The 288,358-nt window shown below is 42.8% G+C and overlaps 1 protein-coding gene and 1 long non-coding RNA gene across 2 annotated transcripts; one reads left to right on the top strand and one right to left on the bottom strand.

Annotated features, from left to right (window-relative positions):
* Window positions 1–95,590: 95,590 nt before the first annotated feature.
* On the top strand, window positions 95,591–282,900 carry BANK1 (B cell scaffold protein with ankyrin repeats 1). The gene is made up of 13 exons (XM_048508832.1): window positions 95,591–95,707; window positions 122,889–123,287; window positions 158,806–158,933; window positions 159,397–159,535; window positions 163,078–163,220; window positions 166,408–166,534; window positions 178,241–178,437; window positions 250,137–250,248; window positions 251,698–251,994; window positions 259,029–259,292; window positions 269,229–269,297; window positions 274,886–275,064; window positions 282,392–282,900. The coding sequence occupies exons 1-13, from the start codon at window positions 95,692–95,694 to the stop codon at window positions 282,401–282,403; spliced, it is 2,082 nt and encodes a 693-aa protein (XP_048364789.1). The 5' UTR covers window positions 95,591–95,691; the 3' UTR covers window positions 282,404–282,900.
* On the bottom strand, window positions 199,607–239,248 carry LOC125439703. The gene is made up of 4 exons (XR_007245565.1): window positions 239,214–239,248; window positions 217,137–217,241; window positions 204,836–204,868; window positions 199,607–202,057 (listed from the first exon to the last, which is right to left on the bottom strand). It is a non-coding gene; the product is annotated as an uncharacterized LOC125439703 (long non-coding RNA).
* Window positions 282,901–288,358: the final 5,458 nt, after the last annotated feature.

The following is a 288,358-nucleotide window of genomic DNA, read 5'->3' as shown; positions in this document are numbered from 1 at the left end:
GTGAGTAGAAGTCCAACTGGTACAGCCTATCTTAATGAGAAATTGGCCTTTGGTTTATATGTCTGACAGAGAAAAAAACAGCTCCCTTAGCCAAAATAATCTAGATTTCGCAAGCACACGTAACTGTCAGCGTCAATTGTATTACAGACCTTGAAAGCTAAAGCTCTGGAAAGGAGTTTAGCTACCATCTGTCTTGAAGTCTTCTCTGGTTTCCTTCTCCATTCTGTTAGCATTGAGTTTCAGAGGACAGAAATTCTCTGACTGCTTACATTATAAAGAAAGCAAACTAATCTGTACCCTTTGCACCTTAGCTTTCATTTCGAACAATGATGCAGTAAGGACCTAGTGTCGCAGAGGCAATCAGACATGCTCTGCCAAGTCTACACTCAGAAGTGAATTCCTAGATCTGTGTGGTTCAGATTCAGATCAGGGTAGTGAGGAGAGAGGCTCACCCCGTTTTCTCAACCTGAAATACTCCTGTGGATTCAGATGCATTTGGTGGATAGAGACTCTGCAAACCAGTGTCTCGCAACATCATTTCCACTTGCAAACCCAGAAGTGATATCATGGCATTAGCAATGCTTTAGGAAATAGTGTCATTGTGTGATACTGTGACATCACTTCCAGTACAACTAAATTAACACCACAACATTGTATAATGCTAGTGCGAAGCCCCTAGTGCCACATCCCATGGGCAGTGTCCCATCTTTTATCATTGTTGCCAGAGGTAAGTAAACACCACAGTTCCAGTTCCAGGTAAGTAAACACCTAGAAAAACAGAGGTTGCCCTTTTATTGCCCAGCTCAGTACCAGTCACCAGTTCCAGAACTTCAGCTGTCCATTGTCGTACATTAAGCCTCCATTAAAGTGCCAAGATCTTTTTTCTCTAGGATATTAGCAACATCTATATTTAATTAGGAAGCTGGCTCCCTATTTACAGACCCCCAATCTGATAACACTGACCCAAGGTTTCCGTAACCTTGAGGATGCATTGGATTGCCCTTGAAGACAATCCAGAAACTACGATTGGAACAAAAACACATTATTTTGGGTATCTGGGGCTAGCCAGCTGAGACCATGTTACTCCCATCTTGAGGTCTCTTCATGCCTTCTGTTTTGGTGTCCAATACAAGGTGCTTGTGCTTATTTTTAAAGCCTTTTATGACCTGAGATACGCATACTTGAAGAACTGCTTCTCCCAGCATGTTTCGGTGCAGCAACTTTTTTGTTCCTAGCAGGAGCTACTGTCAGTACCCTCCATAGTCCAAGGCATGTTCAATAACAGTTCAGGCTTGGACATTTGCAAAGGTTGCTCCATACCTCTGGAACAGCCCATTGGAAGAGAGGACTTCCACCCAGGGGGCGCTACCACCGTATGGCTTTTCAGTGACGGTTCAAAACACAGGTGTTCCTGAGAACTCGAAGGGGGGGTGGTCTAAACCTTGGAAAAGGGAAATAGCTGCTGGTGGGAGGATACACCAGTTTTCTTTTACATCTTTTTTTTAAAAAATTGATTGATAATATTCTATTACATTGTTGTTTCCTGAGATTCTCAGAAGAAAGGTGGGAACATGAATATTTTAAATAAATAAATAATATTTTTTTTTCAAAGACCATACTTTACTAGCTTCAGGGTTTGAGATCCTGAGTACCTGGCAATGCTGCTAATTCTGCATAGGATTAGGCTGCAGGCCTATGCATACTTACTACAGAGGGAACACAGATGGGATTGTGCTGTCAAATAGTGCTCAAGCAGATCCCTTTACAAAACTTTGCTGCGATGCAGACATTTTGTGACCATCATTCCAGTCATACTACTAAACCTACCTACCTGCTGTTCCCAGGAACAACATTTTAGAGATAAAAATGGACTGTAACATAGGAGGAGCAGGAGGAGGTGGTGGGGAGGGGCATTCCATTATTGGAAGTGCCCTTGGGAACTGTCCTGAACAGCTCTACCTAGAAGTCCCATGCTATTCCAAAGCAACCTTAGTGTTGTAGCCTGTGTTTGTAAATCACCATTGGGGGTTGAATCCATGCAATATCAGTCTTGAAGACATTCAGAACATAAGAGGAACCCTGCTTGATCAGACCAATGGTCTACCTAACCCAATATCTTATTGCACATAGTGGCCAACCAGTTACTATGCAGGGCCCACCACAAAGCACAGAGGTCAAGGCCCTCCCCTGATGTCCTAGCACTGGCATTCAGTTTTCCATCCCTGAATGTGGAGATTTCCTGTAGCCCCCATGACTCATAGCTGCTGCTAGACCTACCCTCCATTAATGTATTGAATCCCCTTTAAAAGCCATCTATGCTTGTGGCCATCACAGACTCTGGCTGCAAATTTCACATTTTAATAACTCATTGTCAAAAAGTATGTCTTTCTGGCAATCCTGGACCTATTGCCTGCATCTTCCTTGGATGCCCCAAGAGAGGAATTATAAGTTTTCTCTACCTACTTTCTGTTCCCTAAACATAATTTTTATAATCTTCCATCATGCCCCCCGGACATCTTTTTTTTCTAAATTGAAAAGTCCAATCCCTTTAACATTTCCTCATAGGAAAGGTGCTCAAACCCCTTTATCATCCTGTTTACCCTCTTCTGTACTTTTTGCAGCTCTGCAATGTCCTTTTTGAGATCAGTGACCAGAGTTGATGAGTTGCAGATCAGAATAACATGGATACTGTTCTGGAATTTAAAATCTTCTGTCATACTGCAGTGGTTGTTATCTGTTGCTGGTCTGATTCCTCGTAAAGTGACATGAGGGTAGAGGTTTCATATTCAAATCCATTTATGAGCCATGTCTGAAGTGGTTTGTCCATTTCAAACCACACTACTTTTCTCCTATACTTTTTAATGACATCCTGTTTTTTTTTAAAAAAATGTTCCACCTTTTGCATGATTGTGCTAGCAATTCAACAACTCCATGAGAGCTGTAATATCTAAATGCTGTCAGTACTGCATTGAGTTGGTCTGTTGGTCTATGGCATGCTATAGTACAAAAGTTAGAATGTGTGTGTGTGTTTTTTAAAAAAAAAGCTGTAATAGAATATCCTGTGAAAAAGGGCGGAGAAAAAAGTAGTATTTTCAGAAGATCCACAGACATTTTGAATACCACAATGCAGTGATTCAGAAGTGCAAAGAACACCTGAAAATGGAAGAAAGGCCCCCTTTGCAAACAAGACACAAACAGCTTTGTTTGAAAAGGCAAACAAAATCCAGCAGCAACTGGCAGCTAAAACGGATTACAAGGTCTGATTGAAAGGGGCCTGATTTGAACCAGCACAGCTTATCCAGTGAAGGTATTGAGTGGTTTGTTTGTCTGTTTGTTTTACTTTACCAATGAATCTTTGGATGAACATGGTAAGCATATTCATAATTTCAAATAATTTGATTTCACTTTTAATTATTGTTTTGCCTTTTCTTTCACCAGCCTGTTCCGTTCTGGGCATAGCTAATCAAGCTTTTACATCATATGATAGGAAAAGGAACATTTATTTATTTATTTATTTATTTCGATTTATTATACCGCCCCATCCCCGTAGGGCTCTGGGGACTGACCCTTCCACTTACTCGAGTTCTGTACATGACTGACCCTTCCACTTACTCGAGTTCTGTAAGGCTGAGGCCACTAAATACCTGGGGGGTTTCATTCTCCAGTTGTCATGTTTTGGCAACCAGGCAATTGTATCTTGGGTGACATGATTAGAGTTCCTGTGAAAACTCACTGGAAACAAAATAAGAGAGCTGAACAGTAGCTTTAAAGATAAGGGTTGAGCACTTACCATGTACCCAAACTCCTGTTGTGGAGAGCTGTTGCTGTAATAAGTAAGTGTTGACAGCTATTTATGTTGGGACCCTTTGAATTTGCAAACAGAACTTGACAAAACTAAAGCAAGTGTCAAGAGGTTGTTTTACACTCTGTTGCACTACATAATGTGATACGAAGACATTTCAGAAAAGTTTAATGCAGCAGGGGAGAGAATCTTGTTCTTTGTTGGACAAAAAGCCAGATCATATTAAGGAAGGAAATCTGACATGACACATGAGGATTTCCTCTTTTAACATTGCACTTAAGATACCAAAAGCTGACAATGGTAAAGGCTGCTAGACTTTCAAAAGACAGCAGGCGACCAGTAAGTAGAGCAGCTTCGAGACTGGATTCTGAATCAATGAATGAAGCCCAAATTCTGTTTGGCAAATTGATCAGACATAGAATGCACATTTGTATGTCATAGTTTCTTAGCCTAATTCTTTCAACTTGCAGTTCATGGGATTTCAAGGATCTAAACCAGGGGTCTTCAAACTGCGGCCCTCCAGATGTTCATGGACTACAATTCCCATCAGCCCTGTCAGCATGGCCAAGTGATAGGGCTCATGGGAATTGTGGTCTCTGAACATCTGGAGGGCCATAGTTTGAAGACCCCTGATCTAAACACTAAATACATTGTAATTTTATAGAAGCTTCCATGAGCTACACATCATTTCTTCGGTTGCGTGGAGTCATTTTGCTGGCTAATGGGAGCTGGAGGATAACAGACATAGAATTATTGTAGGAATTCACATTTGAATGATTTGCAACAGGTTCCCGCTGCTACAGCTCCCGTTTTAGCCCCTGCCTAGGGTAGCTGGCACTCTGGTGGAAGAATCTGGGTGTTAAGTTCTGGTGTAAAACCAAAGGCACACTGTCACTTGCAGTATGAAACCACAAGTGACATTATCGTGTCCAGCCCACACTTTTGGATTCACCCAAACCTCTGCAGTTAAAGCACAGTTTGGAGTGAATTCTAGAGCATGGTTCACCCCCAGCATGATGACATCACTTTCAGTTTTGCACCAGAAGTGACTGTGGATGTCTGTGACGGTGAAACCCCACCCCCATTTTTTCCTACTGGCCTGTCAAATGGTGGCAGGGAACAAGGAAGCCAGGCTTCTCCCATCTGTATTTAAATTTTTGGTTATAAAGGCATCTCCAAGAAAGATTATATGCTCCCTATCTAACTCAGCATCTTATGTTACAATATACTTGCACAGTTACCTTTGAAGACAAGGTTCCTCAAGCAGGTACCTAGGGGCACTTTGACACCCATCAACGCCTTTTCTAGTGCGTGGAATAGTTTTTAGACATAAGAAGGGACAGAAGAGACTCTTCCTCAGTAAAATTTCTGATTGGAGATTTGATTGGCTGTGCAGATTTTTTCAAATATTGCCATGGCAACAGCTGCCACCACCACACACAAATTGTCAGCGTGTGGCTGAAGCCAAGCTGCAGAAGCCATATTTTGGCTGGCGCCACCTCCTGAGGCAGCCATTTTGTGGCAGCATCCACCATGTTATTTCAGAATTCTAAAGGTGTTTGGAGGCTCAAAAAAGTTGGGGACCCCTGCTTTAAAACTGTTGTCTGTGTGCACCTAATGGGAGGTGCTTTTCAATTCTAATAAGTAATATTCATACTCTTCATAATGGGGAAAAATTATACTTAAACCAGCATAAATTCTGTACAAAGAATTATTGGATTCTGCAAATTAAGTTCATTGGCATCTGTTGGCATATGATACATAATTAATTCTATATTTGCTACCTATGGAGAGAGGTAGATATATATGTGGGCACTGAACACCCATATCTTAACCTTAGAAGCCTTGCTCAGCTCGGGTGCTGTGTGGTTTCCGGGCTGTATGGCCGTGTTCTAGCAGCATTCTCTCCTGACGTTTCGCCTGCATCTGTGGCTGGCATCTTCAGAGGATCCTCTGAAGATGCCAGCCACAGATGCAGGCAAAACGTCAGGAGAGAATGCTGCTAGAACACGGCCATACAGCCCGGAAACCACACAGCACCCAAGTGATTCCGGCCGTGAAAGCCTTCGACAATATTTGCTCAGCTCCTCTCTTCCCTGATTTCATTGGCATTACATACATTCAAGTCATATCTTCAAAGTCACAACTGTAAAACTTTATTTTAAAAAAGGAAACAGGTTTTCAGAATGTAGCCAACACTGATTTCTGATTGAGATTGTGGAATATATTACAAACACAGCCATAATTCTAGAGCCATTAACCATGTTTGTCTGTTTCAGCAAATCAAACAGCCATCAAGTGGCACCTTCAAACCTAACAAATTTTATTACAGCCTGCCCTTTTGTGAGCTTGAACTGACTTCATGAATCCGGTGAAATTAGCTCTGACTCATGAAAGCCTATACTAGAATAAATGTTGCTTGGTTTTAAGATGCCAGTGAACTTCTGATTAATTGGAGTCTTGGACAGAGTAGATTTCCTGTGTACTTTATGTGTTATGATTACCTTGTCAAAAACAACTGTAAAAATGCTCCCTCAAAAAAAAAAATCACACTTCTTTCCTTTTAAAAACTATTTCTCAGGCCTGATGGCACTCCTCTTTATTTATTTTTCCCTTGCCAATCACCAGTATTATTCCCAAGACTTATAACTTATTTCTTGTTGTTTTTCTGTCCCACTCTGAAGATGGGTTAGGGATCTGCTAATAACTCTTTCTATATATGTGTGTGCGCGCTAAAATATGGCACAAGAGAGGCTAAATGAAATAACTCAAAACTTTTATGAGTATTTGGGGGAAAAGTAAAGTCAGTTTGCAGGGAAGTTTCAGGAAAAAAGCTTGTCAGGTAACAAAAAATATAAATGAGCAAACAGGATATTTGAATACAATTCCTATTTTGTAATCAGGATGTATCTGATGTACTTCAAAGACAGGCATTAATACCTCTGATATAGACTGAGACAGAGAAACCTTGGTAGTCACTGATTGAAACAGTATTGTAAATAAAACACACAATGTTCTAGTTTTCTTCCTTAAAAGTGGTTTGGGATCACCCTCTCCACTTACAAGCCCTTAGGGAAGAAAACCTCCCCCCAGGTACAGAATCCTGTGTGATCCAACATTACTGTGTTCCTCTCATTCCAGCTGCCAGCTTCAATGGTTATCTTCAACAGTCCATTATCAATTGTCAGTTTCCAATGGTGTCTTTCAACTTCAACTGAACAATTCTCAGGGTTTTTCCCCCTTTCAAACTGCCTGTTGCTCAAGGTTCCAAGACCAGGACAACTTATCATTATGCAGCTGAACATCACAGATGACATTTGCTTGTGTGTGTGTGTGTGGAGTTAGAATGGTTTCTGTATGCTGCCAGAGCTACTGGATGCCAACTTGCTCATAGCTGGCAGTGGCCCAATAGGGCAGGAGCCCTTGGAAAACTGAATAGTTAAAACACTGATTGGTTCCTGATAGATAGCACTATCCTCCTGGCATTGGCATTCATGATGAAAATTCCAGATGGGTAGCCATGTTTGTCTATAGCTGCAAAATAAAACAGAAGTCCAGTAGCACTCCAAGCATTTAACAGCATTTCAGAGACTAACAACATAAACTTTTCTGAGTCAAAGCTCACTTAAAAGTGTATATTCCAGGCACAAAAATTTGTCTTCTGCTTCTACCTGGAGAAATATAATACCAATAATACCATTGGCATGTTGGGAGTGGTGTTAATCCTCTTGGCTTCTGGAAATTCTGACCACCAGATAATGTAGTTGATTTTATGTGAAGTTCTGAACTTTTGGATGAACCCTGTCAACTCTGCCTAAATTTATCCTATATAAATTTTATGTTGAGAGTTTTATAGCACCTCAGGTTCTGATTATTTTTATATGTGTTTGATTACATAACACCTACCCATACACTTTTATATCTATCTATCTATCTATCTATCTATCTATCTATCTATCTATCTATCTATCTATCTATCTATCTATCTATCTATCTATCTATCTATCTATCTATCTATCTATCTATCTATCTATCTATCTATCTATCTATCTATCTATCTATACACACACACACACACACACACACACACACACACATATATATATATATATAGAGAGAGAGAGGTTTTGTACAGTCAAGACACAGTTGTAATTTGATGATTCATTTGCTTTCAGTCAGGGTAACCAAGCACAGCCACCAAGAACACCTTCCAACTGACCTTATAGTTTTGCAAAGTGGAAAAATAGTCCAAACTTAGCTGAGCCATCATACAAACCCTACAGGAGATCTTTCCCCCCATCTTCACAATTCGTGCTTCCATTTCTAAGCACCAGCCACACCCAATAATGCTTTTTTTCTGATCTCTGCAGAAATCACACAAACCTGATATGACCAGCATAGACAAATACATCACACTAAGCTCAGAAGTAAGACTAGTGCAGGCTTTGGAGGGCTAGAGTAGGGCTGCCAAGATCACCACCCCCTAAGTGAGTATGGAATATCCTCTGCCCCAGCTCCTGTTGCTCGCTGCACATTCCAGGTGGAGGGGAAAAATTGGCACTGTTCCATTCAGTGGTACAACAATTCTGGTAAAAGCCCAGAAGTAACATATGGTAGCACTAGGTGTTGCTGGAAATGCTATGGTTTTACCATAGAGTTTTTGGCAAGTCCTACAGTTAGTCTATATGACTTTGGACTTTTACTGTCCCTGCTAACAGCTCTCCCACCTTCAGAATTCTAACACAGGGTGGTGGGCACAATCACAACATGGGTACCCCTGGAGGTAGAAGCCTGCCATAAAAGGTAAGGGAGTGAAGTGACTAATAGTAATCCTTCAACATTTCAGATAGACGAGGTTGCCTTTTAAAACAAATGTTTTTTAAAAGTATTTTCTTGCTTACACACATCTTACCGTCAATTGTGCAATGCAGATCATTGTGCTGTCGTGACAGCTGTACTCTAAATAATGAGATTTTGCATCTGCACTGCCAGTCAGATCTCCAGTGGCCAATCAAAAGCACTGCTGGGCAAAAATCACAGCTGATTCTGCTCTAAAAACACTTGGTGGGCATCCAGAAAGGTGCTGGCAAACACATTGGGAACCCCTGAATAAGAAAATGATGTTATACATTCATGTTGAAAAACCTAAAATAAGTAAATATGGCTTAAATCTTTGATACAATTTTAAATTATATCTACACCTGCCTTTGTCAATATAATAATACAATTTATGTATTTTTAAGATGTTTTCATCTGATCTTTCAATCCAATCAAATCCCACCAGAAGACATGACCAGAAAACTTTAATTATTTCCATGTCTTACTGGGTTTTTTTCCACACAGCAGAAATATAGCATCTTGAGGACATTATAAAAAGCATTTGGGGGAAGAAGGTCGCATAGCCTTCTTCCCTGAAATATCGTCCACCCAGGTTTTTAAAAAATTGCTAAACTAGAAATCTTTTTTCCTGAAGGTGGATTGAAGACGTTTCCTGTTTGCCTGTGTGAACAAAAGCGGGAGAAAATGTGGTCGCAATGGTGTGAAACTGACAAAAGCTGCATTGGGCGACAGGCAGGAAAAAAAGAACTGTTTTGGTGTGCAGAGCCAACACAAAAAGCCAAAATGGGTCTTTTTAAAACATCTCCAGGATGTTATATTCTGCTGTGTGGGAAAGGCCACTGATTCCCATGGAAGAGGTAAACATGTGCTTAACCTTTGTTGGATTGTGGTTTGCATAGAGCCAGTGTGGTGAAGTCATTACAGTGTCAAACTAGGATCTGAGAGGCCCAGGTTCAAATTCCCCACTATGTTGGGTGACATTTCAAAATGCTACAGTCATGCATTTCAGTCTTACCTTCCTCACAGGTTTGTTATGAGTATAATATGGCAGAGAGGAAAGTGATAGAAAATGTTTTTGGTGTCTACTGAGAAAAACCCAAGGTTTAAATGAAGAAAATAAATAAATTGAAATTACATTTCAAGAAAGAAGATCAAGTTTTGGTGCAATTTGTGACATTTTTCTACTTCTGCTAAATGCCATCTGAACTATAGTCACCAAATTAAGAGTGGAAAGAAAAGGGAAATATAATGCTTGCCAAATTTAAAACGGTAAAACATGAAAAAAATTGCAAGCAGCTGAGTCCAACAGATGGAGAGAGCTTAAGGGCAATAAACAAAGTTTGGGAAAGCAAGCAACATGTTCTAGCAGTCATCAGTGATCTCACAGCATTAAAGGAGTCAAAAATCAAATGGAACCTATACACTGCCAACCTTTCGCAGATGCTGTCATACAGAAGGCAGGGATTCAGTTGATTTCTTTATTATGAATCAGCATCAGGAATCAGCATTTAGACTTCTATTGCCAGAACTAAGCATATTTCAGCCACCAATATACCCCATGTCACATCACCAGACCCTTGGCCTGCCAGTTCCCAAAGGGGGGATGGTACTCTCCCAGTCCCATGGTCACTTGGAAGAAGGAACTGCCTCCTCCAGCCAAGGTCAAAACAGCCTACATTCCTCATTACTTACTGAGCTATGACAGCCGGTATCTAATGAGCTGATAAGGCCTGAGAAGAAGCAAAGAAAGAAAATATGAACACAGCAGGGAGGGGGATTGAGAAGAGACAGGTTTCCACATCCAGGGCAGGAGACAAAACATATGGCAGGATCAAACAAAGTCTGATCATGACATCATCCCAATTGGACTGGTGGTGGTGGTGATGAAGATAATTAGTGCTGGAAGTGTGATTTCCCATGGAAATTAAAACCAGATTGAATAAGCACACTGATAATGGCCTATTGAATGCAACCATCTTAAATTTCAAAAAGAAAAAGCAGAAGAAAATTAATATAACAAAAATGTGTATGCATCCCTGTGTAAAATCACTGTCTTATTTTCTTGGATGCTTGCTGAACTATAATCTATTTATTTCTGTTTCTTTGCCACCATAGCTTAAGGGGTGAGGGTGGGTTATGACAGAGATGAAACCAGACTTAAAAAAAATATGTATTGTCGAAGGCTTTCACGGCCGGAATCACTTGGGTGCTGTGTGGTTTCCGGGCTGTCTGGCCGTGTTCTAGCAGCATTCTCTCCTGACGTTTCGCCTGCGTCTGTGGCTGGCATCTTCAGAGGATCAGATCCTCTGAAGATGCCAGCCACAGACGCAGGCGAAACGTCAGGAGAGAATGCTGCTAGAACACGGCCATACAGCCCGGAAACCACACAGCACCCAAATTAAAAAAAATACTCTGCAAGTCAGCAAAGAAATTAACTAAATATAGCAAGTTAAAAAACACACACAGTTGGGTCCAGTCAGTCTTATTCAGTCCCTCCCCCCTTTAACTACAGTTCCCATTTCACACAGCTTTTGTCCATGCAGATCCCATGATACCCAGCATGGTAGTTACAGAAGACCTCTTCCTCCATTTTTCATCAGTGGAAACACTGGTAGGATCCAACCCTTTAAAATATACATCTCTATAGCTATTCTTATTACCCATGGTATCTAATCTTCTCAATAATAAGATAATTTGGAGGTACCAGGGTCTTTCTTAATGAGGGTGAAGACAATAAACACAAGTAGGGAATTGTGGTAGAGACCGCAGGGGAAGAAACAACTTGGCAATTCCACCATGCCACAAATCTCCCTTCCGTAGGATTGTATAAACTCTCAGGGGTTTCAGCAGCCTAATTTTCCCTCCCCTCCCTGACTCGAAGCTGTTCTCAATATTTTGTATTTCTAGAATGTATTCAGTCCTCAGCAGGCTGGTATGGGTTTCTTCTACTTTTAGTTCAGGTCCCAAGACATGATTTATGCATACCTTGGGAGCTCCCAAGAGTATGCAGAGTTCTGTTTTGTCTGTGGGTGGCCTGGTTTTGCTGCTTTCATTACTATAGCAGAAACTAGCAGCCCAAAGTTTAAGTCTATGCTAGCCTCTTCTATCTTACATGAGGTAAGATAGTCCTTGGATGATCAACAAGAAGGGAAGTTTATTCAGAGTGGGGTTGTAAACAAACTTAGTTATAGTCTATCAGTTAACTGCTGTTTCTCCCCCCCCCCCCATATGTTACCTTTACTCACTACAAGGACAGGGAGCTACGTAGCTGTAAGAAACCTTTCTCATTCCCACAGGAAATACATCTCTCAAGTGTGGTATGATGGTTTTCCCACATTTGCCAAAATGTCACCTGCAACCCAAGTGTTGTGAGACTGAAGATGTACAAAGGCAAAAACAGCTGAGTGCTTTCGAAGCACACAAGGGAAAAGAAGGCAGCTTTCTTTCTTTTTTTAAAGTAAAACCAAATGTAAGATATTTAAAAGAAATTTCCCAGAACACAGCTGGGACATCTCAGGAAAGCTCAGAAGCCTGATGTAAGCTTCTTAAAAGCCCCCTACCCTTCATAATGTATCTCAGCTGTTTACTCTGAGACATGGGCAAAAGGGCTTGTTAACCTTTCCTCAAGAGGTTTTAGAGAACTCTGTTCTTTATGCTTCTTCCATAGTACACCCCTTTTTGTAGTGTTTGAGATCCACTTGAGGTGGGTAAGTGTAGAATTGCCAAAGTCTCAGCTGCATGGTCCATTTTTTCATTTCCATTAAAGAAGAAAAGAGAGGAAAAAAAACCTTTATCCCCTGCTATTTTCTTCCCCCAAAAACTTCATGCTTAAGCTACATTTATTCCTCTGGAAAAAATGCAAAGGAGTGGGGGAGTCATTTAAAATGAATATGGTGACAACCAAATGTCTTGTGGAGACCTCAGTTACTTTTCAGGGAGCTGGCTGAAAAGCACTTTGCTTGTGGTCCTGCTATCATAGAAACAAATCAGAGGGCGGAGCCAATGTCACATACCCCCGGATGTATTTGCCAAATGTCACATACCCCCGGATGTATTTGCTCAGGTGAGTCTTATTTTAAAAGATTCTCACTGACAAGCAGTTATGAGAAGTATCAGTGACCTGAAACCTTGCTGTAAAACATCCGATAAATGGGGGTATGGCCAGCTTGATATGCGACAAGAAGTCATTAAGACTTCATTGAGATGCAACTTTTTATGCCTCAATAGTGCATATATGGATGGGAAACTGGCCAAATTATTGTCATGCATCTATGTGGAGAATGTATACTTTAAGTAGAGTTTATAGGTCACAAATGGGTAGTTGGAAAGTGCTACAAAGCCATAGCCTGATTTTGGTGAGCTGATAGGGTTTTTCAAGACAAGATACAAACAAAGGTTGTTTGGCACCTGGTTGACCATGGTATGAACAGCCTACTGGACTTGATGGGACTTGGTCTGATGCAATGTGGCTTTTCTTATATACTTATGCCATTCCTTGTCTCTGCATAGCAACCTGGACTTCCTTGGTGGTCTCCTATGCAAGCACCAACTGGGGCTGACCTTGATTAGCTCCTGAGATCTGATGAAATCAGGCTAGACTGGACCATCTAGATATGTTGTCAAATATTTAACAGTTTCATTCCCAAGAACAATGAATCTTTTTACTATAAAATTGTATCCTTGAAATAATTTTAACCCTTGACAGTCTTTCTCCTAGCCAAGGGAGAGATCCCTTCCAAGATCATCATCCTGTTTATCTTCTGAGATCTGATGATATTGGGCTAGCTTGGGTAGTCCAGACCAGGACAAGTACATTAACTTTATCAAATATCTGACAGTTTAATTCCCACGAATGATGAATCTCCTAACTATAAAATTACATTCTTGAAATAATTTTAACTCGATGTCTATTTTCTATTGATCTATTCAAACAGTCCACAAACGTGTTCTGTCAGTTTTCCATTTTACCGGGGAAAAAGTGAACAGGTATTCCCACATCACATCCTAAGAAGAAATAATTGGAGGTCTGATAGCAGCAAGAACCGCAGTAGGAGCTGTACACCGCACTGGCTTCCCGAGGGAATATGGCTACAGATTTTGATCATGCTACCGCCAGTCAACCATGGTGGGAGTGAATGTCACCTTCCACAGCAAAATGTCAAAATAACTTTTCTTTGTCAGGCCAGAATGTCACAACTAAAATTGGAAAAATACAACCATTTATGAGCATTGAAACTATAGTTTCTTTTTTAAAAAGATGCAGACCTATACACACACACACACACACAAACCCCTTGGCATTTCTTTGCTTCCAGCAGTCAGCAGAGTTGAGCATTAGTTGTGTACAAGCCTGATTTGCATATTTTCAGAAAGTAATCCTGATGTATAAAACTTGCCAAATTGTTTAATATTGACTGGGATGTTCTTCAGCTGAGGCACCTACTTTTGTCTGATAACCAGGGCAGGTCTTGGTGGCTTTGTACATTTCCCAATAACATACTGGCTATTTCATCTCTGCCAGTTAATTGGAGCCAAGGCCAATCTCCAGAGCTCATAATGGGATTATAGTGCTCATAGGTGCCACAATTAGGTTCCATTAAAGTTTCAACCTCCAGGTGGTAGCTGGAGATTTCCTGGGATTACAACTGATCTCTAGATAAAAGAGATAATTCCACCTGGAGAAAATAGCCACTTTGGAAGGTAGACTCTTTGGCATTATAGCCTGTGAAGAAATCCCCCCCCCCCTTTGAGGTTTGAAAGGAACGTTGAAACATTATATTTTCTTCTGGGCAGGAAGCTTCCAGCCTTGCCCAGCTACCTTTTTAGAAATGCAAAAGAGGTAACATGGAATGAGTTGATTCCCCCCTCCCCGTCCCATTCTCCAAGCAGGTATCACAGATGTGGAGTCTTAAAAGAGTAGAAGGGCATCAGGAGGAAAATTCCTAGAGGTGACAGGAAAAGCTTCCTTGACCCAGAATGACCAGGTGGAAACTGGGAATTGATAAAATTATTGGGAGCAGGGAGGAAGCTTGCTTCTGGCTGGAACCATCAAAGGGAACAGAGCCAGGGGCGGAGCAAGGGGAAACTGCACCCAGGACACATGTGCGCCCCAGCCACGGCACCATCCCGCAATGCCCCCGCAATGCCCTGGCCACACCCCCACCACAGCATGCACCCAGAGCGGCATGCCCCACCCCCACCCCATTGGTGCTATGCCACTGGACAGAACTCTTGGCAAATACCTGGGGGAGGCAGTAATCTTGCCCTTGTGCTTTCCCAGGGAGCTTGCACAATCTTCCAGATAATGGGAACTCTGTGAGATCTGTAATAATTTAAGCTTAAGAACCTATGCAATGATACCATCTGACAGAGTAAGTATAGATGGAAGGGCAAAGGAACTGCATTCATATCATTTCTTTTGAATCCTTTGCTCAATCTGGTAATGTTCTAAAAGTAAGCTTGTGAACATTTTCTAATGCTGGTAGCAGTTCTCTGTGCTACATCGACCTCTACCATTTTGGGCACGCTATTCCTCCAAGGGTGCACCAGGCCGTAAATTGTCCCTGTGGTGCCCGAGAATGGGAAGCAGAGAGACAGAAGCAAGACCTCAGAGTTGGAAAGGAAACTAAGGGGTCCTGACCCTCTCCAGTTAGGCTAGACTAGAGTGTCTGCACAAAAGAAAAAAAGGGGGGGGGGAGATATTCTTGTGCATCATGGATGAAATCTCACCACCATCAATGGTAGCCTGTGGAATAAATGCAATTGAAGATTCAAAAGGGGAAAAAAACCAGGGAGGGAAGGAGGTGTGGAAAATGATTGCATGGAAGATATTTCTAAGACACAAGGTTTGACTACTAGGATAATCTGTGGGAAGCTGTACATGTGGAAAAGTTCCTACTTGTGGACCAATTTAAACATCTTTGATATGCTTGTTTTCAGATATAATTTTTTTAAAATGAACAGGTAAGAAAATGAGAACTGTGCTTCCTGAGTTCTTGATATATTTCAGAACAGCAGCACAGTGCCCTAGTTTATTAAAACTATAATAGCTAGAAGATGTAGTGAAAGGAAAATGATAAAACCACCACCCACTGCTTCAGCTTAAATTCAGAAGGCTAAATTTGTACACTTTTATGAATACAAGCTTTAATTACGTTTGTCCATATGCGAGTCTAGATCTTTAGCTTGTATATTACATAGATAACCTTGAGTGTTTCCTGTGAGATAATTCTCCTGCTGAGACAAACAAATCTAGCACAGATACCACACCTGCTTCATTCTGTTAACAAGCTGGCCACTCTATTCCTATACACCAGTATTATGCAGGTACTATTATGCAGGTACTGCTCTTCAAGTGGGAAATACTGGATATCTTGACTTCTACCATAGAAATGGCTCTGGGTGAAGGGGAGATCAAGAGAAGTTGCATGTACTCCTGAGGTGAAATCACGTGGAAAACACTCACCATAGGACCCAGGTGGAATTTTGTACAACAAAGCAAGTCCAGCATGTGGCTGCTGAATGTAAAAATCTACTATCATCTTTCTGTGGAACAGACTATAGTGACTGGAGAGCATGCACTAGAGTAGAGACTAGGGTAGCTCCAATGAACTTGATCCTCTGTGAGTACCTATTCCAATTGATGGCCAGCCCCAATTTAGACATAGTTCAAAGAATGAAAGAGAAATGGTTGTGAAGGATGTCTGACAAATCAGCTACTATAAGCAAAATCAGCTACTATAAGCAAAATAGGGGAAGACGGTACATTCCTTGTGCCTAAAAAAGACAATGATCACAACCATACATCTAGAAACAACCCTTGGTGCCACTGCATGACCAAATAGAAGGATAGTATACTGCAAATGTCTTCCATTGCATTGGAAATGTAAATAATTTACATTGGCATAATTTACAGGAGGAAACATTATGACTCTCCCCAAAGCATATCAAGAGAGGGAATGCCATCAGCCTGTGGCATTTTGGTACTGCACTGGGCATATTTTAAAAATAGTACCTTTGAGACATTTCACAGGTAAGGCAGCTAAAACAAATATTAAACCTCTTGCCTTTTTTACTTTTTTATTTTTTTCAAACCTTGAAAAATGGAGAAGAAAGATTCTGATGAGACAAAGAAAGTGAAAACTGAGAAGAAATAAATGACTCTTGAAAAGAGTAAAGAGAACAAACGTCTTGTCATACTGGTGGTGAAAAGAGAACTAAGCAGAAATGATGCTCCTCCCTCTCAGTGTGATTGTGACAGGAAACTCTGCTGTGCATGTGCAGTGGGGGAAAGGGGGCCTTTTCATTGGGCGAGGAACCTAGAAAATCCACCTTCCCTGTGTTTGGTTCTTTCCCACTAATGGCCCAGAAATATGCTGCCAGATTACATAACTATCTTTCCCTTCCATTTTATTTTTCTTGCTTTTCTTGCTTTCTCATGTTGGTTATTAACTCCCCAGGGAGTTAGGCTATTTTGAGAAAGTTTTTATAAGTAATTAATATAAAGGTTTCTGGGGAAGGAGAAAGAAAGTCAGCTGTACTTCGAAAGAATTTGAATCAGGAAACAAAATGCTGGTTTGAGATGCCACCCAGTGAAACGATAACAGCCCTGTTCCGTTAATAGCCTAGTCCAGTCATACAAATACGCAGTTGCCTGTCGCGGCATTGCATGACTGATAAACTGAATGATAATTAGAATAATGAATGAGTATTTATACAGCATGAATTGGCTCCAACTGACAACTAACACTGGTGAAAAAAGGAGAAGTGGGTCTTTTGGGACCACCACCAAAAGGGTTACATTGGAAACCACAGGATTTGTATGGACAAAGCCATAGGGGATGAGAACTTTGATAGAGAGGGGATCTGGCTGAGACTGAGCTTTACAAAGCTGATTGGACTCAACCCCATGATTGGCAATGCAAAAAACAGTGGACGCAGTTGTTTAGAATTACACTGTAAAGTGTTCATGGCATTCCACATGTGTTATCCCACCTGCCTGGGATGCCTCCCATTACTCCCCAGTCTTTCCCTATCCCCCTCCCTTACCCAGATGGTTGCCAAGGACTGCAGGATACCCTGTTAACCCCTGGACTTAACAGCAAACCCACCCCTGGACTTAACAGCAAACATTGGAACCTCCTGGAAGTCAGAAGCCAAGAGAAGATGCAGGGAGATTTGCAGCAAATTTTTAATTTATTTTTAAATTTTTATATCCCACCTATATACAAGATCTCTTGGAGGTTACAACATTAAGACACACACACCCCACACATACCAGCAGCATCATAGAAGGGGCATCCAGGGAGACTAACCAAACACCTGGGTGCAGAGGAAACTCTTTGCCAGGTGCCTAAACTGCCAACTCCTTTTCTGGGTCTTGCCAAATGTTTTAAGGAAGTAGGTGGGACCAAATAAGGCTTTTGCCCCGCAAGGCTTCTGATTGCCAGCACAGCACGAGGATCCAGACTGTGTTGCTGAAGTTAATCTGTGGCAGTAATTTTGTAATCTACTGCAGCAGCCATTTTGTGGTAGCCATTGTGTGAATTCCAACTGTGCCCACAGGTTGGGGATCCCAGTGCTAAATCTCTTGGAGGTTACAACCTGTCCAAGACTTAGGCTGTTTTTTTGCACGGCGAAAGTGCACTGGTGTGAGCACGAGAAATATACCTGTGCAGTTGAGAAATCTGCACGGAGCTGCAGTGTGTCTGCCCAGGTGTGGCCCCGGCGCTGCCCCGTGGTATTGCCTTTGCTCCAAGAATTTCAAAAATTGCTAGCAAGGTGGTACTTTTAAAATACCCCTGTGTGACCCTGCTGCCATGCAGAAACCACAGGAGCAGATCCAAGGCAGAGCTATTGTATTTTACCTGCCTCGCTGTTCTGGCCTGCCCAATGCTTCCTGCGTTGATAGTGTGACCCAGGAATGGGTGTCCAGCCCAAAGAGGAGGGAGGGAGACGAGGAGTGGTAGCCACCACTACAGCCTCAGGGAGGGAGAAAAGTCGGACATTTGACAATGTTATGCTCCTCTGTCGCGGCATTGCAGGAATGTGGTGAGGGGAAGTCTCCCCGCTCCCTCGCCTTCCTCACTCACTCATCCCCAAGGCAGAAGTTGCTAAGAGGTTTCTGCTCTCTCCAGCCTTGCGCATTCTGAAGAGTCTGACACCCTCTGCTAAGCCACAGTGGTAAAAATCCATCTGCTGGAGGAAAGGTGGGGGGAGATTTACAGGCGCGGGGGGGGGGGCGGCGGCAGTGAAGAGACAGCCACAGCGAAAGGACAGTCGTAGGTGAGCATGAAAGGAATCACTGCTTCCCAGCCATCATCTGAGTAAAAGGGCTCCCTCCTAAATGAAGTCTTTCATTGCAGCCGTTGCAGAAGGGCTGCTGCCCCTGCTCACACACTTTCCTCCCTTTCTGCCTGGAAAAGGCAGACTTTGTTGCTCTTCATTCCCCCTTTTCCCCCTCCCCCCTTTTCTTTCTAAATCCATGGTTTCTCGCTCTGTGAAAGTGGGGGGGGGGAATGGGGGAGAATGATGCCATTTGTGTGACGCAACAAGCAGCCAATCAGAATGCAGGAATCAGAAGTTGTTCGTGCATGCACGAAATAGATCGTGGGACAAATGGGAAAAAAGCCCTGTGCCCGTGCAGAAACAGCTGGGGCAGCACAGGGTAGAAATGGAGATCCGTGCAGAAGCACAGGCTAGGGCCGTGGTGGTGAACCTTTGGCACTCCAGATGTTATGGACAATTGGCCATGCTGGCAGGGGCTGATGGGAATTGTAGTCCATAACATCTGGAGTGCCAAAGGTTCACCACCACTGAGCTAGGGCAAAATTGACCCGGTACGTGAGATCCCGGGTCCACCCAAGTGCAATTCTGCCATGCAAAAACTGCCTTAGTTGTCTGCAGTCTGTCTCCCACTTTCCCTCTGGAGTTATCAGTTACCCTAGCACACATGACTTTTTTGTTCTAAAAAGCAAGACTTCCCCATCTTTATATGTGATTGAAGAAGACCCAGTTTTAGATGAACAGATTTTCTATTGTAATACGTAGTTTAAGTCTTAGATGACTTTACTTCTCACTGTTTTCCTGAACAGTGTTTTCCTGAAAACAGTTGTGTAGCTTTCAGAATCAGAGGAGGCCAGAAGGAATAAAAATCCTCTCTAATGTTTATGCACTGCCCTGACTTGGCCCACTCTTGTAAATGACAAAAAAAGGTGAACTACTCTACCAGTTTGTCAAATCAATCACAGCTTGCATAACACACATTAGATCACTTGGATATGTCATTAGGTAAGGGAATACAGGAATAGCAGAATATAAAGCAGGGTGTTTCTATCCTTTCAGTTCAATTCTGAAAGCATTAAAAAGATCATGAATCAGACAAGTGTGCAGGTGGAGTAAAAGGGTCGTATATTATTGCTTATAATAATAAATTACAGGTTTAGTTTTGGCTGGGGCTTGCATCTCAGGGGGGAAAAGTCACAGAGATCATAGAGCAAATCAGCGTTTTAGGTTTGTTTTGTTCGTTTTATGGGGGGTGGGGGTGGCAGTGGTGACCGAAAAAGCCTCATAGTGAAATAGCACAGCAGAAGGGGTTGGGAAGATCAGGCTATTTGGGAGGGGGCGGGGTTGTGATGTATAATTTGAAAGCTTGAAATAGTATGACTGGTTAACTTCAGTGGAATCAGTATGAGACTGAACAAACATGCAAACTGAATCGGCCACTGTGTTGATCATTGTCAGTATTGTCTACTTGGGTGATGCTCCAGCACCTTGGTTAGAGGTCTTCCACATCCCCTGCTACCTGATCTTTTAAACTGGAGGCGCCAGAAATTCACCCTAAGACCTTCAGCATGCAAAACAGATACTCTTCACTGAGCTATGCCCATTCCCCTGGGAGTGCTGTATGTCTCATCTGGACTCTCATCTGGATAAGAACATTGGCAGCCTAGGGCTGGACCAGCCTTTGACAAATCTAAACTCAGCTGGAATGCTACATGTTGCGTGTGTAGTTTTAAAGCACTATTACCTCTGTTTTTACTCAGTCCAGGCAATCTTTTTGGAGCAGCTGAGTACAGCTTCATTGGCTTCCTTGCACAATTTGCATCATCTGAGGATTTTTGAATTTTGGCCTTGATTGTATTTGTCCTTGGAGCCGCTCAGCTGCCAGAGAGAGGTCAAAGGATGGGTCAACGCCTGACATGGGCTCCCGGCCGCCCCTCCTGATGATGCTGGAGCCCGTAGAGGGCATGGCCGCCTGCCTTCCACCCTTTAAAGGGCAGGCACGGCAGGGCCTCTTTGCAGCGCCCATTCCGGGCAGCAATGGTGGGCCCTGTTGATTCAGGGCTGCTCTTTTCATTGTCCACGTTGTCCTTTATCTTTTTTAGAAATTGGCTGTGTAGTGCTTTATTGCGCCAGCTTTCAGTCCTCGTTTTAATCATATTTTTTCTGTACTCCTGTTTGGTTCTCTGGGCTTTCATTAAATCCCTGTTCCTCACTTCAATCAATGATGTTCTTGACTTTCATTCACATAATCAGTCAGCACATGTTTCTCCTCCTCCACTGTTTGCTTTACTTGCAGTAATCCTCTGCCACCAAAGCTCCAGGTCAGGTACTGTCTGTCGGTATCACTATGTGTGTGTAAAGCAGAATATCAAATGGCCAGAGACTCAGAAAAAAAATCTCATATTTGCTGAAGCTCGATGGGAAATCAGTGTCAGGGGGATGCTAACTAGTTGATTGAGAGACATTCCTGGAACCATGTAACTACTTAAAATAACACATTTGCTGCTGCTATTGAGATATATGTAACCAGCCTGCTATATGTAACCACCGCCATCTGCACATTCCTTCCTTGATCTTTGCTTTATGGCTTCACACGCTAGTAGACAACTAGGCTTCCCCTGGCCCTCTTGTCCCATGGGAATAATGTTGCTTTCATTATCTCATGGGGCAGGAAGCCAGGTAGCTTTCTCTTGGTATCTGCTTGCAACCTTGGGACGCCTTGGCTCCAAAGGCTGTTTTTCACAAATTCTTGGGAAACCAAGAGGAGGGATAAAGGGGACTGTGAATGCCAGCTTTGTCAGAACTGGCTTTACTCACGTGGTACTTTGACATCTGTTCAATAAACGCTACTGATCAATACAGAGTCCATTTGTTGGCTTAAGGGTCTGAGACCTAACAAGCAGGCACAGAAATCCAGTTGCTAGTGAACACAGTCTGAATATTTAGCACAGACATTTTGATAGAATCTGGCCTGGAAAAGTGCACCACGGTAGTGATAAAGAGGGGCAAGATCACTGAAAGTGACTGCATAGAAATACAAATGTAACTGGACAACATCAAGAATGGGCAGGTAAAGACTATGGACAGCGCAGAATATACCCAGAGGGTCAGGAAATTTTTGAAATCTAAACTAAATGGTTGGAACACCATCAAGGCCATCAACATCTGCCATATCTGTCATCAGGTACACTGCTGGAATCATAAACTGGCTGATTTGGATGCACCGGATAGAAAAACTTGAGCCCTCCGGGGGAGGGCGGTATAAAAATGCAACAATAAAGAAATAAATAAAATAAATAAGTTTATGACAATTGTTGTTGTTGATGATGTTGTTATTATTTGCTGATCCAGCTCCCGAGAAGAATCAGTGTAGGAGACTTCAGAACCTATCTAACAATATCTCCATTATCTCAGACAGGGTGCCCACTGAAGAACCAGGCAGCCAGTAAAAAAGCAGATTGTCTAATCTATTCTTGGTTCATAACAAGGAGATTGATGCCAGCTATAATTTGTATAGTCAGTCTTCAAAAGTTGCATAAGTCACAGAAGATAATAGCCACCTGTAGGGGGTTGGTGGACTGCATAACCAGGCAAGGTTAATTGGGACAGTCACAACCATGGCATTTTCTTTTCTCTTTCATGTCCTGTGTTTTTATATCTTTTCTCTTCCCTCTATCCATATTGGGATAGCCTTCCTTTTATTATAGCAGCTTTATGGCTGTATACAAAACTTACTAGTAGGGGCTGGGCAGTGGTGTAGTGCCCATGGTACATGGGGTGCGATGCCCTGGGTGGAGCAGTGACAGAAGCGTGGCCGGGCCATCGAGGGGGCGTGGCATGGCATTCTGGGGGTGTTCCAGGTGTGGATGCTGCTGTGACGGGGCACAGGGCGCGCACGTGCCCGGGGCACGGTTTTCCCATGCTCCGCCCATGGGGCTGGGTTAGTAATCCATTTGCATAACTAATCACTAGGGGATCTAAACAAGGAATTCCCAATGGATAACTGGCTGGCCCCTCCATTGTAAAGCAAAGGAGTAAAAAGAAATGACAGATATTGAAGACAAAAAATGAGAAAATAACATTTCAGTTTACTCTTGTGCTCTTGGTATGCTGCTCAGCATAACATAAAAGAGGCAGCAAAATTTTAATTTGATTAGAATAGCAAAAAAACAGAACATCACAGAATTCTGACTTCTAAATTAATTCCCTCAAATACTGCAGAAATGTACAGAATGCTTTCTGTGCCTTTGGAATGATTTCTTGTGTTTGAGTGTGTGTATTTTGTGCCAATTACACATTTAATACTTGATGCTGAACAAGTGTTTGGGAATGCATTAAATCCTTATTTATCCTTGAGAGCAGGATCTGTCTCAGTCAATAAAGGCTCCCCGTTGTCTTGTCAACTTGTTTGGAGTAAGAATCCTTTAACAAGGAGACAATATGTTTGTCTTACTATTGCTCTGCCCCATGTGACAGCAATGTTTGTGATGCCAAACAAAGAGACAGAGGTCATTTCCACACAGCAGAAATACAACTTCTTGAGGACATTATAAAAAGAGTTTTGGGGAGGTTTGCACAGCCCTCTTCCCTAAAATGTCTTCAAGATGTTTCATTTTTCTCAACCCAGGTTTTAGGAGAATCACTAAACCAGCTATTTTTTTCCTGAAAAGGGATCGAAGAAGTGTCCTACTTGCTTTGCAAGCAAAAGCAGGGACATGCTTCACTTTGCAACCCAAAAACCACTTACTTATCGCAAAGTGCCAACACAGCAATTTAACCTGAATACTGAGGTTTTAGTTTAGAAAAACGGTTGGCTCCGAGGCATGCATTACTCAGGAGTAAGCTTGGTGGTAGTCGGTGGCTTTGCTTTGAAGCAACCGTGTAACTCTTACAATGGGTGAATCATGACCCTAGGAGGGTTTATTCAGAAGCAAGCCCCATTGTCAGCAACCAAGCTTACTCCCAGGTAAAGGATCGTGCTTTAGTTCTTCGCATGAAAATCAGCGGGGTTTAACAGCGCTTAACAGGGTTACCTGCACTGCTTCCCCAAAACTAGTTCTTCGGTTTAATGCTAATAATCGAACCCAGCGGCCCAGGCCAGCCTAGATGTGGGGGGGGGCACTCTGCCCGTGCCCACAGAGAGGGCTCTGAGTGCCACCTCTGGCACCTGTGCCATCGGTTCACCACCACTGCTATAAGGGAATGGGGGGAAGACATGCTTTCTTGGTTTCTAACTCATGATGTTCAATAGCAGTATGAGGTCTAAGCAGATGGGTATGATATGCAAGTGTCCATAAGTCAAACTTCCTGTCTGGTTACACCCTAAGGAAACAGAGAAAACCGGCTCATCAGCAGCCTAGCAATAATTGTCATTTTCCAGCAGGAAAGAAGGAACAACCTTCATGCCAACAGGGACAAACTGTTCTATTTTACTGATTGCAATAAATCCTTGAAATAAATAGATTTTTGAAAGTCAAAAGGCGGCTTATGTACTAGGTTCCTTTATCAGACTCACCTAAAACCACTGGACTCTGGCTACCCCATGGGAATATCTCCTAGCTTTGTGCCTTGACCTAAAGAGCATTAACACAGGTCTTATTCTTTTATTTCAAGTGTGAAGAAACCTGAAAACTAGATGAATTATGATCTCTTCACCTGTGTTGTTGGATGGACCCAGTTTCGGATGAGTGAGTGGGAGTGCTGTGGGGTGATACATGTGCCATTTTCCTCAGCTGAGCAAGCCAGGGTGCACCGAAGTACACTTACACGTTCTGTACTATTACATGCTTAAGAAAAACAAAGAGAAGAGTTTGGATTTATGCCCCACTTTTCTCAACCATAAGGACTCTCAAAATGGCTTACAAAACCCTTCCCTTCCTCTCCCAACAACAGACACCTTGTGAGATAGGTGGAGCTGGATTCATGTGTAGGAGTGAGGAAACAAACCTGATTCACCTGATAAGAGTCCGCCACTTGTGTGGAGGAGTGGGGAATCAAACCTGATTCTCCAGATTAAAGTCCACCACTCTTAACCAGTACACCATGCTGGCTTGAGACCTACCTTAAGAAAATGTGTTAATGCCTTGATTTTCTTAGACTAGGCCAAGAATCTACTCTTCCTAGTGGTCCCAATATTATTGCCATTTGCTTGGCATCATATTCACTCCATATTTACCAATAAGCATTGCAAAAGTAATTTTGGCTGTACTCATTTTTCATTAACAATGTGATTTACATTTCATTTCCCTCATCTTTTAATTTAGGCGCGCACGCGCGCACACACACACACACACAAAGTGTTCCCTCAAAGTGTCCCTCAAAGTGTTCATAAAACTTAATTGATGGCCATTATTCTTTTCTTTTTAAAGTTAATTTTCAATTTTGGCGGGTGTATTGGAATTGATTTTGATTTCCTTTTTACTGTACCCATAGGAGATTGGACCAGTCCTAATAAGATTCCCTTTTAAAAGCAGGGGGTAAGTTACCTTGTTTTACCACCAATTATGCAGGCTTTTTGAGTCTCAGAGCTAGTTATAGTTTCAGAGTTAACAGCCATATGCATTTAACCAGATTATTTTATCACCAATACCATTAGGATGCTGGACAATCTGATCTTTTTCCAATGAAGACTAAAAATCAAGTCCCAAAGCATTGCCAAGAGAAACTTGTTTCTTATATAACTACATCCATTGACAATATGAATTATGATTTTGCATTAAGGTTATATTTCTAAATAGTTACAAAGAGGTGATTAATGCATTAATAAATTTTAATCATAAATAAAACTAATAGCTATTAGCATTTGGGAAAATATATAGTACTTCAAGCACTGCTACACCAATTTGTTATGAAAGTAAGATTAGACTATATGCTGGTCTCTCATATTTCAACCAGAGTTGGACAAGGTATGGCCAGCTTCCAAATGTCGCCTACCAAGTCATATTTTGACACAGACATAGCATAAGCACTGAAACTGTACTCTGCCTGACAAACTGAACTGTGCAGTCTGGGCATATTTACAATTACCAACACTTACTGTTTTGGCATGTCTGAAATTTCAGTCCAAAATAGGGCGAAAAAAACCAACTTAAGTGGAGCAGATGTTAAATCTGGTAAGTCACAAGAACAATTGGTTCGGTAGGACTGATAAGGAAAAAAAGCTGCAACCGAATAAATGGGGGCAGCCATTGCTGCCGGGGTGAGCCAAGGAGCAAAAATAACGTGCATGCATGGCTTGGCGGCCTGCTGCAAAGCAGGTGCAATGATTGGCTCCCAGCCGGTAAAGGCAGGAGGAGCTCAAGGTATATAAGAATGCCTCTCCCAGTCCGTGCCCTTCCTGGCGGCGAGACTCAGCAAGGCGTGGTGGTGTGGTCTGAGTCTTGCCTTAAGGCCAGGAGGGAGACCAGGCATGGCCACTCTTCCACTTACTTTCGCTTCTCTTCTTATTATCACTTCACTTCTACACTTCTCTTGTTCTATCCTTTCTGCCTTCCCTTCTTTTCTCTTGGTCGCCGGCCAGGTCTTGGGAGTCTTTTGGCGATGAGACAAATAAAGCTGAGCGAAGAGCAAGGGGAGCTCTCCCCTCGGAGGGGTTGCCACCTTCGGGCAGAGCCCGAGCCCTCCTCAACAGGGTCCGGGCCCAGACCGGCCCCGGGGCGTCGGACGAGGGCCCCGTGGTTGGTCGGATTGGCACGGATGCGCAGGCGGCTGCCGCTGCGGCCTTAGGCTTATCCCCTATCGGCAGGGGCAGGCCGGTGGGCCCGGTGGAGCAGTCCTCCTCGGCTGGGGAGGCACTCCTCGCGGCATCTACAGGCTCCGGGCCGGTTTCTGCCCGGCCCGGGCTTGCCAGCGATCTGGCTCCCGACCCCACCCTGGTTCGAAATCTGGCAGACACGCTGCTGCATCTCTCCCAGGCCCTCGGGCGGAGGCGTCTGCTTGGGATTCCAGGGACCCCCTCACGGTGCAGAAGGGTCCGAAGCCCCCCACGCTCCCGGGCGGCTGCCACCCGGCACGCGGCGCGAGGCCAGGCACTGCAAGGCGGACCAGCTGAGGAGGACCTCCAGCTATCACTTCCCCGGTGGTGGCCAGCGTCCCGCGTCAGTGGGACGGCTGGTCCGTCAGCCCCTCCGAGCTGGAGGGCAGGAGGAAGAAGCTGATGCGTCGCTTGGCGCTCCCGTTCCTCCAGACGGTCTCCCAGCTCGCCCGATCGGGTCATCGGGTGGAGTCCCACCAAGGACTGACGATATGCAGGCTAGCGGGGAGTTCTGGTTTCCAGAAGCGAGCAGGCTGCCCGTCCACTCCCTCCTCTTGGCCTTGCGGGGCGCAGGCGCCTTGAGGGTTTGGAGGCGCCACCTACTGAAAAGCTTGGCTCCCGATCGACAACGGCAACCTTCTTCCCGGATCCCATCTCCTGCGGTAGGAAGCTCGGGGAGGCGGGCACTCGATGGGTATTATGTGGACATATTCAGATGTCTGAGGCGGGAGGGGAACATGGTTTGTCCGGCGGGAGTGGCTGGACAAAGAGAAATGCGAAGGACCCCTGTATGGCTGGCCGCAGAGGACTTTCAATAACTGGATTTGCTGGGTTTTACTGAATGCACCTGGCCCTCATTTTGACGCCGCCTACCCCCTGCGGGCCTGGCAACTTGGCGGCCTATATGGCGCATGTGCTGCCGGGTTCGGGCCCTGGCCGGGGAACCCGCCGCCATAGCCTACGATTTGCGAACCATTTGCAAGGAACGCTTCCCACAAGAGCCGCTTCCATGGGATCTCATACGACCAAACGTGGATGAGTGGTAGGTCCAGCCCTGGCCATGAAAGGGGCCGCTGAGACCCCCCCTCCTCAGAGAGGCCCACCAGGACCACTACTTCAAAGGCGGCCGGCGGCCAAGGGGACCTTGTTGGGAATTCAATAGAGGCGCTTGCCAGCCAGAAAGCCTGAAGTGCGAAGTACGAAAGCACGTCTGCTCCAATTGCCATGGGAACCACAGCAGAGTGGTACGCTGCCCAAAGCCAGCCGACCGCTCCCCCCCTTTCAGCCAGGCCCGGTCCCCTGGCCGGGTCCTCCCATAAGGATGCTGGCAGCCAGGGCAGCGCTGCCAGCCTCCCGGAAGCAATAGAACCCCTTCCCAGCTGCAGTCCTTGGCCCATTTGCACACCCGCTTCTCGGGTGGGGGGTGCTGCTGGACTGGCTGCCAGCATTACCCAGGACAGGCGCGCGTCGCCTGCTGGAGATAGGCTTCTCAACAGGTTTCCAGAATTCCCTATCGAAGGCCCCAGGAAGGCCTACCAGGCCAAGCAACTTGCAATCAGTTCGCTGCATCACGTCCTGGCGTGGTGGCTGATAAAGCTAGGAAAAGAAGTTAGAGGCCGGCGAATTGCTGGCCCCTTACACAGCCACTTCGCCTCTTCCCAACCTCAGGGTCTCCCCCCATGCGGATTGTGGAGTGCTTCCAAAGAAGACCCCGGGGGAGTTCCGGTTAATACAACACCCTCTCCCACCCCCGAGGCGACTCAGTGAACGCATTTCATAGACCCTGAGCTTTGTACAGTCCGGTATGCCACCCTGGACGAGGCCACATCCATTCCTCATCAGGCAGGCAGCAGGCCCAGAGTGCCTCCCTAGCAAAATGCGACATTCAGTCTGCCTTCGGCTCTTGCCCATTTCCCCATTAGATTTCGAAAGCTGCTGGGCGCATCCATTTTTCAAGGGCAGGGTGGTATAGCCAAAGACAAGGCCATGCTCATGGGTTGCTCCATTGCCTGTGCTGCATTCGAGGCCTTCAGCACCTTCCTCGAATGGGCCTTCAGGCAGAGAGTGCCCTCCGGGCTGGTGACCCACTACTTAGATGCCGAGAAGCTTCCCTGTTCATTGGCAGGCAGGGCGCACCAGGGAATCGCAGGGGAAGTCAGCCCCTGCAGGTGCTTTCCAGGCAGCTGGCTGCTGAACTGGGGGGAGTTCCTCTGGCTCCCCAATAAGACGGAGGGCCCCTACAACTGCTCCTCAGCTACCTGGGCATCCACCTGGACCACGGTCCGGGGCATGTCTTCACTCCCCAGAGACAAGCTTCTGTTGCCCTCACCAACCACCTGCTCCAATCCGCTTTTCCCCTATCGTAAAATGCAGGGTCGCGCCTAGTGCCCAGTCCTTACTGAGGCCACCTCAATTTCACCTTGCAAGGGGTGGTGGCACCAGGCAGGGCATTCTGCCTCCCGGCTGGCGAAGTCATTGTCTGGCTTCAGGGTCCACCTGACCACCCACATCAGGGTCACCCGGGGCCTGAAAAGAAGACCTGCAGGTCTGGCTGTCCCTTCCTCCAAGGCTTCAACGGCATCTCCCTTGTGGCGAGACATCTATGGAACTCTGGCCTGGAAGGCTGCAGGTGCACACTCCTGGCAGCTTCGGGGCCTTTGGTTTTGGTGTGTACTTCCAGGAGTCAGTGGGCATGCAGGGGCCTCTGGCCCCTCCAGCCTGCCACTGCCTTCTTGGCGGGTATCACCAGGGACCTCACTTTTCTGGAGCTGTTTCCCATCTTGGTGGCGGTGCACATTTGGCATGATCACTGGCTTAACAAAAGGGTGCTCTTTTGGTGCGATAACCAGGCCGTGGTGCGCGTAGTGAACAGGCAGTCGAGCAAATCCGCACGGGTCATGCGATTGGTTCGCAATCTTGTCCTTAATACCACTGCCTTTTACCTATAACATTTTCTTTTTAAAGAGCTGCTTTCGTTCCAGGTTTACAAAATGAGATACGCTGACGCCTTATCTCACCCGCCACCCCGGCAGGTGGATCCCGCATCTCCGGCGCCCTGGCCCCCGAGCGGCGAGCTGTTCCCGGCGACAGTGCCGGCGTCCCCTAATGTGGAACAGCTTGGCAGCGAGCCGGTCATCACAGGTGTTTTGAATTTGTTGGCACCCGCCACGTGTAGAGCAGTAATGCGACAGGAGACCGCGTCGCGCTGCACTTCCTGAGCTACGCAGCGAACGTCAGGGAGCCCTGTCCGCGGCCCGGGGGGTGGACACAGAGCCTCCTACTTGAGTATTTGGTTCAACTCCATGGGCGGGGATGCACCCATGCACCATGGGGAGGTGCAAACTAAGGCTGAGCATTGCATTTTATTGTAGGATTTCGGGCTTCCCGGACGTGACTCAAAGCATTGGCAGTTAAGCGGCTGAGTGGCCGTGGTTAGCGTGGCGGAGTGGAGCCCCAGGCAGAGGGACCTCAGGCCCCATCACCCAGGGAGGTGCTACAGGCAGTCACCGGGGAGCTCGCGAGCAGGTGTGCACTTCATGCCTACGAAGCGTTTTGCTCTTTGCAGCCGCCCTTCCACCCTGGCTCCACCCACGCGGGGCTTTCCAGGCCCGGGGATCTAGTCGCCCCCACCAGGGGACCGGGGTCCGTCCAGCACTGCAGCTACAAAGGAGAGCACCACCTGCGTCCTGTCTGGGGACATGGTCTACGCGTGGCTTGTCCAACCCAAAACCGACCAGGAGGGCCGCGGTGCCTGGAATGTCAGCCATACCCCGGGTCCCTGCTGGGCATCGCCACCCTGCCCCTCGCTTCCCCTCACCACCTGGCTCCGGCACAGCGGGCCCAGGCAGGAGGCGGCATGCTCTTGGAGTGCATGAGGACGGGTCCCCCCTCACCCAGGTTTCAGATGCCTGGCAGAAGGCGATTAAGTTCAGGGCATGCTTGGCCCGGCCGGGAGTTGCCAGCTGCCAAAGTTCGGCCTGCACTCCTTCAGGAATAGGGGCTGCCACCAGCCTTTGCATGAGAGGCGTAGGAGCCCAGGAGGGACATCCGCGACCTTGGGAAGAGTGGCGATGTCGGGTGCATTTAGGGCTTATATTCGCCCCCATTTGACTTGTTGATTCCCTTCACTGTGCCTCCTGGGACGCCGCAGACTGTTTCTCTACAGGTGTGGGTCATGGGCACAGCGTTGTCAAGCACAGAGCCAAAAGTGACTATCAGCCTGCTCATCCGACTGGGAATTCGGCATCTCGGACTTCAGCAGCCGGCTCCACGTGAGGATTACCTGGCTGGGGCAGGGGCACATGCTTTGGCATGAGCTGGAGACCAAGCTCATCAAGTACTTTTTCCAATTGGCCACCCCGGATATTTTAGTTGTCCACCTGGGGGAGGAGGATCTCCCGGCCAGGTCGGGCCTTGAACTTTGTTGGGCGGTGGCCACCATGCTTCGGAGCCTGGCCAGGCACCGGCCCGGTATGACCTTGGTTTGGTCTGAGCTTGGTTTGGTCTGAGCAGCGGGTGCACTGGAGGGGAGCGGTGGACCCCACGGCCGTGGACAGAGCTTGCAGGAAGGTCAACAAAGCGGCCGCCAAGGTGGTGCTCTCCCTTGGGGGAGCGGTGGCGGACCACGCAGAAATCACCCGGGACAACGCAGAACTGTTTGAGCCGGATGGCATCCGCCTGTCCCGGTGGGGCATGGACCTGTGGTTGCAATCGGTCCGGTACACCCTCCTCCGTTTAGTATGGACCAGACAGGCTCAGGCTTGAGAAGCTTGGGCGGGGATCTGCAAGAGGGGCAGCTCGTGGCGGGTTTGACAACGGGATCGCACATCTGGGGAGAAAACGAGCCTTCCGGCTGGTTTTCCCAGGCTTGTGCCCTGTGGAAGGGCCGGGGGGTGGGGCGGGCAGGCTGGCAGGCTGGCAGGCCGGGCCGCTGCCCGACACATCAGGGAGTTGGGTTGGGTTGGGCAGATAGGCAGCCGAGGGCTTAGCCGGTGCCCGACACCCCAGCAAGCACGGGAGGAGGATGGGCCGATAGGCGGCCATGGGCTTAGCCGGTGCCCGTCTCCTCAGCATAGGCGGGAAGGGTGGAAGCCGGAGTGATATCTCTGGGGCTTCCCTTCCCGTCAGTCCCAATGGAGATTGGGATGTAATGTGCGTCCCGTTTGCCGCCCAGCTTCAATTGTACATAGTTTAAGTTTATCATGTTATTGATAATATTTAATAAACTGGGCTGCGGCCCATTCCTTTTCCAGCCTGTCGTTGTTGTGTGTTTATTGGAGCGGAGAAAGGTCTCACCATCTGCAGCAAAGAGTGCCAGTATGGTGGGAGCAGCAGCAGCAAAATAAACAAACAGGAAAACAAGCAAACCAAATTACATTCTTGGGATCATTAGGGACTGAAAATAAAATGGTCAAGGCTGTATAGACTTTATATCACTGAAGTGGTTCCCAGAATGCTTTCCACTGATGGATGGCCTCATTTGACATGGGCATGTTGTGTGCATATGTGTGTGTGTCAGGCCCTTTCAGCCTTTACCCCATACTATTTAACCAAGGTGTGATGTCCACAGGGATCCAGGAGCCCCAAAGTGTTCTCAGCCCTTTCAACTGAGGAAAACTTCACAGGGGAAGGCTGCAGCTCCTCCTACTCCTGGATGACACTCTCAAGCTGAACTGGGTCTGAATGTGCTTGAGAATGTTAGTTCCATGACATCACATCTGTCACAAAGCAGGCTGGGAATCCAACTCGTAGCATCTAATTTGATCTGTAACTTGCCCCAAGGGGGAAAAAATCCACATTTTCTCATTCCTCAACTATTTTCCCTCCACTAGTGGGGTGAGGGGAGGATTCCTTTACTTTGGTATGGCCAAAGTAAAGCGAATGTCAATCATACCATGCTGCCGTATTTTTATTAGCACTAATTAAGCTATTTCTTTCTTGAGTGTTTCATTTCTCACTGGCGTAGTTGTGGTGGAAACGTCAACAAGACAGATGAATTCCAGAGACAGCTGAACAAAAAGGCACAGATATATACAACAGGGACATGCTTCGCTTTGCACTTCAGTTCTCCAAAAGCAGAACTAATTTCAGGATGAAATAAAAGGGCTTTAATAATCTAGCCAGTATATCAACTACTAATTAATTTTATTTCACCGTCTATAAGGGTTCTATTGTGATGCTAAAACATTAAAGACTGGAGACCTGTTCATTAATAAAAATGTTAGATGTACCCAGTATAGAAAGTTTCAAAGTGAATACTGTTTCCAACAATTAAGCCCTTTTCTAGTCAAACATGACAGATACTGGAACAAGAAAATCCTTGTCCTAATTGGGCTTCTTGCAAGATTGGAGAATAGTCCTGCTTTCCACTCTTGCCTTCAAAAACGTACAGATCTTAAGATAACTATAGCATGCAGAATCCCAACCAGGATTACAAGCCCTTCCCCCCTCTTGTCTTTAGCTTCTGAGTATAATGGACTGAAATGGCGCCAGATACTTGAACTAGTACTTCACAGATTCTGGTCCTTTCCTAGTTGAGTGCAGCTTGGAATGGAAGAAAACTAGAAACCTGCATGCATGAGTCATGCTAGAACTGCCACTGGGCTTTGGCAACTTATATGCCACGTCTCTGCAGATCTGCTCAACATAACTGTGTACAACACAATCATAAAAACAACAGGTAATTATAAATATTATTTAAAAGCCATAAACACAAGTCAGGGGCATAAAAAATGGCCTTAAAAACACTCAGCAGGCTAAAATAATGTCCATAATACCTATAGCTGACTTATGGCAACCCCCTGGTGTTTTCAAAGGCAAGAGACATTCAGAGGTGTTTCCTCATTGCCTGATTCTGCATAACAACCCTAAACTTCCTTGATTGTCTCTCATCCAATACTAATCATGGTCAACACTGCTAAGATTCTAAGATTAGATGAGGCTAGCCTGGGCCATCCAGGTTAGGGCTTTATACTCAGCATAAAAACAGACTATGAAAACATGGAACTTCTCAGTTAACGGGCTGCTAGTTTGCAATTTAGGGAAAGTGGAATTGCATAGTATACATGGAACCTCAGTTTTCATTGCCTTCGGTTTTCATTGGTTTCAGTTTTCATCTATTTTTTCAGTGAAAAATTTGCCTCGGTTTCCATTGATTTGCAGTAAGGTGCAGGGGTTTGTGGAGAAAAATCATCTGGACAAAGCTGTTGCAAGCCATGTCTGCAACTTGTTTAATGACAATGTCTTGCCCCATTTCAGACAAATCTTAAAGAGGCATCAGAAACAGACCTCTTGGGACAGCTTTCTGGTGCGACATTGGTCCACTGGCTCTGAAGCTGGTCCTAGTGTTATTGTTTGTTACTGTTTTCAGCATTAAACACTATGTTTATTCACCAAAAATGTGTTTTTGGTATGTTTTTTTGGAGTGCCTAGAATGGATTAATTGGATTTGCATTGATTCCTATGGAAAAGTTTGCCTCGGTTTATATCGGTTTCGGTTTTCATCGATTCTTTTCGGACGGATTACCAACGAAAACCGAGGTTCCATTGTAGCATGATCTCATTAAATCTCAGAAGCTAAGCAGGGACAGTACTTGGAATGGAGACCACCAAGAAAGGTTCTGCAATGACTTAATCACTTGTCATGAAACCACTATGAGGTAACCATAAGTTGTTATACTTTGATGGCACTTTACAAGTACACAGGAAATATTCTCATTGTTAAAATTCTTGGGTGGCTGTTTTTGATGTCTTTACATTTTTTATACAATTATAATCATAGAGGAGAGGTTTGGAAGGGATTTCCTCACACCACCACCACCACTTGAGATTCCTTGTGACCCTCCCCCCCCCCACTTGTCTGTTCTAAGGAGCAGGAAGAGCCAGCTGTGGGGTTGTAAATATAGTGATTGAAAACAAGCAGCACATAGCTGATTTCCCACTCCACCTATGGTAAACATACATTCAACTCCTTATATATTTAAAGTCTTATGTAGCCTGTGCCAGGTTACCTCAAAGATTTGAAAACAAGCAGCACATAGCTGATTTCCCACTCCACCTATAATAAACATACATTTAACTCCTTGTATATTTAAAGTCTTATACAGCCTGAGCCAGCATACCTCAAAGACTGCTTTCTCTCATATAAACCTACCCATCCACTCTGGTCCTCTTCAGAGACCTTGCTCTGGATATCCCTGTCATTTGAGGCTAGATGGTTGGTGCCAGGAGGAAGGGTCTTCTTGGCTGTGATGCCCAAACTTCAGAAACTCCTTCCCAGGAAGATTTCTCTCTCTCACTCCCCCTCTTTTTCTCTCATTGTCTTCCACCAGCTGGTGAAGACTTATTTGTTTGTTGTGGGCTTTCCGGGCTGTGTGGCCGTGGTCTGGGAGATCTTGTTCCTAATGTTTTGCCTGCATCTGTGGCTGGCATCTGAGACAATACATATTTGTTTGTTTGGAATTACTGCCCAATAACTGCATCTTCCTTTGTTGTGATATTTTAAGAATGTTTATTGAATTATTTTAGATACACTTTACCTTAAAATGTTATTTTAATATTGACAGCTTTTAGTATTGTGATGTTTGTCACCTTGGGGATCCTATCTGAGTGGAAAGTTGGTATGGACATGTTTTAAATGAATAATAAATAGATGATCTGTCAGTTTAAATTAATATGCACTGGACCAGTTCAAGGTGTTTTGTGCATGGCTAGGTCTGGGCTATACCTTCACTGCTCTGGCTCAAGAAGTCATTGGCCTGGTTTGATTGGAGGAGTAGCCCTGGCCCATGCTCACGTTTTTGTGTGCATTTGGCTTTCATGTTGCAGAGACGATTGCAGAAATAATGAGAAAAGGCTTTTTACATATTATACTTTGATCGCTGAAAAGTTTCAGAAGGCACATGATACCCTGCTAATATTATAATTGCAGACTGAGCTGATGCTGAGACAGCAGCTTGCCTAAACATCCTTAGCAAATGAGATCTTATTGAGAGACTTTAACTGCTGTTTTTCATGTGTTCCAAAGCAACATGCAATAAACAATGCCTCTCTCTCTCTCTCTCTCTCTCTCTCTCTCTCTCTCTCTGTGTGTGTGTGTGTGTGTGTGTGTGTGTGTGTGTGTGTGTGTGTGTGTGTGTGTGTAAAGAACCATCAAGTCACAGTCAACTTATGGTGACCCCATAAGCTTTTCTAGGCAAGGGATATTCAGAAACAGTTTGCCATTACCAGCCTCCATGTCACACTCCTGGTATTCTTTGGAGGTCTCCCATTCAAATACTTGCCAGGTCAAGTTTGAGAATGTGTGACTGGCCCATGGTCACACAGCACATTTCTGTGGCAGAGTGGGGATTTGGGCCTGGGTTTCCCAAATTGTAATTCAATACCTTAACTATTACCACATGCTGGCTGTTAATAAACAATGAAAAGTCTTAATGCATTAGCAATAAAAGTGGGGCAAAGCATACATTAGTTGCCTTTCTGTCCCCACCCACAAACACAACAAGAGACAGAACAAAGGAAATTGCTGTTGTAGGGAGGACTATAATTATCACACTCCTTGGAGCACAGTAAATAAGGATTTGAATCCTTATTTACAAATACATTCCATTTTGACTGGCAGTCACATAGGGACAGAAGGATGGACACTCCACCTTATTTTCTGGACATGTTTACAGCTCACATGGCAAAAAAAAACCCCACAGAATGATCAGGGCCTTTCCCACATATGAGTTCAGTCCCTAGGAGGAGAAGAGTGTTCTTAAAAGAAACACTTAGCAAGGCAAAAAGGTCACAGATGCTTGGCTAGCAACAAGAGAGTTCACTGAAGGCATTACATCAATCACTGGGGAAAGAACTGGTTTGAAAACCAGAGTGAGATTTCACTCCCACCAAGGAGAAAGGTGGAAATAAGATAAATGTCACCTTTTGACAAGCAATCAGCCAATCAGCAACAAATAGAGAGGTCAGAACTAAAACCCAGACCTCAGTACAGATACTACAAGACTCTAGTTGTTTTAGATAGTCAATTATGTATTTTTATAGTTTTCATTTTCACAAATGTTAGGTAGTCATGTTAGAGCCTAATATTATGAATTTGTTGCAGGATCACTCAAATTGATCTTAAACCTTGGAGATGATCATTTACTGATAGAATTATTCAGTGTTTATGATTTGAAACTGGATAGCTTTAAAGGGGGCTTGGACAGATTTATGGAGGAGAAGTCAATCTGTGGCTACCAATCTTGATCCTCCTTGATCTGAGATTGCAAATGCTTAGCAGACCAGGTGCTCGAGAGCAGCAGCAGCAGAAAGCCATTGCTTTCACCTTCATGTGAGCTCCCAAAGGCACCTGGTGGGCCACTGCGAGTAGAAGAGTGCTGGACTAGATCAGGGGTCTGCAACCTGCGGCTCTCCAGATGTGTGATGAACTACAATTCCCATCAGCCCCTGTCAGCATGGCCAGCTGGCCATGCTGGCAGGAGCTTGATAGAGGTGTGGATTCATCACCTATCCTGGAAAACACTGAATCCCTGGACTAGATGGACTCTGGTCTGATCCAGCAGGCTCCTTCTTACATTCTTATGTTCTTAAATATTAATAATAAAATATCATAACATATGTTTCATAAGATGGAAGGTTGTGGGGAAGGGAAAAATGATATTTGATAAAATAGTGATGAGATCACCTCCCCCTAATGTAAAACAACATAAATGGTAAAATAGAGAAGGGTAGAATGTTGTAAGCAATTTGAAGTTGCCATTGGAGAGAAAATTGGGACATAAATGAAGCACATCAATCAAGGCATTTAAACAAACAAACAATGTTCCAATTAGATGCTGTGTTACAGGCTGGTAGCATACATGACCCTCTTGCATCTTCTTGTGCTTTTCCCTTCTATTATCATTCTCTAGATAATTGGTGTGACTAGATTTACCACTGTCCTGCATCAACCCTGTCTGATTTACTAGTGAGATATGTTGCACTGGGTGTATCAAAGTGTATCAAGACCACTTCATCTAGATATATTATGCCTGACCAGAATGTGCGCTGAGTTTTGATAGCAGAAAAAAACCATGGAGGGAAACGATTACCTTCCAGCTTTGGTAGCAATGTGCAATGTACGCACACCCACCCACGCCAACCGGTCCACTCCTTGTCAGTCAGCCACGTGTGAAACAACTGCTGACAAACTGAGTGCTAATATTCCCAGATGTAGGACTGAGAGAACACACAGTGTTAAAAAAGACCAGTCTCTGTCACAGCAGGCTGTAACAGACGCATGACAACTGGAACTTGTGCATCACAGGGAGGACGTGCTGTGCTGCACAAACATTAGTAGGTTACTGTAACAGGCCTCTTGAGGCAGCTGCCGTTGTCCTTAGCTGAGGTCAGATATAAGATGCAGGTGGGGACAATGAAACTCCAGTGAAAGCTTCTCTCTCCACATATCAAGACACTTTGCAATGGAGAGTATGCTCTGGTATTTTGAAAGGTTACAAGGAGTCGTAGGCAGGAGACAGTAAGGACAGCAAAACCAAGATATGAGTGTCAGGGCATATTAAATCAGAATCTCCGGCAACAAAGTTACCTAAAGTGAGGGAGACAGAGTCTTGGAAGTGACGCTTAATCAAGGCAATTCCCATTACAAATTGATTGCTTTTACCAATTAACATATATTGGTTTGCAACTAAGCATTGCCGTCATATAGGAACATATTTCCAGACTGGTGACCAAACCTATTTCACTGGCACTATTGAATTCTACTTAAAAAGAAGAGGCACAATTGTGGAATAAATGATTTGGTATGTATGTTGTGTGCAAATGTAAGTTGTTTGGGGGGTTTAGTGTGTGTGTGTGTGTGTGTGTGTGTGTGTGTGTGTGTGTGTGTGTGTGTGTGTGTGTGTGTGTGTGTGTGTGTGTAAACTGTGTGTGTGTCTATACCAGGGGTAGGGAACCTGCGGCTCTCCAGATGTTCAGGAACTACAATTCCCATCAGCCCCTACCAGCATGGCCAATTGGCCATGCTGACAGAGGCTGATGGGAATTGTAGTTCCTGAACATCTGGAGAGCCGCAGGTTCCCTACCCCTGGTCTATACCTACATGCACACACATGTGTGTGTATTAAGTTGTGTGTGTGGGTATATATTCCTGACCATTTACTTGAACTTACCTAAGGTCTACTACTAAGACTACTCAGGATCACTTATATGAAAAACAAGTGCTGGATGCAAGGGCTATTTCTTACTGGTTGTGGTGGGTTTTCCAGGCTGTGTGGCCGTGGTCTGGTAGATCTTGTTCCTAACATTTCGCCTGCATCTGTGGCTGGCATCTTCAGAGGTGTATCACAGAGAGAAGTCTGTTATACACTGTGTCCGGTGAACAAGATCTACCACACCATGGCCACACAACCCGGAAAACCCACATCAACCAGTTGAATCTGGCCGTGAAAGCCCTCAACAACGCTATTTCTATGTGTAATAATCAGGTGCAAGTTGAGAGTTCTCTTCAGCTGCTGTGTCCAATTCAGATTGCAGCTGATATGCTCAAAGGAGAGGCTTTAGTCTTCTTCTGTCAAGTCACAGCTGACTTAAAGTGACCCGTTGGGGTTTTCAAGGCAAGAGTCTTTCAGAGGATTTTGCAGTTGCCTGCCTCTGCATGGGCTGAGAGAGTTCTAAGAGAACTGGGACTGGCCAAAGGTCACGTCACTCACAGGCTTCATGAGGAGGAGTGGGGAATTGAACCCAGTTCTCTCCTACTTTCAGGTTACCAACCTGAAACAGACCCGGGGGCACTGTTTGACCCAATGTGGGATCTTTGTGCTGTTGAGTCATCAGTCTTCAGGGTTCAGTTCCAGGGTGTTGAGAGGTTAAAAGTTCACTCCCTGGGTGTGTTTTTGCACATGAACAACAAGGATCCATTTCACAGGCTGGTGAGAATCACTCTGAAGATTTGATAACTGATTATGCAACAATTATGTTTTTCTAGTATCTCCGTAATCTAAAGGAATCCCCCACTGGTTGGCTTTTGAAACAGTACATGACAGCTCTTGCAGAGTAAATGTCCACAACGTTCAGCAAAGGAGGAGGAAGTTCAGGCAGGAATCCTTGGAATGGAAGCAGGGTCTTCCAAGTATATCCCTGTTTTCATCTGTGAAATTTTAGCAGATATGATTACTGGGCAGAAGACTTTTTCCTGTGTGAGATGGAAAGTTAATATACATGATGCTTAGTTATTATAAATATTCATAATTTGAGAAATGAACGTGTAGCAGAATTCAGAAGGCATAAAATAGGAGTACAAGATCACCTCCATGGACTCAATATATGCTCCTGGTGCAGTGGCGTTTCTTGAATCCTAATGACCAGGGATGATTGACAGCTCCTGATCCATTACCTTCTACATGCAGATCCAGTCACTGAATGGAGAAGACAGAACCACTGATGTAAAACTGATGTACAAACTGGAATGTCTTTCTGAATTTGAATGCAATCCAATTCACACGTGTGTCCCTACTAAAGAACAACTATAACAATTATAACATAACAACAAAAAGCGAAGGGTAAGAGAGATAACACTTGATTTTAATCATATTCAGACTTGATTTTAATCATATGCAAGTTTATTTCTGCAAAGAATCTTAGAACCATCAAGTTGGAAAGGGCCATCCAGACCATCCAGTCCAATCCTTTGCTCAATCCAGGATTTATTTATTTGTTTGTTTGTTTGTTTGTTTGTTTATCAAATTTATATATCGCCCCTCCCCCGAAGGGCTCTGGGCAGTGAACAACAAAATAAACAATAGACAAATAGAGCACAAAATAAATTATAAATTATAAATAAATATAGGCTCCATGAATCATAAAATCACTTAAACCCATTAAGTACAGCATTTCAAAAAACCTTCCCGGCGTCCGACATTAAAACTTTCAATTAAAAAACCCTCCCAAAGAGGGGGAAGAACAGTGGGTTGCATTGATGTTAAAAGTCCCAGGATGTAAGCAGGACAGAAAGGGGGCGCACCAATCAGCAGCTAGCCCCCCAAAAGCCTGGTGGAACAACTCAGTCTTACATGCCCTACGGAACTCACCAAGATCCTTCAGGTCCAGACAGATGGAGGAAGAATTAGCCTAGAGTATCTCTGACAAGTGTTCATCCAGCCACTGTTTGAAGACAGCCAGAGAGGAGGAGCTCACCACCTCCCTAGCAGCCAATTCCACTGCTGAACTACTGTTACTGTAAAAAATTTCTTCCACCCGTAATTTATACCATTGTGAGTCCTACCCTCCAGTGCCTACCTACAGGAACAGCTCTCTGCCTCTTCTAAGTGACAGCCCTTCAAATACTTAAAGAGAGCAACTATTCTCCATCCCCTCAACCTCCTCTTCTCCTGATAAAATATTCCCAAGTTCTTCAGCTTTTCCTCTTACTACTTAGTCCCCATCCTTATAACTCTCCTTTGCGATTGCTCCATTCTGCCCACATCCTTTAAAAAGTGACATGGACAATCATCTGTCACTTGATTCACTTTTAATTAATCAGTCGCCTTACTTACAGGAAGACTCCTTTTCTAATCAAGGAGGATTCTGAATTTCTTTGTTCCATTTCAGATGGCAAGCGAATGGTTTTGAAGTTCCTTCATTTATACCTGAAATCCAAACTAGTCTTCTGTATTGTCAAAAGGCAATTCTAATAAATGGTGGACACAGTGGGTGAAATTATGCCAACAGGAGAAGAATGTAATAAATAAGAAACAAAAGATTCATATACATAAAGAGTAATATTTATACTATGTCCCAGGTGTTATTTTATATGGCAACATATATGGGTCCTTTTTGGGGTTAATTAATTTGCATGCAAAAAGGGGAGAGGGAGCAGCTAAGTACACAAGAAGGGTGTATGGAAGTGACAGAAGTGCTGTCCCTGTAAGACTCTCATTCCTTGGCAATGCTGCTTGCCCTACAAGGAATCTGCCCTTTCCCCAAGCATATGAGCTGCCCTGATGAAATCCAAAGCTAGAAGCTTGCTTGCAATATTATAATACAAACTGCAAATAAGTGTGAAAGGAGGGGAGCTGTCTGAATAGGGACAAAGCTGTTCACATTGCCACTTTTCCATTTGCATGATATATTTGATGTGGCAGAGATAAGGCATTGTACCTTTTTAATGATAGGGGCTGAGAAATTAGAGATGGGCAGGAATGGTCCTCCCATAGAGCAGGTCATCTAGTTCAAAATAGTACATTATGCTGATTAGTTGTCATATAAGCTCCTAGCTCAATAAAGTTAACCCTATACCTGCTAGAATTTTTTTTTACAGTAAATCCCAAGTTCTCTCCTTTGATTATTCTAAACGAATATACACACGCTTGGTGGACAGCTGGGGCTTAAGGCTCAGTGGGGCAGCAGCTCCATTGCATGCAGGAGATGCCAAATTCAATCACAGTGTGTAACAGATTTCTCTCTGTGATACGCCTCTGAAGATGCCAACCACAGATGCAGGCAAAACGTTAGGAACAAGATCCACCAGACCACAGCCACACAGCCCTGAAAACCCACAACAACAAGTTGAATCTGGCTGTGAAAGCCTTCAACAATACAAGTGAGAATCTATTTGTATAAGTATCAGCTGTTTCTGGCTTTTACTAGAATACAAGAAACATCTTAATTAAATTTACCAACTTTTTCTTCCATCCCTTGAAGCCCTCAAAAGAAGTTTATTAAGGAAGAAAATGAAGTTTATGTTACAGAGATTTGGCTTATCCATTGTATTTTGTTATTAATTCATCCCTACAATTAATCATAGGATACAGCAAAGTGATCCCTGCCTCTTCTAAGTGACAGCCTTCAAATACTTAAAGATATTAACATACACAGTAACTTCCTGAAACGTTGCCCATAGCTTAACTGTTGTATGGCTAGCAAAATAAAAAAAAAGTACATTAAGCCCAGATTAAGCCCAAAGCTTTGGACAATTCAGCAGCCTCATGTAAATATATTAGAAAGATGGATGGAAGACAGCCATTCAGCTGTCTTCAGCGCTCTCACTGAGGCAGAGCTACGTGACCTGAACTCTGGGAGGAAGCAGAAAAGGAGCAGGCAGAAAGCAAAAGGTGAGATGTGCTTTTGGAGGGGAATTCTTAAGGTCAAATTTTTAACTGTGTGCATTTTTGGAGGGCTTGTGAGTTTGGTTTTTGAGGGCCTGGGAAGGCTTTTTTGTGTGTGAGGGCTTTTCTTTGTCCTGACTGTATGCTTGCCTCAGACTTCTCAGAGGTGGGGTTTCTGGTGAATCACCACCTCTATTTAACTGCCATTCAGCTGACCTCAACACTCTCATTGAGGTAGTGGCGTGTGCCAAGCTGCGCACACAGTTTTTTTTCTTTGTCAGTAAGCAGCATTCTTGGGGAAAACAAGGGGAAAACAATAGAAAGTGGACATGGGATCGAGGCTCCAGACACTAGGTCCCTAGCTCAGTGAACAAATTCTTGGTCAAATAGGCAAGACTTTTTGAAGGAAACACTATTGAAAACTACTAAATATAGATAGTAAGGAAGTTGCTGCAGTCACCAGAAATAGCTGTGAAATGTTTGGTTTTTTGCTAGTTGATGGGGGTATTTACACCTGCAGCAAGTGTAAGCTGGCTGTTCTTTTGGAACAGAAGGTCCAGCAGCTAGATGTCCAAGTATTTACACTTCGGAACATTAAGAAAAATGAAGATTTCTTGGACAGAATGGAGCAGGCAGTAATAGGTGTGAAAACCACAGGTGATCTCTCTGAGGAGAATAGCTGCTTTCAAACACTGAAGGTGGGCAATTGCAGGAAAGGGACTCAAAAAAGTGGAGGGACCAGGGAGAATTCTGTGAGTTTGAGTCTATGAAATAGATTTGCTCCATGGGGCAAAAATCCGAAATGTCACAGAGAGGCTGACAAGACTTGTCAAGCCTCTGTATGGTCTGGATTCCACTACAATTTGTTCCGCCTTAGCCACTTGATCACAGTCATCAGCAGCCTTTAATACAGTTTGTCAGGGTGGCCAGTCTATCAGTTGCATCCAATTTACCAGCTTCCTCATTACCTAGACTCAGCTGACATGGCCACATAGATTAAGGTGACCTTTGTGAACCGGGACGGGGGTAGGCGCATGCATGCATGTGCACACAGCCACAGGAGCGCACTGCCTTCTGGGGCTTGCTGTTTCCCACCCTGTCACAAGGTGGGAAACGGCAAGCCCCAGAAGGCTGTGCTCCTGAGGCCACGTGCATGGGAGGCTGCCGTACTGCCTTGCGCCCCAGAAGGCAGTGCGGTAGCCTCCCAAAAATCTGGACAATTGAAATAATCCACGGGACACAGGACAAATTGTTTGAAGGCGGGACTGTCCCACCAAAAGCGGGATGTCTGGTCAGCCTGACATAGATTCATGCTTCTGTACCTTCATGAGTGGATTACTAGAACACACTCAATGTGGAGCTGCCCTTGAAGACAACCTGGAAACTAGAATTGGTCCAGAATGTGGTAACCCAACTGCTGTCAGTGGCTGGGTGCAAGGTACATATGTTTGTTTTCTGCAACCTCTCCCCACAAGGGACTCAGGGCAGCTTACAATATTTAAAAATACATTGGAAGTACAATAAATACAAATAAAATGGAAATAAAAGCAATACATTGAACAATAAAACCAATTAAAACATCAGCTACAAAACTTGCACGGAGAAAAATAACTGGCCAGCTACTGTTCATTTTGAATCAGCTTCATTGGCTGTCATTCTGTTTCCAAGGTCAATTAAAGGTTCTGGTTATGACATTTAGATTTAGATGAAGGTTAAGTAAAAATGGTGGAAGGGAATAAACAATTTGAGATATGCAGATAACAGCACATTACTGGCAAAAAATAGTAAAGACAGGAAATGACTCCTGATGAAGGTTGAAGCAGAAAATGCCAAAACACAATCAAGAAAAAAAGTAATAACTATTGGAGAATTATACAAATTTATTATTGACAATGAAGAAATCAAAATTGTTCCTATTGGCTCCATCATCAACCAAAATGGAGACTGAAACCAGGAAATCATGAGACAATTGATATTAGGAAGGCCAGCCATGAAGGAACTAGAAAAGATTCCTAAGTGTAAGGATATATCACTGGTGACCAAGACCAAGATAATTCATGCCACAATATTCCCAATTACTACATATGGATATAAAAGTTGGACAGTGAAAAAAGCTGGCAGGACTAAAGTTGATTTATTTGAAATGAGGTGTTAGAGGAGACTTTTAGAGATACTGTGGACTGCCGAAAAGACAAATAAATGGGTTTTAGATTAAATCAAACCTGAAATGTCCCTAGAAGTGAAAATGACTAAACTGAGGCTATTGTCCTTGGATCACATTATGGGAAGACAAAAGTCAATTAAAAAGACAATAATGCTAGAAAAAGTTGAAAACAGCAGCAGAAGAGGAAGACCCAACATGAGGTGGATTGAGGTGGATTCAGTCAAGGAAGCTGTGGCCCTCGGTTTGCAAGGCTGTTAATCATATGGAGGTCATTCTGGAGGTCATTAATTCATAGGGTGGCCATAAGTCAGAAGTTATTTGAAGGCACCTAACATGCAAATGTATAACAGAATGTCCTTCTTATTGTTTCCATATTAATGTCCTTACTTTCATTTATCATGCAGTGATATGCCACCCCCCCCCAAAAAAACCCCAAAACCACAGACAGCAATTATCAATGGTGTAGTGACAAAAATGGATTGGTACCCTGAGGACTGTACATGGATAATATAAATGAATATTTTAATTAATTTAGGATACAGTATAGATTATGCCAATCAAATTTTATAAGATAACAAACGTCGCTGATAGTTTGTGAGCTGTAAAAAATGTTATAGACATTTGAAACTGCAATCACAGCAAAGCATTATACTTAGACACAACTGGGTAAAAACACTTCAGATAAAAACACTACAGATAGGGACTGAGAACAAGCATTATGGAAATAGAAGATTGTGGAAACTTACTTGGCCTAAATTGATGTCTTTCGATTTCTGTGGCTTGGCTCCACTTGGGGAAATCAGAAAGGGAGGATAAGAAAGAATGGATCAGATTCTGTTGCAAGTGGAGTCTTCCTCCTTCATTCAAAACCTTGGTTAGCTGATTTGATGCTCCCAGCTGAGAATGTTCACTGATCCATATTAAAGCTGTAAAGCTGACATCAATCCAGTCTCCTTGGCTGTACACGTGAGGTATCTCAACTGATTTGTGAGAAAGGAACAGAGGTGTATTTGCCATGGGAACATGGGGAGTCAAATGTTCCCCGCACCCCCATTTGGTCACATGGGGGGCACCCAAAAAAATCAGGTTCGTTTGTGTGTGTTTTGTATTTTTTAGTGTTTTTCAGTTTTTGGCATGCAGGGGGTGAAGTTTTTAGCAACCAGCACCAAAATCTCAGGGATTTTTTGGGAGACTCTCCTGATGATACCACCCAAGTTTGGTGAGGTTTGCTTCAGGGAGTCCAAAGTTATGGACTCCCAAAGGGGGTGCCACCATTCCCCATTGTTTCCAATGGGAGCTAATAGGAGATGCGGGCTACACCTTTGAGGGTCCATAACTTTGGGCCTCCTGAACTATGCTGGAATTTTCAAATCAAAACAGAAAATTGTGTTCTTGAAATCTGACAACACCACAGATCAGTATGGGCCACTGTTCTCCCATTAGCCCAAGTTCAAGAAAAGACAGGCAAAGAGACAGCGGATGTTTTCCCTTTCTGCTAGTGTGGAGGGATTTGGCCCAGGACAAGGGAAGAGTTAACCCCCCTCTCCCAATGTTGCTGTCTTCATTCAACTTCTTGATGTTTTTAAAGACTAAGCTACATATTGGGGAACTCAATAATTGATCATCAGATATAACAGATCTCTCAGTGGAGGGAAGGTGAGCAGTGGGGTAAAAATGGTATTGGGGCTGGTGCTATTTAATTTGTTCATCAGTGATCTGGAATGAGGGAGGGATGAGCAAAGTAGCTGCTAAGTTTGCAGATAGCACAAAATTATTCAGGATAGAGGAAACCAAGGCTGATTGTAAGGAAAAGCAGGAGGATCTATCCAAATTGGGTAAGTGGGAAACAGTTTAGCAAACTAAGCAATTGTTTATTGTAAATTGATGTACACTGGAACAAAAAAAATCTCAACTTTAGGTATGTACTGATGGAAAGGGAAAGGAACTTCAGGGTGACGGTGGCTAGCTCACTGAAAATGCCCACCAGCAATGCGGTAGCACTGAAAAAGACAAACTCTCTACTGGGAATTAGTGGGAAGGGTCTTAACAATAAAAATGCCAGTGTTATACTGCCCCTATATGGAGTTATGGTACAGTCTCATTTGAAACACAGAGTGCAGTTTGGGTCATTGAATCTGAAAAGGAATACTACAAAGCTGGAAAAAATACAGAAGAGGGCCACCCAAAAGATTAAAGGGTTAGAGCACCTTTTTGTGATGAAAGGCTAAAGAGATTGGACTGTTCAATTTAGGAAAAAAAGATAACGGAGGGGCAGCATGATAGAAGTTTATTAACTTATGCATGGGGACACAAGAGTGGGTAGAGAGAACTTATTCTCCATCTTCCAAAATACTAGAACTCAGGGACACCCAATGAAGTTCATGCACAATAGATTTGGGATGGACAAAAGGAAATACTTCCTTACAGAATGAGTGATTAAATTATGAAATTCACTGATGGAGGATTTTGTAATGGCCACAAGAATAAATGATTTCCAAAGGAGATTAGACAAATTCATGGAAGATAAATCCATTAGTAGCTACTCGTAATATTGTGTAATGGAAACCTACACATTCAGAGGTAGAAAACTTCTGATACCAGTGCTAGGAGACTTCTATACCTTGCTGCTGGACCGGCATAGTAACTATTTGGCCACTGTGTGAAACAAAATGCTGGACTGGATGAGCCACTAGGTTCATATCAACTTAAGACTTTTTTTGGGCCCAAATGATATAATATTAAAGTCAGAGCAATTTATTTTGCATGATATTAAAAATGAGTCTCTTTGCTGGCCTCATTTAATACCAGCATCCCTTTAAAACTGCCCTTATTATTGGTAATTCCATACACTTCCAAAGGTACAACTGGTTCTTGATAAGACAGCCGATACAAGTGTATAAAATTTCAAGTTGTTTTAGTCGCCCACTCAAAGCATCAGACCATTTCCCATGTTGGAACAGGCTCCCTCCTCCTCTCTCCCTCCTACTATTTTTTTTTTCCTGACATCTGTTCAACAAAGCATTCCTGCTTCAGGGACCAGTCCACCTGCTGCCTTTGCCCTGATGTATCTCCATATACATTTCAACAATATGCTTTTCAGGGCAAAGCTCGAGTCTCTGTGGAATCTTTGAACTGTTGGTGCAGCGGCGTGTACGATGACAGAATTGCACAAATGATAATCAAGAGATAATGAAGTTAAACTAGAAGTCTGCTCTCTTTTTAACACCTCCTACATGTGGTGATTAAGTACTGGGATCAGGAACATGCGACAAACAAAATGAAGATAGATTTCTAGCAAGAAATGGGGCTCTTACGCAGAGAACTGGGTAACAGTGGGCAGATTGTTCAGCACATCAATAATCAATCATAGCTGTAACGGAGAGAGGGTGATTGACGAGGTGAGTTTTTAAAGAAAAGTGTCTCAGCTAACAAATCCTTCTTGTGCTAATATGGAATTAGACACTGCATATTTTTGAGTAGTCAAAATACAAAATCCTAACTGGGCTATTACCATAAGGTGTTGACAGGCAGAGTGAGTCCTGCCTCATTCTGATACAAGTGTATAGAGGAAAAGCGGCAGTTTATGTAAGATCACCCAGGTGTAGATTCTCTGAACATCAATAACCATTATATAATCTAGGGATCGCTTCTGGGTTAGGTAACAGAAGAGAAGGACCTGCAAGAACTTGTGATGGATAAGAAATTCCACCCCCTGTTGTCTCTGCTTGCTTTGCCTGCCACTGGCTCCTTTCCCTTTTCCCCATTCTCTTAATTCATTCTGGATTTGCTGCTCCTCCACTCCAATTCCCTTCCTTCCTGCCCCATTCCTCCTTTCCCCTCTCTATTTGACCCTGGCTCCTCTTCTTCCCCTGAGACCTCCTCCTTCAGAAGATATTTTATTACAACCAGATTTTTTTGGTGACAGTATTCATTGGTACTGAATATTGGCATCTTTTGGGAACTCTCCCAAGTCTGGGGTGGGAGGGGGAATTGGTTAAAAATGGTGCAGCCTTATATAGGAGTACTGAACCCAATATGCTACCAAAGCAGCAAGTGAATACACAGACATTGCTCTTCAGAGAGGGGAATATTACTTCCAAATTAATATTTTACAACTCTGTTTTTCTAGCGGTCACTGGCTTTTTTGTGTGGGCATTTATTTATTTGGATAATTTCTGCAGCCTCTCCATAGACCTAAAATATACAGCACCTTAAAATAAGTCTATGACATTCAGGGAGGGGGAAGCACTTGACAATTAAATTTAGAGATTCTATTTAATTTTATTTTGAACAACCCAGACTAGCCTGAGCTTGACAGGACTTGGAAGATAACAGGGTCAACAGTGATTAGTACCGGACAAGTGGGAGGCTTGCAAGACTCGGTGGGGAGTGGGAGGTAATTCCAGCCCCCAATCACGGCTCCAGACCTGCATCACCTACCTTAAGCCGACTGCTGCAGCTGGCAGACTTGGAGACTCTCAGCATCAGCCATGGAAGCTGACCCTGAGCCACTCCAGGTGTCTTCCACCACTGTGGCCAGGCCCAGAGCTGTTCCAGGCAACTGCCACCATGGCAACCAGGTCCAGAGCTGCTCCAGGTGTCTGCCACTGCAGCTATGCCTGCAGCTGCTCTAGGTGTCTACTGTTGAGGCATCCGGGCCCAGAGTGAATCCCTGTCACAGCTGCCACCATTTCACAAAGTAAATGCATTTTCTGCACTTGCACAGAGATTGCTTTTTTATTTGGGAAGAAATTCAACCCCCCATTTTTTAAAATGTCAGATTTTTCTGCAAGCCCAGGGGGTCCCCCAAGTCTAAAGAAACATATGTTTAGGGTACTTGTGACTTCAATCCACAGATTTATGTATCCACAAATAGGGGTCACACTTGGGAATTAGTTATATAGATGAGAGACCACCAAGGAAAATCAGAATTGCTGTGCAGAGAAAGGCAATGGCAAACCTCCTTTGATTATCCCTTGCCTCAAAAACCTCATGCAGGGTCAATATAAGGCACTTACGACTTGACGGCACTTAATTATTTCTGTTATATTGATTCATCTTACCTAGTCAGGACAAACTTAACTCAATAGTAAACAAGAACAGAACAAGCTTTCTGGGAAACCATTAATTTTTTAATCATAAAATTTTGAAGAAGAAGAAGAGTTTGGATTTATACCCCACCTTTCTCTCCTATAAGGAGGCTTACGAACTCCTTTCCCTTCCTCTCCCCACAACAGACATGTTGTGAGGTAGGTGGGGCTGACAGAGTTCCAAAGAACTGTGACTAGCCCAAGGTCACTCAGCAGGATGTAGGAGTGCGGAAACACATCTGGTTCACTCGATAAGCCTCTGCCACTCAGATGGAGGAGTGGGGAATCAAACCCAGTTCTCCAGAATAGTCCACCTGCTTTTAACCACTGCATACCATCCCAAATTCCACCATAGCTTGCCCATTCTTGAATATTGCCTTAATGGTCCCTGCAAATTTCCCACATTCAGGTCTAGCCCAAAGACCACTCTGCAAGAGCTTATCGTGTTACAGCTATACGTGATGATAAACTTATCATCTAATTTTGCAGGCAAATACCAAGACTTTGCTCTTCTCATATTTCATGCATCTTTTGCAGCTGTGGAGTTTTATAGGAGACTACTCCCATGAAAAAGGTGATATAAGGTCGGTGCCAAAGAATGACATGGAGCTGAGCAAAAATGAAAGTCAGGCTATTGAAAAGAAACTGTCCATCAGCGAAGGACTCGCTGAGTCAGAGCCAAATAAGCAGAGTGAATAGTCTGCACTCTGGGCTGGATCCAAAGAGCTTTTTCTGTTCAGTCTTGCCCAAGTCTCCTTCTTATTAGAGCCCCTATGCCAGGTGGCTAGTATTTTTAGTGGCCATCCATTTTTATCAGGTGGAAAAACTTCCTAGATCCAAATCTTTGTGCTATTTATTGAGAAGACATCTACATGCATGCTGTAATTACGGAACATCGCTATCTACCATGCTTTTTTGTTTTAAAAAAGATGCCAGAGCCCACATGTAAGGTTATACCAAGTTTCTCTCATTCCACACTCCCTCAGCAGAGCCCCTGAGGTTGTTTCTGAAGGCCCACTCTTCCATTCTTTGGCTTAGTGGTGCAGGCCACCTTTCAGAGAACAGGACTTGAGAGGGCCTAGAAAAAGGTGCCCGTACTCAGTACTAGTGAGAACCATCACAAAAAAAGCCCTGGTTATGTAATCCCATTATCTCATGCAATTCACATTCCTTTTTCGGAACGTAGGCAGGAGGGATAAAACTATCAGAGCTTTGCAAATTGTCCATTTAATTTCCCCACTCCTTTCAGAGTAAGCACTGCTGGGTCTTGAGAGCATTCAAACCAAGGCGACCCGGGGGGTGGGGGGTGGGGACGAAAGAAAGCATACTTAGCACAGTGGTGAAATTAATCCTGATGCTTAATTCACAGATGATAGGCCGAAGAAATGTATGATTCTTGTGAGTCAGCCAGATCTCTATCCAAGATAATGGCACACAGATGGAGTGGCATTGATAGATACCAGAAATAGGATAACTTTCAACAGTTGAGCCTTTAGGTATGTCCATCTGCATACAGCCAGAGGTGTGGGGTTTGCACAGGCATTTTTAATGCAGTTTTCTCGATTAGTAGAGAAGAAATAGCAAGTGTTTAATATACTGGTTCTGGTGGGTTTTCCAGGCTGTGTGGCCGTGGTCTGGTGGATTTTGTTCCTAACGTTTCGCCTGCATCTGTGGCTGGCATCTTCATAGGTGTATCACAGAGAAAAGTCTGTTTCACACTGTGTCTAAGTGAGAAGGGAAAGCTTAGTGTCCATGTCCATGTCTGCATAATAATAATAATTAAAATAATAAAATAATAAAAGATGGACATCTTAGCTTTTACAAACCCATAAAACCAGGACCTATAAATCTACCATTTGCTGGAATATTTTTCTCTTTTTATGGTTTAAAATCTCATCATTTTTTCCTCCTAATGCCTATGTGGCAAGATGAAGGCTTTTTACCCATACTACACTGGCTGTTTCCTGGAATCTCATATTGCTGTGAACAGCAATGAAGCATAATTGTAGCAAAAGATTCATAAGGCAAGTCCCTTGGCTAGATGCAACACATTTTAGCAACTCAGAGTATAAATTTCTTATCTTTGGCTGTAACTTTTGGCGACGTCAAAACTATAAAATTTCTAGTTTATTTTTTAAAATTTAAAACATTTCTATGTCACCTTTCCACCCAAAGTGGGTTCCTCGTGCAATGAATATAAAAACTTCGCAACACTAAAGCATCATTCAACAAAAAATGTATATAAAATCTTGTCTCTTAATTTCTGAGGTATAATGTTTTGGGATGTCTCCACATTGAAAGACAAGGCTGATGACAACAGAGCCCTTTTCGTTGTTAATTGAACGTCTGCTCCCTAATTTTTTAAAAAATCACCTCTTAAAAGCTCAGGTGAATAAAACTGTTTTGACTTGGTATCTCCAGGGAAGAAAGCATTGCACAAGAATGGAAGGCCTGAAAGAAAATGCCCTATCTTTAATCTTATGTTGTAAGATGCAAACAGTTTAAGAATTTATGTCATAATTAAAGATAGGGCATTTTCTTTGAGGGCTTCCATTCTTGTGCGATGCTTTCCTCCCTCAGATTCTCACCTGGAGATACCAAGTCAAAACAATTTTATTCACCTGAGCATTTAATAGGTCATTAAAAAAAAGTACTGTTCATTAAGACTTAGTCCAAAACAATGCTTTCTCATATGGTACATGTGAAATTCTGAAACCTCTCAGTGTAGGCCAACCCTCTTCTTACTCCCCTCCTACGCCCAAGCCAGTATTGCGAGATAAGGGAAAGTGACCCTGAACTAGCAGAGGGATAAAAGGAAGCAACTCTGAAACAGCCAAAGACCGTGGAACCCAATGAGCTGGCCAAGATCAATAAAGAGGTGAACAGGTATACCTGTTACTTAGTGAGAACTGGGTGCTTCCTAGGGTTGCCAGCTCTGGATTGGGAAATACCTGGAGATTTGTGGGGTGGAACATAAGAAGGATGGGGAAGGAAGGGGTTGGAAGAATGGGGAAGGAAGGGGCTTGGGGTATAATGCCATTCAGCCCACCTTCCAAAGCAGCTATTTTCTCCTGGTGAACTGATCTCTGTTGTCTGGAGATCAGTTGTAATAATAGGATGCTTTACGGCTCTGGCCCCAGCCTGGTGGAACACTTTACCACCAGCTGTCCGGGCCCTGCGGGACCTTGGAGAGTTCCGCAGGGCCTGTAAGACTGAATTGTTCCACTGGGCCTTTGGAGAGACCAGCCGCTGACCCCCCCTCCCCCCTTCTCCCATATAGGGGTCCCTAACATCCTTGGACCCACTGTGCTTTCTGGACGGGTTGTATACGGGTTTTTGTGGGATACTGTTTTTAGAATGTGCTTATTTTAAATCAACTGTATGTTTTTACATATGATATTATATTGTTCACCGCCCTGAGCCCTTCGGGGATAGGGCATAATAATAATAATAATAATAATAATAATAATAATAATAATAATAATAATAATAATAATAATAATAATAATAATAATAATAATAATAATAATAATAATAATAATAATAATAATTTACTGACAAATTACTGGAAAATTACTGACAGTAAGGGCATAGAGATGCCTAATGGAAAAACCATAAAGTGCAATCAACCTGAATCCTATAAATACCTGGGAATACTACAGCTGGACAACATCAAGCATGGACATGTGAAAAATGTGATCAGCAGAGAATATGTCCAAAGGGTCAGAAAAATTTTGAAGAGCAAATTAAACGGCGGGAATACGATCAAGGCTATCAACACCTGGGCCATACCCGTCATCAGATACACTGCTGGAATTGTGAACTGGACGCAAGCAGAGCTGGATGATCTGGACAGAAAAACAAGAAAACTGATGACAATCCACTACTCATTACACCAGCGTAGTGATGTTGACAGACTTTACCTACCCAGAAAATCAGGAGGTAGAGGGCTTCTGCAAGTGAAACAAACGGTGGAAGAAGAGAAACATGCACTGGCAGATTATGTGAAAAACAGTGAAGAACCAACATTGATGGAAGTCAACAGCAGAAAACTGCTCAAAGTGCAAAAGACAAAGAGTGAATACCGTAAAATACACTGCAAAGCAGAAGAGAAAACTGGCAAAAGAAGGCTCTCCATGGACAGTTCCTAGAAAAAATTGAGGACAAAATTGACAAGGAAAAAACCTGGTTGTGGCTCACAAATGGAACTTTGAAAAAGGAAACTGAGAGCTTGATTCTTGCAGCCCAAGAACAAGCAATTCGAACAAACGCCATCAAAGCCAGAATTGAAAAGTCAACTACAGATCCCAAGTGCAGACTCTGCAAGGAAGCAGACGAAACAATAGATCACATACTTAGCTGCTGCAAGAAGATCAGCAGACGGACTACAAGCAGAGGCATAATACCGTTGCTCAGATGATTCACTGGAACTTGTGCCACAACTACCATCTGCCTGTGACAAAGAACTGGTGGAATCACAAACCTGAAAAGGTCACTGAAAATGAACACTACTCTGGGATTTCCGAATTCAGACTGACAAAGTTTTGGAACACAATACTCCTGACCTCACGATTGTGGAAAAAAAGAAAGTGTGGATAGTTGATGTTGCAATTCCTGGTGACAGCAGGATTGGTGAGAAGCAACTGGAAAAACTTACACGATACGAGGATTTAAGGATTGAACTACAAAGACTCTGGCACAAACCAGTACAGGTGGTCCCAGTGGTGATCGGCACACTGGGTGCAGTGCCTAAAGATCTTGAACGGCACTTAAAAACAATTGGCGCTGACAAAATCACCATATGTCAGCTGCAAAAGGCCACCCTACTCGGCTCTGCACGCATTATTCGTCGATACATCACACAGTCCTAGATGCTTGGGAAGTGTCCGACGTGTGATGTAATACAAAATCCAGCATATTGATCTTGTTTGCTGTGTATAACTGTTTTATAATAATAATAATAATAATAATAATAATAATAATAATAATAATAATAATAATAATAATAATAATAATAATAATAATAATAATAATAATGTCTTCAGGTATAACCTGGAGGTTGGCAAGTGTAGTACTCCCACATTTGGAGTGTACGGGGGAGAAAAGCAAAGAAGAGCCAAGAGGAGCCTGTGACACTGTGACATAATTAGTCCTGCCAAGGAGGAGGCTAAAGACATAAAGTCTCAGTGGAAAAGCAACATTAATTGATAACATATTCTGCTCTAATATTGGTTAAGGTATGAAATAATCTTGAGGGCTGAAATCTTAGGTACACTTACTTGTGCGTACAGCCCCATTGAAGAGATTTACTTCTGAGTAATTACATTTCAGATTAGGTTGCAAACCATCAAACTTTCAGCCTATAGGACTCCATAAAATTGCAAAGCAAAAAATTGGTCCTTTACGGGAGGTCATGTGTATTGATAGCATAGAAACAGGATTCCAAGTTAAATTAAATATAGGGACTTATTTTCTTTTTAAAAATACACAAGTAAAGGTATGTCAAGGCACTGAGCTCATTTCACCCCAGATTAATCTTCCAGATGCAATACAATGTGCTTGTTAAACTAAATGGTAAAATACCATGCTGGTGCTAATTTTATATTACCTTGTTATGGATATTTTGAAAGGTCAAATTACTTGCACTAGGCAGGATTGTTTATCTGATCCAGTCAAACCCATGAAATTGCCACTCTTGATGAAAACATCCTACACAGCCCATAAATACTCAGCTGTGTGGTAGTCCCATAAGGACATTTGGAAATTGTTGTTCTTGAAGAGGTGACTGGGACTGTGGTTACTGTATCCGGATTTTTTATTTAAGTACTATCAATAATCAATCTCTCCCTCTTCCTCTGTGCATGTGTATGTGTGAATTCCCTTTGTGAAGATTATTTTGTGAAGGTTTATGATTTTTTTAACAAATAAATTGAACTGAAACTACACCTAGACATTCAAATTTAACCCAGTTATTACCACAAGTTCAAAAACCTTCCCTACTATTCATATATATAATTCATATATGTACTAACTCTAATATACTGTACATTAAGCTATATTGATTTGACTGCATAGAATTTACTGAGTTTACTGTAATGATTGAAAAGATTGAATTTAATGAGCTTATTGTAATGATTGAAAAGATTAAATAAATACATATTATCTTTTTTTTAAAAAACCTTCCCTACTTCCAATACATTCCGAAATCCAAGAATCATAAATCTGACTGACCTGAAATTCAATTATATAACATTAGAGTCTAATAAAGGCTCTGCAGAGAGGAGGCCAGACACATTACTTCAGGCAGGCTGTTCCTCAATAAAGGAACAGAACTGAGAAAGACTAGATCCTTCTAGATACCAACAGGTCTTCTTCATAAGAAGTCACTGCTAACAGAAATTGGCACAAGTACAGATTTAATCTGGGGTCTTCTTCTTACTAGTTCCAAGTTGATATGGCAAGAAACTCCTAACTTCCCTTTTCTTTTCTTTTTGTATTGCACCAGCACTAGTTGGAAGATCACCCATAGAATTATCATGCCTCATTAATTTGATCCAACAAATAATGTGTGAATCATGCAGCCTGGAGCCTGATTCTTTGCATATTTACTCATGTTTGTTGTACTGTGGTCAAAGTGGCTTCCTCACAAAAGTGTGTGCACAATGTATACTAGTTAAGAGAGAATCTGGGGGACCTAGATTTGAATTTTCATTTTGCCTTGAAAGCTTTAGGATTACCAGGCTGAGCCTGGCGACCAGCAAAAGGGTTGGAAGTGGGAACATGGTGCAGGGCATCAGCGCAGGTATGATGATATCACTTCCAGAGAAAACCCGGAAGTGATGGTGGCAGCTCTAGGAATAGTCAGAAATTAAATAGGTTTATCGCAAAGCTTCTAGTGACTCGTAGAGCTGCCACTGTTGTTTCTGGGTTTTCACCAGATGTGATGTCACCACATTCATGACATGGATGAAGTTTTTATTTACCCTCCCCCCCCCCACTTGGAGCAATGGTTGGCAATTGGACCTTGGAGTGGGGAATCTCCCATCCTAGCCAGGGGCTTGGCAGGCCTGTCCCTGGATGATCTTGGCAGTCATATAATCACAGCCTAGCCTAACTCACAGGATTTTTTTTGTGAAGATAAAATGTATGAGGAGATCTGTGTTGGTTCCCCATTAAGGAGAAAAGCTGGGATATTAACATCTAAATATATAAATTTAGACAGCTTATTTGTAACTAGAAATTGCTGTCAAGTTTCACCTAAAATTAATACGGGAGGCATATCAGTGTCAGATCTGTTGACCACTCCCCAATAACCAGACTCTTGGGTTCAGAAATCAGTTTATTGAAAGGGCGCTGAGGACAGGATACAAGTACATTTGCATGAACTAAAGACCTGTGTTAAAAAATACAGAAGCTTCTCTGTGGCTCCGTCAAAGATAACCTTAATTCGTGCATGACCCCAAGATTTGCTCGTACCCTGTTTCAATAAACCAATTTCTAAATATAAAGGTCTGGTTATTGGGAAAGCTCGACAGATCCTGACAATCTAAAGAAATACCTGAAAGAATGTTGATCAAAATTAGTAGTATTTGGGGAAATGGTGACTTTTCCTATCAATCTATATTAAATAGTATGTGAACACATCTGAAAGCCTTGATTAAATTAGCCTGCATCGACTTATATGGCCACTCTAGCACAGTACAGCATTGGATTTTGTCCAATAACCTGAAGCTTCCTGGATGAAGGGTAGCTTAAAATGTGACATGTATTTTATATTACTGCCATTACTCTAAGATTTGGGATAGGAGAAGTTTTAAATTTAAAGTGGTAAAAAAAATGATGGATAGTAGAAGAATGCATGAATTAATCTCGTTTTCAAGGCTGGTTTAAGTCACGGAGCTGATTTTCTTACTTTCTGCATGCTTCCCATGTATAAATGAACCTTCTCTAACTAGGGAGAGAAAGCAAACACAGTAACTCCTTATTTATATTTCTGGCTCCTTCAAACATATCAACACTCTTAGCTCCTGGACTGGATCCATTTAGTATAAGTCTGGCAAGGGTATAAAGCTTGCTCAGCGAGAGCTTTTTCCAGAATAGCAAAGTCTCTCAATGGTCAGGCATGAATGCAGCCCTTTCTGTAACCAGGTGGTTGGCACAATCCCTAAGAACACTACTGCAAATAGTCTCTATTTCCTCTAGCAGACCTAAGGAGCAACTCCCATGTGCAAACATGAGTGATTCATTTACACAATGACATAGAAAAACAGACAACCTTGCCATTTATGAATGAGTTATTCTTCTTCATCAGGTCTAAAATTGAATGGTTTTTCCCTTGCCCATTTAACAGCATATAACGAAAGCACGCAAGCACGTTACTTCTAGAACTGTACATAAAATTGTATTTCTTTCTCAGCATTTTACAGCCCCACAGGGAATGCTGGGTGGAGAGCACGGCGGTGCTGCTGTACTGCTCCACCACCTCCAGAGGGATTTCTGGCAGTGTGAGGAGGGAGAGAAAAACAAACAAAAAATACCCACTGCCAGAAAGCCCTCCACTGGGCTCAATGGACTGGGCCAGGATGCTGCGCTCTTGGCTCCAAAGCCCGGGTGGAAGCTGACTAAAGTCAGCTCCACCCCTGGATCACCCCAGGAATGCCCATGGTCATGCCAGCACAGTGTTCTGCACCAACAGGGCTGGGACATGGCAGCTGCTTCCAGGATTGGGTACCACAGAACTCTGCAGCTTCTGGGTACCCACCTATCTGACCCCTCCACCTTCACATTTGCCCCTTGCATCATCAGGATGGGCACCAGCACCGGCATAAAGTTGCACTGGGTCCAGAGGCAACTCCCCCCTCATTGAGCTCTAAAACAGATATATACGCAATTAGTTACATACTTAATGGCTATATTTGTGCCCAGATAATTTTAATATCTGTACTGAATCCTGTGGTTTCCTTTCTCTTGCACAGCATGCTCTGCTGTTGTGTTAAGTGTTTTCTACTCATACAGAGTATAATGGCAGAGAAATGAGTTTTTAAATGTTTATGTTCAAACTATTTCTAAAAAGCTGATTTTTGCAGGGGCTAAGGGCTAAATGAGTCCGACCTGGGGACCCTCTCTCCATTTTAAAATGATTTTAAAATGTTGTGAAGGTCTGATCCTGATTGGGCCTGCAGAACAGCCGGCTTAAGTGTTGTTGTTCTCTCTCTCTCTCTCTCTCTCTCTCTCACACACACACACACACACACACACACACACACACACAAACTCACCATTTTTTCAAGTGCCAAAATGGCTGCACCTGCACTAAAGTTTTGGCTCTTGAAAAGGCAGAGGGAGAAACAAGAGTGCATTAATTTTAAATTCATTTTAAAATGGTAGCAGTGTTCACAGGTTGGACATTTAGATGTCCAGTTTGACTCCTAGTTTACGAGAAAGCAAGTCTTAAGCAGGTCTACTCAAAATCCTACTCAGGTCTATTTACTGGCGGTAACTCCCAGAAAATTCTATTAGAATTGCACTGTTAACTTGGGAAATCGGGTGATCAAATTAGATGTCAGATTTTTATCCCTGCTGTGTAAACCCCCAAATCCCCATTACAATTTCAGTACTCTGTTGTGCAAATTGAACCTGTGATTCTTTGTTTGCACAATTTTCTGTTTTCTTGTACTGAATTTCTTCTGTATAATGTTTCCACGATGTGCAGCAGTATTGTATAGCCCAATCTCATTACATCTTGGAAGCTAACTTAAGTGGGAGACCACCAAGGACAACTTTGCTGAGGAAGGCAATGGGAGGATGTTTCTGCTTAACCACTTGCCTATGGGATTGCCTTGTCTGCTGCAATTTGATAACCACATAAACAGATGATATTTCCACTGTTCAGTGTCATTTGTACGTCAACCAATCAGTATTATACTTCAAATGTATGTTCTGCATAAATGTTGCTCATACTGAATGGTATATAAAAACCATACAACATGCATACATATTATAAATAAATCTACAAAGTCAACAGAAAAGATGGGAAAGCTGAAATAGTTACCAAAACTCTAAATCAGTGGTTCTCCACCTTCCTAATGCCGCGACCCTTTAATACAGTTCCTCAGGTTGTGGTGACCCCCAACCATAAAATTATTTGTGTCTCGCTTCCTGAGACCATCGGAAAAATGCGTTTTCTGATGGTCTTAGGCGACCCCTGTGAAAGGGTCATTCGACCCCCAAAGGGGTCACGATCCACAGGTTGAGAACCGCTGCTCTAAATTGATACAAAAAGAAATAGGAACATTTGCTTATTCAGAGATTAAAAGTCATAGTCTGTAAAGCGCTTCCAGTCCAGGCTCTACCAGTCCCGTGTTTCCAATGAAACAGGAACGGCAGGGGCACCAACCAGGGGCACCATTTATGGAGTGCAACAGATAACACAATCTGTGTGCATTTGAAAGACCTTGAGCCTGTAAGAAATTGCTAGATTACAGCTTTTCACTTTAGAAAGTGAAGTGGATAGAGACATCAGAAGTTCATTTCTCAGATATTGCTGAAGATGAAATATCACAAAAGTGATTTGCCCTTTGTATATCCTAAAAAGGGGTGGAAGAAAATTAAGTATCTATCTTGTTTCACTGGACCTGTGTGTTGCTGATTAGTTTCCTACATTTTCTCCCAGATTATATAAACAATATTCTTTTCAAATGAAGTAATCAATACCTCTGATATATATTTTAGGCTTTTTTACTACTCAAGAAAAGGTCAGATAAATTAGTTTAAATGTCATATGATCTCAAACATCAACACAAACAGAATTTTAAGAACACTTTGAGGCTAGTTTTTGTTACAAGGCCTTAGTTTTTTCCTTCCTTACAAATGCTTTCTTAGTAAAACACTTAAAATACATTCGTAACATAGTGCTATAATAGTTTATTTGCATTTTGCAAAATCCAGGGAGGACCAATTGGTTCTTGAATATAATTCACAAAAGGCAGAATTTCAGAATCAGCAGCTGATGGGTGACAAGAGATCTGTACATGTGGCCTGCAGGATCAATGCACATAGAGAAGGAATGAACATGCATGCTCCAGCCCCCCCTCTGTAAATTCACTTCATGTGGGGAGGGTTTCTGTGCACATAAAAATGGTACATGTCTGCCATTCTATCTGCTTTTTGAATTTTCCAGATTAATGGAATGGAGTCTATTCATGTTCAGTGTGCAAACACATGCTGGGATATATGTGCCTAGGCAGAAAGTCAATGGACTTGACCAAGAGCCAATGCAGGCAGGATTAGCATGCTCAGTCCCACTCACTTTCTATACATGTTGTCCTGTATTCCCAGTAAACCTGTAAATCTGTACTAGTGTGACCCAGATGACACGGTTCTGAAACCATGGCTGCAATCCTAAGAACCTTTTCTTGGGAGTGAGTTCCCTTGAATAAAACTGACCTGACAGAACTGCTTAGGTTTCCCCCCTACGTTAGCTAGAATAAAAACCATTATGTCATTGGGTAGCCCTGGACAAATCCCTGTGTTTCAAATATAGTTTCCAATCAGAGTGTTCTGGTGAGATTAATTGGAACAGGACATTGACACATACACACTTCAATATTCAGTATGAATAATGCAAACCTGCTTGTGTCCAACATGCATGGGATGTAACTGTACATCTGGACGTGCATGGATAGTGATAGTCCTCCAACCACGGGCACCATTTATGATAGTGCCAGAGGTGGCACTCAGAGCCCTCTCTGTGGGCACGTGCAAACAGAGTCGCCCCCCCGCCCCCCACACATCTAGGCTGGCCTGGGCCATTAGGCTTGATTATTCGCATTAAACCTAAGATCTAGTTTTGGGGAAGCAATGTAGGTAACTCTATTAAGCATTGTTAAACCCCACTGATTTTCATGCGAAGTACTAAAGTGCGATCCTTTACCTGGGATTAAGCTCGGTTGCTGGCAATGGGGCTTGCTTCTGAGTAAACCCTCCTAGGGTCATGATTGGAAGAGTTGCACGGTTACTTCAAAGCAAAGCCACCAAGCTTACTCCTGAGTAACGCACGCCTCGGAGCCAACTGTTTTTTCTAAACTAAAACCTCAGTATTCAGGTTAAATTGCCATGTTGGCACTTTGCAATAAATAAGTGGGTTTGGGGTTGCAGTTTGGGCACTCGAAAAGGTTCGCCATCACTGATTTATGAAGTACAACAGAGAACACCAACAACAACATTTCAGAGGACAGGCGATTTGGAGCACCTTTGTCTCTGGCTACCTCACCAGTCTACACACTAAATGATTATCATTATAAGGAATTTAATTTAAATATAAACAAACAAACAAATAAATAATACCTGTTGTAATTTCACAAATGTACTATGACAAGATCATTGCTTTTTAATCAACGTATGGATCCCCTGCTCTGAGAGAACAGTAAGATTATGTAAGCAAAAACTGTAGAACCACCGTTAAATTATCTATTTAAATAAGTACTCATTTAATGTAGTTTGGAGCAAAATATTTTATAAATATGCTTCATATTGGAATGATAGTACCAAACTCCCACATAACATCTGTAGTGCAACAGAGAAACAAATACTTTTTTTACATACAATAATATCTGCTACTTCTTGTGTTCAGAATCATTAGAAAACCAAAGCAAGATCATTGATTTGTTTCTAACTTTTTGTGTGATCTTATTCCAACCTTTTCTTCTGAAACTGAAGGGGAAAATAAGAAAGAAAAATAGCACCTTAAAATAATAATTTTTAAAATATCACAATTTAGAAGGGATAAAATAGAATCCCAAATAACCACTTTTACCTCAGGGATTAGATTAGGACAGTGAACATGTGAACAAACTACAAAAGCTCCCAAACATAGATTGCACAAATAATTCAGATATCGGAACGACTATTCAGCTCATAGAGAAACTTGGACAAACAAACAAAATTCCAAAACAGAAAACTTTTTGCAGAGCAGAATTTTGGAGGACCATATTCATTTCAGCTCTAGTTCCAAATGAAATTTCCTTTGTAAACTGAGCTGCATGGAATAACATCTCTTGTACTGTTTCATGTTACTTAATTTGAATAAAAATAAGCAACTTACTATTATGTTGTGTAATAAGCTGTCTATAAAAGGTCAGAAGTGCCTACGGGAAAATAGTAGATTAAAATTGTACTTCTTCCTAATTATCTTTGTAATATTAGTTTTAAGAGTTATTGCATCTTATTTACATTACAGCAAGACTGTATTTATTAAAAAGAAATGCATACATTTTTAGAAGCTATGTGACTTGACGCACATTATGCCATTACTACTTCTCTAGTTTTTTAATCAGAGTGCAGAACCCTGAACACAATTAGTCAGGTTTATGGCTCCAGGAACTTGTATGGATGCCATTTTCCAGCTTTAGACAGGGAATTTCTTGCCACTGGGGAGGAGATATGGGGGGAATTGAGATGCCCCTGCTAGGACAGGTCCCCTGCACCTAATCCAAATGGTTAACCCAGGGATCCCAAACCTTTTTGATCCCATGGGCACCTTTGGAATTCTGACACAGGGCAACAGGCCCAACCAGAAAATTGCTGCCCCAGGAAATGAAGCTAATCACAAAATGGCTGCCACAGGAGGAAGATATACCCACAGAATATCAAGGAATGAGATCATGTGTAACTCTAGTAGTATCACTTCAACATTTCAGGCAGAAACTCTGTTTAATAGGATGCCTTTTAATCTGCACAGCCACTCCCCATCTAGACCTGTCCACTTTCTAAAAGGACTTGACAGGGACCAGGAAAGGTGTTGATGGGCACCACAGACATCACAGAACTGAGTTGCCTCTTTTCCAATATTCTTCTTGTCTGAAAAATTACCACAGTTCTACATCTCTATATATAAAAAGCTAACCATTTGTTTGTTGGTAATGCCCTAACGCCAAAACGGCTGGATGGATCACCCCCAATTTTCACATGACGTCCCTCCCTGTTGCTGGCAGGTAATCGGATCTTCAAATTGCCAAAAGTCCATACCTGAGCCAGGTAAAACGTCTTTTTCCTGGCGCACCAGGCCATGAAGCTGCCTCTGTTTAACTGTCACCCTTAGAATGTTCATGCAGCCTGTCTGTCTGTGGCCTGAGGGCTTGGTATGCCCTTAGAATGTTTGCAGAGATGGACAGAGATGAGCAGTGAAAACAGTAAATAGATAATACTGTTAGGTAATATGAGTGGAAGTGAAACACATACACACTTTGCTGTGTGAAATGTCAGGTGGTGTTCCCACCCCACCCCCCCACCCCCACACACATGCAGGTAACTTTCACTCTCTGTGCCTCACCCACTACTACCACACAACACACATACTCTCATCCACATCCAGCTCATCCTCACACACCTCACTCTGCCCTCCCTCACATCCAACCACCACTTACCCACTTCCTCACCCATATTCGCCACAGCTCTCTTTTACTAAAAACAAGCTGGAGTTTGCCTTTTTCTTCTAAGAAAATCTGTGGGGTGGGGGTGAACCAACACTACTGGCTCCGCTTCTTTTGCACGTGGTCCTTTAAAAACCCAGGGAGCTGGCCTCGATCTGAGCACCTCACCACCCTACCTTTGCTTCCTGACTGGGATAGCCTCCTTGCCCCATTTCTGCCTTACCCAAGCCAGGACTGTGCGTGTCAACCAGCCTCATGGACAGTGGGATTTGCACTCTGGACAGTTCCAAGACAGCAACATATAATGATGTGAATTGAAAAGGGAAAGAGGGATTCCATTTGACCACCCAAGAAGAAGAAGAAGAAGAAGAAGAAGAAGAAGAGGAGGAGGAGGAGGAGGAGGAGGAGGAGGAGGAGGAGTTTGGATTTATATCCCCCTTTCTCTCCTGTAGGAGACTCAAAGGGGCTTACAACCTCCTTGCCCTTCACCCCTCACAACAAACACCCTGTGAGGTGGGGCTGAGAGAGCTCTGAAAATCTGTGATGATCCCAAGGTCACACAGCTGGTGTGTGATGGGAGTGCACAGGCTAATCTGAATTCCCCAAAGGTTAAGCCTCCGCACTAACCTCAAGCTGCAGAGCTGGGAATCAAACCCGGTTCCTCCAGATCAGAGTGCACCTGCTCTTAGCCACTATGCCACTGCTGCTCCCAAAAGGCTATGCTGGGGATCATTGGACCTGCATGGACATCTGTGTGGGTTGCGGACTGTGATGAGAAGGACAATTGCCACAGCAACGCGTGGCTGGGCCCCGCTAGTTCAGTTATAATGAAGATGGCTGAAGCCCCACTGAATACATTTGTAGGAATCTAAATAGATCTGTTTAGGATTGCTCTCTTAGGCATTTTCCCCATGGACCATATATTCTGGGATAAGGAGGTTAAACATCCCAGTTTGGCCATGACTTCCATATGGCTTCCGGGCATAAATCGGGCCTGCCCCGCAAGATTTCTCTTATCCCCCAGCTTTCAAAAACGATAAAATTGGAGGTTCTTTTTGAAAAGCCCAGGCCAATCCCCACCCCGCAGCTACAGGTTTATTTTTCCCGCCTCGCCACCTGCTCTCCCTGCCCCATAGCTACAGCCAATCAGAACGTCAGAAAAACGAGAATGTTTGTGCATGCACAGGAATCTACGTAAACTACATAAACATATGTAAACGTGCATAAACGTTCATGTGGAAAATGAAAATAAACCGGGGGCTCGTGCATAATTCACTGGAGTTCTTCTTCCTGGCCTGAACACGCTGATGGGGCAGCCGTGTGAAGGGAAAAACCAAGATACAAACAACCTGGTATGTTTGATCCTGGTTTTCCCTCAGGATATTATGTCCATAGGGAAAATGCCTTACTCTTCCTGATTTTTTGAGGAATTAGATTAATCTGGGTTTTTCTTCCAGAGCTTTGGGCTAGACTGATAAATTACCTAACTTACTTGTCTTCTAGATTTGTTGTCTCTCTTGTTTGTAAGAGATCACATTGTTGTTGAACTATCAAAAGCAAGAAAAAAGAGACAATGAAAAGGGAGGGGAAGAACTAAAGCTACTGATAGTTGCTACTGCATGGGGACAAATAATTCAATGAGAACTTGAGGATACATAAAATAAAATGTACACTAATAATATAGCAGGACATGAAAGGATGGATCTAACCAGTTCTTCCAATGATGGAAAAGGATGGGTTCCCCTTTGAACACCAAAAAGGCTGTGTTGGGCATCATGGGACCTTCATGGACAACAGTCAAATGGCAAGTAGCTGTAGAAAGTAATGGAATTCTGTGAGACTGGGCCTAAAGCTGGCTGGATCCAACCCAGCATAATTGCAAATATTCACTGGAATACCTAACCCCAGTCCTACAGCAGAACAAGAGACACTTGGTTCAGTAATGCAGCCTACCACATGTAGAAAATTATTTGTTTAAAATATTGTTTTGTCCTTCACATTTCGTCTGATCAGCAGGAAAAGTCTAAAATGGTTTTCATCTGTGGAAAGAATGCTCAGACATTGTGGTTTTCATAATATTATTTTGTTTACAAATACACTAATTAAATAGAGGAAATAATTCCCCCAAATCAAACACCATGTACTTTCCCCCAGGCTGCTTCTCACCAGCCTATGCCAAAGTGATCTCTCATGTGCATGCTGGCTTGCAGTCCAAAGATACTCTAATGAGCAAGTTCAGAGACACAGGTTTTTAAGAGATTCCTTCCCTCATACATTAAGAGATTCCTTCCCTCTTACATGAAATGAACAGCTTACTTTAAACTGTCTATTCATTTATTGGCTGTTCATTCATTTTATTTTATTAAAATAAATTACAAAACTCTTGCAGGGCTGGATATGCATGTATATGTTCAGCATGTCGCAGACATTAGCCAATAAGCGCCTTCCCTATTCAAGCTGAACTATACTGAAAACCTATTCAAAGCAAGAACTATCAAATACCCTATAATTCTTAAGAAAACCTAACTTGTGTCTTCACCTTGAGTTTCTACGGAAGGCCTATTATTAATAGTGAACAATGAAAATGACAACTGTACAGAGCTGCTTATAGATTCTTGGCTATTCATTTCACAGTTGTTAATTTTCACCCCAGCATCTCAGCAGAGCCCCATAGGTGACATATCTAAACTTTTTATCAAATATGGCAATGACTCTGTGACCTCTCCTTGGCCATGAATGGAATAGCAAGCCTATTAGAGCTGCACAAAGTTATATTCAAGGTTGCCAAGGGACATTTGGAACACTGTGTCCAGAGTTCTCCGAGAGCATTGTTGCATCCGATCCTGCAGAACTCTATGTCTGAAAATTATCCAGCTGCAACAGAATAGATCAGAACAGGGCACTAAAGTTTAACTGCTTGCTTTGTTAAAGCTACTGTTCCGAAGCAAAGTAAAAGCAGAAACCTTACCTGTTTATTAATTTTTAAAAGAAATCACCTGTGTTGGAACATTCATTATTATAAGGAAAATGTCTTCAGATATTGATTGGATTAAATTTGTCCTAAGTGGTTACCTATAAACAGTTTTAAACAGCTAGGTAGATCTATCTTATCTGCCATTTCCAAGCATTCCATTTTTGTTTGCTAAATCAGTTTAAGGGCTAAATTAGATGTTATCATCTGAAATTTCCCTAACCCAGCTCCTGTTATCTGTAGCCACAAAAACAGGGAATGTCATTTTAAAGATCAGAGAGAGGGCCCTTTTTCACTTGGAATTGTAGCATGAAGGGAGGCTGGGTTTTACCTCCTTCCATTTTGAGAAACTGAAATGCCCCCCAACTTTAGAGCGGCACATGTATATAAATCTCCACAACTTCCCACTGGGATCTTTTCAGCTTATGAAAAGGGTGTGTGTGTGGTGTGAGTGTGTTTAAAGGGAGGGGGGAGCTCCTTCTTTCTTCTCCATGCCACAGTTCCAAATAGTAATGGGGTCTCGCTGAGCTTTGAACATGACATTCCTTACAATTACTTTGTGGCAGTGGTGAACATGAATTCATCCTCCTACAAGCTGGATCCAGCCCTCCATAATATAGAACTGACCAAACGTTCTCAAGCTTTAAATCAAAAGAAAAACACAACATAGATATATAACTCAACAACCAAAAGGTTTAACTTCCCCCATTTAAAGCAGAGTCAAATATAGATCTAAAAATGTTAAGATTTTTGATCAACAGGAGATAAGATGTGCACAAGATGCTTAATTAGCAGATAATTTAAACAGGAGAAGACAATACCTTTGATTGCTATCCTTAGACATAATTGCTAAGAGTTGGAAGCGCATCCCTCATATTTTAACCAGTCCCCTGCCTGCCTTCCCCCTGACCCAGGAGCAAGCTGGCAAGGATGAGGAGCAGCGGCCTCAGGTAAGTCTAGCTGGTGCTGGGGAGGAGGGTGGTGTGGGGTTGCACTCTAGAGCCCGCCTGTCTAGAGCCCATTTCATTTCATTTTAAAATGGTCTTTACTGCTAATAAAATATAATGTTCCAGAGGGCTTCAGAGATATATCTTGCCATTTATATATAAATCACAGTGGCATCCAGTCATCTCCAGAGAATCATAACCAAAGTTTTATATATTACATGTACTGCATCAACGGTAAAGACAGATATGAAGTTTCCTGTAGGAAGCTCTTGTTTGAACAACTTTATCAAGGATTCAGATTTGAGTTATCATCTCATCGAGTAAAAGGCACTCACAGTTTTACATATCACATGCACAAGTAAAACAGCAAACATGGTTTCATCCAGTACAATGTGTCAATTGTTCAAGACATCAGCTTTCCAGTGACCTACATTTCTTAAATATGACCTATAGCATGCACAGATATTTCAGATTATAAATGGCTTGTTTCCTGTACCATATTTATACCAATGGCAATGGAAGAAATTATAGAAACTTATACATAGGCTGGGGTTTCTATGATAGATGTTTGTTTGCAGAATGGAATGTTGGTACCACTAGGTGCAGCAGGATGTCATACTGAGTACCTCTTGTTGGAGTAGACCACCTTGCGGGACACAATGTAGACAAGAACCAACAGACACACAGTCACCAGTGCAGTTCTATTTATTGCTATCTACTGACAAAGTGCTTACATGAATACAGGTGGTTTTCAGAGGCACCCCACCACTCTGTTATCTATACTATCCTACTATACCAATGTGGGTACAAATCAAGTTGCTTACTACCTTATCAGGTTTTGCACATGGTACATGTTGTGCACTCAGTCCTAATTATGCACACGGCACCTGCTAGAAGGAGGGTCCAGCTGTCATTTAGATTTTGCTCATCTAAACACATGTTCTGACACCTCTCTCTGCCTGAGGCCATAGAGAGGCACTGGAAGTCAGAGTAGGTAATATTGAGATTAATGAATCAAGAGCTTGGCTTGGTATAAAGTAGTTTTACAAGCCCACAGGACCTGGCAGTTCCTGTTCTGAACAACTGAGGAGGGGGCTGTCAAAAAGATATGTCAGGCAGCGGAAGTTAGAGTTGTATTAAAGTTAGAATTGTCACATGATCTGAAAAAAATGGCCTACTTCCCTTCATTTAACAAGGCATGATCTATAGAAATCTGTAGGTAGAACATTTAATAGCATGTAGATATGTGAGTGGTAATAAATTTAGTTCATAAGAAACTGAAATACGAAGTACAGTATTAAAAATTGAATGTCAGTTGAGAAAACCGGTTGTCACGAATGGAAAAAAGATCAATTGCACTTTCAACTAAATGTCTTTGGCTGTACATCTGTTTCCATCAAGCCAAAACAAGCAATCGTTCCAGACATACATCTATCACCATTTGCTAATAAAAAATCAGTTATCTGCTGGTTGAACCAATATTCCTAAAGAAAGTGTTTCAAATAATTGAGATGTGACTCTGGGAGATTCATGAATGGATCTCCCCATCATTTTTTGAAAGAGAAATACTACCTATGCTCTGGCTGAATGTATTCTGGGGTCACAATATGGGATGGTATTGCTGGTTGAAACTGATACTTCCTTTATTATTAGCCTGGACAATGGGTGAGAATAATTTTATCTCAGGTCATAACAGCCTGTTGCAACTTCCAGCTTGTGTTAAGCATGGCTGTAGCAGCAGAGGAGCACCCATCCGCCAGACAGCTAAATATGAAATTCATTTTTTCTCTGGTCTGCAAAGTGGGCATAAACAACCCAAACATATGATAGGGTGGTTAATTAAAATGCTGGCAGAATTCCAATGTGACTACTTGGAGGTTTATTATAATGAAAGCTGTTTCCCCGTCTAGGAACGTAGGGCAAATTACCATATGTCATTTCACCAGTCTGAATTCTTAATCTTCTCCCCCTTCTTTAATGACAAATGGGACTGTTTGCTCTTTGGCTTGGTGTATTTTTTAGAAAGAAAATTTTAAAAAATTATGTTATTCCTGCATCATAAATAGTTTCTTCCAATAAAAACTTCTCTTGTATACACCGTTCCAACTATTGCAAAGATTTCCAAATTTCTGGCAGATGTTTGGAAGGCCTGATAGGTATATTGCAATGTATTGACGTGTTGAGTTGATGAATATGGCCAATAGCTGTCTGTCTGTTGGCTGACCCTGGCTGCATGTAAAGGATGTATTTGAAGGCTTTGACCTACTGTCATCTGAAAACTCGACTGACAACTACAGGTGCAACATTGCAGGAGCTAATGGTTGCATTTTATATTTGCTGCATTTTATATTTCCACTGATGTGTGACGTGGTTTTAGAGAGCTTCTTCAGTCAAACCTCTTAGATGGCAGGCATAAAAATCAACCGGCTGCAACAATTTAAGGTTGTGTAATAGGACAGTAATTGGAGGCAAGAGAATCCCCAGCTTTCTCTCTCTTCTCACCATTGCCAGTTTGTTCTTGGGGGCCTAGCTCCTTGGGTGTTCCTTACATAATGATCCGCTAAAAGTGAAACCCACCTTCCCCTTGCTGACTTTGCAGTTGCAAAACAGCTGTAAATACATTGCTGGAAATGCAGTCAGACATGATAGCTTCCATTAGAAAAATGTGATCTGTCAGTGCACAGGGTAAGGCATAGTAGGGGTGGTATCCAGATTACAGAATAGCCTACTAAGTTAGACTCTCCATTCTCTTCTATAACAGCATTCTGCTGATGTGGTGTAGAGCATCCGGAGGACTGGGTTTGATTCCCCACTCCTCCACAGTTCACTCTAATCTTGTGAACTGGATTTGCTTCCCCATTTCCATACATGAAGCCTGTTGGGTGACCTTGAACTAGTCACAGTTCTCTCAGAACTCTCTCAACCCCACCTAACTTATGTGGTATCTGTTGTTGGGAAAGGAGCTTGTAAACCACGTTGAGACTCCTTACGGTTGTGAAAAATAGGATATAAATCCAAACTCTTCTCTTCTTTTTTTTAAAAAAACACATTAACTAAGGTCGACAGGCAGTGGTTACAGCTCTAGAGTAGGACAAATTGACCTTCTTGCCCTTACGTTCACCTTGGGTCAGTGACTTGCACTTAGCCCACCTCACAGTGTGTATCATTCTCCCCTCCTCCATTTTCAATCCACCTGTTGTAAGTCACCAACCAGCAGCATCCTGTTACAGAAGGGAACGGAAAGTCTAACTTGGTAGGGTAACTCTGTGATGTGGGTACCACATTTAAAATGTCCCACCCTGTGCACTGACAGATCACATTTTTCTAATGGAAGGTATCATGTCTGACTCCATTTCCAGCAATGTGTTTACAGCTGCCTCGCAATTGCAAAGTCAGCAAGGGCAGACTGGTTTCACTTTCAGCCAGTCATTGTGTATGGAACACCCAAGGAGCTAGGCCCCCAAGAATAAAATGGCAATAGATGATTGTGCACTTTGGATGGTCTTTGTATTGGAAGCCTTTAAAGCATAAAAATAAAATATTTTTGCAGGATAATAAACAGACTATTGCTGGACTAACACTACAAAAACTGCAACGAATTGGAGAAATCCAATGAAGGGACTACATCAAGCTTAGACAACAGTCACAGATACTGAAAAATATTCCTTTTGTTTGTCCACTGCAATGGCGTACCTAGGGAGGCAGGAGGGGACTTGAGACCAAGGCGCCACTTGCCTTGCTCATATGGAGGGCTCATTTGGCTGCCCTGCTTGTCTGGCTGCCCCATGTGCTCACCCACCCTGCTCGCTGCTCACCTGACTACCTGGCTTGCTTGCCCGGCTCACTACTGAGCTGTCCAGCTTGCTCGCCCACCCTGGTCATTCAACCTTGACCTGGCAACCTTACCTTCCCCCACATCCCCTGACTGTAACCAGGGAGGACCTGGCAATCCTAGATTCAGTTCCTGCTGCTGATCATCTCCTGAAAATGAAAAGCACAAACCCTGGGGTCTTTCTATCTCCACCCTTTAATCATTCCCTTTCTGCCATAACCACTTCCTAGCTCTCTTACTCCATTCCTCCACATCTACTCCAAAATAGGGCTGTTCTCGTGAGCAGGCTAAAACTAACAGCCATTTTCTCCTCTAGGGGGCCTGAATGGGCTCTCCTTCTTCCCTCTGCAGCTGAGATACTGCTTCTTTTGGGGCTGCTCCCATCCTTCCCAGATTCTCCTTCCCGACTAAGCAGCAGAGAAATTCAATTTCTAGTTAGGACAGTCACTACCTCCCAGTAGCTATCCACAGGAGGCTGTTCAATGCAACCTGAATACTACTTTGACTTTCATTTCATGCAAATAGAAGCATTAAAGTATCCCATGAGAAACGCTGTATGGAGGCCTGGGATATATTTATGGATTCCAGTGTTATTAGAGCAGCAAAGCAACTACAGTATGGTATCTGCGTCCTTCAAGTTGTTCGGCTTATAACATGGACACTTCAGAAGAGCAAAACAATTCAAAACAAATGAGAGGAGGCAGCCAGTTTCAAAACTGTCTCAGTCCTCCTGCTATTGGTGGAGGTATTCTCTTTTATGGGGAGGGGAGCATCTCTTCCTACATCTCATCTCCCGTATCAGAAAATGGTCGATTCCCCACTGAAAGAATGAAACTAGATTCAAACTGTTTTGGAAAGAATCAGGACCTTTTGAGCACGATTTCATGGTCCCCACTGCAGCTTGTGGCCCCCAAACAACCCCAAGCAATGCAGGAGCCATGCAAAACTCCCCACTGTCCGCAGATCTGTCGCGCGATCCACTCAGGGGCTTTCCTGACTGGCTGCTGCGTTGTGCTGGGCGGGAATTTTAAAAAACTTTTCAACCTTGCAGAGCCATGTCTGCACGAGCATGCGCAGAACAACCATACGCGGAAATGGGGAAAGGGGCGACTAAAGCCAAGCCCTGCTTCCGTGCTGCTTTGTCCCCTCATATCCACGTGGATACGAGGTTTAGCACTTCTTTATATTGCCTTTTACTCAGTGAAGCATTCAAAACCGCCCCCACATTGCCTCATATCCACGTCGATCTCAGGTACGGGAAATGAAAAAGGGACGCGCAAGCATGCGCATAGCAACTCTACGGGGAAACGGGCGATTAAGGGCAAGCTCCGTTCCCTTGCTGTTTTGTCCCCTCGTATCCACGTCGATATGAGGTTTAACACTACTTTGTATTGTCTTTTACTCGGTGAAGCATTCAAAACCGGCCCCACATTGCTTCGTATAGACATGGATCTTAGCTCCATGAAATTTTTTTTTAAGGTTACACGTGCATCATGCACCCTGATTGGATGGGAGGCTCCACGTCACTTGCAAGGGCAGGAGATTCACCCCCGCCCGATCCTCCCCACTGCTCCTTTCCATCCCGGATTGATCATGGCATTTTTGAAAAGGTCTAGTTTCATCCAGGTCCGGGAAAATGTCATCCACGTGATAAGGGGGAGAAGGAACACCAGAACCGTGATCGCCCAGAACGCAGTGGGGAGTTCTGCACCAAACCTTGTTTTTTTCCATGAGTATCACATGCTATTTAGCCAGTGGGGAATCGACCAGTGAATAACTATGATCACACACATAGCTTTCTCGGAAATATTTTGCATAATAACCCAATACAAAGAGAGTTCTCTCCATTGAAATGTTTTTGTTAAAATCACCAGCAAGAATTAGTTTTTATTAGATTATCAAAGAAGACGTGGCGTAGTGTTCCTGGAGACTTTGGTTGGAATTTGATTAGGTCAGGAGTGCAGTAAAATGAGTTTATTGCACTTGGATGACTGGAAGATCATAGCAATGTCTTTATCACATACTTATGACACAGGTACAATCTTTCTCAGTAATTACTTTTTCCCCCATTAGGAAAAAGAAATGTTAAATTTAATTCTTAGGAGTGCTGTCTTTTCAGCTGAATGTGAAGTGATGTACCATATTTATTAGAAGTCAGATCTGTTAAATTTTGATTGAAAAATGAGATCAAGTGTCTCCTAAATAGTACTGTGACATTTTTCCCTCTAATACATATTCCAATGCCATGGCAAATGTTTTCCACTTTTGATTTTGGACAGAAAATAGCAATTTTAATGGGCGGTCATTCTTCACCACCCCCAACGACTGGAACACAATCCTACAAATAATTGTGTGTGTTAAATGCCATCAATTCACTTCCAACCTATGATGATGACCCTATGAATCAATACATTGCCAGAATCGTCAGGATGAGCTGAGCACATCTATGTACACTTTAGGCTGAAAAGGCACACAGGATTGGAGCCTGCAGAGCAAATGTCCTGGGGCAGCATTCAGCAAATAGAGGCAGGGAGAGTCCCTTCAGTAGCACACAAAATGTCAGGTGCAAGATGAGGAAGAAACTGACCAGAGAGCTTACTGGTCAGGCAGGAAAAAGCCTCTTTTCTTCTCTGACACCTGTGCTGTCCAGACAAAACTTGAGAGGTGGCTTTTTAAAAGACATCCCCAGGACATCTCATTTGTGCTGTCTGGAAAGAAACAAAGAAGTCACTTTTTAAAATGTCCCCAGATGTCTTATTTGTGGTGAATGGACCAAGGATGTGTTTTGTCTCTTCCATCTGTATGCAGAACAAATCATAAGAGAAGTTGGATTAGATTTAGATGAAGGTGAAGTGAAAATTGGTAGAAAGAAATTAACAATTTGAGATACACAGATAACACCACACGACTGGCAGAAAATAGTGATGACCTGAAATGATTCCTGATGAAGGTTAAAGCAGAAAGTGCCAAAGCAAAACTACAGCTGAACATCAAGAAGACAAAAGAAAAGACTACTGGAGAATTACTCATCTTTAGGGTGGGCAATGATATAACATTAGGGCAGACAGCAATTTTGAAGCTGGAGGCAAGTGAAAAGAGTACTAGGAGTAATTGTTGCATGTAATCAGGGTCTGCTGCAGTGAGTTGTGCATTACTACAGATCAAATTTGGCTGAAAAGTGTGGTCCTTTATGGGGGTGGATTATGTGTTTCTATTCCTTCACATAATTGTGCCTGCTCCAGATGTTTTGGCTTCCATTTTGAGTGGGTAGTTCTCAATAGTAGGAATGGAGGCTTAGATATTTTTGAATTGCTACCTCAAAATATACCTGCGTAGTTATGCTACAGCACCTGTGCAAAAGAAAAAGGGGGGAGGGTTGCTCTTTTGCCTCACAGATGACATTTCACCACCATCAGAAACAATATATTTTCAGCAGTAGTGTGTAGAATCAATGCAGCTTAAGAGACGGGGGGCGGGGGGACGACCCCTAAGAAGACAGGGGTAAAAGAGGTATGCGGAATGATTTCACAGAAAACTTTTCTAAGACTTACAGTTTGACTACTGAGGGTAGTGAGCTGTGCATGTGAAGAAGGCCATAGTTTCATGTTGGAATTTGGAATGAGAGAAGTTCAGATGAGGAGAATTTCAGAAGCATCCCTACTTTAAATGGGTCATCTGGCTAATACAAAGGCTCTCCAGGACTGGATGATCGAACAATAAATTAAATTATAATGTGGTTGTTAGTATAAACTGCTGTACAGTCATTATGTGATTTAATTGGACTGGACATTTTCCATTTTAAATTGCTTTATAATATCTTTCAAGATTTTGTAATTTGATTCATAAAGGAAAAGTGTGTATTTTTAAAAGTATAAAACAAACAGTTAAGCATTAACAGTTGCCTTTCCTCTAAAACCATAATTCTGGAATGCTTAAACTCTCTCTATGCCTTTTAGATCCTGCTCCTAACAATTTGTTGAGCTCCTGCTGAACATGTTTAAATGAATTTATGCAAAGAAAGGTGAAGCAAACAAGCTTGTTGTTACTTGGAATGTTATCTACTGCAAGTTATGGTGGTTAACAAAGATGGCTTGGGAATGCCAAGATGAAAGTTTTATTTTCTGAAGATACGGCTTCTCTGGTTGGTTATCCTCAAAAGCCCTCATATACCCTTCTTCTATTAGAAGATGTCACCTTGACATACTTCAAAGTGCAATACAATCTAGGTAAGCTGAAATAAGCCAGTAGCCATTGACCTTATAGGCATGCACTGAATATGATTAATTGTAAGGCTGAAAAAAATACTATCATATCCAAAATACTGATGAAAAGAAGAATAATCCAAAGAGTAATCCAAATGTCACCAATCAACACCAATCAATCCTGAACACCCTGTACCAGATTAATATAACTCTTAAATCAGCAAAGAACGGTTTATTTTGTTAGGACATAAATAAATTAAATATCTATTACAGTATTCTAAACTTTACAATTATTTCCTAATGGCTTTCTGGGAAGCTGTGGACTGTAGGATTTGTTTCTATTGTTTTAAATCTCCTGTTTTATATAGAGGTTGTAGAAGGTTATAAGGTTATAGAAAGGTAGGCTGGCTGGCTGTGTCACATGGCCACTGAATGAAAAGACTGTGACAATTTCACCCTAGAAGTGAAGACAAGCAAAGAGGTAAATTGCTTTAATTTGGCAGTGAGCACTTTTCCCCCCTGCCCAATATTCCTACAGAGTGTAGAGTAGCAAACTAGATGAGGGACAGGAAGCAAGCTTCCAAGAACTAAGCAACTCAGGCAATTGGTGGGATCATCAACTGGGTTGAAGAAGTTGTCCCTGAAGCGTTATATAGAGAGTTTCCTTAGAGGTGATATATATCCATGTTATGCTCCTCCCCACAAAATGAGTCAGCACCTCTGTTCTTAGCACTCAGATCCCCTGGTGACTCATTGGTCTCTCAGCCCAACAATCACATACTGTTCTGGAGATTGCAGTGAATCTAGTTGTGGGTGAATCCATGGGGCTTTCCCCACTGACAGAGTTGAACTGGTTTCTACCTAGGTTTGCCTCAGTGAATCCCCACTGCCACCGAGCTCAACATTGTTTTGTCTCAGTTCCCACCCACCCCTCAGAACTGCGACATCCTTGTCGCAGTTATGAACTACACTTTTCTGCCGGAACAAGGTCAATACTGCTTCGAAGTGGGGAAGCATTGAAACGACACCTCATCCGTTCAACCAATCACGAGCGCTTTTGTGGCATGCGCAGAACGGGAGAATCGTGGCAGGCAGAAAGCGCATGTAACTGTAAACTGTAAACTGTAAAAACTGTTAAAAAAAGAACGCTCCCGTTTCCTGCCATAACACAAGCGCCAATCACGATCAAGGAGCGAAACAGGAACCAAGATGATCCCGCCCACTTAGCTCGGTTCCAGGGGGCCAACTTAGTTGCTGTGAGGACAGCCTGGAATCGCCCTCCACTGAAGAGAACCGAGTCGACCTTAGCTCCCTTCTGTAGTGGGGAAAGCCTCCATGCTGGGGCCTCCAGTCCTCTACTGGCTCTGGGGGCCTGCTGGTGCTGACTGAAAGTCTCTTAGGGGAGGCACTGGATAATCTGCCTCACTGGGACAGTTTGCCAAGTAAGGGAAATTGGAGAAAGGTTGCCTTCCTCCTCAGAGAACTCCTCATCTCATGCTAAATTGGAGTCGCTTATGATAGGGTTGCAGTCCCCCATTGGCCATCAGCAGGGGATAGGGGTGGGGAAGGGTGACCAGATCCTGGTTGGGAAACTTCTGGTAATTTGGAGATAGAGCCAGGGGAGTACAGGGACCTCAGTGAGGTACACTGCCATATAGTTCACACTGCAAAGTATCCACTTTCTTCAGAACTGATCTCTGCAGTTTGAATTTTAGCTATAATTCTGGGGGATCCCCATGACCCACCTAGAGGCGGGCATAAAATGTTGGGAAGTCCAAGCGATGGATCCTCCTCAAGGGCAGCTAATTTGAAATGAGTCCTCCCTGAAGAACCACTGGTCTCCTGAAGCAGCTCATTCTCCAATGGGGAAAAAAAAGCAAAGTAAGTTTCAGTTCTGAGGTTTGACAGATGTTAAAAGTGCCATTATTTTAGAGAGTGTTTTAGAGTTGTATTTTACTTTTGTTTTATATTTTGTTATCTGCTGTTATTGAAGATTTGTTTTCATTTTGGTTGTAAACTGCTCTAAGCCCTGCTTTGGCAGGGGGAGAGCGGAATGTAAATATAAACAGGCAAAGGGGTTGATGCCTGTAGCTTACAGCACTCATACATTCCTGGTCTCAATCTGCTACTGACTCAATCCAAGGCAAGCCTATAAAGTGCCAGTAAACTGCCATGACTCAGCTTGTGAGGAGAGGTGACAGGCACAAATAAGCAGCCTTTGCTGCCTCCTGAACCTTTTCTGTCACTGGCCAGGTCTGACATAATGTTCTGTAGTGTTGTCAGAGTATGTGGTACATAGGGATTGCCATGCCCCCACAGAGGCTTTTGTTATTTCCCCATTAAGATTCAGTTTCCCCATAGTTAGCATGGTTTTAGTTCATTGTTAAGTCTTCTAAGGGAGGGTATTTTAGTTAGCCCCTATCCCTTTAAGACATTTCCCAATAGGCAGTTTCCTTTCTTTACCCTGTTTTAGTTCTAGCCAGTCAGTCAGAGTGAGGTGCTGAGAGTAGTTGGAGACTGGAATATTTGTGATGTCCATATTAGTATATGGTGGTCCATAGAGCACAAGTTAAGGTTAACAGCTATTAGAATCAGACAAGGACTAAAAGAACTAAAAGGAAGCAAGACACAGTGGACTTTCTTGAAAGCAACCAAGAGAAGACACAGTCTACAGTTTCAAACCTGCTCAAGACAAGCAAGTACTCTGATTTAAATAGACCCAAGGGAGGAGTTAGGGTCTTGATTCTCTCCAGTAATAAACCTATTGTAAGAACTGTTGAACCTGGCTTGTGTCTCTGTTCTAGCCAAGTACAGGGCACCAAAAATAGATTCACTTGGGGGGCTGAACAGGGATCTATGTGGATCCAATCCCCTTTCTTCAGGATCCCTGCACTGTATCAATTGCTGGGCTCCTACCTTATATGCCCTACACTATACCTTCCCAGTTGACTCTTGAGTGCATAGTGAGGAATGGGGATGGGGATGTCACGGGAGCATTCCAGTGGCATTCCATGTAGATTATTTTTTCCCCATGCATATGGAGGATGTCATCCGCATGGCGTACTATGACTGTTGTTGGATGTATTTCCATAGGCTCTGGTGTGTTAGTGCATGATCAGTTGCCACATTTTAGAAAAATCCTTTAGCTGAGTGATATTGGCTAAGGTATCTCAACATGAAATTGCCATTTGTGGGATATTGCTGCAGTGGAACCAAAGGTTTTCTCTATCTGTGTACCAAAGATTTGTGTCATTCTGAGAGTTTCCGTACACAGAGTTGACTTTGGCGGCTCAGTAGTAAAAGGTGGGTCACTGCACTCCTGCCCAATACTGTAGTCTTCAGCTCAAACCGTTGCACATCAGTATGAATACACATTGAAGAAATGCATCCAGGTTTTATCTGATTGCTAAGCTGGTGACATTTGAACAGGTGAGTTCTTGGTTTAGCGGAACTCATAGCAGTGATGGTTGCAGTGACAGCCTTAGGTTCATGTAATGCTTCACCTTTAACATCCGAGCAGTTGGTGGATCACATTTAATTGGTATCTCCCATTTCCAAGAAAACAGAAATCATAAATTGTGCCTGATCTCTCACAGCTAATAAATAAAGCCTTTCTTTCCTTTTTTTTTAGTTTTAGTAGACTGCTTCAGTTAGAATAGACTTCATTTTGGTGTTTCTATAAGATACTCATTTCAACATCAGAAGCCTTCCTCCATCTAAATAAATGAGTGATTTAATGAGACAGATGCTTCCAGGCCAAAGAGCATTTTTAAACACAAAAATTACTCTTTGTTTGAATCTCTCTGTTATTCCTAATTGCATATCTTAGCTTTGTTTTAAAAAGCCTTTAGACTGACAATTCACTAAGCAGATGGCAATTATTTTTAACTTAACGTGCAAAAAAAGGCCAACAATTTGGGATTTTATTAAACAAAGGTCTAATTATGAAGGACTGAGATGTTGGCTATATAGGGTTGACTATATTTTTTTGCTGTAGTGGCAAGGTTAACCTTAATATTATTTTTTAAAAAAATTCTAATATTCCATAGTTTTTTAAAAATTCATTTTATGTATCTGTCATTCAACCCAATTTCAGCAGCTGCATCTTTTCTTAACAATAATTAGATCATGAAGATTCTGGGGTGTTGTGTGGTTTCCGGGCTGTGTTCTAGCAGCATTCTCTCCAGACGTTTCGCCTGCATCTGTGGCTGGCATCTTCAGCCTAGAAACCACACCAGTGATTCCGGCCGTGAAAACCTTCGACAATACCTGAAGATTCTGATGCAGACCAAGAATGTTTTCAAATGAGCCTGATGCTGGATGAAAGAGAAAAATGTCCATGTACAATAGGGCAAGTGAAAGAGAGAAGAAAGGAAGGGTCCCTGGAACTCCTGCAATGGCCAATGGCCAAACATCCTCCCCCTTAAAAAAGAATTCTTATTTCAAAAAGAAAAAATTGCACTACAATATAATGTTAGATCACTGGTATTGTGGATTTTCCAGGCTGTGTGTAGGTTTTTCTCCTAATGTTTTTGCCCTCCTCCATGGCTAGCATCTTCAGAGTTATGTCACAGTATGATCTGTGCTAAATGAATCCATGTTATGGAACAGATCTTTAGGCTCCCAGATTATTATTTTTTAAAAGTCACCGCATATAAAAATGTTGTGAACCAAGCAGAGAATCAGACAAATACCCCTTGTCCTTATAGGCTATGTTCTCTATGCAAAAAAAGAAGGCATTTGGACAGCGGGAATGTTATGGGGAGAATTCAGAAATGCTGTAGTGTACAAAGCAGGAGGGACTATGCCTTGAGTTTATTCTGAATGTGTAACTTAGTGCTTGACAAATCACAGGTACCAGGTCAGATGCCAGCTAGCATTATCAGTACTGATTTTAATATAGAACCTCTCAAAAACTTGTGACATGATAGCCATGTTTAAATATTTGAAGGGATGTCATGTTGAAGAGGGAGCAAGCTTCTTTTCTGCTGCTCCAGAGACTAGGTCAAGAAATAATGGATTCAAGGTGCCGGAAATGAGATTCCATCTAAACATTAGGAGGAACTTCCTGACAGGGCTGTTCAACAATGGAATACACTTCCTCGGAGTGTGGTGGAGTCTCTTTCTTTGGAAGTTTTTTAAACAGAGGCTGGATGGCCATCTGTCAGGAGTGCTTTGATTGTCTGTTCCTGCATAGCAGGGAGTTGGACTTGATGACCCTTGTGGTCTCTTCCAACTCTTTGATTCTATGGATTGAAAGTGCATTATTTTGCATGTGTGGAAGGGGCCAAAGAGCAAACCACATCCCACAGTGAACCATTAAAAAGGAGGAAATAATCCCCAGATGCTGGAAACCAAATTATATATAATAATAAGAAAAGAGAGGGAAGGCCAAGAGACAAGGAATCAGTGGCAGCAAACACACACACTTAGGTTTTATTTTATTTTGTGATCCTTGTCAGTCCTGCTAGTAAGGCCTGTTATTTCAACTGACCATAAAGCGGAACAGCATTCAGATTTTTTCCCCCAGGGCTGGGGCTTGACTCAGACTAAGCCTTGTGATAGACACATCCAATTTGCCTAAGAAGAATAATTTCATATTGGTGGGCTATTTTGACCTCTTCTGCTTTGAATCTTCACTAGCAAAAGGTCATTCTTGCAGAACACACACTTGGGTTCTCTGTGATAAATCAGCAGCCAACATCTTAGGCTACTATGAAAGGCTGTTTGCATCTTAAGGTAAAAGGAAACTGTATCTGAAGTTTGCAGGGATTGCTTGCTTGGTTTATTATGTATCCCTTTGATTTCCCTTCACAAGCTTGACTGCCACAGAGTATCCGGCAATTTGGGCTGTCTTCACCAGTTGCCCTCTGGAGTGGCAAGTGATCTAACAAGTCCCCATGGAATCCATCATGTTACATTAATGTCTATTTTGAGGGGAAATAGAAGGGAAAGCCTTGAAAAGTACTACATATGGTTTGGGAAAATCACATCATTAGGTTTGCAAAGGAAAGCTGATCCAGGGAAGTACTACTATCTGCTTGCAAGTATATGCTAGTTTGTTCTGCACAGGTGGGAAACAGCTTTCCAGGAACTCAGTGGGGGTCTTTTGTATCACCTGTGATTCCTTTAGCTGGAGACATAGAATCTTTAACTTAGAAGACATAGAATCTTAGAGACATAGAATCTTGAACTATATGCAAAGCAAATGTTCTACCACTGAGCTACCTGAATTGAAATGTTACAGTTATCTGTAGAATGGTATGAACAGTGAGTTTCACTCAGGAATATTTGCCTCACCACAAAAAGATGCATGCTTAGGATACAAAAATATGTGATGTATTAAGGAAAGTATTTGAAGCAGGCACTGGATGTTGCTAAACACCTTGACTTCTGCCACCACACAAAAGTTTGTTTGGTGATATTTTATTGTCCCAAAGTACACTGGAATTTGCCTTGGGGTGAGCTGGATAGCCTTGCCTGGATAGCCCAGAATAGCCCAGTCTAGTCTTGTCAGGTGTTGGAAGCTCTGGTTAGTATTTGATGGGAGGCCACCAAGGAAGACTAGAGTCATTATGCAAAGGAAGGCAATGGCAAACCACCAAGGAAGATTAAGGCCACTATGCAGAAGAAGGAAATGGCAAATCACCTCTTGCTAGGGACATAGTTACAGAAAATGGTGCCCTTGGCAAGCACTGAAATAGCACCCCTGGGTGCCATTTTCTGTACCTACACTCCTGTGTCAAGAAGGCAGAAAATACAACATCTGTGCAAATAATTTTTCACAAAAGCAGCCTTAGTATATTTAAGACGACCAGCATAATGCTAAAAATCATTCAGAAGAGCTGAGCTGGTCAACGAAACTGGAGTTTCTTAAATGCGATATTCTGTGCCTCAGAAAAGTCATGAAAGAAGCAGTAGAGTCACAAATATTTTAGATTAGGATGTACAGAGAGAGAGAGGAAGGGGAAAGGCATGGAGGTGTGATTTCTCTTCTGGTTACTCGGTGATATTTGAGCCAAGTACTCTGTGTCTTAGCTTCATGTTCAAAATGACCTACATCTTTCTCTCCCCATCAATAGGTTTTCCAACCCTGGTGGGGAAATTCCTGGAGATTTAGGAGTGGTGCCTGAGCAGCACAAATTTTGAGGAAGGGAGCTCAGTGGGGATGTGGTGTCATTGAATCCATCCTCAAAGTTGTCATTTCTTTCAGGGGAACTGATCTTGATCATCTGGAGATCAGTTGATAATTCCAGGAAATCTCCAGACCCCACCTGGAGGTTGGCAACTTTGCCCAAAAGGCCAGTCTTTCCCTGAGGGATACTAGCTGAGCCTCACCTCCCTTGTGACTGAGACCAGAAGGGGGTTTTATGGGAACAGTGACTCAAAGGCAGAGCGAGGGGAAACTGCACCCAGGGCGTGCACATGCCCTGTGCCCCTGCCACGGCGTCACCCACCCCCACCCCAGAACGCCCCTGCTCCCACCCCCTCGACAGCCCAGCCACGCCTCTGCTGCTGCTCCACCCAGGGCATCATGCCCCCCGGTCGCATGGGCATTATGCCACTGCAGTGACTGTGACCAAGGAAACAATTCTCTAGCAAAGCCCTTTGACAAGGATAGGGCTACCTGACTTGGCTCCCAGCTCCTTTTGGAAATGAGTTACTGCTAATCAGAAGCTTTGCCATTCTGCCCTTAGACTTTCTTCTGAAGCATCAAGAGCTGCCACAAATAAAGAGAGGGTTGTAGGCAGGCCTAGGGGAAAGGCCAAGACACTGTAAGAGTATTAGAAGAGCCCTGCTGTCCAGTTAGGGTACCAGTATCCAATCTAACACCATGGCCAACCAGTTGCAAACAAACAGGTTGTAGAGACCAAGGCATTCAGTGACTGACTGCCTCTGAATGTGGAAGTTCCCTTTAATCACCAGGCCTGGAGAATTATCAGTTTTTAATCTGGCCAGAAGACCTAGAACTTTGCTGTTATCTCAACTTGAGTTAGTTCTTCAGACACTGCTCTGGAAAAACACGGCTCTGCCACTAGAGTTGCCAGCTGAGAATTGGGAAATTCCTGGATATTTGGGGTGGAGCCTGGGGAGGGTGGGGCTTGGGGGTCATAATCCTCAGCAGGTCATAATTCTATAAAGTCCTCCCTCTAAAGAAGCCATTTCCTCCAGCGAAACTGATCTCTGTCTTCTGCAGACAAGTTGTATTCTGGAGATTGGCAAGTGTATCTGGGGGGAGAGTGGCTTGTGGCCAAACACCCCCCCCCCACATGACACGTACAAGTTATGCCAGGGGCTTGAGCACCCTCGTGCCCCCCCTTGTTATGTGTATGCCTCTTGCCTTGAAAAACCTGTGGGGTCACTAGGTCAGCTGCAGTTTGATAGCACATTCCACCATCAGTGAACATACCCTTTATACAAATTATATACATTTTCCCCAGTTTTATATTACTGAGTGGAACTTGTGGATTAAACAAGCTTCCTTCCTCAGAAAGATCAACGTTGGTGCCCAGCAAGGTATAAAAGGGATCAAGTAATTTGAGGTGCTGAAATCTTGCCAGCAGTAGCATGCAAAGGTGTGTTACTGCAGCCTGATTCTTTCATCCCATTCACACCATGTAGTGGCCTAGTTATCTGAGTTTATTTTGAGCACAGATGAAAATCTTTAGTTTTTTAATTAATAATACATAGCAGTAGGATCTGAAAGGTTATCTATAATTCATGTATTGGTATCTCAAAAGAAGTCATTCAGAGGGGGGTCCTCTCTTTATTTTAAGATTTTTTTGGGGGGGGGAATAGGGTGCCTTAAGACTCTTCCCCTTGGATTATACCTTAAGTGGAAGAACTTTCACAGTCCTCAAACATATCTGCACAAGTTTACAAGAATCTAGATGTAGCACAGGGAGTCAGAGCACACACACACAAAAATCTCTGACCCAACTAGCCAGTGTTTTTGGAAACTTCTTTTGCAAAATGAGTATGACAACAAATATCATAGAAAGAGTAAATAAAGAGGTGTGGCTTGATAAGACACTCCCCTTCTTCTTTAACACATGAACATTCAATGAAACTGGCTGGCATTAAATACAGGATACGCACAAGCGAGTGCTTAATTCACGTATGGAATTCACAGTCCCAAGATGTGAAGACCCCCCCCCAAAGAACAATTATCAAAATTCATAGTGAATATTATGTCAAGAACCATAGTAGATAGCTCAGAATGAGCACATTGAAGGCTGGACTAGATTTGGGGAAACCTGGGTTCAAAATACAACTCTGCCATCAAGTTAACCAAGTGTATTTAGGTCTTCCACTTTCTTACCGCCTAACCTAACTTATAGAGTTGTGGATTTATAGTCATCAGTACATTTGTGTGAGCGAGACATGTGATGTTCTTCGCACAGCCTTAAATTGTGAGGTTTCAAATTTGTCATCAGGTCAGACCCAAATACCTCTGGATCTGGGATTTGCGTAATAAACTCTCAGGGAAATCAGAATATGTAGGTGTTTATGGTACATTTGTTCTTCAAGACTCCGTTTTTATAATTGGCCTATTTTGAATGCTTTTTTTTCTGGCCTCTTTACAGAGGTCTCAGGTTATAAGAAAGCACATAATATGCAATTCAGTTTTCTCACAATTTCCTCCACCTCAAGGTTCTGAGAGATCTTACTGCCAAACTAGACAATACACTAAATGGGTTTTTATTGTTCTTTGGCTTCCTTCAGTTCCCTTTTAGCTTCTTTTAAATGCATAAAGGTAATTTGGCAGCTATCAGTGCACACCGTTTAGAATTCTCATTAAAAAGTCATATTGGTCGATTCTGCACAGCATAATAATAACAGGTGGCAGCCATTATTTTTGAATCTGGGTCCGTTTTTTTCCTTCGCATGGGTGCCCATTTTTCATGAAGGAATCAAGTTGAGGTTGGGGGAAATAATCCATTTTCTATCTCCCCCTTCACACAAACCCACTACTTTTAAATATATATTTTTACAATGCATTTGTAGTTATGCAGGTGCAAACATCCCATTTTTCCTGCATTCCGATTGGATTTGCCTGTTTGGCTGTAGCTTGATTGATTGTTTCCAGTTTCCTGCACCTCCTGCATTTTGATTGGTCGGCAGCAGCCTGGGCCATTCCTCTCGGCTACTGTCCTCCTCTCTCCCAGGCTGCCATTATACCTGCTTTGCACTTCGCTGAAAGGAATACATTTTCAGGGCAAACCCCCCCCCCCCAAACTGTTCCCACCCTCTTCTAACGGAACACTTCTGATTGGTGTAGAGCACAGGTGTCAAACTCGCGGTCCTCCAGATGTTATGGACTACAGTTCCCATCACCCCCTGCCAGCATGCTGGCAGGGGATGATGGGAACTGTAGTCCATAACATCTGGAGGGCCGCGAGTTTGACACCTATGGTGTAGAGTCTACAGCAACCCCAGGAGCCCAAGCAAGACCTCCCTCTCCCATTTCTCCAATGCGGAAAAAAGGTTTAGGGCATTTAAACCATGATACATGTAAACATGTAGTATGCAACCCCTTTTAATGTTGTAATATACAAAATAATTTTGAACACCACATTTTTTTTTAAAAAAGGGAACAGTTGTGAATATGTTCCTGTACAAATATGGGTGAAATGGCACTCACAATTGCTGCCATGAGGAGAAAACATGCTGGGGGGACGTTTAGGAAATGGTGGGCTGTGAGAGAAGTGTTCACAAAATGGCAGGCGGCAAGATTCATGGCTGTCAGCTCAGCAGAAACAGAAATGAAATGAGGTAAGACAGGAAAACAGGCAGCAGACGGGAAAAATAAAATGTTTGGTGCCTGTGCTGTTTGCTTGGGAGTGGGTTCAACCTGGGTTTGGGTAAAAGATCACTAGTTTAGCAGTTTTTGAAAAACCCGGGTTGAGGGAAATATAATGGGGCCAATCCCATTTTAGGGATGGGACCCGAGTGAAGTTCTTCCCCCAGACATGATATTTTCCTTCTTCAACCCTTTATATTTCTACCGTGTGGAATCCACCAGTTTCACATCTCCCATTTTTGCAATATCTGTGTAATGTAGCAATATACAAAAGTCAAGCAGCAGGCAGCCAACAAAAACCCAAAGAGATAACACTAGGCTTTAAAACAACATCATTTCCCCAAACAGCAGTTCAGAGCCCATCCCTAACCCACTCCCCAAAGTTGCTCTTTGCCTGCCATCTGCAACATCTTTCTCTTTCAGTAGCTACATTCAAGTTATTACTTTTGGCCCCCACTGATGCCCGTGTGGGGTACATCCACAAGCTTGTCACCAACAGCCATCACGAGCCAGTAAGTAAGCAAACAATTACAATATTGCAGAAGTCTAAGGAGATAATGAGAAGATCATTGGGCAGAACAGACTAGCATTTCCATAAATATCAGGTAAATCCCGTTCTTACAGTTTAGTTCCTGGGGTAGATCATTCTACCTAGAGGCTAGAAGGCCTACGAAAGTGCAGAAACACTGCAAAGCATTCTTGTGTTCTTTTAGTATTAACACTGACCAGAATCTAACCCACAAAAAACAAGAAGTGAAGACATTTGCCTATCCGAACAAAAATCTCACTTCTCCTTTTTCTCAAATGATTAAAACCGCTAACTATATTGAAGCCCCAGATCCCATGACCCACCAGCACTGGTATTTCCCTTCCTACAACTGTTCCATCCCCCGCCCCCCAGGGGTTGTGGGACCTGTGTGGACTGACAGCCAGGTAGGTTGGGGGACTGCAGCAAGAAGGAAGGACTGAAATCACTTTCCTGTCTCTTCTACAGTGGAACCTCACTGATGGGGGAAAAGGGCAAATTTACTTCCTTTCCCCCCTTTTAAATGCATCCTTTAGACCTTTGAGTCTGTTAGCTCAATGATTAGGGCTATTAGTCCCATGATTAGGACTGCCAGCTGTGGGTTGGGAAATATCCAGAAATTTTGAGGATGGAGCATGAGGAGGCCAGGGTTTGAGGTGGGGAAGGACTTCAGTGTGAGTATAATGCCACACAGCCCTCCTTCCAAAGCAGTCATTTTCTCCAGGTGAACTGGTATCTCTCACCTAGAGGTCAGCTGAAATAGTGGGAGATCTCCACTGCCACCCTACCCATGATGCTAGGAATCAACTTTCTCTGGGTTATGTGGGACAGCGGAAGGAGCTGGGAACAGCCCTTTTTCTTTGCCCTCATGAACTGCAGGATCCAACCCAATAGCTCAGGAGACTCTTGCTGCCTGCCATTTTGTGAATACTGTGGGCTGATTCTCTCACAGCCCGCCATTTCCCAAATGTCCACCAAGCATGTTTTCTCCCCATGGCAGCGATTGTGAGCACCATTTCACCCATATTTGTACAGGAACACATTCATAAATGTTGGGCCATTGCAAGCAGACAGCAGACAGTAGTGCCTGTGTATCTACATATGGATTATAAAATAAAACATTTAAAAAGTAGTGGGTTTGTGGAAAGGGGCAGAAAGAAAATTGATTATTTCCCCTGACCTCAAATTGATTCCTTCACGGAAAACAGCATGTAAAGGAAAAAAAATGGACCCAGATTCCAAAATAACAGCTGCAACCCGTTATTATTATATTGTACAGAATTGACCTATGTGCTATTTCCCTGTTTAAAGAGCTATATGGCCTATGAAGTGGAGTTCTTCTACTGGTTGTGAAGGAGCCCTACGTAGAAATCACAATAACCCTGCAGGGATGACTTTTAAGAGTAGTCAAGTGTGGGTTATTTAGAACTGCCTGAGTAGTTTATGCCAGGCTGGCACACAGATGTTAAACCAGCATGGGTACTTTGGATGATACCAGTTTGCCTTTGCATCATCATATATATTGGTTGGTAGCTGGGTTGGCCAAGTCCATCCTCTTCAAACTCCACCTCAAAAATCTCCAGGTCTTTCCCAATCTGGAATTGGCAACCATACCTGGAGGTTTGTGGGGGGTGGAGCCAGGGGAGGGTGAAGTTTGGATTGGGGAGCAGAGTACAATGCCATAGAGTCCACCTTCCATATTTTTTAAAAAAATTCTGGCCTAGGGCTGTATAAATAAATTGATTGGTTCTCTCATTGAGTCCACCTTCCAAAGCAACCATGTTCTTTAGGGAAACTAATCTCTGTAGTCTGGAAATCAATTGACATTCCTGGAGACTGCCAGGTGCTACCTGGAGATTGGAAACCTACCCACAGTCCTCCTGGCTGGATCTCTCTCCACAATGTCTTGCTGGGGCTAGGTGCCTGGCTAAAGAAACACTCTAGTTTCTAGCTCTGCATTGCTTTGTTTAGTTTATTGGAGCCACTCACATTATAATCACTGACAGGGTAAGAAGCAGCCATTCAAGAACATCCTGAGGGCTCAAGTAAGCCAAGTATAAGTTTATTCAATTCTGGGTTCAGAAATATCTGGGTATAGCCCTGGTCTGACAGAATTCTATGGGATTTGTTGTTTTATGTATAACTAGTGTACCCGGCCACGCATTGCTGTGGCTCAGATTACCTCTGCCTTTCCCAAGGAGAGCTGGCTCACTTCCTCCTTCCCCCTGACCTTTCAGTTCTCTTCCCCCCCTCCCCGGCCACTCAGCTCGGGACCGGGACTGGGTCCAATCGCCTGGGCCTCCGTGTCTTCCCACGGTGGCCGGCTCGCTTCCTCCTTCCGGTGCTCCACTCGCGCCTTCTTGCTGCGGCGGGCCCCTGGCTGTCTCCAATGGCTCAGAGGAGTCGCACATGTGCACCAGATGCCACCCCGCCTATCAGATTTACCTGCCTCAGGTGTGGTACCTGAGGCTTCCAAGGAGCGGAAAACACGCTTGGATGGATGAGCAGCATTCCCTGAAAGTTTCAGGGCGTTTGCTCCAGCAGTTCTTGAGTTAGACCGTGAGTAACAAATGCACGGTTAGCTTTTTATATATATAAATGTAAACATGCAATTTGTTATCAGTGTATAAGGATTCTTATACATGCTTTCATGTCAATTCACACAACTTGTCATGTGGAAATGTTCCAAGGTATTAAGCAGCCCTCAGGCAGGACCTCAAATATTGAATTTAGTAGACCAGACCTTTTTTGACCAGTTTTACTGATGCTAGATGAGATTCCACATGGTCATCCCACAGCACTGAAGAAAATTACTTTGAATTAGGTTGCAGAGATGACTGTCCATTTATCAGAAGGCAGATTTACTGGAAAAGCCTTCTGTGTGCAATATAAATAATGCAGGAGTCCAAGGGCAGTTCTTCTCCAAGTGGGCCCTGGCTCATGAAAGTTTATGGCGCAATAAAGTCAAGGTACCAGTAGGTTTTTAGTTAGTTTGCTTTCAGAAGACTAGGCTGCCTCATAATAGTTCCTCCTTCTGTGTCTCTAAGTACTCTGCATAAACACCATCTCTGACACCAGCAGACATTCTGGTTCCTGAAAGCTCTCAAGAGATGTCTATATTGTTCAGTGTCCGAGGGTGAGGCTGGGAATGCCCCAGAAACACCGGCAAGGACATATAAGGGGGAGGCAAACAGGAGTGCAAGGCTTCGCATGGCTGGGCATGGGTGGGTTCCGTGGAGGCTGCGGGAGGAAAGGGTGAAAGGAGGCGAGCAGAGAGCGTTAGAGAGACAGGAGAGTTGGAACGAGGAGAGAAGGAGAGCGGAGGGGAATACAGCGGAGAAAGAAGGAAGACCAGGGAGTGAAGTTACGAGGAGGGAAGAAGGAGGACTGAGAGTAGAGTGGACTACGGACAGAAGGGAAGAACAGCAGGGAGAGGGAGAACAGAGAGGAGGTGGGAGGCGACAGGCAGGACAGGACAAGGTTTGAAGGGAGGGCAGGCTGGGCCAAGAGAGTCTTGCTGCAAGGGCAGCTAATTCCAATCTTGATCCTCCTTGATCTCAGATTGCAAATGCCTTAGCAGACCAGGTGCTCAGGAGCAGCAGCAGCAGCAGGCCATTGCTTTCACATCCTGCATGTGAGCTCCCAAAGGCACCTGGTGGGCCACTGTGAGTAGCAGAGTGCTGGACTAGATGGACTCTGGTCTGATCCAGCAGGCTAGTTCTTATGTTCTTATGTTCTTATGTTCTAAAGCCTAGGCCCTACAGAGGACCCAGTCCCCTTTACCAGCTCAAGTCGCTGGCATTTGCACGAGCCCCTAAGACCAGGGCTGCAGACGGGGAGCCTAACACCCCGGTAAGGGTCGGTGGGACGGATTGCCAGCCCCAGTCACTGGAGGGGAAGGGAGAATGCCACAGTCAGGAAGTATTACATCTTTTACTGGGAGAGGCTTTGCCGTCTTTAAGGGCCAAACCATATTTTACGTTGGAATTCCATCATTGACATGTCTCTTGTTCTGCTGTAGGATTGGTGTGGAGGGAGGATGGTATAAATCAGATCTGAAGTCCTGAGGAAGGGAGGTGTAACTCTCCCCCTCCATTCTGGTTTACTGTTCAGAAATCCCCTCCACAATGTGGTCCAAGCAACCTGGAGAGGAATTCCAGTTTCTCACTGGGGAAACAGCATGGGAAGAAAAGTTTTATCCAGTGTTGTGCCTGCAATTGAGATTAGGTCTCTAGCATTTGGTTTTCAGGCCAAACAAAGGGTGGGGGGTCTTATCTGGCCCCAAGTATAAGCCCAGAGTTTGGTTGATAAGAAAAAAAAATGTTTGCAGGACCATGACTGAACTGAAATGCAAACTTGGCATACATGCTTTTGTCTTCATTCAGGATGAATGAGTCAGTTATTTATATGCCGCCAATGGACAGACAACAGATTTCTGTCATTGACTGATGTGATCATAATTCTACTGAAAGTATTTAGCTTGTCTGGTGTGATCAATTTCTTATGCACCATGCTGGCCTTTTACTAATGATGCCATTTTTTTTATTCCTCTGTGATTTCAAACTCTTTTCCTCTGTTGTTATTAGTGCCATTGCTTAACAGACGCTTAAATAAAACAAATTATTCTGACAAACAGCAGGCCCAAACCAGTCAAAAGCTTTTGTAATTTCCCCTGAAATCAGAGAAATGCAAATATATGTGACAGTAACCACATTTTGTTATGATTCTGGCTCCTGGGGAACTTGGGTAGAAGTCTAGTTCCCTCAGTTCAGTCTAACCATCTCATAAGTAGAAAAAAGTAAGAGTTCCCCAGAGAACGTAATGTGTTTTGAGAGTTTGTAGTCCAAGTTGTTTCTCATAGCAGCAACTTCACCTCTTCACGACTGTACCGTCCCATACTGCTCATGGAGGGCTGTTTGGTCCTCTGATTGTAACCTCCTGGTGGTCCCTGGCCTCAAGAACATTTGATTAGCTTCAACCAGAGCCAAGGCTTTCTTGGTCTTGGCTCCAGCCTGGTGGGAAACTCTGTCAGCTGACACCAGGGCCCTGTGGGACCTTGAACCAGTTCTGTTGGGCCTGCAAGACAGAGAGGTTCCACCAGGCTTTCAGTTGAGATAGTCTATAAGTCCAGCCAATCTTACCAGTCTCCCAGCTTTTTCTGCACCCCTTGTCCCCATTCTGATAGTCAAGCATTGGATATATGATGGGACATGATGATGATGGATTTCATCATCAATATCTGGGGGTTTTTTTGATACTAGATCAGTAGCCATCTTTATTTGTGTCTGGGGAGGCATGCCCAAGCTGCCCTCCGACCCCCAGGGGTCAAAGGGCAGCATGGGTGTGCCTCCCCACCCCTACAGAGCTCCGCTGGGAGAGAAGGTAAGTGTGGGGAAAAATTGAGGTGCCAAAAAGCACCCTGTGAATTGTCACATGTTTGTGGCAATTCTAGATGAAAGCTGCAACTCTAAGAGCAGTTTTCTGTCCCTGTCAACTCTGCAAAGAGGCACTGGTTTACAGCAGTGGGAGACTGACTAATACAGTTTCTCTCCCACACCTTTGTCACACCTATATCTGCACAAGGGGAATAGTCATGTTACAACTGAAACAGCAATAGACAAATCCATGTTTCTAACAGTTGACAATCCAATGGCACGGTAAAGGGAGAGGGGATAGGAAAAAAGATGGATGAACAAGATTTACAAGAATACCCAAGTGACTTTTTTTTGTAAGGGATTAGAGGGAAAAGCCTGTGCGTTGTGCAGCATTGAGATGTTGATTTCTGACATGTTTCATCTATTCTCTTTTTGGCACAGAGAATTAATATCAGGCATAATGGTGTAGATGTGCTAAATCATTATGATTTTGAACACCTTCCAAGCCAGGCATTAAAATTATATTGCTGTGATAAAGATCTCACCCTCTCTTTCTAAGAGGGAACATTTCCAAAATCCCATTCAGTCTGTGTACTCTTTTAAATACTTTCAATAATGTAACATGTTGGGTTTCTGAGATTAATGGAACCTGTATCCATTTGAAAAGTAAATCTAAATGACTATTGCATTAGCAGCTTACTTAGATTTTCTTGCAGAAACATTGAAAGAACTTGCACATAGATGGAGATTGTTTCTTCTTATCAGTTTGAATCTTCACTCAGCCTTGAAGCTGAAGATAGGTTACCCTCAGTTTAAGCTAATTCTCGAGTTGCCAGGTCCCCCCAGCCACCGGTGGGAGGAGGGAGGCATAGGGGGAGTAGGGTTGCCAGCTCTAAGGCAGATTCCGTGCGGGCCAAAAATAGTGCCCCTGGAACGGTAAAAACATGTTCCAGTGGCGTTGTTCACACGGCTGCCACCTCTGCATTGAGGCAGCACCATGCTTCCCCTCCCCCACCAGGGAGGAAACGCTGTTTTGGGAAACAGGATTTCCTAGCCGGTGCCATGCAAACAGCACCGGGTTGGAGGCACTGCTTTTCGGCATCTCAATTTTCCCCCACACTTGAGCTCTGTAGGGATAGGGAGGCACATCCACACTGCCCTTCGACCCCTGGGGGTCGGAGGGCAGCTTGGGCATGCCTCCCCAGACCTGCAGAGCTCCGCAGGGAGAGAAGGTAAGTGTGGGGAAAGAAAATGGAGGCACCTCTGTGCAGACACCTCCGCGGGCTGCAGCTGCCCTGGGGCCACTTGCACCTCAGAGTGACTTTGGGGCTCTACCGGCATCATATATGCTGGTGGAAAGCCATTGTAGTGGCCCGTGCAGAATCCACCTCTGTTGGGAAATTCCTGAAGATTTTAAAATGAAGCCTGGAGAGGACAGGGCCCTTAGTGGGGTACAATGCCATAGAGTCTGCCTTCCAGAGCATCCATTTTCTTCAGGGGAACAGATTTGTGTATAACGTTTGCATGTATTCACCCCCACTCAGACACTCTGATTATCTTTTCAGCCTTAGAGGATATAAAAGGAAATCCACAGTACACTCTGTCTTTTTTTTTTATCCCACCCTTCTTCCAAACAGTTTAGAGTAGTTTGCGTGATTGCTCCTTCCCTTGTTTTATGAACTGAGATTTGAATCCTGATCTCCCCATTTTATTCCAGCATTCTAAACACAACACTCAATTTATAACCAGGGTTGGTCACATGGTGAACACTTGTATACTCAAACTCAGAGGCAGATATACCCATAGTTGAATTCTCTTTTTAGTGGCTGTAAAGAAGAAAGGCACAAGCCAGAAGGCAATTGCCCACTAGACAATGCAGTCTGGAAGGGTTTCTACAAAACAACTGCTGCATCACTGAACCATGACCTTCCTTTTCAGTTAAAAAAGCCTACGATGTACATAAACATGCCATTCCAGTATGTAAGTGAGGAATTACATGTTTGAATACTTTTCTCAAAATGGTGCATGTAGAAAAATGCCACTTCTGGCTAGAAATCATTAGTGAAGCACTGGATTCGTCCATGCAGAGGTATTCAGATATGTAATTCCCTACCTGCATTTGAAAATAGTTCAGTCTAGGGAGAGATCCATCCAGTTCCTTTGTTGAATGTGTCAGTTGGCTGTCGGGCTCTTAAAGGCTTCCGGAAATAAATTTAGCTACTCCAGTTATACATGTACACATTTTACATCCTTGATACAGGCTTTGACTTTCTCAGCTGGGGCGAGAGGAAGTCCAAAAAACCCACAGTATAGATTGTGCTATATAAACACTTCTGGGGAAGCAGTTTCACTTCTGCAGCAAAGTACAGTTCCTTTTGAGGAACCACCCGTGAGGGGGAGTGTGAGGAAGTGGTGAGCAGCAACAGAAGCAGCATGCAGTCAGCTCTAGGACACCAGAGGGCTGTGAAACCTGGGAGCAAGTCCATCATCAGGCAGAGCTGCTCTTGCTTCTGCTGCCACTTCCTCTGGAGAGAGGGAAGGACAGAGTCTCATCCAACAGGAAGGCAGTGATGGCTGGCAATTCAGGTAGGCGACGTTAATGGCTATCTACTGGTTAAAAGGGAGAGAGACCCCACTTACCAAAAGGTCATTGGACTCTGTGTGACTTGCTTCCAATTTTTAGGGTTGGGCTGGATGGAACTTTCTAATTTGTGCAGTGCCAGCCTGTAGGTGGGACCCAGGGATCTCCTGGAATTCAGGTCATCCCCAGACTACAGAGATCAGTTCTGTGAGAGAAAAGGGATGCTTTGGACTTTGGAGGATGGACTCTGTGGCATTGTAGTCCACTGAAGTCCCTGTCATCTCCAGACTTCTTCCCCAAATTTCCAGGAGTTTCCCAACCTGGATCTGGCAACCCTCATGCAGTGGTTTCCCCCATCTACTCACCAATGTAACTATAAACAGCGTATATGTTGAGGATATAAGAGAAAGAAGAATTGGACTGTCGAAGGCTTTCACGGCCGGAATCACTGGGGTGCTGTGTGGTTTCTGGGCTGTATGGCCGAGTTCTAGCAGCATTCTCTCCTGACGTTTCCCCTGCATCTGTGGCTGGCTTCCTTTCCTACTATCAGATACTCTGAAGATGCCAGCCACAGATGCAGGTGAAACGTCAGGAGAGAATGCTGCTAGAACACGGCCCTACAGCCCGGAAACCACACAGCACCCCAAGAATTGGACTTTCCAATGGGGTAAAATAACGTTATATAATATAGTATAAGGAACGGCTTTAGATTATGCTGGCTTAAAAGATCCTTTGTTTATTTATTTGTTTGTTTATCTTCAAATTTGTATACCGCCCCTTCCCCTAAGGGCTCTGGGCGGTGAACATCGGGATAAATATCAATACAAAGAGCAATTATAAACAATAAATAATTAATACAGGCTCAAACTGACCAGATTGACCACCCAATTTTGCCTCCCCCTTAAACCACAAACATAGGAAATGAGGAGAAGGTTTCATCTGTGACAGGTCTCTTTCTGTAATGGGGAATAAGGAATGGGTCCAAAATTCCTCATTCCCAACTCAAAGAAATCCCCAGGGAGAAAATGATTGCAGATTTGGGAATCTTCATGTGTCTCTGATAGAAAGAAGGTAGGCAGATGACCCGGATGAGAGATTAGGAAAAGAAGGGCAAAGCTGATGCCAGAATCTTCCAGATGTAGTTCTTCATGCCTTTGCTGGAGAGGTAGAAGTGGTTTGTTAATACTGTCCACAATCACACTGGGCTAAGCCTAGTAAATAATAGAGTTTTTAAATGCTTTAATATACTTTGACCATGTAGTTATGCTAGCTCCCTGTGTTTATCTGCAACTAACAGAATAAGGACTGCTACACAAAATAGCTTGCATGATTCATATTTACATATTGTAAGTGATTTATATTATCATTCTTCTTGTTCATATATAAATAATGACACAATAAACAACTGGATAATCAATAGCAGTTGGTTTTCAACCAAGATTCTGAGCAATAAAACAGGGATGGTACCTTAACCATCAGTATCTTTCAGGAAATATTTCTATTTTATATCCTTTATTTTTAAAACCATGCCTATACTTTGCCATTTTCCTGCATCATACCTCTAGCAGTCATGTTTCCACTTGGAAGCCTATACATTTTTGTACTCCTATAGTTGAAATAGTTGATATAGTTGAAATAGTTGATATAGGCCCCTTCCGCACATGCAGAATAATGCACTTTCAATCCACTTTCACAATGGTTTGCAAGTGGATTTTGCTATTTCGCACAGTAAAATCCAGCTCCAAAGTACATTGAAAGTAGATTGAAAGTGCATTATTCTGCATGTGCGGAAGGGGCCTACAGTTTCCTCAGTCAATATGCTATGGTTACAAATCACAAAGGTGATTTTCCTTCCCCTTTCCCAGTGGTTAGTCTCCTGTCTTGAGCTAATTATTTGATTTTTTCTGAAATGAGACAACAACTTACATACCAGACTATAACTGATTCCTGATTCTTTCAGTGGTATGCTGTCATAGCTGAGCTTCTTTGGTACCTCACAATGTTCAAAGAAAGTGTCCTCATGGAATGTAAAAAATTGGTGTGGTTGTTGTGAAGGATGTGTTTCATACAGGAAAGGCTATGGAAGGCACTCTGTATAAAGTACGGAGTCTGCACTGACGATAGATACTGGGCACAAGTCCTTCTGGTGGACAAGAGTCTGCTAACCATGCTGCCCTCTGTGGGGTATATCTATGTAATGACTTTACCTCCATCCCAGAAGTCTAAGAATTTGACTGTTTGGCTTTTGTTTGTGTGTGTGTGTGTGTGTGTGTGTGTGTGTGTGTGTGTGTGTGTGTGTGTGTGTGTGTGATGCATGCAAATATTAACTTGATTGGAAAATCAGAAACTGACCTTTTGACAAAAAGATTGATAATGAATGGCTCTCGAGATAATGGCTTTTCCCAAACAGAACATTTAAAATGTTGTGCAAACAATTTGAAAAGAACCATTTTGGTGGTTCATCTGCATAGCATGGAAAAATAAAGTGTTGCAAGCAAAAACAGTTCTTTTCTTTTTTAAAAAAGACACCATCGTATATTTAAAGCTACAGAGACTTGAAATCTGAGTAGCCTTTCTGATGCTCGTATCATGTCTACATAGCTTTGAAGATACCTCTCACAAAATTGTTTAAAACCGGAAAAACGACACATTCACGTAATTGGCAGGCAATACTGAAGATGCTAGCCACAGATGCAGGCGAAACGTCAGGAGAAAATGCTACTAAAACACAGCCATACATCCCGGAAACCACACAGCACCCCAATACTGAGTTTATTAGTGCAAAGCAATGATGGAAACGGCAGGCAGATTAAGTCCACAAAGAGACAATGCTTGCAGAACAGTTCTCATTTCTCAGTCATCGTCATCATCACCTATTTACCAAGTATGGTCTCCATCTTCAGGTATCTAAATCCTTGGATCAGGGGCACATTTGCCCTAAACAAATGTTTCAGCAAACTTAAGGGACCCCCTTAATTGGCAGAAAAATCTGCCATTAAAAAACTCCATTGGGGGGGTTAGATTTCCCACAAAATAAGAGAATGTTTTCTGTACAAATATAGAACACACACTTACCTCAGGAGACGCAGCAAGGAGCCCTTGTTGGGAATGAGGGTGCTGCCATGTATTTCCTTGTACTTTATGGCTGAAGGACTGAGTAAATTACTGGAGAGTTCTCTGTGTGTTTGGGGGAGTGAGACTAATGGATTCTAGACCTTTACCCAACTGGCTGTGGGCTGAAACATTAAAGGTCACCCAGTAAACACCCAGTCTTGCCACAGCTGGTCTGTATAGTTTTAGGCTACAAGAAGAAGAAGAAGAGTTTGGATTTATACCCCCCCCCCTTTATCTCCTGTAAGGAGACTCAAAGGGGCTTACAATCTCCTTTCCCTTCCCCCAGCCCCACAACAAACACGCTGTGAAGAGTTGTGACTCGCCCAATGGTTTGTAGTGTAGTTGTGTTTTTAATTCTGCATTTTAATGTTTTAATTTTTGTAATCCACCTTGGATACTTCTTTAGGAAGATGATACATAAACATAAAGAAAGATCTTACAGGGTTTTTCCTTGCAAAAGCCTTTTAATCGGTGTTTTGTATTGGAATAATGAGTTTATGCGTCAGTAGATGTGATATCTCCATCGTACTATCTTCAATTTTCTGAAACACTATTTATTTATTTTATTTATTCATTGCACTTATATCCTGCCAATCTCCCACAAGACTCAGGGCGGTTAACAATAAAAGCATACAAAACAATCGATACAATCAATACAATAAATAGTATACAAATAGACATTTAAAACATAAATAGCATAATGTATTGTCGAAGGCTTTCACGGCCGGAATCACTTGGGTGCTGTGTGGTTTCCGGGCTGTATGACCGTGTTCTAGCAGCATTCTCTCCTGACGTTTCGCCTGCATCTGTGGCTGGCATCTTCAGCTCTGAAGATGCCAGCCACAGATGCCTGGCTAAACAAAACTAAGCATGCTCTTAAAACTAGGATCACAGTCTGAACCACACAGCACCCAAATAAATAGCATAAACTCTCCTGTTTATAAATTTGTGTGTTTGTGGTGGGACACCACATTGGTTTGCTTACTGTCTACCTTGCTATTAAAATACTTCCTTTTTAAAAAAAGAGTGCTAACTGGGTGGATCCCTTTGAGAATGTTTGCTAGATGGATTTATCAGAGTATTCCTATGTTGCTAATGGCTCAGTTTAGGCATAATGCAAAACCATTTGTGCTGTTTATTTTAACTGTGGTTAAAACTATGTTTGCTTTGGCTTACTTATCAGTCACTGAATCCTGGTTTGTCTCTACAAATGCTGGTTTCACTGAAGTCATCTGTGAAGCTTCAAGACTTTGCAGATCTGTCACTCATAAGCACACACAGGACCCTTGTACTGTCTTCTATAACCATATTACAGTATAATACTATTTTAATGATTGTTTTATATGATGATTTTATTGTTGTTTTAATTTTGTAAGCCATCCTGAAACCTCTGTAAAGGGTGGGGTATAAATGCCACAAACAAATAAATTAGTAGCAAACCAACTATGAATTCAGAAGAAAAAACAATTTGTTTTCATCAGTTTGGTAGCACTTCATACAGTTTTTAATAGTTTTCCATGTCAGAAAAAGATCAAGTAAAGTTAACGTGTTGGGAAGGAAAATTCCAACCCAATACAAGGCAGGTTGTATGGTATTATGCCCCACTGAGACATTATGTGCTGCTTAGACATTATCTCTTCTCCCCAAATGGAACCTTCCCCAGGCTCCATCCCCCTCCAGGAATTTCCAAACTCAGAGTTGGCATTGGCAACCATAGTCTCAGACCAAGTGCTTTTTCTTCATGTCACTGTGTTTTTTAGTGTGACATACTTCCATCTAAATATACGTAAGATAAGATTACACGGTAAGTATAGGAAAAGCATGCATCATGACTCAACTTTTGTAACATCCATCTTTAGTTCACTGGGTAGGCAGTGACAGAGAATGAGTTACTGTTTCTCTCCACGTTCACGAAGACAAATGGTGTAACCAGACACCAGGTTTGTGTATTGTTTTCAGCCTAAATTGTTGCAATGCAAAGATGACAGTTGTTGAAATAGAAATTCTTAAATACTGGTGCAATCTGCAACTTGGAAGGCAAGCGTAGCGGTCCCACCCTTGCTCTTAAAATAAGCTTAGTAGAGGTGTTTGCCCAGTGGTGGGATCCAAAAATTTTAGTAACAGGTTCCCATGGTGGTGGGATTCAAACAGTGGTGTAGTGCCAATGGGGCTGGGTGGAGACACTTGACCGAAGAGGTAGAGTGGCCCGGGCATTCAGTGAGGGCATTGCTGGGCCAGGGGCTGTGGCAAGGATGCAGCCAAGCTCGTCAGGTCCTTGGGTGGGGAAATGAATGTGCGCAGAGGCACAGGCTGCCCACGCAGCCTGGGTGCACCTCCTGCTAGGGATTGCTTCTGTCAAGTTCTACTTGCGACTGCTGAGGAGTGGAGGAGGGGTGTAACTAAGGCAAAAATCACGTGGCAAAATCACCAATTAGTAACCCCCTCTCAGCACACACAAATAATTAGTAACCTACTCTCGGGAACCTGTGAGAACCTGCTGGATCCCACCTCTGTGTTTGCCACTGCCTTCCCTTACAACATCTTCCTTGGTGGTCTCCCTTTCAAATACTGATCCTGTTTAGCTTCTAAGATCTGACAAGATCAGGCTATACTATCCTGCCACTTTTACTCATGCCATACAGACAAGTAATTCTCTCCCACAAGAATATTGGGCTGAATCCAGTGCCTCCTTCTGCCTCACGAGGGGCCTTCCTCCAGCGGAAAGTTTCTTCCATGAATGCTCATTTAGCAGCAATGAGTCACTGGATCCAACAGTTTGCTAATCATTAAATACTGTCATTCCTTTTGGAAAATAAGAATCTCTGTTTCAAAATTGCCATGACATTGTAAACTGAAAAAAAATGACTACAGGAATTTTTAAGTGTGTGAGAAATTCTTGTTTTTCTTCAAGCTGTAATCTTAGGATTCATATATTCAGTGGCTCTAACAATAGTAGGAAGTGAAAGATTTTTTAAAAAATGTGTGGTCACTTGGTTTTCAATGTTACTGTAAGTCTCAGTGCTTAATTTTAGATTAGCTGTATGCAGGATCTCATTTACATGTGGGTTTAGTACAGTTGCGCATCTGAGTTCAGAAAACAACTCAGTCCATATAGCTGTCTGATCACATGCTTAACAACTGAAACTGTCTGGCAATTCTCCATAAATGGTTATTAAAAGCCTCAATGAACAGCTTTGATTTTCTTTACATTACCAGTCAGTATATGATGAAGAGGTATTTTCATAGCATGACTGAATTCCAAATAATGTCTGCTTACGACTTCAAAAAACACATTAGTCATCAAACAGCATTCTATCAAATCAATCTCTTCATCAAAAAATCATTTAAATTAAAAATCTGGAATGACCATTAAATAATATACTGTTTTCTTTAAAGAGCCTTGTTTTGTACATTGCAGCAATGCCCAGAATTAATAAATTATTAATTAGAAAATTAATAAATATATTTTGTCCTTTCCAAGCACAGTGGTACAAAGTATGAACTTTGGTTTACAGGGTGCGGAATGGACTCACTGAAATTGGTACTTAGGGAGATATAGATGTTTAGTTTGGCATTTGAATTAATATAAATGCTGTTTAAACAAAGGTTATGTTGACTTAAGGAGAGGAAGTAGATTCATAACATCAACATTTTGTTAATAGTGGAGGTTCTGCTTTGTCTTATTAATGGAGATAATATATTTATATTTAAAATATTTATTTTATTATAAGCTTTTGTAACAGCATCTGGATCTCAGAGTTGCTTACAAAAATAAACAAAACATTCAAACAATGTCATGATACAGATCTAAAATACACATCTTGATGAACTCTTTCATACAAAGGGAACCAGAAAGAAAGGTACTATAATTAATCAATGAACACAAAATAGTACTTTGAAAGGTATGAATCTGGTTTGTCTACATAATCTACAATCTAGAACCAAACTGACCAGAAGTATCTTTGGCTTGCACCTCCCAAAATATATTACTTATGTCTGGTGATTCAATTCCTCCATTAAAATGTATATCCCAAATATTAGCTGGCTACCAAGCCTCCATAGGGACATGATTAGTAACCTGTTTATTAGCCAGGACAGCTTTTATTGTGATTAACAAATACTCAGATCTGTTAGAGAATGTAATTTTCATCAGAAGTTTCATCATTTTGAGTCTTCTAATTCTCTCATGGCAACCTCACAATTATCTTGTGAGGCAGATAATTAATAATATCCTTTTGCAGTACAGGATTTGTAATTTGTTCTGGTCAGCTAGTATTCCCAGACTGCTGCTCTGGATCACATCGTATTCACTTCTGTTTTGATTTAGGATTTACTTTGTTACAGTGCCATCCTAACCAGAGTTAAACTGGGATGTTTTATGGTTTTCCGGGCTGTATGGCTGGCCAGTTAGTAGCATTTGCTCCTGGCGTTTCACCTGCATCTCGTGGCTGGCATCTTCAGAGGATGTGATGAGTAGTAGATGCAAGGTGGAGTATATATATACCTGTGAAGGCGATCCAGGGTGTGGGGAGAAAAGAACCATTTGCCTGTTTTAATAAGTATAAAGTATAAAGGGTATAAAGTATAAACTAGGAAAAAATCACTAGGAAAAAATGAAAATATCTAAGGCTGATTCCGCATGGGCCAAAAACAGCAGTGTGAAAACGGTGTGAAAATGGTGTAAAAGGGTTTAAAATGGTGTAAAAGGATTTATACTGTTTTCACACTATTTTCACATCACCGTTTTTGGCCCATGCGGAATCAGCCTAAGATTTTGTACGAATCTGAGCTTCAAATATTCTTCTATTGCAGATTTCTCATAGCTTCAAGCACTGGCGTAATGCCCAATGGGAAAGGTGGGCAGCTACCCAGGGCATCATCTTGTGGGGGGCATCAAAATGCTGGAGTCTAGTTTTGGGTATTTTAGTGGTTTTCACATTTTTTGACCTGCAGGGGGCGCAGTTTTTAAGCTAGCGGCACCAAAATTTCAGCATATCATCAGGAGACTATCCTTATTCTACCCCCCAAGTTTGGTGAGGTTTGGTTCAGGGTGTCCAAGGTTATGGACTTCCAAAAGGGGTGCCCTATCCCCATTAGTTTCCAATGAGAGACTAATAGGGAAGATAGAGGGGCTACAGTTTCCCGAGGTCCTGTCTGATATTGTGAACCCCCTGAAGCAAACTGCACCAAACCTGGGGGGGTATAAATAGGCTGATCTCCTGATGAGGGCTCCTAGTTTGAGACTGTGCCTTCAATAATGTGCCCCCTTTCAACCTGCAATCTCCCATTGACATGCAATGCAGAAAACTTCAATGCAGAACAAAGATTCTTGGGCAAGAATTCAGGATGTTCTTGCAGGAGGGCATTCTTGGACGTATCACCACCAAAATTTCAGCATATCATCTGGAGACTGTCATGATGGCACCCCACAAGTTTGGTGCAGCTTGGTTCAGGGGGTTCAAAGTTTTATGACCCTCAAAATGGGTAGCCCCCATCTCCTTAGCAAAGAATGTGCGGTGCAGGTACCCCTTTGAGGGTCCATAACTATTGGCACAGACTAAACCAAACTGCAACTTCAAACTTTCGAAACACCATAAGGACAGTTTCCAGGTAATACTCTAATTTTGGTGCCCATTATCCAAAAAATGTGCCCCCTTGCAGGAACATCCTGAAAATGTGCCAAAGAATCGAATGTTCTAGAAGTGAGTTTTCTGTATTATGCACTCCATGAAATTTGGTTACACGAGGCCTGAGCTGAAGTTCTGAGAGGGCACAGTCTCAAAACTTTCCAGGGGTAATCATCAGGAGACTGCCCTGATGATATCCCCCCAGGTTTGGTGCAGTTTGGTTCAGGGGGGCCAAAGTTATGGACCCTCAAAACTGTAGCCCCAGCTCCAACCTGTGGCTCCCATTATGAAAGCAATGGGAGATGATAAAGACACTGCCTGAGGAAGTCCCATAACTTTGAGACTCCTTGAACCAAACCCTCATAAACTTGGGGGGAGGTAGAATAAGGACAGTCTCCCTGATGACTATGCTGAAGAACCCCAGTGCTGATATAATCTAAAAACTTCACCCCTGCAGGCATAATATCCTAGGGCAAAAAAAAAATTTTGTCGTGGGTGGTGGGTGGCCATGCCATGGAGGGGGGCATCCAATCCTCCAGGTTTTGCCTCCTGGGGCTACAGACCCCTTGGGGCTGTCTCGTTATGCCCCTGGCTTCAAGCTTTTAGGTGCAAAGACTATTGTGACTGTTATTCTGGTGGAAATTCATCTGGTGGAAATACTGTAATTGCCTAAAAAAAGAATGAAGTTTTACTTATTGGTACATAAAGAAGATCTGGCCTACTATCTTAAACACATGATGTTGCCTCATACTGAAGAAGAACATTGGTCTATCAGTATTATCTAGTCAGAATGACAATGGCTATCTGGTAGCAATCCTTCACATCATCTTTTACCTGATCTGTATACCTGGAGAAGGTGGCAATTGAACCTGGTACCTTACTGGAAGTATTCTACCACTATACTATGGTACTCAACAAAGATTTAATTCTTGACTTCCATGTTTATAACTCTGTAATCTTATCACTGTAGGCTTTCCATCAGTTCTGTTCACAGATCATGCAAGTTTAGAAGAGAACACATCCATTTTTTTACTTGAATCCATCAGCTAGAGACTGAAACAACTAAAGTGAGGACAAAATATTTTCTGCAGAAGCACTCAAGGCTACTGGTGTTAACATTAGTTTGGAAATATCCCATTCTGCTAACAGAACATTCAGGGTTTGGGTTTATCTCTGTATTTCCTTCATTGATTGACTAATTCAGATATGCTGTTCTTTTGTCACTCACCTAGATTTTAATAATAGCTACAGAATGAATCAATTGCACAGTCTTGTGTATTGTACACATCTGACAGAAAAATCCCCAGAAGTGCATGTCACAAAAGCAATGAATGACCTACAAAATGAGTTATAAGCAAATTATGTAATATTCCTTGCGAGGAGCCATCAGTATTGCAACATCCCATTCTATGCATTAAGTTTTCACACTAAGCAGAGTGAAGATGAATTATCTGCAAAACAGAAATGTCTAGAACACCACAGATTGTACAGCAGTCCCTATGAAAGAACAGGATCTCAACAAACCCGGATCGAGGTCAGAAAATGTAGAAATCAGACCAGGGGCGGTTGTGGTGGGTTTTCTGGGCTGTATGGCCGTGGTCTGGTGGATCTTGTTCCTAACGTGTCACCTGCATTTGTGGCTGGCATCTTCAGAGGTGCATCACAGAGGGAAGTCTGTTCCTAACCCTAACAGACACCCCCTCCCATGTTATATATACTTTTTACTATTTAAAGTTAATTGCTGTGTTTTGAGTATTTTTTTTCCTTCCCTGTTCTTCTTTTCTGCTGTTTTTGAAATAAATAAAATGCCTCAGACATATGACAATGTTCTGTTTTGAAATATTAGGGTTGACTTAAGTAGAAATATCTGACCAGATGGTTGTCATGTTGGTTAAATTGATGTTACATTATAGCCATCCAACAAAAACATCAATGAGGAAATGAAACTTATTCAATAATAATTTTAAGGATTAGAGTCAAACTTGCATAAAAATAAACAATAGAGGTTGTATTCCCATCAGTTTGTACCAGAGAATGTTCCAATATATGTGCATAAGGAAGAAAAGGAGTATGTAAGGTTAGGGCTGTATGCCTTAATGTACGCCAGGCTGGAAAAGTCCACATGAGAAACCAGTGCTATTTGTTTCAGTGGAAGTAGGTATGTGGTTCAGTAATAAAGCACATACTTTGCATGAAGAGGGTTACAGAGTTAGAAAGGGTCTCATCGGTCTCCTAGTCTAATCTAATCTAGACTTATACCTGTGCATGTAGTTATTTTTTGCTAAATGTATACATGGTGTAGTGGTTAAGAAAGTGGTGGCGAACCTTTTGCACTCCAGATGTTATGGACTACAATTCCCATCAGCCCCTGCCAGCATTGGCCATGCTGGCAGGTGCTGATGGGAATTGTAGTCCATAACATCTGGAGTGCAAAAGGTTCGCCACCACGGGGTTAAGAGCAGATTCTAATCTGGATAACCAGGTTCAATTCCCCACTCCTCTGCATGAAGCCTGCTGGCTGACCTTGGGCCAGTCACAGTTCTCTCAGATCTCAGAGGTGGCTTGTGCTGAGTTCTGAGAGAACTGTGACCTGTCTCTGGCCTTGAAAATCTCACAGGATCACCATAAGGTCGATTCCCCCGGTCAATTTATCACGTGATACTCACGTGAAAAAACACCGTTTACGCAAGAACTCCCCACCGCTCAAGTGCCGAACACAGATTCATCCCAGTTCTGGCACGCACTTCCCCCCTTATCCTGTGATTTTTCATAACTTGCACCTTTTTTCCCCAATCACGTTTTGAGGCCGGATCGGTGGGGAGAAACACGGCTTATTCTTCCCATCCTTCAAACCTTCCAGTCAATCAGAGTGCAGTGGGCTGTGCGCAGAGCTCGCACAGCCTTTTTTTGTATCACGCTGGGCATGGCTACAAAGGAACGTAAATAGGAAGCTACGGTATAATGATTTTGATAAATTGTTTATGCATGGCTACGCTCGAACATAAAAACGAGAAGAAGAATAACATGAATGTTCAATCGGAGCAGAGTAACGTTCCTGCTCCAGCACAATAGCCAATCAGAAGGGAGGGAAATTCTGCCTATGCGGAAAAAAAAGTTTTAAAAAAGTTCCTGCCTCAACACAACACAACAGCCAATCAGGAAAAGAAAGAGCAGATCCGCCAAGCAGATCGCATGTTCGTGAGCAGTGTTACATTGCTTGAATCCACAATAGACATCAAGGTCTTCACTAGACACACACTGCAGTGGGGAGGGAGAAACCACAATGAAAAGGTGCTCTTTCTTTTGAAACCTGATTGTGTCCAGCTTTAATTTCTCAGTGGGGAAATGGCTTAAGTCAGCTATGACTTGATGGCACACACACACTTCTCTGTTGAATTGCATTTTGTTCATTTCAGCCCAGCTTTCCAATTTACTAAGCTTATTTTGAATTAAGTTTCTGCCTTCTTCCAGTTATTATATCATCCACCAGTTTAATGAGGATTCTATACATATACAGGAAAATCCTAAGCTGGGTTAAGCCCTTCAGTGAGCAGATGGGTGAAACTCTGCCTAGAATTGCACTGTTAAGGTCTCAGGTTCAGTTCTTGGCATCTCCAGGGATAAAATGCTGGGGGACCATCTGAGTAGATTGGAAAGATAGATGGATCAATGATCTAACAGCATAAGTTAGCAAAGAAACAAGGGGACTGTGTCTTTACAAAGGGGCTTGTGCAAAAGAATCACTTAGGATCCTAAAAGTTTTACTGAAACCGTTTCCGCATGGCCACACTGCAGGAGTGCGTTGGCATAAACGACGCTGACGCACCCCTCTCCCCCGGACTGTTCACACGGACGGTCCCTGTGGGGGTGAGGAAGACAGCGCAGCCTGTGCAGAGGCTGTGCCATTCCCCGAATGCCTTACCATCCCCTCTGGCTTTCTGGTGCATCACACAGGCCAGGGGACACGCCCCCTGCCCTGCGTGACAGCTCTGGAGCACCGGAAGGCCAGAGGGGACAGTAAGGTGTTAGGGAAAGGGGGGGGAATGGTGCCTTCCAGTTGCTGCCATTCGCACGGCAGCGGTTGGAAGACGCTGCTTCCAAAAAACCTCATTCAGGGAATGAGGTTCAGAAGCAGCATCTTTGCGCCGCTCGGGGGTTGCGAGGCCGGCGCTGCTGCAATGCAGCGGCAGCGGCCATGCGAACCCCTCCCCAGGGACACTGTTTTTAGCGTCCCTGGGGTGCTCTTTACCGCCCGTGCGGAAAGGGCCTGAGTTGAGTTTTATTTACCCATTACTATTAATTGACCTATCTTCTAGCAATTAATGACTTGTGCATTAAATTGTCTTATCTGTCTTTTTTTTGGCTAATGCTCATGGACATAAAGTTGTTTCATATTATATTAAAACTATTAATAGCTAGAGCCATTACCTTTCACAACCATGATTGCTTTAGACTAGGGACTGGAAATATCCCCCTTCCCATCCACTTCCATCCCCACTGCAAGAAAACATATGGGAGAAGCAAGTTTTGAGAGAAACGTATTTTTGTCGTGTATTATTTTGAGCAGTGATTCTGCAAATGTTTGAATAGTTTGGTACTGCACCTTAACCTCTGAATCAATTATTAATTTATATGTAAAACTCCTGCTTTTAGATCAAAATATCTAAAATTGCTTAGTTTTCATATTTGTTGAATGTGTTTCTATATTTTATTTTCCCAAAGAGCAAGTCTAAAGCCCTTTCCACCCAGCAAATGTATAGTAGGTTGCAGTCGGGATAACGTAACATTTTTCACTCCCCATACCGCCGGATGTCCCTCTTGGGGCCTTTCCCCACTTACCTTAAGCCCTGCACTACTCCCCGAAAGTAGTTTGGGGTCCCCCGGCACTCCCCACGACAGGGGCGGTGACAGCGCAGCCGCCCCGACGCTGCCGCGTCCCCTCAGCGCGCGGCATCCCTGGCGCTCTTTTAAACGGTGACTTGTGATGACCCCATGCAGAGCGCGGGGTCGTGGGGATGCCCGGGCGCATGCCAGGGATGCCGCGTGCTGAGAGCAGCGCGCGGCAAAGGGGGGATTAAGGTAAGTGGGGAAAAGGCCATGGAGGTAGCAGGGCAGCCCCGTAGCAGCACCACATCCTGCCACCAAGAGCTGTGGATGGGGCTGTAAGCCAGTAGAAAATACAAAAGACAAACAGTGCTTGAATGATTATGCTTTGTAGAATGATGAGACAGTGCACTTAGCAGTACTCTAGAGCTGCTTCCTACTAGAGTATTAATGACTGTTGGCCGAAGAGCCTGTTCTTTAGCTACTTGGTGTATAATGGGATTCCTTTTCTTTGGCATGCATCCGTGATACATAATAAATGTATCAGTGATACATTCATTATGAAATATTTGTTTTTTAGCTGCTGGAAAGGGGTGCTAGGACTAGCATTTGTGAGGTTATTTAACAAAGGGTGTGCATGGGTTTGAGGAGAGAAGGCAGCCTGGCAGAGACCGATCTAATCAGATCTTGGAAGCTAAGCAGGGAAGGTACTTGGTTGGGAAACCAAGGAAGGCTCTGCACAGGAAGATGATGGCAAGCCACCACTGCTTCTCACTTGCCTTGAAAGCCTTTTGCTGGGGTCGCTGTAAGTTGATTTAACTCGACAGCACAAAGATACATGTACACAGGTTTTAAAGGATGTCATATGAACACCAGTGCCATTGTAACTTGCAGATATATCTATACACCAGCACAGTGTTGCTGTGACACCTTGCTTGTTCATTGGGGATCCTCCAAAGCCTTCAGGTTGGAGGGCTATGGACTTTTGAGGGCTATGGTGGGCCATCCAGGTCAGGCCAGCTCTACTCATACTTGATGTAAACACTTCCAAGTATCAGCCAACAATCAATTACACCCATTATGTCCTATGAGAACCAAGTCTATATATGGATATGTAGTACCTCCCCCTCCCCCCCCGATTCTTTTAATATTAATGGGAAAACAACGGTAAATCAGATATGTAGGGAAACTCATTATTTTGAACAAAACTTACAACTGTTGTCATGTGCCTCAAATGCATTTGCCAGGAATTGGCTTTCTGGCAGCTTTACAGCTGTTTTGCAACACTATCACTCACCAGAAAGATAAATTGCATTCAGCTGTAGCCTTTCCCCCCTTGTTTTTAACATAAAGGAGGAACTAGGCCTGAAAAGGACAAGCTGAAATTGATGTTTTTACCTTTAGATTGCCCATTCTGTTTCCACTTGGATCTTCCAATGTTGTAAATAAATGGTTCCTAGGTAAGCACAGAAGTACTTAATTTTTGTTTTGCTGTTCCCTCAACGCAGTAACAGTGATCTGTTAACTTTATCTTCCAGCAACCTGAAAAACAGCCTAGGAACAAATCCAGGGAAATATTTCTGGAACACTTCTCCTGCTCGCCTTCCTTCTAATCATTTTTGACATGAGTGTCTGCCCCCTTCCCCACCTACAGTTTTTATATTCCCTGCATGCACTACAAGAGGGAAAAACCCACTCTGCGCTTTCTCAAGCCCACACAATCAATATTTCTGTCTAAGCAATAGTTTAGGTGCTGCTTTTGGTTGTTCTGTTATATTATGCTTTCATGGGTGGCTGCACACAGGCAACCTCAAGAATGGTTCGCCCTGTCAAAAAAACTCTCTTCTACTCTGGATGACAGCATACGATTACCCCCTTGTTCCTCACTTCAGGGCTAATAAATATCTTTGCAAGTACAAGAAGGGGAAGCAAAGCTTTGTTTTGTCAAGAATAAATTCTATTGAGTTTCAATTGGACAGAATCCTTATTTTCCATTTATAAAAGAAATACAATTGTTCTATTACTGTACCAGTTGTTTTGCGGGGTTCAGTCTGGCAAAGGTTACGGATTATTTCAGTCCTTTACATTCTTACTTGAAAAGAATGAAGTCCTGTTCATTTCTGTGTGATTTATAGCTAAATCAACAGGTTCACGTACTAAGCTTAACATCCTCTAGGTGAGTTCTGGAGATCTCCTGGACTTACAACTGATCTCCAGGCTACAGAGATCAGTTATCTGGGAAAAAAGGAATGCTTTGGATAACAGAATTTATGGCATTATATCTTGCTGAGTTCACTCCTCTCCAGTGGTGGGATTCAAATAATTTAACAACTGGTTGTTTACAAGCACCGTTTTAACAACTGGTTCTGCGAACCTGCTGAATCCCACCATTGCTCCTCTTCCCAAACCCTCTCCTCCCCAAGCTGCACCCTTATTGCGTGCAGATGGTGAGACCCTTCTCCGCCAAAATAATGACACAACTACGACAGGCTGGAAAATGGATTGGGCCGCAGCCCAATTTATTAATATAAACATGAATAATATCAAAACTATATACAGAGAAGCTAGGGCAGCAAATGGGTCGCAACATCAACATTCCCCAATCCCCATTGGGGCCACTAGCGGGAAGGGGAGCCCCAGAGGTAACACTCCGGCTTCCACCCTTCCTGCTCCTGCTGAGGAGGCGGGCACCGGCTAAGCCCATGGCTGCCTACCGGCCCACCATCCTCTCCAAGCTTGCTGGGGTGTCGGGCACCGGCTAAGCCTCCCGGCCGCCTACCGGCCCGACCCTCCCCACTCCCTGGGGTGTCGGGCAGCGGCCCAGCCTACCAGTCTGCCAGCCTGCCCGCCCCACCCCCAGCCCTTCCGCAGGGCACAAGCCTGGGAGAACCTGCCGGATGGCTCATTTTCTCCCCAGATGTTGCGACTCCCGTTGCCAACCCGCCAGGGCTGCGACAATATTAGACCAAGCAACAACCCCTTAACTCTTAGGGAGGGTGGGTGGGCCACGCCTTTCTGTGTCTCGCCGCCAGGAAGGGCGAGCTCTGGGTGTGGTGCCCCTTATATACTCAGGCTCCTCCTGCCTTTACCGGCCCGGAGCCAATCATTGCACCCTTCTGCAGCATGCCGTCCGGCTATGCTTCTGCAGGCTTATTTTGCCTCCTTAGCTCACCCCAGCAGCAATGGCTGCACCCATTGATTCGGTTGCTGCTTTAATCTCCAGGAATTTCACAATCTGGACTTGGCAATTATGACCTTCTGGCATGGCAGTGGTTTAGTAGCAGTAATTGTACCTGTGGAATAATAAGCTGATTTCTGTTTATGCCCTCCTTCATCTGTTGTGGAGGTGGTCCTCTGCAGTGGAGCATTTTCCTCTTGTACTAGGCACTTTTGGGCTTCTTGAAAGACACTGCCCTTTTGCAAGTGAGAGTGTTCAGTGCAAGAGGAAGGGCACTCTGCAGCAGAGAATGACCTCCACAAAAGACAAAGAGGAGCACCAGCAGAACAAAGGTACAGGACAGGACCTGTGTCGTTGAACATAGATGAAACAAGGTAGAATTATCCTTTGTAAGGGGCCAGTTTCCCTAGCAGCTGAAGAGTAATCAAAACAAAATAGCGTGAAGCAGAAGCAGAGGTCCATGCAGTCCTTTTCGGCACCCCTGCTTGAGTATTTGCCAGAGCTAGGTCAATGCCCAAGTGATTCACCCAATGTATAGAGGTGACCAGTATGACATGTGACAAGGCAACCAGCATGGTTTATTGTGACTGCTGCCTAACTGAAAGGGTAATATACTTAATAAAGCATTACTGTTTGGTGGAGGAATCATTTGTCTCCTTGCAAAGTCTAGGAGGAAGTCACAGAAAGGTTTGTAAGGTGGTTTTGGAGATGCAATCAGAGTTCGAGGAACTAAGTTGCATTATACATCATATAAACATGTCGGTATCCTGGGATCTATTCTTTGGGGGATATGGCAGATGACATGTAGTGAAAAAGTAAATAAGATCCTCGACTGGTATTCCTGAGAGTTTCTTGGCAAATGTTAAATGCAAAATGGATTCCATACCTGGAGAGTCCGATTTGACCTTTGTGGAAGGTTCTGAACTATTTTTCTCCTATAATCAGTTTAATGTTTTTTTGTTGACTGGAGTAGGGTTGCTAGGAATAGCCTGGTACCAGCAGGAGACTAGGGGGTGCAGGGACATGGATGAGGCACCTGATTGTGTGACATTGCACCCCAACATGATCCCCTCAAGTTGTACTGGGGCTTCAGCCCCTCGGGGCCCCCTTCACAACACCTATGGTGACTCCTTATCCAGCCTCAGTATATGAGAGTGGATCTTAAAGATCATTGCTCCAGAATGTTTCTGTAGTTCAAATTGTACAAAAATAACTATGGAAGAACCTCTTATCAATATAGCATTACTTTGTCTGATCTTAGAACGACCCTAACAACTGTGTGATTTCTGCTATTCTAGATACAGACACAAATTGCTTCACATCTGTTTTTGTGGACCTTGGTCCCCAGACATCTACCACATTATATTCTGTTCTGCCTTTTGTACATAAAGGCCTGAAATAAATTTTCCCATGACATTTTAAAAGATATACATTATTTTGTGGTAGAGAAACTGATTTTACTTCTCTCTGATTAGGCCAATATGTGTCCTATTAAGTGGCACAGTTTGCCTTGGAAGCCAAGAAAATATCAAGCTAAAACTACATCTAAAAGCAGTAATACTTTATCTGTACATAGGCAAGATGTGTGTGCATTTTAATGTGTTTTATGTGCTTTTAACTTTATAATATTGTTTTTGATGCAGTTAGTCTGTGTTCCCTTTTGTGCACTCCGATTGTAATGGTCTTTGGCCCAACACAATAAATGCTACCATCCTATGAAGATAGTTCTTCCCTTACTTCCTTAAAGACCCTGTTCCAAAAGGAAGAAACATGCTCTATATGCTAAGCAGGTCAACTTAAGCAGGAGATTGACAGAAGAGTGAAACAGACTTTTCTCTGTGATACACCTCTGAAGATGCCAGCCACAGATGGAGGCGAAACGTTAGGAACAAGATCCACCAGACCACGGCCGCACAGCCTGGAAAATCCACCAGAACCAAAGTACAGGGAATTTTCTAAGAACATGAAAATAAAATAAAATTAAACATGTATTTAAAATTGTATCTGTTATTTAAGTTCTTAACAGGTGTTATGAGATCTGAGGCTCAGAACTGTATTTATTGAAGATGCAAATACATGACTAGATGAGGACATGTTCATCAGTAAATGTCACATGCATCAACATGTCTGTATATATCAGACATATTGAAAATCAAACAAGTACAAGGCTGCAGTAAAGATGTCCTTTGCCACTAGGCAATAGTCCCTCTAATTGTGGAAGTCCTTCTAACTGCGTGGAACATTCCTACCACTTAGTAGCACAGAGCCACCTGCAAGAGCTCTGTAAGAGCTCCCTCTACCAGCGGCCGCTCAATCTGCACAGCACCAATAAGTGTCTGTCCACGTGGCCGTGTGGCTTACAGGGAACATTGCCACTAAGGAATCCCTGTTGAAAAGCATGCAAAGGAAGTCCTAAACTAGACTTTATTTCCCCTCCCCCCTCCAAATGACAAAGAGATGGGGAGAATCTCACACATTTTTAAAATAAACATAGAATGCATAGAGAATTTTGCTACAAAAGTTGAAAAATCCATTCCATTCAGGTTAGGAATACCACCAGTTTCCATGTAGGATCTGAGGATCCACTGAACTTATAGTTCATCTCCAGACTACAAAGATTAGTTTCCCTGGAGAAAATGGATACTTGGGAGGATGAACTTTATACCAGCTGAGGTCCTCATCTTCCCCATCCTCCATCGCCAAATCTTCAGGAGTTTCCTGGCCTGTAGCTGATAACTGTACCCCCCTACCTCCCACCCATGGTTAGTGAGTCCTTATAATTCTGGTTGAGATGGATATTCATTTCTGATCCTCTTCGTTACCACTGTGTTCCTCCAGAATTTCATATTTCATCATAGTTATGGAAATTGCTCTTTCTTGAACCTGCTTCCAATCAAATCCACCACACACTGACATCTTTCTCATCAACCCTCTATAGTACTGGCATCTTATTCCACACAGGTGGTTTGGCCAACTGCCTTCCTTACCACCATCTGACACTTCAATATGCATCATTGATTAGGAGTGGGGTTTCAAAGCTGGGAACATGGAAATGGTCAGGGAAAGGAAGAAAGTATTTCTTTTCTGGTCCTAATTCCAAAGCTTGGAAGCTATCAGTCACAAAATGGCAACTTAGTAGGGGAGTCAGTCACAAACGGTTGCTTGGACAAAAATTGCAGATTGTGGGTTTTTGTTGGGGAACTTTTCCCATTCTGCTTTCCCAAAACCTCCACCACCATTCTAAATTGCAACATTTATTTCATTTCATTTATTTTTTATTCATCTTCTTGGCTGCCCTTCCCCAGATGGGCTAAGACAGTGACGTAGCATCCATGGGACATGGGGGTGCAACACCCCGGGTGGAGCCATGACAGGGGTGTGGCTGGGCCATGGAGAAAGCATGGTGGGGGTGTTCTTGGGTGGGGTGGGGGCAGGAGCCATTGCGGCAGGGGCGCAGGGCGCGTGTGCCCCAGGTGCAGTTTCCCCTCGCTCCACGCCTGGGCTCAGGTGGCTTACAGCAAAGAATTCATAGCATAATGATGTAAAAATATGAACCCCATGAAATAAATAAAAACAATCCACCTAATACCTCCCACCTAATATCTCTAGCAGTCATGTCTTGGGGGGGAGGGGTGAAAATGGAGAGGGAAAGGGAACTTGTCTTGCAGGGGGAAAATATAAGGTTTTTATGTGCATGCAATGAAGCTTCTGAGATTTCTTCATAACAACTGACTGCACTGCATTGCAAACCCCTTTGGAAATTCTTCCAAGTTTTAAAATCTTTCCGTTGGCAACAATGCAATAACTGCTGTTAGGAGAAAAAAAATCAGTACTCCTGTTGCATGTGCTGCTAGACAGAAATCTCAGCAGAATAAGTTGAGAGCATTCTTGCATCTATGTAGATCACCATTATCTTTCTCGACTGGTAATGCTACATGCAGTCCATTAACTGGAGATTGAATTGACTGGAAACCAGTGTAGATAGGCCAAGACTGGAGTGATATGGTCCCTACAATCCTAATGCAGCTTCTTTAAGAAACAGCACAGATCTTTAAGTTTAGAGAAAATTATGTAACAAGCTTCCCATGTGAATTGATTGGCCAAACCATATGTTGAGTACATTTGAGTTGTGGTTTGGATCATTTCATATCATTCTTGCTCCTCACTGCCGTTTACCATTCTGCATGGGGCTTTGTCCATGGGAGTCACCACTGACTCTTCAGGTGTTACAGAACATTGCTGAGCAAAAAGTGAGGAAAAATCTCCTTCTACAAGCTCCATGTTGGCATTCTGTAGACTCCATAATGGAACCCCTACCACACAGACGTGTATTTAACTTTTCTATTTTCCTTTTAAAAATCACAGTAATATTCCATTGGAATGTGTCTAGCACTAGTTATACAGACAAACAACATGGGTTTCATTGGTCTCTAGCTTTTTTTCTCAGCTAAGGTCTTTGTCATTTCTTTGTTTAGATTGGACTGAGGGTGGACTCACAGTGGGAAGTTGATTTAGCGTTGGTCCACATTCCAGTGCAGCATGTACTGCTGTCTATCACTCCTGTGTACAAAAGTGTTAGAGAATTCAGGCTACATGAGGAAACTTTGAATGGCTGAGAATAAATCTTAGCAAAATAATTGCTTAGTATTACAAGGAAAGAAATAGCTGGCATCCTGATTGAAGTTCTCTCCCCCTCCCCTTGTCCTGACATAAACTCAGAACTAAAAAGTAAGGTAGGCTAACCCATCGCATTTAATTCGGCTATATTACAGTTGCAGTTAATAATTTGATATGAATCTGAAATAGCTTCAGAAAAAATATCTTCATGTGCCCTCTCCCCCAGTAAAATTACACAATTATCGCCAAGGGCAGGATGCATTTCATGCCATTAAAAATGTTGGTGAGCTGCTTTTATTTCCTGTCTCCCGCTGTGGAACCCTGTAACAATTGCTATTGGAACATATTCCTATTATGCTTCCTGCAGAAATAAGCCTGGAGCAACTGGACTACCTGTATTCATTCTTGTGTCATATTGTGCCATGGAACACATTGTTAATGATGAAGAGACCTGGTGCAGCTAATAGAATCTTATTCTCTACAGTAGTCTTGACACAGGGACAATTATGCTTCATTTTTGCCAACCCCCAAAATGCAGTCAAGCTCCAGAAATGCTAAGCTTGTCTACTTTAATTTGATCTAGTATTTTAAAACATTTTAATATGTGGACTGGTACAGAAGGAGTGCAAAACATCCCAAGGCAAACCAGGCTAGGAAAATTATTCAAGGTACATTCCTATTGAAATGACTGCACTAGCCATGGTGACTGAAAGGGTACCCCCATATACTAGGGCAGCAAACCTCTGAATGCCAGAGCTGGAAGGCAGCATTAGGGGAAGCCTTGGGCCTCTGTGCCCAGCTTCTTTGGCCCTCCAGGCAATTGGTTGGTCACTGTGTGAAGGAAGGTGTTGGGTTAGATCAGGGGTCTGCAACCTTCGGCTCTCCAGATGTTCATGGACTACAACTCCCATGGCCATGCTGGCTGGGGCTGATGGGATTTGTAGTCCATGAACATCTGGAGAGCCGCAAGTTGCAGACCCCTGGGTTAGATGGACTACTGGTCAAATCCAGCAAAGTTTTTCTGAAGGTCTTATTGTACCGCCTTTTCAAAGTTTAGGATGGTGGTTTCAACTTGTGATTCCATCTGGTAGTCAGCTGCCCTATCTGACCTATGCATGTGGGTAGGCACTGTGTGTGCTCCAAGGGGCCAATATGGCAGTTGACAGAGGAAAGTCTCACAAAAGATAGGATATAGGTATATAGCTCAAAATGAATTGTTTTGGGCCAAGGAGAACTTCCCCTTAGCAAGAAAGCGGATGCCAGTGTAGTCCATGTTGAATTCCTATTCTCAAGCCATTTGTGAAATGAGGATGGTAAACAAAAAGTTCTTTCACGCAATTTTCATAGAGATAACCAATAAAAGTCAGAAATGCAAATTATGTGTGAAATTGTTATGTTTCCTAACGGGGTCTGTAAGATCTGATACACTGAATTGGATAGCAGAACGGAAACTTGACAGTTTATGACTGTTGGCTTCAGAAAATTATCAAATGAGCTCTCTGGAGGCTTTTGTGAGACTTTGTCAACTGCCATATTGGCTCAGCATTGTTTCTAGTGTTGTCCTACAAAATCTGTAAACATCATGGGCATCTTTGGGTACTTTTCCATCTCACAGTATTGATTCCAGTGTAGCCAAATGGAAGGGCTCGGGAATCAATTGTTTTGTTTTATGCCCACCCCAACTCAAGGACTTGAAGGTCAGTAATAATCTGAAAAGCAAAAATGTACATAAAATAAACATGTATGGAAAAAATATGGCAGATAACAGTCTCAAGCAATTCTCTGCCTTCCCGTCCTTCATTTCTGAGGAAGGAGAAAAACATGTGACTTGTAGTTTCATACAAATGATCTGTTCCATTTATGGCTCTCGTCTTCCAATTAGCTCGGACCTCCAAGGAATACCAGGGTATTCCTCCAAGGAATACCAGCCATCATTGATAAAAATGTATACTTCTCACAGGTGCAGGCAACATATGGAAGCAGGCAACAGCAAACTACCTCTGAACATCTTTTGCCTTGGAAAACCCACCAGGGGTCACCACAAGTCACAACAGAGTCACAATATCATTGAATAGTCCTCCATTGTGCCCTTAAGTGCACAGTTGCACAGTTTAGCCATCATTGATAAAAATGTATACTTCTCACAGGTGGCTCACCCACTAGGAATCCCCAGGCTACTGCCTAGGGTGCCAGAGGGAAGTGGCAACCCCAACCCCAGTTCAGTCACACTGGCTGGCTGGTCACCTAGTGGCTTGTGGGTGCTCCAGCTGGTTGGCTGGCCAGCAAAATAACTGGTTTGCCATTCACTTGCCCACATTGCAACAGAAAAAGCATAAGAGGGAATTGTGACAGAAATCATGGATGTGGGTGAACCCCCTGATCTCTGTGGTTCTCAGTGATTCCTGGAGCATCAGCCAGAAGTAGTGCCACTTCCAAGTATGACAGAATTGCCCCTCAAGCAAACTTTCTCCTTTCCCACTGGCAGGCAAGTGAGCTGATTATATAGTGGCTTGGGGTGCATCCTGACTGGTGAGGGGAGGGTGGGGAGTAGGAGGGATTGCTTACCTGGCCTGACTTGGCAGAAAGTCTCTGGGCCAGCCCTGTTTTCCTCCGGCCAGGTGTGGCCCTTGTACTGTGGGCTGGATTGGCCCAAGTTGGGGCGGGCAGTCCAATGGTCGATTAGGAAATTCCCTGATGGCTACAATGGCCAGGCTAAAATGGCCCTTGGGTTGAGGTCCATAACATTCCTTCATCTTCTGAGGTACAGCAGAACTCCCTTTGCAATCAAGGAATTAAGGATAAGGTTGAATTTCAAAACCTGTCTGGTCCAATTCAAATATTCACATTTTAATTTAATTTCTTCCAAGTGAGAAATGAGCCTATGAATTCTAATATTTGTACCAGTTTCTCTTTTCTTCACCCTCAATTTTAAAAATAACTTGTGTCATTTTTCTGCTTTCATCACTTACAAATTGCTTTTAATGTATAAAAGGTAAAAAATGGCGTCAAAGAAAAAAAAACACAAAAAAAAACCCCAAATAGAAACTAAAGTGTGGTAACTGAAACCAATTATGACTACATAGAAATTTAAAAAAATGGCTTTATCAGCTCACCACTATTAAATATAGATCCATCCTTTTGGCACATTTAGGCAAAAAAAACTGGGTCAGGCATTTGAGCAATAGGTTCTTGGGATGTAAAATGTTTTCAAGTTTGTCTACTGCATTTAAGATTCCATTAATTGCTTACATCTTATGTTTTTGACAATTCTGTATTCTTGTTGTGAGACACTTGAATGATGTCCTCCCCAGAAAGATTTGATACCTGTTTTAAAATAATTTTAATAATAATAAAAACTATAAAAGAGTGATGTCACTGAACCACTGGACCAGGCCCTGAATAGATTCATTAGCTGCTGTTTCATTTTGGACTGATTAGTAGGATTGTAATCTTTGGTTTTGGGGAATTCCTGGAGATTTGTGGTGAAGTCTGGGGAAGGCAGAGTTCAGCTTGGCCATATAGTCAGCTATATGGTCCATGCTATAAAGCAGCCATTTTCTCCAAGGGAACTGATCTCTATAACCTGAAAATCAGTTGTAATTCTGGGAGATCTCTAGGCTCCACCTGCAGGCAATTTTATCAATTATGTATAAAATAAGTAATCCTAATAAGTAGTAAACTTCTACTTTCTTATCAAATTGGTCTTTTACCTGAACGCAGGAAGACACATATTGGATTGAAAAAGGATAGAGAGGTCCCTTCGACCGCCAAGAAAGGCTAGGCAGGGGATCATGGGAATGGTATATAAAAATAGCAGGACAGTAACCCTAATGAGATGGGGAATTGGTTGAGATTGAATTAAAAAGACAGCTGGATCAAACTCATCTAGTTTTGAGGGCTAATATCTTAAAAACTGATAATCTTTTTACTAGGTAGGATTTCAGAATCAAGATATTCGGAGATGGGGCTGGATAGGGCAGGATATAAAACTAATGAAATAAAAATAAATAAATTATTGCTGTTCAGAACATGTTCTCACACTGCCGCTTCAATTCTTTCATGCCAGAAAACCAGACAGATTTAAGAAGTGTCATTGAGGATATGCAGGTTTCAGTGGAAAACTGCCCAACTCCACGTACCTCAAACCAGAGGTGTAGCTCCAAGGGAGCAGGGGTGTGTGCGATGCACCGGGTGCGCGCCCCTGTGGGGTGTGGCGAGGGTGTTCTGGGGGCATGGCAGGGGCGTTCCAGGGCGGGACAGGGGCGTTCTGGGGTCCACCGGGCACATTTCTGCCTTGCCAAGCCTCTGCCTCAAACTCTGGACAAGCATTGTTCAAAGTAGATTAAGCTTAGTAAAAAGAAGTCAGAAATGTGGATTCGTTGGGGCAGCTTGTTATGAGATACTTAGAGCGTGTGATGTGAGAGCCATTTTGTGTTCATAATTCTAAGGTATGCAAGCACTTTTTATTTACCAATCATCTAGACTCAGGGATAATATTTAATCTAAATCAAAATTCAAAGTCAAAAGCCTGGAGAATTGATCGGGAGAAAACCAAAAATGGATTCAAGAAGCTGCTGATGCCCTTCTTATTGCTACATTTTTCATAAGGGCAAAGTCAAATTAAAGTTGGAAGTCCTTTCTCAGAATAAACTTTGGATAACTTTTGATAGGAGTCAAAGAGAATTTACATTAAAATTTCTCAGGAGGGTTTCCAATTTTGGCTGTTGTGGGTTTTCCAGGCTGAGTGGCATGGTGTAGTTGTTTTTGCTCCTATCATTTCACTCTCATCTATGGCTGGCATCTTCAGAGGTAAGTCACAGTGAGATATGTTTCTCCCGTGACATACCTCTGAAGATGTCATCTATTCATGTGGGTGAAATGTTTGCAGCAAAAACTACTAGACCGTGGCCACGCAGCCTGGAAAACCCACAACCATGACAGCCTTCAACAATGCATTTCTACTTTTATTGCTCCCTTAACATGGCTGGCTGAATGACCCTTTTCATGTTTATTTCTATTGTTTATGGTGTACTCTCACAACTCTTTGCTTATGTGGGTTGCTAACTTCCCAAAACAGGCTAAAATAATCATAAGAAAGAAATACTACAGGTCCAAATGTTTGATGCATTCATATGAAAGCAAGCGAATTCTCTCTTCAGTTAATTGGGGACAAACTAATAATTTGAGCCCATGAAGATACATTCATATGATTGTTTCAGCATAAACTGAACTTACCATGTACTCAATTTCAGCTGACCTTTATTAGGCATATCAGTAAAAATAAAATACAGGACAGAGCGGGTGTTAAAACAAGACATAAAACTGGACAAAGCACTTAAGGTTGGTAAGGAAGAGATGATCAAGCTTCCATTAAGTCTGTGACTTGAGCACTTCTAATAAAAATTCAACGGTTTTTCCAGTTATCCCGCCATCACTATTATTCAGCAGGTGAATAGTCTTTGTATGCTCCGAACAACTTTTTTTTTATTCCCTAGAGCCAGGACAAGTAGGGAGAGTCTAGGTAACGTGTACCTTGGGCAAGAAAACATAATATCCTGACAATATGCACATGTTCTATCTACCATGTACTCAAAATCAGTAATACATTAATTGGAAAAGGTGTGAATTAATGAGAACAGCCAGCATTGACTACATGTTGTTATTGGCAGTGGATGGGTGCTGTTTATCTACATGTGACATTTTAAATGGGGGTTTCAAATGAATTCCTCCCAGGAACAAGTACATATGAATTTTGGCATGCAAACCAACCTGTCAGGTTGTGACATAAAGTGATAACTCTTTTTAATTCTTTTCTTTTCCTTTTAGAAAAAACACAAGACATTCTTGTGATCTATGAAGAAGATTCAGAAGAATGGGCACTGTATTTAAAGTCAATATTTGAGCACATTACATTAGAAAACAGCATCTTGCTTTACAATATAGATGCTGCATCACTTCATCATTTGGAACAGCAATCCTTGTGCTCTTACAGATGCAAACTACTGATTTTGTCAAGTGGGCTTCTAAACTTCCTGGATTTAAACAGAAGTCTTTTTCTGAAAAAGGTTCTTCGGCCTCCTGAAAATGTGATTGTTTTGCTTTGCGGGGTTGAGAATTCAGCCATTCCATATAAGATACTCAGTCTGGACAAAAGTAGTCAGGTGATTACCACTGATCAAAACCCAGAAGTCTACTTGGCTGTAATTGCTGACATTATTCAACAAGGTAATTTAAAAAAATTGCATTTGATTTTAAAAATTGGTAGCTGTGGTATCATAATAATTGTAGGAGGGTTTTAAAATATTCTGAAATATAAAATATATTCTGAAGTTTAACAACGTCAGATTTAATCCTAATCATGATTTGTTTGGCCAATTACACGTGGTGAAGCTCCCGCGACTTCAAAGAGAATTGGCCAGGGAGTCTTTGTTTCAGAGCATGTTCAGCATTATTACCTACTGCCCTGTTTGCAGCGGGGCAGGCACCACCTATCAGCTGTTTTTTTGTTTGCGTCTGGGGGGATGTTTTGTGGGCTTTCTACTTGCTTTACTTTTTAATATAAACTTTAATTTTTATCTTTAATCTTATCAATAGATTGATATATCAATCTATCAATAGATCGACATATTGACATAAAGGGGCGAAAAAGGTGAAAAATCTTGAATACATTTGTACACTTTGCCTGAACATTGATTGTCTTCTTTAGAGTGAAGTGGGGGGGGGGAGTAATGGTGGCATGCTAACTGCAAAAGGACACCATTAACTGCCATCTGCTAAGCTCTCCAGGTTTATGATTGTCCATCTCCCGATATGCTGTAAACTCAAGTGTCAAGACAGATGAGCTTTTTCCTGATTGCTTGTGTATAAAACTACAAGGCTGGAGATGTCCCGGTTTGTTGATCAAATGCAAGGGCAAATTGGGTGTTCAAACTGATCAACTAGTCTTAATATTTTAACATTTTTTCAGTGTTAGGAATTATTCAATTGGTTTTAGGAATTATGCAGTTGGTTCTGCCCTAGTGGTTCATCTGTCTAGACATTATTGGATCAATAATGAGAGAACGCACATGGGGAGGCAGCACCCGCATTCCTATAACCATGATCATGTTGCTCAAATATGCATAGCATTTTAAAACCATATTCTTGGTAAATCCTAAACTCATATTGGGACATAATGGAAAAGGGCACTGGGTTATAAATTATGTTCTTTTTCATGTAACCTTCTTAAAATACAAAGCATAACAATATGTACATTGACTTTAGTGTGTGATGTCATTTTAATTCCAAATTAATAATGATAGGTATGTAAAAATTCATGCTCACAATAAACCGAGGTGGATTTTTAAAGACAAATTGGGTAGCCGCAGTTGAATCCTATGTAAGTCAATCTGAATTGTGCATATAGAACAGAAATTTTCCACCTTTTCCTTCTCAGTACATCCTGCTGTGTTCCCTGAAGAACTGCTCCTGCAGGTCAGTGGATGCTCAGGATTAGCCTAGGGTGCTGTGTAGCAATCCACTGTGAAAGGGGAATTGATGCAAATCTCTCATGATCCGAATAGGTCTTGGATCCCAGCTCAAGATTTTGAAACACTGCTGACTGCAGTATGTTTTCTGTTGTTTTCATCTCTGGAAATCTGGAGACATTTGTTTGATTTCCTATCATTTCTGCAAGGTTATTCAGATTTCACTTTGGCTAATGGAGTACAGAAACTTCCTCTGGGAAACAGCTTGAGCTGCCACTGTTTTGTATATAAGTAATCTATAATGCTGTGGACCACAGCACACATGTTGAACACTATTTTAGAGAAAATAGGATTGAAATAATTCTTGTTTGCCATACACAGAGCAGTAAGGTCATATTGCTAAACTGGGCACAAAGTGGCGAAACATTGCATCCTTTAGGTAACTGTTTTGTTTTTCCTTCCATCAAAACACAGTTTGAGTACCACAGTGGAACTCATGCACACACTCAGCAGTCAATAGCAGCCAGGTAGGCAGGGAGCAAGCACAGCGGGGAGGTTACCTCTGGTCCACCCTGTAAAGCTGCCATTTCCTCCAAGGAAACTGATTTCTGCTATCTAGAGATCAGTTTTAATTCTGGAGCTCCAGCCTCCGTCTTGAGGTTGGCAACCTGGGTCATAGCATTGTAACTCTGTTTCTGTTGGGAGTGCAGACTAGAAAGTTAGGAAAAGATTTTACAGATAAGATAAAATCCAAGAGGGATATAAAAGAATGTGAAAGCTTAAACTTTTCTCCTCTTGTGGTTTATGGTCGAACATCCACTAATGGTGTATCTGGTTTAAAGAACTATTTAAAAAACCATGAAATCTGCTAGTTCTAGTTTTCACATACAAGCAAAGCGCACTTCGTTTTCTTTTCAGAATGAAAAAGTTGGGATGCTTGCTCATTCTGTATGTAGAATACCCATTTAGTGAGAGTAAAGGTCATTGTTGCGAACTGTGCACATTACGGATAGTTCAGCAACATTCAGTACGTAATTTATTTATTTTATTTTTTAAAATTTATAATCAATTTTATATACCGCCCCTCCCCCTAAAACTGTCCCCCTAAACTGTCTCATTATGGGTTTTTCTTGTCTATAAGAAGCTTACAAGAAAAAAAATAATATTATGAATATAAAAGAAACACCCAAAGCTTATTAAATAGGCATTTAATATGCATGGGCATGAATGCTATGCCCATTTGTCTCATTTTAATGCTAGAATACTCATGGTGAAATGCAGGAATTAAGATCCATTGGACCTGTAAGGAACACACTTGCAAACCACAGTATGTGCCTCAGTTTTCTGGAATGTCTGGCTATAGATAGTGATTCTGCAATATTTCAGGACAACCTTCTAACTGAGAATCTTTGAGGACCAGTAAAGGTCAACGCTGGAACGTTGGGCTCTTGTTAAAATTATCAAAGTTTAGAACTAATCTTTCTGCCCTCTTAAGGGCCATCTAGATGGCTAACAAAGTAAAGCTTACATAACAAAATCACAACATTAAAACCAACAAAAAACTTCATGTCATGAAAACAGGAGCTAAAATATGTTCAAAAGTATAAAAACAACAAAACCCTAGACTGTACTTGGGCATTCTATAATGTATGAACCACAACTGATATGATGTATTATCCTTCCTCCATAGTGGCAGCCCAAAAAGGGAGAAATGGCTAAGGGGGCCTGTATTCTCAAAGAGATTTCAAACTGAGAGGAAAGAGCCATATTTCCTCTAGAGGCTAGGAGGCCTGGTGGTGGTGGAAAACAAGAGAGAAACTGATTTCTTGGGAAACACTCCTAAGAGCACACAGAGGGCTTGGCTATTGTCTCATGAGGAGGTGCACCCAGATATGGAACTGGAGAGGGTGTTTAGCTTAACTGACAGAGTTAACATGGGTTTGGTGAAACCCCAGAGCTTAATTTGTCCCAAGCCAGTTTGAGACCCTTTGGAGTTTAAGGGTGGGAGTTTTAGGAAAGTGTTCAGAATCATGTGGAAAAGGTTTACCCTAAACTGAGACCCTGTGCATGTGTGTGAAACTATAAGTAAAGTAATCTGTAAACTGAAATTGTTAAATAAAACCTAGTTTTTGTGTTTTATCTTTTAAAAGCCTTGCTAAGTTCCACATTATTTTTACCTCAGAAATGGTGGTAGCAGACATTTTATTTTCCCTGACAAGATTTTTGTTTAAAAAGGCCTCTGTGTGTGTGTGTGTGTGTGTGCATGAGTTGGGGAGTGCCTTATGCCAATAACAGCTATCAAACCATACACCCTCCAGCCACACACTTCCCTTCCTTCTGAACCTCTGTTTCTCTTCAGGGAGAGGGTGTTGTACTGTTATAGCTTGGTCGACAGGTGATTTTTAAGAAGACATTTTCCTGTTCTGAAAACAAGCTTTCAGCATTTCAGTGGAAGCTATAATTTAAAAAAAGTTATTGAGGCAAATTTATGCATAACATACCACAAGGCACCCACTGGTCTTACCTAGATTGTTCAGCCTGGTCACAAAAGTGACCAAATGCTAAATATTCTGGATATTTTTGTTGGTGCTCTGCTATTTTCAAATTTATATAACCCTTTCTCTTGAAGAAGAGAAAAACTTTCAGGCAACTTTGAATGGAATAGAAGTGAATCATCTTACGAGTTTACGGATAAGGATAACTTCGCCACAAGAGTGTAGTTTTGTACCCCTGGATTTGTATACCAGAAATTGCAAACTTTACCTTGAAAGCAGATATAGCTATTTATAAACCAAAAGTTTTCCTTTCTGAGCTAAAGTTTTTCATAGAATCTGGCTATATCATTTTGATTGATGTGTATGATTATTAGGAACCTCTTAAGGAACTTAATTATCTCGCTTTCAACAGTTGTACTCCATTCATCACTTTGGATGTCTCAATTATCTCTTACGTTTGAGAACTAAACACTCTAAGGCTGCTCATATTTCTTAGGACTGCTTAGTATCTCCTCGCATAATTCTGACCCCTGCTTCTTCCCCCTCTGCATCTTTGGAGAAAGTGACCGAACAGCACAGCATTGCATCCATTCTTTCCCCATAAATATCTTTGGACCTCAAAATAGGCTTTTGCACTGACTTCAAGTACCACTTCTCATAGCTGGAGCAGCCGCTTAATCAATAGCTCTCTTTCTCACACCTCTCTTTGCTGGCAGTGAAGGATCAGGTAGTGAGTACTTGAGGGAGCAAAGATGAGCATTATTGGAGCCTCATGACAAGTCTGAGCTGTATAAAGAAAATGGAGCAAACCTTTCCAGCAAAGGAAATGACATGCGGCTTGAGGACCTCTTGACTGAAATTATAGAAGTCTTGAAAGTTAGGAGCAGCCACATCCTGAAAAGGAGACACTTTTTAGGAAACTCTGGATGTGATGCAGTAGCTCAAATACCAGCCAGTGGGTTTTGAGGCAGCCAAAAGGAAGGGAGACATGGAGGTTGGAGAGAGACCTGATATACCCTGGAATACCCCACAAGTACCGGTAAATAAATGCACTATTCTGTTTTAACCCAGTAGCTTTTTAATTCCAATTTTAATTCTAATTCAAATTTTATTCCACTGAAAGAGTTCAGGGCAGTATTCATCCTGTTTTACCATCACTACAACTTGGTGAGATAATTAGGCCAAGAAGGGGAAACTGGCCCAACCTCATCCGGTTTATTTATTGGTGTTTGGAATATGCTGCCACAGGAGGTGGTGATGGCCACTAACCTGGATAGCTTTAAAAAGGGCTTGGACAAATTTATGGAGAAGAAGTCGATCTATGGCTACCAATCTTGATCCTCCTTGATCTGAGATTGCAAATGCCTTAGCAGACCAGGTGCTTGGGAGCAGCAGCAGCAGAAGGCCATTGCTTTCACATCCTGCACGTGAACTCCCAAAGGCACCTGGTGGGCCACTGCGAGTAGCAGAGTGCTGGACTAGATGGACTCTGGTCTGATCCAGCAGGTTCTTATGTTCTTATGGGGAGGAGAGAGAGTGGATTTTAAGGCAGCCATTGTATACAAGGCATCTGATCTCTGTAACGTGGAGACCAGTTGGAATTCTGGAAGATCTCCAGACAACCTCTGAAGACTGGCAACCCAACAATCCTAATTCTTCACAACAGTATGTTTATGGACAAAAGGTAAAACTGCAGGGGGTCCCTGAAACACAAAAATCACACTCTAGAATCTTAGTAAGCATGTATACTATTGCATTTAATCCAAGTCTTCAGAATTATTTCAAAGAAAGGATCTAGCGATGGCTGTGCTTAAATGCCTGACAATATTGATTTTAAATATTGATTGGATTTTCAGTTCTTTTGCAAAGTTCATGTCATCCCTGCTCCTCATCTATTTAAACCAGATTGGCTGTGGATTTACAAGGAAGGTCTTATTTGTGTGTAAGAACTACAGCTGATATAAAAGGCTCAAAATGGAGACACAATGGGGTGGGGTAGAGCAGCAATACAGTTTAAGTGCCATCTTCGAGCCATAGGCTGAAAGCACAAAAATACATAAAGCACAATAAAACCTTAACACTTCTCATTAAAAGAACATAAAATTATATCAGTGTTAAAGCATTTTAAAAGCCAACAATCCTGTCAAAACCAGAGCAAAACCTATTGCAATGTATTTTGGGGTGAGGGGTTGGGATTTTATTGCTGAAAGTTGAAAATATACTTCCCCCCACCCTCCACACAAAATAGTAGTGCCTGAAATTAAAAATACTAGCTGCCAGGTGTGCCAGAAATGTGGAGGACATTCAAATGACATGATGCCACCACAACAAAGTCCCTGTTTCAGTTAGCAGTGCCCCTTGTTTCCAGTGGCAAGTAATCTGGAACAGGAGTTTTGATTGTGTATTGTTGGTGGACTGACATCTCTTTGCAACATCTGTCCACAAAGAGGTTTCCTGGTCCATAGTTTTGCCAACCTCCAGCTTGAGCCTGGAGATCTCCCAGAATCACAACTCCAGATGACAGAGATCTGTTCTCCTGGAGAAAATGGCTGCTTTTGAAGTGGCAAGGATATTAACAAAATGTGTTTTCTTCTTTCAGCTCAGCCTTAGTTTTTAATCACATTGAATCTACTATATATTTTCTGCTTTTCTCATCTGAAGGTCAGATGAAGGCTTTAGGTAAGAGATCAGCACTTTCTGCAAAGGTCTGTTTTTTCTTCAAAGTTCCAGAATATCTTGCTGTTTGGCATTCAAATGAGAGCCTGCCGCCACACATACTGCTGCTTCTGCTGCTACCCACTTCTCCATGGAGACATTGGCTGGTGAAATTGCAGTGTGGGCATATGGCATATTTGGTGTGCAGTGACATTAAAATGCATGCACGGTGGTGTCACAACATCTCATACTTGAGCACACAGAATCAGAGCACTCTTTAGCAGTAGGGGAATGTGAAATAGCTTGGATATTCAATACTAGGTGTTACCTGACTCTAAGCCAAAGTTCTCTAGTTAGGGCTTCAAGAACCCTTTTTGCATAAATCTATTCAGTTACGTGCTCTAAAATTGCATGGGATCACTCCTTGGGGGATTACTCATAGGAATTCAGTGGTGTATTGTGCTATAAAACTTGCTAAGTGAATCTGTGAGGTCAAAATAAGGTATTGATTTCAGATTTGAAAACTAAATGTGAGCATTGTAGCCCACAGATTTGGTCCATTCAAATAGAAACATTCAGAATCAAAAAGTTCTGCACAACAGCACTGACTCTCTTTTGTATATTTTATTGCCATTAGATAGAGGATTTGGGGCCCAATGGTAACCATTGGGTGAGCTGCTAATCATGCAACATTCATGAATATTTTAAGTAGGTGGAAAAATATGAACAACACATCTTTGCAACAAGAAATGAAAGGCCGCACATAATCCCTCATGCACTTTGATGTGTACTTTCAATTCTTGCACATGCACATACCCACCTTGATCATATACAGCATTTGAAAGTACTATACCCTTCATCTTAACCAGAGGGTTAGGAGACACAGTCTGCTGTTCTGCATAGGCTAGTAAAGCCAAAAGAAAAAACCTTGGATAGGGAGAGGGGGTGAGATCCAAGGGGAAGCCTTTATTTACTGTGGAATGAGTGGTTGAGGAGCCACCCAAACTGCTGTGTCCAGAAGACGACTGACTGGTGTATGCCTGCAATAAAATGCCTGTAATGCTACAGGGCTCTTTTTAAAATAGCTTAAAATTTTCATGTGCCAGAGAGGGCACCTACTGAGCTCTCTGCTGTCCAGTGGTGTGCTTTGATGCCAACATAGTGGATGGCCTTAGCATACGTGAAAGAATGAGCAAAGCTGCTTGTGGGCTTGCTGGATCTCAATGGGAAGGAGAGTTGCTGTGTGAGGCCTTGCTGAGATGTTTAAATAGCAGGGAAGGTTTGACGTTTTGTTCAGTCCCAGCCTTTGTGGCAACAGCAATGATCTTTAGGACCGCACTCCTCCCTTTTTGTTTTGAACACATAGAAGCACCAGCAGTTCTTAACAAGTCCTTATGTGTTTTTGGCTGGGGGGACAGGGCTATCTCCAGCAGATTTTAGCTGATATTTCTATTGGCTGCTGTCTCCCAGCCTTCTGTCCCCACCTTTCAGATCTGCCCACACTATCCAATTTCCTCTGTTCATTTGAGCATGATATCCTCCTGCTCAACTACTACCATGGTGGAATGTCCCATTAAGTCAGCTTATGATGGCCCTATAGGCAGTAGTGGGATTCTAAAAATTTAGCAACCGGTTCGCCCGCCTCCCATCATGCACCCCCCCCCCCCGCCATGCCCATTTGCCTTAGCCGGTGGAGGAGGGTGGCAGCAGTCTCAGGTAGCCTGGTGATGCCTGGCCAAGGGACTGCTGGGGAGCCTGCTGTGGGAGGCCCCTCAGTCAGGCCATGCCAGGCTGCTCTGGTTGAAGAGCTGGGTCGAGGGATGGCCAGGCCAAGGGGTTGGGGCTCATGCAAGCACTGCAGTGCTCACCACACCCAGACTTCATTCAATCTGCCTCCTGCACTTCCCAGGGCCTGGAGGACAGGGCTTGGGCAAGCACCATGGTGCCCACCGCACCCAGTCTTTGTTCAAGCCATCTCCTGTGCTTCCCAGGGCCTGGAAAGCACAGGAGGCAGCCTGAACAAAGTCTCGGGAGATGGGCTCAGGCAAGCACCGCAGTGGGAGGCTGGTCTAGAAGCCAGCCTAGTGCCACCGGCGCCCACCCCCCTGCCAGTGGTGGGATTACAACCGGTTCGCCAAAGTAGGCAAAAGATTAGCTACCGGTTCTGTTAAACCAGTGCAAACTGGCTGAATCTCACCACTGCCTGTAGGTGTAGGATTTTCAAGGCAAGAGACATTAAGAGGTGGTTTGCCATGGCTTTAGAACATACGAACATAAGAACTAGCCTGCTGGATCAGACCAGAGTCCATCTAGTCCAGCACTCTGCTACTCGCAGTGGCCCACCAGGTGCCTTTGGGAGCTCACGTGCAGGATGTGAAAGCAATGGCCTTCTGCTGCTGCTGCTCCCGAGCACCTGGTCTGTTAAGGCATTTGCAATCTCAGATCAAGGAGGATCAAGATTGGTAGCCATAGATCGACTTCTCCTCCATAAATCTGTCCAAGCCCTTTTTAAAGCTATCCAGGTTAGTGACCATCACCATAAGAACATAAGAACATAAGAACAAGCCAGCTGGATCAGACCAAAGTCCATCTAGTCCAGCTCTCTGCTACTCGCAGTGGCCCACCAGGTGCCTTTGGGAGCTCACATGTAGGATGTGAACGCAAGAATGGCTCTCATGTCGCTGCCCTATCACCTGTCTGTTAAGGCATTTGCAATCTCAGATCAAAGAGGATCAAGACAGAGCCATAAATCTGACTTCTCCATAAATCTGTCCGCCCTTTAAAGCTTTCATCCAGGTTAGTGGCCATCACCACCATAAGAACATAAGAACATAAGAACAAGCCAAGCTGGATCAGACCAAAGTCCATCTAGTCCAGCTCTCTGCTACTACATAGTGGCCCACCAGGTGCCTTTAGAATCACATGTAGGATGTGAGCGCCAATGGCCTTCTCGCGGCTGTTGCTCCTATCACCCTGGTCTGTTAAGGCATTTGCAATCTCTCAGATCAAAGAGGGATCAAGATTGTTCAGCCATAAATCGACTTCTCCATAAATCTGTCAAGCCCCTTTTAAAGAAGCTATCGGGTTGAAGTGGCCATCACCACCTCCTGTGGCAGCATATTCCAAACACCAATCACCGTTCGTGAAGAAGTGTTTCCTTTTATTAGTCTAATTCTTCCCCAGCATTTTCAATGGAATGCCCCTGGTTCTAGTATTGTGAGAAGAAAAATTTCTCTCTGTCAACATTTTCTACCCATGCATAATTTTATGGAGCTTCAATCATATCCCCTCAGCGCCTCCTCTCCAAACTAAAGAGTCCCAAAGCTGCAGCCTCTCCTCATAGGGAAGGTGCTCCAGTCCCTCAATCATCCTTCTTGCCCTTCTCTGCACTTTTTTCTATGTCTTTGATATATCCTTTTTTTGAGATCACGGCTGACCAGAACTGGACACAGTACTCCAAGTCAGTCGCTGCCACTGCTTTATATAAGAGACACGACAATCTTCTGATTTTATTATCCAATTCCTTTCTAATGATCCCAGCATAGAGTTTGCCTTTTCACACCAATTCTCCTGTGGGCAGCATATTATTCCAAACACCAATCACACGCTATGCGTGAAGAAATGTTTTCCCTTTTATTAGTCCTAATTCTTCCCAGCATTTTCAATGGAATGCCCCTGGTTCTAGTATTGTATAAGAGAGAAAAATTTCTCTCTGTCAACATTTTCTACCCCATGCATAATTTTGTAGACTTCAATCATATCCCTCAGCCTCTCTCCAAACTAAAGGAGTCCCAAACGCAGCCCTCATAGGAAGGTGCCTGTCCTCAATCATCCTTCTTGCCCTTCTCTGCACTTTTTCTATGTCTTTGATATCCTTTTTGAGATGCGCGCATCAGAACTGGACACAGCATCTGGCGCGTCGCACCACTGCTTTATATAAGGGCACGACAATCTTTGCAGTTTTATTATCAATTCCCTTTCTAATGATCCCCAGCATAGAGTTTGCCTTTTTCACACCACCTCCTGTGGCAGCATATTCCAAACACCAATCACACGTTGCGTGAAGAAATGTTTCCTTTTATTAGTCCTAATTCTTCCCCCCACCATTTTCAATCAATGCCCCCTGGTTCTACTATTGTGAGAAAGAGAGAAAAGTTTCTCTTTGTCAACATTTTCTACTCCATGCATAATTTTATAGACTTCAATCATATCCCCCCTTAGATGTCTCCTCTCCCAAACGCTGCAGCCTCTCCTCATAAGGAAGGTGCTCCAATCCTTCAACCATCCTCGTTGCCCTTCTCTGCACTTTTTCTATCTCTTCATATCAACTCTGGTCTTCTTTGGTCATCTCCTATTCCAAGTACTAACTAGGGCTGACCCTGCTTAGCTTCCGAGATCTCATGAGATCAGGCTGAGCTGGGTCATGCAAGTCAGAGTGCTCAGCTATTTTATATTTACATTTTCTGCAACCCAAAGTAGTCTCCATCTATCTATTACCCACTGGGAAATAAATCTATGAGAATAATATCATTCCGTCATTCTACAATAATGCACAATCCAGGACATGGTCTGAAGACACACGGGACAGCCTCCTTGCTGAAGTTCAGCAGATCTGATTCAGATGATTTACTGGGAGCATGCACAATTCTATTGAAAGTTCAGTTTTTCTTTTTTCATGATAGATGCTTCTGTTGCACACAGTGTGCAAAAATTGCATATAGTTCCTGAGACATATTGGGTAGAAGGGAGTACCTGATACATTCTTGATGTGTACCTCACTGAGTGGTAGCATACACAGTGAGCCTTCAGTACAGATGCACATTTGAAATCTCTTATCAATACAGGATTCTACGAATTCTAGCTCAGCAGTCATTTTTCTGTGATAACTCATTGATAGGATCATATTAGCTCCTTTGCGTGAATAGGAAACCTGGAGAGGGGAGAATTGTGATTCTCGCTTTGTGTGGGGGTTTTGTGGAGCAGAAAGCAGAAGTGGCAGGAAAGATTCATGTCCGATCAGTGTCTGACTGCTGTAATGCCAGAATGAGATTCTGGGAATTTAGGTCAGGGATGATTGCTAAAGGGGCACAGTGACTTGGGGAAAAAGTCTGTGGTCTATGTTCATTACTCAGATGAATGTAACCATTATTTCAAGGACTGCCGAACGTCCAAAAAGAAGAACAATTTTTTTCAGCTAATAACTCAGTAGCTGTGGCAACCAGCAAGTTGGTAGTTAAAATTGCTTTAGTGTTTCTTCTCTTTGCTTTTCATAACCCTGCAGAATCCAAAAGCATCTTGCTCATCATGTAATCAGACTTGCGTAACCGCTCGGCAGTTTAGGTTTTGATGTGTCTAACCATTTGCTGTGCCCTGTGCCCTCCAATACGAGTATGTGATGTTTTTCTCTTGTTTCCGACACTAATTGGATAAAAACTGCTTACACCTGGTAAAGCGAATTGACTGAGCTAATAAAGTGAATTATTTTGTGCATAAAATGAAGCTCATCACTGTTGAATTTTATTGTCAGTGTAACCTGGCTACACACAAACACACACACACACAAGTTGGTCTTATACATGTAAGATGCAAAGTTCTGATCGACTTATATATGCTGTTTTTTACGCACGGGTAATTGCTTCTACCTAAAAAATTACTTAGCTGCTTTATGTCTGGCAGTAGCCTTAAAGTGGATTTATGGACATTGGCCAGGTTTGAATATGTGTTGGGCTTAGAAATGAAATGTATAGTACAGGGGACCATATTAAATAAAATGCATAGTAGGAATGAGAACACCCATTAATCTGTGGTTAGTTGCATAGTTTTTATCTCATACAAATAGGATCAATGTGATTCATCAAGTATTATAATTGTGTGGGTTCTTAAGAATGCAGATATTGTATATACCAACATTAAAATCAATATACCTTGCCCAGTTTTACCATCTCGGGGACATGCACAAAAGGAAAAGAGAATAGAAAAAACTTGAGGATCGTAGCACTTAAAATACTGAGAACTAAGTGCTCAGGCTTATTTAAGATTATGGATGCAATCCTATTTATACTTGGAAGGGCCTAAAAATACTTCTAATGTTGTTTTTGAAATCCTGGTTAAAATCCTGGTTAATGCAACCATGGTGTGGGTTGCTGCAAGTGTAATACTAAACCAAGACCAACAGGGTAATGGACATAGCTCTCTGGTAGAGTTCAAAAGGGTTAGGTGACAGGTAATGTGAGAAACTTTACCTGAGACCCTGGAGAGTTGATGCCTGTTAAAATATACAGTACAGACCTAACAGGCTAATGACCCGACTCAGTATCAGTCAGTTTCATGTCTTCATCAGGGGAAGGAGAGGTGCCAAATACCAGAGACGGGAGGGCTGAGAGCGAGGGAGAAAATAAGAGTTTCTAATTGCAAACCATGATTTGCAGAGTCCAGTTGTTAAATCTGTGCCATGCCATTCTCTGCTCCTCCTGCAAAGATGAATAATTACTAAGGAATGGCGCAAACTTCGGAAAAATATAATCAACAATTCGGGCTCACCTAGTTCATGATGCCTGTTTTGTGTCGAGCTGAATACCTCAATGTTTGCCCCAGTGATTTGCTCACAATTATAAATGAACAGCATTTCAGATCTAGTTTGTATCTGTGGAGGCATTTGGCGCTGCCACTCCTAACACATGCTTGGAGTATATTGGTTTGCTTGGACAAGATGTGCTCCGGGGTCATTGCAGACAAGTCAAATAATGCTTAGAACACATGTGCAGCTTTTGAACCTGTGCACTTGACAGCATTCATTTTAGTAGTCCTAGCACAGAACTGACTGGACTGTATTATATTTCCCAGGCAGAAGTACAAGAATGCTTAAATCTAATTAATACAAATAGAAACATGCCCAGCATTGGATATCAGACAAGGGGGCAAAATAGGCATGGCTGGAATACTAAAGCTCTCCCCCACCCCAGCCTGACTGTGACAACTAAAAAGAGACTGTGACGACCAACCTCTTTTGGAAGTTTTCCCCTATCAGTTCCTTTGGGTGAATGGATGAGACAGAAGGTATGGTAGGGGAGAGCCATTGGAAAGTGTTTACAGTCTGGATCTGATGGACAGTGAGATAGCCAGCATGCATGTACTAAGTATTTGTTGCCTGAACCCAAAGAACATGAAGTCAGCCAGGCAAAATGGCTGCTAACAAAACTGAAACATTTTAAACATTAAAAATATTAAGAATCGATGGATTACCATGTAGTAAAGATAGTGGATGAAAGATGGGGAAATGCACATTTTCTATCCAGTGTCAAATATCCAAAAAACCATGTTGTGATAGAATGTATAATTTCCAGTTATTCCCTTATATTAATCTAGTGTGTTAACTTGCAGGCCTTCCCTAAGGGCACATGTTCAAGTTGGCAGTTCAGCTAGTTGAGAGTACTTGTATGAACCTGTTGGAGCTTCTCCTTAGATTCAAACTGTTTGATCTATTCATTCATTCTTCAGGTGTCTGCTCTGGAATCCAGAGACATTACAAACCATTCATTGTTTGTTTTTTGGTCCAAAATGCTGCTCACATAGTTAACAAATTGCCTTCTGAACAGAGGTGTGATCCAATATCTCAGATAATAACTGTGTTGCCAAAGCTATCATGAACTGGCACCAATGCTGGCCTCCAATCTGACCTAAGAATTCATTTCAGAATTTTCCCCCTGCTTCCCCCTTTTTCTGCCTACACAGAAGAAGCAGGAGGGAAGGGGCTGTAGAGATTTCTCTCTCATTGCTTCTGGGAGAGTAACCCAAAAAAGGGGCACTTGGCAATCTAAAGTGATTGGCTATCTTAAAATAGTTATTTGTTGTCCTGGGAAAACTATGCATTTCTCAGGATCCTGGATGCCTGGAATAGTGCTATAGGACCATTTAACACTCCAGAGAGGAAGGGAGATAAAAAGATAGCTGTCCATATTGCTACTATGACAGCAGCTAAGTGGGACTTGAGGGGATCACAGGAGTGGAAAGGGGGCATCAGAAATCCTGTCATGCTCTCACTGATGTCATCAGAAGGACAACTGGTGGGTTTGGAAAAATTGGTATAATACCACTCAATTCAGAACTTGCAGAGTCTGAAGGACTGTGTTCCGTTGTAGATATAATTTAAGAAGGGTGTTGGCAAGTTGGAAAAAATTCACAATCCAAACACAAGAGCCACCTCCATTCTATGCTCATTTATATCAAAGTAATCCCCACAGATTTTCATTTTGCTGACTTCCCAAGTAAGTATGTTTAGGAGATCAGCCAACCCATCTACCAGACACATCGCACAACGAAAGCCTGGAGAAAATGGGAGTGTTTACTTAGGAGAAAGAAGCTTAATAAAAGGGTCGGTTGACAGTATTGAAAGGATGTCAAAGAGATTAAAACTATTGTTCCCTCTTTGCTCTGGTTAGACGCACCTGGTTAATCTAAAGGATGGCAGGTTTGAATTACACATTTGGAAAACTTTCCTGACTTCAAGAGCAACTCCACAACATTGGCAAGCCTCATACTGAAAACAGAAGATTTGCTGAAAGAATAATAATCTGGTCTTTCAAAGCTGGATTACCTGCTTTGTGGGGCCCAATTGGAATCAGGTCTTCATGGGGAAGGGATGTGGAGCTTGACCCTTCCCCAAACAAACAAACAAAACAAGAGTTGGTTGTGGTGGGTTTTCTGGGCTGTGTGGCCGTGGTCTGGTAGATCTTGTTCCTAATGGTTTGCCTGTATCTGTGGCATCTTCAGAAGTGTATCACAGAGAAAAGTCTGTTTCACACTGTGTCTAGTGAGAAGGGAAAGTTTAGTGGGGTATATTGTCCATGTCACAGGGTGGGGAACCAATCAGTAAGTGTTTGGGTGGAACTTGCTCTGCAAAGGTGTGGTTGAGTGTATTGTATTGCGGGTGGGGTTATCAGTCCATTTTTTAAGTACTGGTAGCCAAGCTTTGCCAATTTTCAGAGTCTCTTCTTTCTTGTTGAAGTTGTCTTGGTGTGAAACAGAGACTTTTCTCTGTGATACACCTCTGAAGATGCCAGTCACAGATGCAGGCGAAACATTAGGAACAAGATCTACCAGACCACGGCCACACAGCCTGGAAAACCCACCACAACCAGTTGAATCCGGCCATGAAAGCCTTTGACAATACAAAAAAAAAACAGAGTTCTTGCAGTATTATAGCCCTTGAAAGAAAAAGAATTGGAACCTGATTTTTTTTCCTGTAAAGGGCTAATAACAACATTGTGGTCTCCCTTTGATTAGCAAAACCTTCCCCACATGGCCCAGAACTGAGTTGGGGCTACATATGGCTGTAACTCAGCTTTAAATTATACTGCATTTCTGTGACTACTGTCATACCTAATTTGACCTTCATGCGTTGGAAACTTTCAAAAAAAGTTTGTGTGTCTATAGGTGTGTCTTCTGGTGTTAGTTATAGTCTGTCTCAGAAAAAGATGTCACTAGGGTTGTATATTCCTCCGCCACAGAACTCAACATGCTGGACCTTCTTTGTTGTGGAATGCTCTGCCTGGGACCTACTGCCTACCTAGCTCTGCTCACCCCCATCCATTTGAAAGTTTAGTGATAGTCATTCAATGAACTATAAATGCTCTTGTATCAAAGTTCAATAATGCACAAAATAATGGTTTTGACAAAGGCAGCCAGTAAAAATGAATAATTCTCATATTCATTCGGAACTATATTCTAATGTGAAAGGATACTATTTTCTCAACATCTCAACTGACAATACAACATCATTTCTGAGACACAGTACAGCAGAGTTGCATAGCCATGAAAGTGTGATACCACATGTGGTTAAAAAAAAAAAACTCCAAGGAAGGATGCTGCAAAAAAGATAAAAACTTGATTTTAATGTCATAGATTCATTCATTCATTCCATTTATTTATTTAAAGCATTTGTTAGCTGCATTTCTCCCTTGTGAAGCTCAAGGCAGCTTACGTTATAAATAAAACATTGTGAAAAATACAATAAAAACAACAATGATAAAACTTCTAAAAACCTCAGATTAAAAACTCTGAATAGAACTGCCAGTAATAAAAGCTAAATAAATCAAAGTGCAGTTCTAAATAAAACTGTATCCAACTGCCTCCTGTGTATAGAAAACGAGGGCCCTGGAGCACTTCCCTGGGGAGGTCTTCATAATTGAGGGGCTGCCACAGAGCAGTCAGGAGGGCCTCTCTTCATGATCTTAATTCCTGGACAGGAACATATGAGAGAAGACAGTCTTTCAGAAACCCTGGTCCCAAGCCATATAGGGCTTTAATGGACAAAACCAACACTTTGAATTGGGCTCAAGATTGTATCAGTAGGCAGTGTGATAGCTGTAGTACTTGGAACATGCTTTCCCTATAAGTGACCCCACCAACAGTCTAGCTGCAGCATTCTTTACTGGCTGCAGTTTTTGAATACTCATCAAGGGTAGCCCCAAGCAGAATGTATTGCAGTAGTCTAATCTAGGTGTAACTTCAGAGCTGAGCAAATGTAACCTCAGCTTGTGGGTTCTGTGGGGCAGTACTTGGAAGGAGTTGCAAAGAACCAAATTTAAACAAAACAGTTTACTTCTCTTTACAAATAACATTAAACATCAACATTTAACATCATAATTCAAGGTCCTGTTCAGGTTGCATTTCAAGTCCTTCTATTTACAGTCTACTGATATTGCCAAGTCCAATTTCTTCTTTGCAAGTTGGCTGGCTCCTGAAGACTCCAAGGGCTTGATGAACAGGTTGCAACATGATGAAGGTTTCCAGGAGAACTCTCACCCATTACAACCACACAAGAAAACCCTTAACAAGGTGTTAAGGGCTTATAGAAATCAAGGTCCGAGTCTGGTAGCCTTGTCCTTCTGCAAAAGAGCTCTTTCAGCCTCTCTGCTGCTCCGAGTCTCCACCCCCTTACTGGGTCAACCCATTCTGGGACAACCCATTCTGGGCATGGGGGTTACACAAACACACTCCGAGCCACAGCAGTCCCCTGGTTGTCTAAGGTGATGGCTATGTCAATCAAGACTCCCAGTTCACATCCATGTTGCAGTGAAAATGGGGGGGAGCCTAATCTAAACAATACTCTTTTCTATAGCAAATGACTTTAGTAGCATATGAATGCTGGTATAATGGAATGGCTCCACAGGTGTGATGAAATGGCTCCACAGTCTGTAGACATGAACTATTTCTTGCAGGTCCATTAGGGGAGAGAGAGAGGGAGAGAGAGAGAGAGAGAGAGTACAAAGAGGAAAAGAAGGAGTCAGAAACTCCCAATTTAGAAATCCCATTAATTAAGAATAACATATAACCACATCCAGAGCAATATCACACATACACACACATACCGTGTCTTTGCATGCTGAGTTGCCTTCACCCCAACTGTGTCAAGATATAGAATATTCTATTTTATACTTTCATTCTCCTATTTTTTATGTGCAGTCTACACAAAGCATTCATTAGACCTACTATTCCTGCTTGGATTCTTTGACACTCTTAAACGTTTTACAAAAGAACCGATTATTCGTAACATTCAAAAGGATTCACAACAGTTTTCTCATTTTTAAAAAACACAAATACATTATTTTTCCTGTTATACAATAGATTTCAAAACATTTAATTAAACAAAATAGAAAGTAAAGGCTATTTTCCACGATGGAAATAAAAGTAATATAAGAATAGGTTGTTGAGCAGGCTAATGGTTTCTATTATTGCATTTAATTCCACTCTGAATAAAGCAACTCACCATTATGCAGAATTTCTCTCATTTTACCTCTTATTTTCTCAGAGCTTCAGTGAGAGACAATCTGACTCTGTAACAATCTCATTTGTACTTTTCTATGTACCTGCAAGTGAGTGTATTAGAATAAGTTTCTATTTGAAACACCAACTATAAATGCAGTCTTCCAGTTTTTGCTGCCACTGAGCAAAAGCTATGGCGCTCACTTGCTTTGATCTAACAAAAGGGAGAAGCATGCATAGACAGTCTTTTGTGTGCATTGGTGATGTGCATGAGCATGTGGTCTCTATGTTTTCCATCACATTCAAATGATCTCTTGAGTCCTATTTGCTGGCAGGATGCACCTTTCAAAGTAAAAACAAATGGGCATCCAGTGCTATTTGGTGGTCCACAAAGCCAGTTGCCCATGACCACAGATGGATTGTCAAAACATCTACCTAACTAATTCTATGAGAGCCAAGATTTGATTTCAGCTAACTACAGTGAAATTTCTACCTTAGGCTATTGCTCGGGAAACACTCTACTGACTGCCTGTTGGTTTGCAAGTTCAATACAAGGAGCTGGTTATTATCAATGAAATCCTTCATGGCTTTGAGATCCAAATGTCTACGAGACTGCCTCTCTTGATACCTTCCACTATGACTGCCCTGCTCTGTGGAGTAAGGATGATTATACGTGCCACCTTGTAAACTAATTATGCAGATGTTTATTCCATAGCTTTCTCAGTAATGGCACCTGTTGGTAGAAAGTCCTTCTTGAGGATATTATTGGTTTTTCACAGGCTGAACTAATCTGACTTTTTGTGAACTTGGGCCGTTTCTGCATGGCAGCAGAAATGACTGTCCACCAGCATAATTAACACCATTCACACGTCATCCCATTCACCTACCTCTCCTCCCTGCGCAGCTCTGGATGGCTGGAGGGACATGCCCACGCTGCTCTCCGACCTCTGGGGGTCAAAGGGCACCATGGCCATGTCTCTCCAGCCATCCAGAGCTGTGAAGGGAGGAGAGGTAAGCGAAAGGGAACACTGGAGGGGCCAAAAGCAGCGACCTCACACCAATGCGCTTCTCACCACACCAGCAGGAAGTCACCGCGCTTTGAAAACTCAAATGAGGGAGGTGAGGTTTCAAAACGACTGCTCTTTGTAGACCGCTTGACCCACCATAAGATCATTGACTCAGTAAAGGAAATAATGACCCATGGTTTGCACGATCTGAGAAATGCTGTTAATGAGAGGACATTTTGGAGGACATTGATTAATAAGTCAGAAGTGACTTGACAGCACATAACACATGGGAACAGGCCCTCCATTCTTGACCCCTCCCCTTTTCCCAAGGTGTAAAATCAGGCTCTTAGGGGAAGACTAACACATCTCCCAATTTCAAAGTGATGGGGGATGGGGAAGAAAGACCAGCCAATCCTCTTTCCCCTCTGCAGCTGACTTCTGGATGCTTGAGGGCTAGCAGTGCCTCAGCAAAACACAAGGCAGATGATGGGAAAGAGGCTTCATTAGGCATTCAAAACCATTAATGGTCATCACCCCTCAAAACTCTTCTACACCTATGAGTATCCAGAACACATCCTGAGCCCCTCCCCTCCCAGAATTCTCACATGGTCAAAGCCTATCATGGCCACTGTCATCACACAGTCCTTAAAAGGTGAGGAGGGAAGTGGAAGACATGGAATTAGAAAGTCCAGCAGGCAGAGGCGTAGCTGCAATGGGAAAATCTGGGGCGGCTCGCCCAGGGCACCGCCATTGCAGTCACGTGTCAGAGGTGAAGGTGGGGTGGGAAAGGGAGGGGGTGCGCGGGTAGTTCATGCCCCGAGCGCAGTTCCCCCTCCCTTCGTCACTGCTGGCAGGTATAAGATTAGAGAGTGTCCCGACCAGGGGAATAAGAGAGAGTAGTGAGGTCAGTGAAGGTTTCTTGGGGATCTATGTTTCCCACTGCATAAAACTTGACATCTTTGAGCATATCCTCAGTAACTTTCCCCTCCTTGCCATAGTCTTGCTCAACTAACAGTTGCAGCTTCTCTCTTAGCAAGTGTTGCATCTCCCCTCTGAGACCCAGGGAAGTCCTGTCAATTACTATACGAGACAGTGAGGCTGGTAACAAAGAAATAGTTAACAACTCAGAAAGGATAACAGAATCTTAACTGTGCATAGGCAAAATACAGAGTTTGAGCAACTCTGGAGACAATCAGGAACCAAGAGGAAAGCAAATAGGAACACAGAACTAAGAACATAAGAACAAGCCAGCTGGATCAGACCAGAGTCCATCTAGTCCAGCTCTCTGCTACTCGCAGTGGCCCAACAGGTGCCTGTTGGGATCTCACATGCAGGATGTGAAAGCAATGGCCTTCTGCTGCTGTTGCTCCTGAGTACCTGGTCTGTTATCTCAAATCAAGGAGGATCAAGATTGGTAGCCATAGATCGACTACTTCTCCATAAATCTGTCCAAGCCCCTTTTAAAGCTATCCAGGTTAGTGGCCATCACCACCTCCTGTGGCAGCATATTCCAAACACCAATCACACGTTGCGTGAAGAAATGTTTCCTTTTATTAGTCCTAATTCTTCCCCCCAGCATTTTCAATGTATGCCCCCTCGTTTCAGTATTGTGAGAAAGAGAGAAAAATTTCTCTCTGTCAACATTTTCTACCCCATGCATAATTTTATAGACTTCAATCATATCCCCCCTCAGCTGTCTCCTCTCCAAACTAAAGAGTCCCGAACACTGCAGCCTCTCCTCATAAGGAAGGTGCTCCAGTCCCTCAATCATCCTCATTGCCCTTCTCTGCACTTTTTCTATCTCTTCAATATCCTTTTTGAGATGTGGCGACCAGAACTGAACACAGTACTCCAAGTGCGGTCGCACCACTAGAATGCCAGGGAAAGGAAAGCATCTGTACACATTCAAATAAGCTGTCATCACATCATCTCAACATGTCTAACACTCCAGTCCTAAGCATTTTGTGTTGGCATAAAGTCACGGTAACATGTATAACTAACCCAGTGTTGTTTGACATTGTACAGGCGTCGCAGCTGGCGATTGTGCTAGCATGGCAACACTTGAGGCACATTTGCACGTAGAGCTTTGGGGAACGGACAATGCACATCCAATCCATGTAGTCCAGTGTGCATCAACCTGCAGCTGAGGCTCATTTCCTATTTTGCTGAAGAGCAAACAGGTAGAGTTACCAATCTCTAAGTGGGGTGTGGAGTTTTCCAGGAATGCCAATCAATCTCCAAACCACAGAGATCAACTCCTCTGGAGGAATGAGCAGCTTTGGAGGATTGATCCCATGCCATCACATCCTTGCTAAGCTTCCTTCCTTCCCCAGACCCAGCCTTCCTCAGGCACCTTCTCCAAATCTCCAGGAAATTCTAAACCCATTATCTCCTGTGATTTGCTGTCTGGCATCATGCAGTATGTCCCTGTAAAAGACAATAAGGCAGAAGGAAAAGAGGAAGAACCAGCATGAGACGAATTGACTTAAGCAAAAAAACAACAACAACCCCACAGCCTTCCATTTGTAAGACCTGAGCAAGGCTGTTAACAATATGACATTTCTGAGATCACCATGAGTCAGAAGCAATTTGACAGCCCTTAAGAGACACATACACACACATCATACAGGAGGGTGCCTCTGACTGTGCCTGCATTCTCCTCTCTGTCTCCATATCTCCACTTTGTCTTTAAAGTTCTATTTGCCTTGGACAGTCATGAATAGGGAAAGGACCGCCTGCTATTCAGTCCATGTGCTGACCCAGCAACACTGATATCATACTGAAAAACCTTAGCTTGTGTTCTCTGGTTTGGGGAACCAGTATGCACAGGAACATCAATATTCTGGTGGGGGTCACAGGCTCAAAAAGAGGGCATTCTATAGAACCAGGGGGATCCTTGCCTGAGCTGTTTTACGCTGAGCTAGTATCCAGCGTTAGATTGTTGGTAGCAGCACAGAAATGCCATTCTTGTACCTGCTAGTGGATAGCCAGGCAGATGTAGCCTAATCTAATTTCTCCAGTGGAGACATTGAGAAGGATGCAAAAAAGGAGCAGCAGTGGCGTAGGAGGTTAAGAGCTCGTGTATCTAATCTGGAGGAACTGGGTTTGATTCCCAGCTCTGCCGCCTGAGCTGTGGAGACTTATCTGGGGAATTCAGATTAGCCTGTACACTCCCACACATGCCAGCTGGGTGACCTTGGGCTAGTCACAGCTTCTCGGAGCTCTCTCAGCCCCACCTACCTCACAGGGTGTTTGTTGTGAGGGGGGAAGGGCAAGGAGATTGTAAGCCCCTTTGAGTCTCCTGCAGGAGAGAAAGGGGGGATATAAATCCAAACTCTTCTTCTTCTCCTTTTCTTCTACATTGTGGAGACCAGATAGGTTGGAAAAAGGCAGGGAAAGCAGCCATGCTCCTCTGAAGACAGCCTAAGAACCAGAGCTTTGTCTTCATGTGCTCAATTGTTCCCTCCTGCCACCCTACAAAAGCCATGCAGAGATGGCCAGAGAGATATGCAAGATCTATGAAAAGGGGAAGGGCTGTGGCTCAGTGGCAAAACATTTGCTTGCCATGCTGAAGGTCTCGTGTTCAATCCCAGCATCTCCAGTTAAAAGGATCAAGTAGTGGATGATTTGACAGATCTCTGTCTGAGACCATGGAGAGCTGTTGCCAGTCAGGAAAGAAAATACTGGCTGTGGCCAATGGTCTGACTTCATGTGTTCATGTGACGAACTGCCACATTTTCCTATGTGAGAAATACTCTTGATTGAAGATCAAAGAATTTTCCAGAACAGAAAACAGCCCCATGGGACACCCATTGTTCACATCCACTCATTTCTGTCTCAAGGGGATCAGGATATTTTTTCTTGCAAAAATAATGACTGTGTTAGTGAACGAAATTAAAAGTCCAGACATTCCAGAACCTTATTTTTCTCTGCTTCAAGTTTTGCATTCAGTTTCCTCCAAGGAAGCTCACCGAAGAGGCAAAAAAAGGGCTAACATTTCTAACCTTTCACAGCATTTTTATGTGAAAATGATTTACTGTGGAAGTTATCCAGATTCAATGCCCAAACCGAAACATACCATTATGACATTAAAAAATCCAAGCAAAATGATTCCCAGGTCAGACAAACTGAATCCAAACCTGAATAAAATTGGCCAAGCGCAACCCTTAATGAGACTAGAAATGGAATGGAACTTGTGGACTGGCTAAAATTATTTTACTTTCTGTGGCTTATCATTGCTGCTGTCACCCAGAAGTAGTATGCTGTTATTCCTTTCCCTCCCATAACAAAGTATCCGCAGAAAGAACTACAGATCTCAGGAGATGACTGGAAAGCTCATGGCAGCAAATTTGCTGAAACTAAGCAGTTGTGGGCCTGGATAGATTATCTTCTTGGGTACTATCAGGAAGGAAAGAAAAATCGGAAACTGATTCAAAATGTGGATTGTGCAAAGTAGAAGAAACAGTGAATCGCATGCTAGGCTCCTGCTAGAGGATTGCACAAACTGATCATAAACAACGTCACATACAACTGCTAAAATGACTCACTGGCACATCTGTAAAAATTCTCATTTGCCAACAGAAATACGGTGCTGAAAAAGTAGTTGAAAATGAGCAGGTCAAAATATTGTCGGACATAATACAGACATTATTATACAATAATATACCAGACATAACAGTGGTCGAAAAGAAACAAGTGGGGATAATTGATGTAGCAATACCTAGTGACAATTGGGGGGGGGGGGGGGGAGAGAGAGAGAATTGGGAAACATGACAAAATACCAAGATCTGAAAATGGAAGTCAAAAGGTCCCATTGTGGTCCCATACCAAAAATCCTGAGATGGCACTTGAGATGGTACATATTGATAAAATCTCTATCTATCAATTAAAATAGGTCACATTGCTTGGATCTGCTCATATACTATGCTGATACATTATGACAGCCTAGGTTCTTGGGAAGAATCCAATGTATATGAAGGTCCACACTAGCTGAAGATCGGGCAGCTTTAATTTCATCATCTTCATCTGTGTCATTTCAGGAATTAGGAGGCTGGGGGAGAGTTTGGAGGTCCCCTCCAGTGTTTAAAATACTGGGAAGCTCAAAGTTTTATGTTGCCAAGCTATTTGATGTTCAGATGATGGAGGTTTTAAACTGAGAAGTTTTATTTGTTAGATGGTTTTATTGGTTATGTGTATATTCTGTTATGACATTGTTGTCTGCCTCCCTGAGCCCAGTTTGCCAAGGGAGGGCAGGGTATAAATCTGAAATAAAGTAAAATAAAGTCATGTAAAGTCATCGTCATCATAACTGCAAGAGCAGTTTCATTTTTGAGCCCCTCTTTCCTGGTGTCTCATTGCTGTGATGGGAGCAGAACTTTGGCAGCAACAAACAAGGAATAAGCAAGAATACCATGCTGATACGCAACATGGTCATGTTATGGGTGTTTCTTAAGCCAACTTTGTAGCTGAGCTTCAGTTGCCGTATTTACAGACTCTGACTAACCATATTTAGTATAGTTTTGCAGGTCTGAGAGATCAGTTATCTTGTCAGATACTTTCATGGTTTCACATTACGTTTGAACTGATTCTTACCATAAAGGGAAATTTAAGATATGTGTGGTTCTTTCCTTTGCATCTTTTCTGAGCTGAAGAGGAGAGGATGAACGATTTCAGAATAGCAAGCTTCATGAGCCAAAAAACCTCTGTGCTACCTCATCAACTCATTCCCCACCCACACACATTGCTTCTGGGACTATCAGAAAGAGGAAGCAAGTTAATGTCCCATTCCCCATCTCCACTCTGGCATATGTGTAGTTTAATGTGTTAATATCATCTTCCTGATGAACAAGGAGATCCAACTGAGGGTCATTTCTGTAAACAGCACTGAGGAAGAAAGATGATGGGACCGTTTTTTTTCTAACACTAATAAGATGCCACTGGTGTTCCATCTAGTGGCAGGAAACCTGAATTGTCTTAAATTGTCTGTAATCAGGGACTCTTCTTGCTCTGACCAATTCATCCTTTGCTTCTTCAAGTGGTTACTTTATACAAGCCCAAAGGAGTACATTCTTCCAGACACTGTCAACATTCGAAATACACTATTTTCTGCGAGGGAAATAATGCATCATTGTATTCTTGTGTCTGTGATTCAGAGATGATCCAGAAAAGACAACAAAAACTACATGTGCAGATTTCTGATTTGGATTGAACTTGTACCTAATATGGTGGCTCACTTTCCAAAGATTTATTTTAGCTGAGATATAATGCTGGGACTATAATGTCACAATTCTGCTTGTCTGAATGAAATTCTGCAGTTCAGAAAACACTGTTTTTTAGAAGTCAGATGTATTGGAACCATAAAATTATATAGAATTTAGATATAGGAATGAGCACTGTTGGTCAGAGGAAAATACATGTCTTTGAGTGACAGATGATATCAATCCCCAAGGATGTAGATCATTAGGGAAGTGTGAAAGTTGACCTTTATCTTCTTCTTCCCACACTCTGTCATTGCCTGTTTGGCATAGTTAGCCTCAGAGTTTCACAATGCAGGGCCAAATCACAGCCACACTAAGCACAAACGTCTGCCTAAATTTTCAATAACTGCTGAACAATTCCTGAGGAACTGGCTTGATTGTGCATTAGTTTGCATGTTCAATTTGTTTCTCTTTCCTAGACATAACAATGATGATCTGAAAATCAAGTCAGCGTGGTATAGTGGTTGCAGTGTTGGAGTGGGGAGACTCTAATTTCAACACCACTGAAAAGCTCCCTGGATAATCTTGGGGCAGTCATTCTCTCCCAGCTAACCCAGAATTGTTGTGAGAGTAAATGAACGGAAGTCAGAACCGCATAAAGGATGGTTGGTTGGAAGAGAAATATGATAGACAGTAAGCTCCAGGCAGAATTTAAATTCAAGATATGCTAGTTCATAGCTCAGGGCCAAACTAGATGATGCTGCATCCCTAAGTCTGCCATGGCAAATGTGCCACCATTTTATTTTTTAACTTTTCAAAATTCCATGGGAGTCCGATCCTGCTGGGGACAGTAAAACGGCAAGAGGATGGGAACCTCTTTCCTTCCAAGCTGTTTTCAAGAGCCAAATGACCATTTTGGCTCTTTAAAACAGTATGGGGGACAAGCCATGGTTTCCAGAAGGATCAGACTCCCATTATATTTTGAAAATTTTAAAAACAAACAAACCCTGAAATGGCACCTCATCCCCCGGGTGGCCTTGGGAATGCATCATCATCTAATATGACTCTTAGCTTCTTATGAACTGTTCTGTTTCAGACTGCAAGTGTGAGATACTATTTTTGAATGCCCTCCACTAGAAGCTTCCTGCCAACAGAAAACCAATGCATCCAAGACTTAGGCCCCTTCCACACATGCAGAATAATGCACTTTCAGTCCACTTTCACAGTTGCTTGCAAGTGGATTTTGCTATTCAGCACAGTAAAATCCAGCTGCAAAGTGCACTGAAAGTGGATTGAAAGGGCATTATTCTGCATGTGCAGAAGCGGTCAAAGTCTGAGCTAATTTTCTACCTCCAGGATTTTTTTTTTAATGTGGGGAACATTCAGAACTATCACCCTCCCTCTATGGTTTGGTGTGGTCCTGTCCGTTCTGCCCCTCATTATTTCAACTTGTTCTATGTGTAGATCAATTCTTTGAGCCCATCTAGACATGATGGGCATCTACAAGGCCCCTCTTACCCAGCAAATGTTTAGCGCGTTGCAGTCAGGATAAAGTAACCCACTTTTCTGTTTTCATGTTTGCATGCATCCATGCAGGCAGCGGTTGGAGCTCGTGGAAACTATGTGGGTTGCTGTTGCGCCTTCACATGGAGACACTTTTTTTTTATTTACCTCCCACCAATGCGTAGTTATGCAGGCATGCACAAATGAACCCCCACAGCCATGCTGATGTCTCACGATACCATGATACGACCATTTGCACCTGCGTGGCACAGCCGAATAAAGCACCTCCTGCCTGGTCATTCACTCGCAAGCAGCTGCAACCTAGGATTTTTCAAAAGTCTCATGAAAACCTAGGATTTTTCAAAAGTCTCTCGAAAAAAGTCTCTCGAAAAACCAGGATTTTTCAAAAGTCTCATGAAAACCTAGGATTTTTCAAAAGTCTCTCGAAAAACCAGGTTTGGGTACAATAACACAGGGCAAACTTGCTTTTGGGGTGGGATCTGTGGGAAATTCCCTCCCCCAACGTGTTTTTTTTACCATCCTTAACCCGTGTTTATTGGCCCATGCAAAAGGGGCCCAAGTTAACCCTAGGTACCTGCTTGCATTTAAAAAGTGAGTTCCCACTTGGGAACATCTTTAAACTTAGCTGTGGAGGCCCAGTTCTGATTGAGAACACTGCAGTTGGAGGAGGAGTTCCTGCCTCCACCCACATTGTTTTTCCTGTACAAAATGGCACCGGCATGAAGACAAACAATGCATTAGCACTATTTTAATGAGAAAAAACAGCATGGGGGAAAGAAAGAGCCCTTCCTCCATCTGCTGTGGTCATGACCAGAACTGAGCCCCTGTGGCAAAGCTTTTTACAAAGCACGTCCCCAGAGCGAAATTCCGGACCCTGATCCTTGGATGGGTTCTTAACTTACATCACAACTCTAGTTCTCAAGAATGCTTAGGATCCGAGGTAATCATGATGCAGACTGGAACAGCTTGTGACAGAGACCCAGTAATGGTGCTGAAGGAAGACACTGACATTTAGGGAAGAATTGAAATCACAGCTGTTTAGCACAGTAGAAATTTTAATGCATAGAAGGTGGCACAAGGAGAACCCACAGATGACCACACATTTCAGGCAGGAAAGGATACTCTATTTGACTTCTAACACCTGAACGACAAATATAAGGCAGTACTAGAGAGAACAGCACAAGCCCCTGACAAGACAAATGGCAGGAAAATAAACAATATATCCAATAAAGTAAAGATAGATGGGAGGAGGATATGTACCAGATCCAGCAGTCAGTGCAGGGTGACTGGCAAAAGTGAATTGCCAAGGCCCTGAAGAAAAAGGTCAACATGCAAGTTTGAAAATGGGAGATAAAAAATTGATATAATCTCTGGGATCCTTTGGGGAAATATATTTTACACACCAAAATGAAAATGGTTGATTTATTAGACCTGGGAGTGATGAGAAAAACCGAGTGATGGAATGCCAATCACAGCTATGGAAGTTTAATGGGCCTAATGCCAGTGAATAATGTGAGAATCATCTGATGTGTAATTTTTCAGTGCCTTATGGATATATAGCACAGCTGAGTGCTTCAAAGGCTAAAGTGCTCTTAATGGAGTGTTTAACCACTCACAGATATTCCTGTATATCTACTTATGTTTTATAACAGCATTCTAGCTATTTAACCAGAGAGAAATCTGACTGGTTATGGAGCAACAAATCCAAAATCCAAAAAGGAGATGGTGGAGAATTTTTCATTATGCATTCTTTAGCAATGCCCGTTTGCTCAAAAGTAAAGTTTGTAGAATTAAGCAATTATACATCAGCTGTTTCCGCATGGGCCAAAAAAACTGGTAAAAGGACAGTAAAAACAGCATTATAGGAGGGGGAGTTTGCATGGCTGTCGCTGCAGAAATGATGATGCAGCGGTGCGGCAACATTCCAGCGGGTCCACAATGGTTTGTTTGAAAGTCGCTCACCAAGTGTGTCTTTTCAACAACGACGCTCCGCAGTCAGCCTTGTGCAAAGCGCCCACCAGGAATTGGTGCTGCAGAGCCCGCCCCCCACACTGGCGGCCCACACTGGCCAATCCTGGTGCCGAATGCCCGTGACATCTATTCAGGGGGGAAAAGAACACCGTTTGCAAACCACAGCTGTAGTCCAGCCAATGCACTACCTGTCTATGGAGCGCCCGCCCATGCAAATGCTCCATTGCTGCAGCGTTGCCAATAACACCAACGGCACAACGCTGTAATTGGCTTTGCAAAAACGACCATCCAGTTAAAAGTTCTGTCATATCCATCCTTCTTTTGAGGTATTACAACAATAAGCAAAGTCAATATTCTCTCATTTAAATGTTCTGAAGTATCTAAAGCCCACCTCTTTTGTAAATATGATGCAAACTATGTGGAAAGTGTCACAGTAAGGTTTCCCTTAAGTAATACTTTTTGACTTATTTACAAAATATATACCCCATCTTTCTACCCTGATCCAGGCTACCAAGCACTTCCACTGTGTGGACTGATGCACACACACACACACACACACACACACACACACACACACACCTTTTATGTTGTTCTTATTCACAACCAACTTGGTCTGATTAGTGTGAATTAATAAATTATTTTTAGTGATGGAGCCATATCTTTTGATTATAGGGGAGAGAGAGGTAGAGAAGGGACTTTAAGGCTACACCAGGCCAATTAAAAATGCAGCTCAGACTCTTTTGAGGTTTAAGATCCATTCATAATTGGTTTGCCCTCCGGGTAATTTTTCATGCTGCCACTGCTTCCCCTTTCCTTATGCCTTCTAGGCAGTGATGATCGGAAGGGCTACTGCTAGGTTTCTGTTAAACTCTAGATAGCTTGTTCCTGCAATTACAAGTGGCAGCGTCCAAGAATGGGAAATATAGGAACGATGGGAAATATGGTTCTGCAGGGCTTCCACAACATAATTCCTTTGGCTCCCTTGCCTCTTTTTTCTCACTGGGTAATTGATGCAGATGTGTCCATTGATAAAACACCAATATGATTTTACTGTTATGCTATTCAGATGATGTTTTAAGGCAAGGTTTTCAAGGCTGAATAACACTTGAGCAGGCTTAAGTCCATTGCAATAATGGTTTGCTTATGCTTCATTCTACGCTTCTCCCATCATATTGTTGGATCACAATTTCGACCCTAGTAATTCAGCTCATGTAACTAGTAACGAGTAACTCGTTATCTGTCTAGTTGTCCTGTTTGCACTTTTTTTGCATGCAATTTCCTTCCTAGTTTCCCCACTACAATTTTTTGTTTGCAGTGGGTTAGAACCGTTGTTTATGTCATACCCTTAAGGCAGATATTCAATGTATAAATCATTCTTGTGTCTGTGAAGATATGCAAAGTGTTTATTAATATTTGTATTTAATATGCATAGTTGCAATATAACCTATATACGGCTCATAGATGCAACCAGCATGAACATACACCAATGAATCGTGAATCCTGAAGCAGATCTGCAATTCATATACGTTCCTTGCAAATGTAGATTAATCATGATCACAAGGGCTGTCCACCAGCTGAGCCTTTTCCCCCCATAAAGCAATTAACTGCCTGCTTTTTAATCTGTTAAATCAAGATGTATTTACATATTGCAGAACTTCAACAACTCTTCCCTTTCATGCATCTTGATGAATATTCGCCTTTAAATATAAGATAATTCTCTATTTAATATCCAACTGCTTCCAGGGACTGGCAGGAAAGAAAGCCCATCTTTTAAAATTTTCTTGTTCATTCAGTTTGGGAATGTGGATTATTACATTAAATGCACCAGAGCTTCAGAACTAATTTCAAAAATAAACAATTCAAGGCCCGTTGTCACTGGTGTGGAAGACAAGAGTTTCAGAAATACAAAGCTAATAATTTGTAGTACACCTTCAGCTTTATACTATTAGGAAATATCATAGTAGTTCAAACTGAACTCAGATAACTAAAACTGTCTAAAGTAGACATTATGTTTGTCATGTGTTCTCCACAGTGATTGGCATGCTAGTCCCTTGAAGAACTTCCTCTAAAATGTTGAAACCCTGACACATGACCCTTTACAGACCATCTGATAGCGTCTTAGATGCTACAGGAAATAGGGAGACATAACATTCCAAAATGAGACAAATAGCTCCTTCTTGGAATCATTTCAGTTCAGGAAAATGACACAGGGGGAAAGGCAGAATCGTTTCCTCATCACCACGACGTGGTCCTAAGTGGACGCAGACTCCTGAGAATCTTTCAAATTTTATTCGCAGAAGTTGTAACATAGATGTGGGGAAAACAAGGTGAGGGATCCAGACTGGACTAATTTCAAAATGTAACATGTAGTTTGCCCTGGCAATGGCTTTCCAGCATTCCACCCACAAAAGGTCTTTTTCAGTGCCTACTGCTAGGCAATGGAGATATCAGTAACTGACAATGCAATCCTAAAACAGATACCCCTCTGAGTCCATTATCTTTAGTGGGCTTAGAAGACTGTAACTCTGTTTAGTATTCTGCTGTTAACCTGAGTCCTTCTGCATGTAATATCATGAGCAGCAGACCCTCTTCTAAGTCTAGAGTTGCTACAAAAACAAAATTTTGACCCACATGTCAAGACTCATATGCAGGAGGAGTTTCAGGGAAAGTAGGAGGGGGGAGTTCCATGCATCCCTACTTTGATGTCTCAACGTACCCCATTTCATATGTTACAATCATATGTGCTTGGAGCCAGTAGTACATAACAGGACCATACACTACCACTGATTGTCCCTATACACAAGGCTCCCATTTTGTGTGAACAGTGGACAACATATTTATTATGTAGTCCCTTGAAACATACGAGTCTAAATCTTGAAAAATTCACTGGTCAGTTCATGCATACTGGGGAGAGGCTGTGGCTCAGTGGTAGGGCACCTGCCTGCCATGAAGACGTTTCCAGGTTCGATCCCCAGCATCTCCAGTTAATGTTCAGGTGGTGAAAGATTTCTAGCTGGGAGGGGGAGGGGAGGGAGGGGTGGCATGCAAGGGAGGGGAGAGAGGGAGGGGTGGCATGCAAGGGAGGGGAGGGAAGGGAACCCGGCATCTGGACCTGATCCACCCACCCTAGCAGTTGGGGGAAGGGGAGGGAGGGGTGGCATGCAAGGGAGGGGAGGGAAGGGGACCCAGCATCTGGACCTGGCCCACCCACCCTAGCGGAGGGAGGGGGAGGGGCGGAGGGGTGGCATGCAAGGGAGGGGAGGGGAGGGGACCCGGCATCTAGACATGGCCTACCCACCCTAGCGGAGGGAGGGGGAGGGGAGGAAGGGGTGGCATGCAAGGGAGGGGAGGGAAGGGTTCTGGCTGGAACCCTGGAGAGCTGCTGCCAGTCTGAGTAGATAATACTGACTTTGGTGGACCAAGGGTCTCATTCAGGATCAGGCAGCTTCATATGTTCATGGGAACCTGTGTGCATGTGGTAAATACCCACATTGCTCCATTCACACAACATGACAATAATTTGTATTGGAAGTATCACAGGTGGCATGTGCTCCCATTATGCATAGTTGGCAGCTCCTGCTACCTGTTACTGCAGTGTCTGAAAAGGGCTACTATGGGGTGTAGGGCTAATATGTGGAGCAGCAGTGGTGTAGTGGTTCAGAGCAGTTGCATTCTAATCTGAAGGAACTGGGTTTGATTCCCCGCTCTGCCACCTGAGCTGTGGAGGTTTATCTGGGGAATTCAGATTAGCCTGTGCACTCCCACACCCGCCAGCTGGGTGACCTTGGGCTAGTCACAGTTCTTCTGAGCTCTCTCAGCCCCACCCACCTCACAGGGTGTTTGTTGTGAGGGGGGAAGGGCAAGGAGATTGTAAGCCCCTTTGAGTCTCCTACAGGAGAGAAAGGGGGGATATAAATCCAAACTCCTACTCCTCCTCCTCCTACTCCTACTCCTACTCCTCCTCTTCTTCCTCTTCCTCTTCCTCTTCCTCTTCCTCTTCCTCTTCTTCTTCTTCTTCTTCTTCTTCTACTACTACTACTACTACTACTACTACTACTACTACTACTACTACTAAGATATTCCCACCACAAACTGCTCACAAGCTGTATTGAAAGGGTGGAATTCTTCACCTTGGATACACTGCAAGATACATTTTCTTTTTTTCTAAACTGTGTTGCTTTCTGACTCAGTGACAATGGGCAGAAGGTTCATTACGAATTCTGTGTTTATTCAGGGAAATGCAATTTCAGAGTCATTCCATCAATTCATTTGATAATGGAGGTCTGAAAACCATAACAGCATCCAAATGATTTTGCATAGGATAGGCTGAAATGAAGCTACTGAGCATTATGAATTAAGGAGAGAGGCTGAAATGAAACTCAAGGCATCAGCACAATACCCAATTAAGTGAATCACTGAATGTATATAACGGAGAGTGAGCTAATATTTGATTACCGAGATATAAAGTACAATTTGAGATTAATTCCTTGGGCATGCAGAACAGCAATAGGTATTTGTCAAAAGCTTGCCAAAGACAGTAGCCTCAGTTGGCACATTAGCCACTATAATCTCAGCAGGAGTGTCTTGAATACTCAAGGGGACTGGACCGTAGCTTTTTCCATTTAGTTTCCTCCCCAGAACGCATCATTAGATACTAATAATGGATTCAGATGTTTGGGCAAGGGAGAGCATGTGGCTATGCAGTCATTATTCAAAGTGCTATTTGCACACAGGATAACCTACACCCTTGGTTAGGGCAAGGCGGCAATCCCACGATGTGTTCTTTGAAGAATATAGCTTAAAGATGGGTGAAAAACATGGAAAGTCCTGATAACATGTCCTGCATTAATTTAGGCATTAATAATATATTTCCCCTTCTTTTCATATTCCTCTGATAGTTTTCCCCATGCAGGAACTGCCATCCTCACCCCATTTTTGCTTTAGGCAAAGTTCTGACAATTTTCACAACAGCTGAAGAATGCCCTTTTAATCCATTTTCAATACTCTTTAACAATTGTTTGCAAGTGGATTTTTCTGTTTCACCCATTAAAATCCAGCTGCAAAGTGCATTGAAAGTGGATTGAAAGTGCATTATTTGGCATGTGTGAAAGCACTTTGTGGTACCCCCAATGTTTTTCTACAGGCAGTGAATGCATTGGTGATACCATGGAACAGGGGCAAGCTGTAGTGAAGACCTAATTTCCCTATTTTCACTCGGTTTTCCTTTGCACAGGATTTTATCACATGTAGAAAGAGATAGAAAGAGAGAGATCACTCTGTGCCCATAGACAATAATAGCCAATGGTGGTTTTCAACTTAATATCAGACATTCAGATGTTGTGTGATGATGGTCTTTTTCTACCTCTGTGAGCATTTCTGAAAGTTTTTCCTGGTGTCTTCCCACCTAAGCACAGCTGGCTTCTTTCTCGAAATTATTAGCTAATAAGAGAACGTCTTGCTGTCTTTGTTGCAAAGACTCTTCCAGCCAATGGTGACATTAATTAGTACCTGGAGCATGGCCTTTTGAAATATTGCTGAATACACCTTCTGATACCTGACCTTGTAGACCATGTACACACAATAAAAGCTTTTTAAAACTTGCTTTCAAAGTATAGATAATGAAGGTCTTATCGTGTTATTTTGTGGATACAGTAGGACAGAAGCCTCAAAGGGTCACATGTGGCTTGCCACTCATGCTTTTAAAAGTGATTCTCCAACATGTGGTGAGAATTACTGAAGGAGGAAGGAGGATTCGTTATATTGTTGATCAAATAGGGAAAATTGGGTTGCTAAAGCCTGAAAACTGCTGCTCTAAAATATTAATCTGAATGCACTGGATTACACCGATAAGGATCAAATACCTGGCTGATAACAGATTTGAGGAGAATGAAAGGCCGTTTCTGCACAGCCAATTACAGTGTTGTGCCGATGGTGTTACTGGCAATGCTGCAGCAACGGAGCGTTCGCATGGCTGGGTGCTCTGGAGACAGGTAGTGCATCGGCTGTATCCTGGTGTTTCGCAGAGCTGTGCTTTGCAAACGGTGTGCTTCCCCCCACCCCCACCCCAGAGTAGACATCATGGGCATTTGGCGCCAGGATTGGCCAGTGTGGGGCGTCATTGTGGGGGGCGGGCTCTGTGGCACCGATTCCTGGCAGGCCCTTCACACAACCCCAACTGCAGAGCGCCATTGTTGAAAAGACACGCTTGGTGAACAATTTTCGAATAAACCGTTGTGGGCCCACTGGAGCATTGCCAAATTCCTGCAGTTTTGTTTCTGTAGCAACGGCTGTGCTAATTCCCTGCCTATAACACTGTTTTTACCGTCCTTTTACTGACTTTTTTGGCCCGTGTGGATAGTTTGAAAAATGCCCACCAAATAGCAGATGATAAAGCATATCTGTGTAGATTCTTTCTATTCACACTTTCTACGCAGATCATAATTTTATAAACCTCAGTGATTACTCTATTGTTTTTTAAAAAATTAGGCCCCCAATTGTTTTGCATTCTTTATAGAGAAGATATTCCGGCCCAGGCCCAGTTTCTAGGCCACACTGTAGTACGATGGCATGTTGGGTAAGTAAGAGAGAATATGTAGAACTGGTTAGTTTTGGATAAGACAAGAGTCAACACTTTTAATCAGGAAATGTAACTTTGGTTTTAGCAGATCTTGAGCCATTGTCGTTGGATCTAGAAAGTACTTTAAAGACGGATGACTGTGTAGTAACTGAGGCAATCCCTGGAGCATTGGAAAGGCCAGCGGTCTTAGTGCTACCCAAAAGGATATCATGTGAGGTAAGACTCAATGGATTAATTTTTTTCAAGTGTAAGTAAAAATTGTATTATTATGTTTCTGCTTTCTAATGGCCTCTCCATTCTCCAGTGCCACAAGTAGACAAGTTTGACTTGGTTGCCAAGGCTCTCAACCATACCCTGATGTAGGGATCTTTACTCTGGAAAGCTTATACTCCAAGAATCATGTTAGTCTCTGAGGTGCTACTGGACTCACTTCTAGTTGCCCTTATGGCGGAATCCTAAGCAGAGTTGACCCATCTAAGACTGTGCATTTGGAATGGAGTAACTCCTCTTAGGATTGCATTGGTCGCGACCAAACTGTTATCATCTTTGCACAACTGTGTCTCAGAATAAAATGTATCTACCGATAATTGTCAAGCAGCTTCAGCTTACCTTTGAACTTTCGTTTTGTCATTTTACTCTTCATTATTTTGCTTGAGCATCTACGATTCTAACTTCACAGAACCCTGAAGAAATATTCATTCTGCTGAGAGATGACATCCCCTGTAGTGCAGTAGAGGTAGAGTTCATGACAGAAAATCAACGGATCAGGACTCGACCAAACTTCTGGAATCAAAATGTCATGTTTATGGAGACATTAGGTAAGAGAATTTTTAATTTTTTTATTTTATCTTCCTTTGAGATAAGATAGGCTTAGGGAGAGTGACTGGCCCAAGTTCACAGTGACTGGCCCAAGTTCACAGCAGGTTTCCCACATCTCAGGCTAACCAATAAACATCATGCTGGTTCTCATATATTTAAATAGACATTAACTTGCCGACCTGAATAGCTCAGGATAGCCTGATCAGATCTTGGCTGGTAAGGGACAGCCCTGGTTAGTATTTGGATGAGCGACCACAAAGGAATAACAGTGTGGCTGTGCAATGGAAGGAAATGGAAAACTACCTCTGTTACAGCCCCATCCAAAGGAAGGGTGGTAGAATCTGCTGCTGAAGGTGACAAGGGGATTTGCCCTCCCTGGTGCACTTGCACCGGTGGAGGGGTGGATCCGCTGGCTGGCGGTTGCTGCAGCTTTCCACAGTGATCGAACGTTGTACAAAGCAGTGCGCCAATGTTCTGCACTCTCACCACCATTAGTGTAGTGAGGGCAGTTCCACTTGGCTGTTGTGTCAACAATGCCAGCACCTGAGGCTTTGGACTTATGCCACCTCTTTTAGTGCCATAAGTCCATTAAGCCCAATAGGTGCTTTCCAGCAGCAGGGAGGCTTTTTTGTGTGTTTTGTTTCTCCAAACTGCTGGAAAGCCCTCTTGGGAATGATGGGATAGAGCAGCAATTATGCCATGCCCAGGCACCCAGATCTTTGGATGGGGCTGCCATTCTCTTGCCTTGAAGACCCCATAAGGTGTCACCTTAAGTCAGGTGCAACTTGTCAGCACTTTCTCTACACACAACTTGCTTTTATGACAGTGCTTTCTATTTTTTTCATCTGTATGCAGAATGCTATTTTATACACAGACATAAAAGCTTGTGACTTACATGAAAATGGGTTTATTGAGGGTTTTTTGTATGATAAAATGGCAGGTGGCAGTCTTAAAAATGTCATTGATTAGTCACAGATTGCTATTCTCAATCAATTCCTGCTATATAATGTGCACAGCTCATATTCTCTTATTAGTGCATGAAATTCAGCAAGATGTTCTCTTGTTTCACAAAGAGATGCTAGGGGATATTTTCCCCTCCATCCTACAGCTTGTTTATTTGACAGTTATTCATACCAACATCGACGATTGTTCATCATTTGGGGATATGCATCTGGTAAATTTCTTTGGTTTCATTTAATTTCTCTTCATAAATAATGAGATAAAACTGAGATTCAAAACACTATCAGTACAATGCTCTAGTCCAGGATTACTCCTCACCCATTTGCATGTAAAGTTTGCTAAATTAATGTTGCCAGATTGCTAACAGTTATTATTCTAAAAAGAAGTCCCTTTATACCTAGCTGCAGACTTCTTTATTTCTTCTGTCTCCGGGAGGTTTGATTCAGTGGTAAGGTACATGTTTTGCAAAAGAAAGTACCAGGTTCAATCCTGTGTGTATTCTGAAATATATATTTTTTTGCTTTTCAACCTAGTCTGTTTAGATTGGGACACGGAAGGCAAGGACCTGTTAAATTTATCACTGCAGAGCAGCTAATATATGTTTATCTATAAATCAATGAGGATGTTATAATCAACTATTTCCCTGGATTAGCCTACAAAATGGCAGAATGTATCTTACCCCTGAAACTGACTGACTATATATGTGAGCCAGCTATCAGCTACCTTCATTAGTCTTTTTAATTACAAGATTCATTCATTCATTTAGGAATGGTCACCAATGCATTTCTCTCATTAGATTTAGCTGGGTACAATAAATAGTCCAGTACCTGTACACTTAGTAGAGATTAGACCTCCATGAACATTAAGAGATCTGGGGGTTTTTTCCTTTAATGAAATCCCACCTCCCAATCTAAAAATTTCAAGCGGATGGGAAAACCCAGCCTGCCTTGCAATGAGCACTGAACTTTTAACTGCCTTGATCACAGGTGTCAAACTCGCAGCCCTCCATATGTTATGGACTACAGTACCCATCATCCCCTGCCAGCATGATGCTGGCAGGGAATGGTGGGAACTGTAGTCCATAACATATGGAGGGCTGCGAGTTTGACACCTATGACCTTGATGAATGACCACAATTTTGTTTTGTGCTTAATTCCTGAACAATGAAAGAAACTAAATTAAATATTTCAGCACCTATTGGGACCATACATGTTTAAGCATCAGTATACCAGTATACTCATATTCACACTTACAACATATTCCAATGATCAGAATTTCTAAATTCACTGTGTGCTTCCAAAGCTCATAAATGTATTTTCCAAATAAAAGAGGCCGTGTTGCCCTGGTGAGATAATGACAGTTGAAAGTGAAGCTAAATGCACATATAGTACACAAAAATATTACCAACCCCATGGTTGAAGAAGATTGGGGGGCACTCAGGCCCTCTTCCTTGAATCTGATCCTGAGCAACTTAGAGCCAAAGTCAACACACTCTCCTTGGCTGACTTCCTCCTCGCCCCTTATGAAGGTTGCGCTGAATCTGGTACCAGCTTATTGGGTATTGCTGGCACCTTCCCCTGCTGAAAAGATGAACAGAGGTCGGGGGCTCCTTAAGGAGCCCAGCCCCTCCAATCAGTAGTGGTCCAGGCAGAACCTCAAAGAACCCAATGCTGCCATTCAGTGAATCAGACAGCATTTGAAAGGACCTTCATATCAAATGGGCATCCTTGTAGCTTCCTCACCTTTAGGAGACATGCCTGGAATCAATGTCTGCCCCGCCCAAAACATGAAATGTTATGCATACTAATTAGGTACCCGTTTTAGTATAGGAAAGCAACAGACAGGCACAAACAATCCAAATTTCTCCTGAGTGTGAATCTTATTCATTGTACTTGATGAATGGCAGGGTGTCAGCTAGGGTCATCAACTCCAGGTTGGGGAATTCCCAGAGATTTGGAGGTGGAAACTAGGGAAGGGAAGGATTTCAGTGGAATATAATACCCTGGCTCCAAAGCGATCCGGCTGGCCTCTACAAAGGCTAGGGCTTTTACAGTCCTGGCCCCTACTTGGTGGAACAGGCTCCCAGGTGAGATCAGGGGACATACAGAGTTCCCGCAGGGCCTGCAAAACGGACCTGTTCCGCCAGGCGTTTGGCCAGCCGGGGTAACATCGAAAAGTCGCTATACAACAAAATCTGGCCTCCCGTGGACGCAAGAAAGGGAGAGGGGAGGAACCTTCTAATGCCATTTATAAATTATGGTTCTTTTAATTTTTGTGAGGATTGATTGTTTTAATTGATTTTAATGTTATATATTTTGTTGTGAACCACCCTGAGCCCTTCAGGGGAGGGTGATATATACATTCAATTAAATAATAAATAAATAAAAATATAGTCCATTCTGCAAACCAGCCATTTTCTCCCCAGGAACTGATCTCTGGAGATCAGAGAAATTCTTGAGTAGTATGGAGATCAGTTGTAATTACAGGAGATCTTCAGGCCCCAGCTGGAGGTTGGCAACTCTAATATCAGTGATGATTTATCTAACTTTCCCTCTCTGTGCTTTTGTTTCTATTTTATTAGATTTTCCTGCTGGCACTGTAGATGTCATTGTTTACTGTGAGGGAGTCATTAAAGCAACAACACAGATTGAATATTACACTGCAGCAGAGGAAATTGAATGTATACTTCAGAAGGTGGCGGATCCGGTAGCTTTTACTTGTCATGTAAGTTGACCTCTACATTAAGTTAATAAAAAGGCAGACAGACATGGCAGTATTGGATAAGAAAATGTATGTTGTGTTGGACATTCAGTGGGTCAATGGAATAATAATGAAGAATGGATCAATAGGAAGCTGCAAAAACCAAAGCAGTTGATGACATTCCCAGATGTAACATCTCTGCAAATGCAATAAATCACAGTTGCTTAGCTGCTATTCACTGCTGCCTGTCTAGAGTCACACCTGTGCCTGACAGTTTCCATATATAAAGAACACATTCTTCCTGCTTCAGAGGTAATGAAAATGTATATATTTTTCTTACAACTGATATCAATCACAACAACCCTGACAGAAAAAACAGGACACATTTTTTTCTGAAATCAGTTTGTGTGCAGAGACCTATTTATGCATGACAAAACAAGAAAATACCACATGTGGGCTGCAATGATTATACAAATCTCTTAAAGTGGCAACATACAAATCTCTACATTGTAAACTTATACATGGTTCATATCTTCAACAATTCTTATAAACTTCAATAATTCTTAGAAATGACAATCAATTGATTTATTCACTATGGGAATTAGATTGTTGAATGACTAAGCCCAAGAGGGGAAAGGCAGTGTAGAAATGTAATAACTTTTAAAAATAAGGTTTACAATCACACAATCCACACATGAAGCATATCTGTTGAGTAAAATTTACAAAGAAGTGTTCAATCAGACTAGATTGTTGAGTCAAAATCAAAATACAATAGTTCAGTACAGTCCTGTTTTGAAATTAATCTTCATAAATTCAACAATCTTAGGGACCCAAGGCTTTCAAACAACAAGCGAGAAAATTCTTATATCTCCCCCTCCCACGCACACCATTTTCCTAACCTGAAATGGCTTCAATAGAGTAGTGTTTTCCCCACTGAGAAAATCTTTGTGTACACCATCAATATATGTGGACCCTCCATTGACGCAGTTGTTTCAGGTAGGGCATGTAGAGGTATTGAACTATCTTCTTGTGCATCACAATTCAGTGGGACTTGTACACCTGGAAATGGCAGTCACATTGGGGAACTCACAAATGTATTTGTTTTATTTATTAGATTGATTAGACTTTGTGGAGGACCCAAGTGTCAAGACTGATTGTTCAGTCTTGGCATGAGGTTCCAGGTGGGAGTGGGGGATGTGGCATCCAGGGCCACTCTAGCTGTCCTCAGCCTGCTTACTTTCGATTTCCGATCTTTGCTGCTTTGGCTAGGCATGCTTGCTTTGAAACAACCTTCCCACAGGATCTTCTGAGAGAGTTGTTATCAGGTCTTCGAGGGCGAGGGAGGTGCACAACTTTACCCACTTGCGAGAATCTGTTGTTGTTTAATTGGGCTGGGGGGGAGGAGCTGCTGTAATTTCTGTTGAAACTGACCATCTGAATTCAGACTGGACAACAATCCTTTTGCAGTGTATATCTCTACAGATTCTCTGTGAATAAAAAAAAATCTCATTCACACTTGAGTCTGCTTTATTGAGAGATCTAGTGGGCACAACACCAAGAAACAATAAGAGGTGGCTTTGGTATTCTATCCACGAACTATCTGCCTCTATCACTGAAACCTAAGAAATTATGACTGTGTAGATCTCCATGTACTTTTCAGATTCTGGCAGATCTTTGAGTCATGTTCACTAAATGAATAAGGATAGGCATGTGGATTGCCTCTATCAGTCTTGTGACCGCTGAAAACCGATTCACAGTCAGCCACTGAAAAGTTCAGGAATGCACAATTAAAATCTGTGATTAACCTATTCTTCAATTGAATGGATCAATTAAGGCAATCAATTGGAAAGCATTAAGCTTACAGTGCACAGCTGGCTCATGGACAGGTGTTTGATTTTCTAAGGGGTTTGCATATTGCCATGCAGATTTCCCATTGTATATTTCAGGGTTTTAACCACAACTAAGCCCAACTAGACCCTCTGATGTGCAGTGGCTGCTTCTGCTAGTGACATATAATGGGAAAAGAAAATCTATTGCAGGAGAGGAAAGGATCTGAAATATCATTTGTCCAACAGTGGCCAGTCTGAATGCACTTGACGTGTCTATATCGTAATTGGAAAGCAAGAACAAAAATAATAGCTGTGTTTGTAATTCAGACAGTCTCATTTTCCTGTGACAAATCTACCGTGTCTGCCGCCTAAGGCATTATGCTCATAACAAAAGGATTAATAAAAAATGATGCATTGCATTATTAGTAGTTGGCTAAGGGTGCTGGTAAATTCCGTTCAAACACACATTTTAAGGATACTGTTGCTCTGTTAAAAGTAGCTGCTGTCATAGCCGAAGCAAAATGGAACTTGCAGAGTTTATACTGATACTGGGTCCTCGACTGCAATTTGCTGTATAGAATTTGTCGGTCCCGGTCTGTAATTTGCTGGTCTTTGACTGTAATAAAGTGAAATTGAAATACTGATACTGGGAGTGGGCAACCACAGGTGTCCCTTCTGGGACCACCTGGTTGGCCACCTTTGGAAGATGGAGGTGGCAGACAAGATGAACCACCATGGTTTCAAGCTGCATGGCTGCTCTTACAAACTAGCCTCTTAAAATCCTTAGTGCATTAATAAGTGTAAACCTTTGAATTACGAGACAGGCCGTAATTATCTGGTGCTGAACAGAAGGCTGAAATTTGAAAGACTTTCAAGGTTTTTAATGTAGTTAAAGCATGATTCTATACAGAATTATGCAGTTCCAATCTCATTAATTTCAGTGGACTTAGAAAGGCATAATGCTGTGTAACCATGAGTCGAATTCCGGGTTCTCCCCAATTCCTGTGGATGCAATGCTTGATTGGAATTGGGATTGTGGCTCACAGGGAGACGAAACTTCATTCCCCTCCAATATCAATCCGAAATTATCCTGGAGACATTATTTGGCCCATTGGGGAAACCTACATATATCCATGTGAATATGTGCGTTTCCTCAAGAGGTCAAATTTCACCTGTCTGTTTCAGGTCCAAATAATAGCATGGTGGTGGTGGAGCGGCTGAAGCATACTGTTTTTCTAACTTGAAACAGTCCCCTAGGGATATATTTTGGTCTGATTGATTATGTTAGGCCCTATGCAGAAGAGTGAGTATTTCATTGTTTTGCTTCATTAATATGTGTACGCTTAGCTTACTTCCTTCTGTCCTTTTTCCCCCCTTTAAAGGCTTCCAAGTTTACCTCAGCTGAGAAGATTGACAGGATACTCACATTCCTATTGACAAGGCCTGTCATTTCTTATGATTTTAGTGATTTTCCAAATGAAGACGAGGGTCATCATGATCAACAGATAGGTGTGTAGTGTGCATTCTTTGTTTACTTGTTTGTTACTTCTTTATGCAAATTTTGCTTATGCATTGCCCTTCTCGCTGAAACACAAGGCCGGTCACACAATGAAAATCAATGCAATAAGGACAACATCATGTTAACAGTTCAATGAAACCAGATGGCAAAATGAAGAACGACACACTCCAGACAGTATAGAAGACACAATGAACAATGTATTGTCGAAGGCTTTCACAGTCAGATTCAACTGGTTGTTGTGGGTTTTCCGGGCTGTGTGGCCATGGTCTGGTACAGTGATGGCGAACCTTTTCGAGACCAAGTGCCCAACCCAATTGCAACCCCAAACCCACTTATTTATCGCAAATTGCCAACACGGCAATTTAACCTGAATACTGAGGTTTTAGTTTAGAAAAAACAGTTGGCTCCAAGGCGTGCGTTACTCAGAAGTAAGCTTGGTGGTAGTCGGTGGCTTTGCTTTGAAGCAACAGTGCAACTTGGGTGCTGTGTGGTTTCCGGGCTGTATGGCCGTGTTCTAGCAGCATTCTCTCCTGACGTTTCTCCTGCATCTGTGGCTGGCATCTTCAGAGGATCCTCTGAAGATGCCAGCCACAGATGCAGGCGAAACGTCAGGAGAGAATGCTGCTAGAACACGGCCATACAGCCCGGAAACCACACAGCACCCAAGTGATTCCGGCCATGAAAGCCTTCAACAATAAACCGTGCAACTCTTCCAACGGGTGAATCACAACCCTAGGAGGGTTTACTCAGAAGCAAGCCCCATTGTCAGCAACCGAGCGTACTCCCAGGTAAAGGATCGCACTTTAGTTCTTTGCATGAAAATCAGTGGGGTTTAACAGCGCTTTACAGGGTTACATACACTGCTTCCCCAAAACTAGGTCTTAGGTTTAATGCTTACAATTGAGCACAGGCCAGCCTAGATGTGTGTGTGTGGGGGGGGGACTCTGTGCGTGCCACAGAGAGGGCTCTGAGTGCCACCTCTGGCACCCGTGCCATAGGTTCGTCACCACTGGCTGGTAGATCTTTGTTGGGATCTAGCAAGTGCCAGCCACACAATCAAGTAATGAAGGAGTTAATTGTTGCATGCTAATTAGTTGGTGAGGTCAGAAGTCAGTGATCAGGTAATTGTTACCTATTGGTCAGGAGATCTGGCATGAGCTACATGCCAGTCTGCACGTAGATATTAGATATATATTCTTTGTTACACTCTGCACGTGCTCAGTAGAAGTTCTTTGTTAGCGATGTGATTGTCTAAACGGAGAGCTGGCTATCAAGCTGGCTGGTTAGAAAGACTTTTCTTATTTTGTCTCCCAAAGTTTCCCTACCCTTATTCTTAGTAAGTAAGTAAACTATATTTCAGAAAACAAAGCAACCGTCTTTTTGCCTCTTTATTGCACCATTATAAGTAATATTTTCCCAACAATCTTGTCCTAACGTTTCGCCTGCATCTGTGGCTGGCATCACAGAGAGAAGTCTGCTATACACTGTGACCAGTGAGAAGGGAATGTTTAGTGGTGTATATATTGTCCATGCCCCCAAATCTCTAAGAGTTTGCAAAGTGGATCTGGCAAATGGCAACCCTATCCTCCTCATCACCTACCAGTGGCCAAAGTGAGGGATACTGGCAACCCTAAATATAATCTACCTTAAAAGAACTACACTGATCACCTAGTCACTTAACTTACTATCTTTAAATCCCTGCACAATTAGAGGTTATGGTATACGATGCCTAAAGGGACGCTTATTCTTATATGAACCTGCCCAGGAATTTTAATTTCCTTCAGCCGTCTTCTCTGCATGATCTCAATAGCTGATGTAAGATGGTGGCTACTCCTCTGCAGTGGCATCTCAGCACACTATGACCTGCTTAGCATGTGGAGCTTTAGGTGCTGGGTTCGAATGTTTGGGACTGATTATTTTCTCCCCTTCTCTCTCCTGTAAGTGATTATTGTGAGATGTTGGGTTATTGTGTTATGAATTTTTATTGCTAATTTTACAAATGTTTATAGTCTTGGATTAATTGTTGTAAAATTTTACCTTTTTTTAAAAAAACTTGCGCTATTATTATTAGCTGCTTTGTAACCTTAAGGTTGAGAGATGGGACCAATTTTTGTTTTACACAAACCAACAACATATTAATATGGCAGCTTCTAATAATCACAGGAAATTGTCGTTAGTGCTCAGTCCTACTTCATATAGATTTGGGGATATTTGTCCTTTCACGGCTGCCTGAGCATGAACACATAGAGTTGCCTTATAGTGACTCAAGCCATGGGTCTATCAATTTCAGTATTGACCTTTCAGATTGGTGACAGTTCCACAGGCTCTGAAACAGAGAAACAAAAGAGAGCTTCAAAATCGGACAGGAGAAATAAAATGTTTCCGGATCTCTGCAGCAAGCAGGAAATGTTTTGAAACAGTTTTGGGGGAAAAAGATTGCTAGTTTAGTAGACCCTAAATAAAATGTTTTGAGCAGAAATAGAACATTTTCAAAACATTTCAGGGAAAAGCTGTGCAGAACTCAAATTTTCTGTTCTCAAGATGTTTATTTGTGTTGTGTGGAATCAGCCGTAGTTGAACCAACACATTCATTCATTCATTCATTCATTCATTCATTCATTCATTCATTCATTCATTCATTCATTCATGATTGATTGATTGATTGATTGATTGATTGATTGATTGATTGATTGATTGATTGATTGATTGATTGATTGATTGATTGATTGATTGGGGGGTTATGCTGCCTCTCCCCGTACAGGGGCTCTGAATTTTTACATGTTTTAATAAACTTAAATATATCAAAAAGGCTCTCTAATATTCAGGTCTTGTACTATTGAGGGTTCTTCCCTTATTTGTTCAACAATATTTAAGTACAAGTTTGAGAACATAACTGCCCTCACCTCATTTTCCAGTTTTAATGTCCCGGTTTCACTTTTACTTTAACATCTCTGGGGAATTTAGATTAGCCTGGGCACTCCCACACACGCCAGCTGGGTGACCTTGGGCTAGTCACAGCTTTTCGGAGCTCTCTCAGCCCCACCCACCTCACAGGGTGTTTGTTGTGAGGGGGGAAGGGCAAGGCGATTGTAAGCCCCTTTGAGTCTTCTTCAGGAGAGAAAGGGGGATATAAATCCAAACTCTTCTCCTTCTTCTTCCTTGTGACAACGGATCATAAAAAGGTTTTGTGAGGGAACACAAGTGCTTTCTTGTATGAGATCCTTAATCTCCTGGCAAAAGATACCCCTCAACAACATTGTAGTTCATTATAGGTATCGACTCAAGTAAAATTATTACTAGAGATTTTTGCCTGCAGTTTGTCTTTTTATTAAAACATCATCATTTATATTTTTAAACATTGACTAACATAAAAGAATATGAGAATGCCCTAAACTGATTTTGCATAGATAGCAAACAATTACTTAAGCCCATCAAAGTGCCTTACTGAAAATAAAAAAGCCACAAAGCAAAGAATCCCTTGTAAGAACAATCAATTCCAACCCAGATATTATAGGCTTTCAAATCAGCCGACCCTTGCTGACTCAGTTAAGAACCTCTGGCTGTTCTGGACCCAACATTATAGCTGAAGAAGCAAGTTAAGGCAGTTGCAAAAAGTAGTTTCTTCCTTTTTTCAGCCTAGTTCAAAAAATGGCCCCTTACCTTGAAAAAGTTGATCCGTGCCACGAGGACATCAAGTCTAGACTACTGTGATGCACTATACGTTGGTCTCCCCTCAAAATCAGTCTGCAGAATCCCTCAGCTTGACTGTTATCAGGAGCTAGATGGAACATGCATATTACTCCCATTCTACATACTGCCATTATCACTCTAAAGGTGATCTTTTTGAAAGTGTCACAAGGCTGAGCATGCCTCTTCAAGTGCCGTGCTTCTTCAACTGTCAGAATGTCTGCATCCCCAGTGGCTGTCTGGCACTTGATTAGATTCTAAAATGGTGGTGGTGCCCCCAGGTTAGATTTAGGGATGCTATCATGTCTAGTTGTGTAAGCTGGGAGACACAGCAGGACTTAATTCTAGCCTGCTGATGTATCCTCCATGATCTTTTTAGTCAAGATCAGCAACTGCTCGCTTATATTTTTGGCTATATCCATGACAGCATGTTGCCATTACTTCAGTGACATATTCTTATAGCTCTGTACCATTGCAGACTATAAAGATCCCCTTCTGCACATCTGAGAGCTGGATGGGAGGGAAAACATGGATTGCTTTCCATGTTTTAAACTGTTTTCAGACCTAAGACATCACTATATAGTGCCAGACAACAGCACTGCAGTGAAGGAAACCTGCTCTCCATTTATGACACTGTTGTATGACATAGTGGTTAGTGTGCTAACCTAAGATGTTGAATGTGTTCATGCTGTTGAATGCCTTCATGCTGAAATTTGCAGTATCCCTATGTTTAGCAAGTCACACACTCTCAGCCTAACCTACCTCATAGAGGATAAAATGTGAGGATAAAATGATTGAGAGAACAATGTGTAAGCCACTTTGGGTCTCCATTGAGATATGAAGGTGAGCTGTAAATGAGATTAATTAATTCAGAACTGGCCATTGAGCCACAATTGACTCAACTGAGTATTCCGGACTCAATGGAGCAGAGGTGGTTTCCACTGCCCTCCTCTTCACAGCAACCCTGGACTTCCTTGGTGGTCTCCCATCAAAGTATGGACCATGACCTATGCTGCTTAGCTCCCAAGCTTTAATGAGGGCTGCATAATAAAGAAAGAATCCTTTCCAATATGGGTCTGCCGTGATAATTCTTTCTTGTTGTTCATTCTGCCTGACATAATGATGGGTGTTTTATTAGTATGTCTGAATTTGATCAGATATCAGTGCAAGCCAAATACCAATCTGAATGATGGATATTGGCAAGCCAGGCCGAGAATCAGCAGCGGGGAATTTGGGGAAGGATTTATGGCAGTAAATTTATTTCTGCTATACTGCCACTATGGACAGATATGCACTTCAAGATTTAAATGTATTTCTTCCCTAGGGCCATAAACCATTCCCACACGATACAAAGGCAGGTGAAGGTAAGAGAGAGCTTGAGCCGCTGAAACCTCATCTCTAGCAGCCTCATCCTGGGGGGAGGAGGCTGAAAAGGCTAGAGGGAGCTGGTGCCAGCACATTTGCGTCTCAGCCTCACCTTCGCAAAACCCAGAAGTCTGAGCTATGGCAGGGCTGATCAGATGCAAGCGTGGGGGGAAGGGGGGCCAGGAGTACTATGGAGGGCTTTCCGCTGCTGGTGTGGGAGGTACATTTTTTGCTCCCCATGCTGCCAGAAAGCCCTCCTGGAGACAATGGGGCAGCGGTGCAGTAGTGCTGCGTCCCACTACCGAGGTCTTTGGATGGGGCTGTGAGCCATTCTTTCTTTTTCGACTTCTTATTGAGAGTATCTGGCTTCTATGTGACTGAAGCATGCAAGAGCCTCATGCTATGGTGCACTGTGTTCATTGAGATAATTGCCACACAGGAACTGAGATTCCCTCCACTTATACAGAAGATGTAGGTTTGCAAGGTCAAGAATAGTAATTATGTGTAATTACAGTGGGCTCAGAACAAGGGTAGGGAGAATAAACGCTGTCCATTCGGTAAGTGATAATAGTGAGAAAATAGGCACTTCTCTGTGCATTCCACTTAAGGAAAATACATGTCTTGGGCCTGAACTGATAAAGAAAATAAAGCTCATCTCTGAAATAAGTGCAGACTTGCCTCTCACTGAGCTTGTCAGGAAAAGGCTTTTGAAAGCTGGGATTCCAGAGTCATCTGTAGAAAAGTCTTTCCACAAATGGAAATAGCTTGGGTGATGGGATACATCAAAACGTTGACAACATCCAGCCAGACTTAATCACCTTTCAATCCTATCCATTTCAATGGGACAATTAATTGTCCATTGGGCTCATTCCAGGTTTCAGTAAAATGTCCCTGCCTTTAATTTTAGCTACCCTTGGTAGTATCTGCCACTTACTCACTAGCTATATGCTTGCCTGTTCACTGATCCACCTGTCTCTAGACCAGCAGTTCTCAACCTTTTTGGTGTAGTGACCCACAAGCCCAAAATTACTTGGTATGGTGGTCCATTGAGGGCTGGCCGAAGGTTTTTTGGTGTCCTAAATAAACTGTGACCTAGCCACCCATCGAATGTAGTATTTCCATTTTCTACACATTTTTGAGAAACCAACAAACATCACACAAAAGATGCAGCTGCCCCCACTATAAACTCCAAGCAAAAGACATTCTGAGATACACAGCACTCGCATATGGAGGTTGCATAGCCTTTGACCACCCTCTTCTTCTCTATTATTCCCTCCAATCCCCCCCAAAGACTGTAAGGAACTCACTCTAGTAACCATCAGGACATGTATATGCAGTCGGGGGTGGGGGGGGAGGAACAAATGTATGATATGGAAGGTATTATTTCCAGCATCACATTATGATTTCCCAAATACAAGAGAGCAATGGAAAGGGCAGGATGGGGCATTAGGAAAAGCTAGCCTTCAATCCAGTTTCCGAGGTTTTGTGACTCACTGGGTCACACAGTGGCCTAGATGGCTGCTCCTAGCCATCTTCATAACTCATGCGAGTAGATACCTTTGCTTTATCCACAGTGGAAAGTTCACCTAAGAAAGGAATAGGGCTGTGAGAGAAAATCCAATTAGAAAATGGATGCTTTGGATGGTGGCCTCTGTGATATTGTACTCCAATAAGGTCCTTGGCCTCCCAAGGTTTCATCCCCAAATCTCCAGGATTTTCCCAACCGGGATCTGGTAACCCTACCCCCACACCCACCAGTAGCCAGTGGGATCCGTTTTCCAGGACTGGTTTTCCTTCCAGACCACCTATGTCAGTGGTGGCGAACCTTTGGCACTCCAGATGAACCTTTGGCACTCCAGATGAACCTTTGGCACTCCATGTTGGCCATGCTGGCAGGGGCTGATGGGAATTGTAGTCCATAACATCTGGAGTGCCAAAGGACCACGGACCTATATGATACAATAAAAAGAGAACTGATTATTGGTGCCCCGTGCATTTGACAGAATGCTAAACAAATAGCATAAGTGATCTTTAGATGAGCACCTTGATTCAGGGGTTGGAAAGCCCTGTAGGAGACCAAGCACTCTCCACTGTGCTTGCAGTGACCCTTGGCCTTAGCAGAGGATCAGAATATCTTCTTTGATGTTGCTGTTAGATGCCCTGGGAATAGGAGAGGAAAGATTGGCTGTGCAATCCTAAACAAAAGTACACCCTTCTAAGACTGCTGCAATAGTGTTAGAAGGTTTTAGGGTTGCACTGAGAGTCAGGCACTTCTTCCATTGTTCCTTTGTGCCACAACAGAAAACTTGCATTATCACATTTGACCCTAATGATCGTGTGCTACATGGCACATGCATGGCACTCCTGCATTGTCATAAGACATAGATGTTAGTGAGGCTGTGTGGATTGCAAATGTTTCTTGATGGAAGATTTTGAAAGATCCTGCAGTGTAAGAAAAAACGATGTTTGAGGTAGTAATTCAAGTGATATTTCTTCATCAAATTGCTTTCAGGTTAAGAGGTAATTTTTAGAGAGATGTGGATAATAAAAGAATATAATCTCCAACCTGGGTCATCCTAGTATAATAGAAGTTAAAGAATTTATACAAAGAAGATCTCAATAGTGTGCTATTAAGATGCTCTAAAGATGCTTTATGTTCATTCAAATTCAGTTTGAAATACATAGACAAATGCAAATAAAATACATCCTCAGAATATGATATGCGAGTCAGCCTATCTAGCGATCTCCTTTGCCTGAGATTCTTTTTTTGCAGACTAATCTGGGTTTCTTTACATACAAAATATGTGATCTATGTGATCAATCACACGTTGCGTGAAGAAGTGTTTCCTTTTATTAGTCCTAGTTCTTCCCCCCAGCATTTTCAATGAATGCCCCCTGGTTCTAGTATTGTGAGAAAGAGAGAAAAATTTCTCTCTGTCAACATTTTCTACCCCATGCATAATTTTGTAGACTTCAATCATATCCCCCTTCAGACTTCTTCTCTCCAAACTAAAGAGTCCCAAATGCTGCAGCGTCTCCTCATGAGGAAGGTGCTCCAGTCCCTCAATCATCCTTGTTTCCCCTCTCTGCACTTTTTCTATGTCTTTGATATCCTTTTTGAGATGTGGTGACCAGAACTGAACACAGTACTCCAAGTGGGGTCACACCACTGCTTTATCTAAGGGCATGACAATCTTTGCAGTTTTATTATTAATTCCTTTCCTAATTATTCCCAGCATAGAGTTTGCCTTTTTCACAGCTGCCATGCATTGAGTTGACATTCCCATGGAACTATCAACAAAGACACCCAAATCCCTTTCCTGGTCTGTGACTGATAGCACTGATGCCTGCAGTGTGTATGTGAAGTTTGGATTTTTTGCCCCTATGTGCATCACTTTACATTTTGCTACTGTGTTGCATATTAAAGTGAGTTGCATACTAAGTTGCATATTAAAGTGAAAAGATCAGCAATTTCATGCTTGAGCATGAAGATCCCCTAGTTCCCAGGCTCCGCAGATGCATACTCATTGAGCAACTGGTATACGCTGACAATGGCCTACTAGAACGTAATGTGCTTTTTTTCTTAACTTTTATTACATCCCAATCTAGATGAGGGGAGGGGGTGGAATGGCCATAGGAGGCAGTGCTGGCTTGCTCCAATGCATTTGCCCTCCCAGCTGGTATAAGTGGCCAGGAGGGCAGAGTTGCATCAGCCTAACTTGTAACCAGCCTATCCTGTAAGCTGGTGCAACTGGGGTGACCCAGGGATGTTCCCAGAGGCAGAGCTGACATTAGTTGGATCCCACTAGGCTTTTGCCACTGGAACGCTGGTGGTAGGGAGGATGGACTTACACCACCCCAAAGGTGTTTTCCTCTATGGAGGGCTTCAGGTGGCTGGGGAGGCCTTTTGGCTTTTCTATCTTCCCACGCTGCTTGAAAGCCCTCTGGAGGTGGTAGGGCAGCACTGGAGTGGTGCTGTCCCTGGCCGCCTCTGGGATCTGGATTGTGCTGTTAGTGTTATGACCTGGAAACTGAGTCTTGTGCCTCCATGATTTCTTTCATGCTTGGGTTGTGAATTGGGGGGGTGTTGCTATTTTTAATCACATTTGCTGTTTGTTGTCTTGCAAATTTGGCTTGCGCAGTGGTATTGCACAGTAAATTGCTCCGGGTGCCCCATCTGGACTAGAAATGCAACTTATAGGTTTTAGAAGCAAAGAAATAAATGTGAGCACTGTTAATTTTCCTCACATTAAAAACCCCTCCTTTTCCAGTTGCACTGTGAGTGTATCCCTTGTATTTAAAATGCACCTTCCCAATGGCATGAAGAAAGAATTCTGTCCACCACCACTAAGATTGCTGCAGCCGCTAACAATAGATGCTGTGTAGCAATCAACTGATTTAAGTTAACCTTCTTCATAAGCATCCCAAGTGGCAAATAAAAGGGACCACAACCTCCTGTCCTGTTATTTCAGAACCGTGGTTAATGACCTCGCCCCCAAATGTACAATTACGGTAACAGCCATCCTAAACTGTCTGGATGCTTAACAAACTGATATTCTTCACACATTCTAACTGCAACTGTAATTCTGGGTGATTGAGGGGCTGAGGGGGAAAAGCCATTATATGTCCAATTACTACACTATATCCCCTCTAGAAATGTTGTGTTTAATTAGGCCACGAAGGAGAAATGAGCATTTAAAGCTTATTGATAACAAATATGCATCACTGGGAGTTGAATTGTCTTTTTGCAAGAAGTGAAAGGGAGAGGAATACTCATTAATTATCAGCTGTAATAACTTGTCTGACTTCCTGTTCCTTGCAGAAGATGTTATCTTTAAAGAGAAGAACATCATTAAAAGGAGTTCTGACTGTTGTGGAAATGAATAGTAATGAAATGGGACTTGTAAACTCACCTGAACACTAGGGGTTGGATCCAACCAGCCTTTTGACTGAGTCCCAACCAATCCCTGTCCTTATTATAGTGCCCTTCCCCATCCCACAGGGTTTTGTCCATGCAGGTTTTATGATCCCCCAAAGCCTTTTTAGTAGTCAAAGAGGACCCATGGAAAAGCTGAGTAGATCTAACCAATTGCTGACTTCCCGCTGCTGTGTAGTTTTGTTCCTTAACAGCCTTGATGATTGAGGGACTAGAGCACCTTCCTTATGAGGAGAGGCTGCAGCGTTTGGGACTCTTTAGTTTGGAGAGGAGACGTCTGAGGGGGGATATGATTGAAGTCTATAAAATTATGCATGGGGTAGAAAATGTTGACAGAAATTTTTCTCTCTTTCTCACAATACTAGAACCAGGGGGCATCCATTGAAAATGCTGGGGGGAAGAATTAGGACTAATAAAAGGAAACACTTCTTCACGCAACACATGATTGGTGTTTTGGAATAATATGCTGCCACAGGAGGTGGTGATGGCCACTAACCTGGATAGCTTTAAAAGGGGCTTGGACAGATTTATGGAGGAGAAGTCGAGTTATGGCTACCAATCTTGATCCTCTTTGATCTGAGATTGCAAATGCCTTAACAGTCCAGGTGCTCGGGAGCAACAGCCGCAGAAGGCCATTGCTTTCACATCCTGTATGTGAGCTCCCAAAGGCACCTGGTGGGCCACTGCAAGTAGCAGAGAGCTGGACTAGATGGACTCTGGTCTGATCCAGCTGGCTTGTTCTTACGTTCTTATGTTCTTAACCTTCACTGAGAAACAGTGCCTTGAGATACTGTGGGGGTGGGGGGAGAATCTCTTTCTAAGTCTTTCATTTATCCATCCCCAAAGAATTGAGGGGTGGGAGAGAAAAAAATGCCTTCACATAATCATAATCCATCCTCATAGCAGTATTGGGAACCCCACCTCCTCCTCAGCTTCTTCTCCGTAAGCAATGAAGACTAGGCTGGGATTTATTGTTAAGAAATTCCAAGCTAACCCCATTGCTTAGGAAAGGGGCTAGGGGAAGAGGTATAAAGTCCACAAAATTCTAATTCTTGGGCAAGAAAGCTAGAGGAGCAAGGTGGTTAGGGATTAAAGCCTTCAGGTGGGATCTGGAGATCACCTGGAATTACCGCTCATCGCCAGAGATCAGTTCCCATGGAGAAAATAGATGCTTTGGAGGGTGGAGTCTATGGTATTGTACTCCCCTGAGGTATCTCTCCTCTCTGGGCTCCACCTCCAAATCTCCAGGAGTTTCCCAACATGGAACTAGCAACCTTACCTCCCCATCCCCTACCAGCGGACAGGGAGGACTTGGCAACCCTAAATATTGGGCTGGTGACAGGTTATATGGAAAGGGGCCGTGTCTCAATGGCAGAGCATCTTCTTTGTGTGCAAAAGGTCCAAGGTTCACACCTTGTCATCTCCAGTTGGATCAGGAAGTAGATGATATCAAAGACCAAGGTCCAACAGCCTGGAGAGCCACTGGCTGTTTGGGCAGACAATAATGACCTTGATTTACTAATGATTCAATATAAGACAGCTTCATGTGTTCATGTGACTGATTCCCTCATGATTATCAATAAGTGCAGGCAGGATTATATTGATTTTTTTTAAAGTGAACAACCACTTTGTCCATACTTTCAAAGTAAATGTATGAACCAAAGATTTTTTTAAAAAATGTAGTGCTTATGTTTGTTTCACAATGCAGATTCTCATTTGGAAGAACTTCCTACTCTTCTCCACTGTGCAGCTAAATTTGGCCTAAAGAACCTTGCTACTGTTCTCCTCCAACATCCTGGGGCTATTCAAGCTTGCAAGGTAACCAATAAGTATGGAGAAAGCCCAGCATGTGTTGCAGAAAAGCACAGCCAGAAAGAGATTCAGGAGATCATGAAAGAATTGTCAGTAAGTATCTGTACTTTTGTGCAAAACTCATATAATATGTATAACTAGCTTCTCAGGAACTGCTGCAGGTGCTGGCAGAGAAGACAGTTTTCTTTAAGAGAAGTAGGGACATCAGCCACAGAAATGCCACAGAGAGTATCTTAGTTCTTCCATTTGAAAAGGAGGGGGGGATACGCATTGACAGTTGTAGATAAACGTCCTGAACAAGCAGCAGGTTTGCAAACGTTATGAGTTGCATTTTAAAAAGAAGGCGACGGCTTTCTCGACAAAGCTATGTGGCGTTCTGCTGATTATGCAAGCGATAGCAATTGGTTTGGGTCTGCATTAATTTACACTGCTGTCCTTGCCTTGTGAATGAGAGAACATACACAACCTTGTAGATTATGCCACTTATGACGCGCGACAATGATTTGGAACCGCATTGTCAAAATCGCATATCCGTTCTTGCAAATGCATCCTGAACAACCTGTGCCAACATGCTCCCAAAATGAAGAGACAGCTTTTGTACATCCCTGATCTTTCCCAGCCAAACGTCAGTGCGCTTTACTTTGAAGCAAGGTGAGCCATAATCATACTAAGTTCCTGAGCAGAAGTGGCCCATTAGTGGAGCAGGATCAAAGGAATGTTTTTCCTTCTCGGCGTTTCATGAGATGCAGCCAAAATGGCCGTATTCATTTCTTAGTCACAGAAGGAGGAAGGGGAAGAACAGATTGCCCAGCATGTGTTCTGTCGCAGGAGCATGTGTTCTCTTCCAGGCTGGCCTCAGGCACAGTAAGGCAGGGGCTGTCTCCTTGATGAGATGGTGCTGGTGGAATCTAAATAGCTGCATACAAGTAACAGAGATCCGCAGCTACAGCAAAAGTCCCGACAAAGCCAGGTCTTCACATGTGCGAAACCATCATCAGGAGGGAGGGATCAGGGAGTCGTATTAACTTATAGACCACTTTTCTCATACTACCTGATCTTGAGGCAACCTGTTGTCTCCCAAAATTGTGCTGTGAAAAAAATAGAGCCCCTAGGCTGTAACTCACAATAGATGGTTGTAGCCAACCCCAGTTTAAGTAAAGATGGATTTATATATTTATACCCTACTTTTCTCCCCAATGGGAACCCAAAGCTGTTTACAATTCTCAACTCCTCCATTTATTCTCACAAAACAATCCTGGTATGTTTTTAAAATTTTATTTAACTTTATTTATGTACCACCTTTCCCCCCAATGGGGACCCAAAGTGGTTTACGTCATTTTCCTTGCCTCCATTTTATCCTCACAACAACGCTGTGTGGTAGGTTAGCCTGAGAGTTTACGACTGGCCCAAAGTTACCCAGCAATCTTCTGTGTCAGAATGGGAATTCCAGCCTGGGTTTTCCAGATCCTAGTCGGTCACTTTAACCACAACACCCTGCTGGCTCTGTTCCATGGCATCTGTACGAGAATCAGGGTGTTCAGTGCCAGAATGCTGACTTGGAAATAACATCGGATTTTGCCAGAGCTGTCTTCTAGGTGACTGAAAAGCGACATCCTCCCAACATCTTACCTTGCCTGTCTTCTGTCATTGGAGCAGCCATTTAAGTCAGAACAAGGAGGGAGGAGGGTTGGCAGACCCAGGTTGGGAAACTCCTAGAGATTTGGGGACGGAGCACAGGAAGGACACAGACCTCACTGGAATATAATGCCATAGAGTCCACCCATCCATTTTCTCTGTAGTCTGTAGATGAGCTGTAATTTTGGGGATCCCCAGGTCCCACCTGGGGGCTGGCATCCTTAGGAGGGAGCAGTCTTTCCCAGTTTAGTTTGCAATTTGTACCCAAGAAGAATTCATGGGTTGTGATCACTTTGGATTGGAGCTAGCATTTCTAACTGCCAATTGTGAACCTTTCACCCATTTTAAAAAAAGTATGCTATGATGTCATTGTGTGCATAAGACTGCTCATCTTGTTCCTTTCACAGTAACTTTGTAATAGACAGCAATAAAAAGAAGCTGTCTCTCTTGATAGGTGGCCTGGAGCCAAACAAAGCAAGTCAGCTTAACCTGTTTCCAGGAATTTCCTGCAACAGCTTGAAAGGTGGTCTTCCACAATGAGCCGTCCTTATGTCCAGATGCTCATTTGAATACTGACATAATTGTTACTCAGGTCATTTATTTTATCTGTGACTTGACAGTTTAGGTGGTAATTCTGTATTACTGCTGGGAAAACTAAAATCCACAGGTTTGGTGCAGGTGAACCACTGTAGAGATATTCTACCATTTCAGGGCTTCAACAAAGAAGGTCTATAAAAGATCCTGTCTTTGATCCTTACTCAGAGGCGTAGCAAGGGGGGAAATCCTCTGCCCCCGTCCCAACCTGGAACACCCCTGCCCCACCCTGGAATGCCCCGTCCCACCCCAGAACACTCCCGCCATGCCCCAGAACACCCCCACCATGACTTCGCCATGCCCCCAGAATGCCCTCGCCATACCCCACAGGCATGCACACCCAGTGCGTCACGCATCCCCACACCTCCTTGGAGCTACACCTCTGTCCTTACTCACCTCATTCTTAGCAGTGGTAACAGACATAACAGGGCCTATGAGGATGATGGGCAGGTTCACATGAACAATAATTACCTGAACTCAAGAGCACTTGACACAATTGAAAGGCAGGGCTGACTAAGGAGGTATTGCTTCACACAACACATTATGGAATTCACTGCTACAAAATCTAGTCATGACTGCCAGCGGCTATCAGGCCTGTTGGCTAAACGAAGCCTCCATGTTCAAAGCTTGTCTAATTCTGAATATTCAATAGGAACAAGAGTGGGAAGTCTGCGGCCTCTGAGTGCCTGTGGGCTTTCCAGGAACATCTTGCAGAGCACTATGGGAAACAGGATGCTGAACTATATGGCAGCACTGAAGTTTTATTTACTGTTTATTTTATTTATTTATAATTGGTTTTATATACCGCCCCTCCCCCGAAGGGCTCTGGGCGGTGAACAACACAATAAAACAATAGTCACAATAAAACCCCATTAAAACAGCGATTAATAATGTTACATTGTTGCTTTTCACATGTTGTTTCTTAATGATAATGCTAAGAAGAAAAGTGAATAATACGAACATATAAAAACAAAGAGAAACAAACAAAAAGAAGAACAGACGGGTGCTAAGTTTGTGTAACCTCAGCTTGTGAGTTCTGTGGGGCAGTACTTGGAATGAGTTGCAACAACAATTTTTAAACAACAATATGGTTTACTTCTCTTTACAATTAACATTAAACATCAACATTTAACGTTACAATTCAAGGTCCTGTTCAGGTTGCATTTCAAGTCCTTCTATTTACAGTCTACTGATATTGCCAAGTCCAATTTCTTCCTGCTGGTGGTTGGCTCCTGAAGACTCCAAGGGCTTGATGAACAGGTTACCTACAACATCGATGAGAAGGTTTCAGGAGAACTCTCACCCATTACAACCACAAAAGACACCCTGAAACAATAGAAAACTCCAACATTTTACAACACAGCAAAACAACGCAACGCTACCTTCCCAGTAGCTCCCAACAATATTGAAATTACCTTAACAAGGTGTTAAGGGCTTATAGAAATCAAGGTCCGAGTCTGGTAGCCTTGCTTCTTCTGCAAAAGAGCTCTTGCAGCCTCTCTGCTGCACCGAGTCTCCACCCCCTTACTGGGTCAACCCATTCTGGGCCAACCCATTCTGGGCATAGGGGTTACATTTGCTCATATTTGCATAGTTATGCAATATTCATAGCCAATATATTTTGAAGACGTAATACATGGTACCAAATCTGATACTTAAAGTGCAAGGTTGATAACTATTATCTCCTTTAGACAGATTTTGTAGAGTTCAAATGAATTGTGTTAATTTATCCAATTTCACATTACTCCACAAGTCATCCCTTAACTGATGCCATTTGCAGAGGGTTTTTTGGTTGCAAATGCATTAATGCATTTGCAATCAGCAAACATATTTTCAACAAATTGCTTGGTGGTAAGCTATTTGGACAGGATCTTTAATATGTATTGCCATTGTATTGTGGTTACAAAGGATAACAAGCTGATCTAACGGCAATACATATTCAGTTGCATCTTTAGTCATGTCAAGCAAAACTTTTTAATCGTTACGCTGTTCCAGCAAATACAGGGGAAACATCAGCTTTGCCATGCCCACCTTCCTGTGTAATAAATACACCATCTCTTAAATGTTCATAAGCATGTTCTTGCAGTCCATTTGTTAGTAGTTTATGGAGTCATAATGCTTAGCATTGGGTATTCAAAGCACCTCACCTGTCTTATAATCCTTTCAATGGTCCTATAAGGCAGGTTATCATAATTATATCCATTCTTCAGACAATGGATGAGAGAGAGAGTGGTGTAAGGCCACAGTGAAATCCTAGCAGGGTGAGATTTAGGGCTATGAACTCTGGGATAGAAAATCCTTGGAGGTTTGGGGTGCAGCATGAGGAAGGTGGTCTTTAGAGAGAAAAGGGAGCTCAGTAAATACATAATGCCATTGAGCCCACTATCTGAACTTGCCATGTTCCCCAAGGGAACACATCCAGTCTGGAGATTTTTGAGCAATCTCAAGGCCCCGAATTTAGATGAGTTCATAGTTCATTCTCTTCCAATATTATGCCATACCAGCAGTTTAGAGCAACAACCTTTGTGTTCATAGTCCTCCGAATTTACCAAGTGAACATTTTGTACTAGGAATCAAATTTCTGTACTAGTACTGAAATGTGAAATTATTTAACCAAATATGTGGAAATTACATTCATCCAGTGCTGAACATGATCCTAACAAAGGAATATTTGCAACCTTAGTGCCATAGTCAGTGATCTAGAAAATAAGTTCTAGTCTCACGGTATCCCTAGCAACCATTCCCCAAAGAATAAAAATTCAGTGAAAGTACCGCTGTTACAGTCTGCTGCTATTCACTAGAATTTGTAGCATTAAGATAGACTTTAGAAAGATGGATATCTGTTTCGGATACTTCCCACTTTCTTAAATGAATACATACTTCTGAAGCTTGGAATTCAGTTGGTGTTTTTTCTTTTGCCAAAGCAGATATGATTGTAAGCGCAAATAAAATATCCTACTGTATATTATTTTGATCTCCTTTGGAAGACAAAACAGTGCCATCAGTTCTGGGATTTTGCCCCTCATCCTTCTCTTAAACCTACTCTGTCATTTCAGTGTGGTGTAAATGTGCAGTGTAAACATACCTTCACCTTATAGCCACTTGTTTCCACCACTAGCACTTTGTCAGAATAACAGCCGTGTAACTTGTTCTCCCTGCACTGTTTTCACAATACAGCATTCTCAATGAAATTACAAAGCATGATCAGAATGCCTGTGGAGATCTGTGTTCGAATCCCCTCTCAGTCATGCAGCTCACCAGTTGACTCTGAGTTGTCATTCTGAGTCAGGCTACCTGATTCACCTGAGCCACTATAAGTATAAATCACAGAGGGACCAATTGCATACACTGTCTGAAGTTCTTTGCAGGAGAGGCATGATAATAAAAGGAAGCACTTCTTCACACAATGTGTGATTGGTGTTTGGAATATGCTGCCACAGGAGGTGGTGATGGCCACTAACCTGGATAGCTTTAAAAAGGGCTTGGACAGATTTATGGAGGAGAAGTCAATCTATGGCTACCAATCTTGATCCTCCTTGATCTGAGATTGCAAATGCCTTAGCAGACCAGGTGCTCAGGAGCAGCAGCAGCAGAAGGCCATTGCTTTCACATCCTGCAAGTGAGCTCCCAAAGGCACCTGGTGGGCCACTGCGAGTAGCAGAGTGCTGGACTAGATGGACTCTGGTCTGATCCAGCAGGCTAGTTCTTATGTTTTTTTGATAAACATCCTATAGACAACTCAATCCTCCACAAAGCTGTCATTACCTTATAAGAGAAAACAGGGCAAACCACAACTCCAAACTGAAGGATGCGATGATAAAAGCAGAGGAAAGTAGGTTAGCCTCCTTCCTCAATGACTTGCCCTTGACATGTATTATGTCCCACCCTCTTCCCAGGCTACTCTTAGCATTTTTTATAATGGCAGCTACAGGACTTACTGATCCTGGATCTCCCATGTCATGTAGTTTGGGTATTTACATGAGGCTCCCAGATTCTTTCCCAGAGTAGACCTCATTGGTTTTAGCAATATGACAGCATCCATGGCCTATCATCATTGTCATAGTGGATATTTTTACTCTCTAAGTAAAGCTTGAAATAGTAAAATCTTCTCCCCCTTTCTAAACCTGTGCTGTTCTTCCTCCTTTGATCTAGTTGTCTATGTCAGTGACTATACAGCTCAGTTTCAGCAAAGGTAGACAACTTGCTGCTCAACAGCATCTAGGTTCCAACTGAAAGGCAGCACTAAAAACTTTTACTAATGGCTGAATGCCAATCAGCCCATTGACAATTCTCTTATAGACTTTAAAATGGTTTCCAGATGATGTCATTTAAGCACAATGAATGGAATGCTCATTAGAAGGAGGATGCTGTAGGGTTTACATTGAGTGATAGAAAATCCATAAAATGTTTTTTTGCTACTCGTGGCTTGGTTGTTTAATTCTGATTAAGAAAATTACAGATACAGTGAGCCTCTTGAACCCATTCAGAATAATGGACTTCAGAAAAGCATTTTGGATGACTTGTGATGTGTTTGTTTAATTAATTAGGTAATGCGAATTAGTGAGAAAGGTATACATTGCTGGCAAACTAAGATTATCTTTATTAGCTTTTGTTGTTGTTCAGCAATAGCAAAGAACACAAATGTTGACCAAGATAGAGCCTGTACTCCAAGGAAATTCCACTTCAGGTGCTGTTTCACACAACCATAATTTCCTGAAACAAAACATCGGCCACCATTTTGATGTGTGAATGACCCTACAATTTGTTCCCTGTCAGTACCATTTGTTTCCTTTTACTTACATTTTATACTTCTCTTCCAAAAAACTATCAAAGAAGTGTACAGCAAGAGTATTCCAAACATCATAAAAGCAAATGAAAAACAGTAAATGAGACTGAATCGATATCACAAAACACCACTGCTAATAAACCAATCTTAACAAAGTCCTTTTTAAAGAGCCTGTTTCTTTTTCACTTGTCTACTGAAGATCAATAAAGGAATCTCATATGGGGCTCTTAATAACATCAAAAGAATCCTGCTAGATCAGATCAAAGATCCATCTAGTACAGACACCTGCCTTCCCCAGTGGCAAACCAGGAAGGGAGTGTGAACCACCAGGCAACAAGCAGGCTTTTTGATGCAAGCAATAGATTTGCATTGTACTAAATGATTCAGAAAGTTGCTTAGAAAAATTATTAGGGACTATAGTCTTATTGAAACTAGGATTCTAGGATTTCACATTATTTAATGTATCATGTTAATACTTACTAGACTTGAATATTTGGATACAACAAATACCAGATTCGGCCCAAATCTGGGCAAATTTGGGCATATTTGGGCAAAAATTGACCCCTTGAACCTAATTTTTCCAAACTCGGGGCCATTGTCAGAACAGTGCCCAGATTATACTCTGAAATTAAAAGCTATACTCTGCTAGTTTTTAAAATGCGCCCCCTGAAGGCCAAAATATAAAAAGAACACCCAAAAATTAAAAAAATTCAAATGAACCCAAATTTTTTGGATTTACCCGAATATTCAGGGATATCCGAATATGGTATTTGTCTTATTCGGGCATACAGATAATTTTATGCCCAAATAAATCCAAATCCAAATTTTACTGAATTTTTAGGATATTTACCAAGCCTAAGACTTAAGCTTTGCTTCAGTTCTGTTTTTAGACTCTATCCCTCATGCTCCACCTTCAGAAGCTCCTGGAGCCTTGCAACCAAAGTAGTGCAGAATATTACTTCCCTGTGCATAAATACTTCAAATACTTAGTGACCCACAAAAGAGGAACTTGAGCATTTCTATTCACATGAAACCATTCCAGAAATTGACCATGGCTCCTTCTTACAGCCTTTCATCCTTCTTGTCATTCATTGGAGACCACTCTCTGCATGTATAGCCAAGCACTTTATCTGGATCCCATTTGGTCATTCATATGTTTAATATACTTGAACACCACTTTCTGACTTTGGATTCAAGGCAAGTAAAAAACCACCAAGGCATAAAAAAACAATATAACAGTAGCCAAACAAGGTAAGAACAATATGCAAGATAAAAATGGCACAACCTATCTATAAAAACAATTTTCTGTCCACCAAATGCCCTTTGTAACCATTTACCACATTTTCCTGAATGCAGAAAGTGTTTACTGTTTACTCATTCTAGTGAGTCATTCCAGAGGACTGGCCCCATCACAGAAAAAGTCTTGCAACCTCTTGCCAGACAGACAGTCCTGAGTGAGGGACCCACACAGTCTGGGTATAAATGCAATATATGAAACTGCTTTAGATTAGTCTACCTAGCTGAACATTGCCTGCTTGGGCTGATGGTGATTCTCTGGAACCTTGGATAGAGAATGAATTTCTTTGCATGGTCTGAGCCAGTCAGAGAAAACCCTTCTCTCTGCTTCTTCTTCTTCAACTCCTAGAATGAGCTTGAGCAAACAATTTGGAGTTTATGTCGGTGGGATGGAGATATAGAAGATGTGCATGGCCAACTAGGAAATACTAAGGGATGGCCATTGTGTTAATATTTAAACAGGGATAGAATATAAAACTGACTACAAATTTATAATAGATTAACTAATTGTTTCTCATTTCAAAAAGCCTTCCGATTAACTTGGGCCGTTTCCGCACGAAGGCGGAAGCGGCCGGGTCGGCATTCGCCGGCGCCCGGCCAACCCGGCATGTCCCCGGGCCTCTGGCGCATCGCCGAGGCCTGGGGACACGCCCCCTGGCCCTGCGTGCCTGCTCCAGCGGCGCAGGGCAGTATCCCCAAAGCACCGGCGACCGCAGAGGCCCGGGGACAAAGTAAGTACCGGAGTGGGGAAGCGTCAGCGAAGCCACTGCCGTTCGCTTCGGCAGTGGCTTTGAAGCAGCGTTTCCCCAACAAGAGCGCTTCAAAGCGGCTCTGGAAACTTGGAAACGCCGACCTCGGCAATGGGCTGAAGGCCCGGCGGTGGTAAAGCGCGGCTTCGCGATGCAGCTCGCCTGCCTGAATGGCGGCCTGGAGACGGTGTTTTTACCGTCTCCAGGCCGCCATTAATTGCCTGTGCGGAAACGGCCTTGGAGAACATCTAGGAGTCCTTAACTTCAGTTAACTTCTGCCACCCAGAGACAGAAATAAGTAATGTGTTTCCTGTGCACAGCAGATGTGTTACTTATTTTGGTTTGTGGATAGTGGCAAACCGGTGTTTATTGTGTTCTATATTTGAAGTTGCTAATCTTTGCTGATGCAAATCTTTCACTATTCACAGCTCTCCCTAAACACTTCCCTTTATCATGACTTTTAATGTTTACACGCAGCTATTGCACAATCTGAGGCAGCATAGTAGATTAGTCTGTTTCTCATGAAGCCTCATGCCAAATACATTCTCATTTATTCTCCAAAGAGTTGTGCCTTTTGTTGTCAGTCTTCTACAGCTTGGTATTGATGCTTGTGCTATTTGTACGTTTATGTAAATACAATAATTAAATTAAGTTAAAGGGAGCATTTAGTCACCCAATCATTTAAACTCTTAACATGAGTAAAATATCTGCTGAAGCAGTAGATAGCATTAGTTTACAAATGTCTGCAGAAGACAAAACTCAGCTCTGGAATTGTGACACTAAAGTCATGTGAAGTATTGGTTTTGACCATGGATTAATCAAGGACTTTGCACACACCATAAACCGTTCACTGAATGTCTTCAGTGTATGGACCTGATATGTGGGGATACTGAAGACAAGTTTAACATTCTGAAACAAATCAAAGATTCTCAACTAACCATTGTTTGTTTAAATAAACTATGGTTTGCAACCCTGAGAAACTTGAGTGGAACTATGCACTTCTGGTCTTGAAAACTAACACTAGGTTAGCTTCCTGCAGCAGCTCTGAATGGCCTCTGAAATACTACTATTGGAGGACAGGGGACCCCCGAGGATAACATGGGGGACAGTCAGAGGTTCACAGGATGAGGAACCCAGTCAACAAAAATCCTGACCTCTGCTGTCTGTAGAAATCCTCTGTGGGATCACATCAATACTCTATCCCACCCCCACCCCTTCCACAAACATGCACAGCTTATTCTTGTTTGTTTGACTGCTACAAAAATATTTCTACGATCAAATAAATTTCTTACCTTGCAATGAGATTTGCCTGTAGAACTGATTTTGGAAACCTCTTTACTTTGCAGCACTGGCGTAATGCCCATTGGGCAAGGTGGGCAGCTGCCCAGGGCATCACCTTGTGGGGGGCATCAAAATGCTGGGTTTATTTTTAGGTATTTTTAGTGGTTTTCCATTTTTGGCCAGCAGGGGGCGCAGTTTTTAGGCTAGCAGCACCAAAATTTCAGCGTATCATCAGGAGACTGTCCTTATGCTACCCCCAAGTTTGGTGAGTTTTGGTTCAGGGAGTCCAACTTATGGACTCCCAAAAGGGGTGCCCCTATCCCCCATTGTTTCCAATGGGAGCTAATAGGAGATGGGGGCTACCGTTTTGAGGGTCTGTAACTTTGGCCCCCCTGAACCAAACTGCACCAAACCTGGGGGGAATCATTAGGGCAGTCTCCTGATGAGACCCTGAAAGTTTTGAGACTGTGCCTTCAAAAATGTGCCCCCCAGCCTGCAACCCCCATTGACAGCAATGCAGAAAACTCAATGCAGAACAAAGATTCTTGGGCAAATTTCGGGATGTTCTTGCAGGGAGGGCATTCTTGGACGAATCAGCACCAAAATTTCAGGGTATCATCTGAAGACTGTCATGATGGCACCCTCAACGTTTGGTGCAGTTTGGTTCAGGGGGTCCAAAGTTATGGACCCTCAAAAGGGTAGCCCCCATCTCCTTAGCAAAGAATGTGGGATGGGATACCCCCTTTGAGGGTCCATAACTTTGGACCCCCTAAACCAAACTGCACCAAACTTTGGGAGTACCATAAGGACAGTTTTCAGATGATACCCTGAAATCTTGGTGCCAATACATCCAAAAATGCACCCCCTGCAAGAACATCCCAGAAATTTGCCCAAGAATCTTTGTTCTGCATTGAGTTTTCTGTATTGATGTTCCTAGGGGTTGCAGGCTGGGGGGGGCATTTCTGAAGGCACAGTCTCAAAACTTTCAGGGTCTCATCAGGAGACTGCCCTGATGACACCTCCCAGGTTTGGTGCAGTTTGGTTCGGGGGGGGCAAAGTTATGGAGGCTCAAAACTGTAGCCCCCATTTCCTATTAGCTCCCATTGGAAACAATGGGGGATGGGGCACCACCTTTGGGAGTCCATAACTTTGGACTCCTTGAACCAAACCTCACCAAACCTGGGGAGTAGCATAAGGACAGTCTCCTGATGATATGCTGACATTTTGGTGCTGATATGTCTAAAAACGTCACCCCCTGTAGGCACCAATGTCCTGGGGCAAAAAAAAATTTGGTTGTGGTGGAGTGGCCGCCCATTGGCAGGGGGGGCATCCAACTCAGGTTTTGCCCAGGGCTACAGTTTGCCCAGGGCTGCCTCGTTATGCCCCTGCTTTGCAGATATTTTTGCTTTATGCACTCAACATCACGGTGTATACAGTCAAATTTTTGTCCCTTACAATGGAACAATGGAAATAAAAAACCATTCATTTATTTAATGTCTTACTAAAGGATTTATCTCAAAGATTAAAGACTTTAAAAAAAACTATTCACTCATACTTTTTAATCACTTCTCCACAAAATATGCCTTAAGTGTCTTACAACAGTATAAAAACTTAAAAGTACATTATTAGCCATTAAAATAAATAACAACAAATCAATAAAATCAATACAGCAATGTAACAGGATGATCAAATAGCAACATAAAACAAATTGAACAACTCCAAACAGATAAAGGAATAAAATAGCAGCATGTAAACATCATTTTAGCAGGCAGTTCAAATAGGGTAATAAAACAGTCTCAACAAGAGCATCTAGATACAATCCAAGGTACAAAAACCAAACCATTACAAAATACCTGGACAAACAGCCAAGTTTTTGGCTGGTACCTAAAAGTTTCAAAGGTTATGTACCAGGCAAATACCTATGGGAGTGATACCTTAAGTCACGATTCTTTGTAACAGCAAACTTGATGGTTTAATGCTCATCCATAAGGCAGTGAAACAGGATCTTTCACAGACAAAGGAGATGTGTTTGCCTTTTTGGGTGGTAACCAGAAAAAATATTACTTTGTAAATTAAGAAAGAAGTGCACACCTCCCAATGACCTCAAGCTGAGTAAACAAGATAGGGTTCGCATTGGTTTACCACGAGGTGGGGCAACTTTCAGGTTCCAGGCTTTTGGTGGAGCTTGCTGAGACTGACCACACAATTACTCAGTTACTCACATACACATTCTTCCCCCATCTGCTTCACCACTCCTGCACATTCTGCCCAGCACTGCTGAAGGAAGGGTGTAGTCCCAGTGGTGGCAGTCCCAGTTATACACACTGTCCAATGACAGTGGGAATAAGAGTGTGTAGCTCATACAAGTGACTGTGGCAGTGCTCACAAGGGTGCAGGGAAGGGTGCATAGCCAGGAAGGGAGTGTGTGCGTAGGACCTCTCAAAACCTGGACCTAGCCTGGTTTCATTGCTCTGAGCAGTAGAAGAAACAGGCCTGTTCCAGGGAGAGATTTAATTTGGGGATGATATGAGTTCCCAATCATGGGACATTCCCCCAGCAATACCTTGTATTTTTTATTTATTTTATTTTATTGGATTTAATGTCCTGTTCTCCCTTGCATGCCACCCCTCACTCCCTCCCCTCTCTCATTCCCCTTCCCTTGCATGCCACTCTCCCCCTCCCTTCCCTTCCCCCTCCGCTAGGGTGGATGGGCCATGTCCAGATGCCTGGGCTCCTCCCCCCTCCCCCTCCCTTGCATGACATACAAATAGCCATTTCCCTGAAAATTAAAAAGGGTCACTTAGATATATCAAGTGGTATAAGTTTAAAGAATGATACTGTTTCCATAGCATAGAAGATTATGCCCTCATCTTTCCCAAATATGAGGTCTATTCAGGTGAGTAACTGATCTGCCTGTACAATGATTTTGATACTTGTACATCTAGCTAAATCGATCAGGATTCTGTTATATAGTATAACAGCCTATGCTCATAGATCCTCTTTTCAGAAATAATCTATACTACGGTATGCTGTAAAGCAATATGGGCTCGTGGATTATGCTGTTTTCTTAGATCAGTTAGAATGTAATGAGGCATGACCTGCTCAGCTATTTCTGTCTGGCTTGGTGTGGGTGCTGTTGGGAACTAATGGACAGAGATTAGTCATATGACAACTTTTGGGTGATGGTGGAAAGTGTCATTAAGTGACAGCTGATTTCTGGAAGTCTTATAGGGCCTTAAAGGGAAGAGACAGGTAGAGGTGGTTTGCCCTTGTCTGCCTTTTCATAGGGACCCTTATCGGTTTCCCACCGAAGTACTGCAGGGCCAACCTTGCTTAGCTTCTGAGCTCAGGCTAGTCGAGGCCATCCAGGTCAGGGCAACTTTTGTGTGGGGAGAGCTTCAGTCTGTGTTTACATTCCATTGTCCGAGAGTAAGGGAAGCATCATTGTGGGAAGGAATAGGTGTTCCTGTGAATCTGGTACTGCTTCTCTGCTCGCTGTTGCCTGTGAATGCCTATTAATAACTACCTACTAATATCTCCTTGTTCTGTATATTTGTAAAGAAATATATCATTTTTAAAATACTATTAATATCCAATTATATCCTTTGAAAAAGAAAATGACCATGCAAATGCCAAAACCTGCCCACTAGTTCTCATTGTTCATTGGATTTATAATACCCAACCAGTAGTGGCAAACTCTATCTCTATGCTTTGGTCCATTTAGAATTCACTACTAAGTTGTTTTACTTGCTAAAGATTTACACAAGATTACGTAATATAACTGGAAGGGGCACACAGCTTTCTCCTACCAGCTTGTGACTTCTTGGTTCCTATTTTGCTACGGTTTCAAAGTTCGACAGCATAACTATGTTCTCTCACTAGCTTGTTTTCCTTCTTTCTAGCACTGCTCTTTATTTACTTGTTTTCAATAGGTAACAACCAGCCAGAATAATACAAAGTCCAATCAATTTTTTTTGGGGGGGAAGAGCTGGGCAAAAATACAAAATTAATTCTCAAGGGTCCTTTAAGCACTAGCATTGCATCAATAAATTACACTGCTTGCTGACCACCTGCAAGCAATAAGCCATTTATAGCCATCAAGACTGTAGCATAGCAGATAGCATCCCAATGTAACGTGCTTCTTAGCCTGTTTGGATCAATAATTGGTTTCATTAGTCGTTGTAGCAATGGCATTATTTCTTCATCGGCCTCCCTTGCAACTCAGACATGTGTATCTCCTAAGGAGGGGGTGGCGGGGGGGGGGGGGGTCAGATCATAGTGGAAATTAATGAATTCCAAACCAGTTACTTCTTTAATCAAAGCACCAGCTGTCCCAAGAGTCCCTGCCATTAACTGTTGGTCAGGAAACCAAACACTTTAGCAAAAAAGAAGTATAAAATCAAGCCCAGATGGGCAATCATTACGGGCAGCTGCAGTGCTAAAGACAGGAGGAAATAAGTGCTATTGAACTCTATACAAACAGGTACGGCTGGCTAAAATCCTTTGGGTTGTCAGGATGGCTTCCTTCCGTCAGTTTGGGGAAGGGGAATTGAGCCATTAATGCCTGCTATTATTCTGGCATCAGCCCATCTCCCCCCTCCCATCTGGTCAGTTGGCTTCAGGCCTGGCTGGGCTCCCATCCTACTAGGTGTGAAGTGGTTCCTGTCTTTTGTGTCTTTCTCTTTGTTGCTATGCTGAGGCCGCGGCGCCCTGGGCCCAGCGGGGGGTCGAGGGCATCAGGGATTTAAGATCTAGCCCGCAGTTTGTCCCGCAGAATCGTCTATGCTTGGTTATGCTTTGATTGCCGAATAAAGCCTACAGTTTGAAAACTACAGTTTCTTTATTTCTGGACTGAAGTCTTACATGGGTAACTTTTCCTGACCATGCTCTTCCTCTTACACTCTTCAGCGTAATCCCAGTTTTTAAAAGAGTGTTTGCTGTATTTACCCAAAAGGAAGGAAAAGGGGGGGTGGAGGAGGGGTTGCAGTTGTACTATCAGAAAAAAAGAGGGTGATGTCTTATGTTTGCGTGGAAGTTACAAATGTGTTGCATCATATGATGCCCTTTCTTTCCTTCATTTTTGTAAAACCAGTAGAATGATACTTTTCTGAAAGGGCATTTTGTGGTTTTTGTTACCCTCTGTATGGTGTTTCTGCATATTTATGAGAATTTATTGTTATATGGACTTATTTCTAGCAGTAGTTTATTTCTAAGTCACTTCTAGGTTGGTTGGTTTAAAGAAAAGAATGTTGAACTATGATTTTTTTTAAAAAAATCCAAATGTGTACACGTGTATGTGTTTAAAGTGCTGTCAATACAGCTGATTTATGACAACCCCAGCAAGGGGCTTTCAAGGCTACTGAGAAGCAGAGGTGTTTTGCCATTGCCTTCCTTGGAGATATCCCATCCAAGTAGAGACCCTGCTTAGCTTCTGAGACTGGGCTATCCAATGCCATGTTCCCTCCCTGGTACATTCGTGTAGGATGTGGCTACTTGTGCCTAGTTTTCTTTCGTTGTCATCTCTTTTTTGTATATTAATTTTATTGAAATATTTTCAAAATTTGTATACAAATTATATATACAAATAAGTCTTATTTCATACATTTATTTCATTATAATATGTCTTATCTAAGTATATATCAAATTCTTATGTAATAATAATACATAATACTTTAGTATGTTCTTTTCCACTTTCCCTATTAATATTATATTTCTAATTTTTTATTTCCTTATTTATTTTGTTATATTTGTAATACCCTGTTATTCTAGTATTCTATAGGTAAGATATGTACATCATTTTCCTCTACTATATTTCATCCAGCATTCCCAGTTCAGTTTGTATACTTCATAGGGTAAATTGCGTATTTGATGGCTCATTCTGTCTACAATTGTTGCACTTTTACCTTCCATTCTTCTATTGTTGGTATTTTATCTGATTTCCATTTCTGCGCCAAAACTATATTTGCTGCCATTATCATGTGATATAGAATATGTGCATGCGGCTTTAAATTATTGCATGAAGACAGTACTGGTCTCAGTAAATATGTAATAGGTTCAAGTGGGAATTTGTTTGTAATAACTTCCTCAGTTTGTACGTGTATCTTTTTGCAATATTCATCTATCATATTACACAACCACCATACATGTTCAAATGTGCCTGTCTCCTTTCACAAATGCCGCAGGAGTGGCAAAAGAGAAAATATGCATGATAGTACTTTGTTTCCCTGCTTCAGGTTTTGTATGAGGAGATGAGATGCAGGAATATGTTTTTGCCTTGTACAAGCATACCTTGTGCATTTCTCTCTTTGACACAGGTATATACTTTCCTTTCATATCAAATGCAGAAAGGGCCAGGGGAGAGAACATGTAATTAACTCATTTGTCACCATAAAATAGACCCACAAGAAATACTTGTATAATTTAAGTAGTTTTGCAGAATATAAGTATTTTCAGGGGGTATCTGTGCTGGTCTGCAGTAGAAGATCAAGATTTGAACCTGTAGCACCTTAGAGACCTACAAAATTTTCAGGGTATGAGGTTTCAAGAATCAGTGAGTGGTATGTACTTCTTTGTTTACAGCTCATACAGGTGATCCTATCTAACCACAGGTAATAGTTGATGGAACTATCTGGAGGGGGCTTCTTTTTCTCTCCGATTTCTTCCTTCTCTTAGAGACGAGCACTGAGCTTTGACAAAAACAAACCTTCCCACATGTTGTCATCCTGGGAGGATGCATGTTTCACAACAAACCTCTCCAGCTGTCTACTTTCCAGTGCAGTGAAACAGCAACAGACAGATGATCTTGCTCATTGACTATAAAGGAACAAAATCCAGGGATTAGGCTATGCATGTAGAAATGGCCTTTATGGAACCGTTGAGTTGTATGGGACAATGTAAACAGGTTGCAATCTAGGTACAGATAAGGGATAACAGAACATGGGGGTCACTATATATGGGAATGGAGTTTAGCTGCTGTTGGGAATGGTTCTTGTGTGGGCTGAAAAAAAGGCTATCAAAGGGTTGCCTGAATATCCTCCTTAGTTTCTGCTTACATGGTGCCCAATTCAGATCAGGACCATGGTACATGTGGTAGAGCAGAGGCGTAGCTCCAAGGGGATGGGGGGCACAACACACTGGGCGTGCACTTCTGTGGTGGTGTGGCGAAGGCATTCCGGGGGTGTGGCAGAGGTGTTCCGGAGGTGGGGCAGAGGACGCACCAGTGCACCAGGCACTTTCCCCCCTTACTACACCTCTGGGGTAGAGGGTTTCAGTCTTCTCCACCTCTGTGCTATTTTGTTATCTTTAAAAAAAAAGGGGAAACACATGTATATACCAGTGTTGGAGTGCAATTAAATTTCTTGATGATGGTGCATTTCTGTTGGTATTTTTAAAAATGAAAACACTTTTACAAGTTTAGTGAAAGCAAATGTATTTTTTGCTTATATGAATAAATGCAGATTTGAGCATAAACATTTATTTTATATGACTGGGATAAATTATGCATGCAAATTGGTCATCCAGGGGGCTACACATGCAATGAAAAATAAGGTAATTAGAAGGTTTAAAAAATGGAAGAATGTGCTGAAGATAGTCTTTGCTTGGAATGCCTGGAGCTTCCTATCCCAATAGGATTCTAAACACTGCCACAGTAAATAGTGGGAGATTTTAGCCATGATGTCAGTTCTGGGTGATATGGTAGGTAGTGTTTCCTAGTCTCTATTGTCTTTACCATACAGACTAGGGGGCAATTAATAAATCATCCAAATGTGGAGGAGATTTTCCCCCTCTTTCTACTCTGTTCCTTGTGGATAGGAAATTAAGGCTAGAGACTGGTAATTCTGTGCCTGGCATAAGTAAATGGGATGCCTATATCCTAATGGTGGCCCTATGCTCATGGAGTTGCACTCCAGAAGAGTGCATTAATATGCAGAGTGCTCCATTAACCTGTACCCTAATGCAGTTCCTGCAATATCCAGGCCTTGCTCGTAGCCCTCACCCTCCCATCACAATGGTGATTGTTTCAGTAGTCATAAAATTAAAACCTTGCTTAGCTACCTAGAGCAGTACTACTCCAAAGGAGGGCAGGAATGGATGTTTTAAAAGTTTCTTTTAATAGGCTCAGTAACTTTGAAGAATGTCTTTTGTTAATGGTTGTTCTATTGTTGCAGAGCCTAAGGACAATTTTCCTAATTAAGCAATAAATCACCCTTGCAGAAAAATGTGGTATGTCACTTCTAGTGCTACACAGAATTCTCTTCATTTAATTTGCAAGGGCTTTGGTGAGTAAATCCTTGTGGAGAACAAAGTTGCTGTTTCTATTCTTGGGGAGTTTCTCCAGCACCCAAGAACCCCTGGATTGACACTGAGATTTTTTAATGTTTTCGTTACATTTCCCAGTATCATTTTGAATTCAGTGTTGGTTTGGCTCTTCTAAACATTTTCAATGTGGATAAGAGATTTCAAACAGCAGTGTGTGTGTGTGTGTGATGGAATTCTGTATTGTTATAGAGGAATAATGAAGCAAATCAAATGTAGCCCCAAGATGAGTTGGTGAAATCTCATATTCAAGGGCACAGCATGGTGGAACAGCTTGTACTGAAACAGACAGCCTGCAGCTGCCCATTTTTTGTTGCTGCAAAATCTCAAGAGAAAAAGAATGATAAAGAATTATGGGAGTTGTAGTTTAAGGTAGATGCTTCAGCTAGAAGGAGACAAAAAGAGGAAATTTATTTCAAACTGGTTTTGTTTACCAAATAACTTCGAAACACCCTTCCTCCAGCTGTCCGGGCCCTGCGGGACCTTGGCAAGTTCCGCAGGGCTTGTAAGACTGTGTTGTTCCACCGGGCCTTTGGCGTGCCTAGCCGCTGATACGGTGCCCCCTCCTTGCTCCTACCCTGGCACTGGTACATCAGAGCCCTCATATTGAGGGGCCTGCCATCCCCCGCTCTTTTGGGGTGGGTTGAAATTGAGGTGGGACGCCTTGTTTAAATGTTAATTATTAACCGCTGGGTTTAAGTATTTTAAGACGTTTTATTGATGGAGCCTATGTATTGTGTACTGGATTAGCTCCTGTTTAATGCTTCATGTTTTATATTATGTTGTTCACCGCCCAGAGCCCTTCGGGGATCGGGCAGTATAGAAATTAAAATAATAAAATAAAAAATAAATAAATAAAACTATGGGCAAAAACCATCCAGCTTTTTATTCACATCTCTCCCAGTTCCTTACCATGGCCCATGTAGCTTTTGTCCATATAATCTGCGTGATTCTCAAGACATTCTTTTTGGTGATCAAAGGCTGTTTCCTCACATTGAAAATATACCTGGTTTGGCTTGGTTCCATAAAATGCCGTACGTTTTGCATGAAGGTTTCTTCAGCTTTTATCGTTCCTCCCTGCTTTCTCCTACCAACACAGCAGTGTGTCCTATTCTTTGGGCCACCAGTTCAAAAGGATCAAAAGGGCCTTTTTAATTTTAATGCTGAGGGTCGACGGCTGTGAAATGGTCATCAAATTGACATAGCAAAGTAATGCACCAAAAAGGGGGAAGGGGGCTGTAGCCAGGAGGTTGCATGGAAAGAACAAGGTAGCAGTGCCCTGCTTTCCACGACAGATTAAAGAAGGATTCAGTTTGTAACAAAATTGTTTCAAAAGATCATGGATTGCAGTTGTAGTCACACTTACTTGGGAGAAATACCTACTGAATTCAGAGGGTAGCTTTGCCACTCCAGGTTGGGAAACCCATGGGGATCTGGGGTTGGGTCTTGAAGAGGCCAAGGTTTGGGGAGGAGAGTGACCTCAGTGGGTATAATGCCATAGAGGCTGCCCTCAAGAGCAGCCATTTGCTCTAGAGGAATTGATTTCAGTTGTCTGGAGATTAATTCTGGAAGATCTTCAAGCCCCTATCAGGGGATTCATTTCCAAGTGAGCCCACACATGGAGAAGATGAAAATGTAAAAACATAAATTGGTCAGAAATGAAAAGCAAATTGCAGGACTGCTCTGAATGTTCTCAATCATGGTAGAGACTCTCTGAATAAGAATACAGAGGAAACCCTATGCAGATAAACTTTCCTGGTGAGGAATTTCTACCATATTGACATCAGTCCTTTCAACTTTTCAATTTCTTGGTAACAGAATCAGAATGGAGAGTCAGCCTGGTGTAGTTAAAAGTGGTAGACTCTAATCTGGACGTGTTTGCAGCTTCTCAGAAGGCTGGTTTGTTATGCACTAAATGCTCAACAATCTGGAAAAATACAGCATGCCCAAAACCATATAAGATCTGCCTTACATGTGATCAGTATGTGTGTTCATTATATGTCTATAAGGGAGAGAAAATGGGGGGGAGGACAGAAAGGAGGATAAGTTATAATTTATTGTCGAAGGCTTTCACAGCCGGAATCACTTGGGTGCTGTGTGGTTTCCGGGCTGTATGGCCGTGTTCTAGCAGCATTCTCTCCTGACGTTTCGCCTGTATCTGTGGCTGATCCTCTGAAGATGCCAGTCACAAATGCAGGTGCAACGTCAGGAGAGAATGCTGCTAGAACACGGCCATACAGCCCGGAAACCACACAGCACCCAAGTTATAATTTAGTTGCAATAAAGCCCCTCCACTTAGTAAAGAGATATAAGCTTAAAAAATGTAAATGTCAAAAAGTGAAGAATATGATACTGAGAAATCCATGATCGTAGTGGCTAGCCTGGCAGCCACTTATCCTTTCTAAAATGTTGTTAGGAGATGATTCATAATATTCATGCATATCACTCTGCCTCCCATTATCTGATTACTCAGCACAGAAGCCCTGGGAATGTGACATATACTTATTTATTTTAGATATGAATACCCTGCTTATCTCCCCAATGGGTGTTAATTCAGTCCCCTCAAACAGAAGGCCGTCAGTGAAAAGACACAGACTTCGAGATGTTATTGATATGAATTAAGCAATTTATTGGAAGGCACAGTTGCATAATACAATACACAAGCAAGCTGAATCAGACACATTATGTATGAAAACATAGGAAAAGGCATGGATCTAAAACCCTCAGAAGGATATACACTGTATGTGTACAAAAATGTATATGACAGACAGTGCATAGGCAAATAAGAAATGAATCTATGGTACAGTTCAGAGACAGCAGAGGATACAGGAGATAGTGGAGAGATAACCCATAAACCAGCAAGCATATATATATATCTGTGGAAAGGAAGCAATGAATGAACAGTGTTCTGCACATGACATGTTTATTTGCAAAAAAGAAGAGAATGGTCATCGCAGTTACTAAAAAGAATCTGAAAGAGTCCCCCTGACATGGCTACCACTGCACTATACTTTCTCTAACTTCAATCTTGTTGCATTTCTGCCACCCACCAAAAAGGACATCAGCATCTTTTCCCCCTGGCTCCTTTGAGTGTTCAGATTCCACCCCCACCCCCAATAATTCCTGTGAAACATCTGGAACTACAAAAGAGAGAGAGAGAAATTCTTTAATTTTCTTTCAGCACACAAAGCAATCCTATTCAATGCAAGAATATATATATATAATATAAAGGCCAGAAAGAAACCTCCTCATTATAACATTAGTTAATAAATTGTGTTTATTTAGATGCATATTATTCTGTTTCTTTTTAAGCCAGTTTCCTACCCTCCAGTATTTCACAGATTAAAAACAGGGTCACTTTTGTGTATTTGTAACACTCCGTTGTCTTTATGAAAACAGCTTCAAGTCAAATGCATTCAGCACTGTTTGCATTTTGGATTGGTGGAAGGAAGGAAGGAAGGAAGGAAGGAAGGAAGGAAGGAAGGAAGGAAGGAAGGAAGGAAGGAAGGAAGGAAGGAAGGAAGGAAGGAAGGAAGGAAGGAAGGAAGGAAGGAAGGAAGGAAGGAAGGAAGGAAGGAAGGAAGGAAGGAAGGAAGGAGTGCACTGTTATATGTACTTCATTCAGAATTTCAAGTGTCACTGCGATTTGGCATTAAGTAAGGATGTGTACAAACCTAGCTTGTTGCTTGACACATGCCACTTACCTTCTTCTGTCTCTTGCCTGGAATCCCAGTTAGAAGCTAGCTGTAGTTACCCATAGGTATAACTACAGGGGAGAAGATTTACCAGAAGTAGCTGTCCCTCCCCTGGATTGTGAACAAGAATACTGATAAACCAAAATATTGATGATTAACCAGGGGAGGAATCCCCTAACTAAAAACACAAACTTCATGTCAACCCACTCCTCCATAGGGCAAATTACCCCAGGACTGTGGGGCTGAGAAAACAGTGCAGAGCAGGAGGCAAAAGTGACTCTCCCCTCCGACTTGCCCCATGGTCCCAATCTGAATCAGCCCCCTGTGGCATTTGGAAATACAGTTTCCTGTAGCTGCCATTTGATTGTAAGAATACAGAAGTCACATCAAGGAAACCTAGACCCTGGAAGGGAAACATCACAGCTAGACTGGCCATTCAGTTTCTTCCCTGAAAACCAAAATTCTAACTCTGATTATCTGCAGTTGTGAGTCACAGCAAACTGGAATAAGTTTCTAACCAGGATTCTGTGGGAGGTTGGCATGCATGAGTCTAAACAAAAAGCAAGAGTCATATACGTCCCTCTTTAATTGTGGTTCAGAGTGACATCTAAATGCAATCCTTGCCTTCTTCTGTATGTGCTGATATGTATGTTCTGCTCCCATCCTGAGAGATTTAGCATCCAGAGACCGAAAAGAGAAGGCAGAACCGGAACTCAGCTGTATGTGCACATTAACAAAAATTTTAAAAGGCTGTGCTAGCATATTCCACAAAAACAAAATAGGGAAGTATTCTGAGAAAATTGGGACCTACCCTGGCAAACAGAGAGAAATTGAGCATAAAAAGGTTTGACATATGTGGGTCCTTCGGAAAGTAGTACCCAAAGAGCTTTGCATACCATGTATCAAAAAATTGCTCTTTCTTTCCCAGACACACTAGTATGCTGCCAGCTTTTAGATTCTCTGGAAAGAACAGAGAGCAATCTACATAATGATGTATTCAGAGGCTGCAGCTTTATTGATTAGATGGAGTTTATATTGCGTTTTCTTGAGGTTAGCAGCTTGAAAACATGCTGACTATGCCTTACGACATATTTTTATTACCACTTTAATCGACAACCGACTGCATTGCTGCATGATTTCTATGGAACTTTTCTATGAGCTCACCTCTAAATGCTGTTTAGGGTGTTTCACAACACCCAGGTGTCTTGGTTTGCTTTGTTTGTCCTCTTCAGCTGAGACTGAAAGAGAGAGATTGAGATTGGTCCGGGGCCCATGGATCTGGCCAATTAATGGCTGCACTTCATCTGGTAAAAGGTGATTTCTGCTCATGCAAGAGGCTCCTTTTGGCTCACCGAAGGCACCTTATGAAGAAAAAATCCACCATTAGCAGAATAGATCTGAAGGGCCAAATCCATTTATCTCTAAGGGATATTTTAAAAATATATTAGTTTCTTGCGTCTATTTGCAGATTGAACTTGGGCAAATAAACACAAGACTAACTTGTTGTGGTAATTTGAAGGCAATAACTTTGACAGGGCGCTAAATGGAAAGTGCAGTGCTGAAAAGAGTAATGCATTGTGAAGCTGCGTTGTATTAATGTGACCCACTTTCTGCATCATCTCCTTGGGTTGCTTAGCAAATTGGTGCTCTGCTTCTTTCTCTTTAAGCCACGATCAATGTGTTTCCCCACCTGTGCAGATTAATTACTTGGCTTTAGGGCCAACCTTTTCTTTTCCTGCAAATTCTTTATTTATTTTGCATGCGTATTCCACATGATCTGCCATGTCTTAATTTGCTAAGAGAGGCTGAATCAGTGAGATGATAGCCATGTGTAGATTGTTGAACTATATCGGAGAAGGAGGGGCAGAATTAGCATCACAACATGAGAATCAGACCTCAGTCATACCCTGGGTCACTTGGGTAGCCCTTATTTTCCACAGTTGTAGCAGTTGGGATTCCCATGGGAACTGAGGCAACAAAAGACCAAGGACCTAATTTACATGTTATCTTTTCCCGAAGAGCAGTGTTAAGTAGAGAGACACCTAGGTTTCTCATGTGAGGGAGCAAGCTTGTTTTCTGCTGCTTCAGAGACTAGGATAAGGAGTAATGGGTTCAAGGTGCAGAAAAAGAGATTCCATCTAAACATTAGGAGGAATGTCCTGACAGGAATGTTGTGTGGTTTCTGGGCTGTATGGCTGTGTTCTAGTAGCATTTTCTCCTGATGTTTCGCCTGCATCTGTGGCTGGCATCTTCAGAGGATCTGATGGTAATAAAGTATAGTCCATTTTCTTTACTACCATCAGATCCTCTAAAGATGCCAGCCACAGATGCAGGCGAAAAATGAGGAGAAAATGTTTCTAGAACATGGCTGTACAACCTGGAAACCACACAACACCCCAGTGATTCCGGCCATGAAAGCCTTCGACAATACAATGCCCTGACAGTTAGGACTGTTCAACAGTGGAATACACTTCCTCAGAGTGTAGTGGAGTCTCCTTCTTTGGAGGTTTTTAAACAGAGGCTGAATGGCCATCTGTAAGGGGTGCTTTGATTGTCTGTTCCTGCATGGCAGGGGGTTGGACTTGATGGTCCTTGTGGTTTCTTCCAACTCTATGATTCTTTGGAAAAGGCAGGGCTGGAAAGGCAGGTGCATCTGCAGGTCGAGGGCCAGCAGTTCACCACCAAGTGGCCCAGCCACCTAAAACTGAGAAAGGCTTGCAATTTGCACTCCAAGGTTGGCTGCTGCCTTTGCAGGCTGAGCAACCTGTTGGGCCGGGCCCAGGGGGGCTTTCGGTGCATGTTCCCCTCTCCACCAACAGCATTGCAGCTGGCAGTTTTCTGCTTTTGCACAATGTCCTTGAGCCGATAGAGCCAACCCATTTGCTGAGGTTCAGTTTTCTGAAGGCTCAAGAGAAGCAGGACTTGGGCTGGAAGCAGGGAGAGGGGTGATTTTGAGAGGACACCCCTTTTTAAAACTTTGCTCAAGGGGAGCAGTCACTCCCCTTTTGGTCCTATTAGCTACACCACTGCTTTTGGGGAGAATGAAGACTGATGGTTGGATTTCTTCCTCATTGGAACAATGGCCAGTTCCAACGGTTCCTCAAAACTGAGAGACAATGGCCCTTTCCCCACTTACCTTAAGCCCCGCGCTACTCTCTGCAAGTAGCGCAGGGTCCCACTGCACTCCCCACGTCAGGGGCGGCAACAGAGCAGCCGCCCCGACGCTGCCGCTCTTGTGCCCGCTCAGCGCGCGGCATCCCTGGCGCTGGCAAAAACGGCACCTTTGGATGACCCCACGCAGAGTGCGGGGTCGTGGGGACGTCCAGACGCGCGCTAGGGATGCCGCGTGCTCAGAGCAGCGCGCAGCGACGGCGGCAGCAGGAGAAGTGGGGAAAGGCCCAATGAAACATTTTATTGATCCTGGTCTCTTCTCAAAGACTCCACATACTGGTACACAGCATTTCCTATGTAGCTCTTAAACTGTCAAGCAACAAAGAGAAGACAATCTCTTTTACCTTCAGTAGTTGAGTAAATGCCCTCTCATTCTGTCTTCTAGCTTTAGGTTGGTTTCTGTACATTTTGCCAAAAAAGAATGCCACACATTTTACAAAAAGAAAGGCTGTTCGATTCCATGCCTGTTGTTCTGACTACTTAGTCTGTGTTCAAAAATTTGTAAGGGTGGTGGTGGTCTGCTCTACAAAGGCTTGTTTTTGAGCAAAACTCATGCAGAGGTGCATTTTCTCACTGCTCAAAAGGACATTCATTTGTGAGGCTGTTTTCTCTCTCCCATTACTTTTCCTGTTGTGATCGTGACAAATGAATAACAAACTGCCATATTAATATTCTTGTTGAAAGGAAGGGGGCCCTTTGGTGGGCGGGTAGTCAGTTTGTCCTTTTGCTGCGCTAATTAGGCATCAGTGTCTTTGAAAGGGTCTCTGGTACTAATTAGTAAACACAGAGAAAGTAACATGGACCTGTCCAAATGACATGTTATTCGAGAAGTGCCAACACACAACTGTGCCTCTTTCCTTTCTTTCTTAACAAGTTAGTTTTGAATGTTTGTGTATGTATTCAGGGTGTGTGTGTGTGTTTGATGGAAAGTGTTTTTGTGATGGAACATTTAGTCACTGAATCCTCACCTTCTTCTGAAGCAAACCAGGAGGTAGTCATATCTAAAATAAATAAACACAGAGTCAATCAAGTGTTTCATGTATTACATACATAGGTTCCCTCAAGTTGTAGTAAACGTACAGTGACCCAAGCAAAGGGCTTTCAAAGCAAAAAAAAAGGCAGAGTTGGTTTGCCTTTCACTTCAGAGTTTTCTTTGCTCTCAATGTTTTGCTTCGCACTTGTCAGTAAATATGATTAGAATTGGACAGGAAAAGTCTGTTTTCTGAATTCTTGCTGCCTGTACTGCTTGGCCCTTACTTTGTTATCGATGGCAATTTAATATATTTTTAAAGTTACGTTTCCAAAACAACTAACTCTCCAAGTTCCAGACTTTCTGTTCCTGATATTTTTTTCCCTCCTGAACATATTGCATTTTACTAGACCCTGACTTGAAGAAGAAAAAGCTCATCAGAATGCAGAGTCCATTTTTGCAGATATCCTTTGGAATACTTTTATAATGGCATGCGTATGTGGTACAAAGTTTTTTTGACAGGATGACAAAACCCATGATTGTTTTAAAGTTGCAAGTGGCAACAGGTCACTTATTGGCCCACCATCTTTCCAGACTGAAATGCAGTTTGCAGCGTGGATCTAATTTCAGTCGACGCTTGACAGAAGGCAACTGTCATCTCTTGTTTTTATCACTCTTCTCCCCTTTTATATGAATTTAAAAGTCAAGCAAGATAAGCAAAGAGTAAGGCTTGAAATGTTTCAGTGAAACAGAAATTGTTACGATCTAACCTTGAGGCTTAAAGTTCCTTTCCCTGAATGTTTTTGGATTTTGCTGCCGGTTGTCTAGTTTATGACTACAACGATCACATCAGGTGCAAGAAGCTGAGAGGGGAAGTTCATGACTTAGCAGGGACTTAGAAAATGTATTTCGACAGTGGTTAAGGACTAAACTAGAGAAAACAAAACCTTACAAATATATCATCTAGGAGCAAAGCTTAACCTTTAGTGGTAGATGTAAGACTGGGAGCTAGGGATGCTTAACCTCCAGGTGAGGCCTGGGGGTTCCCCAGAATTACATCTCGTCTCCAGACCACAGAGATCAGGTCCCCTGGGGAAAATGAATATCAATACATGAGTATTGGCTACAGACATCACTTCATCTTTTGACCAGGAGAAAAATTACCTAACTGAATTAACATCAAAGATATGAGTACCTGACCATGGCGCAAGACACTAAGTAAGAGGTCTTTGACATATTCCTGCCTTTGGTCACAGAGAATTATTAGTATTACATTTCATCTTGGTCTAATTTTGAGATTATTAATGTGCAGTTTAAATGTCTGGGACCTTTTTGATGATTAATATTATTTAACCGCTGAGGAAGGCCAACGGGCCCAAATGGGTATGGTCAGAGCCAATAATGGTTCTTTTTATTTATGTACACTTATAAGGCTACAATATGGGCCACAACATGTTTTTAAAGAGGGTGTGTGTGTGTGTGTGTGTGTGTGTGTGTGTGTGTGTGTGTGTGTGTGTGTGTGTGTGTGTGTGTGTGTGTGTGTGTGTGTGTGTGTGTGTGTGTGTGTGTGTGTTAAATTTATGCGTTTAACCTATAGATATTGGGCCTACATTTATCTTGGCTTAACCTTCTTTGGTTCCTAATTCCATTTTATTCAGATAAAGTTATTTCCTTTTTTTTCTTTCGTTGTGTTCATCCTCAGATCTTTAGGAGTTTCCCAACCCCTCAAAAACACCCCACCAGTGGCCAGTAGGGACCTGGCAACCCTACTGGGAGTTCTAGTTGCCCAACAGCTGCAAGGCCCCAGAGAGAAGGAGCCATTTACAGTAAGGGGTGTATGTGCTTAACCCTTAGCCCACAGGAACCATGTCTCTACAACTTCTTTCCCAGTTGGTTTCCTGGGCAACACAGCAAACTTGGGACATAGACTCCTCAAAGAGAAAGTACCCATGAGGGCTTGGGTAATGCAAGAGGACAAACACACTGCCTCCATCTTCTGTTCCTCCCCAGAAAATAATTTATATTGCTGCATTATGGCTGTTCAAAGCAAACCCATTTCTAATCCCCTTGACTATTGCCAAAGTTTAGTATGACAGTTACACAGGCAGACAGGGAACTGGAGAAAAGCAAATTACCGAGGGCTAATCTACACATTACAAAGAACACTGGACTCTGCCACAGACATGCAATAGATGTTTCTTTCCTCCCACCCACACCAGCTCTTTTCTGCTTGTGATCAAAGCAAACAGGGGAAAAGTACTTTAGATTCTCCCCCATTTTTACATTTGCAAATTCTCCAGTGGACTTGCTATTGTCTGGGTAGCCAGTATACCTAGCTGGCCCTTCCTTGTGTTGTTACCAAGGGCTTTGTAATATGTAGAGATAACCCTCACAGGAGGCCCAGGAAAATTTCACTTAGGTTGTTGCCTCATGATGAACCTTCAGGCCATGCTTCATTCTGTCCAAGAGAGATGTCTGGAAGAACAACACAGCTGTGACACTACTCATTCCATAACAGTCTGGAGTAGGCCTCTTTACCATATTATAAAAACTTCAAAATCAGATTTGTGCTTGTGTGTGTGGTATCTGTTGAAACAGATTTCAGATGGGAGCTTGCTGCAGTGAAGTGTGTCGTCTCTTTTCCGTGTGATTGGTGATAGAAATTATTTATTTTATTAGTTTTATACGCCACCTTTCCCCCAACAGGTTCAGTTCTATCACTTTTGCAGCCAACTTCTGCTGCCCCCTTAGGTTGCTGCAAAAATTAGGAACCTGATCGTGCATGTGTGTATCTAAAATGTATCTAAAGTCCCAATCAACCTATGGCGGTCCCAACAACAGGCTTTGAAGGCAAGTGAGAAGCAGAGGCGATTTGCCATTGCCCTTCTCTACAGAGCCTTCCTTAGTGGTCTCCTTTCCAAGTACCAACCCTGCTTGATGTTTGGAGGTGGTTTGCCATTGCAAGTTTCCATAGCAGAGCATGAATTTGAACCGGAGTTTCACACCTTAGCCACTGCACCATGCTGGCTGTCTTCCCTATAAGAGGACTCTTGTATACTTATGTGGACCTCTGCGGACATTTGGTTGAATCTATAGATGTCAAGTAGCTGGGCCAGTGGACACAGTATTGGTTCCCTCTGCATGTTTATGTTGTGCACAATTTTGAAGAACTCTACAACTTGCATATTGTTCTGTCCCCCAAGTAAAATAATCTAAAGGTGCCATGTTCTCAGGCGGGACAGAGTGGGAGACACATAAGCAAGGTGTAACAGTTCAAAACCGCCCTGAGCCCCTCGGGGGAGGGCGGTTTATAAATACAATAATAAATAAAATAAAATAAATAAAAGCAAGGTTTATTGTGTAGAAGAATTGAGACTCTAACTCCTCCCAGGGTCTGACTAAGATAAAGTACTTGCTTGACTAGAACAGTTTGAAGCTGTAGACTTTTGTTCTTTCTTTGACTGCTTCCAAGAAAGTTCACTTTTTGTCTGTGCTTCTTCTGGGTACCTTGAGTGTCCTTTATCTGGATTCTACTTTCTGTACACCTTAACTTTATGCTATCTCTATACACCTTAGACATAACAGATATTGCAGCCTTCCAACTACCCTTGGCACCCTAGACTGATTGATTGAGCTAAATAGGGAGATTACTAGGTAATAACAGGAAGACTGCCTCTAGTGAGATTTCTTAAAGGGACAGGGTCTGACTAACATTCCCTCCCTTAGAAGACTATACAAGGAACTAAACCCCTTGTAACTATAGGGGTAACTGATGCTTAATGGGAAAATAACAGGAGCTTCTCTGGGGGCATAACACAAATCTCTTATCTTAGATAAGGAGGGAGCTGCACAGAGAGTAGGAAGGAGCAACAGAAGCCAGTGTGGAAAGGAAGGAGATATCTGGGAAACTGGTTTGAAGGAGGAGGATATGAGAGCTGGAGACAAATTTGTTGAAGAGACCCAGCTGATGCTGTTACTGACAACATTGCCAAACAATGAAGCACTGTTCCTTGGTCAAAAGTATAAGAACCTCAGTGGTCCATTCTGCTCAAACTAAAGATGACTGTACATTACAAGAGGGGAAAAATGAATTATAATTATAATAATGTATTATTGTAAGAAGAGCTTTGAATCTTTCTTCCAGCAGAGAGTTGGCCAAGCAGTTCCTCTCCCTACAAACTGCCTGAACTTGTTTCCAGTTAAGAGATAGGTAATGGCACATTACCATTTCCTCTTGAATGGTATGAGCTTTTATACTGATTAGACTAATGCATTTTAGCATACTGCAAGTCATGTGAATAAAGGCAGGAGAAAATGCTTCAAAAATGATGCATGAGTCAGATTTAATATTTTACATTTCATTTGGAGTCTGTAGGGATTAGGAACTGGCAGGCTTGTCTTTAAGTTTCTTTTGCACATCCTCAAAAGGGTTTGGGGGGGGCTTTTTATTTTCACTGGATTTGGCAGAGTGCACTTATCTCTAGACACTGAACAATGAACAAGGAGGAAGCAACAGAGCATGGCTCACTGTTCGCGATATCCAGCTAACACAAACTCAATATGACTGTCTTCTGCACAGGGATGGGTTTGACTGAAGTGGGTTTACATAGAAACTGGCAACATAAAAAGGCTGTTCCCAAAACTGGGTGTGCGATAGTTAGTTTGTATTATTTGCATTAGTTTCTCTGGCACATGGAGGGTAATTTGCAGGAGAAAAAACAAAATGGGAATAATCCACAATTGATTAGCATGTTTAAAAAAAGAAAAACTGTACCTGTTGAATGTTTACCTCCGTCACTTCTGTTCATAGCACAGTGCCTTAGTTATGGGAGAGAAGCAAAACTTGGAAGGCTAAACAGATGTTCACCTACCAAATTTTCCAAGCCCTCTGCTAACTTCAGTGATTAGAGGGTCCCTCCCGAGCCACATTTGAGCATATTTTAATATTGAATAACACTACGCTTGGAAAATTCCTGGAGATTTTTTTGAGGGGAGGGGTAGCCTTGGTAGGCTTTGGGAAGGGGAGAGACTCAGTACATATACACTATCCTCCAAAGCAGTTTATTTTCTCCAGGGGAACTAATGCCTGTAGGGTGGAGACTGATTTTAATTCCAGGGGATCTCCAGACCTCCCTTGGAAATTGGCAACGCTATTTGTACTTTTATGCTGCTTTTCCTCACAAGGGTAAAGGTAGCCTCTCTGGTTTCTTGCTCCTCCCTCTTGTCCCCCTAACAGCTCTGTGAGGTAGGTTAAGCCCGAAAGACCATGACTGCCACAAGGTTGCTTGGTGAGCTTTGTGACTCGGTGAAGATTAGAACTCTAGTCTTTCCAATTCGAGACCCAGCACTTTAAATGTTATTTTTGCTTAAATATTTCTAGCATGCTTTTCTGAACCAGCATACAAACAATCACAAATATAATTTAGATCAACAAACAACAATAAGAAAAAAGATACACAGTACTGGTAATAACATCACAATCCAGAGGCCTTGGCGAGTAGGGATGGCACTTCTGTGGCACTGCCCTGCTGCCTCCAAGAGGGCATTCTGGTGGAGGCAAAAAATAAAAACCCTCTCCACGCTGCCAGAAAGGCCTTCATCGGACTTAATGGACTTACGCCACCCAAACATTCAAGACCTGGACACTGGCGTTTTAGGAGGCAAAGCCGGGGTGGAGGCCGACTAACATCGGCTTGGGCACCGCAGTTCAGGAGGGATCTTGACCGGTTGGAGCGGGTCCAGAGGAGGGCAACCAAAATGGTAAAGGGTCTGGAGTCCATGCCCTATGAAGAGTGGCTTAGGGAGCTGGGGATGTTTAGTCTGGAGAAGCATCGGTTAAGGGGTGACATGATAGCTATGTTTAAATATCTGAAGGGATGTCATGTCAAAGAGGGACCAAGCTTGTTTTCTGCTGCCTCAGAGACTGGGACATGGAGTAATGGATTCAAGGTGAAGGAAAAGAGATTCCACCTAAACATTAGGAAGAACTTCCTGACCATCATGGCTGTTCGACAGTGGAATTCACTGCCTTGGAGAATGGTGGTCTCCTTCTTTGGAGGTTTTTAAACAAAGGCTGGATCAGCATATCTCGGGAGTGCTTTGATTGTGTGTTCCTGCATTGCAGGCCTTGATGGCCTTGGGGTCTCTTCCAACTCTATGATTCTATGATCCTTGGCCATACCTCTGGAATGCCTCTACTATGCTGACGGGACCAGAAAGGGTGCAGGAATGCTTACATGGCATTCTGCATTTTGTCTGATCGCTGTGGAGGTAAGCAAATCCACCACCTCCAAAAGTCACTCCCCCACCCCTCATCCTTTGGATTGTGCCATGAGCTATAGCTCCTTAATGTACAAAGTGTGTAGTAGTAAAGCAACTTCCATTTGCAGAGGCAGGAAACCTCTGGATTCCAGTGCAGGGAGGCTATATCAGAAGAAGGCCTTGGCATCTATGGCTGTTTGCTGTCCTTCAAAGGCAGCTTTTTGGCCACTGTGCAAAACAGGATGCTGGACTAGATATACAGCAAGAAGAAGAAGAGTTTGGATTTATATCCCACCTTTCTCTGCTGTGAGGAGACTCAAGGTGACTTACAGGCTCCTTTCCCCTCCTTTCCCCACAACAGACACCTTGTGAAGTAGGTGAGGCTGAGAGAGTTCTGAAGAACTGTGACTAGTCACTAGCCCAAGATCACCCAGCAGGAATGTGGGAGTGTGGAAACACATCTGGTCCACCAGATAAAGCCTCTACCACTCAAGTGGAGGAGTAGGGAATCAAACCTGGTTCTCCAGATTAGAATCCACCTGCTCTTAACCACTACACTACGCTGGCTCTCAAGAGTTTTATGTTCTTAATGCTACTAGGAGAACAGAGTTTGTTTAAGCAAAATGCTCGACTACAAAAGCCTTGGATTTATTTGGATTTGAATTTGTTGAGAAGTGTTGTCATTAGGCCTTTCCCCACTTACCGTAAGCCCCGCACTACTTTCCTCATGTAGCGCGGGGTCCCAGGACACTCCCCACGACAGGGGCGGCGATAGCACAGCCGCCCTGAAGCTGCCACTGTCGCGCCCCTTAGCACGCGGCATCCCTGGCGCTGGAGAAAACGGTGCCTTTTGATGACCCTTTGCAGAGGGACACCCGGGCGCGCGCCAGGGATGCTGCGTGCTGAGAGCAGTGCGCGGCATAAGGGGGATCAGGGTGAGTGGGGAAACACCCATTGAATCCCATAGTGTTTTGAGATTTTTTAAAATATTGTTTAGTTTAACAGCCTTCATTGCTGGTGTCCATCTGTGAGGAGGACCTATCACTACAACACTAAGGAGGACATTGAGTGTGATCCAGCCACAGTTAAGTCCCACTGATTATTGTTTCATTGCAGTGAAAGGAAAACCCTGACCTCTCAGGGAACTTCCTGTTAGCAATGAAGCTCGCAAAGAGCTCTGCATTGTGTGGTGGGGCAGAGGACTATTATCTATAATAGAAAACGCTCCATTCTGCTGTGTGTGTATTTGGTAGGCGATTTCACTCTACTGTGCAGGAGAAAATCGTAGCTATGCCAAGCCTTACTCAGGAGCGCAAATTAAAAAGAAAGATTTGTGCTTTATAGCTGCAGTAATGAAGCTATAAATTAATGACACAATGCTGACCTGATATAATGTAATAATATTTAATTGCTTCCTTTTTAATATAGTATCATTTCATGAATTAACTTCAGCTGTTCAGTGAGAATGGAACAGGTCTTAGACATAGGCTAATTCCTGCAACTCTCAGCTAAAAGAGGATTCCTCCCTCTCCCCCTCCCCTTCTCCATAAATACTATCCCTAGTTAAATCCGAATGACTTATCTGAACCCTTGAAGCCTCTTTAACCCAAACTAGGCTCAATTTTAAAAAAATGAAAACTGGAAACTGCACGATCTTTTGTGATAGCACACTTCAGTCACTGCTTTAGTGCATGGCAGTTCATGTTAAAGCTGCGAACATCCTGTTATTCATAAGGAACATCCCCTTGAAGCTATGGTGGCGGTCTTCCAGGTCCCACTTTAACGGTTTGAAAAGCTATTTTTCTTAAAGTGTGCCTCCTGTCAGCAGAGGAGCATGTTTGTGGTTGTGCATCTCAAAGTATCCATTGTGTAGTTATACCACCCAGTTTCAGAATTCTGAAGATGTTCATGGGCTCAAAAGTTTGGAACCCCAGCAGTGACAGAGGGGAAACTGTGCCTGGGGCATGAACATCCCCCCCCCTTTTTGAGAACTTAGATATGTCATTTTCTCAGCTTGATTTGACCCCAAGGTTTACTCTTTGTCCCATGGTAGAAATGTAACACATTCTGCATGCCTGGAAGGTGTGGAATTTAAGAATATGCCTCCCCACCCAGCACCAGGATTTCCCTGGGATAAACGTAATAAGTAGTTAGGCTGTAAAATGTGTGGCTCTGCTTAGAATTGCACTGCAAGTCCTGTGTGTACAGGATGTCCTGTCCCTATATTTAGGAACAAGGTTGGCATGAGCTTTGTCAAAATGGTTTATATGAAATTATGGATCAGTTTGCTGTGATTGCTACCACCGAGATGACTGCATTGCTTAATGGTTTGTTTCTCAAAGCTGATTACTGTGAAGTAAGAAGCTGAGCAAGAAAAATAATCTTTCACAAGTTTGAACATCAGGAGAAATTCTCAGGTTAAATAATCTACCTTACAGAGTTTGACTCAGGATAGAATTTTGCTTCCTAATATTTAGGTTAGATTTAATTATTTATATGCTTTATTTACCTGCCTCAGTGGGGGCCCAAAGCAGCTTTCCTCATTCTCCTCTCCTCTGTTTTCTCCTGACAGAAACCCTGTGAGGTAGATTAGGTTGAGAGGGTCTGTCTGACCCAAAATCACCTGGCAAGCTTCCATAGTGTGAGGATTTGAACCAAGGTTTTCCATATCCTAGTCCCACACTTTATCCACTATACCCCACTGGCTCTCTAACAAGATGAGACAGGTAAGTTTATGCCTGACCTCACAGCTGGCTGCAGCAGCTCCTCTCGCTCCTGGGATGTTTCAACAGCCCAATCAGCCGCTGGTGAAGTAATACATCTATCTAAAGCCCCCCTCCCCAGTGAAACCATTAAGTCAAGAGTCATAAATGATCTCACCACACTGCAGTTTGGTCCCCTTGCACCTGCTTCCTCCTCAGGTCTCCAGGAGCATCTCTATAGCCCCTTCCACACAGCACAGGGAAAGCAGGGTGCAGGAAGGATAAAGTAACCCACTCCCCTGTTTTCGTGTTTGCATGCCTCTGTTCAGGCTGTGAAAGGAGTCTGCCGATGTAATGCAGGCTGCCATCATGCCTTTGCATGGAGGCACGACTTTTTTAAAAAAAAATTCACCTTCCTGCACTGGAAGACTGTGTATGGAAACTGTTAAAACCCAGAAAGCATGGCCGAGTAAATTGCTTCCCGGGGCAGTTGTTCACTTGAAGAAGAAGAAGAGTTTGGATTTATATCCCCCCTTTCTCTCCTGTAGGAGACTCAAAGGGGCTTACAATCTCCTTGCCCTTCCCCCCTCACAACAAACACCGTGTGAGGTAGGTGGGGCTGAGAGAGCTCCGAAAAGCTGTGACTAGCCCAAGGTCACCCAGCTGGCATGTGTGGGAGCGCACAGGCTAATCTGAATTCCCCAGATAAGCCTCCACAGCTCAGGCGGCAGAGCTGGGAATCAAACCCGGTTCCTCCAGATTAGATACACGAGCTCTTAACCTCCTACGCCACTGCTGCTTGAGAGCGGCTGCAAAACGCATTAAAACAAGAGAATAGCAGATAGTGTGATTCTCTAATAACCTCGCTTTAGGGGCAGGAGCCGTGCAAAGTCCCCCCCCCCAAAAAAACACAGTTTTTTGCCCGTCCTCAGCCCAGTTTTTTGGCTTGTGTGGAAGGGGCCTACGTGCCCCCGGACCCTTTTTTTCTGTCCAAACAACCTCTTTTGGGAGATAGGCACGCCTGTGAAAATGAATAAGATCCATTCCTAGTGTGACCCATCAAACATTTTATATTTTGAGTTCCTGGAAACCAGGAAATAGAAAAGGTTAATGGAAGGTGCAGCAAAAGAAATGACCATTTGTCATTATAATAGCTTTAATTCACGGTACTTGGAAACTTTCCCATTCAATTATTCTTTTATTATTCTCTTTTATTATTTTATTCTTGGAAACAGTATTAGTAGCTAAACCAAGGAAATGTTTAGCACATAACTTTTCCATTGAAAAGAGAGATTGAAATGCTTAGTGGGACTGCTGTCCCTGATATGCCTTAATTTAGGCTCTTACTTGTGGCTTGCTCAGTGGTGAGAGGCTTCTAAGGTGATTGTGGGTTTTGTTGTCCTTAGGTTTGACCTTTCCAAGGTTTTCTTTCTCTTTTGTTTGGCTTCAAAGAACCTCTTGGCACGTACTGTGCACATTGCCTTCATCTTGTGCCAAAAAATGACCTCTTTACACAGCAGCTACTCTGTTCCAAGACTTTTATTTATTTTAATCAAATAGCACTGTTTTGTTTGTTATTTGGCAAATGTATAGGCCATATGAAGCTGCCTCATGCTGAGTCACACCACTGAGCAGTATTGCCTACTCTGACAGGTAGCGGCTCTCCAGGGTCTTCTGTAGAGGTCTTTCATGTTGCCTGCTACCTGCTCCTTTTAGTAGGAGATGTTGGCTACTGAATCAGAGACCTTTTGCACTCAAAGCGAGTCCTTTACCACTGAGCTACAACCCCTTCTCGGGTTTCTTTTGTAATAACAAATGCTCAGGGTGGCTTTCAAAACTAGATTAGAAGTATAATCAGTATTACAGAGCAAAAATAAAATCAATCTGTAAGACTGTCAAGATAACAATATGACACCTTTTGTCACAGTTGGACATTCAAGGTAGTTTACAGTGCACATGTATGTGTATATGAGAGAGAGAGGATGCACACATCTTTAGTGCATCATTATGTACTGAAGGCTCAGATAAACAGGATAGAATTTGGGTGTCCCAATGATGAATGAAGAAGATGGTACCAGTTGAAGAAGAAGAGTTTGGATTTATACCTCACTTTTCTCAACTGTAAAGAGTTTCAGAGCAGCTTACAAACTTCTTCCCCTCCTCTCCCCACAACAGACACCTTGAGAGGTAAGTGGGCTGAGAGAGTTCAGAGAGAACTGTGACTAGCCCAAGGTCATCCCACGAGCTTCACGTAGGGGAGTGGGGAAAACAAACCAAGCTCTCCAGATTAGCTTCCACCACGCTTAACCAGTACAGCACGTTGAATAGGGTTTTTCAAAATGGAGTTCAGCAGTTAGAGTGCAACCACAGAAAAGACCCATCCACGGTAGCTACTTGTCCGTCTCCTGAAAGTGGGGACACCTGGAGAAGTGCTACAGATTACAGTCTGAACTGATGTGCTGCTAAGATTTTTTTTAACAGTTTCTATTTTGTCCATATAAAAGCTGGGGCACTTTTACATTTTATTTACTTTATAGTCTGCCTTTCTCACTGAAACTCAGAGCAGATTACAACGTAGTAAATCAATGCAGTTATTAGGATACAACATCTAATATATATTTATGAGAGGACTAGGACTACACAAATGTGGAATAAAGCTTGGGATATTAGACAGGATGTCAAACAATGCAGAAAATAGTATTATGTCAGTAGAAAACAATGCAGTGTGAACAGGATAATACATACAGCAGACAAATAATACATAATATACACAGTGGCCTACTTGCTTCACATTATTTATTTATTCGGGGAATTTGTATGCTGCCTCTCTTGATTTGCTTGAGGCTGCTTAGAACTGAAGCTATAAAGCAAACCTTACATTGCAGAAAAAATAACTACTCAGACTGATAATACCACAATATTAAGGCTATTCCTGAGAGCAGACTGCTACCCTGTAACATTTGAGCATGACCTGTTATGTGCATCAGTTGATTACTGCCCAGGTTGCTTTCTGCCTTGCAGCAGAAGCAAAGTGCAGACACCACCCATAGTTCCTATACAGTGCAACCTCAGTTTTTGTTGATAATCCGTCAGGGAAACCTCGGCAGAATCCGAAACCGACGAAAACCGATGAAAACACTGGAAAGCAGTAGAACTGCATGGGTCGCCATTTGTTGTCACAAAATTAATGAAAACCAACGGAAACTGAACCTAATGACGAAAACCGAGACAAAATTTTCAGGGAAAGAATCGATGAAAACCAAAACTGACAAAAACCGACAACAACGAAAATCGAGGTTCCACTGTACATCTCTCAAAATGAACCCACCTACTTACCCTGTGGCTGTTTCCTTCATGGTTGGGTTTTGCCACGGTTTTTGTGCACACTTGCCTCAGCCACTGAAATCTAGCAGGAACAACTCTGGGTGGTCCCAGCAACATCTGTGGTGAAAGAATTTGCAAGAGGAGAATTTGCACCACTGCTGGGCAGCAACAGCCCTTTACACCACTCCCTTCTGCTTCTCTGATATCTTTTTTTAAAATAAAATTGACGGCCATTTCAATTCACTTAGGCCCCTTCCGCACACGCAAAATAATGCGTTTTCAAACCACTTTCACAACTGTTTGCAAGTGGATTTTGCTATTCCGCACTGAAAGCGGTTTGAAAGTGCATTATTCTGCATGTGCGGAATGAGCCATAGATTTAATGGGTACATTTTATAGAAATGTGTACCACACTAGAATCTATCACTCATGTGGAGGCGGGGGGATCAAACCTGGTTCTACAGATTAAAGTCTTCACCACTACACCATGCTGGCTCTCATACCACGCTGACGTTTATCTATATTTGGTGCTGATTTGAACTTCGTTGACTCCTGTTCTGTTCTTGCAGCATTAACAGCATATAAATAAAGCAAAATAAAAATTGTGCACGTGCTCTCTTTTTCCTCTTGTGACGTCTGCTGCTCTTTTTGTTCATTCTTCACAGTCCTGTCCATTAAGAGTGCAAAAAAGAATTGATCTTTGTTTTTTTCCTTACCTCTTCTTACTTTTTATGCCTTCTCTTCTCTTTCCTCTTACATCTTCTCGAACCTCTTCTCTTAGAGCTCTGAATCCCATCTTGCTGCATCTTTCTTTCATTGTAATAACTTTTGATCACATTGATTGATTTGTCATGTACCTTATAGTTTCTCTCGCTCTCGCTCTATGGATACTATCTTAATGTTTTCTTGCAATCAATAAACTTAATTAAGATGGGATTTGCAGAGCAAAGACTTTTTCAATAAACTGCTGGAGACAGAATATGATATCAAAGACCATGATCATAGCCTAAATCAAGCCCAACCAACCTTCCTTATTCTATTCAATGTAACAATAGTTAATTTTCTTTTTGCTTGGGATTGATAATGTTGCAATCTTTCTTTACAGTTGGAGAGTAACAGCATTTCTCATACCTGCTGATATTTGTTCCATCTCTCATATAGCAAGCATTTTGCTAGAGTTGGTGGTAACTGCAGGACTCGTGTTTTGTATAGATCTCAGTTTGTGGTATCATTTATGCTAAGGCATCCTGTTAACTCAGTTTTGAGATGGTTAACGTTTGAAATATATTTTACAATCATGCAGACTATACATCATAACCCTACAGACCACATTCCAATGTAGCCTGTACAGAGGTGTAGCAAGGGGGGAAACCACCTGGTGCACTGGCGCGTCCTCTGCCCCAACACCACCCTGGAATACCCCCGCCCCAGAATGCCCCCACCACACCCCCAGAACGCCCTCATTGCACCCCCACAGGGACACATCATGCACACCCTCCCCCCATCCCCTTGAAGTGAGCCCACAAGTGAGCCTCTGCACCTGTATGATTATCAAATACTGACTTTAATGTACCTGTGGTTTGATATAATGTAAGGCAGCTTCTCATGTTCATGTATGGGTTCATGCATGTGTCATTCCTTTGTGTCAGAATTTAACATCATTTCAATACTATCAGTTCTTGAAGGGACTTGTGTGTATTTAGCCAGCTATTGGATTTTATTTATGGAAACCTGTTTTTCTGACAGTTCTTGCTGATTACATTAGCTAAAGTAAACAAATACATTAAAAACCTGCTATTGCAACTAACAGATTGAGCCTCCTCAAGTATTCATTTCCATCAAAGGACTATCTAAATAAAACTGCTCTATGCTGACTGCAGAACTAAATCAGGGTAGGACATGTCCTTGTCCCCTCTAGTAAGGTACTCCAAAGAAAGGCAGCCAATCCTGCCTTGAGATGGTATCTAAACCAGGGATCTCCAGCAGATTACTTGTGACTTTGCTGGCAGCTTCAGAGTAGTTCATGCATCCTACAGAAGATCCAGGAAAAGATTGTGAAATATCTTCTGCAGCCATTTTAAACAAGCTTTGTTTTACAGATTTTTTCTCTCTGGTACTTAGCTGACAGAAAATTTTCTGGAGCTATTTCTAGTCTATGTTCTGTTCTGTTTTTAAGACAAGACCCAACCTGATAACATGCCAGTGTTGGGAGTGAGCTCAGGATATTTTTCATTGCCCAGCAGCTCTCATTAGGGAAAAGGCAGGCAATGCCAGATCTAAACTTATAGATTTTAAAGTGGGCTCCAACAGCGGAATAGACTGAGAGGACCTGAGGAAGTGTACCAGTTGATATTACTCTAAATTCTGTTTGGCTAGTAATCCATTTGTCCCTGTGATTATTTTATATAGAAGTTCTTCTTTTTTTTGTATTTCATCCTTATGCTGTATAGATGGTTTGTTATTATATCATGAAGAGATTTCTTGTTTCTGTGAAACAAATATATAAATAAAAAAAATTGACCGAAATATAAAAAGAAATGAAATAGAATGACATAGAAAACATTTGCTAATATCTACTCTAATATATTTGTTCCACAGAAACAAGAAATCTCTTCATGATATAATAACAAACCATCTATACAGCATAAGGATGAAATACAAAAAAAGAACAGAAACAGGAAAACAAGATACACACACACACACACAAAATTTGTTGTTGGGTTGACAGATCCTTTTTGCTGTGTAAACATATTTGTACTGTTTCAACATGCAATATAGAAGAAGAAGAAGAAGAGGAGGAGGAGGAGGAGGAGGAGTTTGGATTTATATCCCCCCTTTCTCTTCTATAGGAGACTCAAAGGGGCTTACAATCTCCTTGCCCTTCCCCCCTCACAACAAACACCCTGTGAGGTGAGTGGAGCTGAGAGAGCTCCAAAAAGCTGTGACTAGCCCAAGGTCACCCAGCTGACATTTGTGGGAGTGCACAGGCTAATCTGAATTCCCCAGATAAGCCTCCACAGCTCAGGTGGCAGAGCAGGGAATCAAACCCGGTTCCTCCAGATTAGAATGCACCTTCTCTTAACCACTACGCCACTGCTGCTCCTATAGATTGTTTCTATAGTGCACATGGTACAAAGGTCATTTATTGACTGCTAATATTCAGCTTTATCAATGCATATTTGCCGTGTTGGCGAGTGGCTTTGATTCATATACAGTCAACTCCAAAAACAAAATATGATCTGAGTGGTCTGCAATATTTCATTTCACTTCATTTATTGGGCTTATAGACCCCCCTCCCCCTGTAAAAGCCCTGGCCCTTGTAGAGGCCAGCCTGATCGCTTTTGGGCCAGGGATCACCAATAGGTCCTCCTCCAAAGAACGGAGGGGGCTAACACGGTGATATGGGGAGAGGCGGTCCCTCAGGTATGCAGGTCCAAGGCCATGAATGGCTTTGAAGGTCAAGACCAGTACTTTAAACATGACCCAGTACTTGATCAAATCTGCTACTGCAGAGCAGAAAAACAGTGCAGAACAATATACCAAGGTGCCTGTTATTCAGATTGAGACACAGCAGAATAATCCGTAGAACCTATTCGAATATATCCAAGCAATCGATAACTGTGTAGAATACTATTTCAGTTGTCTATGCTTGTTTCCTTTTATCAGATGATCTCATTCAGCAACTTGCATGCCACAGTCCCTCTTGTACATCAAAAGAAAAGCTTCCACTGTCTCCAAAGATAACCAATTCTTGCCAATTTATCCTGTCCTCTTTCACTGACATCATAATCTTTCCTTAGCAATAATGTGGGACTACGTTGCTAATGTTGTTGTTCTGAAATTGTCACATCAGGATTTCTCCCTTTTCAATTAAATTTGATGGGTTAGATGTAAAAAAAAACCCGTTTCTGTCTTTGTCATTCAGTTCCGCCACTTCTTGAGTTTTCTCTTTATTCTGTCGAGAAAATTTGTTGTCTGAAATCTTGGCACTTACGTTGCTCTCTAATTATTCATCAGTTACTCACTGCACATCCCTAGTTTGAATGAGATCTGCTTGGCTTTCCGTCCTTTTTTAACTACAGTTCTACAGTTGGAGAATGAACATACAGGGGAGCAAGGGACATAGTAGCAAGCTCTTTCCTGAACTGCATTTATTCATTGAAATGCACATACAGAAGCTTAACATAACCAGCTCACTTCACGCTGTTGTGATCAGAAACCCAGAAAAAGCAGGGTTCCAGGGTGTGTGGAGGAGCCATACACATATACACTTCTCATATAGGCTCAATGCATTGGTTGGGATGTACTCTCCCCCCTCCTCATCTTGTACATTCATTCTCTGACTTTTGAAAAGGACTTATATAAAAACTAGCTTGATGCTCTGAGCACTGGGGTTCTCTAGTTTCTATGTCATGTCATTTCAGGATTGTAGGATATTTTGGGTTTGTAAACATGACATGAGTTCAGAAACAGAAGTTCTACATCACTCATGGCAATGGCCAATGACCTCAATGATGGTATCTATCCCCTTTTGTTGCTGAGATATATGGGAAAGGTATATGTCTTGGAGGAGGTTAATTCATGATCATGGGGTCGTTAGAAGTTGGAAACAACTTGACAGCATCAGAAGCGTATTTGCCTAGGGCCCTGGGCACCCCCCCCCCCAATTTGGTCACTTGGGGGCGCAAAAAAGTCAGGTTTGTTTGTGTGTGTTTTGTACTTTTGTATTTCAAGAAACAGATACAGCAGTCTCTGTGGATGACTCTTGGAAGACAGAAACAAACTTGGTTTCTACCCCCAAATATCAAACAGAACTGTAGAAAGTCATAGGAAAACATTATTGTCATGATGGCCGTGGTAAAACTAAACCCAAATTTTTTTGTACAATTTTGATAAAACACACATGCTACAGTAAAATATATATCATCCATCAGACTCAACTGCCTCTCTGGAATGTTGTGAAGTTGGAGGCAGAGCAGGATAGACATGTAATAAAATAACTACAAGATGCTGGGTGATTGTTTTGACAAATTGATGAAGCACCTAGGTCTGGTCCCTTTTGGAGACTGGTTATTCAGCTGGATGAATCTTTGGTCTAATGTGCGTGGCTACTGTGATATTCACACAGCGTGTTTTCTCTGTGAGGATTTATTTTAAATCCTTCATAGTGGAGTTATTTTTTTTCTTTGCATCTAAAATACGTTCTGGTTTTATATTGTTTGGTTGGTATTTGGGAACAGAGATTGTTGACTGCATCATGTTTTTCCCTAAAGGGAAGGCGATCGATCAAGGGAAAAGCTGATAGAACACTGTAGCAAAACAACAATAACAAAAATCCTGAAAAATTGATTGCATTAATTTTAGTTTCGGAAGTTTCTGGTATTACTTTGCCCAAGGTATCAGCGCTCTTTGTCAAAACTTTAGAGTTAACTCAGCACATTTTTGGAACATAAAAGTGAGGAAGATTTGGATGACTGATCGTTGAAGCTTTTTAACTGTGTGTAATAGATGTCCATGTACCATATGTGAGTACAGTCATCACTCTTACTTTAACCTTCCTGGGAGACTGAAAACTAGTCAGAACTGGCTGTCCTGAAAACTTAGAAGAGAGAATTAAAGACTGAGCCAACTACCCATGTAGCTGTCTTATCCTGAGCCAGGCCACTGGTTTGTCATGGTTAGTAGTGTCAACTCTGATTGGCAGTGGCTCTTCTGAGACTTAAGTGGTGGCCTGACACATTTCAGATGGCAGGACATGCTCACGGCAATCCAAGTAGCAGGGTCGAAACCAGCATAAAGAGTAATTTGTGTTGGTTTGTAATGATATGGCAAAACCATAGAGATTTGTGGAATTCCTAGAGTGTTGTGCAAAGCTGTGACATCACTTCCACATACATGACCAGAAGTGACTTCACAATGTTGTGTTATGGTAGTTTCAGCATTTTATGCCTCTCCCAAAAAGTTCCCTGAGGTAAGGGACTTGGAAGGGTGTAATTATGCTTAGGATGGTGCTGTTATTTTTGTGTGTTTTTTAAATCTCTTTCACTCTTTGTTGATATGTGAAAGTAATTCCTATAACTTAGCCTTAAAATTACAATAAACAGTTCTTTAAATTTTTTGGCACATGATGGTGGGAACCTTTTTTGTTTTGTTTTACTGAATTCTATCGTGACTATGATCCCTGCACACTTTTATTTGTGTGTTCCTACAAGGCCAGGCTGAAAATCTGTTTTCTGTGGGATGATGAATTCATTAATTATAGATGAAGAATGAGTATATCAATTTAAAAAATCAACATAAATGACTCTCTTGCCAGTACATGGCAATTCTCTTTCAGCATATCTACAAAAAGATTAATTTTCAAGCGTAGGAAATGATTTGTTGGCACAAGTATTCCATGAGGAAATAGCACTATGCATGAAATATCAGAAATGTCTGGAAAGGATGTGCCTTTAGAACAACTAATCGAAATCCAATCTGAACATACCCTGCTCATTAATCTCGGGTTGTTAACTAATGCAAATTCTTCCATGTGTTGGACCCAAATCAACTAGGGCAGACATGGCTGCTTTTCCAGCAGTGCTGTAATTTCTGCAGCTTCCTTCTGCCTTCAGTTTACATGATCCTGCATTTAAACCTCCTACCCAACATTCAATCATCCTTAGCTAGCATTTCTGAACATAGCATTTTCTGGAAGCACACTGGCATGGTATGGCTAACTACCATGGGGAAGGCTTTCATTCTGTATATAATAAGGGATTCTGCTTACTAGTGATATTCTGTTTTTGGCTTTAGCCTGATTGATGGGGTAGGCCAATGGTGGCGAACCTTTGGCACTCCAGATGTTATGGACTACAATTCCCACCAGCCCCTGCCAGCATGGCCAGCAGGGGCTGATGGGAATTGTAGTCCATAACATCTGGAGTGCCAAAGGTTCGCCACCATGGGGGTAGGCAGATCTGACCTGGATAGCCCAATCTCATCAGATCTCAGAAGCTAAACAGGGTCAGCCCTGGTTAGTATGTGGACAGGAAACCACCAAGGAATACCAGGGTCTCTATGCAGAGGCAGGCAATGGCAAACCACCTCTGAACATCTCTCACCTTGAAAACACTATGGGATTACCAGAAGTCGGTTGTGAATTGACGGCTAATGGAGGGGAGGGGGGCAGGCAAAATGCCTTACTTTCAGCCAAAACTGCAACAGATCATTTGGGGTTGTGGGAAGCCTTTGGGGCAAGATCCTAATTAACAAAACTATTTTAAAACCATAAGACATTCCAAAAGTATGCCGAAGATTCCTGAGACAGTGCCTACTACACAAAATGAGCCTGCACGGAATAGCTCCCAAAGCTTCCGTCATTATTTAACCTTATCCTTATCTGACAAGTCATTATCTAACAGGTTTCAAGTCTTTATTGACTATAAATCTTCAGATGCAAGACTTTTAAAAGCTCACTTTGTGCAAATTTTGTTCTTGTCATCTGTAATTGTGGTTACCTATCTAAATGTTGTAAACAAATATATAGAAAATATCATCTTAGCCATAATTATTACAGTCTTTATGGACTTTTATTACTGTAACCCTCAATAATTTTGATAGCAATTACTTTCAGCCAAAGGCAGAGTAGAGTAGGGCAGGGTGGGGGGAAACTAAAGAGGCAAGGCCCCATCTTCATAAGTTCTACGCTTTCATTCTGAGATGCAATCCACTTGCTTTGCAAAATGTAAGCTAAAGCTTCTAACCACCTACAATTCAGGGAAGAAAATAAAACATGGGACCAGATGAGAATCAAGAGGTCTATGGCAAGAAGTCTATGGCAAGAGGCCTTTGTCTCCATGATAAAGACCATTGGCTAAAGATAGCCTTGTGTGGACCTTATGCACAAGTCCACTGCTCACTCCCAGAGGTGGGATCCAACCAGTTCTCACTACTTCTCTAGAAGTGGTTACTAATTTTTTCTGAGTGCCGAGAAGGGGTTACTAAAGCAATCTCCCTGCCCAATAGGGACTGGAGGTGAGTGTGTGCGGCAGCGGCACTGTTTGAATCCCAGCACCATCGGAACCTATTATTAAAATTTTTGGATCCCACCACTGCTCACACCTAAAGTGGGATAGGAAGTGGGCTTTTGCTTTCTATAAAATGTAGCACACTGGTGAAGCAAAGTAAAGCCTATAGCTTTCCCATTCCCCCCATCTTGCTGAGCTTCATTATATGGATACATTTAATTTTCTTCATGCATCTCCACCGGCTCCTTAGTGGTTTTATGAAAAGTATGTTAATGAAAAAGCTGGATGAAAAATGGTGCATATACCAGGCCTCTAGTACACAGCTTGCGTGTGCGTACCCAAGTGCATATATGCATGCATGCATGGTTTATACTCTTCGATGACTCTGCTTAAAATTAACCCCCCACCATAGTCTGGATACTGGTGTCAGGAAAGGAGGAAGGGGAAAATGTTCATCCTTCCATTTTTTTCTGCATGGGACTATTTCATTCACCTATAAAATAATAATTTTCCCTACTTGAGAGGAAGGAAATCCTAACTAATGCAAACACATACCATTAGAAAAGTAGAGCTGGAATAAAATAATTAATGTAGCCAACAGTCCAACCCAAAGCTATTTTCTGTGCACATTCCTATTATCTGTTTGGTCATTTCTGGTGGTATCCCCAGTGTATCCTCCATAAACAACACCTTCCACTTTGTTGTATAAAATTATCTGCGGACATCCTTATAGCTTCAGAGAAAAGTCTTGGAAATTTTTGTGAGAATTAGGGAGCCCCTTGTAAGAGCAATGTGTTAAACATCAGTGAAAAGGTGTGACCTTCTACCAAAGTAGGCCTACACTGCTTGTGACCCACAAAACTGAATACAACACACAACACACCAATTAGGGCCTTGTTGGCCATTCTGGAAGCGGCTGATGGGAATTGTAGTCCATAACATCTGGAGTGCCAAAGGTTCGCCACCACTGAATTAGGGGTTGCCAACCTCCCGGTGGGGCCTGGGGTTCTCTCAGCATTACAGCTGTCTCCAGAACATGGAGATCAGTTTCCCTGGAAGAAATTGCAGCTTTGGAGGTTGGACTCTATAGAAGAAGAGGAGGAGGAGTTTGGATTTATTTTTCAAATTTCTCTCCTGTATGGAGGCTCAAGGTGGCTTACAAGCTTGTTTCCCTTCCTCTTCCTACAACAGACACCTTGTGAGATAAGTGGGGCTGAGAGAATCCTGAGAGAACTGTGACTAGCCCAAGGTCACCCAGTTGGAATGTAGGAGTGCGGAAACACATCTGATTAAACAGATAAGCCTCCGGTGGAGGAGTTGGGAATCAAACTCAGTTCTCCAGATTAGAACATCACATCCCTTCATCCCCCAAAGTCCACCATGCCCAAGCTGTCCCCAAGCTGTCCAGGAATTTCTCAATTTAGAGTTGGCAACCCTAAGACCAAGTGGGGCTGGCAGATCTATAGTTTTTGCTGCCTCCTTGCAAGTTATATTGTATGGCTGGTAAGGGCTGCATTCGGCTGTTTCTCAGCCTCCTCCAATGGATACTTCAGTTCTACAGAAATGTGCCCATTTAATTGCAATGCAATAGCAGATGCAAACAAATGCAAACACTTTTGCTAAATGTACAAAATGTATCCACACACGTGTACCTTTACTACTTAGCATTTGACTTTCTAAATTTTGGCTCTCGACCTTTTTGATTAAACGTGATTATGTCACTCAGGAAATTGCACCTCTCTTTCAAAAGAGAAGCTTTGCTAGTTTCATGCTCACAAGGAACATCGCCATCTAAGTACAGAAAGGCAATTTACTGTGTAGTCCTAAGTGGAATTACATCTTTCTAAATCCATTAAGGTCAGAGGGCTCAGAAGGATGTAACTTTGCTTACAATTGTGCTTCAAATGACACTCCATGACAAAGGAAAATCTAAAGGGAAATGGGTCCAGACATAGGCAGATGAGTTTTTCCCACTGTGTATCTTTTCCGGTTTCCAAAACAGCCTAATTGCAAGAGGCTGAACACCTTATTCCAGATATCCAAGCTGACATTGTGTGCTAGTTTGGTTTATTTCTTCATCTTGCAAGAATGATCTTGTGATAGCAACAAAGATGGCTTCCAGTAAGAGTAATTGTTCCCCCCTTTTCAAATATTATTGCTTGAGAGATATAAATTATCCGAACAGAAAAAGGACCCCAGAATCAAATCATAATCACAGTTAGAGAAAACCAAATTCTACATATAATGTTGGGTAGAATTCAAAAAAACAGTGACCAATGATGGCTATTTTTAATATAAATTCTAATCATCCAAACTATATTAAAACAATGATAAATGCCTTCCATTACAACATTCTCCAGTTTTTCTCACAAAATAAGAGTTGTATTGACATATTATCATTTTTCATAAAGCTATTAATCATTCGTTCCTTTTAAATTCCTTTTCAATCTAATATATATTGTCAAGGTTGATGATACTTTATATACATCATTTCAACTTTTTGCCATTATTCTTTGGGGAGGAGGAATAATAGAAGTAATATGCTTTCTACTTATCTTGGAATTCTTTGATTGTTGCTTATTCAGAAAGTTCATTCATTTTGCCATCATTTGCCCTTTCTGCACACGCCTTTTAAAATGTTTCCAGGCAGGAAATGAAAGTGTCCTTATTGGAGTTCTGCATTATCTTCTCCCTCTTTGGTTTTGGAAATGATTTATTTCCAGTCTATAAATTTTTTTTTTTCTGAAAACACTTTTACAATTCTTTTGTCTGAAATATTTTGGAGCCATCTTCCCTTGGCTGTGTGGTCATATTTACGTACATTTTTACATACAAATGCCTAGAGATTTTGGAGGTGGAACCTAGGCTCATTCCGCACATGCAGAATAAGAACATAAGAACTAGCCTGCTGGATCAGACCAGAGTCCATCTAGTCCAGCACTCTGCTACTCGCAGTGGCCCACCAGATGCCTTCGGGAGCTCACATGCAGGAGGTGAAAGCAATGGCCTTCTGCTGCTGCTGCTGCTGCTGCTGAGCACCTGGTCTGCTAAGGCATTTGCAATCTGAGATCAAGGAGGATCAAGATTGGTAGCCATAGATCGACTTCTCCTCCATAAATCTGTCCAAGCCTTTTTTAAAGCTATCCAGGTTAGTGGCCATCACCACCTCCTGTGGCAGCATATTCCAAACACCAATCACACGTTGCGTGAAGAAGTGTTTCCTTTTATTAGTCCTAATTCTTCCCCCCAGCACTTTTAATAATGCACTTTCAAACTGCTTTCAGTGCTCCTTGAAGCTGTACGGAATGGCAAAACCCACTTGCAAACAGTTGTGAAAGTGGTTTGAAAACGCATTATTTTGCGTGTGCGGAAGGGGCCCTAGAGAGTGTGAGGTTTGGAGAGGACAGGGACCCCAGCAGGTTACTATAGCATACAGTCCACCCTCCAAGCAGCCATTTTTTACAGACGAACTGATTTCTGTCATCTGGAGATCAACTGCAATAGTGGGAGATCTCCAGGCCTCACCTGGAGATTGGCAGTCCTAGGTAGGAGGCAGGTGTCTGAGATGATGTTTGTTAATATAGCACCTTCAACAGTAATAAAACTACTGTAAGCTTTGGTGATCACTGGTTCTGGTAGGTTTTCTGGGCTGTGCGGCTGTGGTCTGGTGGATCTTGTTCCTAACATTTCACCTGCATCTGTGGCTGGCATCTTCAGAGGTGTATCACAGAGGGAAGTCTGTTTCCCACTGTGTCTAAGTGAGAAGGGAATGCTTAGTGTGGTATATTGTCCATGTCCCAGGGTGGGGAACCAATTGTTAAGTGTTTGGATGGAACTTGCTATGCAAAGGTGTGGTTGAGTGCATTGTATTGCGGGTGGGGTTATCAGTCCATTTTTTTAAATACTGGGATCCAGGCTTTGGTGATCACACTCTTTCTCTTGGAAGGTCAGCACTTTGTCTGGAAATAAGATTCTCTCCGATCTATTAGAATCTATCTAATCTGAGTACATAAATAACTGGCCTTGGCTCCCACTCTACAAACTTGCATAAGACTCTGGAATGTGCAAGCTGGCAAAATTTTGTATTGCATCCAGTCCAAGTTTCTTCTGTCTTTTTTTTTAAAAAAAAGATAGAATGTTTATTCAGCTATTTCCTTTCATCTTTCCAGTTGTGCTCTTTCCTTAGATTATGCCATTTGACTTGCAAGTTACCCCAGTCCCTATTATTTACTGAAGGTCATGAGTCTCTGGTCGTTTCCCCACTTACCATCTGCTGCGTGCTACTCTCCACTACAGGGGCGGTGACAATGCAGCCGCCCCGATGCTGCTGCTCTGGCGCCCCCTCAGTGCACGTCATTCCTGGTGCTCCTCAAAACGGCGCCTTTTGATGATCCCGCACTCTGGGGAAGCCCGGGAGCGCACCAGAAATGGCGCGCGCTGAGAGTAGCACGCAGCAAAGGGTGGTCGAGGTAAGTGGGGAAACGACCTCTGTTGTTCAGATCCTCTAAGACTTGCAAATAATTGTTCTACATAAATTACAAGTGGGTACTGTGAGGAAACATTAAAAATAATTTGCCACTAACATTTCCCCATAGAACAGTGGTGGCGAACCTTTGGCACTTCAGATGTTATGGACTACAATTCCCATCAGCCCCAGCCAGCATGACCAATTGGCCATGTTGGCAGGGGCTGATGGGAATTGTAGTCCATAACATCTGGAGTGCCAAAGGTTCGCCACCATGGCCATAGAACATACAGGATCACCAGGTCCCCACTGGCCACCAGTGGAGGATAGAGTGGTAGGGTTGCCAGATCCCGGATGGGAAACTTCTGGAGATTTGGGGATGTAGCCTGGGACCTCAGAGAGGTTCAATGCCACAGACTCCACTCTCCATTGCAATCATTTTCTCCAGGAGAACTGATTATTGTAACCTGAAGAACAACTGTGATTCCAGGGGATCTCCAGATCTCATCCAAAGGCTGGCATCTGTAAGTGTAATATATGTTTAGTGTTTCCATCTAGTGGCTTAGTGTCATCATTGTGGGAGAAGTGTGTTTTTGTTCCTGTTTCAGGGCAGTTCCAATATGTCTGAGGAGGAGATTGTACACCAGCAATAAATATAGTCATACTTGCTCTGCTTGGCTGATTTGAACCTCCTGCATTACACTAAGCACAAATGAATAATTTTGAACTGAATAAAGTGTCAAATTGGAGTTCCACCATATGTCTTTGCGCCTATGGCATAGCAAGGTGAGAGGAGTGAGCTGAGACAATCTGTAATAAGGTAAGAATTAGACATTTTTGAGTTCTAGAACATGAATGACCAACTATACACTGGTTCTGGATGCCAAGCACCTTTGTGTACCAGCAGTACTAAAAGTAATGGTAAAGGTAATTCCCTGTGTAAGCACCAAGTCATTACTGACCCATGGAGTGATGTCACATCATGACATTTACTAGGCAGACTCTTTAAACTTTACGTGATGGTTTTCCATTGCCTTCCCCAGTCATTCACAAGTTGGGTGTTGGGTACAAGTAGTACTACTAATTTTTTTAATGAAGGCGTGGTAAACAACTTCACTCACTTCCTAGGAAAAGAAATAATGGATCTACACATTGTATTGCATAATTCTTATTTAATCATAATCTAACATGCATTCTGGATAGACCAAGAACCCCTGTTGGTATACCTCTTGAAAAATCTTTCAGACAACATCTATTCCTCAGTCCAAACCCATCAACACATATATGCTCTGTGGTTTTTAAGTATTTACTGCTGCAAGATGCTATCTTTATAATGGATTCTCACCACCTGCAAGGGATCAGATGTTTCTGGTCCTCAGATGTCACTGGAGAATAGAGTGGATCCCACAAAACTGGCCATCCATGTTCCCATTGCTCTTCTGACTCTTAGGGCTCCTACTTAGTTCAGTTGACTCCCTCCTACCATCAAATGCCAAGACTGTTGTTGTCTTAGGTACTTTGACTGATAGGTGGAGACTGCACCAGTAAGCTAGGCAGTTGCTAGTGGCAGTTGTATTTTCAAGGTGCTGATAAATCAGGGTAGTCCAAAAGCTATACCACAGCATCCTCAGAGTTGTTGCCTAAATTCCTGCTGTTAAACATGTTTCTTTTAATGCAGTCACTTGAGGTACAAAATATCTCAGGCCAGTCCTGAGAGCCTTTCAGCTTTTCCATGAGAATATGCGAGATGAATTTGCATCCAAGAATACTAATGCTGTTAGAGCCACAAATGCCACAAGGTAGTTAAGTGTACAATGCAAAAAAGCAAGGCAGATTTCTGTTGTGAACTATGCAGGCTCACGGCCCTGTCCCTTTCACTGTACAATCTTCCATGCATAGTGTCTTTTAACAATATGTAAATACTTATAATTATCCTCACCTACTAAATAATACAACTTTTCCAGTGCCTATGCTGTGCCCCTGCTTGTTTACTGGAGGAGGAAGAACTTATTTTTTCATATCAAAGTGAGGCTCGATATGAATAATGCATTAAGAAGTATTTGCATAGTCCTACATAATACGTGAATTGTAGGCTGTTAGATTTCGTGACAGACAGTAGAAACAGAGCATCCATCCTTCTTTAAAATCTCAGTTGATCAAGTGTTGTGCCCTTTTCTAATTCCTGGAATTGGAACCAAATGAAATAACATGTACAAGAGCCTAAAGATCTTTTTAAAAAGCTGTTCGTAGCCTTTGGGTGGTTTAGAACTTTCAAGGGACAGCATTGTTGCTCCTTCGCTCTTGTTTTGCACATCGTGGGCTAGAAGAGCTGGCCACTTATCATGTTTTTGTTTTGTTCTGTTCTATTTGTTTCTTGGCAGCTGTTGGGTTGATTTTGTTCCTCAGTTCAAACACTGCGCAACCCACCATCATGTGAGTGCTTTGGAAGGATGTGGACCCTTAACCTTCAGTTCCCATAATATGCAGTGGCCTGCTATATAGAAGCACCATTCATATGAACTGGTAGTGTCCACATGGTTGGTCCATATGTGCATTTCATGATGGTAGCATGTAAAAAAAAAACCAACAGAGGCCAACATGGGCCTGGTAATGGCCTTACATTCTACTGAAGCGTTCACATGAAATGTGAGGGGTAGATAAGGGCCAGTAAAAACTATAGGAGGAGAGCCAAAGACTACCTAGTCCAGTCTCATTTTGCAAGATGCAGGCATTTTCCTTTATCAATCTATTGATAAGATTAAAGATAAAAATTAAAGATTGTATTAAAAATTGAAGCACGCATGTGCAATAGAGAATTTGTGAAACATCACTCCTCCCAGGATGCAAGCAAAAAGCCAACTGACGTGGAATGCCTGCCCCACTGCAAACAGGGCGGTGGGTAATAATGCTGAACGTGCCCCCAAACAAAGACCGCTTCCGCACGGCCACGTTGGGGATTGGGATGGCATACATGACGCCGACCAAACCCCCCCCCCCCCCACCGCTCGGACGAACAGTCCCGGTAACGACAGGGAAGACGGCACCGCGCTGCGCTGTCGCCCAATCGACATACCTTCCCTGTGACCTTCCAGCACGTCGCCGAGGCCAGGGGACCCGCCCCCCTTCCCTGCATGACGGCTCCAGAGTCGCAGGGCATGGGGTGTGTCCCCAGGCCTTGGTGACACGCCAGAAGGTCGCAGGGAAGGTAAGTTGATCAGGAAAGGGGGGATGTCGCCTTCCAGCCGCTGCCGTTCGCACGGCAGTGGCTGGAAGCCGCCGTTTTCCAAAAATCTTGCTCAGGTGGGAAAATGGCGGCTTTGTGCCGCGGGGGGGGAATGAGGGCGGCGTGGCTGCGAAGCAGCTGCGCCCCCCCATGCGAACAGCTCCCTAGGGACGGTGTTTTTGCCTTCCCTAGGGTGCTGTAAACAGCCTGTGAGGAAAGGGCCAAAGACTCCCCAGCAAATTCACTCTAAAGTCGTGGGAACCTCACCATGCATAATTGGCCAGAAAGTACAAGTAATGCCAAGCAAGAGTTGCAACTGGTACTGCACAGCAAGTACTGCACAGCCTGTTTCCATTTTCCTGATTTAAATCTTGCAGGGGAAAGCTTGCAGGTAGCCTTTTTTGACTGAATTTGAGAGCCCCACGGCTACTTTGAGCATCGTAATAAAGCTGTGGGAGATCTTGTCCCGAGAGTTCCTTTTTCACATGTAGTTAACTGCTATTGCTAAACCCATTTTGTAAGGCAAGAGAATTAATTAGCTCTTTTGATAACTGCTTGATTTTTGCAAAGGGATCTTAATTTTTCTTGCTATTGAGTAGATTAGCTTAGAGTGGACTTTCTAAAAAAGACCACGCGGATGAAACAGAGCTGTTCTTCAGGTGGAATAAAATAAATGCGAGAGATCACTAAGAAAGACAGAAATAGATCTGACACCCACCTGATGAGCAAATAGCCCACTGCTGGGAAGCTCAGCAAAGTTCTGAAGAGTTTGCAATGATTATATGACTTCCTAAACAACATTTTTCTCTAGAAAAGAGAAGAGTGTTAGGAATAAAATAAAAAGAACAGAGATGTGTGAAAAGTACAGAAGCAAGAACCAGGGTAAGAGAAGAAACATGTTAAATAAATCGAAGGGAAATTCTCATTTCTGAAAGCCGGCATGCTTCCCAAAGAAATCCCATGGTGTTTGGTGGTCATATTACAGAGAGGCACAAACACTGGGAAAATATTGTACTTTCAGCAGAGACCAAGGAACTCTTTCTCTCTAATTTAATAAAAATGGACTATAGTATTAGCATTTCTGTATATAACTGCAAACTCAATTCGCTAGTTTCTGATTTTCCCTTTATTTGTTTCTGAAGGCAATGGTGCAAAAGATCTGCAGTTATTTGAATTGCTCCACAATATAACAGATGGCCACTTAGGATGAAAAGCTGTATCTCATCTAAAGGCACTTAGCTATAGGAGCACAGATTTAAGTCGTGTCTTGAATTCAAAGCCGCCTAAGACCTCATCTGAATTTTCTGCACTTCATATTTTAATTCCTTTGAACTACATAAACTAAAGAAGAGGAAGGAGGAGGAATTTGGATTTGTCTCCAGTATGGAGATTCAAGGAGAGCTACAAACTCCCTTCCTCTCCCCACAACAGACACTTTGGGGGGGGGGGGGGTTGAGAGAGTTCTGAAAGAGCTGTGACTAGCCCAAGGTCACCCAGCAGGAATGTAGGAGTGGGGAGCAAATCTGGTTTATCAGATAAGAGTCCATCACTCATGTGGAGGAGTGGGGAATTAAACCCAGTTCTCAAGATTAGAGTCCACCTGCTCTTAACCACTAGACCACGCTGGCTCTCTTAGAGTACAACTTTATGTTACTTTAATGGGCACACAGAATGATGCTCACCCTGGCCCTAGAACTGTCTGAAGTTCCTGAAAAAATGACTGTCCCTGATCTAAATGATTCTTAGGGGCTTTTTCGGCTGTGTTTTGAATATCACAGTCCTGTTTGGGGATACCCATCTTCTTTTAATGACCCTGCTTCTATGGAGTCTGACCTAACAGAAGCCAAGCAAGTGAAATATATAATACATTATATGTATAATGCATTATTATTCTACCCTTTCTCCAGGAAACTCAGGGTCAAACTAGGCATTTTGGAGGCCGAGGGTCATTCCTAGGGTTCCCAACTCAAGGTTGGGAAACACCTAGGCCCCTTCCGCACGGGTCAATAAACCCAGACTGGGGATGGGAAAAACCCGTTTCAGGGGAACTTTGCACAGATCCTGCCCCTAAAGCGAGGCTGCCCCATGCTAAGTCCCCCAAAATGGTTTTTTTTAAGAATTGCGCTATCCACAGTTCTTTGGTTTTAATGCAGGTTGCAGCCGGTTGCAGCCACTCGCAATTGAACGGCTGGCCGGGAAGCACTTTAATCATCCATGCTTCCCTTTTCCTTGAAGTCCCCACCTCGCAGCTGTGTGGCCACGCAGGGTCACAGGGATGTCTCATGCCATCACGAGACACCAGCGTGGCTGTGGGGTCCATGCCTGCCTGCTCGCGTAGCTACACAGTGAAGGGAGGTAAGCGGGGGAAAAGCCATGCGCTTGTGCAAAGGTGCAACAGCAACCCTCACTGCTTCTGCAGGCTCCATTTGCTGCCTGGCCTGCATGGAGGCATGCGAACACAAAAATGGCAGAGGGGGGTGCTTTATCCTGACTGCAACCCACTCTGCCTGTGCTGTGCGGAAAGGGTCCTAGAGATGTGGCAGATGGAATCTGAGGAGGGTGGTGTTTGGGAGGACTTTAATGGGGTAGAGTGCCATAGAATCCACCTTCCAAAGTGGCCATTTTCTCCAGGTGAACTGATCTTTGGCCCCTTCCGCACAGGCAAAATAATGTGTTTTCAAACCACTTTCACAACTGTTTGCAAGTGGATTTTGCTATTCCGCACTGCTTCAAAGAGCACTGAAAGCAGTTTGAAAGTGCATTATTCTGCATGTGCGGAATGAGCCTTTGTCACCTTGAGATCAGTCATAATAGCAGAAGGTCACTGCATTGCCAGCGAGGTCTGCCTGAGCCTCTCTGTGCTTCCAGTAAGCTCTGCTCCCGCACCCACCCCCATTGGTAGACCTTCTTTTGCTGCTGCTAAGTTCCCTGCTGGTCAGCTGATCTGCTCCATCTGCAGCGGGGGCATGCCAAGCCTACCTGGAAGTGATCGAAGTAGTTTGTACCTTTGCGACCACAAACACATCCTTTCACCATGATAGTGAGAAGACATTCAGGGTGCATATAAGCAAAGCAACTGTTTGTACTAATAGATTAAAATCATATGAATCTGAGAACAAGGCAATAAATAATGCACTCATTGTGGTAGTAACGTGTCTTTCAGGGAAAAATAGAACCACCAAGTTGTATGTACTAGTGATGTATTGCCTCCGTGGATGCTTGAGAGGAAATGAAACCTCCTGCATTTGTTATCTCCAGCAGCCTGCTAAAAAGCCATATGGCTTAGACAATTATGCTAAAGGTTGCAGAAGGAACACAATGTTACAGAAGGTCATAGCTGCTGGTGACAGGGAGATTCAGCTACAAGTAATAATGTTCCTTTGAAATCTGGTACTGTGGTCAAAATGATCACTGGTGCTAAAATTCTGTTATTAATCTTAAACATTCCTTCCTTTGCTCCTTGGCTGCTGTGAAGGAGTTTCAGACACTTTCCTTTCAGCTTGCCTCTTTTTAGGATGCTAAACTAACTGCATAAGAACATAAGAACATAAGAACAAGCCAGCTGGATCAGACCAAAGTCCATCTAGTCCAGCTCTCTGCTACTCGCAGTGGCCCACCAGGTGCCTTTGGGAGCTCACATGTAGGATGTGAACGCAATGGCCTTCTGCGGCTGTTGCTCCCGATCACCTGGTCTGTTAAGGCATTTGCAATCTCAGATCAAGGAGGATCAAGATTGGTAGCCATAAATCGACTTCTCCTCCATAAATCTTTCCAAGCCCCTTTTAAAGCTATCCAGGTTAGTGGCCATCACCACCTCCTGTGGCAGCATATTCCAAACACCAATCACACGTTGCGTGAAGAAGTGTTTCCTTTTATTAGTTCTAATTCTTCCCCCCAGCATTTTCAATGTATGCCCCCTGGTTCTAGTATTGTGAGAAAGAGAGAAAAATTTCTCTCTGTCAACATTTTCTACCCCATGCACGAATTTTGGCAGACTTCAATCATAATATCCCCCCCTCAGCAGCCTCCTCTCCAAACTAAAGAGTCCCAAGCGCTGCAACCTCTCCTCATAGGGAAGGTGCTCCAGTCCCTCAATCATCCTTGTTGCCCTTCTCTGCACTTTTTCTCTCTCTGCAATATTCTTTTTGAGATGCTGCAACCACAACTGTACACAGTACTCCAAATGCTTGATCGCCACTGCTGCTTTATATAAGGGCATGACAATCTTTGCAGTTTTATTATCCAATTCCTTTTCTAATGATCCCCAGCATAGAGGTTGCCTTTTTCGCAGCTGCCATGCATTGAGTTGACATTCCCATGGAACTATCAACTAAGGCGGCTAAATCCCTTTCCTGGTCTGTGACTGATAGCACTGGCCCCTGTAGCGTGTATGTGAAGTTTGGATTTTTTGCCCCTATGTGCATCACTTTACATTTTGCTATATTGAACTGCATTTGCCATTTCTGAGCCCACTCACCTAATTTATCAAGGTCCGCTTGGAGCTCTTCGCAATCCTTTGTGGTTCTCACCACCCTACATAATTTGGTATCATCTGCAAACTTGGCCACCACGCTACCCACCCCTACTTCCAGGTCATTTATGAATAGGTTAAAGAGCACTGGTCCCAAAACGGATCCTTGGGGGACACCACTCCCGACATCTCTCCATTGTGAGAACTTCCCATTTACACCCACTCTTTGTTTCCTGTTTCTCAACCAGTTTTTAATCCATAGGAGGACTTCCCCTCTTATTCCTTCATTGCTGAGTTTTCTCAATAGTCTCTGGTGAGGAACTTTGTCAAAAGCCTTTTGAAAATCCAAGTAGACAATGTCCACCGGTTCACCCCTGTCCACATGCCTGTTTACACCCTCAAAGAACTGCATGTAGAAGCATCATCTAGCTTAGTCTATAGAATGAGACATATAACAGTTGTTCAGTGACCAACAAAAGAAAGGGAAGTTGCATTCATATAGAGGTGTGAATATGCACCCTTGTAGTGGAAGCAGCAGCAAATGGCAGGGAAATAGGAAAATGTCCCCCTTTTTTTCTCCTGCTGTGTTTGTGCAAAAGTCCAGGTATCCTCCTTCCTTTTTACCTTCCTTTTCTGTACTGTAGTATAGTTCGTCTCAGAAAAAGATGTTAGTCATGTTGTATATTCTTCCGCCACAAAACTCAACATGCCAGATCTTCTTTGTTGTAAAACACTCCACCTGTGTCCCAGTGCCTACGTAGCCCTGCTTCCCCTCCACCACCACCACATCCATTTGAAAGTTTGAAAGTAAAAATACATTTTGGCATTGTTCAATTGTTTATTTATAATGAACTATAAATGCTATTGTATCAAAGTGCCATGTTCAATAATGCATGAAATAATGGTTTTGACAAAGAAAGTGCATAAAACTGAATGATAATTCTCATATTTGTTTGGGACTATATTCTAATACGGAAGCATACAAATTTCTCAACTGCTGCAGCTCAACTGACTGTACTAACATATTTTTCTGAGACAGAGTATAGTATATGTATTTACTACTGTTATTGTTAAGTCACCTTTATCATTGAGGTACAAGGCAGATTAAATAGAGCAGGTCAATGCAATCAACAGGATGGCATATTCCATAAACAATATAGTAGGATTAGGGTTGTAGAGCCAACCAGACATCTAAAGACAGAACTGAAGCAAAGCATTAAGTATTTACCTGACACATTAAATGATGCAAAAACTACATAGCAGGATTCTAGTTTCAATAAGCTAAACTCGGGAGAATAGACCACAATCCCTAATAATTTATACAATAAATTTTGTGAATCGTAAAGTACAGAGCACTCTATTGCCTCCACAGAAAAGCCCTCTTGAATTATTTGCTCAACATCAAGAGAGCTGGAACCTTCCTAACCATCCCAAGCAGGGCATTCCATAAGGGGTTAGTAGAGTGGAATTCTGTTAGGATTGTATTGTTAGGTTCCCATACATCCTGTTGTTCAGAATTCCCCTTCTGTTTCATTTGTACAAATCCCCCCCCACACACACACACACACAAGTTACTGTCTATTATAAATCCACCACCATGCTTCACACTCTATACCGCACAACAAATTTGCTTTCTGGGGTGAAAAATGCAATTTCTCAGGCACAAAATATTAGGAGAATGCAATATGCCTGTTATAAAAAAAGAAAGAACTAAATGGTTAGGCTGCCAAAGAGAGATTGTGCTGAAAGACCCCTCCTCCTCCTCCTCCTCCTCCCCATCCCACCCCCACCCCCATTCCTGTTATAAGGCAAGGTGAGAAATGTTAGATTTCGTTTAGAGTCATGGATATGCCCAGTAGTGTGTGTGACTGCAGTTTATAGAAAGTTCTCCAGAGACATAAATGTAAAAGGTAAAACTTACATTTATTCAATCATCTTCAGTTCACAACTTTGTTCCAAGAAAAGGTAAATAGAAAGAACCCTATCTAAAGAGATTACTTTCCCTATGACAAGTGGGCACAACTAACGCGCCATCACGTGTGTGGAAGTGAGAGGATGCTGCAGTGGCAAAGGCCCCACTGAGCAGGCTGCCATTGACCATGCACTCGGTTCAAAGGCTAGAGCAGAAGTGAAGCTAGCATGGGGAAGAAAGGAAGTTAGTGGGCGGTCTCCTGGCCCAGACAAGGAGGGCAAACAAGAGAGGCAACATCACAGAGTGAGATACACAGCACCCCCCAGTGTCCAGGCATGCAGAAGTCGCTTATTCCAACAAGAAAGACAATAAATACACTACAAGTTGATAATCCTAATGAAGAGCAGAGTTGTGTTCATGTGGATGGACCTAATTTCTTAAGCCACTTATCTGGGTAGTCTGTGGGAGAAGCAGAGTTGGGAGGAGGGGGGAATGAGCAATAAATACTTAATCATTTCCAGTTCTCTGATGAATACTTTACATTGTAAAATGTGTGTGCATTAGAAATATTAAGGCCTGGTGGAGAGCAGGAACTATGCTGCATGGTTGCTAAGTTACAGCACAGAGATTTTTAGTGGATAAAATGTATATTTACAGGGCTCGTTGCATGGTTTTCATGCAGGTATGGGTAAATCTAATGAAAAGGCTTTGTAGGCAAACCCAGCCATTGGGATTAGTCCTGCAGCTGAGGTAGAGTGGCAAACCAGAGTGGAGCTAGTGGTGAAAAGGAATGCTCAGTAATGAATCCTGATATATTTAGGTTCCAAACACAGCTGAAGAGAGGATGTGGTAGCAGGAGAGTCAGGAAAGGGAATGCCTTTTATTTATTTCTCAAGCCCCCTTTTGCGGGGGTGAATTCTGGACATTTAAAAAAAGAATTATGATCCTCATTCTCTATCCAACTTAAGTGATATTATTTGGGGGTTTCTATTCATTAATCTTGAAACATAATAGGGAGCATTTCTAGGATTGCCAACCTGGTAACTGGCAGTAGGAGGGATTGGGACACGGAGTCATGTGATGATGTCACTTCCAGAGAATAGCTGGAAGCAAGGTTGATTGTTCTAGGAAAAATTGGAAACTCTGGGCCACTACCCACTTACCTCACTAAACTGCAACGCCGCTGCGACCCCGCAATGAAAAGCCTCCGTGGCTTCTGACCACGGAGACATTTGTTCCCCACACGTTTGCAATTCTTGAAATAACGCGGGCAGCAAAGAGCGGGAGTTCCGTTGCAATGAGGGGAATGGAGCGCTCCGATTGGCCGTCGAACATGTGCGTCATGAGTTACGAGAAAGTGGCGGCCAGCCGAGGGCGGGTCTCCAGTGTGATTGGCTGGGAAGAGGTTGTTTATGATAGGTTTGCACGAGCGTGAGTGCGAACGTCATCAAAGAGGCGCTAACAGCCCTCTATTAAGACGTCGGCACATGCTGACGTCAGCAGTAAATCGTTGGCTGCGCTTTCTGTGGAGACACGTCATCAGCAGTGTTTGGAAGTGAAAGCAGAAGCCAGCTCGCACGCACGCCTCTTGTACTTCCTCATTCGCTCGGCGCCGACATTTTCCATTTGCTCGGCACGGGCTTTGAACAAGTTGAGACGTGAAGACGTGACTTCGACTGGATGTCGGCACGTGTCTACGTCATCACTACGCGCACTTTTAGACGGGGACACCCCCACTTAACAAGATGGCGCTCCCTGTTCCCTGATTGGCCGTGAGCTGCGCGTCACAGCGAATCAGCCGCGCGCAAACAGCCGAGGTTCCCCACAACCCCGCGGCACCCGCGGGGTTTTTAAAAAAGTTGCTCTTTTTAGCGGAGCTAATTTGCCGCGCAGCCAGGAGGCGGGAGAGAGGTAAATCCCTGGCAGCCGCGCAGTGAGCGCCAGAGATGTGGGGAGCGTCCAGGACCCCCGTGGCTTTTAAAGAGGTGACCCCGCGGCTTATGGTGAGTGGATAGTGACCCTCTATCTGGGGTTTCCTAGAGCTACAACTTTGCTTCTGGGTACTCCCTGGAAATGATGTCATGGTGTAATAATCTCAGTGAATCTCTGTTAATTTTTAATTTTTAAAATCTCCTCCTTCCCCACGTACAGGTAACAGGAATTCAGGAATTTGACACAACTCATCATTTCTGAAAATAAGGTCTTTATACATGACTTTGTAATGATGGAGGGTAGCATATCCTCAAATATATGATACCTAAAATTAGCTATATTTGTTTATGAGCTGCTTTCAAAGGAATCAAGCATTCATCTGCCATACCAGAACTGGCATTCAGTTCCCTTTAACACTGATCCTGGTTTATGATAATGTATTGTTCATACAGAGCCCATACACCTCAAACTCTCCACATAGATACCCCACTGTCTTGTCACATCCAATAAGGAAGTTCCAGTAAGGGAAATAAACACACATGGAAGATGAAGCACTATTATACCCTCTCCTGAATCACCCTATGAATTCTATATGTACTTCAAGGCAGGCATGAATAGGGTCTTAATATGTTCCCATTGCACTTAGTCCTGAAAGGCAATGGCCCCTTCTGCATATACAGAATAGAATAATGCACTTTCAATCTACTTTCACAACTGTTTGCAAGTGGATTTTGCTATTCCACACAGCTGCAAAGTGAATTGAAAGTGGACTGCAAGTGTATTATTCTGCATGTGCAGAAGGGGCCAATGTGTTGTCTTCATTGAAAACAGCAAGCTCATTTCAATTAATTTCAGGCAGTCATCTTAATAAAGGTCAAGAAAGCATCCAGTGATACTGCATTATGTTACAAGAATAATTGGGGGGGGGGGTTGTCTTTTCATACAATATCTAGAAGACATTTCTGCTTTGTGCTTGTGACCCTTGGCATTGCTATAATTCTTGAGAGTAGGGTTGGAAAAGCAATCAGGATTGTTTTCCTGCCTTTACTGTTCAAAAGGTTGACCTTCTTATAAGTACAGGATCTAAATAGATGCATCCACCCCTACCTTGCCATAAGTCAGCTGATGTGCTTTCTTTTTTCATATGGTGTTATTTTATTGATTTATTTGTTTTATTAAACTGATATCCTGCCCTCTTCCCAATCAGGCTCAGAACAACTTACTCAAAAATTAAAACATCCATATTATAATAAAACAGGATAAGAATTCGGTCATAACTAAAATCTCAATATTGAATCCATTGATGGTGAATTGTTTAAAAAAAACCACCTTTAAAAGCCATAACACATATCTGCCATCTTAGTTCTTCTGCATTTTCTGAGAATGGGGGAAAGCAGATAAAAAAGGGGGAAGGGTATAATATCTCATGCTTCCAGCAGATGCCATGGAGGATGTGGAAATCTTGAACAGGTGCCTAGAGGCAGTTTTAGGATGGATGAGGACTGAACAACCTGAAATTTAATCCTGACAAAACAGAGATGCTACTGGTTGGAGGAAGGTTTGACATAGAAATTGAGATCACCTAAAGGAAGAGGTTTATAGTTCTGGGGTCCTGCTGGATCTGGGCCTCCTGTTGGACAAACATGGGGCAGCAGGGACCAAGGGTTTCTATGTGTGGCAGCTTTATCAACAATACAAGTTTTTTAAAATCAGTGTTATGATACTTTAAGTGGCATGAATCCAAAGAATCCTGGGTAGTGTAATAATTTAATAAGGGTGCTGAGGCTTGTCAGAGATCCTTATTGTCCTCTGGAAAGATGGAATAATTATTAAACCAGGTTTAGCCTGTGAAGTAGCTGTGCTCTTGTGTTTGTAAAAGCAACACTTGTACCAGTGTGTCAGTTACTTAATGCTTATTTTCTGAACTGTTACTAGTAAATGTGAGAAATCCCAAAGGAATCTCCATTCAGCTTGCTGGACAGCTGCCCCTTCACCATAGATTTCCCAATTGCAGTTAACTTCAGGGAATGAGGACCAATTTACATCACTGAGAATCTGTACCTTCTTTTAATTAGCTATCATCCTAGGAGACTTCTTTGCCTGGAGCTCGTTTGCTAGAAGGAACCGGTTTGTCAATGGAGAAGAGCACTCAGCGTGCTAAGATATGGCAAGATTTAGCTCATTGGCTTACAGTGGGTTCAAAAGACAAAAGCGTTCTGAAGGTGAACAGCCGTATCTAGTGGGCTTATTAACAAGTATATTATTAAGTGCTGACTTTAATTGCATAAAATAGCTATGATGAAGAAGATTAGTGAAGATCAGGGCTGTGAAAATTTCCGCTTCCCTGATGAAACCGCTCCTTTCATCTCCCCTGGTGAAACCTTGCTCCTATCCTCTTCCTCTGAATGTTTGAAAGGACGGGAGGACATCTGCATTATACAAGAAGCACAATTACTGCCAGTGAAATACTGAAGAGGGGTAGTTGCGTCATGGTCGGGGACAGCCGTTTCAGACCCCCCTCCCACACACACACAGACACCCCTCAAGTTTGCACCACTAGTGTACTCATTTTTCCTGTAGCCATTTAAATAAGATACGTACATACATCTTGAAAACCCCGTGCATGCACACATCTGGGTAAGGCAGGATTCCCCTATGCACATACTAGGGATGTCATCCATAGTTCTGCAGCAAACTTTGGTCTAATGTTTGTACATGCATAAGAATTATATTTGTTGCTTTAAAGGTACAACTGCTTCTATTCTCTACAAAGAAATGCCCCAAATTTAGGGAGAGATGCTAAAAAGAGTGGGTGGCAGCAGACAGACCATTTCCCAAATGTGTGCGTGAGAAATGCCATCAAGTCACAGCCAACTTGTGGCAACTCCATAAAGCAGCTTTCAAGGCACGTGAGAAGCAGAGGTGGTTTGCCATTGCCTTCCTCTGCAGAGTCTTCCTTGGTGGTCTCCCATCCAAATACTGGCTCCACTTAGCTTCTGAGATCTAATGAAGTCAGGCTATACCATGCTGCCTTCCATCCCATGTCTCATAAAATAAAATAAATCAAGTAAAGCAGAAATTATCAAGTATTTTTAGTTATGTGCATGAAATACACGCATCTCCTTTCTGTGCCATATTCCCAATCTGAAGCAATCTTGGAGGAAGTTGCTGTTTGGGGGAGCCCATGAGTTATAGGTGACTTTCTCCAATGGGTTTAAATAATGTCCCCTGGACAATCTGAAACCTATTGTCCAGATGCACCACAATTGTGATGGGAATGGGGCATCATGTGCTGTGGGATTCAGGAGAACCTGCAACTCACCTCTGATTGTTACCAAGGGAGACAGTAGAGACCCCAGACCCAACCTGTGCACTCCATAATGTGATTCCATATCTTAATGTGATAATAATGTGAATCAGTATTAGTTGTACTGTTGATATTCTGTCTCTCTCTCCTCCTGCAACTTTTCTTTTATACTCACTTCTTTTTTCTGTTTTTGTTTTGAACCCCCAACAAAAGCAATTTGGACCCCAATTTTTTTTAAAAAAGAAACAAGGAGAATTAAGAGGTGATTAGTAGAAGAGTTTGGCAGGATATTCCATCTGATACCATTTACTTTCCCATAGCAATGAGCAACCGTAGAGTGAAATGGCTTGTTTAATGCGGGGGGATATTCTATTTATGTCTTGGGTGTGATTGCAGAGCCAGCTACTGTACCATGAATCAGAGACAGACCTGGTACTTTATTGTCATGCTCGGCTATGCTGGCGAGTGTTTGCCAGGCACCTGACTTGGGAACCAGCGTTATGATCCATCTCAGAGTTACATTCAGTTAATGCCTGCTCATTTCAATAGGACTTACATCTGCACAGTTGTCGGCTGGGGGGTAGCCAAGGGGGGAAAAGGTGCTTCTTGTAAAGTAGACTGAAAGCTCTGAGCCACCTCCAGTTTTGAATCCACTTACAATGAGGAGAGAATCATATAAAGTTTGGATTCTACTCAAGGTTTTATATTTAGCTGGACTCATCAAGCAACAACCCATCCATGAATTACAGAACAAAACTGAGTGTAGTTTTTATGGAAATGCTGCAGAAACCTTTAACAAGGGGGGGGAGATGTCATTTATCTTTGTCGTACCAGCTTTCTGTGCCAAATGAACAAATGTAGTCTCTTACGGATTTTGCTGAGGTTTTGCAGAGTCATTATACATCTTGATGTGAGCATTATCCATGTCACAAAATATCCAAAGATATATGATGATGATGAAGAAGAAGAAGAAGGAGAAGAAGAAGAAGAAGAAGGAGAAGGAGAAGGAGAAGAAGGAGAAGGAGAAGGAGAAGGAGAAGGAGAAGAAGGAGAAGGAGAAGGAGAATAAGGAGGAGGAGGAGGAGGAGGAGTTTGGATTTAGGATTTATATCCCCCCTTTCTCTCCTGCAGGGGACTCAAAGGGGCTTACAATCTCCTTGCCCTTCCCCGCTCACAACAAACACCCTGTGAGGTAGGTGGGGCTGAGAGAGCTCCGAGAAGCTAGCCCCAGGTCACCCGGCTGGCGTGTGTGGGAGTGTACAGGCTAATCTGAATTCCCCAGATAAGCCTCCACAGCTCAGGCGGCAGAGCGGAAAATCAAACCTGGTTCCTCCAGATTAGATACATGAGCTCAACCTCCTACGCCACTGCTGCTCCCTTTATTATTATTATTAAAAAGCTATACCCCTCCATAAAGTGTTCAATGTCACATCCCCACCCCCCCGAAAAAATATTGTTCTGCTTACCATGGAATAAGGAATACTCTACTTTCAACAGTGACTTTGAAGCAGAGAATATCTTTCTAAAATGTAAAGTGGGGTCTCTGTACTATGGCACCTGCTGAAATCATTCCTAGTTCTTGCCAAGTATTTTCAGAAAGGTGGTGAGGCCAGGTGGGCTTTTGCCCAGTAGGGTTTCTGATTGGCCATCGGCGATTGGACTGGCTATACAGATTAAAATAACAATATGTTGGCAGTTCATTTCATTATCTCCCATTCCTCTTTACCAATGTATTTTGGGCAGCAGGACAGATTTCTCAGCACTGAGGTGGTATGATCCCTGAACCTGGCCTTGACAATAGCCTGGCTACTGCCTTTTGGACAAGATGAAGTGTCTGGATATATTTTTTTCAAAACAAACCCACCAAGCACATTACAGTAATATAACCTGGCTGTGTTCCCAGTATGGATCCCATGGCCAGATCACACTTTTTGAGGAACAACTGTAGCTAGTGTTATCGGCACATGTTGACAAAAGGCACCAATTGCCACAGGGGTTGAGTTTCCAACCTCTGTCTCCCACCCAACTCCTCTCCTACATGAAGATGCAAAAGGCTCACACATTTTCCTGGTTTGGTGTCACAGGGGAGGGTAAACAGACCAATGTAGGTATCATTTGGTACGTGGGCACTGTGCCTACTCAGAGAAAAATCATGCCAACATAAATTATCCTGTACAAATAAACAGTTGAAAAGCACCTAATATATCAAAGCCTGATTGCCAAGGTCAGTCAGAACTGAAAGTTGTTGCAATAGTTCCGAAAAACAACAACAAAATGGAAGTTTACACTTCTGGCAGATTTCTATACGGCACAGGATTGCAACATATGCTACTTAAATTTTGGCTGTGAAATATCTCCATGTTTAAAAACCAAATGCCAGGCAGCACACTTGGAACTCCCTGTTTAAGAGGGGAGGGGAAGTGTCGACTTTTAAGGATACTACTACAAAAACTGAAAGTGATTTGGTTTGTCACTGATAACCCCTGGATTCAAACAACAAAAACTGAGAAACTTCCAAATGCATAAGAAAATAATTTGCTGCCTATTAATCCCATCAATTGACTTCCACTTAACTACTATGGGATTATGTATCAATAACCATGGGCAAAAGGACAGAACTGGGCATAGAATCGAATATCCAGAAAGTCTTTCAAAAGGAAACACAGAATCCTCCAGCCTTTCATAGCATCTGACCAATTTCAGGGGAAATTTCTAAAGGAAAGGTACTTGGTAAGATTTCCACTGGTCACAGACTAGCAGAAACAGGATTAATTATGTTAGCAATGCACTTCCACTCTGTGTTGGACAAACAGGTCAGATCTTAAGCGAGGAATAAATGAACACAAGTCTGACCTTAAAAATCACAGCACTTAAAAATTGGTGGGAGAACACTTTAATCTTCCTGGACATTCCATTGGTGACCTAAGAGTGTCAATCATCAGAGAAGCTTCAAAGGGAGATTACAACACAAGATTGCTGAATTGAGTTCATTCACTAATTTAGAGCAATTCCGCCTCCTCCAGGCTGAAAATGGGCATAGGTTTCTTATCTTGCCACCAATGCTAATTTTCTATCTCTAAAGCATTTCTCCTGCTCTAAATTAAGTTGATTAGATTTTGCATTGTACTTTTAATTCTGACTCTCTTCTTGGCAACACCCTTCCCACTTTCTGACTGAGATCGCCATTCCTACTCATTCCTATATCAGACTGAGAACTCCATTCGTACTTGTATCTGACAAAGGGAGATTTGACACTTGGAAACTTGTATCTAGAATAATTTATTGGTCTCCAAGGTCCTACTGAACTCATACTTAGCATAAATTATGCAGTCAAGCAGAGTTGTGTATGTATGTTTGCTTGCTAAATGTATGCATGTGTTTGCTATAAAGATGATAGAATTCAGCTTTTTTTTTCTTTGCCACTGACTTTGGCACTGACCTTTGTGCAGAATTTTTATTTTTAAATGCAGGATGCATCTGGCTCCAACTATCATGCAGAGTTTTCCACTTTCCCTGCTGTGACTTTAGCCATGAAACTACTATCAATTCTATAGCAGTAGCAAGATTAATCTCTCAACCATCTTCTGTAAAATAGACCATGGGGTCCAATGGGTGAACGGGCTTGGAGCAATCAAATAATGACTAGTGAATCAGTGGAAGAAAACACAGACCAAATGCATTCTGTTGTAGGCTAGAGCTTCTTTTAAAAACTTATCCTATAATAACAAGGGTGACCAAAATATGTTCTTTTTCCATTATTATTGTGTCTGCTCAGAAACATTTTTAAAAACTTTATTAGATCTGTATCCCACCTTTCTGGGCAGTTGACTGTACAAAAATATCAACAATTAAAACAAATTAATTAAAAGTTCATTTAAAGCCATCCCGAGGAATTGTTTTGAGTGCTGAAGAATCTATTTGTTGTAGTCTGTTTAACACTGATTAACATCAGGGATGCCTCCGCAAAAGAAAAAAGAGCAACATGTTATCCTTTGTGGATCACATTACTTACATCAACATCACTACTGACCTTGTTCAATTACTGGATGTTACAGAATTCTAGCCCTTACTTGATCTTGTCAGATCTAAAAAGCGAAGCAAGGTTAGCTCTGGTTAGTACTTGGATGTGAGACTGTCAAGGAATACCAGGGTTTATCCTCAGAGGCAGGCAGTGGAAAACAACTTCTATTTCTCACGTGCCTTGAAAACTCTTCTGAGTCTCCTTCAGTCACCTGTGACTTGACAACACTAATGCACAGAGCTCCTAGTGGTTGCTGTGGCTTGGGTGAATTTTTTTCAGTTATGGCAGACCTGAGTTCAGTTCAATTTAGTTCTATTTATTTACAATCATTTGAACAGTGGACTTTAAAAAATAGAGAAAACTGAAAAGTAATCAATATACAATCAGCAAAATTACACTTTTGTTCCATTAGCCAAAGGTCGCCTAATGGCTAGATAAGAAAACTTAGCCACTGTGTAAGAAATAATATTGTCCCTATCTTCAAGTAAAGAAAATTCATCCAAATGTCCAAAAACTCAGGTCAGCAAAAGCAAAATCCAGTGTTTTCTAATGTCTTTATAAAATTCATAGTGCAATAAAATGTGTCATTGTTTCAATTGTTCTTGAATTACAAGGACAAAACCAGACTTCCATGAAATCTCCCTCTGATCCTTCTGCACATGCAGAATAATGCACTTTCAATCCTCTATCAATTCACTTTGAAGCTGGATTTTTCTGGGCGGGATAGCAAAATCCACTTGCAAACAACTGTGAAAGCGGATTGAATGTGCATTATTCTACATGTGCGGAAGGAGCCAAAGTTAATGGACAGGCATTATAACACAATGCTTAGGATGTCAACCATAATTTAGAGAAAGTCATAGATGTTACGTAAGGAGCAATGGAAAATCCCACTCAACTCTTCAATAATCTGTATGGGCTTGGAGAAAGGCAATCTCAGTCTATGACTCAGTGCCTATATGAGTTGTTGACTAATCATGTTTTGCTCTTCTCAAGCTTATCCTACTATATAAAAGGTTAGTCATGCTGATGACGACACATTCCTTAAAGCAAAAGATCCAGAGGATGCTATATCCAGAGCAAAAAGGAGATGACTGGACTACAACTCCAACAATCCTTCATTTTACCAACAGAGTCCTCACCAATATGCCTTGTGTCCCGACCCCATAAGAATGGCCTCCCAATCAGGAGGCAACCATGCCTGTGGGGATGGGGGTGAAAGAGGGTTGGTCAGCAGCATGATGTTCACAGCCTGCTGGAAGGCCATTGTACCTGCAGGTCTGGGGGTAGATGGTAGAAGAGGGTTGGTTGACCGCCTTTGTGGTCCTGGTTGGGGCTGCAGAGAGAGCCTGGGCAATCCCCACCACAGAGCAGAAGGTGGGAGGTGTCTGTAGATGGAGGCAGTGAACAGCAGCCAGCAGTGGTAGAAGCTTACCCAGGTCACGGGCTGGAGGTTGATCATGGCAGCCAGGAGCCCAGTGCCAGCAGCCAGGACTGAACAGCAATTCCAGCCCGACAGCAGGATCTGAAGCAGACTCCATTGCCCAGATAGATGGTGGGAGGATGCCCAGGGGGCTGTGGGAGGAAATCATTCAGAAATCTCACACAGAAACTGTTCATTCAAAACTGGGAAATACTATATTGCTAAGTATGTTTGATTTTTTTTCTTTAGATTCATGAAAATAACTACCAAGGAGATGAACAGGAGGAAGAGGATGTGAATTCTGAAGATGACACATATATGATTATGGTCAGCTCAGAATCTCATCATAATGGATGTTTCTGTAAGTTTCTTCTAGAGAGATTTCAACTACTTTTCTATTGGATCCTATTACGCCACAGTGTAAATTGATAAGATGGATACATCCACAGGAAGAGCAATGTTTGCTAGTCAGTGCTAACCTCAGTAATTTGAAGCACTTTGAAAGCATACGTGGAGGAAAACAAGAGTGGTTGGTGCTGTCCTACCATCAGCCAAAACAGGATTGGGCCCTTGCAGCAATTTTTAAAGAGCTAATCTTTTATCTAAAATTGCATTGGTTGCCACTGATTGGACCCTCATCCATCATGATGCTATTTGACTCTCTGGTGTCTCCAGTTAAAGGATTCCAAGTAGGCAGAATTTGGAAATAACTTTCTGTTCCTGAGAGCTACTGTTAAGTAGAGTAGACAATACTTAGTTGGATGGGGTAGTGGTTTGACTCAGAATAGTTATGGAGGTCCATCTGATTGATTTGAGATCTTAAAGGCCAGGGAATGATTGTAGCAGACACCAGCTATTCTGATGTTTCCAATGCCAAAACAATTGATTGGCAAACCATATGCCTGTATATCAGACTTTCCTATCAGAAATGAGTTTCTTGTCTGTCTGCCTGCTCAGCCCCCACCACCACCACCACCACCTGTGTCTTGTATTTTTTGACACTATTATCTCTGGTAGCTAATAGGGGTATACAATTGTTTATGGAGGTAGAAAAAATGTACGAGATGTACCCAGAGGTACATCCAACAAGTTCTCACCACTTCTCTAAAAGTGGTTACTAATTTTTTTCTGAGTGCCAAGAAGGGGTTACTAAAGCAACATCCCTGCCCAATAGGGACTGGAGGTGCGTGTGTGCGGCGGCACCACTGTTTGAATCCCACCACCATTGGAACCTGTTATTAAAATGTTTGGATCCCACCACTGGATGTACCCTTTATACCAAACTGGAAGCAGCTTATGAAAGTCTGTTCTTCCATGGCAGAGTTGCTGTTTATGTCCCCTCATAGAACCTCTCATGAATAGTCCTTCTCCCAAGGGCAATATTTATTCCACGTTAAAAATGTTAAATGGTAAGCGTCAGTCTATTAAGAATAGGGCATCCACTGCACGAATTATGACTGGCTTCTCTTACTCACTAGGAATCAGGCATCCTGAACTGGGGAGGATTGGAGAGGGGGAGGGGCAGGCACAATGTCTCTGCAATAATTTGAAGAAAGCCTAATGTTATCACATGCACAAATGTGTTGTGTAGAGGAGCTGCAAATCTAATGAAAGCTCCACTGTTCATTTAATAAATATTTCAGTTGTTCCTTCAACAGAGTGCTACATTTGACAGCTTTCTGCTGTATTAGTTCATAAAAGTTTTATTAGCAGCACTGCTGTTGCTTCGGCGGAAAATCTGCAAAATATAAAATGCATCCAGATGGTATATTTTAAGTGGAATAACAACGCATTCTCTGAACATCAACAGCCCTGTCAAGGACAACAGAACAGCCTGGAGTCTGCAGGCAAGTTCAGGATGAAGCAGGAGTGGAAGCTGAAGTAGAGCAGGAAGAGGAAGAAGGTGTGGTCAAGGAATGTGCCAATGAGGAAGCAAATAAGACAGCGGAAGAGTCCTGTCAAGATGATGACAGCTTGTATGCTACTATAGATGGGGAGGATTCTGAAACAGACACAAAAGACCTAACCTGTGAGCAAGGGCCTCCGTTGCCACCTCGTGTCCAGCAGACTACCTCAACAGAAGCTAAAGCTTTCTATGTGTTTCCAGGTACAGAATCATAGGGAAAACAGATGCTTTATCCCATATATTTGCAATAGGGTCTTGATCTTTAAAAGGGGCTTAGACAGATTTATGGAGAAGTCGATCTATGGCAGGGGTCTGCAACCTGCGGCTCTCCAGATGTTCATGGACTACAAATCCCATCAACCCATGCCAGCATGGTCAATTGGCCATGCTGGCAGAGGCTGATGGGAATGGTAGTCCATGAACATCTGGAGAGCTGCAGGTTGCAGACCCCTGATCTATGGCTACCAATCTTGATCCTCCTTGATCTGAGATTGCAAATGCCTTAGAAGACCAGGTGCATGGGAGCAGCAGCAGCAGAAGGCCATTGCTTTCACATCCTGGTGGGCCTTGGCCGGTGGTAGAGTGCTTGGACTGGAGTGGATACCGAGTTAGCGGTGGAGCGGGAGCAACAATGAACAGCATGTCATCACGAGGATTTTTTGAAAGGTGGTGATTATGTAAAAAGAATGGTAGTATTATGATGACATTGCACTTGTATGAGGAGCACTCCAGCAATTAAAGACTTATCCATATGTCCAGGGGCATATCTAAATAAAGGTAGCACCCAGCACTGAGCTGTGTGCCCCCTTCCAACTCCATGTGAAATTTCACAGGGCACACAGTCCAAGTCCAGTCCCAGTTTTGAACTGTGGGCCCCACCTCCAAAGCCTGAAGTGTAAAGCTGCACCTGGCCAGCTGGCTCTGCCTCAGCAGACTGAATGTTAACTGCTGCGAGGAAAATATCAGAGGTTTTCAATCACAGAACTCACTGCAACTTCAGATATTTCTCCCAGCTCTACCAATGTCTTTTAGATGCACCTACACCCATGTTACACCAAACCCCTCTTTATCCCGCTGCTCCAGACTAACATGGAACTGTTTTGTGGAAAAGAAGTTTAAGAAGGTGTGGAAAGGAAGGAAGAAGATGCAGAAGGGTTGTATCACCACTAGAAACTAGAAATCTTGTGGCTTCTTAAAGGCTAACAATATTGAGGTCAAGGTGAGGTTTTGCAAGTCACCACTCGTTCTTCCAGAGAGAGACACAAAGGGAAAATCGTACTGGGAATTCTTATGGAGAAGAATGGAGGGGGGCAGTCTTGGTGCGAATTAAAGTACAAATCTTTAAAGCATAAATTCAAAATGTAAGGGGGACAAGCTCCACAATAAGGTAATGCATTGGAGAATATATACGCTCCATGAAGAAGGCACCCAAGGGCGCACAACTCACTACATGGTCTTCTCTCCATGCCAGCCCAGCCCAGGCTTCATAATACAGTAGGTCTCACCAAGCAATTCCAGGCAGCATCTGCTAAGAGAGGTGGGGGAGAGGAGATGGGAAGGAGGAAGTGGAGGGGAGAGCAGCTCTATCTCCTCTGCAGCAAAGGGGAATGGCCGGCAAACACAATAGAGGTGCTCTTTTGCTGGGCACAGCAGCAATTGCCATTGGGTGAGCTAGGCAGCTGAGGTGGCAGCAATTGCAGCAGGACTGGAGCCTGAATGGACAGTGGCTCACTGAGCTGGCATGCAGTGCCAGGCTCAAGGGCCACTCACAGCTAGCTGCCCCACCTGTGTGTCTCTCCCCACCACAAAGATGGCCATGGTACTCATCATGACACAAGTAAATTTTCTGCTGCCCCTCTGTGTGAGCTGTCCAGGGCAGTTGGCCCCCTTTGCCCCACTAGATCTGATCTTGAATTAAACTAATGTAACTTTGCAGTGTACAAACACCTTAAGTTTTGCAATACAAGGTGTGCTCCTTTTAAATGATATTTCTGCAGAGCATGCAGTACTTTGATCCAAAAGATGTGCAAGAAATATAGGCATACTGTGATTCCTTTCCTCAGAGAAATTAGAAAGGAGAAATGTGAAAGAGGATTATGATACACATCACAAACATATCACTCTCCTGCAAAATAGAGCACTCCCCTCTTCCTTGGTGTCCTTGAAATGCCACTTTTCTTACAAGAAAACTGTACTGGTTCGCTGAATGGGCCCTTGACCGCACCACACATGAATAATTCTATGGCATCACAGATGTATGTATAGACAGACAGATGCACATTTCAATTCCAGGCAGCACCAGTTAATATTCCAAGGGTGAAACAGAATCTCTCAGAAGTACCTTCTGTGCTAATCTTTCTGTTTAATTGTGCTGTGTTTCTGTGGAGCATTAGGTTGGTTTCATCTTTGGGAAGAGATGATAATAGTTTCTTTTCGAAAAGGAATTGAAATGAGTCATCCCTCCACATATTTCTGAGAGCCATTTATTGCATGTACCACACAAGAATCGCTAAAAAGCAATCTGGAGTCTCACTCCTTTTTCCAGGGAAGGTTCATTTGCCAAGATCAGGGATGCATCCTAGGGATCTTCAGTGATCAAAAAATGAGCCTAGGAGAAGCCACCATGTAGGACTCTGTAGAGGAAGGCAATGGCAAATTACTTCAGGTTCTCACTTCCCTTGACGAAACCCTGAAAGGGGTCACCATAAATTGGCTGCAACTTGATGGCAGTTACCCACCACACACACACACACACACACACACACAATCTTTTGGTATTGGGTACCATTGTAATTTACTATATGACAGTAGCAAATTTTCCTTGCGTGAAATGTTTGATATTGTAGGGGTTAAGAACATAAGAACATAAGAACAAGCCAGCTGGATCAGACCAAAGTCCATCTAGTCCAGCTCTCTGCTACTCGCAGTGGCCCACCAGGTGCCTTTGGGAGCTCACATGTAGGATGTGAACGCAATGGCCTTCTGTGGCTGTTGCTCCCGATCACCTGGTCTGTTAAGGCATTTGCAATCTCAGATCAAAGAGGATCAAGATTGGTAGCCATAAATCGACTTCTCCTCCATAAATCTGTCCAAGCCCCTTTTAAAGCTATCCAGGTTAGTGGCCATCACCACCTCCTGTGGCAGCATATTCCAAGCACCAATCACCGCGTTGCATGAAGAAGTGTTTCCTTTTAGTAAGTCCTAATTCTTCCCCAGCATTTTCAATGAATGCCCCTGGTTCCTGAAGTATTGTGAGAAGAGAGAAAAAATTTCTCCTCTGTCCAGCATTTTCTACCCCATGCATAATTTATAGACTTCAATCATATATCCCCCCTCCCAACTGCATGCTCCTCTCCAGAGCTAAAGAGTCCCCAGCGCTGCAGCCTCTCCTCATAAGGAAGGTGCTCCCAGTCCCTCAATCATCCCTTGTTGCCCTTCTCTGCACTTTTCTATCTCCTCCAATATCGCCTTTTGAGATGCGGGACAGGCTGGACACGGTACGCACCGAGATGGGTGCTGCCTGCTTTGGAGCGCATGACGATCTTTGCAGGTTTTTTGTTGCGCTCATTTTCCTGTGATCCCAGCATAGAGTTACGGCAGGTTTTACAGCTGGCGTGCATTGAGGTGTATTGCATGGAACGCATCGGCTTGGGCGCCTAAATCCTTTCCTGGTCTGTGACTGATAGCACCCCGGCCCTGTTTAGCGATACTTACGTTGGCGTGGCGACTTTGCCCTATGGGGAACGGTTTACGTTAGCGTGACGCATTGCCATTTTCACAAAGAGCCCACTCACCCTGAATTTATCAAAGGTCTGTGGAGCTCTTCGCAATCCCTTTTGTAGTTCTCACCACCCTACATAATTTGGTATCATCCTGCCAAACTTGGCCACCGCTTCACCCACCCTACTTCCAGGTCATTTATGAATAGGTTAAAAGAGCACTTCTGGTCCCAAAAGCGGATCCTTGGGGGGCCATCACTCGACATCTCCATTGGGAGAACTTCCCATTGCCACTCTTTGTTTTCCTGTTTCTCGACCAGTTTTAATCCATAGAGGACTTCCCTCTTATTCCTTCATTGCTGAGTTTTCTCAATAGTCTCTGGTGAGGGAACTTTGTCAAAAACTTCTTTGGAAATCCCAGAAGACAATGTCCACCGGTTCACCCTGTCCACATGCCTGTTTACACCCTCAAGAACTCTAAGTAAGATTTGTGAGACGGGATTTGCCTCTGCAAAAGCCATGCTGACTTGTGACTCTTTCTCAGCAAGGTCTTGCTTTTCTGCATGTTTTTATAATTTTATCTTTAATGATAGATTCTACCTAATTTACAGGAACCGGATGTCCGACTGACTTTGGTCTGTAATTTCCGAGGTCCCCTAGATCCTTTCTTAAAGATTGAGGTGTGACATTAGCCCATCTTCAGAATCTTCAGGGATGGAGCCTGATTTCAGGGATAAGTTGCGTATTAAAGTGAGAAGATCAGCAGCAATTTCATGCTTGAGCTCTTTAAGAACTCTTGGAGTGAAGATACGAAATCCTGGGCCAGGGGGATTTGGTAACATTTAGTTTATCAATGGCTGCCATGAACTTCTTCCTTGTCTACCACACTATCTTCACTGGTTCACCAGTTTGCCTCCTAAGAAGTTTGGTTCAGGTGCAGGAATGTTCCTCACACCTCCTCTTAAGGTGAAAGACAGATGCAAAGAATTCATTCAACTTCTCTGCCAATCTCCTGCCATCTTTTAGCACACCCTTTGTTCCTTTGTCATCTAGCAGACCTACCCGAGCTTCCCTTGCTGGCTTCGCTGCTTTTGATGTACTTGAAGCACTGTTTGTTGCTGGTCTTGATGTTCAAGGAGCCATGCGTTCCTCACTTAGTCCTTTTGCCTCCCCTTACAGCTAACTTGCTTCTCTTTGCCCACCATTTTATTGTTCCCTCTCACTTATTCTTCATCAGCCAAACTGGACTTCCATTTTTTCACAAAGAGCATTTTCTTTTCCTGATAATTTCCTCAACTACTCTCTTGTGTATTAACCATGGGTGGCTTTTCTTTTTGGACTGGAGTGCTGCCTTTTTTCTAACCGCCAGCGGAACACATTCCAGCTGAGCTTTTATTACTGTGTTTTTTAAATAACCTCAAGCATCCTGGACAGTTTGACTCTCTTAATTTTCCCTTTCAGCTTCCTCAAGCGCTTTTATCCCCTCATCTTTGAGAGAATTTCCCTTTCTGAGAGGCTGAGTAATGTAACTACATCTGAGTAGTTGCCGCTTGTTCCTCGCATAAGCTTGAGATACCCTGAATCTGACAGCATTGTGGTCGCTGTTCCCTACCTCGGCTCAACAACACTGACTTCCTGCACCAGGTCCTGGGTCCCACATAGAATTAGATCTAGGATCGCCTCTCCCCTGGTTGGTTCCACAACCATCTGCTCTAAACCACAGATCATTTAGCATATCCAGGAATGCTCTCTCTCCTTACTCTGACCTGAACATGCATTCTTTTCCAGTTTGTATGGGGATAGTTAAAATCACCCATTACGACTACATTTTTGTTTTTTTTGTTGGCCTCTCTAATTTTCTTTTTTTTTTTCCATCCTCAGAATCCTCTTTGTGCACTTTGGTCGGGGGGGCGATAATATATTCCTAATATTAAACTGTCCTTCACACCTGGTATTGATATCCTGGCAGTGATTCTGTAGGGGAACCAGCTCTACTGCATTGCTCTATATTTTATGTGATACTATGCTCTCTTGTGATGCTAAAGGGCAACGCTCCACCCTGATGCAGCCCTGTCCTATCCTTCCTATAGAGCCTGTAGCCTGGTATAGCACCAGCATCCCACTGGTTCTCCTCATTCCACCATGTCTCTGTAATGCCCACTGTAGGGATGAGCCACTAGGAATCCAGCAGTGTCTCACCGTAAGTAGAGGCGCTGCTTGGAATGCCCGGCGGCCTCCCTACGATCTTCTGAAATTCGCGAATCGGCTTCCCTGCCACTGCCCTCGCGATGAGCTGCCAGGTCATGAACTACCTGGCTCTACAACCGCACCAGGTAATCCTAGACAAAGGGAGCCAGTGGGCTGCCTGCCTTTGGGTGGGGATTAGACCCGAGCAGCTGATGCTCCCTCCACGCCGCTTTAGTGCAGCCAGGTGAGGATCATGTATCATCACATGACGATCTCTCAGTCTCCGGACTTCTCCCGCTCTCCTGGTTTCCCCCGGTCCATCCTTCTACTGCGCACTCTCATAGCGTAACTCCTAATAAAGGTGCCAGAGGCGAGTACCGCAGCGGCAATTCGCTAGGGATCACCGGACCCCCCGGCTCCCGCTGCTGGCAATCTCCACCAGATGAAATCTCGGCGTCTGCGTCTCGTTCTTACAGCTGACTCCACGGGCACGACTACCAGCCCACTATATTAAAGTCCTCCTTCAAGAGACTCTGTACTCCTGGCTCCCCATTTTTTTTAAGGATTAAGATGCTTCTACTATTAGCATAGAGACACCTGTATACCCTGTCTCTGTCCTTAACCTGGGATTTATGTGCTTTACCCTCAAGTCTTTTGTAGACACTATCCCTTGTCACATGCACATTGCTATGTTCCTCGCTTGTATGTGGTTGATTTAGAAAAACCTCCCTCTCTGTCTGCATCCCCATAGATACTGTATTCCGAACCGAAGTCACCTCAGCTCCTGTCGGCTTTCCCCCAGTTGATATATCTAAATGGTGATGGGTCTTTTTAGAAAATGTATTTTAGTAGATTGTGGTAAAGGAAATATCCCTGACTGTGTGAAGAACAGATCATGTATCTCTCTAAATAGTTACAAAACAACCATTGCTAATGTTCACATATTTACAAAACAAGCCATTGAACATAGAACCAAGCCATCTCTAAATTTTAATTTAAAATTGTTAAAAGCTTACAATAGTAAGGCATTTGCACAGGACATCTTACTTAAGTGTTCAAAATGCTTCATTCCAATGAAATTTTATTATTTTGGAAAGTCCATTTTTGTCTCTAATGGACACTGTAGGGATGACTGAGGTCATACGGGGATATAATCAAATGCAACTACCCATATTTAAAATGGAATATATGTCCCTCATGATGCAATGTAATTTTTTTACATTGGTTTACATTAGCAGATTTGTGCTGATGTTTACATTGACCTCGGTAACCCAGTCATTTGAAATCACGAAGAACTGGATGATAAAGGTGCTCTTCTGTGTTTTGCAGAGCAGGAAATTGTTAAAGAAAGAAAGGAAAATGAATATATGTTGGAAGACATCAAAGATGAGGATGTATCCCAGGAAGAAGGGGAGGAAGATCCTTACACAGCAGCTGAACTGGATGATGGCATATATGATGCAATACTAGCTTCTGCTACTGGAAAACGAAGAAAAGAAGGTAGATCCTTTATTATGAACCGGCCACCAGCACCTGCACCCCGTCCTTCATCTGCCCCTGTAAAAGAGGAGGTCACGCCTTACATAGCACAAGGTAATTCTTGTTGGCATTCAGTCTTTAGAAGATTTCTTTAATAATGCCTGCTGAATTATCCAACATTCTTTGCTTGTTCAAGTTTTGACAGTGGCAAACACTAACATCCTAGAGGATTATGAGTTTCATTCTGTGCATTGCCAATATAGCCCATTGATGGGACCGGGATTTCCACACTTTTCCCCTCCCCCCTGTAAATCCCTGTAAATCTTGAGAAAACTATCCCGGGAGCTGGGAAACCCACATATACCGAAAGTAATTCAACGCAGAGGGCTGCAGTGAGGAGGCAGAAGTGAATGAAATCACATCTCCTGACTTTTCTGCCAGTGGTGTTTGTACTTCCTCACTGTCTCTACCTGTGATGAGTGGGTTTTTTCCATGCAATCCCCACTAACCTCCAGCATCCCCTTCTCAAGAGGTTCCTGCTGTTGTATGGAATCCAACCCAGTATTTTTTACAGTAGATAGACAGTTATTAAGGACAGTGAGAACCTGAAGTAATTTGCCATTGCCTTCCTCTACAGTGTCCTACGTGGAGGCTTCCTTTCCAAGTACTGACCCGGTTTAGCTTCCCAAATCTGATGAGATTGGGTTATACCGTGCCACCATGCCTCATACCAAAAGTACTAGTCTGCAAAAGAATGCGGAAGTATAGCACTAAATGGATGCATTTTTGAGTGTCTTTGTGCTCAGCAACAGCATACATGTTTTGCATATATAACAACCGGACTAATCCCTGGCACCTCTAGCTGAAGGATGCCAGGGCTAGGAAAGACTTTTGGGGCCTGGAGGCCTGTTGAACTAAAGGGACTAATGACCTGATATGGTGTAGAGTTAACTTCATCTATTCATGTTCAGTTGGGTAAACAGCATTGAACATATTATTGACCTCCAGAAACTGAACCTGCCCCCCTGCATAGAGCTAGCAAAAAAAGACACTGCCGTCTCTACCGCTCCTTATATGGAAAATAGGAGGGCAAATCCTTTCCCCACTGGAGGAGCCATGGGGATAGCAGCAGCAAATGGGAAACCAGCTAGTCTCTCTTAGGTTCCTACCTGGAGTCCCCTGACAGGTTCTGAAGCAGGCAACTGCCTCCACTGCTAGAATTTGGATACTTCTGGGTGGAAGACATATTGGCAGACATACCCTTGAGTTCCTCCAAACAAGCTAGAAACAGAAAGCGTCAGAGCAGGCAGAAAACAGGCGGGTTGAATTATTTTTCTCATACAGAAAGGCCCACGAGTACTTCTAACACTAATTACATCCATTTTGTACCAGTTTAACTGTCACAATATCCCAATGGAATCGAGCAGACAAACAGTACTGAGAACCGTCCATTAGAGATCACTAATTCACTTAAGAATTACACAGTTTCGAGGCAGAGGTGGAGCTAGCTTGTTTACAGTATAAATATGTCAGAACAAGCAGGTTAGCTAATGTGCACTCAGATTCGTATTGGCCATGCTGTCCTCACCTAAAAATAGCACTGAGGGACCCCTCCCGCTCTCCCAGTCATTGTGCAATTTACACCCGCATAAATAATCTGTGTTACAGGGAAATTTCATTACAAAACGAAGCTGCACAGCAAAGCCAAATTTCTCTGCATCCAGATGGTGTGTGTTCCCAGCGTGCTCCCTTCCCATTCCTTGAACTTTTAATATTTTTTCACCAGGTTACTCCAATATGTTTCCAATTATACAGTGCCGGAATAGCTGTTAAATAAATGTATGAGGGTGCTTTGTTTCCTACCATGTAGTGGAATGTTTTGCACTCGTTACTACCATAAGATCATCCACCTCTGGAGATTGAAGTTGATGCAGTTTAACCACAGACAGGTGCAGGTTTGCTTGTAATGATCTGTGATATAACTCCACATTTACCTTAGAGAATTGCCTCAGGCTGGGATAAGGCTGGGGGGGGATACTTTGGTCTGTGCCTGATGGTGAGTGACTCATCAGCAACACTTGTAAAGACTGGCAATGCAGAAACCTGCCAACTGTAGTTAATGCTTTTATATAATTAATGTTCTTTAGAGAGCAAGCATGGTTTAGTGGTTAGGAGTGGTGGACTCCAATCTGGAGAGGCGGGTTTGGTTCCCCCCTCCTCCACATGAGTGGCAGACTCTAACCTGGTGAACCAGGATTGTTTCCCTACTCTGCATGCAACCTGTTGGGTGACCTTGGGTTAGTTTACAGAAGGGAAAAGAACCTGTCTGGATCTAGTGCGAACTTAAAAACTCCATTTTTAGTGAAAATAATTAAAACATTTATGTAACAGAAAGACAGCTGTGAATCACCCACCGGCTGCGGTTGCCTCTGGGGGTGGGATGGGTGGAACCAAGGTAACCGCTTCTGCTTAACTGAGGGTGGAAGCAAAGCCCAGGCCATGTTGGGCAAGGGCTGACGTCACCAGGAGGGGAGGGCGGATTGACCCTTTAAAGGGGAAAGCCCTCCTTTCTTCTGGCCATGTGCTTCTTCCAGCCAGTGATTTGCCCACCCACCTTTCCCTGCGTTTATTCGGTTGTTGCATGTTTCTGTCATTGCCGTTCGTGGCTGATGGCAGTAAGGAGTAAATGCCGATGGCCGGCAGAAGGGCAACTTCGCCCTGCCTGAAGCGGCAAATGCGAGGATCACCTCTTGCCAGAAGGCGTCCGCCCGGCAGCAGAAGCCCTTCAAGTAGGCCGAAGTCCAATACAGGGCATCCGTCCGATTTGGAGCTTGGCTATGAAACAGGAACAAGGCCAGATCCAAGACCCGTAATGCTACCTCCGCGCTTCTGTTTTTGGTTGGCCTAATGAAATAGCTCTGGCCAAAGTATTTATCCCAGCAAAGAGTCCAGTGTGGTTATTGGAGAGGATTCACCCAGGTGGTTCCCACCCTCAGAAGGCAACCACAACTCTTAATCAACAATAAAGTATACATATTATAAATAACAACGACAACAATGAATAATACACACAGGGGATCCCAAAGACAATAATATCAAGTCTCTGTAATAAAGATATCACTTGGTGTACATGTGAACTTGGGTTAGTCACAGAACTCTCTCAGCCCCACAAGGTGTCTGTTGTGGGGAGAGGCAGGGAAGATGCTTTGAGACTCCTTACCATTGAGAAAAGCAGGACATTAATATAAACTCCTATATTTTTGTCTGATTCAACCCACTTCCACTTGGAATTCAAACAGAAACTTATGCAAAATGTCAAAGGGAAGGAATAACATCTTCTTTAGAGTCACATTGGATGTGATGAGAGAACTGATGTATATTTATTCTACAATATGATGAGGGTTCTATTTTAATCCAAAACTGAGAACCTGGGGGAGTGAAGGGAAACCCTGCATGCCCCTCCCTTGCCTGACCTTTCAGATGCTAGAATGTTAATCTAAGGCCCTCAATCATTCTGGAAGTGAGCTGAGCATGAGGGAAATAATAGCTTATAGCTGTGAAAGCAGCGTGTGATGTGGGATAAGAGCACCACCAGGTAGAAAAGGAGAAAAGAGTGGATTTTTTTTAGGTGGAGGAGAAAAGCGGAATGAGCTGATACCTTCTGGGTTGGGAATGGTAAAAAGAGGATGAAATTGTTCATGAATTGCCTTGCACCAGATCAAACACATGACTAAAATTTCTGCAAAACTGAAGCCAGATAAAAATGAAGTCTTTCTTGAACATGGTACCTCAGGGATAGGCTATCAGGATGTTGTCAGATCTCAAAAACTGAGCATGGTCAGCCCTGGTTAGTACTTGGTTGCAAGACCAGCAAGGAAGCCCAGAGTTGCTATGCAAAGGCAAATCACCTATGTTTTTCTTGTACCGTGAATATCCTATGGCAGGGGTAGGGAACCTGCGGCTCTCCAGATGTTCAGGAACTACAATTCCATCAGCCCTACCATGGCCAATTGGTGGCCATGCTGACAGAAACTGATGATAAGGGTATATATTCCCTGAATTCCCTGAGCTTATCTGGAAGCTTGCAAGTTCTATCCTAGGATCTCCATAAGTCAGCAGTGATGAAGATGGGCCAGACCCGGACCCGGACCCAGTTGGTGAGACTGAGGCTTGAATGACCAGACGGTGAATGGGCCAGACCAGGTGGACAGGAAGAAGGAAAAGGAAGGAAGGAAGGAAGGAAGGAAGGAAGGAAGGAAGGAAGGAAGGAAGGAAGGAAGGAAGGAAGGAAGGAAGGAAGGAAGGAAGGAAGGAAGGAAGAAAGAAGAAAGAAAGAAAGAAAGAAAGAAAGAAAGAAAGAAAGAAAGAAAGAAAGAAAGAAAGAAAGAGATATCCATTATAGTTTTATGACAAATATTGCCTTTTATGACCAATATTAAGCCAGCATGTGTAGGGATTAAGAATGGGAGATTTTAATCTGGACAACCAGGTTTGATTCTCCACTCCGCCACATGAAGCCTATAGTTCTCTCAGAACTCTCTCGGCCCCACCTACCTCATAAAATCCCTGTTATGAGAATGGCAAGGGAAGGTAATTGTAAGCCACTTTAAGACTCCTTAAAGGGAGAGAAAGGCAGGGTATAAAAACACCTTTTGCTATTAGTATTATTTTACAGAGTGCCACTGAGTGGTACAGGGAATGGAGTTACTTGCTGTTTTCCTTTTGATATGTCTACTGCGTGTGTCTACTGGAAATTGCCTCATCCCCATAGAGGGAATACAGGGGGAAATTGCCTCATCCCCATAGGGGGAACTCAGCCCCACCCACCTCACAGGGTGTTTGTTGTGAGGGGGAAGGGCAAGGAGATTGTAAGCCCCTTTGAGTCTCCTGCAGGAGAGAAAGGGGGGATATAAATCCAAACTCTTCTTCTTCTTCTTCTTCTTCTTCTTCTTCTTCTTCTTTTGAAAATCTCACCCATTTGGGCCAAAAGCAGTTCCAACTTTCCAGTTCCAAGTTCCAGTTCCAAGTTCCAATTTTCAGTGGGAAAAGATATAACAGCAATAGCAAAAAAGACCTCTCCCACACGGTGGTCTACTTATTTAAATGGCTGACTTACAGCTCCAGTATCTGCATTGCATTTTACAAAAAGAAAAAGGTCAGTGAAAAAGATCACAGAGGTACATGGAAAGTGCATCTTTAACCTCCGCCTTTCAGCCTGTCTTCTCAAGCCAATTAATCTATTGGTATTCAGCCTTATTTGTTAGGATTTAATGTCTTTTGAGGTGAACAGAAGACTTGTCTTAACCTTACCAATTACAGCACAACTCCTGCTTCAACTGCAATTTTATTCTGAGGATTTGATAACAGGCAAATTCTCATTCATAGCACAATTTCCCCTAATTTTGTTTCATTTTCTGCCAGTGTTCCCTTCAAGTTTACAAGACTTGTGTAATGTCATCAACGATATTTGAGAGCTCTTGTCGTAACAGGTGGTTCTTCCAGTGGAGAAAATCTGTTGTTGTTGCCTCAACATGCTACATCAGTCAGTTAGAGCAGATAAAATAAGATCGGAGAGAATGAACTGAATTCACCAAAGTTAATGTTCCCTAACGTAGATCTAAAGGCTCTTTTCTATTGTGATTCACTTCGCTATGTTATACAAAATCAGCTCATCAGTTTTCTTTCTTGTCTCCCCGACCCACCCACCCAAACATGTTCTTAAAGCAGTGGTTACAATTTTCGACATATAGTCCATAAATAATAAGTGGTAAAATTTATTTTGCAATCAGAGGTAGAGCGAGGAGAAACTGCGCTTGGGGCACATGCGCACCCTGCGCCCCTGCCACAGCACCCCCTGCCCTGGAACGCTTCCGGAACGCCCTCACCATGCCCCCTCCATGGCCTGGCCATGCCTCTGCCACGGCTCCACCCAGGGCATCGCTCACACACATACCCCACCCCATGGGCACTATGCTACTGCTTGCAATTCTAAACCACATTATACTTTTCTAACCTCATTGACCTCAATGGATTTAGAAGGGTGTGACTTTGCCTAGGACTACACAGTTAGACTTCCATCTTATATCAAAATTGTTGTAAGCCTTTCATAATTTTGGTAGTCTTTGGGAGCAATCCTAAGCAGGTTTATTCAGAAGTGAGTCTCATTGTATTTAATGGAGACTACTTCCAGGAAAGTGATTAGGACTGCAGAAATATGGTCCCATAAACATTAAACATATATTGGCACCAAGCTCTCAGCTAGTTCCCACTGGCTTCTCTTCACCTATTAAGTCTGTGGTTAGTTGCTTCCTCCAAGCTTACTCAATTTCCATTGGCTGCTTTATGCTTCAAGTATTATTGGCGTTTCTCAGGATAAGAGACCTGTGAGTGGAGACATTGCACTGCTCTCAAAAAAACATGTATAGCATCCTCCAAGATCCACTGCAACCTTTCTGCTCAAGTTTAGCACTTTCTGAATTATGCAAGAGTCATGTGCTAGTGAGTGTTGATTCCTCCCTTAGGCTATTCTCAGTTCTTCTGAGCTCTCTCAGCCCCACCTACCTCACAGGGTGTTTGTTGTGAGGGGGGAAAGGAAAGGAGTTTGTAAGCCCCTTTGAGTCTCCTATAGGAGAGAAAGGGGGGATATAAATCCAACTCTTCTTCTTCTACTTCCTGCAGGAAGGTGTCGGGGTAGGATAGGTTTTTTGTAGTTTTGAGAGTGCTACATGAATAAGAATAGCTTAACAGAATTAGACATTCTAATTTATTCTTTTATCCAGATCCATATGCAGTTTTAGTGGAAATTTTCTTGAATACACCTGATGACCAAAACCAAGCAACAATGTAACCTGAGAAATGTAAGGAAAATCCTGATATGTTTGTCCAATGGACATTAAGTTTAATGAAAGCAATCCCAGTAAGCATATGTGAAGTGTGGTATCATGCCAAGATGGGAGCCAGCATGGTGTAGTGGTTAAAGGAGGTGGACTCTAATCTGGAGAACTGGGTTTGATTCCCCACTCATCCACATGAAGTTTGCTGGGTAACCTTGGGCCAGTCACAGTTCTCTCAGAACCCTTTCAGCCCACACAATTGCAAACTATCTCTGAACATCTCTTATCTGGAAAACCTTATCTTGAAATACTGCTGCAACTTGGCAGTATTTTACATGCACGCATGCACGCACGCACACACACGTGTCATGTCAAGATTCCTTCCTTCCTTCCTTCCTTCCTTCCTTCCTTCCTTCAGTTTCTTCGCTGCAGTGCGTTACTGAACATTTGAGTTTGTAAATCTCCTGATTCAGTATAGTTTGAATTGATGCTAAACTGCAAAATGTTTTTACATCACTTTACCTTGAAATCCCGATACACACATGAGCCTTCTGTATAGCAGCCTTGTTATGTGCCTTCCTAATTCATTCCAAAAAGTGAATAATTTATTTTCTCTTACCTCACCCACTCCGTGTTTGTTGCCAGCTAAAATCGTTTTCAGTAAGACACTGAATGTAAAGTGGTTTTAACCATTTGTCTTCGTGTAGCTGGAGAAGTAATTCCATTTTTTTAATTGCTGTAACAACACAAAACTCAGCGGAAATTCCCAAGCCTGTCAATTAGAGTTGTTCTTAATCAGGGACATTGTTGAATGTCATGGAGTCCAGGACCCAATTTATTTCTCCTTCTGATGATTCGCTAACACCACCCTCTTAACTTGGTTACCTTTAGTAATTAATAGACATGTACAAAGTACATTCATTGGACAGGATAGAATCAGTAACCCACACCCTCTTGTCTCCTGAGCCATAAATATAGGATGCTAAGTTGGCTAAAATTGTGCCATTATATTGGTGCCTTTTCATCAACTGGGTGCTGGTAGCACCATGGGAAGGATCTGGGTAGTGCTGGAAACTTAGTAGGGGAGGAATAAAGAGTTGGAAGTGCTCTGTCAAAGTTCTGTCCTCTCATAATGACAACGTAGCATTATATCTGCCTATGCAAGTATGGTGCAGTGGTTGAATCATTGGATTAGAGTGGAGGAGACTCCAGTTCAAACCTCCATTCTGCCATTAAGCTCACTGTGTGGCCTTGGGCCAATCAGTGTTTCTCAGCCTAACCTAACCTATGTCATGTTAATACTGATCCCAGTGCTGCTTTCTATCTGACCTCTATTGGAGCTCAACACAGGTTGTTGAAGTCTGCTCATTGGACCAACCAGCTTCTAAATCAGGTAATTATTGCCTTTCCCCCCCCGAAACCCCCCAATCTAGGAATTAGGTCGGGGGGTTCAGGAGAAAAGAGTAATAATTCCCCTGATCTAAGAAGTTGAGACTAGTCCAATAATTTGAAGGGATTCAACCTAACCTGCATTGAGCTCCAATAGAATCAACTCGGAAACAGCTTCTTACTAGGATCAATAATAACCAGATTTCTAGAGAGAGATTCCCAAGAAAATATTGATCAACTTATGCTGGGTGAACATGCAAGTTAAAGGGGAGAAATGTGTTCTCAGGCTATGCTAAGTGACCCAGTCATCCCAGGACAAATGTGGCTCTTGTTCTTCAGGAAAGGACAAGAGGTGGACACTTGGGCTTAATATTCTAAACCTGGGGAGTACCTGGAAATGATTAGATTTGGGGATGGTGAACTGATGCAATTACAGCTCCAGGATAATGCCAATGCAGATGAAGGTGGTCGTTGTAGAGGTTAGTCAGGAAACTAGAAGATGAGATTAGTGCTTAGGAGAATGGCTGGCAGAAACTCTTGATGACATCATTTATTTCACGGGGACAGGTGTGTCGTGGTTGGCCTTTCCCTGGCTAGAGGCTCTGTCTTTTCCTGATTGATTTAGGAAAAGGTGTGGCAGCTATTTTTAAGTAAATGTTTGAAGGAGATATTTGCCCAGGCAGGTTTTTGCCTCAGTGGCAACTCTGAGTCAATGCAGGGGTGTCATCCATATTGGCACTGCATTACTAGGCTACCTCCAAGTTTGGCATGATAGTAGAGACACTACTTGTCTAAGAAAACAGGCCTCCCTTACCCACTATAGGACTGTCTGGTAACAAGGTAGGTGCTATAATTTTCATGCTCTTAAAAACTCTGAAGAGTCCCTTGGAGACTATGAAAAATGCCGAGTTGAACTTCACTCATCTTTCTGTCCAACCTTGCATGGATTATATCAGACACCCTGAAAAACATTGGAAGATGCCATACTGCCTTTCCAGAATACCCAAGTTGTGCTCTTAAGCTAAGAATTGACAGAAATTTCAAAGGGAGCTGAATGCTTAGTGCACAGGTGTCAAACCCGTGGCCCTCCAGATGTTATGGGCTACAGTTCCCATCATCCCTGTCAGCATCATGCTGGCAGGGGATGATGAGAACTGTAGTCCATAACATCTGGAGGGCTGCGAGTTTGACATCTATGGCTTAGTGTCTCCAAGCATCTTATCCACTTGGAGTTCACATGGGAGTGAAAATGGTGACATGGTAGGCTTTGATTCTTCTCTTGAGGGGTCAGGAGCCCCCACCCCTACTAGGTCAAAACACAGTCATCAGTTCTTCTGGGTGATCTGCACAATGCTTGGACTGGATGTCAGGCCAAGTTAAGGCACGGCAGATTCCCTAAGGGAGATTCTTACTACCCCACATTTGCACTTCCACCTCAGAAACATTGCCAGCGGAATGGGGGAAGTGGAGGGAGAAATTGGAACATGGAAATTCTAAATTGGAACATGGAAATTATCACAGTCTATACAAGAAACCTATTCATGCTTCTGGCTGTAAGATAAAAGCTACCATTGAAGGATTACATTATAAGTCTATTTTTTTTAAATGTAGTAACCATTGGAGGGAGATGCTGTGAGCTTATCTATTTAACACAAATGTACCCCTGACAGTCTGTTAAATATTGGAGGGTATGAAACTCCAAAATAATATTGCTTTACACTATGAGAAATTTTTCTTCTTGCTATCTGTTTTCAGGAACCTGAAATGCTCTTTGATAATCATATTTCTTTTTACTGCGTTGGTGTTACTAATTTGCTGCTTGTTGTAGTTTTTCAGCCAAAGGCAACCAGAATTTCTGCAGCTAACGAGAAGGTGTTGTATGCTGTCAGAAAACCAGGTATGAGACTCACTTCTGATGTTTTTAAATGCATTCAACAAAGAATCAGAGAGTGTTTAATGGCAGTAGAATGACTCATTTTCAAGACCTAATAACTTTTTTGAGTGTATACAACTATCAATACAAAGTATCATTACCTGGCTGTTATCGCCAGCATAGTTTACATCAAGGTATGCCTACATTAGCGGATTTTTGGCAGACAGGAGGGTATCTAATCTCTGCTTCATTCTCCACCTCCACATGTCTCTTGCCTCTTAACCTTAGGTTAAGGTCTTTTGCTAGCCTTCATTGCTAAACCAGTCACAGTTCTCTCAGCCTATGCAGAGGCAGGTAGGGGCAAACCACCTCCACATGTCTCTTGCCTTGAAAATCCCACCAGATCACCTTAAGTCAACTGTGAATTGGTGGTATTTTCCACCATCACCAGTCTAGAATGACTCTTCTTCCTGATGTGCTAATTTTCTGTGTGGAGAAAGTCTTTTTATACACAGCAGAATTCAAATGTGAAGTCTGTCAGTCACATAAATCTGGCCGATCATAAAACTTAGCTCTACAATCCAAACACCCAGAGAACCAGCAGAAGTGGTTCTATTTTTATAATCCTACTTTAGAAATGTGATTGTTCTCCTTTTATTGACAAGCTTGCCTTGTAGGATTAGCGCTTCAGTCCTATATACATTGTTCCACCCATTTTCAGGTGAAAAAAACTGGGGTATAAGTAAATTATTAGGGTCTCCATTAGGAAGCCATTGCGCTCCTATGAATGAATACTTGTTATATTTTATGACCAGTAAGTTTACTGTAACCTTCAAGCAGTATTGTAACATTTTCCTAGGGTATGATTAAATATATGTATTAACACTGCTGCAGCACTGATGTCCAAGGTTACTGCTGTACAAGTTCAAATAATTTCAAAATATCAATCACTTGCTGAAATAAATTTATTTTTAATATGCTGGCTGGATTTTTCCAACGTACTACATAAAAAATGTGAAATTGTAACAGTGTGAGAATGGCTATGGTCATTTCTGCATGGCCTCACAAGCTGAGGTGCACCGGCATAGTTGATGCCAGAGCACCCCCCCAGGGCCGTTCGCACGGTGCCCTGCAAACTGCTCTGATGCCCCAGCGGCCCATGGGGCCATGTTCGCATGGGCTCACCAGCGCAGATCCCTCTTACCTTGTCTCCTGGCTGCCGCCGCACTGGAGAAGCAAGGGGGCACGCCCCTGGGGCCATGGCAACGCCTCCAGGGCCGGAGGCCAGGAGGTGTGTTCCCTGGGCTCTCCAGAGCGACGCAGCTGGGGAACAAGGTAAGAGGGATCTGCGCCGTTGCGGGGAAAACACCGGCTTCTACCCGGTGCCATTCACTTGGTGCTGTTCGCCTGGTGCCGTTCGCTGAAAATCGCTATTGTTGGGGGGAAATGCCGCTGCTGCTGCAGCATAGCTGTGTGATCTTCCCTCGCATAACAGTGTTTTTATGGGCCCCACACAGGTCTAAATGAGCTGCGCAGAAGCGTCCTAAGTTTTAAAACTGCTTTGAAAGACAGTAAAATCAATATCAATATATTGGTAGTTGAAATACTATTAAGGACCCAGGGATGATAAAAGTGTTTTGGATGGCCATTGGTCTGCAGAAGAACAGCTAGTTTCGAGTCCAGTAGCACCTTACACACCAACAAGATTTAGGGGAAATAAGTTTATCTGATGAAAGGAGCTTCAACTCTTGAAAGTTTATACCCAAAAAACCTTGTAGGTCCCTAAGGTGCTACTGGACTTGAACTTAGCTGTTGCATGACCATGGCAGAGAAAGTACAGTGCTTTTTGACAAGGCAGATACTCACCAACTTACTACAATAAGATTCCAGTAATAACATGATTGATTGATTGATTGATTGATTGATTGATTGATTGATTGATTGATTGATTGATTGATTGATTGATTGATTGATTGATTGATTGATTACATTTCTATGCCACCTTTCTACCCAAGAGCATTCCCAAGGCAATGAACGTTCCTACATTAAAACAACACCATACACACGCACGCACGCACACACGGGGAAACTGAGGGTAATGAAGCAGGAGAGGCTGTTAACAATATCAAGCTCCCATCTCACTATTTGTTTAGCACTATTTGTTTCTTATTCTTTCTCTCAGTTTTTGCACACACTGACTCTCTCTTTCTCGGTGTAGAAAATTCTTCATAGTCTTCTTTAAGAGACTTCCTGTCGCATCCTCTTATTTGGTGCTCCCTTTACCTCTTGGTCTCCATGTATGGAAGTGTCTCAAACAGTTCTTAGTAATTTGGTCTTGATTGGCAGAACTCACTATATGGATTGGTACTAGGGTTGACAACCCTGGATTGGGAAACTCCTGGAGATGTGGAAGTAGAGTCTAGGGAGGGTGGGGGTTTAGAAAGGGAATAACCCCATTGATTGATTGATTCATTCATTGATTACTTAATTAATTGATTGATTTGATTTCTACACCTTTCCAAAACTCAGGAATTCTTGGAGGCAGCAATATATAAATATGGAAAAAGGGAATAAATAAAGCTCAATACAATAAGTAGCACAACAATGTAAAATTAAAAACCAACACTTGTTCCAGTATTACAGTATTCAGCACTATGAGCCAGAGGCCAAGAGTTGCATGGAGGGAAACAGACCAAACGAGTGGCTAAATCTGGCGGAACTCTTGAAGAGGCTTTCCCCACTACAGAAGGGAGCTAAGGTCGGCTTGGTTCCCTTCAGTGGAGGGCAATTCCAGGCTGTCCCCACAGCAACTGAGTTGGCCCTATGGAACCGAGCTAAGTGGGCAGGATCATCTTGGTGCCTGTTTCACTCCTTGATCGTGATTGGCGCTTGTGTTATGGTGGGAAACAGGAGCGTTCTCTTTTTTTACAGTTTTTACAGTTTACAGTTACATGCACTTTCTGCCCGCCACGACTCTCCCGTTCTGCGCATGCCACAAAAGTGCCTCATGATTGCTTGAATGGATGAGGTGTCATTTCGATATATCCCCACTTCGAACCGGTATCGACCTTGTTCCAGCAGAAAAGTGTAGTTCATAATTGCGACAAGGATGTCGCAGTTCTGAGGGGGGGGGCTGAGACAAAACAATGTTGAGTTCGGTGGCAGTGGGGATTCACTGAGGCAAACCTAGGTAGAAACCAGTTCAACTCTGTCAGTGGGGAAAGCCCCTTGGTGAGGTATAATGCCATAGAATTCACTCTCCAACACAGCCACTTCCTCCAGGTGAACTGATCTCTGTAAGGTGGAGGTCAGCTGTAATTCCAGAAGATCTCCAGGTTCTACCTGGAGGCTGGCAGTGGCAACCTAAAAGTAGAACAATTTGCCAGGGACAGTACTGACATTTGTACATGTACAGGCATTGTGACCATATTTGGTTAAATGTGTAGAGGCAGTGGGAATTGCTCACAGTTGCAGGAGGGGCAGGGGTAGAGTTGCTTGCTCTGGATTATGCAATTCCAGGAAATTAGAGATAATTAGGACGGGTTCAGTTTAGGGAAAAGACAGAGCTTAGTAGGATGTAATGCCAAAGGCTCTATCCTCCAAAGCAGCAATTTTCTCCAGGGGAGATCAATTGTAATTCCAGGAGACTGGAAACCCTAACTGGTACCTTAAATGTGTGATTTTCAGGCACAGCAGATGTAGCTGTTCTTATCTCCATACATGAGCCCACCACCTCTCCATCTTAAGACAGTCTCTATGCATCGGTTTGCTTATTTGCTAGGAAAACAGAAAATGGTGTCCTGAACAAATGAGGCTATTACAGTGCATTTGGTCATATTCCTTGCTGTCTGCACATCCTTTCCTACTGCACCCTTGTGTGGGAACCAAGCAGCATCTGTGTTGGAGGTGGGATGTGATGATGAATAGACAGAGAGAGAACCCAGATACAACGCTTATCTTTGGGAAAGCACAGTATGTGAGTTGCTCGTTTGTTACGAGATGCTATCTTGGTAATGCCCCCTTTCCTGTGCTTGTTTCTGTGAATCGCAATGCCTTGCCTTAATGTAATGTGTCAGTACTTCCTTTCTTGAGTTTCATTATTAGTTAATGATACAGTGCTATCTCGCAATGACAATTCCGATGACAACTAAACTTAACGAGCAGTGAATTAATCAGGCAAATGGCCATGAATCTGGATGCTTTGTGTGCCATTATAATGCTGTTGTCACTGGATGTTACTTTCTCTCTGTTTCTGTGTGGGCAGAATTCAGCTCATTTATCAGCCCAGAATGTAATCCAAGAAGTTAAAGCTTATTGATATCCCCATCACAGAGTGTCTGTGCGAAATAACCAGAAATACCTTGTCCAGCAGGGTACCATATTCAGTTCTGCTTAGTGTTCTTATAAGGAATGGAATATCTCACACACACACACACACACACACACACACACACACACACACACACACACACACACACACACACACACACACACACACACACACACACACACACACACACACCACAAATTCACTTTTTTACTATTATGGTCATTGATTCCCTTTATTTGTTTTTTTCTCTGTTATATGAGGGAATTCTCTTTCATTTCTCTTAAAAGAAAAAACAGTGCACCCTTTTGTAAATCAGCCTGTAAAATTGTTTTATATCACAGCTCACAGGGGTGTGTGGAAACAGGAAGATGTGAAGGTTTGGGAACCCTATTGGCCTGTGTCAGAGCATCTACAGAATGAAATGCTGAAATTTTGCACAAACTCCCTTCCTACCCTACATCCCCCCCTTCAAAATTCTATTTGACCAAAACAGAATGGATTAGAAAATGACTCCAAATTCCTAAAAAGATGGAAAGAAATGGATGAGTGGATTTCAGGGATAAATTGGAAGGAGAATTAAGAGACAACTCTGCGTCACTAAACCTAACAAGGCAGGGAGAACCAAGTACAGAGTGAAAGCTAAGCTGTGTTCTACACAGCATTACTAATAATTATTGGTTCCTGTCACTAAATCACGTTCCCTATTTTGTCCCTATTTTTGCTTTTAAGGAATGTTTTTTAAAAATTTCCTTTGCTTCATTTATGATCCACCTTTTTTTGCTGAGACTCAAGGCAGATGACAAAATTTTGAAAAGTACATTAAAAGCTGTATCATAATACAATAACCAGTGCAATAAAACTGGATTACAGAATTTAAAAATCAAGATGATAGAATATAAGGGCTACAATGATCAGTGCAATATGAGATATAATTCCTCAGGGCAAAGTTGCCTCCTCCAGTCTCTAGCAATTAATGAAGTTGGATGAGTCTCCAGTGTAATGCATGTGCTTATAATGCACATTAGCGTTAAGGTGCCATGTGCCGATGCCATGCTGGTGTGCTGATGTAAAAGCTCTATGAGAAATGGAAGTCGAAACTCTATGAAGAATAGAAGTGATGTCAAAACTCTATGGTTAAATCCCAGAGAGACCCATGATGTCAGTGTGCTTGTGCTAGCTGCTATTTCAAAGACACCTGATAACGCTACTGGCTTGCCATTTTCTATTCAAATGAATCTAACTGGAGGATAAATTTTCTCTCTCTTACATTTCCTACTTTCAGATCGAGTTTATGACGACAGGATTACTTATACAGCTATCAGGCCAAACACCCCGCTGGGTCAAGAGCAACTAATCCTGTTGCAGGAGGAGGTGAAAAGGGGGATAATTTCAATGGATGAAGCAGTGGAGAAATTCAAACAATGGCAAAATCTTGGAAGTCAATTAGAGGCCACCCAGCAGGTAGGATTCTCAAGGCTGTTGTGAATGTTGTAGAGTGGGCCACTGTTTTCAATTGAGATGTCAAGTTAGTTGGGTAGTTTCAGGTTTTTAATCCACCTAAATTGTCTCAGTCTCTGAGGCTGGATTATGACTCTGTTGTTAACCCTTGGGAATGGTTCAAACAGGAGAAAAGGTAAATCTGATCAGACCGTGCATAAAGTTCAAATGACCACGTATTCCATACACCCAGGACAGTGGTAGAGTTTTCCGTTCCCACAGGTGATTATAGAAAACTTATGCCGACCACTTTAAGTCTAGAATCTCATTTGCACTCTGATGAATGGAGTTTTGTGCAAGTGCACTTTCCCTTTTACTTGGTGTTTTCCCCACAGGGGGGGAAACCGGGATCATACATACCGGGATGCTTCCATCTTGGTTCCTCCCTCCACATGGCAGCCCATCAGCGCGTTCAGGCCGGGAGGAAGAACTCCAGGTGATTACACACAGCTCCCAGTTTACTTTCATTTTCCTTGCCAGCGATGCCGCACGAACTGTCCCATTTTCCCGGCGTTCTGATTGGCTGCAGCTGGTGAGGCAGGAAAAATAAACCAGCTCATCTCCTGTGGTGTTTGCATGGGAGCAGGAGTGGCACAGGTTTTTTTAAAAAAGAACTGCCAATTTTATCGTTTTTGAAAGGCACGGGATAAGGGAAATCTCGTGGGGCAGGGCCGAGTTACACCCGGAAGCCATGCGGAAGTCATGGCCAAACCGGGATGGTTCGCTTCAATGTATCCCAGGATATATTGGCTGTGGGGAAAACGCCCTTGTGGAGCAGAAGTTGCTTCCTTTGATTCACGGAAGCAGCATTAAAGGGGAATGAGGATGTCACTGTGGACAAGGAGACTCCATGGCTAATGGGTTCTCTCACACTTACAAGGAATCCATCAGAATGAATGTCTTTTAAACACTCATGTAGCTTAAAGTAGTTTTGTTCAGTAATTTGGAGCTAAATCCAGTGACAAGAGTCATATCAGTGAGGGGAAGAGCATACCTTAAGAACTGCTATGTATTTTGTGCTCTTTGCTGGTTTCTGCCCATAACAACTCCACTGGGCTAGAAGTAGAAAGCAGAGCCTTTGTGCGGACCTCAATCCATTTATTTATTCAAGCCATCCATTTATTATTGCTACTGATGTTGTAGCCATTACCCAGGTACATATATATTCCTTTTGGAATATTGCAAGCACTTCATATGCTTTATCTCTGTGATTTTCTAGTTGTAGTGTCCTATCTTTTGGATCTAACATTGAGAATAAGTGACTGGTTAAAGCAAATTTACTTAAAGCAACTTTATGAGATCATATCTAAGGCAAGATTTAAACTGAGGGTCTTGTTACCTTACTCTTTTAACTGTGATGTTACACCAGATCAGCCATGCATGCTTAATTGTAGAATCATGTGCAGAATTAAGTGAATTGAATCAGTGGGTTTATACTAAAGTAACTAGGTGGTCTAGGCTAGCCAGATCTCATTAGATCTTGGAAGCTAAAGCAGGATCCACCCTGGTTTGTATTTGGATGGTTGATTATCACTAAAGTCCAGGATTGCTGCTGAATGCCTCTTGCCTTAAAATCCCTGAGGTTGCCGTAAGTTGACTATGACATGACATACCAACAATTCAACGAGGACACTTTTCCGCCGTAACGGTTGTTTTTTCATTGTTGCGGTCCCAGGTTCAAGCACTTCTGTTTTGTCAGGGCCAGCTAATAGTACACTGTTGCAGGCTGTTCTGGGCAAAATGAGCTGAAAATAAGAACATCACAGAGGGATGGGGGGAAAGTCCCTTTATGTGGGTATACTGTAAAACCCAATCTATGAGGATGTCACTTGTATTTTTTCCAAAGGTTTCTGTAGCAATTGCTGAGCACAAATACAGGTGGCAGAATAACAAATGAGATGGTCGTTCCTAGTCACTCATTACTGCTTGCATGGCTATAAAATACCTTCTGTTGATTAAGGCATCAACGCAAATGTTCTGGAATGATTATCTGTAGCCTTGGGGAGGGGGTGGCAGGAGGGGGTGGAACTTTATGTGTGGTTTGGAGGGAAACTTCCCATGAACCTTTTGGTATCAAATACTGCAACTACAAAGGCTCGCCTCAAAAACAAACAGAGCGCGAGCAGAGGTGTGAGTTCTGTTTTTGTAAAATTTTGTTTTTAAAATGATTTCCTGTGCTAAGAAGCATAAGCATTTAGAATACTAAAAAGCTCACCACCTCCAGCTCCCCATTCATTATTTTTAACAATCAACTCCAGCTATTGATTTTTGCGCTTGTTTGTGTGTTGAGTTCTTGCTTAAGGAAAAAATGCGTCAGCTCCCAGACTCTATTACCAGAAAAACACCAGAGGAGGAAGACTTGAATGGTAAATCACATTTAACTAGCACTTCAATGGGCTGAACAATGGGAACTATAGAATAAATACATAACAGGCTTGTCTTGTGCAAGGTTTTACAGTGGAAGGGCTTTTGGTGTGTTTTCCTGTTTTATTTGGAATGGGGTATAGGTCTTCATTTCTGAAGGCTTCCCATACATAGTTACTTACGGTCAACTTGAACCTATTCAAGCAAGCAGATAAAGGCAAGGAGAGGTTGTGCCCATGATTTGTGATTACCGTATATACTCATGTATAAGTCGAATTTTTCAGCACATTTTTAATGCTGAAAAAGCTCCCCTCGACTTATATGCGGGTCATCAAAAAGTTGTGTGTGTTTTTACTTTGCTGGCCAGCAGGGGGCGCAGTTTTTATGCTAGTGGCACCAAAATTTCAAGGTACCCTCGGAAGACACTCCTGATGATACCAGCCAAGTTTGGTAATGTTTGGTTCAGGGGGTCCAAAGTTATGGACCCCCAAATGAGGTGCCTCCATTCCCCATTGTTTTCAATGGGAACTATTAGTAGATGGGGCTACCCTTTTGAGGGTCCATAACTTTGGACCCTCTGAACCAAACTTCACCAAACCTGGCTGTTCTCATCAGGAGGAATATACTATGATACCAACCAGGTTTGGTGAAGTTTGGGTCGGGGGGATCCAAAGTTATTGACCCCCATTGGGGATGCCCCATCCCCCATTGTTTACAATGGAAGCTAATAGTAGATTTTTTCATTTCACGATAATATCCCTCTTAGAGTAAGTTGGGTTACATTTGGACACACAGATGATGATGAGGAATCCAGTTTTGGAGGATTTTAACTCTTGTGTTTTAGTTTGGTTGCTGGTTGAGCTAAGGTTTTTGTACTTTTAAAGTTATTGTTGATACCATATTGTTTTTGTTGACCCTCTTTTCCACTTACAGAGCCAGTTTACTGTTTTTCTTTGAAATAAATATTCAAAAACATTTAACCTACTAATGCCTCAATTGATGTAATTTTATTGGCATCTTTTTTATTTTTGAAATTTACCAGCAGCTGCTGCATTTCCCACCCTCGACTTATACGCAAGTCAATAAGTTTTCCCAGTTTTTTGTGGTAAAATTAGGTGCCTCGACTTATATGCGGGTCGACTTATATGCAAGTATATACGGTATATTAGCAGCATCATTAGGCTCAGCGTGGCAAGTAAGAGAGGCAGGAAAACCCAGCTAGTGTCAATTGAAGTCTCTTCTAAGACCCCATTCTTCTTCTTCACCACCACCACCACCACCACCATCATCATCATCACCCAATGGCGAATCTAGGGGGGAAGAGGGGGCAGACAACCCAGCCACCATTCACCTGGTTCACATAGGGGGTGTATTTTGGCCACCCACCCCCTCCCTCACCCCCCACCCCGTGCCCAGCCTCCCAATGATGTCAAACATCTAATTGTGTGGAAAAAAATCCAGGACAAAACTAGAGGAAGTGTAGATTAGGGCTGCCAGACCCCATGTTGGGGCAGAAGATCCCCTGCCCCCTATTGCCCACTGCTGCCCAGAATTAAATTTCAAAAAATTGCAATGCCACCTACAGCATAGTGATCTGAATTAGGCACTGTAGATGTGGATCCCATTTGCATACTCTGTAATGGTTGGATCAGCTGTGCAGTCTGACACTAGGGGCCACATATATTCCTCTCAAAAGAGACAGCTACCCCAATCAGCCAAGATTGGGGAAGCAGGGGAAACAACTCTCACACCACCCCTTTCTGCTTTGTAAACAGCTGATCAATATTATTGCAGCTTTTCTGATTGAGCTTTGCCCACACCATCTCAGAAGACAGATCAGGGGAAGAATTGCCCATGTAGCAACCATTTGCATTTATTGATTTTAGATCTCAGTCTCTCTCCATCCCCCCCTCTCCCTTTCAAAATTATAGACTCCTACATATCCAATGCTTTCGAAATTGGCTTGCAGCGAAATTTGATTGTTAACAATCTAAATAGCAACAGCAGAACAAGGATAATATCCAAGATGAAATTAAGATGATGGTTCTCTAGGTAAAATGCAGCAGCTGATTCTAAACTCCCTCTGGAAGACGCAAAGGTTTTTCCCAGCCTTTTAAAGTCGGAGAGAGAAGTAAAAAGGCAAAACCTCTGTGGCAGGAGATGGCAACTCATGGTGCTTCAGCCAAGTGAACTTGCAAAACAGACACCTTAAAAGAATCTCAGCCAATCCCAGGCCATATAACACTTTACAGATTGCTCATATCTCTACTCCTTTTTGGGCTGGTCTGCTAAATCTCAGTACCAAACTGCTAACAAGTTTGAAAACAGCAAAATAACACAATTTCTTCATTTTGATCATTTATGTGAAAAAAAAAGGAAGAAACAATCTTGATTCCAAAAACACTGTGTACTGCAGTCCATTTCAAAAGCAGGCGTGTCTAAATATTTCCTCATATTTTGTATTTCTTTTTGTTTGATTTAATTTTGTTTGAAGTGATACTGTAGTTTTTGCAACATAGGTCTTATTGAATAACACTACTGAATAGACTTTAAAGTTTTGTGGTGCCTTTGGATAATACATGACAAACCCCATGACAAACCCTTCAGCCTCTAGAAGCTCTGCCTTTTCTGGGAAGACAGTAAGCCTACACCAGCTGGGCATTAAATCAGCACAGGCTAGAATACCCCACCACACTCATAGAATGTGAGGATCAGGTAAGCAGAAATGACACTAACTAATGATCTCTGGAATTGGAGCCATCTGCATGCAATAACAGCGAATTCATACCAACAGCTTTGTCCCTAGAACTGAGGGCAGCTCCATAGGAAAAAGAGCTCTGTACCTTCACTGGCTTCGCCAGTCCATTACTTTCTCTTAATGTACTCACCGAAGCCAACTTGCTGACTGCATAAGGGCATTGTATGAATTGAATTTTGCAAATTGCGTTGGCTGAACCCAAGGAAGCTCATGGCAACAAAGTGTATCTGGTTTTAATTAAATTTGCCCCTAAATGTCTGCCTGGATCCAAATTGCTTCCTCAGCTTCATCCAAAAGCCATTCAGGATAGCACCGAGTCCTTTTGACAAATTGTTAACTTAATGATTACAAGCACTATCCTGATTGCCTGGCTGCAGGTCTTTAGAGCCTCGTCTCTTTACCAGCCCCTTGTTTTTGTGCCTCCCAAAAGCAGGATGCTCATTATTCATCTGCTATGTCTGCTATGAGGGAATAGGATGTCTCTGTGTGTGTCCTCGCAGAGTAGGCTTACCGCTGTGAAGCGGTTACCTTTACTGCTCCTCCCTAGCTGGCAAACTTAGATGCAGATCAGTATTCTTAGCCTCATATTATAGATGGGGGGCAGAGAATGAGATAGTTTGTGCCACTTAATGAAATGATGACTATAGAGGGAAATATAGCAAAATTTCGGGGGGGGGGGGGGAGGATGAGGAATTCCATGCTCCTGGGCCAATCCAGCCCTCATCAAGCCATCTGTGAAGGGTTTGCCTTTTCTTTAGTAGAAGAAGATGAGTTCGGATTTGTATCCCTCCTGTAAAGAGACTCAAAGAGACTTACAATCTCCTTTCCCTTCCCCACCCCTCCCCACAACAAACACCCTGTGATGTGGGTGGGGCTAAGAGAGCTCCAAAGAACTGTGACTAGCTCAAGGTCACCCAACTGGCATGTGTTGGAGTGCACAAGCTAATCTGGTTCACCAGATAAGCCTCCACAGCTCGGTTCAAACCCGGTTCTCCAGATTAGAGTGCACTTGCTCTAAACCACTACACCAAGAAGTCATATTCATCAGTATTCCTGGGAAATCACCCACCCCAAGTTATAAAGATGTTTCGCTTGTCCATGGGTGTTGCCAGTGTCTGCCTTCTTCATCCACATGGAAAGTAGCTAATATTAAATATAGTAATACTCGGCATCTATATACCTCTTTAAGGCCAACACTTACATTATTTTGTAATTCTTGCAACAGTCAGGTTTCACCATGTAGGAGGTGGTAGAATCCTGGAGTGTAGAACTGGCTGCACCCCTGCAGACTACAGGTGTTGGATTCCAGATATGAATGCTTCTTCACACATGCACAGACATACGTACAACTCCTTTATGCGACCATGTGAATATGCAATCTCCCATCTGCATTCTGTCTGTTGTACTACCTCAGCTTTGTACCACCTCATTCCAACATCATCCTTTTGTGTGCATAATTAAGGGCAGAGACCAATCACTATACATAGTAAAGGATCAAGACAGATGAACCAGCAAGGTGTGGTAGTTTCAGTGCTGGGCTAGGATTCAGAAGAACTTCAAAGTCCACTCTACCAGAAAGCTTTCTGGGAAAAATTTGGGCCAGTCATATTTTCTTGGTTCAGCCTACCTTCCAAAGTTCTTCTGACAACTCCAGCGTATTTATGGTATAACATGCAATGGAACAGTCTGATTCCCTGCCCTGATATTAGTGTGAGTTGATTTAGTCTCAAGGGATGGAGGCTCTGCTGGATTCTGGTTTTTTGATTAAAATTGTGGACTACATAAACCTCCTTGTCCTGAAACCATTTGCACTTGTATCTTGTTAAAAATGGATGTTGTTTTGAACACATCTCTGCTGTGTGAAAATAGCAGCAGGAATCTGAATGAATGCTCTATCCCTGATCTGCAAGCAAAAGGGATAATCTCAATATCAATGATAAAATGGAGAGACAAGAACCATGAACTCCTCGAGGAAGAGCAGCATAAAATATTTTAAATAGATTATTCCAAGTTTCAGGGGTTGGAGGATTAATTTATACAATGTACCAAGAGTTCAACAAACGTTTGATATGGACCACTTAGTACGAAAGGTAAATCTGAATGCCTCATTGGTTGTTTAGAATCACATTAGAAATTAATTGCATTAGTAAACTCCATGTGTCATTTCAGGCTCTGCTTTGAAAAGGATCTATGCTGAGCATGAAGATGGACCAAGCTGAGCATGAAGATATGACTAGAAAATCTTCTTGTCCAAGCAGCCTTTTTTAGACATCATCTCTCTTCAAATGCCCCCCCTCCCCCGCATTCACCATCAGATCCTAACTAGATGGATACAACTGTTTCTGCTGATATAGCTGGATTTTCCCCCTTTCCACTCTTGTAGCACTCCAAAATGCTCTTAAAACTCTGTTCTTGAAAGAGAGGGAACCCCCAGGAACAACATTAGGAGCTGCTGGAGTTATGGAAAATTTGGAAATACGATTCCATAAGGATCCTTCTCAGTGTATACATTGACCATTCAAAGATGTGATCCTGCAATGTCTTACATTTTATAGCAAGTGTAATATTACCTGCCCTGTGACGAAGCCACAATAGTTTTTTTAAGTATTTAGTATTGTATTAATGTATAATTCTTGTTATTTTATGTGTATTTTTAATAAATATATATGTTGCGTATATGAATTGTTGGTTTTACAGTTTCATAGAAAAAAAGGGGGAGATAAGATAAATATTTTCTCTAAGCGAAAGACAGAAGAAAGTGGCAGGCAAATTAGTATTAGTTCCTTGCAGTTGAAAAACTACTTTAGTTTAATCAAAATTGCAATTTGAAGATGTTACAGGAACATCTCTCACTCACCAAGATGAATAATTATGTTCTAATTTTAGCTCTTTTTTTCCTAAGAACCATCCAACGATATCTTTGTACAGTGTATTTGCATGTAAATCAGCACTAATTATCTGCACCTATTAGCATGATTACAAAATGCAATGTTTACACAGACTATTTGGATTTCTGTATTTGTTTAATGTGATTCCCAGGGTAAAGGATAAACAAAGCACTAAATTCTACAGGTGCCGACAGAATCTTATGTGTGTTTACTTGGAAACAAACCCCTCTGCCTTCAGCAGGATTTGATTTTTGGTGAGTGGGCTTAGATTGCAGTCTTTGTAACGCACATGCATACCAAATATTTTTTTGTGGAGAAAGAGCTAAGCAAAGCTTACGCTCATTTTTCACTTTTAATGGTCAATGGTTAAGGGCATGAATCTATTGCATTTTTGTTTTGCCCTTCTGTCAGGGTATTTTGGGTGATATATAGTGTTCTCCCTTAGCTTCTTTTTGGCCAATTGCATACAAGGTGTCTGCTGCACTATGGGGGCAAATGTCCATTGCAGCAAGATTCCTTATACAGACAGATTTCCTCAAGCCCCGCTTTCATTTTCTACTCTTTCTGAAGGAAGTGAGACCACTTCTAGCACAATTTTAATTTGCTTCACTGCCAGAGTAGGACAGATTTTTCAGTGAGCGCAGCTTTACCCAGACATCTTCCCTCCACCCATGGCCAGCCTTCCCACTGCTTCACAATGCCATTCATGTCTCCCCCCTCGCCCCCCCTTCCATGTTGCCAGCTGCTTCAAGTCACAGAGAAGAAGGTCACTCACACGGGCTTAGCCAAAACACACCAACCTCTACATTTTCATACTGACATATCGAGACATAAATTTAATAACAACAGAGAGTGCTTAAAACTAACAAGCCTCTCTGTCCTCCAGCAGCAGCAATGGCAGCAGGAAGTGTGGGGGGGGAGTGGTAAGATGAAGAGCAAGAGCTACCCAACTCCACTATTGCCAAGACATGTCATTACTTATAATAAAAAGGTCAAAGAGCCAGAGCCCTGCAACACCAAACCAATGTAATAATAACAGCATTTCTGAGTTTTCAAAACACTCTCACATATATTTTCTCATTAATCTTTACAATAATCCTTTAACATAGATCAGTATTATTACCTTGTTAAACATGTTTTCTAGTTAAAAGTTAGGAATTAGCTTGCTCAGAAGCTTCATGAGGACAACATGCCAGGCACTGTAAAGCTGTTCTTGTTTACCCTAACCTCTAGGCTACTGAATGTTTGGTGGGGTGCAGGAGGAGTCTACAGGTGAGTCATTGCACAGCAGTAAGAATCAATATGTCTTGTGGCAGAATAGTTCTGAGTAGAAATAGTCTATATGTGTAGTAAAATCTTGACATTTTAGCAATGTTACCCGGTATGCCCTCAGCGCAGAAATAACTAATTACGACATAGCGCTAGTGAAAAGCTGGAAGTGGTATAGGGATGAGATGGAGTGAATTAAAATCTTATCCACTCAGCTGTATTGGCTTTGCAAAATTATTTGAGGCTATTTCATTAAATTCTAGAACAACAAGGAGGTAGGAATAAGAATCCCACAATGAAATGGTAGGGGGTAGGTGACTTCTTTCATTTAATAGGCTCATTTATTATTCTCCATTGCTGATCTCTCCTGCAGGAAAATCCACTTTGGATCCATGCAGAGAAGTAGTAATAATACACTAGTAATTAATGTTCAAATAAACCATTTTGCTACATTTTTGTCTACGGCAAAATAAACTCATGCAAAAGAAGTGGGGTTAGTATTTCCTCAGCTGTAGTTAGGATTTTCAGGTCCCCCCTGGTCACTGGTAGTGGGTTGGGTTTTCAGATCCGGGTTGGGAAACTCCTGGAGTTTTGGGGATGGACAGGAACCTCACTGAAGTACAATACCACAGAGTATATCTTCCAAAACATCTATTTCCTCTAGGGGAACTGATCTCTTGTCTGGGGATGAGGTGTGATTCTAGGAGATCCCCAGGTCCCACCTGGAAGCTGACATCCCTATTGAGCCAGAAAAAAATTAAAACAAGGAGGAAACTTCTCTTCAAGGAAAATTAGCAATAGTATGGATACTGTATTGGGTTTTCTGAATAAACTTTGACCCAGCAGTTGCTGGATTCTCTCTCTCTCTCTCTCTCTCTCTCTCTCTCTGTGTGTGTGTGTGTGTGTGTGTGTGTGTGTGTGTGTGTGTGTGTGTGTGTGTGTGTGTGTGTGAGTGAGTGAGTGAGTGAGTGAGTGAGTGAGTGAGTGAGTGAGTGAGTGAGTGAGTGAGTGAGTGAGTGAGTGAGTGAGAGAGACTGGGGGGGTTAGGAGATGGGAGGGAGGAGGGCTTACCTCAACATAGCCTTCATGTCACTTCCATCTGCAGTGATATCACTTCTAGTTACACAGCTGGAATGACATTGCAGAGTTGCAGGGCAACATTTCATCCCTCCACATGCTCCCCCCTGAAGTGGTGACAGGGACCAAGACCAGATAGCTGGCCATCAAGGTGGGCAACCTGGTCACCCCACACTAAATATGAACTATATATTGTGAGCATATTTGTTTTGATATTTATGTCCCAATGGAAACCCTCAGCAGCTCAAAATGTCATTCTCATCTCATGGTCAAGCAAAGATTTAAATCTGGGTCCTCTGGTCCTAATTTGATGTTCTAACCACCACCATGCAGTTGGTCAACAGCATCTTAGGCTGCAGGCTTCTAGTCTCTGACTAAAGGTCTGCAGCCAAACAGTGTGGGTAGGGTAGAGAATTATTTTAAACCTTTCCCGGTATATATTTAAGATAGGAACAGTAAACTATTGGCCTTGATCTGATGGTAGTCACTTATGAATATCCAGCTGCTTATGAGAGAATGTATTCTGGGTGCCAAAGACATGTGTAAGCATGAAATTAATGTAATTTAAATACAGGAAAGTGAACTTTTAAAACAAAATTCCCAATAGTACTGGTATTTCAAAGGAAACCTACCCATGATATGAAAAATAACATCTTTAAGCTTAGCCTGAGGAGCTGAATGTAAATGAGTTCTTCAGAAGTCTTATTGGTATCCCAGAACATTCCTTAATAAGCCACAGGTTTCCTCTGTCATATCCACAAGCCCTCAATTACAACACTACTTTAATCTGAAACTTCTACTGATTTGGATGCCTAGTGCTGAGGTTTGTACTGCCTTGACAGATGAATACTACCTCTGTGTAACAAGATGAACAAATTACCTCCTTTCTTCTTCTGAAACAAATTCACATGTACAAATTGCACATTTATCTCATGACGGCAGAGGTCATTTTTTAAATCCCGCAAGCTCCTTTTTGAAGTATAAGGCAAGAAGGCCCAAATAGTGGACTGATTAAGCCCTAAGCTAATGTGTAAAATGAGGGGGGAGCATTCTGGGATTCATGCCTAATCAAGAGCCAAATAGGTTTACTTTATTAAGGATTGTCTCCTTTCATGCCAATTGTGACCAAGCAAACTGAAGGGTACTGTGATGGGTAAGAAAGAAGTTGTTTTAAATTAACCTTCTGAGTGTTTGGCTGCAGGCTTCTAGTCTGTTACCGAAAGCCTTCATCCAAATAAGGCAGGTGGAGAACTCTTTGTTTGTATTGTCGAAGGCTTTCACGGCTGGATTCAACTGGTTGTTGTGGATTTTCTGGGCTGTGTGGCTGTGCTCTGGTGGATCTTGTTCCTAATGTTTCACCTGCATCTGTGGCTGGCATCTTCAGAGGTATATCACAGAGGGAAGTCTGTTACACACTGTCCAGTGTGTAACTGTGTCTCCATAACAGTTACACACTCTGTAACTGGACACAGCCACGCAGCCCGGAAAGCCCACAACAATCAACTCTTTGTTTCCTGTAGATATTCAAGATAAGCATAGTACAATGATGGTGGTTGACAAGAACCAGGGTGCTTTGTAATATAATGTGTTCTGGATACCAAAATCATGTGGGTCGAATCCCCACGTGAAATTTGCACACAGATCCAAACCTGTTCATTGTAAAACTGTGTCCTCTTCATCGGAGTTTCTCCCTCCCCACCGCAGAGAGCACACAGCAGACACACCTGGTTGCAGAACTCTTAGCAATCCCCACTACCAGGCTAGCTCACTTCACCGCTCTCCCCTGATTGGCTGGCATGCCTTGATGGGGCGGGACCTTTCCCCACTGCAGAAATGTACATTTTAGGGGTGTGATAAAAAAAAAACAGCGTGTAAAAGTTTAACGTTTAACTGTTTAACTGTTCAAACAGTTAATCGTTACCTGTGTAAACCATGAACGATTCAAAGTTATGCGTTTGACTGTTTAACGTTTGCATCCCCTTCTGCTGGCCGATCGCAAAAGCGGAAATGAAACCAAGGAAAGGCTGCGTGTGCATCGCAGTGCTGATTGGTTGCCCAAATTCTGCGTCACACTCCAGGGCGGGAAACGAGGCAGGGTTTCACCCCTCATCCCTCCCCTCGGATCAGCTCTGAACCATGTCAATGGGGTCTATGCCACTTGCAACCAGGTCCTGCCGGAACGCGGATTAATGGGGAGAACGAGTGCCAGAAACAGAATCTGCCACGCAAGCAATGGGGAGGTCGTCCCTCAAACCTGCTTAGTTTGTGTTCTGAAACCTGGCTAAGACGGTAGTGGGGATTCGACCGTGGAAGCATGACACCGATATAATTTAAAGTTTGAAACAGTGGGCTTTTAAAAACAAAATCCCCAGTAATACTGGCATTTCAAAAGATCAATCTGCACCTGCTGGTTTTCTGCCTATTACACAACTGTTAGTCCCAAGGAAGAAGTGTTGTTTGTGTGCTGCCTTGGCAGAATGTACAGGCCAAGCCTTGTCATTAAAAACAGATTAGCACATCTCTGATCATGTAAATGATGGAAGAACCGAGAATGAGCTAGCAACACTGACTGTTGGGAACCATAAAGTGACTTTAAGTTGCAGCTGATTTATGGCAGCCCTGCAAGTGATTAAGCAGAGTTGGTTTGCCATCACCTTCCATTGCAAAGTCTTCCTTGGAGGTGTCCCATGATCCCATCCAAGTACCAATCCTGCTTAGCTTATGAGATCTGATGATTGGACTACACTACACCATTCCGCAGGAACAATAATAGTCTCTTTGGTGTTCCAGGCATGCTTCTTGCACCCCTATCTCCATGGGATGCTTCCAACCTATGTTCACAACCAGTCTGAGCATAAATTGTAGAATTCTGATTGTCATAAAACTATGGTGGAGGAATGGA

The sequence above is a fragment of the Sphaerodactylus townsendi genome, linkage group LG10 (assembly GCF_021028975.2).
Source record: "Sphaerodactylus townsendi isolate TG3544 linkage group LG10, MPM_Stown_v2.3, whole genome shotgun sequence".
Taxonomy (NCBI): Eukaryota; Metazoa; Chordata; class Lepidosauria; order Squamata; family Sphaerodactylidae; genus Sphaerodactylus; species Sphaerodactylus townsendi.
This window is presented reverse-complemented; position numbering and strand designations above follow the sequence as displayed.

What these genes read in the sequence shown, in the direction of transcription:
- BANK1 (XM_048508832.1), top strand. An exon ending in TCATCATGATCAACAGATAG is followed by an intron (nt 166,535 to 178,240) that starts GTGTGTAGTGTG and finishes TTCACAATGCAG; the next exon opens with ATTCTCATTTGGAAGAACTT. An exon ending in TCATCATAATGGATGTTTCT is followed by an intron (nt 250,249 to 251,697) that starts GTAAGTTTCTTC and finishes GAACATCAACAG; the next exon opens with CCCTGTCAAGGACAACAGAA.